At 45.2% G+C, this 288,358-nt stretch overlaps 1 protein-coding gene and 1 long non-coding RNA gene across 2 annotated transcripts in view; both read right to left on the reverse strand.

Moving 5' to 3' along the window:
• Window positions 1-112,520: 112,520 nt before the first annotated feature.
• WNT3A (Wnt family member 3A) lies at window positions 112,521-238,274 on the reverse strand. The gene is made up of 4 exons (XM_038393165.2): window positions 237,520-238,274; window positions 173,329-173,570; window positions 120,678-120,943; window positions 112,521-117,797 (listed from the first exon to the last, which is right to left on the reverse strand). Exons 1-4 carry the CDS (start codon window positions 237,588-237,590, stop codon window positions 117,318-117,320), a joined length of 1,059 nt encoding a protein of 352 aa, XP_038249093.1. The 5' UTR covers window positions 237,591-238,274; the 3' UTR covers window positions 112,521-117,317.
• Window positions 238,275-288,080: 49,806 nt separating this feature from the next.
• LOC122458557 overlaps window positions 288,081-288,358 on the reverse strand; it is an 805-nt gene continuing 527 nt past the window's right edge. Inside the window, exon 2 of the long non-coding RNA XR_006278602.1 lies at window positions 288,081-288,358. This exon is cut by the window's right edge and continues 214 nt beyond it. This is a non-coding gene — a long non-coding RNA (uncharacterized LOC122458557).

Here is a 288,358-nt window from a genome sequence, read left to right on the forward strand (position 1 = left end):
AGGCCACCAGGGGAAAGGTAAACTTCCCCTACAGGCACATTTGAGTGAAGGCATCGGAGAGGAGTTTCCAGTGGAAATGTACCACAGCTCACACTCCGGCACTCAATTAAGGACTAATGTAAATTTCAATAAGGTTATTCTGTGGGAGGAATTTTCCTTTCTGTGGGACTTGAACCAGTGGGTCCAAAAAGCAGCTGTTTTAATAACGCAGCCTAAGGGGAAGCAATCTCCACCAACTTTATAGCAATGCAGCAGTGCCCCCTAAGAATCTCCATCCACTGTAGGGTGTGCTTCTCTTCCCTCCCCCCCCCCTTAATTTTTATGTGCCTTGCCCCATTCTTATTTTGTATATGTGGAACTATGAAAATAGCACCAGTTCAGACTAAAGGAAAACTTCCATTTGGTGGCTGAAATAGATTGTATGGCACGAAAGCACCAGGATCTGAACCAGAAATCAACTTCTTTTTTCAATGCTGACTTCCAGCTCTCCTGAGATTCTGGGTTCTCATGAGATTTGGCTGGCCAGGCATCCTAAATAAAGTCCAAGTTCAGAATCAACGGCCGTGTGCCAAGCTTTGTGTATCACCTCTGCCTGTAATGCTCCATGTGTCCTCATGCTCTGGAATTCCCAAAGATGGAAGGGGGAGATGGGTAGTATCACTCAACTCTGATACCCTTTGTGTTGTGTTGGGTCAGTCATTATTTACATGAAGAGGATGAATGTAAACCGGCAAAGGGAGGCCTCCCTGCCTAGACTAGAATGTAGTTTTATCTCTTTCTGAACTCGGGCCCATGCCAGCTAGATAAATATTCCTCCTAGCTCCAGGCAGCAAAGGCAGACTCCACAACTCCCCCCTACGCAACCCAAAGACAATGGGCCACATTGGTAGGTTGACAACAGATTATTCAGTTGAACCATTTGGAGACCTTTTAGTCAATACCTCAAGGTAAAGGGCAGCCTCCCTTTTACTGCTCCTCAGAAGAGCTTAATAACAGGTTTAGGGATATTAATTGCCTTAATTAAACCTGGCTAAACCTGTTTGGCTGTGATCTGGAGAGTGGTGTGTACTGCATCTTTAAGCTTTGTCTGATCTCAGGCCTCAAAATGTTACCCCCCAATGAACAAGGCCCACCCCATTTAAGACATAATTAAAAGGCTGTTGAGTGGCTCCTTGCAGCCTTTCGAGCACGGAGCACTCCAATCTTGAACGGATTTTTCTTGAAAACAAGAAGAAATGCATTCCCTTACCCCACAGAAAAAATAAAGACATATCTAACACTGACATTTTAATAACACCTGAAAATGTCTGGGTAGTCTCTACTGATCCTGGAAGGACAGTCTTGTGCTTGATATACTTAGACTTATGTAAGGCATTTAACATGGTATCACACGACCTTTTGACTAAGAAACTGGAATGATACAAAAATCAGCACCCGTTAAGTGGATTAAAAACTGGCTAACTGATGCAACCATCAATGGGGAATCAAAGTGGAGTGGGTGTCTTTCTAGTGGTATACCACAGGGTTGGTTCTTGGCCCTACCCTAATTAACATTTTTATCAATGAGCTGGAAGAAAACATAAAAACAACACTGATAGAGGACACAAAGATTGGAGGAGTGGTATATAGTGAAGAGGATAGGTCATCGATACAGACTGATCTGGATTGCTTGATAAACTGGGTTTAAGTGACCAGTGTGCATGTTAATCTGGCTAAATGGAAATATATGCATCTAGGAACAAAGAATGTCAGCCATAGTTACAGGATAGGGGACTTTATCCCAGGAAGTCGTGACTCTGAAAAGGACTCTGAAGTTGTGGATAATCAGCTGAACATGAGCTCCCAGTGTGATGTGGTGTCCAAAAGGGTTAATGCAGTCCTTGGATCTATTAACAGGGGTATATGGACTGTGGGTAGGGAGGCTATGCTACCTCTGTATTTGGCACTGATGTGACTGCTTCTGAAATTCTGTGTCCAGTTCTGGTCCACAATTCAAGGATACCGATAAAATGGAGCGAGTTCAGAGAAGGACCATGAGAATGATGAAAGGATTGGAAAACATGCCTTATAGTGGTAGACTCCACAAAGAGACGGTTAAGGGGTGACTTGATCACAGTTTATAAGTACCTACATGGGGCACAAAACTTTGCTTATGGGCTCTTGAACCTCGCAAAGAAAGGTCTAACACAATCCAATGGCTGTAAGTTGAAGCTAGATAAATTCAGACTGGAAATAAAGCACAAATATTTAACAGTGAGAGTAATTAACCACTGGAAGAACTTACCAAGGGTTGTGGTGAATTCTCCATCACTAGGAGTTTTAAAATCAAGACTGGATGTTTTTCTAAATGATCTGCTCTAGTTCAAATAGGCCCTGGCTGAGGAGCCCTTAATGTTGATTTTCAATAAGTCTGGGACCACTAGGGAAGTTCTAGAAGACTGGAAGAAAGCTAATGCTATGCCAATTTTTAAAAAGGGTAAACGGGATGACCCGTGTAATTATAGGCCTGTCATTCTAACATCAATCTCAGGAAAGATAATGGAGCAGCTGATACAGGACTCGATTAATATAAACTAAAAGAAGGTAATATAATTCATGGAAACCAACATGGGTTTATGGAAAATAGAGCCTGTTAAATTAATTTTTGAAGAGATTGCAAGTTTGGTTGATAACGATAGTAGTGTTGACTTAGACTTCTGTAAGGTGTTTGACTTGGTACCATGTAACATTTTGATTAAAAAGCTAGACCAACATAAAATTAACAAGACACCCATTAAATGGTTTAAAAACTGCTAATTGATAGGTCTCAAAATGTAACTGTAAACAGGGAATCATCATCTTCTGGATCTGTTTCCAGTGGGGTCCTGCAGGGATAAATCAGTTCTTGGCCCTATGCTATTTAACATCTGTATCAAGGACCTGAATGAAAATATAAAATCATCACTAGTCAAGTTTTCAGATGACATGAAAATTGAGGTGTGGTAAATAAGGAAGAGGACAGGTCACTGACTCAGAGCAATCTTTATCGTAAGCAAACATGGCTGTCTGTATCTTTGAATATGGCTATCTGTTAGGGTTTCCAATTTTGGTTGGATATATTCCTGGAGATTTCACATGACATAATCTTTAATTAAAGATTAGTCTTAATTCCTGGAGACTCCAGGCCAATCCTGGAGGGTTGGCAACCCTACTATCTGTAAATTTATACATCTCTAGCAAATAATGTAGGCCGTACTTACAGGATGAGGGACTCTATCCTGGGAAGCAGTGACTCTGAAAAAGGTTAGGGGGTCATGGTGGATATTCAGCTGAACATGAACTGTCAGAGTGATGCTTTGGCCAAAAGGGCTAATGCACTCCTGGGAAATGTAAACAGGGGAATCTGAAGTAGAAATAGAGAGGTTATTTTTTTATCTGTATTTGGCACTGATGCAACCTCTGCTGGAATCCTGTGTCCAGTTCTGATGCCCACAATTCAAGAACAATGTTGATCAATTGAAATGGGTTCAGAAAAGAGCCATGAGAATGATTAGGGGGTTAGAAAACCTGCCTTATAGTGACAGACTTAAGGAGCTCAATCTATTTAGCTTAACAAAGAGAAGGTTAAGGGGTGACTTGATTACAATCTATAAGTACCTACATGGGGAACAAATATTTAATAATGGGCTCTTCAATCTGGCAGAGAAGGTGTAACATGATCCAATGGCTGGAAGTTGAAGCAAGACAAATTCAGAGTGGAAATAAGGAATAATTTTTAATGGTGAGAGTAGTTAACCATTGGAACAAAAACAACAAGGAGTCCAGTGGCATCTTAAAGACTAACAGATTTATTTGGGCATAAGCTTTCATTGGTAAAAACCCCTTACATCTGAATAAGTGGTCTTTTTACCCACGAAAGCTTATGCCCAAATAAATCTGTTAGTCTTTAAGGTGCCCCCGGACTTCTCATTGTTTTTGTGGATACAGACTAACATGGCTACCCCCTGATACTCATAACCATTGGAAAAGTTTATCAAAAGTCGTGGGAGTTTCTGCATCACTGGCAATTTTAAAATCAGGATTGGTTGTTTTTCTAAAGAATCTGCTCTAAGAATTATTCTGTGGCAGTTCTGTGGCCTGTATTATACAGGAGGTCAGAAGAGATGATCACAATGGTCCCTTCTGGTTCTAGAGTGTGTCAATCGGTGAACTGTGTGCAAAACATTTCTTTTAATCAGTTTTACATCAGCTACCTTTTAGTTTCTCTTCATGTCTCCTTACTCTTATTATGAGAAAGGGTGTGTCTTTGTGTCTCTGTGCAATGGCTTAGTTTACCTGTGCAATGCTTTTGTTTGTTTGTGTTTGTTGGTGTCTGCCCATGTGTACCTGTGCAGCTGTATATCAGTTTGTGTGTGTCCTTTTGGCTCTTTCAATATTTGCCTTTGTGTGTTGGTGTGCATCTGTGTGTTTGTGTCTCTGTGTTGAGTGCTGGTGTCTCTCTGTGCATGCACATTCCTGTGCCATTGTGTGTTGTTGTGTGTACGTGTGTGTTAGAATGTACCTCACTATATTTGTCTGCTGCTTTGTTTGTGTCTGTGTTCTTGTATATCGGCTGTGCGTGTCTTTGTGGCTGGTGTCTGTGCTTGTCTCTTCCTTCAAACATCTTTCCTGCACAGGTGCGGTACTGAACTATCTGGCTGAAATTTGGCTCCTTCAAGAAGGCGGCATTCCTCATTTTAATTAACATGGGCCTTTTCTTCTTTTCTATTATATTCTCAAGTTAATTGGATACATTTTGAAAATGTTAATTAATTAAAACTCAAATTAATAAAAAGGGGTGAGAAGCAGGCTAACTCCATCATCAACTTTACTGGTGCTGCTGGGAGCTGCTGTCTATAAACACCTGAGTCTGATTCATCAAAGGGATAAGAACAAACAGCAGACACACCTGTTGATGAGCATTACGTGCAGTCTAGAGACACCTTGGTATGGATTCATCAAAAGGATAACAACAAGCAGCAGACACCTGTTGGATGAAGGCTATGCTAGCAAGCACTTTCAACTCTCTGACCCTCCTGGACCCACCAAAACCCCAGCAAGTGTCACCAGAATTTTATGCCATCTTCTCAATGTAAGTTCTGAACAGTAGCAGTTCTGACACTGGCCATCTGGGGGCACTGTGTCCTGCTCACAAAGATACCTCAGAGACACTCAGATACCGTGACCCTGGGTGACCTGATAAAAAACAAGATACAAAAATCACAAAAGAAAATGGAATGGACCTTCATTGCTTCAATTCACAGTATAGTCCTTCCAGAAAAACATACCATTCAGGGGTAGCTGCTCCTGTCCAGCATGCGTCCAGCAGGGGGTAGCCTCAGCAAGGCTTCATGCAATATTTTACGGCAGGTTTAAAACAAACAAAAGGAAGTATTGCTTCACACCCCTCCCAGTCAAACTGTGGAACTTCTTGCCAGAGGATGCTGTGAAGGCCAAGACTATAACAGGGTTATAAAAAAACTAGATACATTCATGGAGGACAAGTTCATCAGTGGCTATTAGCCAGGATGGGCAGGGATGGTGTCCCAAGCCTCTGTTTGCCAGAAGCTGGGAATGGGCGACAGGGGATGGATCACTTGATGATGACCTGTTCTGTTCATTGCCTCTGGGGCACCTGGCATTGGCCACTGTCGGGAGACAGGATACTTGGCTAGATGGACCTTTGGTCGGACTCAGTATGGCCATTTTTATGTTCTTAATGTTCATCTTCCACTCCATTGACCAGCCTGAGGGCCCCACCAAAGAACTACTGAGGGGTACTTTTGCTGTTAATGAATGAGCGCTACCCCAGAGGGTGCCGTGGCAGGCATTGTGCTCTGGACAGGCACCGTGACTCCCTGGTGGCACTGGGGTTAGGGAGAGGGAGCAGTTTGCTTCAGCCTTGTAAGAGAGTGCAGCATACTTCCCCCTGCATGGCTGGCCAGTTCTTCGGGCTCGCACACATCAGGATGAGCCACTCCTCGCACATTCCATCTCATTTTCTTTGAATCTTCTATACAACGGCCTGTTGGGGCCGCTCACCTTCCCCTTATGTGAGTTTCTGAGGGTATAATAAAGGGGAATTCCCCCAGTCACCCTTCAGGAATTCTTAACCCATGACTTGGAAGAAGCCAGGGTGTGAACATGCAAAGGCAAAACTCTCCAAGAACCAGCCATTGCTAAGTAACTTCCCTTTCTCCCTCCAGGGCTGTGATTCTACCAGCCCTCATGTGAACCATGCATGGAGAGGAGGTGACATTGGTAGCCCCAAATGACTATCAGTTCTGTTGTGGTGTTTTATTGAGCTGTGAGGCTTAGGCTGACCTGGGAGATTCCAAGGGAAATGTGGGACTTCATGGAGAAAAGAAACATTTTCCTCTCCTCATCTGGCAAAAGCTGAGAGAAAGATTTTGTGCTACTCACTGTTAGTCTCTTGTTCTGTTGAGAGAAAGCTAAGGCAAAGAGATGGGCCTGGCGCTTGGACCCATTCTGATTTCCTGAGGAAGGGAGTTCCATAGTTATGTATTGGCCACATGGAAAGCTCTGTCTCTGTCTCTTATGACCCTTACTCTTGCCTTGTGGGTAGTCTGTTGTTTCTGAGGAGCATTACAATTGAGAAAGGTCTTGTTTGTGGAGGGAAAAGTAGGTCGTCTCACCGGTAGCTTGGTCTAAAAGTAGGACCATGACTTGAGCTGGGTCTAGTGTTTACTGCTGTTGCAATGCCCCTCAAAACCACTTTCACTGTGCTCAGTGTTGTATGGACATGTAATGAAAGCCAGCTGTAGGCCTAATTAGAGTCTAATTATACAAGAGGAGGGAGATGAAACAGGCAGAGACAGGCGAAGGCACACAACAAATCAGTAGTAAAACTGGGAACAGAACTTGGCTCCCTGAAACCTAGTTCAGTGCCCTCTTCCCTAGACCAAGATTTAGTACTTGCCGTCTAGAAAATGCTGTGCACCTGAGATAAAATAGATCCTGTGGCTTAACATAAAGAACGGCCACACTGGGTCAGACCGTCTAGCCCAGGATCCTGTCTTCCAGCAGGGGCCAGTGCCAGGTGCTTCAGAGGGAATGAACAGAACAAGGCAATTATCAAGTGACTATCCCCTGTCATCCAGTTCCAACTTCTGGCAATCAGAGATTAGGGACACCGAGAGCATGGGGTTGCATCCCTGACCGCCTTGGCCAATAGCTAATGATGGACCTATCATCCGTGAATTTATCTCATTCTTTTTGGAACCCAGGTATACTTTTGGCCTCCACAATATCCCCCAGCAATGAGTTTCACAGGTTGGCTGTGCCTTGTGTGAAGTACTTCCTTGTGTTAGTTTTAAACATTCTGCCTATTAACTTCCTGGTGACCCTGGTTCTTGTGTGATGAGAAGGAGTAAATAACACTTCCCGATTCACTTTCTCCCCACCAGTCATGATTTTATAGACCTCTGTCATGTCCCCCCTTAGTCGTCTCTTTTTTAAGGTGAACGGGCCCGGTCTTTTTAATCTCTCTTTGTATGGAAGCTGTTCCATTCGCCTAATAATTTTGTTGCCTTTCTCTGTACTTTTTCCATTTCTAATATATCTTTTTTGAGATGGGGCAACCAAACTGCATGCAGTACTGAAAGTGAGGCTGTATCACAGAATTATATAGAGGCATTGTGATATTTTCTGTCTTATTATTGGTCCCTTTCCTAATGGTTCCTTACATTCTGTTAGCTCTTTTGACTGCTGTTCCACACTCCGCAGATGTTTTCAGAGAATTATCCGCCATGGCACCGAGATCTCTTTCTTGAGTGGTAACAGTTAAATTAGATCCTCTCACTTTGTGTGTATAGTTGGGATTATGTTTGTCAATGTGCATTACTTTGCACTTTAAGAGCAAGGCTGCTTTGCTACACTTTGCAAGGTGGGCTGACCTAATATGGATCAGCTGGAGCTTGTTCAGGGCTTTTGTATTGATTGCTAGGTGTAGGGCATTGTAATAATTAAACCTGGAAGTAACGGAAGCATGAATCGCAGTGGCTGTGGGTAAGTCTGTGGAGTCTCTTGCTTGGCTGGGAGCAGAGGAAGTCGTTTTGGGTGGCCGTTCTAATTTGAACTCTAGAACTGAAATCCACGAGGATCGTGAGCCTGTGCACCATTGTGGCAATCTGCCAGCTGACTCCCTTGACAGCAGTGTGTGTGGCTGGTTATTTCTTCAAAGTGCTGACCTCTTCCCATCAGTATTTCTTGTGTCTTTTCCAAACTCAGCTTCCAAAGTTAAAGGGTGAAATTCTCAGACCAGTGTTATGCAGGAGGTCAGACTAGATTATTCTGATGGTCCCATCTGGCCCGAGCAGCCCTCCACATAGCTACGCGTTTATACTATACCCATCACTAGGGCTGGGCGAAATTTTTGGATAAATAGTTTATTCACTGAAAAATGCAGTTTCAGGTTGACCCAAACTGTTCATGAGTTCAACACAAATTTGCCAAATAGTTTAGAACAAAAATCTTTTTTTCAGGCTAGATTCATCAGGGAGCTTTGGCCTTGTCTACACTAAAGAGTTTTGTCAACAAAAGTCAGCTTTCTTCAACAGTACAGTGGAGGTGTACACACTACAATGTTCCTCCCACCGACAAAACTCTCCTGCTATGCCAGCAAAATAAAACCACCTCGATGAGAGGTGTAGAGCTTTCTGCGGCAAAATTAGGTCAACAAAGTGTCAGTGTAGACACTGCACTTGGTTATGTCACCGCAAATGGCCTCCAGGAGGTGTCCCACAATGTCTATCCTGACTGCTCTGTCAGCAGTTCCAACTCCGCTGCCCTGCACCCAAGTACACAGGCATCTGCCCCCCCCAAAGGATTAGGAATTTTGAAATTCCACTTCCAGTTTGCTCAGCGTGGAGATCTCACATCGTATCTTCCCAGCAGACCATGGTGACTCCACACAGCAAATGTTCTCCTGCTTGGAGCACACGTGAGTTGTTGGATCTGCTGGGTCTGTGGGGAGAGGAGGCTGTGCAGTCCCAGCTCCACTCCATCTGTAGGAACTTTGATGCCTAAGGTCAGATTTCTTGTGGTTTGTTGGATAAGGGCTATGAACGGGACACGCACCCCAGTGCTGTGCGAAGATACAGGAGCTGAGGCAGGAATGCCAGAAGGCAAGGGAGTCAAACCTTCGCTCTGATGCTGCGCCAAAGACTTGCTGCTTCCATAAGGAGCTGGATGCCATCTTCAATGGCAATGGTAACCCCATGTCCATTGCCAAGAGCCCCCTGGATACTTTAGGGGGGCTGGAGAGAGTGACCAGTGGACTCAGCCCTGAGGGCGAAGTGGTGAACGAGGAAGTGGCATTTGAGGATGAGATGGGAGAGGCGACAGGGTCATTCAGTTCCGGGGTGAGCCAGGATCTCTTCTCGACCCCGAACAGTTCAAGCCAGTGCCAGCACTCCGTCTGTGATGTGCATGATGCAGGAGAGGGGAGCTCTGGTTAGTGAACATTTTGCATTGATGCACTCAGTTACATGAGGTAGCGCTGTCCTTTGCTTTGTTATATGCTAGAAGTGGGCTAAGGGATAGATATGTACAAGACTAGCTGTGTTTGCATCTGCTTCACATTCCCCTGTGCAGCTACGCAGTGGGGCAGAACAGTGTGTTAATGCACACCGAGATTTTGCAGGAATCCTCCAGAGAAATCTCTAGGAAACTTTCCTGGAGGTACTTGCCAATCTTCTGCCAAAGGTTCCTTGGCAGAGCTGCTTTGTTCCTTCCCCGATTGTAGGAAACTTTCCCCACTAATAGGCAATCACTTGTGCAGGGACCAAAGCAGCACACAGGTGAGCAGCATAGGGACATGGTCTGAAGCCGCACGCATGCAGGAGATGCACCCTTGCATCCTGGTTTACTCTCAGGAGTGAGATATCGGCTTCAATGACCCTTGCCTCTGGAAAATGGTGGCAGAATTTACAAAATTGTCCTGACTTGCTTGCAGTGAGCCCCTCAAAAAACCACCGAAACCCTTTGTCCCATCTTGAACGCCCTCTACCCCCAGGCTGAACTCACCATGTTTAGGGCATTCGCTGAGCTGTGTGCTTGCCAGGGGACAGTGAGAAAGAGGTGAATTTTACTATTATGATTCAATGGTGTGAGTACACTAACAATCATGTTTCTGTTTATTGTTTCTAGTGCTTCTGCAGATGTGGCCTTCAGTGGAACCCCCTACACACCAGCGGAATGCCTCTGCCAGATAAGGAAGTGACTGAAGAGGAGCAAGGAGGACATGTTTTGGGAAGTGCTCCAATCCTCTGTTACCGCAGAACAAGCACATAGGGGGTGGAGAGAGACAGTTTATGAAAACTTGAAAGGAGAGGAAGAAGGGCCAGGTGCGAATTTTAGTGGGCCAGGAGCGGATGATAAAAGTGGTGGAGGAGAAAACAGAGATGCTGAAGTCCCAAATTGAGCTGCAGGCAGAGCACATGTGCTCACCCCTTCTCCCCAAAGCCCATACAGAACTGCTTTCCATGCCCTCTCCAAAGGAGTGAAAGGAAAACACAGGACCCCTCCTGTGAATTGTTTCAGGTGGAACTGCGTTTCTAAATGGCAGTGTAATTTATTATAGATCAAACAGTTCAGTCTGTATTTTCAGCATTGAATGGAGGAATATATGTACAGAATCAGATCCAACTAGTAAACTAGAATCAGTACACAGTGGCCAACACCAGCTGCCTCAGGGGAATGTGCAAGAAACTCTGCTATAGTCCAACGTGGGATAATCTGCCCATATGAAGGTCTCATCCTAATCCCTAGTGGTTAGAGATTGATTTAAATCCTGAATCATGAAGCTTTATATCCCTTCCAAAGCTTTTGTTAGCATTAACTATTATAACAGAGACTGGTTTTGCTCTCTGTATAAATGTCCAATTCCTCTTTGAAACTTGCTAAATTCTTACTGACATCCTGTGGCAATGAGTCCCAAAGTCTAAGCATTAAAAAGGAACTTCTTTGATCAGTTTTGAATTGCCATCTTTCAATTTTTTTAACACTAGCGGCAGGGGTACTTTCTGCAAAATCAAATCAAATCATTTGGAAGTGGGAAATCCTTGCATTAGAAATTGCCCTGGCATCTAAACAAGGGGAATGGGGGAGTCATTAGATAACTCATATATTCACCAACTCCAATGCAAGATTCTCCATCCTAGAGCTGTTTCCAGTGCTTTGTCTGGCCTGGTCTAAGTAGTGAGGTTTTCACAACTTCAGTTGGAAGATTATTCCACAGTCACATCAATCTAACAATCTAGATTTAATTTCTCTGAGATCCAGACCTCATCCCAGTGATCAATCCCCATATCACCTCAAAACTGGATTAAAGTAGAACCTCAGAGTTATGAACACCATAGTTACGAACCTACCAGTCAACCGCACACCTCATTTGGAACGGGAAGCTCACAATCAGGCAGCAGCAGAGACCAAAAAACAAAAAAAAGCAAATACATATAGTACTGTGTTAAATGTAAACTACTAAAATAATAAAGGGAAAGTTTTAAAAAAAAGATTTGACAAGGTAAAGAAATTGTTTTTGTGCTTGTTTCATTTAAATTAAGCAGCATTTTTCTTCTGCCTAGTAAAGTTTCAAAGCTGTATTAAGTCAATGTTCAGTTGTAAACATCTGAAAGAACAACCATAATGTTTTGTTGAGAGTTATGAACATTTCAGAGTTATGAACAACGTCCATTCCTGAGGTGGTCGTAAATCTGAGGTTCTACTGTTCTACACACTCTATATGGTGACCATCTACATGTGAGATTCATCATTTTGGAGACTATTTAGAAGCTGCTATTGATGCAGAAAGCAGCTGTTAGGCAGTGTTGTTTGATGGGAGTTTATTACACCTAGACTTCAGGCACTGCCCCGGGTCCTGTTTGCATTTGGGTGCTCCTCAACATGTTGAGTATGGTCTATAAAGTCCCACATGATTTGGATCTTGACTCTCTCACCACAAACAATTCTCACCTGAAGATTGGCCAAGGCCATTGGCAGAGGTCAGCTGAATTGCTCAAGTGAAGTCCCCAGTTATAAATGTCGGGGTGCAGGTGGAGGGCTGATAGATAGGGGGGTCTGGCTGACACAGAAGCCACAGCAGCTGCACTGTTGAAATGGTTGATTCATCTTGGAGAATGGCAGCTACTCTTCTTGTCCTGGGTACCGCGTGGTCTGTCTTGTGGGACAACTGGAGAAGCACAGGTTTTACATACATCCCGCTTTAAACAGCAGTGTGTTTTATGCATGGGGGAAGTATTCTCTAGTGGTTAGTGCTGCAGGCGTGGAGTCACTCTATTCCCAATTCTGATGCAGATGGGCTCCTGCTTCATAAAGTCCAGGAGACAGATGATTAATTGGAGAACGCAGATGCATTACTGGTCCACTGAGGATGCAGAAAAACATGCACAGAACAATGAGTGTGGCTGTATGCATGAGTGTTTCTGTGTGGACTGGGGCTTTGGGTCCTTTTCCACCAGAGACCTACTCACACGTGAAAACTGCCTAGAGCAGTTCAGCACTCCTTCCCATCTAACAACTTTCAATCGTGCTCTGGCTATATCAGTCCTCGACCACTGTCTGCCCTGTACGCCGCTGGAAGCAATGCATAGCTACCATGCTGCAGTGAAAAATAGGCTGCGTCCACACTGGTATGTAGCAGTGAAAGGCTATGGAAGGAGGGAGGCTGCTACGTATACCCATGGCAGGGGGCTTGTAGTGTATGTACTCTGCACACAACCAAAAGGAGTGTGCAATATAGATGGACCTAAGCGGACGAGCCAATTTGCAGCCAGCTAACCAGAGGGTAGCTTGCTCCCTAAAGCTGCTCTAGGGGAAACCTCCTTCTGGTTTTCTTTTTCTTTTGTTGCCCAGTTGCTTTCTGAGCAAGAAGCAGCTGAGTGTTTCCCTTAGGCAGGGTGGTAGCTGCTTTGCTAATTCCCACATTGGTTGATGTAAGCTCTGTTAGCCATTGGGAAATTGCAGGATTGCCAACCCCAAGTGTTTGAAACTCCTGAGTCAAGTCCTAACGATAATCATGAGCTTTAAAATAATAAATGTTGGGTTCTTTTGAATTGCCTTTTGGTGCTGGAATGTTTAGGGGCTGTGTTTTCAAAAGGGCTAGAAACTTGCTTTTTGAAAAATGAAAGCTGAGACTCTGGGATATAAACCTTATTCCACTACCAGCTGCATCCCTAATAATACTGACAGATAGCACAAGACACCGGATAACATCAAGAGAGTTGGCATTACTGGGAAAGTCTGGATTGCTAGAATGATGGCCATGCCCTCGTTACTCTGTTCCGCAGTGTGGCATGTTCTTACCCCATTTGGTGGCATGCTGCATTTCCCCGGGCCTTGTTTTTTTCCATTTGTAAAACATCTGACTTCCTTGCAAGGGCCTCCTGAGGGTTAACTCATTCATGCTTGCAAAGAACTTGGAGGCTAGAATACTACAGAAGTGGAAGGTAACTTTTGCAACAAACCTCTCTGCATAGCTTGGCTCAGTTTGACCTTCACAATTATTCCATAGAGAGATACACTAGCCTTCTCAAACAACCAAATGGCTTAGTTATCATGCTATTACCAATCTTAAACTCTCAGTTTCCTGTGTCTTAGTTCCGGTACCAGGCCCCCAGTATTAACTTTAGTGCCCTCTGCTGTGTGTATCTAAACGAGCAGGATATCACAAGAGGCAGCTAAGTATAACAGCCACTTTCCAAATGTGATGAAGTTTCATGTCATGTTAATACTGTTCATCGATCATGGTGATGTTGACAATCAGAAAAAACTAGCTTTAAAAAGTATTGACCAGCGAGGAGGGTGATAGGGCTGGACTGCTTTTTAGTCAACTAGATGAAGCCCTTTCTCCATCCCAAACTGATGCTGATAAAATCCTCAAACCACACAACATCATTATCGTTCTCGGTGGATATATTGCTAGCTACAGGTATTCTTTGCAAAAAGATAATGATAATGCTGCAATGGGATGGAGAAATCAGAAATCAACTTTTGTATTTATTTATTAAAACCTTATTACGGGCGGGTGTTTTAGGAAGTTAGCCAGTCTCTAGCTCTGGATTAGCTCAGTCTTGAGATAATTTTGTTCTCTAGGTCCAGCTCAAATGAAGAATTGATTCATATCGGAGACTATGATGTTAGCTGTGAATGTTTGGATTGTAAACTCCTTGGGGCCAGGACTGACTTTTTGTTCTGTGTTTGTACAGTGCCTGGCACAGTGGAGTCCTGGTCAAGGATTGGGGACTCCTAAGTGCTAGGGTAATACAAATAATAAATAATAATAACTATTCAGTGTGGCCACTAGAGGGCGTATAGGAAGGAGGTTAAAGTCACTGTAAACAGGAAATAAAGACCGACTTGCATTCACCCCAGAGTTCTCACTTTTACCAATGTTTGATAGAAATCTGATTTTGGATACCTCCATCTGACAGCCTCTGATTTGCCCCAATGGGCAGATGAAGAGAGCCCAGAGAGAGACTCTTCCATTTTCTGTAGAGGCTGCTGCCTTCACAGAGACCACAATGTCCTGAGTCTCTGTAATGTCACAGACCACAGAAAGGGCTTTGTCTTTCCTTATCTGTGGACATATGGCCTAGCTACCAGAATATAACTAATAAATAATAATGACTGTATCAAACATAGTGTTGTGCCAAACTCAGCTCTATTCAACTTTAGCTTTTGATCACTTTAAAACTCCTTGACCGGTTTTCTTCAAACTTGGCTTATTTTGTAGATCTCATTGAGACTTAAAATCACGGCCAAATCCGAAGACTCTGACTGTACTCTTAACTAACGGTGTGTAAGGTTATATATGAAAATCCCTTTTGTTAGATTTGTAACTCTTCTGCTATGTGGAGGTGGCAGCAACAAGAGCTGGGATCAATATCTAGGGGTTCCTCTTTACAATACAAAACAGAACTAGCTCGAGCCCCCACCCAGTAATCTGCGAAAATTTAGCGCCACCTCTGGCAATACTTCCCCACTTGCAAGCACTGAGCCTGTGTATAACAAAAGAGAACATTTATTGAAAGGGAGTCCAGCATTAAGGCTTAGCCCCTAGATTTGATCAGCAGTGAGGCCAGCGCTAGGAATCACCAACAGGAAACAAGGCCCCTTCATTGAATCTAATCAGTTTTGTCATGAAATCCTGCGGAAAGGCATGGCAGGTGGTGCCTAGAAATCTTCAGGCAGGAACCACACCGTTACATGGGAACACCTGTCTCCACCTATGCTTATCTTCACTGGGCTTTGGCAAGTGAGGTTCACTTTAGGGTCACCTCCCTCAATCGGGGCATGCAAATCACAGTTCTGCTGCCCTTTACTCATACAGTAAGGATAACAACATTTCATTATGCCTACATTCAAATACTGCCGTGACTTGTAATCTTAAACGAGCCAGAATTGATCATTCTGGCAAGACAGCTCCATTGTGCTGCGCACTTAAGCAGCATATGCACACTGATGCAAACACAAGCTTCTCCTGAGGTCTTTTCCCCCATTGCGTCACTAGATAGCAATGAATTTTCAAGTTGATCTCGACATTTCCTGGTTTTGAGTGCCTGATTTCTTAATCTTAATGCTAATCATAGAATCATAGAATCATAGAATATCAGGGTTGGAAGGGACCCCAGAAGGTCATCTAGTCCAACCCCCTGCTCAAAGCAGGACCAAGTCCCAGTTAAATCATCCTAGCCAGGGCTTTGTCAAGCCTGACCTTAAAAACCTCCAAGGAAGGAGATTCTACCACCTCCCTAGGCAACGCATTCCAGTGTTTCACCACCCTCTTAGTGAAAAAGTTTTTCCTAATATCCAATCTAAACCTCCCCCATTGCAACTTGAGACCATTACTCCTCGTTCTGTCATCTGCTACCATTGAGAACAGTCTAGAGCCATCCTCTTTGAAACCCCCTTTCAGGTAGTTGAAAGCAGCTATCAAATCCCCCCTCATTCTTCTCTTCTGCAGACTAAACAATCCCAGCTCCCTCAGCCTCTCCTCATAAGTCATGTGCTCTAGACCCCTAATCATTTTCGTTGCCCTTCGTTGTACTCTTTCCAATTTATCCACATCCTTCTTGTAGTGTGGGGCCCAAAACTGGACACAGTACTCCAGATGAGGCCTCACCAGTGTCGAATAGAGGGGAACGATCACGTCCCTCGATCTGCTCGCTATGCCCCTACTTATACATCCCAAAATGCCATTGGCCTTCTTGGCAACAAGGGCACACTGCTGACTCATATCCAGCTTCTCGTCAACTGTCACCCCTAGGTCCTTTTCCGCAGAACTGCTGCCGAGCCATTCGGTCCCTAGTCTGTAGCGGTGCATTGGATTCTTCCATCCTAAGTGCAGGACCCTGCACTTATCCTTATTGAACCTCATTAGATTTCTTTTGGCCCAATCTTCCAATTTGTCTAGGTCCTTCTGTATCCTATCCCTCCCCTCCAGCGTATCTACCACTCCTCCCAGTTTAGTATCATCCGCAAATTTGCTGAGAGTGCAATCCACACCATCCTCCAGATCATTTATGAAGATATTGAACAAAACGGGCCCCAGGACCGACCCCTGGGGCACTCCACTTGACACCGGCTGCCAACTAGACATGGAGCCATTGATCACTACCCGTTGAGCCCGACAATCTAGCCAGCTTTCTACCCACCTTATAGTGCATTCATCCAGCCCATACTTCCTTAACTTGCTGACAAGAATGCTGTGGGAGACCGTGTCAAAAGCTTTGCTAAAGTCAAGAAACAATACATCCGCTGCTTTCCCTTCATCCACAGAACCAGTAATCTCATCATAAAAGGCGATTAGATTAGTCAGGCATGACCTTCCCTTGGTGAATCCATGCTGACTGTTCCTGATCACTTTCCTCTCCTCTAAGTGCTTCAGGATTGATTCTTTGAGGACCTGCTCCATGATTTTTCCAGGGACTGAGGTGAGGCTGACCGGCCTGTAGTTCCCAGGATCCTCCTTCTTCCCTTTTTTAAAGATGGGCACTACATTAGCCTTTTTCCAGTCATCCGGGACTTCCCCCGTTCGCCACGAGTTTTCAAAGATAATGGCCAAGGGCTCTGCAATCACAGCCGCCAATTCCCTCAGCACTCTCGGATGCAATTCGTCCGGCCCCATGGACTTGTGCACGTCCAGCTTTTCTAAATAGTCCCTAACCACCTCTATCTCTACAGAGGGCTGGCCATCTCTTCCCCATTTTGTGATGCCCAGCACAGCAGTCTGGGAGCTGACCTTGTTAGTGAAAACAGAGGCAAAAAAAGCATTGAGTACATTAGCTTTTTCCACATCCTCTGTCACTAGCTTGCCTCCCTCATTCAGTAAGGGGCCCACACTTTCCTTGGCTTTCTTCTTGTTGCCAACATACCTGAAGAAACCCTTCTTGTTACTCTTGACATCTCTTGCTAGCTGCAGCTCCAGGTGCGATTTGGCCCTCCTGATATCTTTCCTACATGCCCGAGCAATATTTTTATACTCTTCCCTGGTCATATGTCCAACCTTCCACTTCTTGTAAGCTTCTTTTTTATGTTTAAGATCCGCTAAGATTTCACCATTAAGCCAAGCTGGTCGCCTGCCATATTTACTATTCTTTCGACTCATCGGGATGGTTTGTCCCTGTAACCTCAACAGGGATTCCTTGAAATACAGCCAGCTCTCCTGGACTCCCTTCCCTTTCATGTTAGTCCCCCAGGGGATCCTGGCCATCTGTTCCCTGAGGGAGTCAAAGTCTGTTTAATGTTTGCATAATATTTTCATGGAATAAGCATAATCTGCAATATTATGTGGCATTGTGCACAAGTTTTAGCAGCATGAATTTGTGATGATTGCATTGTTCATGAAGCAGAGATGGCAGTACGCTATGCAGATTATCTCAAAAGAGCCGTGATCGGAGCTTTATTAATTTAGCTTTACTCCTCTCTCAGAATCACATGCATGTGGCACATCCATCTTCTGCTCAATTCTAGCAGACCTGAAGTTGCACAGTGATCTTTAACTGTGCCTCTGAGGTTCACTCAGAACTTGGATCTAGGCTGGAAATTTAGTCCTGGGCTTCCCAACACTTTGGCAGGGATTGGTTTCTCGCCCTATGTATCTAGGTACTATGGCCTCCATCACCATCATAGATTCCAAGGCCAGAAGGGACCATTGTAATCATCTAGTCTGACCTCCTGTATAATACAGGCCAGAGAACTTCCCCACAATAATTCCCAGAGCAGATCTTTTAGAAAAAGATCCAATCTTGATTTTAAAATTGTCAGTGACAGAGAATCCAACACAACCCTTGGCGAATGGTTCCAATGGCTAATTACTCACTGTTAAAACGTACGCCGTATCTCCAGTCTGAAGTTGTCTAACTTCCACTTCCAGCTATTGGATTATGTTTTGCCTTTCTCTGCTAGACTGAAGAGCCCATTATTATTAAATATTTGTTCTCCATGTTGGTATTTATGGACTAATCAAGTGACCCCTTAACCTGGTCTTTGTTAATATCAGAGCAAGTTGCAGACATGGATGCATTTATCCTCACAACACCCATCTGAGGCAGGGAAGTTGTACTACTCCCATTTTATAGATGGAGAAATGTTCATTCCACAGGTTAATTACCCTAATTCTTAAAAAACTGTGCTTTATTTCTAAGCCTGAATTTGTCTAGCTTCAGCTTCCAGCCATTGGAACTTGTTTTGTTTCCTAGGGTCAGAAATTGTCTCCCCACATAGGTACTTCTAGACCGTGACCAAGTCACCTCTTAACCTTCTCTTTGACAAGCCTTGAATCAGTCTTTTAGCTCTTTTCTGAGCCCTTTCCAGTTTTTCAACAAGGCCACCCAGTAATTGAACCCAGCTCCCAGTCCAATGTTTTAGCCACTACAGAAACTTGCTCTGAGTTTTGATTCCCCGCCAAAGCAGCAGACTTAAGTTTTAGGCTTGATACTGCACATTCCAGGCAGCTCAGAGGGTGATTTTTTATTTAGCTATTTGAATGAGCGCATTTGCTTATCCTACGCATTATAAATCACTTTAATCCTTTAGTTAAATGCTCTTGTGAGTGTTTGGTGACAAAGTATCTCTTTGGCTGCAAAATGCGGAATGCTGCCGGCTTCAGAAGGTTAGAAATTCCGTCATATTTTCCACGCCTTTCCATCGGGCTGTATTAGAATGATCGACCTCATGTCTTAGTTCTGTAATGTGTTTTATGAAATGCCTCCCTATCTCTCATATTACCAGAAAATAAATGTGCTGTGTCTTTAATTTTGCCCTTCTAAGCTTAAAAAAAACCCTCTGCACTCTAGCAAACACCTGTATTACCACTGAAAGGCCTTTGCTAATATATTCTCTCTCCCCCCCATCTCGTCCCCCGTTCTTGATCACACCTGTCTAGCTTTGGGCAATATAAAACACTCACATAGCTGCCAGAAGTAAGGTTCTTTGCTGACTTGAGCTACTGTATGTAAAGATCTCCAGAGAAATGTCAGATCACTTTATTGAATCGTACTGAAAACTTGCTTGACAGTAACATTTAAGAGGATCAGGACCTTCTCTGTAATTGCAAATGGGTCAGAAAGGCCAAGTCTTTGGGAGGTTTTTTTTTTACAGTTTTATTTTCATATTATTGTATGATGTAATAATAATAATTAATAATAATGAATATCTGATAGTGCCTTCCATGTTGAAGAATCCCAGAGCTCCACACACACACACACACACACACACAAACAAATTAGCTTCACTAGCAACTGAAATGTAGCCGTCCCTGGGGTGGAAGGCGACACCTCGATAACCATTTAGAACACCATACTCAGTTGTATCAGAAAGCTGATCTCAGGCAAAATTTCATTAACATACATAACCCCTCCTCTTCATGTCCTTATTTTCACTATGGGTGAAATTCACCCCTGCACAAAGGATTAGGACGTGGTCTGTGCTCTTGTTAAGTGGAGACATAGCTCTTATGCTAGCGATCTGCACGGGGTGAATTTCTCCATGTAAAGGCAGCATCTAACGACTCTCCTATTTCCTCGGTTGAAACAAATAATCATTGTAACCGAGAAGAAAATCAGAAGCAGGTGAAAGCTGATTTCTAATGATCCTGAGACCAGACTGTTGTTTAATTTAATAATATGAATATTATTTTCCTCCAAATCCTCTCCCATTGCACCCAGATATTAATGACCATTTGCTATTCCTATGCCGACTGTAGGAATTACTTGTTCCTCTGAGCAAGACACAATCCCTTTGCCTCGGTACTCTGTTGGCAGGATAAATGTGCCTTATCTTTTCCTTCTTTCATTTCAAGAATGGGAGTTCCAGATATGAACATCCCAAGTCTTTGGAGGTGTTGGACTTTTTAATAATATTTGAAATTATTAATATTGTAACCCCTGCCTGCTTGGTGCAGCACTCTGTCCCCTGCTAGTGGTGGCTAGGCCAGCTAGTGCTCGAGGAGCCTCTTACAGCCTTGGCTAAGAGAAATGCATCTTTTAGCTCAGGCAGGAGAGGCTCATGTATTAAGCTGCAAAGGTCACAGGTTTGATCCTAGACCCCGACAACAAGGGTCTGTCAGCATTGCAATGTTAATATGGGAAACCACCAAACCTGAATTTAACCATAAATTCCTTTATTAACTCCAAAGGTCAAATGGTACTTATACAATTGCTCTAAACATGCTTAAAAAGCCTAAATAATAAGCAATTTACAACATACAAGCAGTTACAAAACATTTATAAGCATTTGATCAAAATACACACCGATGGATTAAATTTAGGGGTATTTAGACCCGGCTCCAACATGGTCAGGCCAGTATGAGCAATGAACCGTTTCAGAGTTTACTTCTTATACCCTTTAACAAACAGGTGATGTCATCGCCAATTACTGACTTTGGCTAGAAACCAATTCGAGACAGTTCATCTTTATTTTTAGTCTTAATCTAGATCAGACTGATAACCGCCTTTCTTCCCAGGGCCTTTCCTCCCCACCTTCTTGCCACCCATCAGTTTTCCCATTGCACCTGGGTTCACATTGGCTTTAACATCAGCATGTAGGTTGGGAAGGGCCATGTTGGCTCATTTTAAGACAGATTGTTTTTGTCTTATTTAAAACCATCTGCAGTCACAGCCTTTCTTTTTAGACGCTTCCTTTGATCTCGTTAGTTATTTTTTGAACCAGAGGTCCTTCCTACCTCATTCCTTCTGGCCGTATAACGTCTCATTTTCAAGGCCTTCCATCTACGTGCTAGTCAGGACCTTTCTTTACAACACATATATTTCCTTAACTAAACTTAAGCTAACCCTATTTTTTAAATTTCATATTTATCTTACAGGGGTGTTTTTGAAATCCATATCTGGATCTGAGTTCTGCACATGACCACCCTCTGTAATGGCCCAGACCACAACCCTGGATCTGAACAGCTCTGAAATCCAGGGGTCTTTGAAACCCACACCCAGGTCTGAATTTTGCATGTTACCTTTGTCAGTAATGGTTGATCCCCAACTGAAAATCCCCATTCTTTGGTAATGCTTGAAACCCACAATTTGATTTTCTTTTTGTAAATGGCCTCTATCTCTAATGGCCCAAACCAAATCCTCCAATCCGTGTGAATGCTGGAAACCCACATACAGATCTGAATTCTGCAAATGTCTTCTATTGCTTATGGCCTCACCCAAATCCTCAGCTCGGAATGTCCCCTGTGCTTCCTGACGTTAAAGACCTGACTTGTGTCAACCTCCCAGCCATTTTCCCACTATGTTGCAGCCCTTAATATCCCAAGACTTAGAGGAGACATGAAGTCTTTGGAAAATTCAGGTTCAGAAATTAAGGAGAATTGGCCTAGCAGTTTATGAAATCTGTGCTCTGTGGGCCTGATTCAAAGGTCATCAAAATCAGTGGGAGACTTGGACTTCAGTGGGCTTTGGATCAGTCCCTGTGAATCCAAGCTTTTGGGTGTATACTGCAATGTCCTTAGGTGTGACAGGCGGATAACGTACCTACCTACCTACATCACTGGGGAGTTGTTCGTTAATTAGGTAATGTTTATATTGCATATATACACACACACTGATTTTAACACCATATGCTAGACTCCTTTTTGCCAAAGGCTCCATTTTACAGGTGGAAAAACTGATACACTGAGGTTAAATTACTTGCCCAAGTGAAAATCAAAGCCAGGATGAGAACAAGAGTTTGTGGCTCCAAACTCTGTGTTCAGACCATTAGAGCACACATCCATTCAGGTTACTCAGTGCAACAGAATGAGATCACCTGAACTGGAAAAACCTAATCCATATGGAGAGAAGTGATTTCAGATTTGACCTCAGCGGCTGGATGAGCATTCGTTGATGGGTCATTTTCTCTTATGCTCCTGGATGGCACTTTTCACAGCCAGGGAAACAACCAAATGCTTTCCCTGCTTTGCAAACAGGAACTTTCCCTCTCCAATTACCCAAAGAGGTTCAATATTCCAAGCAAATCCCCCTCATAAACCAGCATGGGGCCATCCATGACTTCATACGGGAGGGGAAGCCGCGTCATGTTAGCATCCATACGTCGCATCGTTGGCAGCCATTGCCACGATCAGATGAGTTGGTTTAGTACCCGTCATATGTTCACAGAGTCCCATGAAGCGTCAAGCCCCGTGGATTGATGGGTAAAGACTGAGGCAGCCCCTCTCCCGCGACAGTGACAAAAAGCTTGGATTAGCCTCAGTGTGAGAGACACGTCTCCTCCCCATCCCTCTTATCTGAAGGAGACTTCTTGCAAGGACAGAGAGCTTTTAGGGAGGGAATGCAAATGACTCTTAAAGGGCCACACTGTGTTTCTAGGGTCCTATCTTAGGAAAGTGGTTAAAGGAGGATGAGAAAGAGCTGCTGTATTTGCCCCTCTTTCTCTGTGATTCTGCATTTCAGTCTCTCTCTCCAGATCTCCTCTATATATCTCTCAGGCTCTGCATCTCTCTCAACAGCAGTCTCCAGCCACTAGACAATACATCTTTTGACTCTCATGCTTCCAAGAGCCCACCCAATCCCCGCTGTATATTACCTACTTAGCCTTTGCAAATCACCTATAGTAAGGACATATTGTGAACATGATTAATGTCCCCATTAAGTTTGGGGCTGCTGGTGTTTCTTCCATTGAGGAAATGCAGGGAAATGTTTTTGGGATGAGGGAGGGGACAGCAAAGAATGAAGAGAGAGAAAATCGTACCCTGTTGATTGGAAACTTGAGGGCTTGCAATGCTCCCTGATTTGAGGCATCATTCCAGGCAGCAGGGGAGAGAACGCTACTCATAAAGGAAGCCATCATACCCTGTAGTGTCAAAAGCCTGGGTCCAAAGTATGGAAGGAAGAAAATAAAGCCAATTTAATCCCACCCCAAACCTTTGCTGTTCTTTGGAAGGCAGGATCATGCCAACAGCCCCTTGGTAGTTTTCCCTTTGCTTACATGCTTTAATCACACTCCATTCTATGGACACTGTTACACTTTTAAGGCAGACACAACCGCCGCCTTCACGTTGCAGCGAGGAACGATGATTCCTCTCTTTAGAAAAAGAATCTTCGGCCAGGTCTGCGCTTAATATTGTCAGGTGGCAGTGAGGTTTTTAAGTGACATTTCCCTGCTGGGAAAGGCCCTAATATAGGTGAAGTTATATTTACATACAAGTGCTTTTGCCAGCATAGCTTATTTCATTGGGGGTGGGGCATGGATCAGCATTCATGTCACGCTCCCCACCAGTACCTCGGCCCACGTCATGGAAGCTAATGATCGAACCAGCGGACCAAATCCGGTGATGAATCCTGGTCATGCGCCACCTGAGGCATGTTGCGCAGACGCTAAGAAGAAGCTTATTTCACTTGCTGAGTCGGTATAAATTGTACCGGCAAAAGCACTTTTTTGCTGGCATAAGATGCAGCTTCGCTAGGAGAGTTTGCTGATATAGATATACTGGCATAGCCATGTCAGCAAACGTTTTCTAGTGCAGACTAAGCCTGAGCTTTCACGTTCACCCACCCTCTGGGTCATATGTGCACACTCAGCCATGCAGTAATGCACATTCCCACACTCCCACAATGCCCACCCACAGATGCACGTGTTACCCACTGGTGTGTGTGTGTTACAGGTGCCCCGCTGCACTGATGCACAGAGGATATGAATTGTTACAGACCCAGCTGGCAGAGGGGGTGTGGCTCTTTAGCTCAAGCTGTAGTAATTTATGCTTTCAGCTCTGGCAGCCCCTGGTTCAATCCCCAGTGTAGTGGCCAGGAGAGTGGTTAACATCCATAACCTGCAATCTCATAGCTCACCCCTTCCCCTACTTAATGAACATGCACACAAATGCTCTCATGTTAGCCCATATCCACAGGGGCATACAGTTATGCACAATTGCACTTCATTAACATCCCCTGCCACTCACGTGAAGGTGTGCAAATAACCTCTCTTGCATATGCTAGCACTTGTGCACACATGATCAAATGCCTTTGCAATCCTAGAAGCAGACACTAATACCACACACAAAGGTGAAGCTGAATTTTATTTATTATTATTATTTGTGGTGTGGGAGCACCTAAAGGCCCAAACTGAGATCTGGACCCAATTGTGCTAGGCGCTGTACAGACACATCGTGAGAGAAAGATCCTGCCCCAAATTGCTTACTGTCTAAATAGACAAGACAGACAAAGGGTGGGAGAAAGGACTTGTTAACTCCACCTCTTTAAAGACAGAGAATCGAGACACAGCAAGATGAAGTGACTTGCCTAAGGGCACCAGGGGGGCTGTGGCAGAACCAGCCAATTAATTTGGATCTGAGTCCCAGTCTAGTGCTGTAACCACAGAAGCATCCTGCAGTCTATGAAGGCAGAGACTGTGGATTTGTTTGTCTTCTTGAGCTGGTCTTGCCCAAAGAGAGAGCAGTCACTGTGATCACAAGGAGTGTGTTAACACTAAATGGGGTGGGGGGGAGACAGATTAAGGCATTTTGTCTTCAGATCACTGCTGAAGTCTCCTGATCTCAAGCAGGTGGATCTCAAGCAGATGGAACCTCTTGTTTTGTTGTACTGCCTGGGATGTAAACAGTTGGGTTGGCCCTTCCTTGAATCCACAGAGGAGTTTGTTGTTATCCTTAGGCTGGTCTACGCTTAAAAGTTAGATTGACATAGCTACAGAGCCCTGGGGTGTCACACCCACCTAACCCATAGTTTAGTCATAGCTAGACTGATGAAAGAATTCTTAGGTCAACCTAGCTAGCACTGCTTGGAGAGATGAGTTACTTACAGGGCTGGAAAAACCCTTTCTTTCACTGTAGGAAGCATCTACACTACAGGGTTACAGCAGCATCACTGCTGCGCCATAGCTGAGCTGCTGTAGTGCCCATAGTGTAGACATGGCCTGTATCAGAAACCAAAGTAATCCAGACTGAAAACATGATTTGCTCTGTCTACACAGGAAAACATCATCACTAGAAGTACTAGAAATCTCCACTCCTGAGGGAGTTGCAGTTTGATATTGCAGAGCCAGTACAGTTCAGGCAAGTACTGGATGTACTGTAGCAGATTTGGGTGAAAGTAATTCTCCTGTGATTAAGGGCCAGGCATGGTCCTCAGGAGATCTGAGTTCAGTTCCCAGCTCTATTCCTGAGTTCTTGCATGACCTTGGGCAAATCATCTAATCTTTCGGTACCTCAGTTCCCCATCTATAAAATGGGGATAATAATCTCATCCTTTGTCTAGTTAGGCTGTAAACTCTGTGGGGCTGGGACTGAGTCTTATTCTGTATCCATACAACACCCAGCACAATGGGGCCTGGATCTCATTTGGGACTCCGGTTCCTATGGTGAAACAAATAATAACAACCTCCAAGCCTTTTGAGCCTCTCCCTCCCCCCACTAATCACCACTAAACGAGCAGCATAAGTGAGGAGAGGGGCATTAGGGCCATTGAACTCATGAAAGGGGGGCTTAGATCAAGGAGAGAAAATCGGAGGCCAAAAATTGAGAAGCTTTGATCCTTGATTTGATGTCAACAGAGCCGAAAGCCGAACACTAAGCCTTTTACCTTTTACCAGCTGTCACTTGAAACAGAATAATTGGATAATTAAAAGGCCTTGCCTTATGTCAATTTTATTTAGGTGCCTTGATTCTGCGCTGGAATGTATCACTGATAGAGGGTTTAAAAGCTCATCTGAAAACCCACAGATAAACCGCAGACTCAAAGCTGTGCAAACTACACGGAGAATTGAAACGGGCAGCCCAACGCAGCCTAATATAACAATGCCACAAGGGAAGGCATCACAGTATCCGTTCCAGAAAAGCAGGTTGTACCTATAACACAACTAGACGGCAGGTGCCGCAAACGAGGCACTCCCAAACCAGTTGGTTTGGGCCTGATGGAACAAATGTTGCTCACGTGACCTTGTTGCATTTCTCATCCCAAAACAAGGCAATGATGTTTTGGTTCAGGGTTACCCTGACATAACATCTCAATGTGATAGCATTTCACAGGCTCTTGAAAACTTCTCTGTTCCAAGCAGGATGGAGAGTTGCCCTAGCAAAACCAGATCTGCCAATCCTACTGCTTTTACTAGTGCACTGCTACTCTTCGCTCCCTTCTTCTGGGAAACCCAACAATTTATTGCTTTTCTGATGCTGGACTCTGGACTCAGTGCAAGAGTGAGAGGTTCATGTGAAATCAGATAGTGGTTGGTGTGCTTGACAAAACAGATCGGTCATTACGGTATTTCAGAGTCCTCTTCTCAGAGTCTGGATGGTTAATATCCAAATTCCACAATACGTTCCTACAAGGCACAATTCTAAGGCAAGGGCTTTTAATGGTTTGCCTCTGAATGTTTGCAGGTATATACAGATTCACAACATACTGCCTCTTTAAAAAAATTAATACATCAACCACATTGCAGAGGACAAGGCATAAAAAATAATGGCATTACCCTGCACCCACAATGAATTCAGGTTCCCCTTTATAGCTGTGTCTCAGAACAACATATAGACTGAGAAGGGGATGCCTTTATGATGTGTGAAGAATTTTGGAGCCAAGGGTGATTTATCTTTAAATGTTTCTTTCCCTTATACATTTGGGGTAAAAATTTTAAAAGAAATTTTGAAGAAATTTCCTAAGAAAGGTGGGAGCTTTAATCCCATTTTCAAAACTCATTTAGGCATTTAGGCCCAGATCCGCAAATGTATTTAGGCTCCTAACTTCCACTGATTTCTGTGGAAGTTAGGAGCCTAAATACCTTTGAGGAGCTGGGATTTAGTACCAGAGTTTTAAAGGTATTTAGATACCTAAAGATGCAGATAGGTGCATAGTGGGATTTTCAGAAATGCTTATCTGCATCTTTAGATGCCTACCTTTAAAAATCTGTCATTAGGAGACTAAGTCCCATTGGTTTTCGATTAGACAGAGGCTCCTAAGTGTCTAAGTCATTTTTGATAACCGAGTTTATCTTAGATGCTTTTGAAAATTTTACGCTTTGGCTTATGTAGCCATTCTAGTGCCATGCGCTGATGTGATGGATCTGCTAAGCAGGGACTACAACTCCCATAAGTCCCCTGCCTATGGCACATCCCTTCCTCTGGGCTGGGTAAGTGGCCGAACCAAGAAGTGTCTGGGCTCTGCTGGGCGACAGCAGCCATATGGCTAGCCAGAAACGGGACAGAATCTGGTTCCAGAGGAATCCCCAAAACCATTTGCAGAGCTGCATGTGGACCAGGCTATGGCTGCCGGACGTCACAGCTGGATGCAGATCTGTGTGGAGTTATGGGGGAGTAGCAATGGCTGGGCAAGGAGCCAGTGCAGAGTAGGGTTACCATCTTTCTAATTCCTGGTAACTGGACCCCAAGGCCCCCTTCTCCCCTGCCAAAACCCTGCCCCTGCTCTGCCTCTTACCCCAAAGACTCTGCTCCCATCGCGCGCTCCTCTCCTCCCCCTCCCCTGATTGCTTGCTGGATCATTTCAAGGAGCCTGCCGGTAGTAGGAGGCGGCCCCGGCTGAGCAGGGGCTGGTGCAGGTTAATGACTCGGTGCCTCCACACACCCCCACAGTAACTGGGCTTTTGGTTCGGGTGCCCTTTAAGGTTGTCAGGTCCCGGAAACCCGGGTACCTGGCAACCCTAGACTGCATCCGGACACTGAAGCCAAAAACTGGACTGCCTCTGTATAAGCTGCATGGGTCATGGGTGGCAACCCTAATGCAGAGGGGCCCTAATAAGGGGCTGAGCTGAGCCTGGAAACCTTCAAGCTCCTTTTGCTTGAATAGAGACTGGACTGGAGAGGGCACCCAGGCACTAGGCCTGGAAGAGCCATGACTCTCCACTGGACTGCCCCAGGAGTCCAAACCAGACCTGCTATTCCTATTTGAACTGTAACTGTTTAAGCCTCTGTATCTAGGGAGTTTGCAACCTTCCTGTTCCTGCCACCCTATAAAAGACCCTTTCCCTTAGCCGTCTGCCTGAGTGGTTATTGGGCCCCATCAGGACCAGCCCTGCAAGGCAGAGCTGCTGAAGCATCTATAGTGCTTGCCTCCAAGTCATGGTGCACCTGGCACAGTATGGGGTGTGTGGGGTACTCTGGCACTGGGCAACCCCAATAATTACACTGCCAATACAATCTTTGTAGGCCTCATTTCCTTACTTCTACTGCTATATTCACAGGGAAGTGGAAGTTTAATTGGCATCATCCCCGGTCTATCAAGCTATTCATTGTGCTAGTTATTCAGTGGGTCACTTGTGTAATCTTGTAACTTCCCTCTTTGTAACAAGTTTAACTCAACTCACTTCTTGTTCCAGGACTGACGCTGTGTGTTGAACATCCACCCCTGAACTGGCCAGACTAGCAACTCATTGATCAAGGTTGTTGGCCTACACATTTTAGTTGAAAGGAGGGTAAAATGTATGTACAGTATGTAGCTGTGTAAAGTATGTGCTCCCTCCTTGTGAAACGCATGTACTGCCCCCAGCACAATGGAGTTCCTGGGACTGCTGGGAGCTCGAATAATAATATTAATAATAATAATAATTAATAAAACAATTATTATTATTATTATTATTTTATTATTATGATCATTATTAGCAGTTGTCTACACATTTGGAACTCTGTGAATCCAACGAGATTTCTGTTCCTCCCAGCCACGGGTGGTAGAAACCACTGGGTAAGGGATGCATTCTGCTTCATTTGATTTCTGATTGATTTATAGGCACTTCTGTGGTTTATTTGACTTCAGTAAAGCCACTGTGGCTTTACATTTGACTCTACTTGTCTATTTCATGACCTCTTCTTGGAAAGATCAATGTACTGTACTGACATGTGATGAGATAATAGTGTTAGCTTATGAGCTGCCAACATTAATAGTCTGCATGATTTAGTATAAATAGCTTTGCCAGGCAAATTTTATTCTGTTTCCTTCAAGAAACTAAAGAGCTCTTAGCCTGAATGGATCAGGCAAGCGACTTCATCCCGCTAGATTAAAATACATCTGCTCAGGAACCGTAGCATCTTATTATCACTGATGGAAGGCTTTGCAATACAGACAGAGGATAATAAAGATGAAGGTGATGGCAGTGAATAGCATATGGGGATGATGACAGCTTTGCAGCTGGGGATGCCACCCTTTCAGTTTCACAGCCCTTGGACTCCCCCTCTCAAGGCCCCCACGTTTCATTTGGAGGAAGGAAAATATATTGCAACTATCCCATTGTTCATCTAGAATGATTTTCTCAGACACATCTACTGTGACACTTGGACATGACCAGGGCCGGATTAACTCTCCTGTGAGCCCGGGGCTATTAGATTTTGGGGGGTCCCTGGGGGTTTGAAGTGGGTGAGTGGGCTCAGGGCTGGGGCAGGGGATTAGGGTGTGGGAGGGGGTGCAGCTCCAGCTGGGGGGGGTGGGCTCTGGGGTGGGTCCAGGGATGGGACAGGGGTTTGAGGTGCAGCAGGAGGTTCAAGGTGCGGGCTCTGGGTGGGAGTTTGGGTGCAGGAGGGAGCTCCATGCTGGGGTAGGGGTTTGGGGTGTGGGGTGTAGGCTCCAGCCAGGCGGCTCTTGGTCAGTGGCACAGCAGGGCTAAGGCAGGATCCCTGACTGCCCTGGCTCCGTGCTGCTCTGCTTCCTGAGGTGGCTGGCATGTCCGGCCTCTAGGCAGATGGGTAGGCCGCTCTGCACAGGCGCCATCCCCGCAGATCCCATTGGCCGTGGTACCTGACCAATGGGAGCTGCGGAGCCGGCACTGGGGGTGGGGGCAGTGCGCAGAGATTCCCTGAATGCCCATTGCCTAGGGGCTGCAGGGGCACATCGGTGAGCCAGCCCTTGCAGCTCCAGCCCCGGGGGGTGTGGTGTGTGTGTGCCAAGGCTTGGTGTCCGGCCTGTGGTGCGGAGACTTGCTGCGGGCTGGATGAAAAGAAGCAGTGGGCTGCATGCGGCCCACAGGCCTGCGGAGCCTCCCTTAGCCTGAGGCCCTACGCTGCAGCCCATAAAGCCCCTGCATTAATCTGGCTCTGGACATGACATCCATCTAGAAGCTGGGCTTTCATGCCTCTGTTTCCTGTATTTTTGAGAAGGGAATGTTAGCTATTTAGGCAGTGGAATGGTGTGTGGTCACAAGTGTTGTAAAGAGGGAGAATGGTTGATATTCACATAACCATTGCAAGATCAGCCATGTTGGAAATTATTGTTATTATTATATTTGTATTCCAATTGCACCCAAGATCAGGGATCAGGCCCATTGTGTTAGGCACTGTACAGACAAATTACGAAGAAGACATGTAGAACATGGCAAAATATGCAGCACAGAGCCAGATTCATTCTCTGACTTCAGTGTGTTTACACCTGTGGTGAATTTGGGCCCATGGAGTTTAATTTCTGTAGCTTCTGGACATCTAGGTCCATACTTTAGTTAGAAAAAAATAATACCCATAAATAACATAAGGACCACCCATAGATTAGACTAAATCGCAAACCCACAGAAACTGCTCCTCCCCTGAAATATGTTTGAATCTGGTTTTGAATGAAGGTTTGGGGTTTATGTTTAATCCAAACTCATTCATTAACAGTGTGAAGTAGCCTGTGAGAGAGAGGCGATTGAAATGAGGGGACTCTTCTACTGCTGTGTGCTAAAATATGAGGGAGGAGGAAAGACGGGTCCTCAAATGATCATTAGTAAGTGTGAAACTGGGCATAATCCTGGGAGAAAGGAAAGGACCGAAATAGCTAGGATCGTGTGCTGTAACAACAACTCAGGCATGAGCAGTGATGACACAGGAGACAAAATGGCAGAGGTACAGGGCAGCCCTGTCCTTGGATGATAGCTCTGACGGCACCTGCCTCTGGTACACAGTTGAGGGTTCTGTCTGAATGATGTGTTGACACTTGGCTAGCTCGTCACACCAAGAAACGTATTATTGAACTGGACTGATGAGTACGTGTGTGAGAGAGGATGGGGATGTGTGTGAAAGAAGCCCTCTACTGAGAGCAAAGAAGGAAGTCATCTGCCACTCATTGGAGGCCACTCGTTTCTTCGGTGTGTGGGGATCACAATCATTAGAAAGGAAGAAAAGTCCTCTTCTCTCATCTAGGCCCAACTCCTCAAAGATACTTAGACACTTACCTCCTGCTGGTTTCAATGGGAGGAGGTGCCTAAATACCTGTGAGGATCTAGTCCATGCCCAGTTGTTTCCTATTTCATGTCCAGTCTGGTTTTAAAGTGACTCAAGCAATGAGGCCCCATCAGTTTCCTCAAGGGACAATCCCACAGCCTTTTAACATACCAGATAGGAGGAAATTCACCCCCGAGATTCAGATTCATTTTTCAATGCTTAACCTCAAACCCATTATTCCTGCTTATGCCCAAGTTGGGGCATGCTGAACAGTTCCTCCTTTGTGGTCACATTTGTCCTTGTTACGTGCACTTACAAGGCACCCATCACCATGGTATCTAAGATTCCAGATAAGATAAAACACAAGACACTCCCGCTGCCCACAGTGCTAGGAGAGTCATTGTCTAGTTTTTATAATAGTGCCTAGAGCACTCATTGTGCTAGGCACTGTACACACACATAAGGAGAGATGGTCTCTGCGCTGAAGAGCTTACTATGTAAGTAGACAAGACAGACAAAAGGTGACCGGGGAAAGAGAGATGAAGTGTCTGGTGCATGATTTCTCAATGGATCAGTGGCAGAGCCAGCAATAAAATGTAGGTCTCTTGAGTTCCAGGGCCCAACGCTGCCTGCTGTTTATGTGGGGGTGTTTATGTCTGCCTCTCTGGCTATGTATTTTTAATGCACCCAAGTTCAGAGTGTCTCATCACCCCTCTCCACCCTGCAGTCTTGCTAGTTCCTTTGGTCATCATTGGGCTAGTCACTACAGCATGGCATTCCCAGGTCACCAGGGAGAGACGATGGGAACGGAACCTAAGGGGGTGGTGACGTCTTGGAGTCCTGGCCATGATTTCAGTCTAAATAAGTTGGGAATGAAAGCAGGGGTAACTGAAAACCTTCCTGGCTGCTGTTTGACTTAACTCTGAGTCTAAAAACTCAAAGCTATGGCTGTGACTAGGAGCCGTGAAAGATAGCATTGCGAGTCTAGCTTGCTTTGGAGCAGGAACAGACTGGATACAGAAGGGGTTCATTTCTCAGCCCAAAGACTAGCTGAGGATACTTTTTGAATGGCTCAAACCAGAAATCTATGCCCTCAGACCACCTGACTCAATCTTTAGTTAGGAACTTTGGCACATACCTGGCTACCTCGGTGCCTAGCATCTGGGGTTACTTCAGTAACTCAGTTTCATAGGGTATGTCTACGCTTACTGTGTATCAACGCTGTGGCGATCGATCCATCAGGGGTCGATTTAGTAGTGAAGTGTAGTGAAGACCTGCTAAATCGACTGCGGATCGGTCTCCCATCGACTCTGGTACTCCACCGGAATGAGAAGCATAAGGTAAGTTGACGAGAGAGTTTCTCCTGTCAACCCAGCGCGGAGTAGACACCACAATAAGTCAACCTAAGCTATGTCGAATCCAGCTATGTTAGTCATGTAGCTGGAATAGTGTAACTTAGGTCGACTTAACCCAAAAGTGTAGACCTGCCCATATAGGGTTGTCTGCCTGACTGTTGCAACTCAGCTAATAATAATTGATATGTTAGCAACAATAGGTGAATTTCCAGCAGTTTTTCAGTATGCATTAATAATCCATAATGCTAGAGAAACTTATTCTCCATTGTCTTGTATAGTCATTTACTTTGGTGCAAAGTGGGTCTGAACTTACACTTACCAACTGTGTAAGTGAGTGGAGAATTTTGTATTCACTTTGTACTTTCTATTGACTTCTGTGTGCATTGGATTGGCTCAAAAATGGCTATATAAGATGAAAGGCCATGGAAAACCAAGGCTCAGATGCTTATCCAAAGTTCATCAAAACTTACTTAGTATATAAAATTAGGCAGTTACCTCATGAGAACAGGCTTTCTTGCAGTACTTGCTTCCTATCAAGTGGGAAATGGGTCTAAAAATTAATGTTCTTACAATAGTCGGGCATGTCTGCTTTCTGTCCTGTCTAGATCCTGTGAACCTAAGCTTTGGTTCATACCTGCTAGGAATGGTCAGGTGGTTCTTCTTTTATCTGAACTGGCAACCCCTTGCAATCCATGCCGATACTTGTTCGTTACCAGCACTCCCAGCTATCTTTGAGACACCACTGACTTCCTGAGGAAACTACAGTCCATTGGTGATCTTCCTAAAAACACCATCCTAGCCACTATGGATGTAGAAGCCTCTACACCAACATTCCACACAAAGATGGACTACAAGCCGTCAGGAACAGTATCCCCGATACTGTCCCGGCTAACCTGGTGGCTGAACTTTGTGACTTTTTCCTGACCCATAACTATTTCACATTTGGTGACAATGTGTACCTTCAAATCAGCGGCACTGCGATGGGTACCCGCATGGCCCCACAGTATGCCAACATTTTTATGGCTGACTTAGAACAACGCTTCCTCAGCTCTCGTCCCCTAATGCCCCTACTCTACTTGCGCTACATTGATGACATCTTCATCATCTGGACCCATGGAAAAGAAGCTCTTGAGGAATTCCACCATGATTTCAACAATTTCCATCCCACCATCAACCTCAGCCTGGACCAGTCCACACAAGAGATCCACTTCCTGGACACTACGGTGCTAATAAGCGATGGTCACATAACCACCACCCTATATCGGAAACCTACTGACCGCTATTCCTACCTACATGCCTCTAGCTTTCATCCAGATCATACCACTCGATCCATTGTCTACAGCCAAGCGCTACGATATAACCGCATTTGCTCCAACCCCTCAGACAGAGACAAACACCTACAAGACCTACAAGAACCTCAGATGCGATGTCCTGAGGTTGGAGGTTCCACGACCACCACTCCCAAGAGGAGAAGGCGGGTGGTGGTGGTCGGGGACTCTCTCCTCCGGGGGACTGAGTCATCTATCTGCCGCCCTGACCGGGAAAACCGAGAAGTGTGCTGCTTGCCAGGGGCTAAGATTCGTGATGTGACGGAGAGACTGCCGAGACTCATCAAGCCCTCGGATCGCTACCCCTTCCTGCTTCTCCACGTGGGCACCAATGATACTGCCAAGAATGACCTTGAGCGGATCACTGCGGACTATGTGGCTCTGGGAAGAAGGATAAAGGAGTTGGAGGCGCAAGTGGTGTTCTCGTCCATCCTCCCCGTGGAAGGAAAAGGCCTGGGTAGGGACCGTCGAATCGTGGAGGTCAACGAATGGCTACGCAGGTGGTGTCGGAGAGAAGGCTTTGGATTCTTTGACCATGGGATGGTGTTCCATGAAGGAGGAGTGCTGGGCAGAGACGGGCTCCATCTTACGAAGAGAGGGAAGAACATCTTTGCCAGCAGGCTGGCTAACCTAGTGAGGAGGGCTTTAAACTAGGTTCACCGGGGGAAGGAGACCAAAGCCCTGAGGTAAGTGGGAAAGCGGGATACCGGGAGGAAGCACAGGCAGGAAGGTCTGTGAGGGGAGGGCTCCTGCCTCATACTGGGAATGAGGGGCGATCAACAGGTTATCTCAAGTGCTTATATACAAATGCACAAAGCCTTGGAAACAAGCAGGGAGAACTGGAGGTCCTGGTGATGTCAAGGAATTATGACGTGATTGGAATAACAGAGACTTGGTGGGATAACTCACATGACTGGAGTACAGTCATGGATGGTTATAAACTGTTCAGGAAGGACAGGCAGGGCAGAAAAGGTGGGGGAGTAGCACTGTATGTAAGGGAGCAGTATGACTGCTCAGAGCTCCGGTACGAAACTGTGGAAAAACCTGAGTGTCTCTGGATTAAGTTTAGAAGTGTGTGCAACAAGAGTGATGTCATGGTGGGAGTCTGCTATAGACCACCGGACCAGGGGGATGAGGTGGATGAGGCTTTCTTCCGGCAACTCACGGAAGCTACTAGATCGCATGCCCTGATTCTCATGGGTGACTTTAATTTTCCTGATATCTGCTGGGAGAGCAATACAGCGGTGCATAGACAATCCAGGAAGTTTTTGGAAAGCGTAGGGGACAATTTCCTGGTGCAAGTGCTAGGGGAGCCAACTAGGGGGAGCGCTTTTCTTGACCTGCTGCTCACAAACCGGGTAGAATTAGTGGGGGAAGCAAAAGTGGATGGGAATCTGGGAGGCAGTGACCATGAGTTGGTTGAGTTCAGGATCCTGACGCAGGGAAGAAAGGTAAGCAGCAGGATACGGACCCTGGACTTCAGGAAAGCAGACTTTGACTCCCTCAGGGAACAGATGGCCAGGATCCCCTGGGGGACTAACATGAAAGGGAAGGGAGTACAGGAGAGCTGGCTGTATTTCAAGGAATCCCTGTTGAGGTTACAGGGACAAACCATCCCGATGAGTCGAAAGAATAGTAAATATGGCAGGCGACCAGCTTGGCTTAATGGTGAAATCCTAGCGGATCTTAAACATAAAAAAGAAGCTTACAAGAAGTGGAAGCTTGGACATATGACCAGGGAAGAGTATAAAAATATTGCTCGGGCATGTAGGAAAGATATCAGGAGGGCCAAATCGCACCTGGAGCTGCAGCTAGCAAGAGATGTCAAGAGTAACAAGAAGGGTTTCTTCAGGTATGTTGGCAACAAGAAGAAAGCCAAGGAAAGTGTGGGCCCCTTACTGAATGAGGGAGGCAAGCTAGTGACAGAGGATGTGGAAAAAGCTAATGTACTCAATGCTTTTTTTGCCTCTGTTTTCACTAACAAGGTCAGCTCCCAGACTGCTGTGCTGGGCAACACAAAATGGGGAAGAGATGGCCAGCCCTCTGTAGAGATAGAGGTGGTTAGGGACTATTTAGAAAAGCTGGACGTGCACAAGTCCATGGGGCCGGACGAATTGCATCCGAGAGTGCTGAAGGAATTGGCGGCTGTGATTGCAGAGCCCTTGGCCATTATCTTTGAAAACTCGTGGCGAACGGGGGAAGTCCCGGATGACTGGAAAAAGGCTAATGTAGTGCCCATCTTTAAAAAAGGGAAGAAGGAGGATCCTGGGAACTACAGGCCGGTCAGCCTCACCTCAGTCCCTGGAAAAATCATGGAGCAGGTCCTCAAAGAATCAATCCTGAAGCACTTAGAGGAGAGGAAAGTGATCAGGAACAGTCAGCATGGATTCACCAAGGGAAGGTCATGCCTGACTAATCTAATCGCCTTTTATGATGAGATCACTGGTTCTGTGGATGAAGGGAAAGCAGTGGATGTATTGTTTCTTGACTTTAGCAAAGCTTTTGACACGGTCTCCCACAGCATTCTTGTCAGCAAGTTAAGGAAGTATGGGCTGGATGAATGCACTATAAGGTGGGTAGAAAGCTGGCTAGATTGTCGGGCTCAACGGGTAGTGATCAATGGCTCCATGTCTAGTTGGCAGCCGGTGTCAAGTGGAGTGCCCCAGGGGTCGGTCCTGGGGCCCGTTTTGTTCAATATCTTCATAAATGATCTGGAGGATGGTGTGGATTGCACTCTCAGCAAATTTGCGGATGATACTAAACTGGGAGGAGTGGTAGATACGCTGGAGGGGAGGGATAGGATACAGAAGGACCTAGACAAATTGGAGGATTGGGCCAAAAGAAATCTAATGAGGTTCAATAAGGATAAATGCAGGGTCCTGCACTTAGGATGGAAGAATCCAATGCACCGCTACAGACTAGGGACCGAATGGCTCGGCAGCAGTTCTGCGGAAAAGGACTTAGGGGTGACAGTGGACGAGAAGCTGGATATGAGTCAGCAGTGTGCCCTTGTTGCCAAGAAGGCCAATGGCATTTTGGGATGTATAAGTAGGGGCATAGCGAGCAGATCGAGGGACGTGATCGTTCCCCTCTATTCGACACTGGTGAGGCCTCATCTGGAGTACTGTGTCCAGTTTTGGGCCCCACACTACAGGAAGGATGTGGATAAATTGGAAAGAGTACAACGAAGGGCAACGAAAATGATTAGGGGTCTAGAGCACATGACTTATGAGGAGAGGCTGAGGGAGCTGGGATTGTTTAGTCTGCAGAAGAGAAGAATGAGGGGGGATTTGATAGCTGCTTTCAACTACCTGAAAGGGGGTTTCAAAGAGGATGGCTCTAGACTGTTCTCAATGGTAGCAGATGACAGAACGAGGAGTAATGGTCTCAAGTTGCAATGGGGGAGGTTTAGATTGGATATTAGGAAAAACTTTTTCACTAAGAGGGTGGTGAAACACTGGAATGCGTTACCTAGGGAGGTGGTAGAATCTCCTTCCTTAGAGGTTTTTAAGGTCAGGCTTGACAAAGCCCTAGCTGGGATGATTTAACTGGGACTTGGTCCTGCTTTGAGCAGGGGGTTGGACTAGATGACCTTCTGGGGTCCCTTCCAACCCTGATATTCTATGATTCTATGATTCTAAGATCTCTATCATGCATTCCTACAACTACAATACCCACCTGCTGAAGTGAAGAAACAGATTGACAGAGCCAGAAGAGTACCCAGAAGTCACCTACTACAGGACAGGTCCAACAAAGAAAACAACAGAACGCCACTAGCCATCACCTTCAGCCCCCAACTAAAACCTCTCCAACGCATCATCAAGGATCTACAACCCATCCTGAAGGACGACCCATCACTCTCACAGATCTTGGGAGACAGACCAGTCCTTGCTTACAGACAGCCCCCCAATCTGAAGCAAATACTCACCAGCAACCACACACCACACAACAGAACCACTAACCCAGGAACCTATCCTTGCAACAAAGCCCGTTGCCAACTCTGTCCACATATCTATTCAGGGGACACCATCATAGGGCCTAATCACATCAGCCACACTATCAGAGGCTCGTTCACCTGCGCATCTATCAATGTGATATATGCCATCATGTGCCAGCAATGCCCCTCTGCAATGTATATTGGCCAAACTGGACAGTCTCTACGTAAAAGAATGAATGGACACAAATCAGACGTCAAGAATCATAACATTCAAAAACCAGTTGGAGAACACTTCAATCTCTCTGGTCACTCGATCACAGACCTAAGAGTGGCTATACTTCAACAAAAAAGCTTCAAAAACAGACTCCAATGAGAGACTGCTGAATTGGAATTAATTTGCAAACTGGATACAATTAATTTAGGCTTGAATAGAGACTGGGAATGGATGAGTCATTACACAAAGTAAAACTATTTCCCCATGGTATTTCTCCCTCCCACCCCACCCCCCACTGTTCCTCTGATATTCTTGTTAACTGCTGGAATTAGCCTACCTTGCTTGTCACCATGAAAGGTTTTCCTCCTTTCCCCCCCCCGCTGCTGGTGATGGTTTATCTTAAGTGATCACTCTCCTTACAGTGTGTATGATAAACCCATTGTTTCATGTTCTCTGTGTGTGTGTATATATAAATCTCTCCTCTGTTTTTTCCACCAAATGCATCCGATGAAGTGAGCTGTAGCTCACGAAAGCTTATGCTCTAATAAATTTGTTAGTCTCTAAGGTGCCACAAGTACTCCTTTTCTTTTTGTTTCATCAGTATATCCGTACTCAGTATGAAGAGGCAGTAGCAGCTGCCATAGTTAAGGCTGAGTGAAGCTTTCTGTTTACAAGACAGTTTTTCAAAGTGCCCTAAAATTTACATTCATAGTCACTGGGTTGAGTACAGGACACATCACTTAGCTGGGACATCTCCCAAATAAGTGATCTAAACCCAGCGATACCCAATAGCAATTACAGCTGCTTTGGGTTGGGCAGCTATTCCATCTCTTAGATTCTCTTTTACTGTCTTTCAGGGTGTTGGTGCTGCTTCTCGCACAAGGGGCTCTGATCCTGATTGGGTCCTGTAGGTGCTATGGTACTAAATACATACTAAATAACGGAGATCGTCGTAAAGTGAGGTTTTATTACGTAGTTTTGGTCAAACAGGAGCCAGGGCCCAACCTGAACCTTCATTTCGAGCTGAATGCAAACCACTTTCGGGGGCTGGGAGGGTGTTCAAAAAAATTCAATTAATTTTCTCCCTCCTCCAAACTCATTTCCAATTATTTCTTATCTTGGAGCGCCTGGGGCACAATAAATGGTTCCCGCTGCATTGTTGCAAAGCAGACTGTACCCACAATCTCTCAAGGAAGGCCGTGTTCCCAAAAATTCCAGGCCAGTTTAGCTGAGCCAAGAGGTTTAGAATAAGCCTCCAAACTCTTGAACCAAACCTGTGCCCTCCCCCCTGACCAACGAATGGTTTTATTACCAGTAACATTTGGCAAACAAGCAAATTGTGCTGTAAAATGCTGCCAAAAGTACAAAACTATCTCCATGGGGGGAAGTGACTGGGTTTATGGGGAAGGTGTCAGGGCTTGGGCATGGTGCAAAGCTCATTGGAGTCAGTAGGAGTCATTCTCCCTGTATGCTTAGTCCCTTTGGGCCAGACAGGCCATTGCATGGGGTGCAAAGTAGAGGAATGTGCAATGACCATTCCCCGCCTTGCATACGCTGCCTGAAGGCCAGACAACTCCTCAGGTGGGAGGGCAACAGGGACTGCTCCTTTCATGGATCCCGAGGGTAGTAACTGTTTCAAAGGGGCATGGAAGGGGATGGTGGAAGGCAGGACATGGCTTTCTGTGGAGCTCAGAGAAGGACTGTGTATCCTGAAGCTCAATCCTTCTCCAAACTCCCTCCTTACAGTTTTGGCACCACGTGGTCATTTGGTTGCTTGCGTGGGTGTAACCTCTAGGCAGCCACTAGTCCTAAGAACTATCCTGGGTTGGAAAGAGATTCAGGAAGGAATCAGCGATACGCTTAGCTTCTAAAGAAGAACTGAGCACAGCTGCCACTAAGCCGTTCTCCAGGATCTAACTCCTATACATTCAGATAAAGATTATCTGCTGCAGCACCACTTGGCTGCCCCTAAAAGTATTACACTTTTTAAGTGGTGTGACTTTTTCATTGTCCCAGTGTGGACCTGTGATTTAAAGGCATAATCTGGCCCAATGACTCCAGTGGATTACCCTTGACTTTGGAAAGCGACACATGTGAGTAAAGACTACCTGCATGAACAAGGACTGCAGGATTGGCTCCCCTGTTTGCACTTTTTGCCATTTGTGGAGGTAATTTGATAGTGTCTGATCCCAATCCCACTGAAGACAATGGGAGCCTTTCCATTGGCTTAGTGGACTTTGGATCAGTCCCTGGGTGAGTAATGTGCTCACTTGAATATGGATGTTTAGCCAAATTTAATGGTTAAGATAACATGCAGTTTTGATTTGATTCAAATGTATTTTCCTTTTTCGTCCTGGAAAAAAGTAGGACAGTAACAATCCACCAGCTCTAATAGTATGATAGTAAGATCTAGGGCTAGACTCTCAGCTGGTCGGAATCAGCATATCTCCACTGAAGAGTCCCACCAGAGTCTGTATTCTTTGCTTGCTGAACTTTGAAGCTGCATCTTGAAACTCTGGGATTCCGCCAGAAGTTAGAGGTAATGAATCGGAATCCGTACTGGAATCCAGCGGCCAGCTGGCATAAAATGGCTGATTTCCACTGACGTCAGTAGAGCAACACTGATTTACACCAGCTGAGGATCTGGACATAGGAGTTTCAGGTGAGTTTTTCCCATATTCTAGCAAGACTTTTAACAGGCAGAAGCAGGTGAATTACACTTACAGTATGTGGCTATGGAGAACACCTTTGATCTTGATGTTAGAGTTTTAATACACACAAGCCCTTTGGCTTCGCACGTTAACACACCTGAGAGGATCTAAATGATGGCACACTCATCCCTTTCTCCACCTGGAAATGCTTCGGTAACCATCACAAGTGCTTCTTTATTAATTAAAGCAACGGCCTGCAAATGTATCAGTTTTAGGACAAATCTTATCGGCTTCTAGCCAGTGCTCAGCCTATTCCTCTTTCTTTTTGCAGCTTAACCTGGAAAGGACTCACGCTGCCTTTGACCAGTGGTTCTCAACCTGCAGTCCAATCAGCACACAGCTGCGGCCCATGTGACATCCTCAGGGCTGTACAGGTAGTATATGTATCGCGTGGATGTGGCCCACATAACATATAAAGAACTGCAGATGCGGCCCACAATGGTAATAGGCTGAGAACCACTGCTTACGTGTTTGCAGAAGGGAACTTCTGTATATAGCAACGGATGTGCAAGCCTCAAAATTCTTGTGGGCCCGGTCAAGGTAAGCACCTAAAAGGACAGATGCTTCTCTGAAGATGAGTTTGATCTAAGGTTAAGCATGCAGGTGCTACACTGACTGGTGCTGTATTTTAAATAGCATCCCTCATTTGCAGGGCCGGCTCCAGGCACCAACAAAGGAAGCATGTGCTTGGGGCAGCCCATTTGAAGGGGCGACATTCCGGCTATTATTGGGGCGGCACATTTAAAGCGGTGGCTCTTTTTTTTTTTTTTTTTTGCTTGGGGTGGCAAAAAAGCTAGAGTCGGCCCTGCTCATTTGGAGCAAGGCAGCTAAGAAAACCCAGGCTGAAACGTGCAAGCGCCGAGGAGAACATTTTCTCAGCTGAAGTGGCTTGGCAGGAGAACGAGCTGTGTGAAAACAGACCAGCTTGAAGCTGGATGGCTTGTAACACCCTGTGAGACCTGCCTTGCCAAGAAAACGGTAAAGCCATTTGTAGGAACAGCAGCATCGAAAAGCCTCAGCCACGATGGAGGGCCCAATTGCGGTAGGTGCTGTACATGCACACAGTGGGTATGTCTGCAATGGTCGTGGAAGTGCAATGTCCACCTCGGGCAGACTTACCTGCACGAACTCTGATAGACCCAGGGCGCTAAAAATAGAAAGATCACCAGGACATGGAAGGGGCTAGCCTCCCGTGCCTAGGGTTTCAGACAGGATCATACTTGAGGTGGCTTGTCCATCCTGCTACTCAAGCTGCTGCAGCTGCACTTCTAGTTTTAGTGTACTAGCTCAGGTATGTCTCCGCAAGCACAACATTACACCTCCAGCGGCACAGAGAGGGTAAATTACTTGCCCGGTGGTGCAGAAAGTCGGTGACAGGGCTAGGAACTGAAGCCAGGCCCCACTGAGTGCTTGCCCAGAGTCTGAACCCCAAGGCCACGTCTCTCTCTCATTATACTATCAGAACTGGATAGTTTAATTCTTTATGCACCTGTCAAGGAGGGGAAGGGGAACTGTATTCAAATCTTATTATCATTACTTAGCATGGGCTGCCATGAGCCTTTGAAAACCTTTACAGTGGCTAGGCAGCTGCTTTGCTGGGGCTGCTGTTTGTGACGCTACACCAGAATCTGCTCGCTGTGACCGTGTGCTCTCGCTGTCCGATGGTCGTCGCCACCTGCTGTCTCACTTCATACTTAGATTGTGAGTTCTTTGGGACAGGGACTGTCTGTTTGTTAGATGGGTGTGCACAGCTCCCGGTACAATGGGGCCTCAATCCCTGACTGGGGCCTCTAGGGGCAATAATAATGATGATGGATGGAGTCAAGCCTTCTGGGGGTACAAAGATTTAAATAAGAAAAGGAGGACTTGTGGCACCTTAGAGACTAACAAACTTATTTGAGCATACGCTTTCGTGACCTACAGCTCACTTCATCGGATGCATGCATCTGATGAAGTGAGCTGTAGCTCACGAAAGCTTATGCTCAAATAAATTTGTTAGTCTCTAAGGTGCTACAAGTCCTCCTTTTCTTTTTGTGAATACAGACTAACACGGCTGGTACTCTGAAACCAAAGATTGAAATGCATTCTCTCACCAGCCTTGCTTTTCCAACCGCCTTTCACTCCTTGCTTCTCCAGGGCTTGAACCTCAGACAAAGCTCCCACTGGCACCACTGGGAACTTGGCTTGGATGAAGATTGCAGGATCGGGCACCAGGAACTTGGTGACACAGTTGCTATGTTGTGGCCTTTAGGGCTGCATCTACACTGGTAGCAGAAACCCGCAGCAGCGAGTTGCAGAGCCTGGGCTCATGCTATGGTGCTAAAAATACCTGCTTGGGCTCGAAAGCCCAGGAAGGGAGTTGGGCTTCAGACCGCCAGCTCCATCCTGAGCCCAAATGTCTATTTTTAGTGCCGCAGGGTGAACCCCGCAAGCCTGAGTCTGTAGCCTCAAGCTCTGAGACTTAATGCTGCGGGTTTCCACTAGCCGTGTAGATGTAACTTACCAGTCCTATTCCCCACCACCCTGGGGTACTCTCCTCTCCCCTGATTTAAGAGCTTGGCTGCAGGAGGAAATTGACCAGCATTGCTATAATGCCATAACAATGACACTATAGCTATGTGGGTGTAACTTCCCTAGGTGGATGCTCTGTTCTGGAATAGAAGGGACTGCTGTAGCAATGCTGGTCAGTTTCTCCATACAGAGAACAAGGCTTTACATGCCACTGGTACTTTGGAGACCAGAGAAGAGAGCGTTTTTTAAAAAAAGGCCTTAAAATGCAACTGACAAGCTGTAAACCATAGGTCAGCTCAGCACTTACGTCAGGCCAGATGACTCCCTGGCTGGAGTCTTCTTGTCCCCTAAGCAGACCCTCTCCTCCATCATTCCCCAAGTTTCTCAGTGGTTTGCAGTGTGGGAAGCCCCGGAGGGAATGCCCTTAGCATTCAGATGGCTAGTACTGGCTTAGCAGTTTCCCTTCCCACCTTAAGCCCTGGCTGTGTCATTAACAGCAGTCCCATCAGGCACCTTATAAGCTAGATGGCCCTTGTCTCTGCCCAGTTCTTCCAACACTTTTATCTCATTATCCTGTCCCTTCACCCTGATGCTAATTGCAGTTCACAGGGAGGTGCTTGCTAGCTCCTTTCACCACCTTTACCTTCTCACTGGGAAATTGCTGGACTTTATTGTCCTGGGAATAGTCATGCAAACTTCAAAAGAAATCCTGGGGGTGGGGGAGCAGACTGGGGAGTGGTGATTTCTAGGGGGTTTGACTGGAGAGTCACATGCACAGGGTGACCAGATGTCCTGATTTTATAAAAAGAAAAGGAGTACTTGTGGCACCTTAGAGACTAACAAATTTATTAGAGCATAAGCTTTCGTGAGCTACAGCTCACTTCATCGGATGCATTTGGTGGAAAAAACAGAGGAGAGATTTATATACACACACACAGAGAACATGAAACAATGGGTTTATCATACACACTGTAAGGAGAAAGAAAAGGAGTACCGGTGGCACCTTAGAGACTAACAAATTTATTAGAGCATAAGCTTTCGTGAGCTACAGCTCACTTCATCGGATGCATGCAAGGTAGACTACCTTGCTTGTCACCATGAAAGGTTTTCCTCTTTTCCCCCTCCTGCTGCTGGTGATGGCTTATCTTAAGTGATCACTCTCCTTACAGTGTGTATGATAAACCCATTGTTTCATGTTCTCTGTGTGTGTGTATATAAATCTCTCCTCTGTTTTTTCCACCAAATGCATCCGATGAAGTGAGCTGTAGCTCACGAAAGCTTATGCTCTAATAAATTTGTTAGTCTCCAAGGTGCCACAAGTACTCCTTTTCTTTTTGCGAATACAGACTAACACGGCTGCTACTCTGAAACCTGATTTTATAGGGACAGTCCCAATTTTGGGGGCTTTTTCTTATATAGGCGCCTACTACCCCCCACCCCCGTCCCGATTTTTTACACTTGCTACATCCTACACATGCAGCATGTTGGTAAGTGGCCTGCCTTCCATGTGGAGGTTGAGGTATGTTAGCTGGCGGAGGTTTGAATGTTCTATGTGCTACTGGTGATAAAAACTGAATGGAAGGAACAAAAAGCATCCCTCTCTTATCCCTTATAGTAATGCATAGCTCTTATGTAGCATTTTGCATCCATCAGTCTCACAACACTTCACAACAGAGGGGCAGGGAGGGAGCTCTGTTATAAAGTGCTTTGAGATCTCCTGACGGCCAGTGCTATAAAAGAGCTGATTGGTGTCATTATTAACAATGAATGTCCCAGCTACCTAGTAGTGCCTGCTGATCCGAAGGCTAAAGGGACCAGAGTCACCTCCAGTGACAAGTAGGTGAAAATGTTTTATAGAATGCTCGGGGCCCCAGTGGAGATCAAGGCCCCATTTTGCTGAGGCTCTGTACAAATGCATAGCAAGAGACCATCCCTAAAGATCTTACAGACCACACAGAGACACAGGGAGGCAACGTGACAAGCTCCGTGGTGGAGCCATGAAATAGAATCAGGTCTCCTGACTTCCCAGCACAGTGTCAGACCGCACAGCCAACTCAAACCCACTGGAGCAATTTTGTTTGGCTTGAAACCCTTCCCAGGCAGGGAATTAGTCATGGGATATGGACCTTCTCAGCCAGGGGTGATGTGGTCCGAATCCCACCTGTGTCATTAGTGGTTAGCATTTGGCAGCTGAGGTGGCATATGGGCCGTGAATCGGTCTCAGTCTGGTTTTCAGTGGAGGGGTATCCACACGACCGGAACCACTGTCACTGACTGGCCCCTTTGCTGGCAGCGTCATCAAAGAGGCCAAAAAATGGATGAAGGTTGAACTGTGCCCTCATCTGTGGGGCTGAAGGCTAACACACCGTACCAGGGACATGTGTAATCTACAGGTGAGTGTGCGTTATAGACCCCGCTTTGAACCGGTCCACACAAGATATGTGTGATTCTGTCCCGTACATACAGAGCCTTGGCTCAAGCTGTAGCAGCTCATGCTTTTAGCTCTGGAGGTCCCTGGTGCGTTGGCTAAGAGGGCAGCCATCCCTCTATCACTTACAGGAGCAGAAATTCCTCCTTCAGGGCTGTAACTCCAGTGTCATGTAACACCCTGGCTCGTTTGTGAGCACTGGGTTTGAAGCCAGGTGCTCTGGAGCTAAAAAGCACAAGCCTTTACTGCGGGAGCTGAAAGATGCAGCACTATTAGTGCAAAGTGTGTACAGCCCCACCAAACTCTATGTAGGGCCACCAGTAGAGGGGGACAGAGCTATGCTCCGTCAGCCTGGGTTACCTCACGGACTAGGCACAGGGTTGTGTCAATTATACATTGCCCTGTGCTTGGGGCAGGGAGGAGCTGCACCGCTCCAGAGGGAGCGTGCTTCAGGGAGGAAGCTGGCTGGCATGAACCTGCTGCACCACGCTGCAGGATGGTGCAGTGGGTGCTCCTGTCTCCTCCCTACCCCAAGGGGCTCTAGCAGGGCTTGAAATTGTGACTGGCCTTGCCATGGGGGGCAGGTTAGGAGGAGGGCTCCCTGCGCTTCCCATGGGCCCGTCACAGTCCAGCCCTCATTGAAACCCGTGCACTATTCCGCCTTCCCCCAAAGAGGTAAAAATCCACGCTGTGAATTTTCAGTGTTTGCCCCTGAAGAAAGAATTCACTCAAGTGTGCTGCATGGAGCCAACATCTTGCGCTTCGGAAGCAGCAAGGGACATGCCCGTACAGATCTCCAGCAACATCCTCCTCCTTATATCCCCTCTCCCCCATTTGATGACTCATCACAATGCAGAAGGTTAATTAAGGTTAATTATCTCCCCTGATTAGCAGTGCATTCGTACTCCCAACAGAAAGAAGGATCCAACACCCCTCTTGCTGCCATGAATCAATTTTCTTCATTTACTGTCAGTGGAAGGCAGCCAGGTTCTCTGGCATCAAAGTCAACATTTCTCTACATGAAGACTCAACTTGTGAACCTGGTAATTTTGCATTTGCTTATAATATATGCATTTGCCAAGGCAAAAGAAAAGCAGCTGTTTGATGTCTCCAAAAACTGGAATTAGCCTCTTAGATCAAACATCAGTTTGCCTGCTTCTTTTATAATGGAAGGATCCAGTTGTATCAAGAACCAAGAGGATATCATTACTCTACGTACTATACTTACACATAAGCCAATGCCTAATTCCCTTACCTAGCAGCTAATGTTATTATTATTTAATGTTTGTGCTACAGAGGAGCTAGAGACACCGACCAAGATCAGGATCCCATTGTGCTAGGCACTGTCTAAACACATCGCAAGAGATAGTCCCTGCTCCAAAGAGCTAACAATCTAAATAAACAGGACAAACAGAAAATGGGTGAAAGGAGGTATTGTAATCTTTATTGCACAAATGCAGGATGAAGTGACATACACAAGGTCTCAAAGCAGGTCTGTAGTAGAGCCACCAATTAAACCCAGGTCTTTTTAGTCCTATTTTAGTGCCACAGCACCACTGCTACTGGTACTTGGGCTAACTAGAGTAAGGCTAGCTGGGGGACACCTACATGTGCTGCACTCACACCCCTTCAACTACAGTGCAGACAGTGCTTAATTTGTGCCAAGGCTTGCCAGACTCAGCCCTGGCACCTCTAGGCTTGGCAGCTCATAGCTCTGGTACCTCTGGGCTTGCCATGACATTTATGAAAGTAAAAAAATTGCTCGAGCCCCGGCACCTAGTTGCTTGAGTTCCCACACCTCTTTCATTACAGATGAAGCACTGAGTTCAGACTTACCCTGAGGAGTATTAGCCTGAAGAATAATGGACTCTCCTATCATTGGAGGCTGGTAAAAATGGGTTGCTTGGAACAAATAAAGTGTTGGCAGAGAGGATGGATGTTCTGCGGGCCTGACTTCTCTGATTTGAGTAGGCTCAAGATTCCCTTTCAACCACCTTCACCTCACTGTCCGTGAGTGGGGATTGGGCAGATCGGTTTGGAAACAATAAAGACTGACCGCACTGCCCCACTTTTGGAGAGTTGGTTTAACTTTTATGGTAGTTTTTTTAAAGGCGACCTGCAAAGCAAAAATGAACCCAAAATTTCTGTGCTAAATGCTGCTATGAACAAGTTAGTTAACTCACTTTAAAAAAAAGAAATTCTCTTCTCCCTCTGAAGTCGTCCCATTCCTTCCCAGTTCACTGCCGACATCCCAGGGGGCAAGTTTCTGAGAAATCACTGAACAGCTCGATATTTTTTCCAGTTTTGTGTGAAAATACAGCAACAATGTAGCTACATTTGCATTTCTTTTATGTTCATCTTCTAGAAGTATTTAAAAGTAAAATCCCAGTCAGTGCAGACACCTACGGGTAAGGTTACCCTATTTTCAAATAAACAGCTAAAACATACTTATGGTTGCAAAAAAGTCATATCAAAGACAAGAGTCAACTCCTCTGAAAATGTGCGCTGTTGTCACTCCCACCAACTTCCAACTCAATGGCAACATATGCATATATCTTGGATTACAGGACTTTTTCCAGCAACACAGGGCCTGATTTTTATTTGCCATAAGGCTCTTTTATCGCACCCTGGCAGTGTCAGGGGCCTCAAATGAGCATATATGTAATTGATGTACACTCACGGAGTGGTGTAAAAGAGTGTTGGTATAAATGAGAATTAGGCCTCTGGTATCTACATGATTCACTGATCCATAGATTCCACAGCAAGAAAGGACCATTGTGGTCATCTCATCTGACCTCCTGTATAACATAGGCAAGAGAATTTCACTCAGTGATTTCTGCATCAAATCTGTAACTTCTGGTTGAGCTAGAGCATATCTTCTAGAAAGACATCCAGAGTTTTGAATTTAAAGACTTGAAGTGATGGAGTCGCCATCACACCCCCAGGTAAATTGTTCTGATGGTTAATTATCCTAATTACCATTGTTAAAAATGGCTCCTTGTTCCTACCCTGCGTTTATCATGCAAAACTGAATGAGTGTGGTTAATGTTAACTTTGAGCAAAAGATAGCTTTGATGGGGTCTGTGTTCCTTTGGCTTCCCACTTCCCACTGAACACTGTTCATCACACTGAAAGCTCGTTCCACTGCACTGATTGTTTAGCTGGTACAGAGGTACCACAATGCATCTTGAATACACATCCTGTAATTATTAAAAAAAAACCCCAAACATTCTGATTGATGGAATGAAAAGACGGGACAGTTCAGATGTCCCACAAAGATGGACACCAGAACATCACATTGTCCCTTGAGCTAAGGGCATAATGCTTTCTACAACTCCCCGGGATGGGAGTGTGCCTTGCCTTTTAATCAGGGCTCTGCCGCAAGGCACAATCCAGACCCATATAAATTATTCTCTATGAAATCAGAATGCCAAATATCACATGCGTTGCAATGACATTGAAGATCAGAGAATTTTGGCCCATAGTTCAGGAACCGTTCATTCATAGACTTACCGTCTACCTTACTTTATGGTTCCCATCACTGCATACTTCACAGCCTTTCATTTATCCTCGCCTTATCTCTGTGAACCAGGTCAAAGCTATCTATCCCCCTTATACAGGTGGGAAATTGAGGCCTAGAGACACAGAAGGTACATCTACACTGCCATTAGAAACCTGCAGCTGACCTAGGTCATCTGACAGGCTCACGGGGCTTGGGCTAAGGGGCTGTTTAATTGTGGTGTAGACGTTCGGGCTTCAGCTGGAGCCTGAGCTCTGGGACACTCCCCCGTCATGGGATAGTAGGGCAGCTCAAATGTCCACTCTTCAGTTAAACAGCCCCTTAGCGTGAGCCAGAGTCAGCTGACCTGGGCCAGCTGCGGGTTTTTAATTGCAGTGCAAGTATACCTGAAGTGACATGCCCTGAGTCACATGGGGAGTTTGTGGTGGAGCAGGGCATTGAATGCCAGTCTCCCCAGCTTGCACCCTAACCACTAGATCTTCCCTTTCACCAAAGGATGCAAAGACCAGGGAATCAGGCCTGAAATCCTTAAGCACCTGCACGGCCCCATTGAAGTCAATGGGACCTTTTCCCCAAGTGAAGACCAGTTACAGGAATAGGCCTGATTCTGTGTGTTGCTTGATGAGCTAAGGGAAGGTCACACAAGGATCATGGTAGAACAGGCATTTGAAGGCAGATCTCCCTGGTCCCCAGCTAGCACACTAATCATTGAGCCATCCTTCCTTTCTGCTGCTTTTCTATATCCCTCCTTTCCATTTAACATTCTCTAGGTTCGTTGACGTAGTTCTGTATAAAAGATCACTTTGCTCCCCAGACCTGGCCATCCCACCCCGTTGTCCTCCTAATGCTCTGGCTGTTGGCTCAGCTGGAGCAGCTTGGCGAATGGGACTCTCCAGGAATTGTGCTAGCTGGGTGCTTTAGGCTTTTCTGCAGGGTGCCAGAGCAGTCATTCCTATTGCATGGGATTTTGCACCATCTGTATCTTGTGGCTGATTTCACAACCCCTTTGTGAAGCACTGCACATGGGTTAATGCTCTGCACAGCCAGTGCTCCTCAGGGGATGTGAACTCCCCTCCCCCGCTCCCCCCTCCTACACTACACATAGGTGTTTGTTAAATTGCCTTTTATTTTTACCTCTGTGATGCACTGTTCGGGTAACACCTGCAAGTGTGTTCCTCAAGGGACCCTGTCCACATGCTACAACTTGTAAACCTTGGGAAGGAAAGTAACATAGCTTAAAAGTACCTTTGGGTCCACCCCCGCAATGTTAAAACATTTGACAATATATATATGGTGAGCTAGATTCCTGACTCATGCATCACCAGGGTGCATTCCCCTCTCACTTTGACTCTCTTGTAACTCAGTAGTTACTCCAGGTTTACACGGCGGTGCATGAGGTCCTATTCCTGAGCACACACAAAATGCAAGCAGTTCCTTCCCTTGGATGTCTGCATAACCCGTTGGTTAGCATCTGGGTGGGTGGAGGGGGAGGGTCATCAAGGATTCAGTCTGCTTTGAGCCTCAGATGTTTGGGACGAACTTCCTTTTGAGCAGAGGAAGGATGCAACAGATTCCCCACTCTGCCAAGCTGCTGAGAATGTGAATGGTCACAGCTGTCAGCTATGCCATTTTGGTTCAAGCTGCAGCCACTCATACTTCTAGCTCTTCAGGGCCCTGATTCAATCCCCAGTGTGTCAGCCAAGATGGCAGCCATCTCCCATTAATGGAGAATTAAGTTGGGAGGCCCATATGCCCAGCTCAGGGCAGAGTGAGACCTTTTGTAACAATGACCATAGAGAGGATGATAATCAAAGAAAGGAACGAGTAGCAATGAACAGTAAGAAATCATTTACATTCATACAGTGGGATCTTTAACTTCCATGCAGAGTGTTTACTCTGTTTTTAAGGACTTGTCTGAATGATCTCCATCCATTAAATTGCAAGGGGCACAAGGGAGTCTGAGTTTTTCAGACCTAATATCCAAGTACAGATAAATCAGAAAATATGTACTATGCCTTAAAAGAAACCTTTTTATGGTTGTGATCCAAAGCCCATTGAAGTTTATGTGATGGGGTTGCCTGTGGTAACAAAGGACAGGACTTGATGAGTCAATCCTATGTCCTATATGGTTATGTTATGGTTTAGTGGAACATGGGAACTTAGATGGCGAAGTCAGAGGTTCCTGAGAAGTGCAGTTTATCAGACGCAGCTATAATTTATCACCTCCTATGCTATTTATCACATGGATCTTCAGAACTGCCCAACCACATGGAGCTGTGTTCCCCCATGATGCCCATGTGCAGGTTAGCTGGCAACCATGGCATTTGTACGTATGTAGCCAATGATTACCTACAACCCGATGAGCTCTTTCTGCTGGGAAGGCAAGTTTTGCTTAGGCATGACTTAATGCAAACAGTTTGCTTTCCATGCGGCTATAAACACTAAGTTGGAGCACAGCACAAAGCCATATAGTTATTTATAAGTTGCTGGCAGTGCTGAAGTCAGGGAACTTCTCTAAGCAAATATTGGCAGTGCATCATTTCTGCTGGGCTCAGTCTCTGAGAAGAGGATGCTGGATGCACTGATCATACTGATGAAGTACTTCCTGCAAGAGCAGTCAAGATAGAATGGATCAGAAGGAGTAGTCAGCCTTGTTCCTCACTAGGTACCAATAGTGGAGACTTGTTACAAGCCTTGGAAGAAAGCTGGGAAAGAAGTGACGCAGGTGCGAAAGTTGAAGAGCTGGGTTCCAAACTCCACCCAGGTCTTATTTAATTGCATTTCTTCCACAATATTCTGCACATCCTGAAGTTGCAGTAGCTCCAGTGTCTCTATGTTAGAAATTCATGGAGGAATAGCCATCTTGTTTCACACTCATGGTCCATCTGGTTCAATATATTGACCCCAACAGTGACCAGCCTTATTACTTCAGAGGAAAGTGCAAGAAGTCCTACAGGAGGCATTTATAGGACAACCAGCCCGAAAGAAACTTCACTCCCAACCCCTCTTTATTAAAGGTTGTCTTGGGCCCGATTTCACAAGGGTTTATATCCTTTAAAAGCTTGTTTTTATATTCTCTATAACTCATTGTTTTTATCCACATAAATACCTAATTCTTTTTTGAATCCTGCAAAGCTCTTGGTATCAATGATACCTTGTGGCAATGAGTTCCACAGGTTAATTACTTGTGTGAAAAAGTATTCCCTGCAATCAGTTTTAAATGTGCTCTCTTTCAGTTTCATCAGATGCCTCCTTTTTCTAGTATTATTTGTATGGATGAATGGAAGTGCCTACTTTACCTCCTCTTTGCCATTCATTATTTTGTGTGCTGTTATTTTGTTTCCTCTTTTTCATATTCTTTTGGAGGAGTCTTAACAGCCCCAATCATTTTAGTCTCTCTTCATATAAGAATTTTCCTTTGTTCCTCATCATTCTCATTGCCTGTCTCTGATTCCCCTCCATGTCTGATATATCCTTTTTGAGATGGGGTGACCTGAACTGAGCATGAGGTGAGGGCATCTCATTGATTTGCAGAACAGCATTGTAAAACTTGCACAGTATTTTCAATCCCATTCCTTATGAATCCTAACATTTAGTTTGGATGTTGCTGCAGATGATCACACTGATTCCCAGGTCTTTCTCCTGAGCCGTGGCAGCAAATTTAGGACCCAAACCCTGGAAGGCATGGGAGTAATTCAAATGGCTCCTTCCTATGTGCATTACTTTGCATTTGTCAAGACTGGATTTCATTCTCTGTCATATTGCCCTAGCTTGGTGTTACTCCAGCCTTGAGTAACCTAAATAGCTCTGTATCATCGACAAGTTTTTCTCCTCACCCCATTTCCAGGTAATAAGTTTATTAAACTGCACTGGCTCTATTACAGAATGTGGTGGCCTCCCATGGCTAGCCGCTTGCCACGATGAAAATAAAATCACTTATTCCTAGGGTTTTTTCTCTTGTCTCAACCACCTTCTGATTAATGACAGATTCACGACACTTTGCCTCATGATTGCTTAATTTCCTTCATAGCCTCCTGTATTTCCTATCACACTGTGTATTTAAGTTCCCATGTTCCGAGTCTGACCATAGAACGTAGACACTCCTCATCCAGGGAGCTATCTCTTAACTTCGCATTTCTGAGAACCATTTTACCTGCTTGCCTGTGACAAAGCCCTGAATGTGTCTCACACATTCAATCCTGAGCCTCAGTGGCACACAGGGTATTTGAGCAGCATCTTTCCTGTGCTATCCCTGCTGTGTGAGAGACAGCCTAGCTTAATGCATAACCTGGGGGCTTGGAAAGCATGAGTTCTATCCCTCGATATGCTACGGCTTTGCTGGTGAGAAGTGGCAAGTCTCTATTTTCCCATCTGAAAAAATGGGGATATTAACCTGTCTTTGCAAAGTACTTTTAGCTCCATAGATGAAAAGGGCTAGGTATTATGTATATTGGCTGGAGTGGATGTTAAGGCTACATCTATACTACACACTGGACAGCTGCACCATTGTATGGTCTCCTGTGTAGCCACTCTATGTTACAGGAGAGAGCTCTCCTGCCAGTATAATTAAACCACCCCCAATGAGCGGCGATAGCTATGTCGTCAGGAGAGCGTCTCCGGCCGATATAGTGCTGTCCACACCCACACTTTTTGTTGGTGACCCTTATGTCGGTATGGGGTGTGTTTTTTTCACAACCCTCACCGACAAAAATTTTATCGACAAAAGTGCTCGTGTAGACAAAGCCTGAGTGGGAAAAAAACCAAAACCCATTGCCCACCATGTTCACAAAATTAGAGACTTTAGCGTTGGAAAAGATCTAGTAGAACATCCCATCCATTTCCCTTCCAAGGCAAGACAATGCATTTCCTAGCACTTTGTCCAGTCTAGTGTAGTTGTCTCTAATACTGAGGCATCCACATCTTCCCTTGTGAGACTGTTCCACAGGCTAATCAATCCCGTGTCAGAAAGTCCTCCCAGAGCTTCAGTCTAATTAATTTTATTCTGTTGTTCCTCGCTTTGCCCTTTGTACCATCTTAAAATATTCCTATAATTAATATTATTCTCTTTGCTTGAAGTTTACACTCTTCAAATGCATGTAGATGGCTTTTATGTCCTCCTCAGTCAGCATATAGCTGGGCTACACATAGTTTAACTCTTTGAATCTTTCCTCACGATGTAAGATTCTCTCCAGCCCCCTCATCACTTTATTTTATTTTTTTCTGAACTCCCTTCAGCGTGAAACTCTCTTTGGTGTTGAGGTCTGAGGTGCAATTGGGGCATAAGGAGTGAGGGTCATCAACTGAAGAGCAGTAAAGGGAGGTAAAGCAGGAAGCAATCAAAAGTCATCAAAAGAGGGGATTTTTAATTTGAGATCCCATTAAAAATTATATTTCAACTCACACAGCTCCAACAGCAACTATGAAATAGTTACCCCTCTGGGTAAATCCATCTTTAATCCCACCTGGCAACCACCCTCCCCCCACAAAAAAACCCCAAAAACCTTTTACATATGAACAGAGCACTGAAAGGAGCTCTTGAGTCATTGAGTCCATTTTAAAACTAGTTGGGTTCTTTGCCCCCAATACTCTTAGTGGGAGGCTGATCCAGAACCTCACTCCTCTGGTGGTTAGAAACCTTCTGATTGCCAACCTAAATTTACTCATCAGCAGTTTATCCTCATTTGTTATTGCACCAACATTGCCCTTTAGTTTAACTAGCGCTTCTTCCTCCCTGGTGTGTTTACCTGAGATCTAAGCAGCACAAACTCTTCAACTGTCCCGAGCTCGTGACCTAACCAAAGTTCTGGACCATTAAACTGGAGTATATCTTGCTACACAAATCCCGAAAACAAACTGAAACCCTGGGAAGAGGTGAGTTTCCAGAACAGGAGACCAGCATCAGAGTCCCTTTGCTCCATCCCTTATTGGAGTGAGCCAGTCAGGTCTCTCTGTCTCTATTACTATCTCTGTCTATATCTATGTATACACACTTTCCCACTGTGTTTCTTCTGGCCAGGAAGAAGTAAGGGTTCATCACCAACAAACCCAGTATTGCCAACACCAGGCATTCGAAATTCATGAGTCAGGCCCCCCAAAATCACGAGACTGATTTAAAAATCATGAGATTAAAAAAAACAATCAATTTTGGGCTCTTTTTATTGACTTGTTTTTTCAGCATTTAGTGGTCATGGTTTCAAGCTTTTCTCTGCAACCATGAGGACTAGAATTTTTTTTTATAGGAAAGCAGAGATTATCACATAATCACTGGACTCCAGAAGCCGCGGCTTTAAGAAAAACATCAGATATGGTGAACTGGTGATGAAATTGCCAGAGTTGGCAACCCATCCTAAGCAGACAAACCAGAGTGAAACAAACCAATTAATATTTAGCAGTTTTCCACTCTCCGGTGATGCTTTCTTTGCCATAGTTCCTTCCTAACACCAGGTGGTGCTACCAAAAGATATAAATAGCTGCATAAGAAGAGCCATACTGGATCAGACCAAAGGTCCATCTAGCCCAGTATCCTGTCTTCTGACAGTGCGCAATGCCAGGTGCCCCAGAGGGAATGAACAGAACAGGTGATCATCAAGTGATCCATCCCCTGTCACCCATTCCCAGCTTCTGGCAAACAGAGGTTAGGGACACCATCCCTGCCCTTCCTGGCTAATAGCCATTGATGGACCTATCCACCATGAATTTATCTAGTTCTTTTTCACTTACAAACCCCTCTCCCTGACCCAAAATGGAGTCCAATACACAATGGATTTTCCTGGCTCCTGAAAAACTTTCCCAAACATACTCCAAGGTAAGAAAACCCAGCTCTGAATTCTCTAAAATGAGAAGCAAGGAAGATGTCAGTTCTGCACTTTGAATCTCTTTCCTTTTAAAACTTCATATGTATCTCAGTAAAGGGAGTAATACAAAAGCATTAATTGCTGCATTCACCCTGTTGCAGGTCTATCCCTTGGATCTCCATGTTTTCTGTGGCAGCTTTCTACATTACAAGGTGACCAGCACTTTGTCTGCTTATGTAACCAACACTGGTATGGGCTTGCAACAAGTCCATGAATAAACTTTTATCTGCAGCAGAGATGGCTTTACCTAGTGATTAGAGCAGGAGTGTAGACATCTTAACACCCGAGTTTAGTTCTCAGCAACTGATTCGCTTTTTGATCTTGGGCAACTCTGCTTCAGTTACTCTTCTGTAAAATGGGTATGATAATATCTATCTCATATGGGATGTTACAAGGCTTAATATATGTATATTAAGTACCTTGAAATGCTTGAAGTAAAGGTACTATAGAAGTGTGCATTATTACTATTACTTACTAATGATCTTTCTGCTTAGCTGTGGAAAGGGATATTGAGTCTTCCTTCTTATCTTCAAGTTGCTTAATGGTCTGGGACTAGCATATCTAAAAGATCATCTAAAACTCCAGGATGAAGACCACAGATGACAGCTTCTCTCCTTAGGAACCATAAATCTTTCTACCATGAGGGATAGCTCATCTGTGTGGGAGATAGAACTGTCTTAGGGGCTGGTATGAGAATGTGGAATGACCTCCTCCAGGAGGTAAGGACCTCACCACCTTCCACTCCAAGTGCATGATGCACTTTGACCTGCCTTCTCTAATGTAAACAAAGAACAGAGTCACACATTTAAAAGAAAATGCCCAAACTGCCACCAAAACCAAGCACTTCCACTTCAGCCACAATTCTCTCCCTGAGGAAAGGAGGAGAGAACAACCCACATGGGACAGATGTTAGTTGCATCGCATAATGCCTTACTGGAAAGTGCTCAGACTTTATAGTGGTGAGGGCATATAAGAATCTATATAGAATCGAATTATTGGCCAGTACCCTGTAATGATATTGCAACTCACGCAATCACAGTAAGGCACCTCTTGTAGATAAACCCACCCTCAGGGGTCAGCAAAACATTGTCATCTCTGGCTGTTCAGATGCTGGGTGGTTACACAGCATAAAGGCTCATGTGCGATTGTTTTGTCTGTAGTTTGTTAAATGACATGGCCTTGTTTATGAAGAAAATAATTACAAAAAACAAAATACAGCTGGTGCTGAGGCTCATACATACCTGGCTAAAAAATGAAGACAAGCCAGCACCTTTTCAATCTTCAGCTAAAGTTACTCATTGGCATGTAAAATATCATGCACCTCAAAAACCTCAAGAACAAAACCCAAATCACATACTTCCAGCGTGCTGGGGAGAGGACTGCAGAGCATAGATTTTATGGTGATAGAGGCAACAGAAAACCCTTCGTTAGATGGATCCCCAGATTAGCCAGAGCTTCAAGTTGGCTTCAGGGAGGTGGAAATGAGTGGTGTGGGTGAGCATGTTTGTGTGTGAGTGTGCCATGAATGGAGACAAAAGCCTCCGTCGCTGCCCTCCAGAGAGGAGCTCATTCACAATTATAGGCTTTGTGGGTCCTTAATAAAAGAGATTGAGTCATTAGTCACATAATAACGTAGAAAATACATTTCTCTGGCTTGTCCACTGTATCAAAGGCTTGTTTCTGCTCCTCTATCTTCTCTCTCTCTCTCGGTTTTTTTTTTTTTTTTTGCCTCTCCCCTTTTCGCCCCTGTGAAGTGAACAGGTATAGTTTGTCCTACAGCTCTTTGTCTGTGATTAACGCACTCACCTAGCAATTATTCACATCTGGATGGGTCTTTGTTCTACTTTGAAGTCTCTCAATGACTTTTCTTTCCCCTGTCTTCATTTTCTGTCCCCCCCCCCCTCCACCTTCCTCCCACATCACCTTGTCTATTAGTTCTCAAAAGTGCCCGTGGGTCCAGAGTGAATGCCTCAGGAATTCCTGCCTAATAGACCCAGGTGAGCTACAGCCTGGAAAAGGGAAGGCCCAGACCCCAAGGTGACCTTTTCCAAGTGTTGTTTGAATCAATAACAGTTTGTGTCCCCTCTTGCTCTCTGGCTCCCTGGTTATAATTGACAGTGTCCACCGACTGAGCCCTCTTTCTTCTCCCCGAACGTGCGTGTGATCTTTTAATCTTAAAAAAAAAAAAAAAGTGTGTGTGTGTGTGTGGGGGGGGGGGAAGATAATGGGTAATTGGCTAACCACAAAGTGAGGCCGGAGAGCAGCCATTCTCTCTGAGGCCTTTCTGTGTACACCGAAATGTCTGCTGAGTGGCATCTCCTTTCACAAATCTCCTTTTGTACGGCAGGAGAGGAGGCAGGGACACAACCCTCCTGCAGATTTCGAAGTCTAGTCACTGAGGCAAATTCACCACCAACTGGTTAAAAATGAAGATAAAGGGTTGTGGGGCTCGGGGGAGTGGGAAGCCCCTTTGCTTTGAGGAGATTAACTTTCAAGACGAAGTAAAACACAGGCAGATAGTCTTTCAAATTGCCTTCCAGCCGTGACAGGCAATGCTTAGATTAATTAGATTACGAATGCTCTTTTTATATTTGGCACATAGGTTGGGACAAGGTAGGGCAGGGGTTGGGCGAGAAATAATTATTTTTTTTCCAATAGCGCTGTTTTCTAATGCATCACACAGTGCAGTTGTGCTCTGAGGGCCTGATCGAAAGCCCACTGAAGTCAACGGGAGTCTTTCCATTCAGTTGTGTGGGCTTTGGAACAGGCCCAAAGGCTCGAGCCTAATTCCACTGAAGTCAATGGGGAAAATTCCCATTGGTTTCAAAGGGGGCAGGGCTGGGCCCTAGGGCATGGATGGTTGCTAGAAATGAGGATGGACTTGGTATATAGGAGGTGGGATAGCTCATAGCCGAAACTAGTGATGGGTGAAAAGGCAAAAATGAGGCACCCCCCTATTTCTCCACCCATTTTGTCCATTTTTAGAACAGAGTATGGAACAAGTTTCATTGCAGGTTCTGACTTTTTAAATTTTTTACGTGTCTTTTTCTTGTTGTTCACCGCGGAACATCTCTCTTCCAAGCCCAGCTAGAAGCAGGAAATACTGGAAATTAGCATCTAGATACTATAGTGCTGGGTGTTTGAGAAGTACCAAAGCCAGGCAAATATATGGGTGGAACACATAGGATGGAGAGAGAAACAGATAAACAGGAGAAAGGCACAGGATGGATCAACAGAAATCTCGGAAGGAAGATGCTCAGCTCATGAGACTTTTAGCACTCTTTGTAGAGTGGACAGAGGTCTAATCAGAAGATAGTCTCCACAGAGAAGCCAGGTTCATCAGGTGTGACAGGTTGCCCTCAAAATGTTTAGCTGGTTCCGTTTGGATAAGCACTTCAAAGTTGGGCTGCTTTTAAAGCCTCACCTGGGTCAGTGAAGCTATGGCAGATGTGTGGTACTGCTTACTTCTGATCAGATACCACAGTGATGGGCAGAGTACAAAAACCTGATCAGAATGGACCATCAGCCCTGGGAGAACAGCACTGAGACAAATCTGTTTCCAGGCCTAGACAGAATGAAAGAGGGTAAAGGCAGGCATGGAAATGAAAAATGAAGGGCTTTAGAAGGGGGGAGAAAAAGTTACCTTGAACTTTTCCATACCTCAGAACAGGTTACAATTGTATTTGGCTCAGGCTTGTGGTCACAAGTTGGGTTCTGATTTATTTCATCCCAGCTGGCTTCCTTCCTCCATAGTCATCAGGAGATGCTCTGCCTCAAAGCTGATCCTTGCTGGCAGGCTGCACTCCCTAAGAAACCAAAGGAGACGGAGGTTGAAACAACAGAATAAGTCTTTCTGCTTTTACACAGCATGAAAAGGGGGTTGGACTAGATGACCTTCTGGGGTCCCTTCCAACCCTGATATTCTATGATTCTATGAAAATGGAAGGAGTGGGAGGAGCCTGGTGAAGTTGATGAGCAGGAATCACCTGGCATAGGTTACATTCATCGTAAGGGTTCATCAGAGATGTGATAAAATGGCAGGTAACCTCATGCGACTTATGGCATTTGGGGTTTGGATTTGTGCACACCTCAGTACCTATTATTCTGCTATTCATTCTTCATTTCCATCTGCTGCTTGGAAATGGCACTGCTATCTGTCTGTCTATCTACCTAGGTTTTGTAAGATTGTCCATAACCATGGTTTGTGATATATTTCCTCCTACACCTTAGCTGACTGCTTGCCTCTCCCACACTCTCTATTTTTGCTATTGCTCTTCTTCCTTCTCCATTTTCTGACTTGCTGCTTCACTCTATTCCCACTATATGCCTCCAGCGTCAGGTTACAACTCTGTTTCCAACATCCAGCTCTCTCCTCTCACAGACCATTTGGAACTAGTCTCCATTTGTAGATTCATAGATTCATAGATACTAAGGTCAGAAGGGACCACTCTGATCATCTAGTCCGACCTCCTGCACAGCGCAGGCCACAGAATGTCACCCACCACTCCTATGAAAAACCTCACCCATGTCTGAGCTATTGAAGTCCTCAAATCATGGTTCAAAACTTCAAGGAGCAGAGAAGCCTCCCTCCAGTCAACCATGCCCCATGCTACAGAGATAGGCAAAAAAAAACCTCCAGGGCCTCTCCAATCTGCCCTGGAGGAAAACTCCCTCCCGACCCCAAACATGGCAATCAGCCAAACCCTGAGCACATGGGCAAGATTCACCAGCCAGATACCCAGGAAAGAGTTTTCTATAGTAAATCAGATCCCATCCATCTAATATCCCATCTCAGGGGATTTGGCCTATTTACCCTGAATATTTAAAGATCAATTACTTACCAAAATCCCATTATCCCATCATACCATCTCCTCCATAAACTTATCGAGTAAAATCTTAAAACCAGATAGATCTTTTGCCCCCACTGCTTCCCTTGGAAGGTTATTCCAAAACTTCACTCCTCTGATGGTTAAAAACCTTCGTCTGATTTCAAGTCTAAACTTCCTGGTGGCCAGTTTATACCCATTTGTTCTTGTGTCCACATTGGTGCTGAGCTTAAATAATTCCTCTCCCTCTCCTATATTTATCCCTCTGATATATTTATAGAGAGCAATCATATCTCCCCTCAACCTTCTTTTAGTTAGGCTAAACAAGCCAAGCTCCTTAAGTCTCCTTTCATAAGACAAGTTTTCCATTCCTCGGATCATCCTAGTAGCCCTTCTCTGTACCTGCTCCAGTTTGAATTCATCCTTTTTAAACATGGGAGACCAGAACTGCACACAGTATTCTAGGTGAGGTCTCACCAGTGCCTTGTATAACGGTACTAAAACCTCCTTATCCCTACTGGAAATGCCTCTCCTGATGCATCCCAAAACTGCATTAGCTTTTTTCACAGCCATATCACATTGGCAGCTCATAGTCATCCTATGATCAACCAATACTCCAAGGTCCTTCTCCTCTTCCGTTACTTCTAATTGATGCGTCCCCAACTTATAACTAAAATTCTTGTTATTAATCCCTAAATGCATAACCTTACACTTCTCACTATTAAATTTCATCCTATTACTATTACTCCAGTTTACAAGGTAATCCAGATCCTCCTGTATAATATCCCGATCCTTCTCCGAATTGGCAATACCTCCCAGCTTTGTATCATCTGCAAACTTTATTAGCACACTCCCACTTTTTGTGCCAAGGTCAGTAACATTCTGTTCCTTTGCTTGTTGCATCCGTTAGTGTCCCATTTTTCTTCCCCTAACAGAACTCTTCCACTGTATTGTTTATTCCCCCTAATTATAGTCTCCTTCCCAGCCACAAATATGTTTTCCCAGTTAAGAGATTGATGTCTCCAATGTTCTCCTTCCTGGTTTGTATCTGAGCTTTCGAACTGCTCCTTTTTTCATTTCTGCTGAAGAGTTTTTATAGCCTTCCATTCCAGATTCTGCTAGAGAATATTTCAAGGCTGTGGTCTTTCCTTAGCTTCTGTCCTTAATAATTAATATATCTTTTCCCTTTTCACTGACAGCTTCAACTTTGGTCATCATGGCAAAAATCTATATTTTCCTGATCCTTCTGTTTCCGGTTGCTATGGTCAGTTCCTGAGCACATATCCCTTGCTGCATGAATCTCCTCATACTGAGTGAAGTGCTCTGTTGGTACCATGACCCTGTAGGTCTGCTTAACTCAGACTTTAAATTAGCTCCCACATCTGGAAATCTTGGAATCGATGGATGTTGTAATATGCCTCATACTCCCATTCTTCTTCATAGAACAGTCACCCTGGTTGGATTAAATCTCCAATGATGCACCAGGTTCTTCCCATTTGTAGAAGCGAAGAGGTGCCTCATGGGAGATGTAGTGTGGGCAGGGAGTCCAGCCCATAGAGGAGAATAGGGCATGAGCCAACCAAACTACAACACCCATGAGCACCATGGCAGCATTCCCAAATTGAAATCTTTTGGCATTCAGGTGTTCCGTGTTTTTTGGGGAAAAAATAAATTTGCCATGGAAAGCAGTCACTTTTCAAGAAAAATTTCATACTTGAAAATTTAGTTGAAAAACAGTATCAATGGAAAATTTTCAGTCAACCTTAGCAGGAAATGACAATAAATTCCTTGCTCCATACTTCCTGTATATATACAACCTCAGAATCCATTGGCTTTTTTAATTGTCATCTCATATTCCAAACTTTCACTTCTAATTTCCTGTTGTAACTGTGCCTCAGTGAGTCACAACTGAGGATGCCAAATTCAGGGCAAACTGCTGAGAAAGAGGGCAGATATACCCCAAGACTGGTTGCTAATTCCCCATAAGATATACCAAGCCAGCTACAAAAGTAAACTTCTCTTTTACCACACTGGCTAACAAGAAGTCATAAAAGCAGTTTCCTTAGGCATTCCAGTTCTTATATCACCACCAAAAACATTGGATTTAGAGATGAGTGGTTCTTTAAAACCAGTCTCTTCAAATAAAAGATTCTTCTGATCCCAAAAAAACAACCACACACCCAGGTCAATATATAACTTAGATCTTATCCAAAAATCATGCTGATGCCAATCCTTTAGTATGTAAAATCTAAAGGTTTATTCATAAAAAGAAAGAAAGGTGAGAATTAAAATTGGTTATAGGAATCAAATACATACAATAACTGCAAAGTTCTTGGTTAAGGCTTGTAGCAGTGAAGGAATAAACTGCTGTCTTAGGTCAAGTCTCTTTGGCTTCCAAATCATTGGAAGCTCCTCAGTCCCTTGGTTAGAATGCTCCCATTAATATGAGTTCATAGTCCAGAGGCTGGAGCGGAAAAGAAGTTGCAGCAAGAAAGAGGCAAAATGGAGGCGTTTCCAGGGCTTTTTATCTCTTCTGCCATGTGGAGGGAAACCCATTGTTCTTACTGTGGAAAAGTATAGTAACAAGATAGTGGTTGGAATCACATGGGCAAGTCACATGTCCATGCATTTTGCCTAGTCATTACAGGAAGCCATTACCTACACTTCAGACGGAACGTTTGCAGGACAGTCCATTCAGTGTAGATGGGGGTCTCCCATGGTCCACTGTTAGTTAAGGGTTTCTTGATGAGCCACTTAATTTGAATAGTCCCTCCAAAATGTGCTGGCTAACTACCTAGTGGGCGTTACCCCAGGAGCAAACATTTGAAATCCAGGTATAGAGCCAATACTCATAACTTCAAATACAAAACCGATACATGCATACAAATAGCATAATCATATTCAGCAAATCTTAACCTTTCCGTAGATGTCTCACATGTCACATTTTGTTCAAGATTTGTTGCAAGTATATAACAGTGGTTGTAACAATGATCTATATGCTGATACGTATTTTAATCAGATAACGTCACACCTGTCCACTGTCCCCACTATCCCCATTATCTCCCTTTCAGCATTTAGTGCTTCCTAGGTTTTTCAGCCATTGAGTAGCTGAGTTTAAGGTTATTTTGCTCCAGATGTATTAGCTGGCACTTTCCAGGTGGAATCTCTCTTTGTTATTTTCTGCCCACATTTCTGTTCTCTCTAGGTTACTTAGAATTTTTTTTGTCCTGGAAGAAGTTCACAACTCATTCCCATTTAGTATCATCTGAAAATTTAATTAATGTGCTATTTACTCCCTCTTTCAGATCATTGATGAAGTTATAATACTGATGCAGTATCTGCAGGAGCTAAGAACTCCCCCCTCCCACCACCACCGATCGATACATTTTAGTTAACCATCAGTCTTAGTTTAAGAACATAGGCCTTGCTATGTTGAATAACATCAGTGGTTTGTCTAGTCCCATATTCTGTCTCCAGCATTGGCTGGTACTAAGTGATTCAGAGAAAGGTGCAAGAAATGAGTAATCCTGGACTAGAGGTGGGTGAATGGAAGAATTTTCAGTTCTCTGGCAATTCCAAAACCCAGTCAACCAAATAAATAAATAAAGTTTGGTGTTGAATTGAAAGCAAATTTTTTCCAATTTTTCAGGAAATGAAAAAGTAAAAAAAACCAAAACATTTTGGGTCAAATGAGACATTTCATTTGGACAAAAGTGAAATGTGTTGTTTCAATTTGGATAATTTTTTAAACATTTTTTAAAAATTAAGGGAACATTTTAAACACTGTTTTTAGACAAAAAAATAAAATGTTTCATTTAGAAAATCTCAAACCAAATTACAATTTGGAAAATTTGATTTTTTTTCCAGAATTTTTTTTCTGATATGAACAATTTTGCAAAACCACCACAAATTCATAAAATGTTTGAATGTTGCTGAATCTGCATTTTTCAGCAAAGAAAGTTTTATCTGAGAAGTTTTATCTGAGAAATTTTGCTCGGCTCTATTCTGGACCAACCTGGTAATGTACAAGCTTGAGTTAAATTTAGAATCTGTCTGCCCTCCTTATGGAGTGGTCTCCAAAGGCGGGTGGAGAGAAACCCCATGATGTCAAACTAGTCTGGATGAAATGCTGGAAGATGTAGGGAATGATCCTGCAATTGTAGCTTGAGAGGAGCTAAAAGATCCTAGTGGGTCCTTTTCATTTCTAACTTGCACTGCACCGTATCAGAATCAGTCAGATAACATAATTCCATCTATACCATTGGCTTTGGTAGAAGTGAGTGAATACATTTATGTTTGTAAAATGCTTTGAGATCCTTGGACAATGTGTTAGAAGTAACATTTAGTATTATTAATGTTTTATTAATAGAAATTATGATTTATCATTTGTATTAAGGAAAGGCGTAGATGTCTCGGCATAGGTCAGTGCACTACACACGATAAGCTTGTGGGAGCAGGAACTGTCTCTTACTGATTAATTAAGCAAGACAGATCACATGTGGGAGGGGAAACAGGTAGAAAGGTGAAGGGACTTGCTCAAGATTGCATATCAGGACAGAAACAGAGCAAGGGACAGAATCCTGGCTTTCTGAATAGTAGTCAAGCACTCTAACCACTGGACCACACTAAAATAGCTGAATGGGAGCATGCCTGGAGAAATTAATAGGTTGAAAAAGGACATGGCTTGACCATGACTGCATGAATGGCTTCTTTATTTAGCTTTGCTTATTTTTTTTAACTGGGAGACCATTATCCTGTGACGACATTGCAAACCCTATTGACTTTATCTCTTAATTATATTGGGATTACCATGAAATTAAGGTTGCATAAACAAGGCTTTTAAATGAAGACTTCCATTTTGCCATTGGCAGTGTTAAGAGGCAAAACAAGACAGACTAGACGATCAGGTGGCATTACTGTTTCTTCCTACCAATACAAGAGGCAGCCTTAGAAAGTTTGCTGGAGCCTCTTGACTTGCCGAAAGTCTGGGAGTGAATTCCCTGATCTGACCCTGGGTTTCGTTCCTTCATGAGATTTAGAAAGGTTGAAAGGTGATGAACTCTTGTTAGGGGAATTCACTTGGAAGACTGAACTTTTATAGTTCCTGAGTGATGCTGGAAGGCCTTGTGCTTTAGCACCGTGACCTAAACAATACAGCTCATGTACATGTTATGTCTATAGGTCATCTACAGGGCTGGAAATACTCTGAAGAATCTGCCAGGTCAATAGAGCTGACCAATATACTAGCACCGAGTCATTGGTTGGAGAAATTTGGCCTCTTCCTTCCCTGTCCTGTTTGCAAATTATCTGCAAAAATTCATTGGATTTTTGCAGATTTGCTCACCATTTGACAAGCAGTTAATTACCGCTCCCAAAAGCCCTCTACACCAACATTCCACACAAAGATGGACTACGAGCCGTCAGGAACAGTATCCCCGATACTGTCACGGCTAACCTGGTGGCAGAACTTTGTGACTTTGTCCTGACCCATAACTATTTCACATTTGGTGACAATGTATACCTTCAAATCAGCGGCACTGCGATGGGTACCCGCATGGCCCCACAGTATGCCAACATTTTTATGAAAAAAGAAAAGGAGTACCGGTGGCACCTTAGAGACTAACAAATTTATTAGAGCATAAGCTTTCATGAGCTACAGCTCACTTCATCGGATGCATCCGATGAAGTGAGCTGTAGCTCACGAAAGCTTATGCTCTAATAAATTTGTTAGTCTCTAAGGTGCCACCGGTACTCCTTTTCTTTTTGCGAATACAGACTAACACGGCTGCTACTCTGAAACATTTTTATGGCTGACTTAGAACAACGCTTCCTCAGCTCTCGTCCCCTAATGCCCCTACTCTACTTGCGCTACATTGATGACATCTTCATCATCTGGACCCATGGAAAAGAAGCTCTTGAGGAATTCCACCATGATTTCAACAATTTCCATCCCACCATCAACCTCAGCCTGGACCAGTCCACACAAGAGATCCACTTCCTGGACACTACGGTGCTAATAAGCGATGGTCACATAACCACCACCCTATATCGGAAACCTACTGACCGCTATTCCTACCTACATGCCTCTAGCTTTCATCCAGATCATACCACTCGATCCATTGTCTACAGCCAAGCGCTACGATATAACCGCATTTGCTCCAACCCCTCAGACAGAGACAAACACCTACAAGATCTCTATCATGCATTCCTACAACTACAATACCCACCTGCTGAAGTGAAGAAACAGATTGACAGAGCCAGAAGAGTACCCAGAAGTCACCTACTACAGGACAGGCCCAACAAAGAAAACAACAGAACGCCACTAGCCATCACCTTCAGCCCCCAACTAAAACCTCTCCAACGCATCATCAAGGATCTACAACCTATCCTGAAGGACGAGCCATCACTCTCACAGATCTTGGGAGACAGACCAGTCCTTGCTTACAGACAGCCCCCCAATCTGAAGCAAATACTCACCAGCAACCACACACCACACAACAGAACCACTAACCCAGGAACCTATCCTTGCAACAAAGCCCGTTGCCAACTCTGTCCACATATCTATTCAGGGGATACCATCATAGGGCCTAATCACATCAGCCACACTATCAGAGGCTCCTTCACCTGCGCATCTACCAATGTGATATATGCCATCATGTGCCAGCAATGCCCCTCTGCCATGTACATTGGCCAAACTGGACAGTCTCTACGTAAAAGAATGAATGGACATAAATCAGACATCAAGAATTATAACATTCAAAAACCAGTTGGAGAACACTTCAATCTCTCTGGTCACTCGATCACAGATCTTAGAGTGGCTATACTTCAACAAAAAAGCTTCAAAAACAGACTCCAACGAGAGACTGCTGAATTGGAATTAATTTGCAAACTGGATACAATTAACTTAGGCTTGAATAGAGACTGGGAATGGATGAGTCATTACACAAAGTAAAACTATTTCCCCATGGTATTTCTCCCTCCCACCCCACCCCCCACTGTTCCTCTGATATTCTTAGGTTTCAGAGTAGCAGCCGTGTTAGTCTGTATTCGCAAAAAGAAAAGGAGTACTTGTGGCACCTTAGAGACTAACAAATTTATTAGAGCATAAGCTTTCGTGAGCTACAGCTCACTTCATCGGATGCCATCCGATGAAGTGAGCTGTAGCTCACGAAAGCTTATGCTCTAATAAATTTGTTAGTCTCTAAGGTGCCACAAGTACTCCTTTTCTTTCTGATATTCTTGTTAACTGCTGGAATTAGCCTACCTTGCTTGTCACCATGAAAGGTTTTCCTCCTTTCCCCCCCCTGCTGCTGGTGATGGCTTATCTTAAGTGATCACTCTCCTTACAGTGTGTATGATAAACCCATTGTTTCATGTTCTCTGTGTGTGTGTATATAAATCTCTCCTCTGTTTTTCCACCAAATGCATCCGACGAAGTGAGCTGTAGCTCACGAAAGCTTATGCTCTAATAAATTTGTTAGTCTCTAAGGTGCCACAAGTACTCCTTTTCTTTTTGCGAATACCGACTAACACGGCTGCTACTCTGAAACAAAAGAGTTCTGTCAACTTTTGATCAAGTGTTTTTTGGGGTGGAACTTAGAAATGTCAGTGAAAAATGGTGTCAGAAAATGGAATTTTGAAAAACTCCAACCGCATGTAATGGGGAACAACGGCAAGAGAAAGTCTCAGCTGGGGTCCTCTACCTCCCTTCTGAAACCATACTCTAGCAGTGGTGGAGGGCTCTGCATACCAAGGGCAGGCCCCTCACTCTCCCAGTGACAGGGAGGAAAGCTTAGCAGAACCTTCCATGGGTAGAGCCAGCTCCTGGGAATAGCGGGGTTTACCCAGCAGGATGCAAGGAAGGGGTCGCACCCCTCCCCCTCGTAGCCCCCAGGTGGCTGGGTGTCACTAGCACATGACATGCTATAATTTGAATGCTGGCCATTATCTCCTGTTTGCTGTAGCATGTTTGCCCCAACTTCCTCCCAGTCACCCTCCTGGCCTCCCTCCCTCTTGTCCTTTCCCCTCAATTGACTCATAAGAATGGCCATATTGGGTCAGACCAAAGGTCCATCTAGCCCACTGTCCTGTCTTCCAACAGTGGTCAATGCCAGGTGCTTCAGAGGGAATGAACAGAACAGGCAATCATCAAGTGATCCACGCCCTGTCACCCAGTGCCAGCATCTGGCAAACAGAGGCTAGGGACACCATCCCTGCCCCTGTTATAGTCTTGGTCTTCACAACATCCTCTGGCAAGGAGGTTCCACAGGTTGTCTCTCTGACCGCCTTCCTCAAGGAAGTTCAGTCATTGGAGCTCAATCTGCTTAGTTAACCAAAAAGGAGATCAATAGGTGACTTGATTCCAGTGCACGGTAGAAACTACCAGGCTCTAAAGGGATCTTTAATCTAGCCAAGAAAGGCATAACAAGAACAAATGTTTTAAAATTCAAGACAGACTAATCCAGATTAGAAATAAGGGCAAATTTTTAACAGTGAGGGAGATTAACCATTTGAACAAACTACCAAGTAAGTGAGCTGTAGCTCATGAAAGCTTATGCTCAAATAAATGTGTTAGTCTCTAAGGTGCCACAAGTCCTCCTTTTCTTCAAGTGAAGGAGTGGATTCTCCATCTCTTGATGTCTTCAAACCAAGACTGGATACTTTTCTAGGAGACGCACTTTAACTAAAACCAGCTATTGGGCCCAATACAGGGGTAACTGGATGGAATTCAGTGATCTGTGTTCTGCAGGGAGGTCAGAATAGTTGATCTAATGGTCTCTTCTGCCTTAAAATCTATGTTTCCATTGTCCCACTTCAGCTGATGCTGATTCAACAATCTTGCCATCCTCTGCCCCCAGAATAATGAAAATAAATGAATTTTAAAAAGGAAGAGGCCAGAATGGAGCTAATAGCTCATGTGCCTGCTGTGACCTCAATTGTTTTGCTTATAATTTGTACCTCTTCCCCCCCCCCCGATCTTTTACCTGTAGGTTTTGGTCTTTTAGACTGTAAGCTCTTTGGGGAAGGGACTGTGTCTTTGCGTGTGCACCTTGCATTACAGGGCCCTGATCCTGAATGGCCTTTTGGTGAAATATAAATAACTAACAATTCAAACGTATTTCATTGTACGGGCTATTTACAAGCTATCTGGTTTGATCCCTGCTTTGAGTACCCACTCTGCATGGGCCATGAAGTTGACCCCCAGACAGATGGCCCAACATAAAATTTATGCTTCACTTGAGTCCCACTTAAGCTCTGTTTTGAGGTCTTACATGACTCATCAGCCTGGTGCCTGCCTTCTGCAAAAGCATGGATTTCATCCAGCCTGATTGATCCTGTGCCACAGGATCTAGTTACGGCCTCTGATTGGACCACTGAATCTCTTATAAACAGGATAAGGACAATTAAAAAGGTTTGAAGTTGGATATGCAAACTGCAGGTCATGGTTCAAATCCAGCCAATAGTCATTGTGGGGAGATGACTGATGGTTGGTGCAAACCTTCTCACAAACAAATTCACAAGAGTGTTTGTGAGGCTTTCACTATGCCCAAACTTTCTGATGAATGGACAAACTCTTAGAAAGAGGCTGGCCCATTGCTACTGCCAGACTGCCATGCTTTCCATGGAAAGTCCTGTCTAAGCTTAGTGCTTCCTTTACTAGCTGGGTATCTTTCATGGTCTGGGTTTCAAACAGGTTTCTCCTCCAAGTCCTAGTTTTAAAAAAATCGATCTATCTGTAGCCCTTACAGTGCAACTCCCACAGACTTTGGTAGGTTCTTTGAAGTCCCAGCTGTTCTTGAAGTGAGAGCAACATCAAAGAAATGGCAGGAAAGGTTGTTTATGTACCTGTGTGGAGCGGCACTCTGTTCTCTTTCGTGAGCGTATGTATTTTTTTTATGTGGGGTTGGGGAGGGGAATGAGTCAGAGAGTAAAGTCAGTTTGTAAAGAAAATAAGAACCATAAAAATGAGGAGCCCTACCGAGAGAGGCCGGCAGAGTTGTGTTGTTTCCATTTTCCAAGAGCCTTGTCTTAATACATTATAAAATCAAATCTGAGGGTGAAGAGCTAGTGGCTGAGATGTCTCAAAGCTGTTTAGGGGATTTGGACAACCAGTTCCGATTTGACTGGGAAGTGAACATCTACATTCTTTAGGCAGCTTTAGTGAATCCATCCTATCTTGCTAGAACTAACTTTAACACTACAGGTGACTGAAAGCTGGCAGTCTTTCTTTATATAGGTTTCTGAGGACATTCTGAGTTTTGACATGGGTTCATATCTTCCTAGTTTCGTACAGAGGTTTGGGCTAGGCTGAAGCCAGAAGTTCACAGTGACTTTGGCTGGAAAATGTTATGCTTACATTGGAAGTGTGATGAAACTGCGAATTTCAGGGCAAATCTAGAAACTGACCTAGACTGCCCCACGTTCATGAAGCTCAGCAAGCCCTTTGAGGCAGCTGGTCTGAGGTTTGAACTTGGTAGGAAGCAGGAAGGATCTTGAGTGGCGTCAGGTTGGAACAGCAATGAGGTTGTACAGTTCTACTTACCACTCCCAAAGGGGTTGCTTCAAAGTCCTGGTCAGGGCCACAGGGGAGCAGAATCTTCTCTGCATGCTGCATCCCATCTGCTCTTCCAAGGCATAGTATCTGTGCTGTCCTGATGCGGTTACCAATCAGAGGCCAAGAAGCATCCCCTGTTAGCTGGGACACTAGCTTGACTCTGGAACCTTGCCTTACATCCTGTGGTGATTTGCATTGCGAGCAAGAATTTGACTCAGGGTGATTATTATCGAAGCTCAAACCACATTGGGCTCTGTTGGGCAAGGCACTTACACATGCATAAAGTAAATGAAAGTCCCTGTCTCAAAGCACTTACAGTCGAAGGCCCGGATTCAGCAAAGCACTTAAGCAGAAGCTGTTGAAATCAGTGGGACTTAAGCATGTGCTTAAAGCTAAGCATGTGCTTAAGGGTTTTGCTGAGGTGAGACCTATAAGACCACAGGAGAAACAAACAAGTGGGTGGAGGGGAAGGCAAAAATAGGGCACATTACATTTTTGTATAGATCAGCCGTGTGCACAATTCATACAGTAAGACCATAACAATCCTACCCAACGGTGGCTACATGGAGTGTGCTCACTCACATTCCCTGGGCCTGATCCAAAGCCAGGTGAAGTCAGTGTGCTTCTTTCCATTAACTCCAGTGGGTGCTGGATCAATCCCTGAGTGTTGATGCTCTGTACCATGGGTGGCTTTCATAGAAGATTAGGGTTGGAAGAGACCTTGCAGAATAAAGGGGCTTCTGCAGGAGAATGCATGAGTGATCCAGAACATAACGTGCTTAATCTATAAGGGCAGGAACAAAGTTATGGGTGGGCATGGCTCCAGCGAGAAATCAAGATTATTGAGCCTGCGTTGCCAACCCCAAGCATTCAAAAGTCATGAGACAGGTACCAGAAAACTATGAGGTTGTCTTAAAAAAAACATGAGATTTTGCAAAGACATCTTGGGTTCTTTTTATTTGCCTTTGGGTCGTATCTGTTACTTGATATCTGATCTTCACAATCTTTAATGCATTTATCCTCACAACACCCCTGTGAGGTAGGGCAGTGCTGTAATCCCCACTTTATAGGTGGGGACCTGAGGCACAGAGACAGTAAGTGATTTGCCCTCGGTCACAGAGGATTTCTGTGGCAGAGGAGGGAATCGAACCTGGGTTTTCTAGGTTCTGCCCCATTCTTCCATTTTAGAGTTAATGGTTTCAAGCTTTTCTCTGCAGCCATAAAGGTTAGAAGTTTACTTTTAATTAACCTCCCCCCCCCCGTAAAGTTGGGAGTCTCACATAGTCACGACTTTCAGAGCAGGTACTTCAAGAAAAACACGAACTGTCACGAGACTCTCCAGAAATCCCGAGGGTTGGCAGCCGCGTGGAGAACAATTTTAAGACTTCCAACATTAGTGTATTAGTGTAGCCTGAAAGTTCTGAAGCTACTTCTGGGCCTACATCTGCCTCCTCCTTGCTGGAGCTTATTCATAGATTTCCAGGCCAGAAGGGACCATTGTAATCATCTTGTCTGACCTGCATAACCCAGGCCATAGAAGTGCCCCAAAATATGCACCAACCAAAGCTAATGCTTTTCTCCATGTAGCACTCCTGTGCAGAAAGCCACCACAACGTCTCTGCACCACTTTATGCACTTTAAGCATTCAAGTTGGCCTATACCTTCAAGTAGGTGCATGGACCTTGTGCTGGTCCCCTGCAGAGAGGTGAATTTCACCTCATAGCCCTGGACTCTTCAGAATACCAGAAGCACATCTCTAGCTACCATGCTTGAGAAAGGAAGGGTGGTCTATGGTTAGCAGGACCAGCCTGAGACATATAGGGCCTGCATTCAGTTCCCGGCTCTGCTACAGACTTCTGTTGTGACCTTGGGTGAATCACTTAACCAGTCTGTGCCTTGGGCCCTGATCTGTAAAGTGTGGGTAATAGCACTCCCTACCTCACAGGGTTGTTAGGACAAATGCATTAAAGATTGTGAGGCTCAGATACTACAGTAGTGGGGGGCATACTGTACCTTAGATAGACTCATCTGTAATTTACAGAACTGTTAATCCCATACTTTGCAGGCAGACTCCCCATTTTAATCAGTGGAGCTCTGTGTGAATGCAGTGTCCACCTTGCACAGAGCTAATTGCAGGACCCAGGACAGTAGTTATTACTTCTGTAGCTTGTCTGGGAAATAAAAAAAGTATTTGTGCAACTGGGAATGTAGAGGGACTGTGAACTATCCTGTGGAGAATCCACATAGTCCCGTCTATCGCTGAGGCAATTGCTAAAGCTACTGTGACATAATATAGGAATGAATTGAAGCGTGGAGTATGTTTCTTTTGGAATTAAAACATCAGCCTTGTTTCTGGCATGGTGTGACTGATGAGATGAAATACGTATTTTTTTTTCATACCATGGTGCCAAAATGTTGCTTGCAAACAATTAAGAAATCGAAATGGGGACATGACAGAGGGTGGACTGGCTGTGTGGAAGAATTACTCTTCAGTTCCACAGATAACAGTCTTCCTCCTCATCCCCCCTTTGAATCTGCCTGCTTTTGACATGTGTGAATATTAGACATTATGGGCTAGATCCTCAGCTGCTGTAAATTGGCCTAGCTCTATTGGAGTCATTAGGGTTATGCTGATTTACACCAGCTGAAGATGGAGGTACATCAGTTTACACCAGCTAAGGATCGGGCCCTTAACCTTATTATTTACTGAACTGTCTCGTTGTTTCATAGAGATTCCCTTAAATAATCCCTGGTATCTGTTATGAGGTTTTTAGTTCTATCGAGTTTGTTTCTCCTTTATTCTTTTTTTGTATACTTAATAGTCCCCGACCCGGCTGACACAAGGTTTGTCCACCTGGAGAAGTTCTTGCAGAATAAGGCAGTGTGTGGATTTAAAGCATAATAGCTATTCTGGAATGAGAACATCCACACAGGGAACTATTCCAAAATAAGTTTACTCCATAATAGCTATTCCAGTCAATTTCCCCATGTAGATAAAGTGTTTAAGTTATGTACCCTTATGCACGGGATTAACTTTAAGCAGATGAGTAGCCCAGAGGGTCCATGGCTGATTCATACCCTCTGAAGATCTGGCTCACTGAAATCAGTGTGGGAGGAGGTGCGGGCTCTGGGAGGGAGTTTGGGTGCAGGAGGGGGCTCTGGGCTGAGCCTGGGGAAGGGGATTGGGGTGAGGGGTGCAAACTCAGGAAGGGAGTTTGGATGCAGGAGGGAGTGAAGGGCTGGGGCAAGGGGTTAGGGTGCAGGAGGGGGTGCAGAAGGGAGCAATGGGGGTTCAGGGTCTGGCAGGGAGTTTGAGTGCGGGAGGGGGCTTAGGGTTGGGGTGCAGGAGGGAGTGTGGGGTGAGGGCTCTGGGAGGGTGTTTGGGTGCAGGAGGGGGCTGGGGTAGGGGATTCGGGTGCAGCAGGGGGTTCGGGATTCAGGCTCCGGCTGAGTGGCGCTTACCTCAGGTGGCTCCCAGAAGAGGTGGCATGTACGGCAGTGGCTCCTAGGTTCAGGGCTGACCAGGCAGCTCTGCGTGCTGCCCCTGCCTGCAGGCACCACCCCCGCAGCTGCCATTGACTGCGATTCCCCATTCCTGGCCAATGGGAGCTGTGAAGTTGGTGCTCAGGGTGGAGGCAGCACACGGAGATCCCCTGGCCACACCTCCACCTAGGAGCCGCTGCCAAGCATGCCAGCCACTTCCGGGTGCAGTGCAAAGCCAGGGTAGGCAGGGAGCCTGCCTTAGTCCTGCCATGTTGCCGGACTTTTAGCAGCCTAAAATCTCCTGGTTTGGCTTCAGTAGCCTCCAGGAGATTGAGCCCGATTCTGGGAGACTCCCAGCGAAACCGGGAGGGTTGGCAACCCTATATAAGTCAGTGTAGCGCCATGGAAGTAAATGGAGCTAGTCCAGCTTATACCAGCTGAGGACCTGATCCAAAATACCCAGTGGTGGATCCTTAATTCATGACACTTTGGGGTGTCTTGAGGTTGATTCAGGCCCATCTCTGATGCTTTCCCAAACCACCCTGAACCCTAAATCTGAGGCAGGCCTGCAACTAACAGAAACTGTTTGTCCTTCTCTGCTAAAGGCATTTGGAAAGAGAGAGGCTACTGTTGCAACCAAGGGAGGAAACAAGTCATGGCCACGTTACTTGACCAAGAAATACAGCGCATGCACATTTGGACAAAAATCTGTTTAATATCCATTACATCCTCTAAGGAGAGAGACTGTGCTGGCAAGAGTGAGTGACTAATGATCTAACTGCCGGGCAGGATGTTTCAGACCCTAACAATGATATTCTGAAAATGTGTGTCTGCATCTTGCAGCCATCCCTGCTGCTTGGTCAGAAAAGCTGCAGGACTGTGAGTCACTGTTGTATTATTGTCACCGGTCTGCTCAGAAAGCCAGCATGTCAGACAGACTCATTAGGAATGGGCGGAAGTGCAGCTCTCGCTGCTAGTTAACTGGAGGTTTTATTACTCATGGCAGAAAAACAAAATGGGGAAGACTGGCTCCTGGTTGTGAGACAGAGAGGAGGGTAATGGGATTATCTGGTCGCTCAGTTTTCACTTGCAGCCTCTTGAAATCATTTGAATTGCTGCTTTTTTTCTTCCACCATAAAATAAAAGCAAAACGCACTCCAGAAACAACTGCTGCAAAGTGATAGGCAAGAGGATTTCAGAACCAAAACCAGCATGAGCATGGTTAATTTTATTTGCTGCGGCCCAAATGAAGTTTGTATTTTTTTTTAAGGGAACGAGACTTCAGAGCCTTGGAAGAGTAATGCCTCCAAATTGCTAAGAAAAAATGTTCTTAATTCTTCTTGATTAGGGTCCCCACTGTGAATGTAGTGAAGGTAAAATGTATCAAATAACATAAGAACATAAGACCAGCCACACTGGGTCAGACCAAAGGTCCATCCAGCCCCGTATCCTGTCTGCGAACAGTGGCCAATGCCAGGTGCCCCAGAGGGAGTGAACCTAACAGGTAATGATCAAGTGATCTCTCTTCTGCCATCCATCTCCACTTGTTTTTTTGAAAAAAAGAGGCTAGGGACACATTCCTTACCCATCCTGGCTAATAACCATTAATGGACTTAACCTCCATGAATTTATCCAGTTCTCTTTTAAACCCTGATATAGTCCTAGCCTTCACAGCCTCCTCAGGCAAGGAGTTCCACAGGTTGACTGTGCGCTGTGTGAAGAAGAACTTCCTTTTATTTGTTTTAAACCTGCTGCCCATTAATTTCATTTGGTGGCCCCTAGTTCTTATATTATGGGAACAAGTAAATAACTTTTCCTCATTCACTTTCTCCACACCACTCATTACTTTATATATCTCTATCATATCCCTGAATAGTCTCCTCTTTTCCAAGCTGAAAAGTCCTAGCCTCTTTAATCTCTCCTCATATGGGACCCGTTCCAACCCCCTAATCATTTTAGTTACCCTTCTCTGAACCTTTTCTAATGCCAGTATATCTTTTTTGAGATGAGGAGACCACATCTGTATGCAGTACAGAAACCTGCCGACTGAAGTTCTCTCTCAGCCTCCTTGAAGTCATTGGGAGTCTTTTCAATGGGATTGTCTTTACTGGGTTTTTTGCATTGATGTAGCTATTCTGGTGCTAACCTCTACCTCCAGCAAAAAAACCAGCGGAGGATTATGCCCTCAGAGTAGATGTGCCACAGGGGTGCAAAGGGGGCTTTGAAACCAATGCCAGATGGGTTGGTGCAAGTTGCATTGACACTAGTGCACTAGTGTTTGCACTAGTGTAATTGTATCAGAGTAGGTGCGCCAGTGCAAAAATCCCCAGGGTTGCCACACCATGGACTTCAGCAGGGTTCAGCTGAGGACCTTTTCCCACAGAGCAGTTAAAGCAGCTGTGCAGTTGTAACCATTGCTCAGTGTGTGTCATGTAACCCCCTCTGTGCCCATTCTACAGAGGTTGTGTGTCAATGACAGAGCCTGGCTTCTCAATTGTAGCAGGCTGGGAGGTCACCAGTTCAATCCCTGGTTTTGGCCAAGGTAGCCCTTATCATGTGCTTTTCCTCTGTGCTGTCACATATTACCAACCCAGAGGGGCCACCTCTGGACTGGAGAGGGGAGTTGGCTGTCCAGGCTCAGCAACTCTTGGATCTTTCTGCTGAGAGTGTCAACAAAAGGGCCAGGGGGGATGAGGATGGGGTAAGTGCATCGGTAATTAATTGCACCACAGTCTTACCAACCGTTGAGGCCCCCTTATGCTGGGCGCTGTACGTAGAGAGAGGATGTAACTTGCTTACGACAACAGGGATAAGAGCCCGGGACACTCCATGACCTAGATCATGCTGCCCCTGGCCCCCAACTCCAGCAGCGGTTCTTTTGTGAGCTGGACACACATCTACTGGGAATGGGACCGTGTCCCAGCACAGTCATTCCACACAAGCCACCGTACAGCCTGAAGGCTGTAGGCTTTGGCGCAGGCCCTGAAATCCTGAGCTGGGGCTGAATTGTTAGTCAAAATGTTAAAGACTGTGGAGCTCATTCCCAGTCCTCTGGTCCCGCCCCCCCCCCCCCGAGCAGGTATGTCGAAGACCCCGATTCCATATCTGAAGTCCTCTCAGACAGACTCCTCTGGGACAAGGACGCTAACTGTAGGTTGGCCAGAAGTGTGCGTGGGAGCGTTCTGCTTCAGAGCAAAGGTTCAAGACTCGGTTTGAGTTTGGGGGAGCTGGAAGGACTGGGCTAGGGTGTGCGAGGCTCTGGCTGGCTGGAGAGGAGACCAGGAGTTCACTGGACCTCCCTGGTCCAGTCCTGCTGCTGGAGTGTGTAATGAAGGGTATATGTGCTGCAAATTGGAATGATCCCCTCTCCTTCTAGTCCGACGGCTGGAGAGGGAGGTGGGACTGGCCTATGAATGGCAGCTCTGACCTCGGCGTCACCCTCCTTTCTATCCGTCCCCCCTGTTGCTTTTTGCTTGTGCTTAAATCCAGGCTTGGGTCAAACATCTGTTTATTTCTTCCTTTACCCATTCTGGGCCCTTATTTGCAGCACAGAGAGCTGTACTGTTACTTACGTTGTCAGCTATTTGGGGCATCTTACGTACCGCCCCTAGCACAAAGGATCCCCAAATGGGAACTTTAGGTGCTACATCAGCATGAACCACTATCCATCCCAGGGCTGCAGCTCCTTCTGGTGAAATGCTGGCAAACGCTCTGCAGGAGCAACCCTGCAGTGGCTCAGGGGGCTAGATCAGATGTCTCATAGTTATGATCTCTGTAAAAAGAAAAGGGTGTACTTGTGGCACCTTAGAGACTAACAAATTTATTAGTGCATAAGCTTTTGTGAGCTACATCCAGTGAAGTGAGCTGTAGCTCACGAAAGCTTATGCTCTAATAAATTTGTTAGTTTCTAAGGTGCCACAAGTCCTCCTGTTCTTTTTACAGATACAGACTAACACGGCTGCTACTCTGAAACCTGTCTTTATGATCTCTAAGTTCTATGATCTTCTCCACTTCTCAGCAGTCTGTTTGTTGGGGGTGGGTGGAAATATTGTTACCAAACCTTCCTCTGGACACCTTTGGTTTATCTCATCTGGGGACAGGGAGGCAGAGTACAATACCACGACTACCAAAATGTAGCCTTCCCAGAGGTTCTCAGCTCCTAGGGCTGCTTTCCAGCAGTGATTGGTGACATCAAAGGCCAAGGGGAGACAACCCCCACCTTATTCGCCCTGTGGTGTGACATTTTTCTGAGGAAAGGCCCAAGCCTGGGAAAACAGCTCAAGCAGTAGGGGCTCATAGATATGCGGCGGCATCTCCCTCTAGGCTCTTCTCCTTGGAAGGGGAGAGCTCGGGTGGTGAGAGGTGGGGCTGAGAAGTTAAATAGAGCAGAGTTATTGTGGGGTGTTTTTTTGTGTGTGGCTAGAGGAGCTGCCTGCCATTAAAACCTCCCCTTGCTCTTTTATACGGTCATTAGCCAACCTGGACAGGGGCAAGGGAGTGGATATAACAATTCCCAGGCCTGTAGCCCATCCACCCTGCAGCCCCCCTCTCTCAAGTACCTGCTAACAGTTTGATCTCCCTTTGGTCACAGTCTCGTTCCCGATTGGGCCCCATTTCCTCGGTTAATAGGGATAAGGGCACTGGAGAAATTCTTTCTCCTTTCAATTAAGGCTGTAAATATTTTTGTTCAAGAGGTGGAAAAACACAGCCATCGATCTTGCTCTTCTTTAAACCAGACCTGCCCCTTCTCGCTGTTCCGCTGGTGAAAATCCTCAGTAACTCATAGGAACTTGTGTGTCACTAGGGCCAACCTGGCTGTGCACCAGGATTTGGGTGGCTGGCCATGGATAGCTGGAATTGGGGCATATTCCCAATGCAGACAATACCTTAGGCTAGAATGTGGCACTACGTGGACCGCAGTTCTCCTCTCACTGATGTAACTGCACTAAGATCCATGGCGGAAGGGTGGGTTCACACCAATATCGCTGAGAGCAGAATGTGGCTCTACATTGCTCCCACTTACACTCCTGCAACTGTCTTGAAGTCACTGCATTTCTCAGAAATAATTGAGCATAGGATCTATCCCCTAGAGGTCCTGTTCCACCTGCCGTACCCACAGGTCTCAATCAGGAGTAACATCTCTCGTAGGTACTTATATGTTCCCCATCACCCTCATATCTGAACGTGTCACAATCTTTAGTGTACAGAGTAGCAGCCGTGTTAGTCTGTATTCGCAAAAAGAAAAGGAGTACTTGTGGCACCTTAGAGACTAACAAATTTATTAGAGCATAAGCTTTCGTGAGCTACAGCTGTACTCCTTTTCCTTTTGCGAATCTTTAGTGTATTTATCCTCGCAAGGCTGCTTGAAGTGGGGGAGCATTATCCCCGTCGCGGAAAATCAGGCACAGAGAATCTTGTCTAAGGTCACACAGGATGTTTGAGCCACAGTAAGGACTTGAACTCAGCTCTTCCAAGTACCAGGCTAGTGCCCCAATCATGGGACCATCTGTTCTCTGCCTGTGTTGTGAAAATTAGTGAGGGGGGCAGAGTGTCCCCAGCCTGTAGTGGGTCTTAGTCTGCAATGCTTTGCCCCGTGTGAAGTGGCTATAAATTGCTGCCACCTAACATTACACAGCAATGGAGCAGGCAAATCGGGCCCCATGTGTTTCTGCCTGTTTGACGGTGGAGGGTGGGAGGAGGCCGGGACAGTAAACAGAAACATCCCCTCAGGCTTGCAAAAGCCTATCAGGTGTATCAAGTAAGAAGAAGTTGACTCAGTATTGCCAACCTGAAATCATGAGTCAGCCCTCTCCCAGATCATGATATTGTCTGACAAAATCTTAAGATTTTGGGGTTCTTTATTTCCTTTCTGGTTTTGAGCCTCTACGGCTGGTGTTTCCAAGCTTTTCTCTGCTGCCTGAGGGCTAGAAACTTACTGTTATTTTAAATGAAAGCTGCTGTTCTGACATAATCACACGAGTCCAGGAGCTGGGGCTTTAGAAAGACACCAAATACTGCAAGACTTGGGATACGTTGACAACACTGTTGATTAGGTTCAAGATGGTCCTCCTTTCCTTAGCAGCTTTGACATGACTTATTCCTGCACTATTTCAAACACTTTTTCTCTCCTCCAGTTCCCTAAAATGTTTGAATGAACTTCTCTCTTTTCACCAGGGAAATCCCTGCCAATGACTTCGCTATGTAGGAATTAAAAAAAAAAACAACAAGATGGAAAAAAACCAAACTCCTGACATTGGTACACAAAATATGCCCTGAAGTAAATTCCTGATGCAAAAGACACTCAGAAAAAAGTTTAAGAAAAGAGACTTCTATCTTCTTTCCAAAAGCCTCTCTGCAGTCATGGAAAATATCAGAGTATTAGTTACCTGATGGGATGTGTCGCATCAGCACTTGTAAAGGATTTTTTTTTTTGAGAGAGAGAGAGGGGTAGGAAATATGAAAAGCACCAGCCAACCCTCTGTCTGTAGAGCACCCCAACCTGTTGGCAATGTTTAGTGCATTCCATCTATGTGATGTCACATAGGCATAAAATACACAGGAACTGCCACACTTTATCAGACCAGTGGATTGTCTAGTCTGAGATCCCACAATGGCCCAGTACTAGCTGCTTCAGAGCAGGAAGCCCTGTAGTAGACAGATATACTGGGCACTACCAGCCCACAAAGAAAGTTTCTTCCAAACACCTGTGAGTTAGTCCGATGAAGTGAGCTGTAGCTCACGAAAGCTTATGCTCTAATAAATTTGTTAGTCTCTAAGGTGCCACAAGTACTCCTTTTCTTAGTGCTTGGCTTACGATCTGAAGAATGACAACATCTGACAATCATGAAAAAGGTATTTAAAAGCACCACAGTGAGCTGCTGGGTGGAGTGTGCTGAGAGAGCATGCGCTAGCATTCAGGCCACTAGTTACTGTAACCTGGACCATCTGAAAACTTGGACAAACCTCTGTGCCTCAGTTTCCCCATCTGTGAAATGGAGACACCGATACTTAAGCCCAGGGGTGTTCTGTATGACATATTGCAGACTGTCTTTGGAATTGCAAGTGATCACTTTAAGAGTGGGAGGATTACCTTGTCCTGCGGTGCAGGCTAAGGGGCTATGCAGGGAAGCATGTGATCAGAGTCAGTTTTGCAGAGAGCCAGGCTAGGATAAGGTGGAATGAGTTGTGTCTCTCTGTTTTAGGGAGCAGCCTGCTTTGTCTCTTTCTGGGTTTGGTTCTTGTGTCTTATGATTCTGAATCCTAAGAAATGAAGTCATGTTACGAGTATGTAACGTTTGTTATCTAACACAGCTTCCTAGATTCCAAAACCAGAACGGACTATCATAATCCTCACCTCTATACTCTGAAATGTAACCTTGTGAGGCTTATCCCAATAAGGTTTGCAAAATGCATTGTAAAGGTGCTGTATTAGTAAACAGAGAGGCACAATTCTCCTCTTGCATAATTGTAATTCCATCAATGTCAGCAGAGTTACTCCTGATCTACACCAGTATGTGAGAAGAATCAAGCACGCAATACTTGTACTAGAGCTTTCATTCTCCCTCCCCTCCCCCCCAAGCTCCCAGCCCATTGTTGGAGCTGCACTTTGGACTGGGATTATTCCTCCCTGTCCATTTTATCTTATTTCCATGTGGCATATTCTGAGTCCTTCATGCTCTCTTCTTGTTCCTCATGGAGTTGAAGGTAACATGATTCTGTTTGCTTGTGCACCAGCATCATTGAGATGGCAATGTAGCTCTGAGAATAACCTGTTCTCTGCAGCTGGTTGAAAATAGTCCATCAGAACTTTTGTTCTAATGGACATTTGGGTTTTCCAATTTTCATAGGAAGTGTCAGCTTTCCATTTTTTGTTAGAAAACCAAAAACTGAAAATTTTTTTCAGAGTAGCAGCCGTGTTAGTCTGTATTCGCAAAAAGAAAAGAAGTACTTGTGGCACCTTAGAGACTAACAAATTTATTAGAGCATAAGCTTTCGTGAGCTACAGCCCACTTCATCGGATGCATTACAGGTTTCAGAGTAGCAGCCGTGTTAGTCTGTATTCGCAAAAAGAAAAGGAGTACTTGTGGCACCTTAGAGACTAACAATTTATTAGAGCATAAGCTTTCGTGAGCTACAGCTCATTTCATCGGATGCATTGCGACAGGTTTCAGAGTAGTAGCTGTGTTAGTCTGTATTCGCAAAAAGAAAAGGAGTACTTGTGGCACCTTAGAGACTAACAAATTTATTAGAGCATAAGCTTTCGTGAGCTACAGCTCACTTCATCGGATGCATTCCGATGAAGTGAGCTGTAGCTCACGAAAGCTTATGCTCTAATAAATTTGTTAGTCTCTAAGGTGCCACAAGTACTCCTTTTCTTTTTGAAAATTTTTTGGCAGAAAACCACCATTTTTTCAGTTTTCAGCAGCAAATGTTTAAATTGCTGAAAGAAACTGGTTTCTGGTATTTCAGCCAAAAGTTGAAATTTTCTACAGGAAAAAAGTCCAATTTCCTGCCATCTCTACTATTTTCTCTTGGTTCATATACTGCGTGTTACTTTTATTATTACCCATACCTAGATCTGGTGTGTCTCACTTTCCCTGCCGAAACAACACAAAGTCTCTTCTTAAACAATGTTGCACCTTGATTGTGCATTACAGTAAAGGGTGACAGAATCCCTTCTAGTTAATTAGTTATATCATGACAGGAAAGATGGTCATGTGGATAATGCTTTGGACTGAGACTCAGACCAACTAGCTTCAACTCACGGCTGTGTCACAGGCTCCTTCTGTGACCTTGGGCAAGTCACTTAATCACGCCGTGCTTCAGTGTCCCATTGGTGAAGTGAGAATAATAATGCTCCTTTCCTCCGAGTCTATATCTCTCATCTATTTAGACTATAAGATCTTAAGGTCAAGGACTAACTTTCACTCTGTGTTTGTACCGCACCGAGCACAATCTGCCCTGATCTCAGCTGAGGTCTCTAGTGTAATACAAATACCAATGGTCAGTCATTACAAATTGCTACTTGGAAGCCTATGGACTCCACTCTGGTATCTTATAGTTCTTTTGGTGGTATATGTGCCGTCTCAAGGCTCCATTCACCGAGGGGGCTTCTGTGCTTTTACAGCCTGGGCTGTGGGCTACATGGGGTTAATGCTATTAGAATGAATACCAGAGGAATTAATAATGATTTGCTGCTCATCACCCAGCCTTCCTCCAGAAATGTAACGCAAGCAAAAACACGTTGAGAAATGCCAGAAAAATGCAGCAAATAAATAAATAAATAAATAAATACTGAAAAGAAAAGGATTGAGACAGTCTGGAACCACCACTGGGACGTAGCCCTGAGCAAGCTCTCTCCTACCACATGGCCCTGTGAGTCACTTGCAGGAAGTGATTTTAGACTGAGCTCCTGCTGGACTGGACTGCAATCCTAGGGCCAGATTCCACCCTGAGTTACACTCTGTAACCCTTCAAAGCTAAATGGGGGCACATGGGGTGGGGGGTGAGGGGGAGGTAACTCCGGGCAGGATCTGGCTTGCTATTGTGTTGGAGTGTCATACAAGAACTGGATAGGCTGTTTGCTCTGAAAAGGAGTGGTACAGAATAACAACTGGTCAGCTGGGATCTCATTAATACCGCTCCATAAAACAAGAGTGAAAGGATACTCCACATTAAAAGGCAAGGAATCAAAGTAGCATCAAAGCAATATCTTTTCGGGCACAACATACAATTAATTTGTGGAACTCATTGCTGCAGTATGTCAGTGAGGCAAATAGTTGAATATGTGTTTAAAAATTGAGAGAGATGAGATGGGTGAGGCAATGTCTTTTATTGGACCAATGTCTGTTGGTGAAAGGACAAGCTTTCGAGCCCCACAGAGCTTTTCCTCTAACCTAAAGAAGAGCTCTGCTGAATTTGAAAGCTTGTCCCATTCACCAATAGACGTTGGTCCAGTAAAGGACATTACCTTACCCACCTTGTTGCTCTAATATCCCGGGAGCAACACAGCTACAACAACACTGCAAACAGTAATGGACAACATCATTTTTTTAAAAAACATTGACATTAACATGGATAAGAATAGCATCTGCAGTTGTGCCAGGATAAAAACTAGCTATTAATCCTCATGCTTCAAGGCATAAACTGACAGTCAGGAAGAAAATTTCAATCTTGCCCACTACCATAGTATAGCCCTGTCCATTCAGGCACCTAAATGCCTGCCCTTACCAGAGAGTCTGAGTACCTCAGAATCTTTAGTGTATTTATAATCAGAACACCCCTCTGAGGTCAGGCAGTGCTATTATCTCCATTTTACAGACATGGAAACTGAGCCACAGAGTGGCTAAGTGACTTGCCCAAGGTCACACAGGAAGTTGGCCTCCAGGCAAGGAGCTGAACGCAGGTGTCCTGAGTCCCAGGTTAGCCCTCTAATCACTGGGCCCACCTTCCTCTCCTGTGGCTCATTTCGGGATACCAAAGATATTCCAAATCACTTTGCATGGTGTTCTGAAAGAAAAGATGGGTGTCGGACCGGGATGGTCACTTAATGACATGCCATTTTCATAGGCCACCAGGCTTCTCCAGTCCCCACCCAGACACAGCATGGCCTGAAATATTGCTGGCAGGACAAACCAGCTCCCTACTCGTTGTCATCTGAGAGTGCAATGATTAATGTTATGGGTGTCTCCTGCATTACCCTCCCCCTTCCACATCTGCACTGGGCTTCTATAGCTTGGTGCTGGGTGTCAGATCAGGCCTTTAGTGCTAAAATACATTTGGAGAGCCAGAGCTTGAAAAAGCTGCTGGTGCATGTTAGTGATGGATGATCCTCCCAATGGGTGGTGGGATCTATAGGGTTTGGAACTGAACTTCTCTGGTCTGGATATCAGATGAGATTGTTTCTATTTGTATTTCTGTGAGATTTCCAGTGCGGTGTGCAGGGACATACCAAAAGAGGATTGTTCACCTGCACATCTACCAATGTGATATATGCCATCATGTGCCAGCAATGCCCCTCTGCCATGTACATTGGCCAAACTGGACAGTCTCTACGTAAAAGAATAAATGGACACAAATCAGACGTCAAGAATTATAACATTCAAAAACCAGTCGGAGAACACTTCAATCTCTTTGGTCACTCGATTACAGACCTAAAAGTGGCAATTCTTCAACAGAAAAACTTCAAAAACAAATTCCAACGAGAGACTGTTGAATTGGAATTAATTTGCAAACTGGATACAATTAACTTAGGCTTGAATAGAGACTGGGAGTGGATGGGTCATTACACAAAGTAAATCTATTTCCCCATGTTTATCTCCCCCTTCCCCCCCCCCACTGTTCCTCAGACGTTCTTGTCAACTGCTGGAAATGGCTCACCTTGATTATCACTACAAAAGGTTTTTTCCCCCTGCTCTCCTGCTGATAATAGCTCACCTTACCTGATCACAGTGTGTATGGGAACTCCTATTGTTTCATGTTCTCTGTGTATATAAATCTCCCCACTGTATTTTCCACTGAATGCATCCGTTGAAGTGAGCTGTAGCTCACAAAAGCTTATGCTCAAATAAATTTGTTAGTCTCTAAGGTGCCACAAGTACTCCTTTTCTTTTTGCGGATACAGACTAACACAGCTGCTACTCTGAAACCAAAAGAACTGTTTCCCCACAGTATCTGGGTACCTCCATTTTCTGCCCGCAAAGTTAGGAGGCCAGTGAAAATGAAAATAACCCCCAAACCATTGATTTACATTTGGGGGGGAGGGAAGCGGGGCTTGGAAACCATTTGGAATGGATCTGAATTTGGATCGAAGGTCCAGGTCAGGCTCTGTGTCATCCCCCCTGCTAGATATATGGCGAAGACTGTCATTTTCAAATAAAATTTGCTTTATTATATTTTTTTCCCAGTCTGTAACAGCCAAAATGCGTCCTCATTGTCTGTTTCCAATCTGACCTGTGAAACCACTTTCTGCATTTGATTACAGGTTTCAGAGTAGCAGCCGTGTTAGTCTGTATTCACAAAAAGAAAAGGAGTACTTGTGGCACCTTAGAGACTAACAAATTTATTAGAGCATAAGCTTTCGTGAGCTACAGCTCACTTCATCGGATGCATTTGGTGGAAAAAACAGAGGAGAGATTTATATACACACACACAGAGAACATGAAACAATTCATGTTCTCTGTGTGTGTGTATATAAATCTCTCCTCTGTTTTTTCCACCAAATGCATCCGATGAAGTGAGCTGTAGCTCACGAAAGCTTATGCTCTAATAAATTTGTTAGTCTCTAAGGTGCCACAAGTACTCCTTTTCTTTTTGCATTTGATTAGTATCCAGCATGGTGATGGCGCTCTGAACCCCATTTCAATGGTTTGGTAGCTAGTGACCCTGCCCACCACCAGCTTAGTTATTTTTAATCAGTTATTTTTCTGCTTTTCACCTCACATTATTTCCTCCCCATAATCATTCATTTCCCTGTAACTCAAGTGAAATTTGCAATAAAACAATGGCATTTTGCAACTGTAGTGTGTTCAAAAATATAAGTCCTGATTCTTCTCTGAAGCTGAAGGAAATCAGGAATAACTCCATTGACACCAATGAACCTACACCAGAACAAAAGCACATGGGAATCAGGCCCCTGGATGTGTAGGGATAGTCTAATCCTCATTTAATTACTGTCTCGTAAAGAAACCAGAAATCAGGACAATTTGCATGCGTATTCTTACAGATCTGTGACTTGAGACCAGAGCTCATTCTTTCTCTTCTAATTGCTGCTTTCTTGTCTTCTTGGTTCTTTTGTTTTTCTCTGCAAGCAATCACAGCTTTCAGATGTTTTGGGATCACTCTGTGTGCTGCAATGCTAATGATTTCTTCAGCCAGCTTAATGAAATGGTACAAGCGTGCAGCGCAAGCGCACATTGCATATGCACTCACACTTCTAGGTATACACGTGTATGCAAACATGACAAAACATATCATGCACTCGGACACCAACACAAATGTAAATCTGGAGTAATTGAAGGCAGAAAGTAGCCTTTAAGAAGATAGTGCAGATAAAAGTTCTCATGACTCGCTTTCACAATACTTATTATTAGCTGTCAGAGGGGTAAAGGCATTGAGTAGAAGCAGCTGCCTGACAACATCTCTGTTATTATACTAAAGCCCAAGAACTACTTGCAGTGGAGAAACATACTAATATTAGAAATGACACCTATGTCCCATCTCTTGCAAACTAGTGTCCATTCATTAAATATATCAAAGATAAGCCAAATTCTTATAGCATGTTAAAAGCTATCTTATTTTTAAAATCATCTTAATTTTCATTTTATTTGTGTGTTTGTATGTTTGTGTATGCATGCATGCCGTTTTTAGTGGCACTGTGTTTTTATTTAATGCGCATATTGTACTTTTTGAGTTGTATGTAACATTTTATGACCATTTTGGGGGGGAGGGGTTCTCGGGATGGAGCCCGGCTGGTTTATTTGAGAACTGCTGCTTTTTGTAAAGGGACAAAGCAGAAGAGGATGCAAAGTATATAATTTCTGTAATTTTGTGTGATGGCAGCAGGATGGGTGGCTTTTTAGTTATGTTTTTAAGTCAAAATAGGTGAAGTGCCTTTTCTTGATTATTTTGTAATTGCAGGTACTTTAATAAAAAGAATTAAAACAGTGTCAACAAAAGCACAGGGGTGGATGCATTTAAATATATAGCTACAGATGCGTCAGTGTATAGAATGCACAAGCCATGCAACACATATTTTACACATACTCACAAGCATATACATAAATGCACACACACACTGACACACACACAGAGTCAGAATGAAAAGGAGTACTTGTGGCACCTTAGAGACTAACAAATTTATTTGATCATAAGCTTTCGTGAGCTACAGCTTACTTCATCGGATGCATTCGGTGGAATGTACTGCACTGTTCCCTATACTGTAAGAAATGGGCAGGGGTGTGACAGTGGTTTGAGCATTAGCTTGCTAAATCCAGGGTTGTGAGTTCAATCCTTGAGGGGGCCATTTAGGGATTTGGGGCAAAAATTGGGGATTGGTCCTGCTTTGAGCAGGGGGTTGGACTAGATGATCTCCTGAGGTCCCTTCCAACCCCGATATTCTATGTTCAAATGACTTAACAGAGCGTTTCCATCTCTAGTTGTTTTGGTTTTGTGAGTTTAAAAAACTCCCTGTGCATTTTCCCCCTGAATAGTCCAAAGTGACTTTTGCAATGCTTATCTCAGGAGGTGATCCCTTTGACAGAGAATAGACAGCTAAGATTATTTGGAAAATAAGAACATGATTAATAAAAAAGCCCTTAAATAAACAACCGTTCTAAACAGCAATCGAAATCCTTGGCATTTTTCTCAGCTCTTCCACAGAAAACTAATGCTTAAAGGGCACCCTTCCCTTCCATGTGGCCCATGCTGGTATAATTTATGGAACAAAGGAATTGGGGGGACTTTAGTGAGAGATTCAGAGAAATGGGGTAACCAGTATAAACATCCTACGGGGGTCAAATGTCTGTGTATCACACTTAAAACATGAGACCCATCGTTGCTCAAAAGTGGCTCATCCCGGGACAATGCAGGATGGATTGCGTTTATGAAAGCGTTTCCCCCTGCTGAGGCTTCTGGGAAATAACCTCGACAAAACCTTACAAGTTTCTAATGAACTGTTACAACCCTCCCCCAGGAATTCAGCTGATTGTATCCCCATGTTTGTAATTTGTGTGTGTGGCACAATTAAGAATTGATATGCTTAATATGAATGGAATACTTCAAAATGCCTGAATAGAGGCAGCCCAAGCTCCAAAACATTGTTTAAAAGTCCCACTCAGCCTGGGAGGGAAAGTTGTGTATCAATCTAGTTCTATAATAGTGTAATTTAGTGTCTAGGCCTGGACTCTGGTGGTGATATTGTACTGGAATGAATGAAACAGAGGACTTCAGGCTGAGCGGCAGCTCTAGGCCCTGGCTGGCTCTATTCAGGCCAAGCCTAATCGGCTTCAACTCAACTCTGCGCCAAAGCTTCCCTCTCAGTAGTGGATTTTTCTCTGGGTTTTGTTACTGTTTCTTAAAGAGCTCAGCTGGCTGCTGGGGCTGAAAAGAATCAAATTATTAAAGATTTTGTGGAAAATCCAGTGAGAATGGACCCATGCAATAATGATAGCATTGTGCCACTGTGGGCCATTCCCAGCTTCCAGTGGGGAGAAATTGTCAACTCTGTCTTTGTTTTCTTAACCCTTTCAATAGAAACAAAATAATATTTAGCTTAGCACAAAATACCTTCTTTTTAATTTCTAATCCTTTAAGGTTTTTTTTTCTCTCCTCTCCTCCTCCTCTCTCTCATTCACTTTCTCTCTCTCATTTTGTTGACTATCCTCCCAAATAGATTTATACAAATTCTTCTTTCTATAGCTGGTTGGCCAGAGGGGCATCTGTTATCAGGAAAGTCCTTCTTGTTAATTGGGATGTAAAATGGACAATTAAATCAGTTACGAGCAACTGCCACCAGCAAAGGAGGGAGGGGAGAAGCGGTCACACTTTATACTGAGGTTCCTTTTCTCCATATAAAAAGGGTTAATAAATGATTAGTAGATGTTTTAATTGTTATCAAGTCCAACAGAAAAATGGATTGACTATAACCCTCTAGAATACATATTAGTCATCAGTGTAACATGTTTCTAATGGTCGGTAAAAAATGTATTAGCCATTTATAAATGGAACTTTAATATACAGTGTGACCAAAGAAATCTTTCTTTCTTTCTTTCTTTCTTTCTTTCTTTCTTTCTTTCTTTCTTTCTTTCTTTCTTTCTTTCTTTCTTTCTTTCTTTCTTTCTTTCTTTCTTTCTTTCTTTCTTTCTTTCTTTCTTTCTTTCTTTCTCATAGCCACCTTTTTTAGTTAGAAACTATGTGGCTTTCAAATCTTAATTGGTGTCTCTAATTGGTCACCTATCTCTGTTGTTTATACCCATGTTAATATGTTGCTTCCCAATCAGTTGCAATTAGCCTGGTGCTGTGGGGGAATCGTCTTTATGTGTCATGTGTATATCGATCCTGGCACTTAAAGAATACAAGTATTTTTGTGGCTCAGCTGTAGAGTGCCAGATCGCAAATTAAGGCACCAGGGGCTTGGCTGCTCCCTTGCTTCAGGCCGGATGATAATGATCCACCAACACAGCTCCTTTGTGAAGAACCGGCAGCACTGTGACACCTCTTCACGGCGTTCTCATGGAAGAAACATTTCCAGTGCTGATAGGTCGGTGCCACAGATTGTGTGACACAAAATGCAAAGGCCAGAACCTCATCCGGTGTAAATTGTCGCTCCTTCTTTGAAGCCAGTGGAACATGTTGATTTAAACTGGACAAGGACGTATCTTGAAGATATCTTGAAGATCATAAGATGGTATCAAGTCTGGTACTAGGTCGGGGGGAAAGAAAAAAGACAAAAGGGTACTCACTGTACCCTTGCAGGAGAGCCCCTAATCAGGATATTCCTTCAACTTTGGCCCGCTCTAACCTATTGACAACAGAACTAGGTCACGCTGGTGAATAGGGTAGATTTTCTGCAGCCCCAGTGTCTTTCAGGCTGGGAAGGATTGTATGTTCAGTATTACAAACAGACCTTCTGTCTTTATTTCCCAACTGGCAGCGCATTGCTTAACAAGGAGAATTGGGCCAGCCATTTTCCTTGTCACAGATGGAGGGGGCTCCATCCAGTGTGCACCTTGCCAGTTGGCTTTCTTTCAGGGGAAGCTTATTCATGTTGTTAGTCCCCAGCCAAGTTCAGTTTAGGAAGGCTGGAATGTTTCAAACTGGGGGAGGGGAGGGAGGGAATCCAGGACTTCTTTGCCAGCTAGGTCAAGAGGAGACGGGATATGTCTGATTTTTATTTATTTATTTATGTTTAAAGCTGGATGAGTTTTTATGCCAGTTTTGGCAGCCTTCAAGAATGACCCTTCCCTCTTGAGCCACAAAATGAGGACAGCAAGGAAAGGCATCCCCCCCACCCCTCCCCGCTGCTGGTGCCTCACCCCTAGGGTGACCAGACGATAAGTGTGAAAAATCGGGATGGGGTGGGGGATAATAGGTGCCTATATAAGACAAAGCCTTGAATATTGGGACTGTCCCTATAAAATTGGGACATCTGGTCACCCTACTCATCCCTGACCTTCCTGGATCACCTGAAAAGGGCAAGAGAAGACTCCCATGGTTGGGTTCAGTATTTGGCCTCTCTGTTGAGACTGCCAATTGTGATGGCAACAGTGTCATTGGTTACCACCAACCTGGGTTGGAGATTGAATTCACAACTAGAGGTCAAAGCCAATGAAAACATCAGGTGATGAGCCAAAGATCCAAAATATAGAGTATCTTTGGACCCCCTAGGTAATGGTGTCCTTATGAGATCACATGGATCTAGGCTACCAGGAGCAACAGCCGAGAGCAGGACTAGAAATGCAACTCCTTCCTTCTGAAAACTTGGTCTATTGGCATTTGAAGTGGTTGCAGAGGCCCTGGGAGCAACCAGAAATGTCACCAGTGACTCTGTCCCCTGGCCCTTCCCACACTGTAAAGGGCAGTCAAAAACACCTATATCTGGGATTTTCAACACTCCTTTGAGAAGGGGAATCTCCCACCCACCCTAAAATATGCACTATCCTGACCAGTACTAAAGAAACCATCGCTCAGCCCTAGAGCCCTTACAATTGACTGCCAGGTGCCTTTACGAAGCCAGCAAAGTGCAGCCTTTCCAACGCCGCCATTCAGCTTCCATTATCCTGGATCCCTCCCAATCAGGCTTCACAGTATTGTTCAGAGATGCTTGATATTGCCCTGGTGAGTGACCATCTGCCGCCCATAGACAAGGGAAATGCAACCCTACTCACCCTGCTGGACTTCTCTGTGGAATTCCATAGCCCTGCTCCCCAGGTACACCAGTCTCTTTTGCTGAACCATTTAACGGCTCCCTCAATGTGTCTCTGAGATCAGACTTGGGTGGAGAGCAGCTGGCTGAAACTGAATCCAGGCAAGGCTGAGATGATAACGGTAGGAAGAGGGAAAGCTTTAGAAGAACTTATCTTCTCCAGAACTTCCTCCTCTATTGATGGCACCTGTCCCTTGCTGGTGGTTAACAACCTTGGGACTCTTCACTGCCATAAGATGCCCATACTGCCCTTGGGGCAGGTGTTGAGAATGGTGTTGGCGTATGTTTTAAGGTTGGCAAATTTTGGAAAATAAAATAACCTAAGCTCTGAAACTGGCTCAAATGCAAAACTGGACTAGATGGGAAGGATCCAGTTTCACAGTTAAGTTTGTTGGTAGCAGTTGTTATTGGTTTGCATGTCCCTTTAATGACAATTCAAAATGAGAGGTTCCTGTCTGGAGGTGTCTGTACAATCAGATCCTTAGACTGCACCAGTCATGCAACATTGACACTTACCCATGCAAGATGTGTTGCTGAAAACAGTGAGACTACTCACATGAGTAAGGGCTGTAGCAACTGGCTCTGACTGAGCACAGCAAATGCTGACAAATATGGTGGGGAAATTGTATGGAAAGGGCAGTAAAAGACCACGGAAAGACCTGAGCACAACTCTTGGCAGAGAACAATTTCATCTCTTTCTTTTCTGTGAGTGCATTACTTGCAAACAGATCCCTACGAATTTCTTCTCTATTTGAAATCATCCACCAAGTGACTCATGAAAACCTGGGTTATAGGAGAATTTTACTTGGACTAGTCACCACTCACTTTTTGCACTGTATGATGGGTTAGATAAGTCACATGATATTGTATCTGCTTCCTGATTGGATAGCTTCAAAACACACATACATACGCAAAACCCCTTTGAAAATGGCCAGGAAAATGCTTCTGTATATTATTGTGAGAATTTGAGACCTTCCACAAACACTCTTGTGAACCAAATTATGCATGGATGTTTGTGTAAAGCTAATACTATCAGAACACGTGTGGTTTTTACTCAAACAAATGTTCACAGATATTTGTTTGCAGAATTCAGTTGGCTCTAACATGAAATATACTTTAGTCACATGTGACGTCTCGATTATTTAAAAATAATGAGTGCTTATTATTCTGCTTTTCAGTGTTGACAACTTTCCTGATTTTACTGTTTCTTGTAATATTTGATGTTTTTCTTGCAGTTACCGGCAGCTTCGGCTTACATGAAAATCTCAGCATTCGTTAAAAAAAATTCCTAAATTGCTAGAATTTGTGACTGGGCTTGAAAATATGATTCCTAAGGGCTCAGAAAACAGAAGGCAAATAAAAAGATCCCAACACTGAGTATTTTTAAAATCCCACGATTTTTAAATCAATTTCATGATTTTAGAGGGCCTGACTGATAATTTATGAATGCTTAGGGGTTGGCAATGCTGTGATCTTGTGCATGAATATCTCTCTTATTAAAGAATAATTTAAATTCTTTCCCCTGAAAAGACTCCAGCCTTCCCATGGTAGAGCTTTTTCCTTTCACTGTATTCAGGGGACCTTGGTTGTAGCATCATAGAATCATAGACTCATAGGGTTAGAAGGGACCACAAGGGTTAACTAATCTAACCCCTTGCCAAGATGCAGGATTTGTAGTCTCTTCTGTTATCCACAAGAGGCAAGCCACCAAACAACAGACATGCTTATTTCACTGCAATGGAAATTAAGCAAAGTTCTGCTGTGTTAGTCTTAAATATTAGCAGGACTTGTCTACATGGAGAAATTGACTGGAATAGCTATTGTGGAATAAATTATTCTGCAATAGCTATTCTGGAATAGCTTCTCATGTAGACACTGTTCTAGAATAAAAGTCATTTGATTCCAGAATGATTTCTCCACTTTGGAAATGCATTAATTAGTATGGAATAAAGTGACTTTTATTCCAGAATGGAGACTTCCCTCATCAAGATGCCTCTGCTGCTTAGTCATCCTCTGCCAGAGGTTCTCATCTCTTCCATCTTGTTCTCAAATCAAAATGGAAAAACATGTTTAATTGCTGCTTCTCTCAGACTTAGACATTTGGCCACTGAAGGGGGCACTGAGAAGTGTGACAAGCAACCACACGGTTTTGTCCTCCCTAGGCTCTGAAGTTCTAACGACTTCATGTACTTGGAGAAGGCATCTGCCTTTACTTTGAGTTGGAGGTGAGCATGAGGGCTGGATGAATAGGTTTGGGTAGGGTGTTCCTGGAATAGAAAGCAGAGTAGAAGAAACCACCAGGACATGTGTGGCGGAAGGAGATGAAAGGTATATCGAGCCTGGCAGGAGTGGCAGAGTTGGGGGGGGGAGGAAGATAGCAGGTAGGAGTTGTAACTATTAGATGGGTGATGAAATGCCCCGAAGACATGAACAAGAAGTAAGAATGTGATAAGCAGAGTGATGGGGAGCCAGCAGAAGGTTTCAAAGAAGGAAACATGGGCCTAGCTTTGGGCAGCAGCATTTTGGACAGATCAGAGGAGGGTCAGGTGGGTGTCAAAGAGGCAAGAGCAGATGTCTAGCCAGAAATCAGTTAGAAGGTAGAAGAACAAATTAGCTATCAGAAGAAGAGGGAAGGGTGGGTTTTACAGATGTTCTGAAGGGCGACATGACAGGGTTGGTTTACAGCTTGCATGTGGGTGGAAGAGGGCAAGATGCTGTTTAGCTCCATTTCTGCTCCCAGCGGCATGACCGTGACTCCCACTGAGTGCAGTGGGAGGTGCGGACACCAATCGGAAGGCAGAATGCAAAACCACGAGTACTGAGTTTATTATAAAGCAACTGCCGATACATTCAGTGCTGGGATACCATGATGATGGGGGCAGCACAAGAACCTGAAGAGACTAGAAACATTCATCACAACAATTAAACAAAGGCTGGAACATGGCTGGTATTAGTCAGGGCTTTAGGAGAGCTCTGGCAATCAGTTTGTCTATTTCCCATCTCTGTCATTGCCATCACTTGGAGTCACAGAATCATAGGAATGATGACTTCACTAGGTCCCTACTAGTCCATACCCCCCATGCTAGGGCAGGATTAAGTATACCTGCACCATCCTTGATAGGTGTGTTTGTCTAACCTGTTCTTAAAATCCTCCAAGGACAGGGATTCCACAACCACCTTAGGTAATTTCTCTGTCTCTTTCTCTGGTGCCCCCCTGCACTGCAGGAGCCCATAGTTAGAGATGGTCCCTTGTCCATGTTTAAATGGTCTTTTATTTCCATATTGCATCTATGGCCATATCAGCATCAGGAAGCCTCACAATGGCCTTCCTCTACCCAAAGGAAAGACCAGTCATAGGTTTACGCCCATGTTGGACAGTAGTAATACAGTGACTGGCTATGTGAATGTGACCATCAGTATGAGCCAGAATCTGACCTGAGCTGTACCAATGCAAATCGAGAGTAACGCCACTTACTGGAGTTGCTCTGGATTTACACAAGTGTAAATCAGAGCTCAGTCCAGCCCAATGCAGAATTCCATCTGAATGAAAAACCTGTATCAGAGCATTATTGCCCTTACTGCGGCATTGTATGTAAGATTAGAGAGCTAATAATTCCAAGCACTGGTGAGGCCTCTTTGAGGACATATATTTTTGAACTTCTCACAGGATTGTGAGAATAGGGAGAATACCCCTATTAAGATAATATACCTTATGGAAAATCCTATAGGTCTTATTAGAAATTGATAACCTTTCCATAGGCTTTGGAACCATCCTATAGAATTGAATACATAATTTTATCACTAGAGCATCCTGTGGGAAGGGCCAAAAACCGATAGAAAGGAACTCATTCTCTAATAAATCCTATGGGTCATACCCCTAGTAAGTGTCAATCAGCACAGAGCCACTGACGTTAATGAGGATAGCTGATTTAAACCCAGTTGACGATCTGGTTGTATACGTTTTAAGAGAAATATCTATAGAAGCCTATTACACCTCCATAAAATTCTATTGTTTTAATCCCTATTCAAATCTAGCGGTCTCTCCTAAGAGGACTGGTAATCATCCCAAACTCTGCTGTATTGCTATTGTAAGATATAGAGCTAAATGCTTCCATCATTCACGCCACTGAAATCCCATTGACTTCAGTGTGCCACACTGGCATAACTGAGGGTAGAATTGGGTCAATGGTGGGTCTGGGCCACTAATGAGGAATACTAAGGAATTTATAAATAAGTCTATAAAGAGGAATAACGTTAATCAGAACGCAGATAGATTTGTTCAAATGCTTTTAAGGAAATGTGGAAGTTTCATAGACTGACCATGAAATTACAACAGGAAGCCATGGCCCATTTTGACAAAAAGAAGGTCAAGGTTGGATTAGATATCAAGAAAAACTTCCTGCCAGGATGACCAACCAGACAATGTGACTGTTGGCAAGAGAGGCTGTTGAGCATCTAAGATTAAAAATATCCCAAAGAGACTCTCTGAATTGTTCAAGGGTGTAACGTATGGGGAAAGCATGTACCAGATGCCAAATTTTTGTCCCATTGAAATCAAGAACAAAACTGCAAGGGACTTCAGTGGGAATCAAGATTTTGCAAGTGGGACCCTTCCAGGTTGACATCACAGGAACACACAACATATGTCAAGCTGCTACCAGTGCAGGGAATGAATGTTGCTAATACCAAAGTTAGGTAACGCTCAGTACTTCCGTTCTGTCACCGAAATCCAAGAAAGTCGGGTGCAGCCTGTGGGAGGCATTGATTTTGAGCTCCAAGTCTTTTCTGGTTGAGGGTTTGGAGGTGAGGACAAGGAGCATTGTAGTCTGTCACTAACTTCCTGTGAAATCTTGGGCAAGTCATCTAATCACTCGGTGCTTCAGTTCCCCATCTGCAGCATGGAAATGCTAACATTTACCTGTCTAATGGCTGCAAAGATCTTCAGATTAATGGGTTTTTTAGCGGCGCAAAGTATTATAATGATCTCTCTTCCTATTCCTCTCTTTAGTTATGATGAGTTTATTTTGGCATACAAGTCATACGGTGGTACGCATCGCTATATTGATGGACATCCCAGTGGCAGCAGAAGGTTTTCTAGTTTTTTAAGTGAGGTTCAAAATACTAGCATTTCCCTGGCACTGGACATTTTTACGCCTGGGTTTGGTTTTTCAGCCTTCTCAGAAGTTATCACTCCTTCATTCGTTTCCCCACACCATTCCCTCTTGCCAAGTGGTGTCTTTTGTGTGGTTTAGCTCCCACTGCTTACATATTCTGCGATAGACTTAATGCATGTTCAAACGGATCAACTGGCCATCAGTTCCAGCTGAGAAACTGGCTTCTGATGTATAATAATGGCCTGCCTGCGAAAAGAGGAGACGTGCACCCAGTGGAAGTGTCACTCCCAGGGTATGTCTACCCACTGGGGATTGATGCACCAGGGGTCGATTTAGTGGGTCTAGTGAAGACCCGCTAAATCGACCGCAGATCGCTCTCCCGTTGACTCCCAGTACTCCACCGAAACGAGAAGCGTAAGGTAAGTTGACCGGAGAATGGTGTATAAGTCGACCTAAGCTATGTTGACTCCTGCTACATTATTCACGTAACTGGAGTTGTGTAATTTAGGTCGACTTACCCCCGTAGTGTAGATAAGGCCTCGGCTTCATTAACGATGCTAGGTACAAAGGCAGTAATCAAAAGTGATATAAAGACTTTTTCATCGCACTAGCCCCAAGGTTTAAGATAGAGATAGTTTCCCTTTAGAAGGTAATTTGACTGGATCATGAATGAATCGGTCTGATTAGCGATTCTTCGGTGGAATATACTGGGGAGAAATAGCATTGTAGCCAAACAAACCTTTCACAATATGTTATGTGGGTAGGAATATGTCATTTGGCCATGAGAATCCAACTGCCCCGGGTGCTTTAGTGATGGGTGCTTTTAAAATGCTTCAGAGTAGCAGCCGTGTTAGTCTGTATTCGCAAAAAGAAAAGGAGTACTGGTGGCACCTTAGAGACTAACAAATTTATTAGAGCATAAACTTTCGTGAGCTACAGCTCACTTCATCGGATGCATCCGATGAAGTGAGCTGTAGCTCACGAAAGCTTATGCTCTAATAAATTTGTTAGTCTTTAAGGTGCCACCAGTACTCCTTTTCTTTTTTTAAAATGCTTGCGATACATGAGACAAGATAAAGTGGATGGGTTAGATTATGTCTGGGGGCAGGTTTATCCCTTCAGGCGGTGATGGGGTCAGAGTCTGAGCTCCTCAAGCTAAGCACAGAGTCAGACCTTGGGTGCCTGCTTCTGCAACACTCACAAATGCAGCTGGTGCTTATTTGAGAGAAAGCCCCCATTGGCTTCAGCTGGGCGACGCACTTGAGAAAAGGGCTCAGGGTTGATTCCACAGTCACTGCTTGGGTGCAGACTTTTTTTTTTTTTGCACCCATTGGAGAAAGGGGATGGTCCAGGGGGTGGGATACAAGCTTGGGGCATTGGGATTTAATTCCCTGCTGTGCCATAAACTTCCTATGTGATCTTGGGCGAGACACTTAGCGTTTCTGTGCCTCCGTTCCCCAGATGTAAAAGGAGGATAATAGCATTTCTCTGCGTCACAGGGGACTTGTCCGGGTAGATATACTCAAGTTAGTGAATTGTTCAGGTGTTGTGGTAATGGAAGATAGATTACCCCAAAACACTGATTATCTTCTGCTCTGATGAATAGCCAAGCTGGGGAAGTGGAAATGGAAAACCATTTATTCACAAAATGCCACCTCGTCTGTGTTTGCGTATTAGCCACAATCAAATGTCAAATGTAACTAACTTTTCAGTTATATGAATTTATGTGACATCAGAGGGAGTCACTGGAACATAGGTGCTGACTCCATGGGTGCTCCGGGGCTCAAGCACCTGTGGGAAAAAAAGTGGGTGCGCAGCACCCACCAGCCACAGCTGTTTGGTGGCAGTGATGCACAGCTGTTTGGCGGATGGGGGAGGTGGTTGGGCATAGGTGCTGACTCCGAGGCTGGAACACCCACGGAGGAAAATGGTTGGTGCTCAGCACCCACCGGCAGCCCCCCACATCAGCTCCCCCCACCTCCTCCATCACCTCCTAGCCGCCAGCGGCTCCGTGAATCAGCGCCTCCCCCACCCTCCTCGTGTCTCCCACCCACTGTGATCAGCCGTTTTGCAGCTTGCAGGAGGCTGGGAGGAAGGGGGGAGGAATGAGGACGTGGTGTGCTTGAGGGAGGGGGTGGGAAGAGGAAGGGCGGGGACGGGGCCTTGGGGAAGGGGTGGGGTGGGGGCTGGGACAGAGCCGGGGGTCGAGCACCCTCCAGCACATTGGAAAGTTGGCGCCTGTGTGCTTGGGGGAGAGCAGTGAGTGGTGGGTGGGTGGGGGCCTCAGGGGAGAGGTTGGAGCAGGGCAGGAAGAGGCGGAGTGAGATCAGGGCCTCGGGGTGGCGCACCCCTGGAAAAAAATAAAAGTCAGCGCCTATACACTGAAGCGAGGATATTTAATCTGCAATCAATATCAGAGACTATGATGCATGTAGTGCTCCATGGCTCTGGAAAGATGCAAACCTTGAGTTTGGCTCAAACATAATTTTCTTGGAGAATTATTGCAGATCTGGAGCCATTGCCAAAGAGATGCCAATGACCAGACGACAATGGAAGCTGCAATAACCGTCAGGCTCAGGGGGGCACCTGCAGTCTGTTGCTATTCTTACACAACCCCAGCGAGTGCTGAGGTGAGTTAGGACTCAGCTAGGAACTGGTGGGGTCTTTGATCTTTGGCTGCAGAGTTGATGTAGCTGGGTACATTTATGAATGGGATTACATGATGGGGTTCCCTGCTTGATGGGATGGGACTCAGTGACCCAGGAGATACCTTCCAGACCTGCGAAAGATAAATTAGTTTCTTTTAACTGTAGGGGATTGGGGAAGAAACCTTACTCTGTCTTTTGAATGCATGTCTTGGGCTTGTCTTCCTCAACCCAATTCAGTTAGTGGCCAGTCTAAAAGTCTGACCCTTAGAGGCTGTGTGGCATGCACAGCTGAACATGATGGCTGGGTTACCTACAGAAGTCAGGCTCCACTATGCTGACAGGTATAATACATGCGTGTATAAGAACTGGGTTCTAGTCTCATCTGTGCTACTGACTTGCTTTATGGCCTTGGGAAAGTCACCCAATCTGCCTGACCCGCAATTAACCCAATGGTAAAATGGGGATGATGGTACGTACCCATTTGTAAAGTGCTTTGAGATCTAGAGCTGCAAAGTGTAAATGCAGAGAGTTTTGGGAGGGAAGGGGCAGAGCACATGGCAGGGAAGCACTTTGTACCTGGGAGTTGTATTTCTCACCCCAGACACAGTGTTCAGCACCAAATTCCTTTGCTGATAAGTCTCCTGTTTCAGCCTTTGGAGGGATTAGCAGCCAGCTAAGGTGTGTACTCTCCAGCCACCCCAGGGCCTAACATCCAAAGACCTCTAGAGAGCTTATACGCTAGTCATAAAGTAAAGGATTAGGAGGGTATTATTAACACTGCATCTGTCATATTAATATCTGACTGCTGGTATAATTGCCACACATCTGCCCCTTGGTCTGATTTATGTTTCAAGGCATGCAGGCGTTCACCGACACCCCTCCCAAACCTCCGACATCCACAGCACAGCTGTTGAGGGCCCTCTTAAGAATCCCGAGTGGGAGAAAAAGACACATCCTAAAAAGGTTCTGTTTCTGCTTGGCAGGAGCAAGGGAGACCTGAAAGAAGAGATCAGTAATATTTCTGGGGACTTCCTTTGGAGTGGAGGACAGAGAGGGGGGAAGTGGTTAAAGCAATGACTGGGGTGTATAAAGATCTCTTTTTGAGTCCCTGCTCTGCCACAGACTTCCTCTGTGACCTTGGGCAAGTCACTTTACGCGCTCAGTGCCTCAGTTTCCCATCTGTAAAACAGGGCTAATAGTATTCTTTACTTCCATCTTTTGTCTGTCTCGTCTATTTAGATTTTAAGCTCTCTTACTTTGTCTATAAACAGCGACTAGCACAATGGAGCCTTGATCTCCGTGGGCCTTTAGGCTCTTTTGTAATATGAATAATAATAGACTCCATGCCAGTCCACAGTGATAATAATTCTTAGCAATAATTATTAGGAAAACCCGTAAGTGATCAATACTTGCAACACACTTGTGAGATGTAAACTCTTTGGGGCATAGGCTGACATTTACAACACTGAGAATAATGGCCATATTTTTTGGTAGGTTCTGGCCCCATCAAAACCAATGGCAGCTTTGCCATTTGCTTCATGTGAACCAGGATTTGCCCATGCATGAATATTCTTAAGAGTGAACTGAAACTCTGCCAAGACATACATTCCTAGTTTTGTGTTTCTCCTACAACAGCGAATGACATGACTGCGATGATATGCTTACTTACAGAATATTATTTAGCCAGTAGGTTTTTCTTTTATGTTGTATAGACCTACAAGCAAAGGGAGACAAAACTGGAACTCAAGCTGTGTGGAAGATTGTTCTTTTGTGTGTATATTTTGTAGCTGTCTTCTTTATTGAGCACTTCTTGTTTAAAGTGGCTGATGATTCCATAGATTGTGACAATAGCTAATCTATTTTAGGGCTGTGTACTGAAGCACATCACTGTATTATGAGTGCCTTCCAGGTTAATTAGATTGGTATAACATGGGCTTTAGGGGTCTTAGGGAGACGAGCCAAAGATTCTATCCATGGTTATAGGTCTGGTGTAGTTCAAACAGGCACATTAGTAAGAATGAAGGATGAGGCATGAAAGCAGGAGCTGTGGGCATCATAGAGGAGATCAGAAGCAGAAAATATTAAGAAATGTTAGCCTTTTGTGGAGGCTTTTGGAAAAGGAGAGCAGAGTTTGCTTAGTGGCACAGGAGCTATGAAAGGGGTTATAGAAGTGCAAGAATTAGCATTATTATGACTTACCATGTCTGAGCTGGAGTGGACATTTCCGTGGAGGAGCATCCAATCCTAAATTCAGTTCTCAGCGAGCAAGCAAAAGAGAGGACTAATTTTTCTAAACATTCAGCTTTCCACCCTGCTAATATGCAAGGCTTTAATCTTACCCGTACGGTATAATCTAATGATCTGGAGTCTGAAGCACTTCCCTCTCGTATTTATTTTGGGGACATTTACAGTTACAGAGCACATTTTGTCAGCATGACATTTTAGAACATTCTGAATGAGTGGGGCAATGATACATTTCCAACACTAAGAGATCGGAGACCTGGAGTGAATGAGCGCAACTTCCGACATCCTCACTGATTGTCAGTGACTTCAGTTCCCAAGGGAATATATTGTCTTGTTCTGTTTAGTAGTCAGTCTACAGAAAGTTTGGAATGGAATGTCCCAAAGCATTTTCTCTTTCTTTCCATGGTGCATTAGTGTTTTTCTTTCAAAGCCGAGTTTGTGGCACTTGCAAAATTACCGCCCTCTTAAATTTAGTCTTCAAAATTGTCCACAAATCAGATTTACAAGCAGCATCAGGAGCTGACAAGAACCCCTTCTCTTGTGGGAATGAAAAGACAATAGGATCCTTGTGACTTTGGAACCGAGAGGGGACTCCACTTACTACTGTTGCCAAACTCCTTTGGAGGGATGGTTAGTGACATGAGCACTGGGTCTGAAATACCTAGACTCCTTTCAACCACAGATTAAAATTGCAGCAGATTCAACTCAGCACTCTTTGCTTCTTCAGTAACTCAGTGGCGGTTTGTGCAGTTTATTGCACTGGGGATATTTTAGACAATGTTGTGTGTGGATATTAAGCATCCCTCAGTGTTTTTTTTTAATCAGACTAGAGCTTTGCCTTGGTTAATTTAACTACAGCTTTGTTTCGGCCTCCATTGTTGTGCTGTAAACTTCCTTCCAGCTTAGAGGCTGCATGTCCGGGAGAAAAGTGGCTTCTCTAGTCTGAGCAGGTGGCATACCTCTGAGCTTATGCCTGTGTCATGTCATTTCTGTCACAATGAAAATTTTTGCAACCCTTCCTCAATCCTCAGAAAATGTGTTTTTTTGGGCTACAAATTGTCATGCAAGGGAGGGATCAGAGAGAATATTTGGTGCTAAAACTGGGGTGAACTGCCCAAGCCAACTGGAAATCTAAGAGTTTAAAAATGAAACTGTTTTCCCTGATTGGGAAAATTCTTTTAGCATTTTTCTTGTCCTGTTATATCGCCACGACAGAGAGGCCTGTAAATTCCAGAATGAGTTTGCTCTTTAGATCCTGGTGCCCACCAGTAAGAACATAAGAATAGCCATACTGGGTCAGACCAAAGGTCCATCTATCCCAGTATCCTGTCTTCCAGCAGTGGCCAGTGCCAGGTGCCCCAGAGGGAATGAACAGAACAGGTAATCATCAAGTGAGCCATCCCCTGTTGCCCATTCCCAGCCCCTGGCAAACAGAAGCTGGGAATGCCTCTTGGGAAGGGAGTGATCACCACATTTTGAAAGTTGTTAACCCCTGAGATACAGAAGGAATACCAAAAATGCCCTAGGTTAATTTTGTGGACATTTGAAGCCTGCTATTAAAGCTCATCTCACGAGGCAAGGCTTGTGAAAGGTGTGTGCTAATCAGACTTGGCAGGTTTATACAACGGCTGTTGGCTTCATGATCAACATGATGCTTTTAAGATGAGGAGGGGAAGCTTGCAGCTTTAATAGATAAGGACTTTGGCCCAGATCCTCAAAGGTATTTAGGTACCTAACTCCCACTGAAATCAATGGGAGTTTGGCACCTAGATACCAGGTGTTGTTCCTAATCTGTTATAAAACAAAGCCCATACACTGTGTAAAGTCAAAACTCACCCCCTCCCTTATTAACAAAGACATTAATAATAACAAATATCAACCAAAACTTCCCCCCCAGGCTTGGCAGCTCCTACTGTTCCTACTGCAGGTTTGCTCAGCCCTCACCCTAGGTCCTCTTTCTCTAAAGAGCCACACCCAGCTTCTTTCTCCTACGCAGCTATAGCATGCCATTCACCTCAGTGTTAGCAGAATCTACTGCTATGTTATTGTTTTTTCCCAAAACCCTTAGGTTAATATTCAAACTATATGCTTCAGAGGAAATTTAATCTTCTTTATTTGGCACATTTGGTAAGCGGTGCTAAAAGAAGCATCCTTTCCCCACTCTCATTACTGTAGCTTCATCCATAGACCATTCCCATAGATAACTTTTTAATTCAGATGACTGCTAGGCATCTACTATAAAAGAGTCATGTGTGGCCTCCAGGGTAGATTTTCAGTGCTGACATGCAAACATGCTAATAAGGCATGTAACAGCAGTTGAAAGCAGTTTTTACCTCAGGCTTGCAACCAGCAACTTTTGTTATTAATAGTTATAAAAACAAAACACAACCCCATTATTTAGATTGCCAGCCCTTTGGAGACAAGGACTCTGCCTTTTTGTTCTGTGTTTCTACAGCCCCTAAGACAATGGGGACCTTATCCATGATGAGGACTCCTAGACACTGCCACAATGCAATAAATAGTAATAACCCCCCCATATCCCATTTCTCTGGGTGTGTTTCCAACACCCAACCCCTCCCCCCCATTAAAGGCCAAGTACTTCAGAAAAGTTGCACAACAATTCTGAAGGAGTCCTTGCTTGTATTTGGCACGTATGCTGTGTGTAAGAATTTAGCATGTATGGTGTCTTTTAATATATGAACAGGAGTCTCTGATGTAAGCCATGGGAGCTAATGTTCTGCTCTAAATGGCATTGGTGAGGCCTCAGCTGGAGTACTGTGTCCAGTTCTGGGTGTCACACTTTAAGAAAGTATGTGAACAATAGGAGAGAGACAGAGGAGAGCAACAAAATTGATAAAAGGTTTAGAAAATCTGATCTATGAGGATGGGATAAAAAAAGGGCATGTTTAGTCTTGAGAAAAGAAGAATGAGGGGGGACCTGATAACAGTCTTCAAATATGTTAAGGGCTGTTATAAAGAGGATGGTGATCATTTGTGCTTCAGGTCCACTGAAGGTAGGACAAGATGTAATGGGCTTAATCTGCAGCAAGGGAGATTCAGGTTGGCTATTAGGAAAATTTTATAACTCTAAAGAACAGGTTACTAGGGGAGGTTGTGGAATCCCCATCATTTGAGGTTGTTAAGAACAGGTTGGACAAATACATTGCCAGGGATGGTCTAGGTTTGCTTAATCCTGCCTCGGGGGTAGGGGTGTGGACTAGATGGTCTCAAGGTCCCTTCCAGCATTTCTATGAGTCTATATAACACTTTTTTCCCAACAGAACCAACACCTGCTAAGGGGGTGGAGTGTTTCAGGCAGTCCCTGCTAGCTTGTTACACCAAAAACCAGATGGGCAATCTATTCAGATCCTGAAGTGCTAAAGTGTGTCAGCAAGCCTTCCACATGTTGATTTCTGTGTGTGGAAGGCTTGTGGGTCCAGGTTCCTAACCTACAGTTACTCAGGTAGTATGAGTACTTACTGATTTAGCTGTGAATATCATCCAAAGTCACATGGCTACACACTTGAGCTGTTTATTGTCCTACCCGCTGCAATTAATTAAAACCATTTTCCTAGCCAAACTGATGTATGGAACCAAGATGTTAACATGACTGAGGCCCAATCTTCTATGGTGTTGGTTCCAGATCTCAAAAGATGAAACCATCTGATGCTGTTCAGTGGTCTGTATGAATGAATTTGTGACCTCAGTCCAATCCACAGGGACAGGTCTCCACATCACAAATCCCACCCATCCCTATTGATACTCATCTCAGCAGCTTCTGCTGGAACTTGAGCATAGATTTGAGCATGGGGCATAGATTCAGAACAGCTCTTCATTCCTAGAGGTGCTCTGAATGCTGGCACGTTGCTTGTAATAGCGTGGTGCGTGAAGGAAGTTTGCCAACTGCCACTGCTCATCTTGTACTTTCTCTGTGGATAAACACACAATCTCTGGAGATGAAAAGAATGCTGTACTCAACCAAATTTGAAAGAACCAGGCAGCGAAATGGGGTTTAAATGGACAGGGTAGTACCATAGGTATGTTTTTCTCATTATAGACAGATGCAGAAATCTATTTAATCCTGCTGTCCTTTCTCCAAGCCATCTGACAGACACACAGAGTTGACCTCTCCATAACACTAGCACCAAGTTCATTAGTTAACACTTTTCACCTGTTGACACTCGCAAGTAAATCCAGACTGGATTGTAGCCCTGTGGAATGCAATTTTGGCTATGTGCCACCCGAATGCATATACAATAGAAGAAAAAAAATCCCCACCTGCAAATAAAAGGCCACAGTAAGCAAATTCCAAATCCAGGCAAGGGAGAAATGGGTGACACACTTCCAAATTACACTGGCATGGATCTGGACTTGTTTAGAATGATCCAATGGCTGAAAGATGAGCTAGACAAATTCAGACTGGAAATAAAGCATACATTTTTAACAGGAGGATTACTTTACCGCTGGAACAATTTCCCAAGGGCCGTGGTTGGTTCTCCATCACTGACAATTTTTAAATTAAGCTTGGATGTCTTCCAAAAAGCGTTGCTGTAGGAATTATTTTGGGGAAGTTCTATGGCCTGTGTCATGCAGGAGGTCAGACTAGATGATTGCAGTGAATCCTCCTGCCATTGGAATCCATGAATCTATGAATAAGGAGGAACTGGGTAGTCAACCTAGCATTGAACAATAGTTAAGGACCTGATGTTTCTCCCAGAGGCTAAGTGGCCGCAACTCCCATTGCCTTTGATAGGACCTGAAACCACAGAACATTTTGCCCCAATTTTGGCCCCAAACCATAGTTATTGTGCATAGCTGCTGTCTGATGGCGAGTAGGTGACCTATGTTGGTGATCTCTGTCCAGCTGCCAGTGAACACACATCCACACACACCACCCATTGTCATAGCTGTATACGAGTAATAACTTTTGTTGCTGTTTCTCATTCGAGAGGCAGATAAAACTGCCCTGCAGCAGACGAACTACCACGTTTCCCCTATAGGTAGCCACTTCTGGTCCGGTGCTGTGTTAGCTATATAATAACCCCATGCCCCCCATCCCCACATTTCCCCTTTAACCTGGAGTACCTATGCTTGCAGAGAGGAGGTAATGGGAGTCTCGGGGCATCTTGTGTTTGTTTTGTCCAGTTAAACAAAAAATGCTTTCCCCTTTCTGACCAAGCAGGCCACACCGCTTGGCAAATAAACTTATCTCAAGAGTCCTTTGCTGAGAATATTTATCATTTCTTCCTGGAAAATATGCTGAGGTATGATAACCCAGCATGGGGCTTAAGCGGTGTAATTCAAAGCCAGGTGGTGGGAATACCTAGCTGGGGCAGCTCATCCATGCTATATATATATTGAAATACCTGCCCATGGGTCCGTTGTCAAGGCAGAAAACACGTTCTCCTCATTTTTGGGTGTAACTCCGACAAACTCCAGTTGTCGGTGGGTGGGATTGAACCTGGGACCTCTGCAGCTAAATGCACGAGCCTCTATTGCATGAGCTAAAAGCCACATGCTTTTAGCAGATTCAGTAATCTAATTCATTAATCTCTAAGTGGTCTCGGTGCCACTAGAGGAGACAGAACACTGTCCAAAGTCGCATGGGAGTCTGCCATAGCCCCAGGATTCACCCTTCTTCAGAACGATTTTTTATGAGCTCTAGGGATAAGTCATCCCTGTCAGATAGGGCAAAGCATAGATTATAAGGCCAGATGAGACCACTCGGAACACAAAGTCTGACCTGCAAAACACCTTCCAATAGCCCCATAGCCATAGGACCTTCCCTGAATTAATTCTGTTGTAGTATCTGTGGTATTCAGAGCACATGTGGGGGGTAAAGTCCATCAGAGGTTGGGAGATGGCCCCAGAGTCCCTTCCATTTGGTAGTGAAATGTTCATGAGAGTCTCTGAAGGGACGCCTTCTCACCATCTTTTCCGGGCAGGGCAGCGTCAGTGGGGAATTGCCACGGCCATTCCCTATGATGTATCTGTTCTGAGGAGATAAGTGGAGGACTTTAGTCTCCTGGGCATAGAGTGGAGTGCCAAATATAGTGAATGTTTGTGCATGCTTTTTGAGGTGTCTCTCTTTCTCACCCTTCTCTTTTAGGGCCAGATTTTTCAAAGAGCTCAGCATCTACCATCCTTCTAACCCATCCTACTGAACTTTTTTGAAAACTTGCCCCCAATTCTGGGTACTCTGTGCCCTTCCAAAAATTCTGGACTTATCCAAACCCACAAGACTTAATGGGAGACTCTTATTGACTGACCAGTTCCTTCAAGGCAGCCAAGAACTAAGCATGGCATCTCCTTTGTTCGGAGTGGGCCACATGTTTCTTCATTACCTTATGCATCTTATAGTAATGGACTCCAGGAATGTAATCTGTTTAGTTTAACAAAGTGAAGATTAAGGGGTGACTTGGTCACCATCTCTAAGTACCTACATGGGGAACAGAAATTTGTTAATGAGATCTTTGATCTAGAAGACAAAAGTATAACAAAATCCCATGACTGGACACTCAATCTAGACAAATTCATACTAGAAGTAGGTTATAAATTTGTTAACCGTGAGGTTAATTAACCACTGGAACAAGGATTGTGATGGATCCTCCATCACTGGACATTTTTAAATCAAGATTGGATGTTTTTTCCAAAAGATATGCTTTAGTTCAAACAGGAATTAATTCAGGGAAGTTCTATGGCAAGTGTTATGCAGGAGGTCAGACTGGAAGATCAAAGTATTCCCTTTTGGATTTAGAATCTGTTATTCTACACGATAACAATATTTCTTCTGCCTTTATAATCTATGAATCTATTAACTTAACCCCAGCTCTGTTGCAAGACACAATATAGAACAGTAGCCCAATGACATGGGAAAAAAATCTAAACCAGACTCGTTAAAATTAATACTTTTTTTTAATTTTCATTATAAAGTTAACACATCTATCAAACTTAACTGGTAACAAAAACAGTTACAAGACATCGCTAGTGTGCTGTCAGTAGAAAATCAGGTAAAAGACAATGAGGTCACACACACAACGGCTGAGCAACCGCACTGTCCCAATGAGTTATTTCTGCAAATATATACTCTTGCTAATATATACATTTATTCATAAAATAAATAATCATGAAAAAATCATCAGACTTAACAAAGTACCAAAAAAATAAAAAAAAAGAAAGAAAAGGTGACAACCCTACTTTGTACAATAGCTTTGGAATTTCAGGTTTTATAACACGTGCATTCTGTACGAAGGGGGAGCGGGGTGGAAGGTGGGGAGGAGGGGCTACAGACAATGATGCTGCTTTGAAGATGGTGACATAAGCAGGGAAGACTGTGTTTGGAAGGGCGGCGGCAATGCGGATGGGACAACACCTACCCACAATAAGTTACCGGACATGCCTGCTGGAGGTTCTGTGCTATGGGGGAATCCCTAGTGGTCCTATGCAACTGCATCCCATGGCTTTAGCACAGCTGCTAGGCTCATCAGTCAAAAAACAAAGCGAGGCCCTGCATGTGCAAGGTTTGGTCTAGGAACTACGGAGACTGATACCATAGGAATACAGTGGACCAGTTTGGTGGTGCTCCGTGCAAAGTAGGAAGTGGAGAGGCCTAAGGCTGAATTGTAGCCTGTTTGACAGTGACAGGGCTTGGTAGCTGGTTTTGTTGGGGTGGCTTGTGATTTAGGAGGGTTTTGGCAATGGGTTGAGGGGGTCATGGTATCAGGGAAGGTTTCATCAACTAGGAGATAGCTCTAGAAAGGTTTTGGCGCCTGGGTTGGAGGAGTTTGAGCCTCTTGGCTTTCCAGTGGTGGTGGCAGTTGACAGGTGCATGCTGGGAAGGGCTTCTGACAAATATGCGCCCACCCCACCCCAGTCCTAAAAACCACAGAGCCCTGTGCAGCTGCATGTTGGCATAGGTCTGTAGCAGCCATGCCCTTGGGCTGTTTGGTGGAGAGGGCTGTGTGTTGAGAAATAAATAAATACTAATAAATAAAGGTGAAGAAACCTGGCAAAGGGAAAGAGAAAATGGGAAAGTGTCCAATCATGTCCCCGACGACTCCCACACATGGCTGCCTGAGGCTTTCACCACAAGAACCACTCTGGAAGGAAAGCCAGGCCGAGGAGGAGAGAGAGAGAGAGAGAGAAAGGAGGTGAGCGAGTCACATGGAAAAGATTCTTATGGCCATTGAAATGGGGGAAGATTGCCCTGCCTGGATTATATGCACAAAACATGTGGATTTAGCCCAGAGGTGAATGGGGTAGGTTTTTTTTCCACTTTCATTATGTACTCGCCAGCAGAAATAGCAGAGAATTCACCCCCCTCCTCCTCTCAGTCATATTCAGTAGCAATCACTAATGTAGATTCAAGTAATTGTTTGCATGGTATTGGTCCTCACCCCATGCCCTTGTACACCAGTGCTAATCTGGAGTAACACAGTTGAAGCCAAAAGGGTTCCTCTGGATTAACATCAGTCCAGGTGAGAGCAGAATTAGGCCCATACATAGGTTTCCATCCTAAGGTCTCAGGGGCGCTTTGCAAGGGGACGAGGGAGTGTTAGGCACCCAAGTCTCATTGGGAGCTGAGTGACTATCTCCAACTTGTGCCTTTGAAAATCTTCCCCTCTGCCAATGAGGGAGAAGTATCATTATCCCCACCTGACAAATGGGGAAACTGAGGCAAAATGAAGTTGGAAGTGACTTGCCCAGCACAAAGCAAGGCAGGGGCAGAATCAGGAATTAGATCCTCATGGCCTCTTTCTCAGGATATAGACCACTAATAGCTCCCATCTTCAATGTCAAATGGAGTGTCTCATACCCTGCTGTGAAGGGGAAATGAGGCCCAGGTCACCAGCCTCTGGGTCCCATGCTTGGCACTGGACCACCCAGAAAACAAAACTCAGTAGCTGTATTTGGGGCACAAGAGAGAGTGAGGGAGACAGAGAGATTGGGGCCTGGCCATGGGAGCCTGAGTTGTCAGGAAAATCATCCTGCAGAAAGCAAACCAGGCCCCACTGCTGCCCAGGGAGAGCAGGGAAAGACGGGCACCAGCGTCTCCATTAGCTGTTATCAGAGCCAAGATTTAGCTGCTAGCTGGCAGAGAACTAAAGAACGAGGGAAACAGAGCCATTGAAACACAGACAGGGCATCCCCCACCCCCAAACAGCCTCCCCTCCCACCTTTGTACTGTCCCTTCTACAACGCCCCCTCCCTGGATATGCAGCTACAGGGGCTATTGCCCTGGGCACACAGCCCATTTTCCTGGGTACATCACTGTCTGGAAGGTCTTTCCTGCTTGGTGTCTTCAACTGTGAAGGAGGAAAGGCTCATGGCCGTGGGAGACAGGAAGTTGTCTACATCCTAGGGTCCTAGCTTAGCCCGACCACATGATTTGTTTTGCGTGCCTGTTTTTTAATACATTTCTTCCCAAACCTGTAGTTAAGGAGTCAAGAGAAACCTATGGTAGCTCCGAAGAGGCGTCGATGCTCAGATGAGAACCCACACCTCCCATTAGGTAGTGCTGCTGTGACCACCCTCTCCCATTGCCGCATCCTCAGCAGGCTTGAACCTAGCCCCTTCAGCATCAAACGCTACCACTTCAGCTAAAGGAGTGATGCTGGCTGCAGTAGTAGGGTGTTGTCCTGTCTGTGGACTAGCCACTAGAGGGGGACACCACACATACACTTTACAAGTGGGTTATACTCAGTCTTCTCTTAGGCTTAGGCCCCAACTGCCATAAAACTAGATGCAAAGCCCATTGAAATCAAGGGAAAGATTCCCATTGCCTTCAATATGCTTTGGATCAGACCCATAGTACCTGATACTAAATGCCCAATTGAAACCCACCTAAGCCATGACCAGGTATCTCCCTGTGTGTGGGGGGGGGAGGAGGAGGGTAGGTTGGTAGAAAACTTCAAACCTTTTCCCTCCCTTTTTCTTCCTTTGACCCTAAAATAAACACCCCCTAAGTCAAAAAACAAAACAAAACAACCAACCAAAACAAAACAAAAACCAATTTCTTTCATAGAAAGAAAACAAAACAAGGCCAAATTCTTCCCTGGGGTCCCTCCACTGGCGGCAATGGAGTTGTATCAGGGATCATTGTGACCCATCAGGCCTGATTTTATAGCTACAGTAGATGTAGAATAGCAGCATTTAAGAAGAGGATTATCTTTTTTTCTTTCTTACTTAGTTTTCTTTATACAGCCATGTTTCTTGGCTTGATGTATCTTTCCCTCTCTGTTATTGTCACACAGATCCTCACGGTATATGCCGTCTGCTCCCAAGATACATTTGGTCACACGCAAGAAGACAAGGGAAAAACACTGCGTTTTATTCAGGGTGGGCAGGACAGTTCACATTTGTCAGTGTTAGGAGATGAATGGTGCTGCGGCTTTTGACCTAAGTGTGTTGTGTGTACAGAATAAATAAAGGTGGAAGGGAAAGATTTTGTGAAACCTGTTTAAGATTATGGGGACTCTTAGCATTTGACATTTGCAAAGTGCTTCCCAGACAGTAAGTCATGAATACGATACCTCAGGGAAGCAGATGGTATCACACCTATTACAAGAATATGACAACCTAAAGCAGAGAGAGGCTGTGGCCCTAATTTTCCAGAAGTGGCCTCGGGTCTTGGGTGCCAAATTCAATGTGAGACTCCTTAATACACCTCAGATTGGATGCCCAAAATCAGTGGTCAGTTTTGTAACATAAGGTCCCAATGACTTGTCCAAGGTCATAGATGGAGCCAGTCTCAGGGCTAGCAGACCTCTGGCTCCCAGACCTGTGGCTAAACCATTTCTCTCGCCTCTGAAGAGTCAGACCTGGGACTAGGACTCACAGATGCATTTGGGGTCATTAACAGAATGCATGCAGTTGTCTTTTCACTGGTTTAAATGGGGGCTGGATCACCTCCTTAGGCTACATGATGATGAATATTTACATTACAAAAAGAAAGATGTTGAGAAATTGGATATGGGCCTAGTTCAAAATCCTTGGTTCTGCAGGGGCCACCCACAAATGTTAAGCTGTTTGAAATCTGAACCCCAGTCTGAATGTGGGCAGCTTGAGGCCCATCTTCACTGCAGATCCATTCCTCATTTTACCCATCTGCCAAAATTTAGACTCAAGATTTTGTGTGTTCCCCAGAACAGGCCATTGCTTAGCAAGTGCCTAGACTTTTCCTCATATTTCCCAAGCAGAGTTGAGAGCCAGCGATGGTGGGCTTGATTCTGATTGCACTGACAGTGGGGTAAATTAGAAGCAACTCTTGGTGGAGCTAGCATGCTGCAGAAGTGATGTGAGACCAGAGTCAGGCTGGCCGGCTCTCCCCAGGGACATTCAGAACCCCTAACTCAAGTCTTTGCATGGGTGTTAAGCAAGGAAGGTTTTAAACTACCTTACTTTAATGTATAAGGGCTAAATTCTCTGCTGGCCTAATCCCATTGAAAGTCAATGGAATTGCACCAGCAGTGAAGTTAGCCCCCAGTGATTGTTAAACCCACACTTGTGCTCTGTGCTATTCAGGCTCTGGCACAGCCCCCATCCTCAAGGCATGCGAGCTCCTTCTAGAAGTGCATTAAGCAACAGGCCTAGCGTCTGCCCATGTGTTTGCTGTCCCTGGATCATGAGCTTAAACTACTACATTTATTTTTTTTTCCTTACCAAATCTTTTCCAGTTTGTTCTAAGGATTCCTTCCACTTCAGACAAGATTCTTTAAAATGTCCAGCTGTTTCCCTTCCTTTTAAAGCTGGCACACAAATATCCCTATCCTGGACCATTTCCTTCTGCAATGGCTATTAGCCAGGATGGGCAGGGATGCAAAACCATGCCTAATTCTCTATTTATACCTTCTCTTCTTTTTCTAAACCACAGATGAAGTCACTCTGGCATCAGTCAGCCTTTACACACAGAGTAGACAAAATTGACCCCGTCAATCCTGAGGGCTAGCTTGTGCCTCTGGGCGCAGCTCAATTTAGAAATAGTCCGGGAGGCGCTGGGACTCAGAGACATGCCTCCGGGGCACAACTCCCGCCCTGTTGGGATTAAGCTCCGTTCATTCCTTGTCTCGGCTGTATTCTCCCCACTCACCTGCTCGGGTTGCAGAGAGCAAGCCAGCATCTGGGATCGAGGGGGTGCTTGTATTTCCCCACTCAGGTGTGCAGTCCCAACCTAGCCCATCATGATCCAGCTCCCACGGCAGTCAGTCCTCATTTCCATTTCTGCAATGCTTGATGGCCAAAAAAATTTTTAAAAAATCAGTCCATTTCCCATTTCTCTAGATGGACCCCCAGCGGGTGGGGAAAAGAGGGTGAGACATGAAGGAAGCAAAGGCTAAGTGTGCCAAGACTCTGTGCTTCATTAGCCTCTCACTGACACCAGTGGAAATCAGGAATAATGCAACCCAAGCCAATAGGGTTATACTGCTGTAAAAGCCAGTTTGAGGGAGTGGAGAGTCAGGCCTGAGAACCCACAACCGCAGGTGGGGCCCGGATGATCACACAGCAAATTACATTTGTTACGGTAAATTGGCAAGCCCAATCTAGGTCTCAGAGGTATGACAGCTTGCAACACAGGCAAGGGATGGAGTCAAAGAGGAGAAACGGTTTAACAGCAGAGATAGGGCTGTGCTGCAGAGTTAGGGTTTGGATCTGGAGCCTAACTTTCCCCAGGTCGAGGGCGGTTCAGACACTAGGGTTTTGATTTGGCCTGTTATAGAGACACTAGTGGCGGAGGTTGGATCTGGCTCCAAACTTGGCCAGAGTCCAAGGCTGTTCCAGTTCACGGTTTGTCTAGCAACACATAACGCGCAGTCCTTCAGAACCGCTGTTCCCAACAGAGTTCTGTTCTGAGGGTTCTGCTGAGCCCCCCGAATTAGCCTGCATGTGCTGGACAGAAAGGATGAAATGAACTAAGTGCACTTTCCAATGTTACTTTGTTTCTTAAGCAGAGGTGGGGAAACACCTTTTCTGCTCTCCTTTCCTTGCTGGCTTCTGGTGCAAAGAAACGATGTCCTCATCACCTTAATCACAGGTGGTTTGTGCCCTACCCCACTGCACGTCTCAACGGGCATCCTCCTTCTAATCGGCTGAGTCACACCCCTGCCTCCAGAGGCCATAGTTGGGTCAATGTCTGCTGGTGTGTCTGCTGAGGAAAAAGAGCCATCTCAGTCTCTGTGGCCATGCATTTGCTGGGTCCCCTTCTGGGCACTGAGTTTTTACATACGACGTGCACCATGTGTCTAGAGATCACAGCATCTACCACACCTTTTGCACTGGTGTCAGTGGGACCTTAGCAGTAATTCGTCAGCAGTCTCTTTCTCTGCAGAAGGGACTAAATGGGTCCCTGTGTCCTATGTCAAATCTGGCAGAAACCACTATGTTAAAAAGTTCATTCTAAGAGCTCGTCCATTCTACAGCACTAAGGAATGTTTGCAGAATTTCCCTGTTCCTGGAAGACGTGGAAGAAGGGTTTGTTTGTTTGTTTGTTTTTTAATGACTTGAATATTTTATTTTATTTTAATTATTTGCCATTCATGTTGCACACAGACTCTGGTTGCTGGGGCTTGGAAAGGATCTCAGTACGTTGAGAGCTATTGTCTGACATCACCTCTTCCTATTGGGTTGGGAACAGGAGGTGTTTAGGAAGTTGCAAGTCTTTCAAAGGACACTTAATAGCATGAGTCTCTTCAGGTTAGTAGAGAGAAGAGCAAAGAATCATGCTCCCGCTAATAATTTTCTCTGCAGTTCTGTGCTGTTGGGTAGTTAAAGGAATCACAGTCTCTTAACCGGTGCATAATCATTTTGCATGGAGTTCCATATTTGTAATGTTAGCCTCCAGATACATCTTGGGATGACCAAGAAGTCATTAGATCTATTCTATCCAGCCAGTTTTAGCCTTTTTTATTTTTTCTTTTACTATAAAAAAAAAGTAGATGTTTCCCATCTACACAACCTCAGAAGAAGCAGGCTCAAATCCGTTTCTCCGCACGGAGCCTGTCCAGGGAATTCCCGCTTTACTTGCACGTGTGAACATCGTAGACTCGTATGCATTCCTGACAACTGACGTAGCAGCACCAGTGGAAGATACAGTGGCACTTCTCTTTCCGTTTCTCAGTCCTTGTGTTGTGCCCGCGGCCGCAGCACAGAAGGTCGCATCCGTCTATCCCGTGGGAGGTGACGTTGCAGATCCGGTCACGGGTCCCAAAGGAGCCCGTCTCGGGGTTTGGCTCACAAAAGTTTGGTGAGTTCTCATAGTAAACCAAGTCTCTCTCAGTTGGGGCCTTGAAGAAGTTGTACTTGGGCCTGAGCGTCTCGACCCAGCCACGGGACTCCCGATGCTTCTCCACCACCATTTCAGAAGCGCTGTCGTACTTGTCCTTGAGATAGTCACCGATGACCCTGAAGTCTGGCTGGGACCACCAGCATGTCTTCACCTCACAGCTGCCTGACAGACCATGACATTTGCACTTCAGATGCATGTGATCAATAATGGACTAGAAAAGAGAGAAAAACAGAAGAGGGAAACTATTAGCCCATAATATGGATCAATAATACCTTCTGTTATTTACCTAATACTTCTCATCCCAAAGAATCCTAGGCAGAGGTCTAGTTCCTCAGCTGGTGTAAACCAATTTAGTTTCATTAACTACACTGGTATACACCAGTCAGGGATTGGACGTGGTCTCCATAAAGTGCTTTCAATGACAGGTGAAGTCATTCCTGTACCCATGTGTGTAAATACTTCTATAGCTGTATTCACACACAAGGATCACTTTGCTCAGGAGGGAAATGCAGACATCTCTGAGGTGAGGTGGAATACAGCAGCTTCTGAACGGCACTTAGCCAAGCCAAATAATACTTTAGGACAGGGAGTGAAGAAGGATTCATAAGCCAATTTAAACTGCAGGGAGAATTCATGGGCGAAATGTGCTATGATTATCCAAACGACAATTTAGCCCTGTCATCAGAGCTCCCTTTTCTTGCAAAACAGACTCAAGTCAAGGAGGAGAGTGTCACCTACTGAATCACCAGTGCCACTTCCTGCTGAACCCTAAGATTTTCTTCACAGGCCTCTCAACAGTGTGTTGAGCAGGTCACACCTTGACAGCTGAGAGCACAGCTCGCAGTGTTGCCAACTCTTGCAATTTTATCACGAGCCTCATGGTAGTTGACGTTTTCCTTAAAGCCCAAGCTCCTGGAGGGATGTGAATAGGTGAGAATCTCAGCTTTCATTTGAAAAAACAAAAAGTAAGTTTCTAGCCTCTCCTGCCCCCCAGGTTGCTAAAGGTACAGAAACCAGCAGGTAAATGAAAAGAACACAAAATGTATGATTATTTTTTAAGCCAGTCTCATGATTTGAGAAGCCTGACTCTTGAGTTTTTTGAATGCTTGATGTTGGCAATGCTGCATCTATGGGTGGCATGGTTACCAGATGGAGCGGGTGAACGTCAGTCCTGGTCTAAATGGAAGAAATCACCATTGACTTCAATGAGACTTACATTTGCCTCACCCATGGCTGAAATTGATCCAAAGATTTCCAAGGCACTGCTCACCACCATTTCTGAGGTGGAAGATAGCCTGATACAATTTACTCAATAAGCTGTGTTATTCAGAGATGATCAGCAAATTTATGAATGCATGAACAGACTAGTACTAAGCTAAATCCAAAAGATTTGCCATGAATCAGCAACTACAATGTGTGATCAACATTTTCTGGGTGGTTTTTTTGTGCCAGTTAGGCAGCTTCATTCACTGCCAAGGAGATTGTAATTAGCGATGGGAGAACTGCAAAATGTTTGGTTCATATAATCATCCAAATCTCAGTCAAAGCTTTTGGTCTGGAGATTGGATTTGAATTCTTATGAAAACTGGTTCCGACTTTTGACTTAGTTTTATTAGCTGGAAATATTTGAATCCGGAGGATTGGAACTTGTGCACCTAATGAGTGTTAGCATGGTGTGAATGGAAAACATATGCTATTTCTGAAGCAACAGAATTTCAGTGTTAATGTTGTGCCATTTTCTATCTGATCTATGATATTTGTAAGGGACCTAAAATGGGATCAGAGTCTTGAGGATGGACTGAAGATGAAGATAGCCCGAACAAGAGCCTAAATTGTCACTGTTGAACTTACAGCTAATATTGTATCTTTTTATTGATTTGCATTATGAGACAAATCCCTCATTTCCATCCTACCCAACCCTGTGGTGGTACTCTTCATCCCTGTCTTTTACTGCCATCAGAAATGCTGAGTAACCCATGGTACCCAGGACCTGATGGACAACTTTATGTCAAATGACCACAGGGACATGTCTTGCTTCCTTCTTCTGCTATTTAGTTGCTGCATCCCTCATTTTGTGGTGGGACTTCATCTTGAATTTTAAAGGTCTGTGCTCCACATCTTGGGCCAGATTCTCAGCTGGTGTAGACTGGAATAACTCCATTGGCTTCAATGGAGCTTCACCCATCTCCATCAGTTGAGGATCTCACTCTGAGGTTTTGGCCTGTTCTGGATTGTGGTTACATACCGTAATGGAACTCCATATTGGAGGAGTGACTGCTTTGTAGTCATATGTTTCTATGGAAGTGGATAGGCCCCACTGCTTCCCCCATTGTCAATAACAACTTAATAAGGGAGTAGGATCAGGTTAAGCTATTTTGATTTTATGATTTAATTAAGTTTGGTCCCTATATAGGATGAACCATGAGGTCTCTCTGTAGGGGGGGAAGAACAGGAAGCAACTTTTGTGAGGCCTCTAGTGGGGTGAGGGTTGGAGAAGTTAGCTCCAAGCCAAGAAAGTTTCCTGATGGTGCTAGGAAGCAGGTGCGCTGGATGGACAGATTGAAGCCTTGTCCTGAAATTGCCCAGTTGACAGCAGGCCCTTTCCCGCATGGCAGGTTGGTGCTAACCCCAGGCACTGAGAGTGAATATGGGGCTATTTTAGGCACCTGCTAGGTGTGAAGAGGCACAGAAACCAGGCTGTGAGTACAGGGAAGTCTGTATGTGATGACCATCCTCTTAGTTTTCATTTGGACTGAACCTAAGATCTTCAGAGCTGAGCACATGAGCTTCCGAGGCTTGAACTAACAGGCTAAGGCTCAGATCCTCAAAGGCATGCCCTCAATGGGAGTTAGGCACCTAAATGCCTTTGAGGATCTAGGCCTAAGACCCATAGCTGGCAGTTATAGCAGACTCGTATCCTTTGTGGATCAGGCACAGAGGAGAATCTATAACACACACTGGGCAGTAGGGGGCTACAGTGTTGAACCCAGTTCACCTGAGCCTCTTTTTGCCGTTCACCTAGGATTTTCCGGAGTGGGGGTGGAAGGAAATGTTTTTAGGGGCTCAATAAAATGAAACCAGTTGGCCTTACTGTCCTCCCAGCTTCATTGTTGTGCCTGTTCATGGCTGACCGAGCATCTGGCCTGTTTTCCCGGGCATCCGCGAACTCTCGAGACACCATGGTCCCAAACTCCACATCCTCGCTGCAGCCTCCCCATTTCCAGCCTTCCCCGGGGGGCCCCTTGTGGCGGGTATCGCAGCCGCAGATGGTGGCCGAGCCCTCGGCACAGGATCTGGTCACCGCAAAAGCAACGCCCGCGGAGGCAATGGCGTGGACGAAGGCCGACTCCCGGGTAGCTGTGGAAGAGGGAAGGATGCAGGGATCTGTTACTTAGTGGCGAACATGAGTGACCCTTCCCAACGGAATGACATGAGCGCCTCCTCCGAAGGACACAGCAGCAGGCTAGGAAACCTGCCTCCTGGCTTAAGAATCCCATTTACAGGCAAGGCCATTTCCAGCACTGGAAGACACAATAAGTCAGGGCTGGCCCTGACTCAACACCCACTGAAGTCAGTGGAAAGTCTCAACCCAATGGACTTTAGATCAGGCCCTAGTAAGCAAATGGCCAAACGGGGCTCTCTGAGTTCCAGCATCCAGCACTGATTCAGGTACATATAGACTGAACCCCAGTCATCCCCGTGGAAGGGGAGACATCTCTTTGCTGCCAGACTCCACTCACTGGACCAGGGCCAGATAAACCTCACACTTTTCAGAGCCCTGTGACTAGCCCAGCCTTTTCAGGGCTCTGCAAATGGCATGGCTGGTTCCATATCATGTTGGGGACTGCTGAAGGTTGGCAGTTGGGAAAACACCAGGACTGTCTGCTATTCCAGCAGTCTGCTTCCCTCACCATGCATACCAAGTGTCATCCTCCTCATCTTTCCTTGAAACATGCTCTTTCTGCTACCTGACCAGCTCACCCGGATGCTGCGTCCAATACACTGCATCTTATAGAATCATAGAAATGTTGGGCTGGAAGAGATCTCAAGAAGTCATCAAGTCCAGCCCCCTCGGCTGAGGCCGGGCCGAATATTTCTAGACCATCCCTGACAGATGTTTGTCCAACCTGTTCTTAAAAACCTCCAATGACGGGGATTCCACAACCTCCCTTAGAAGCCTATTTCAGAGCTTAACTACCTTTATAGTTAGAAAGTTTTTCCTAGTATCTTACCTAAATCTTCCTTGCTGCAGATTAAGCCCATCATTTCTTGTCCCACCTTCAGTGGACATGGAGAACAATTGATCAGAGTCCTCTTTATAACAGCTCTTACCATAGCTGAAGACTGTTATCAGGTTCCCCCTGTCTTCTTTTCTCAAGACTAAATGTGCCCATTTTTTTAACCTTTTCAAAACCTTTGATCATTTTGATTGCTCTCCTCTGGACTCTCACCAATTTCACTGCATCTTCCCTAAAGTGCGGCACCCAGAACTGGACACAGTGCTCCAGCTGTGGCCTCACCAGTGCTGAGTACAGCTGGACAATTACCTCCCATGTCTTATGCACAACACTCCTGTTAATACACCCCTGAATGATATTAGCCTTTTTTTTTTTGGAGAAGCATTACATTGTTCACTCTCATTCAATTTGTGATCTTTTTTTCAGCAGTACTACCAACTACCCATTTATTCCTCAATCTGTAGTTGTGCATTTGAGTTTTCCTTCCTAAGTGAAGTACTTTTCATTTGTCTTTATTGAATTTCATCTATTGAATTCAGACCAATTCTCTGCATTATCAAAGTCATTTTAAATTCTAATCCTGTCTTTCAACTTGAATATATCTAATTTATCTAAATATTTCTTTAACCCGTTCTTTCCCTGGTTTGTCTTGCGTTCCTTCCCCTTTGTTGTTAATTCTAATTGTGTTGCATATCTGAACAACATGAAAATTGTAGCAAAATAGGCATTCAACTCATTAGCCTTCTTAATGTCATCCATAATAACTCTCCTTCTCTGCTAAGTAGAGGACCTACATTTTCTTAGCTTTTCTCTTGCTCCTAATATATTTAAATAACCTCTTCTTGTTGCCTTTTGTGTCACTTGCTAGGTGTAACTCATTTTGTGTCACTACATGGTTGTCCCATTCTTTTGTACTCATCCTTAGCAATTCATCCATGTTTCCACTTTCTGTATTCCTTTTTGATTTTGAGGTCATTAAAGAGTTCCAGATGGAGCCATATTGCCCTCTTACTATGCTTCCTATCTTACTATAGATTTCAGAGTAGCAGCCGTGTTAGTCTGTATTCACAAAAAAAAAAATATAAATAGCATTATATAAATCTCCCCTCTGTATTTTCCACCAAATGCATCCGATGAAGTGAGCTGTAGCTCACGAAAGCTTATGCTCAAATAAATTTGTTAGTCTCTAAGGTGCCACAAATACTCCTTATCTTACTATAGCACCAGAATTGTTTGCAGTTGTACCTTCAAAATTGCCTCCTTGAGAAACTGACAGCTTTCCTGAACTCCTTTCTCCCTTAGATTTTCTTACCATGGGACCTTACCTACCAGTGCTCTGCATTTGTTGAGATCTGCTTTTTTGAAGTCCATTGTCCTTATTCTGCTGCTCTTACTCCCGCCTCTCCTTAGCATCATGAAATCTATCATTTAATGGACACTTTCACCCAAATTGCCTTGCACTTTCAGATTTGCTACCAATTCCTCCCTATTGATCAGAATCAAGTCTAAAATGACTGTCCCTCTTGTTACATCCTCTGTTTTCTGAAACATACATTTTTCCTTAATACATTCTAAGAATATACTGGACATTTTGTGTTTTGCCATATTACTTTTCTAACAGATGACAGGGTAGCTCAAGTCATCCATTATTACCAGGTCTTGTGTTTTGGATATTTCTGTGATGTGTTCTAGAAATGGCTCATCCACCTCCTCTTCCTGATTGATGGTCGCTAGTATATCCCTACCATGACATCACCCCTATTCTTTATCCCTTTTATCGTTACCAAGAGAATTTCAACTGGTCTGCCTCTCACCTCCTTTTGGACCTCAGCACAAGTGTACATATTCTTGATATAAAACGCAACACCTCATCACTTTTTATCCTGCTTTTCCTTCCTGAACAAGCGATACTCCTGTATACCAATAGTCCAGTCATGAGACTTATCCCACCATGTCTGTGATGCCAAGTAAATCATCATTGAGCAGCTGTATTAATACTTCCAGTTATTCCTGTTTATTCCTCATACTTATGTGCGCTTGAAGGTTTGTCTATTTGCCCAATTTGGTGCCAGGTCCCTGAGCTACCTAAAAGAATTGTTGTCATGTCTGGCTCTTCACCTGGGAATGTTGGCAGCAACCTTTTTAGCCTTTGGCTGGGTCAACTGAAAGGGGTTCTCATCATGAAGTTGAGTAGCTAAGTCTCTGGGAAGACCTTCCTTATATACTTCAGTGGTAGCAGATGACAGAACAAGGAGTAATGGTCTCAAGTTGCAGTGGGAGAGGTTTAGGTTGGATATTAGGGAAAACTTTTTCACTAGGAGGGTGATGAAGCACTGGAATGGGTTACCTAGGGAGGTGGTGGAATCTCCTTCCTTAGAGGTTTTTAAGGCCCAGCTTGACAAAGCCCTGGCTGGAATGATTTAGTTGGGGATTGGTCCTGCTTTGAGCAGGAGGTTGGACTAGATGACCTCCTGAGGTCCCTTCCAACCCTGATATTCTATGATTCACTTGAGCCATAACTAGAGTGGCCGGAGAACAATTCCATTACATGACAGCTTTCACATTTTGCTTTCATTCCACATTGGAAGGATACAAAATTTTTCAAATGTCTTTGTGACATGGAATAGTGTTGAAACATCCAGCTTTGGATCGGTAAGTTCAGCTTTCCAATTTGGGTCTTTCTCTCTCTTTGGAAGTGACCAGAGAGCTTGCCCTAGACCTCAGAAACCTTCCCGTCAAAATCGATACGTCTCCATGAAACCCAATGGAGCAGCATTTTTTGACAAAAAACATTTAATCTAAAAGGTTCCAACTGGCTCTGGTGTAGGGAAAACACAGATCAGTCATGATAATCCAGTCTCTTGGAGATCCTTTACAAATCTCCCTAACAAGCTGACTCTTTGTCTATGCAATCCCAGTTATCCAAACAAATTTTGTGTCACCCACGTTGTTTAGATAATCAGGATTGTTCTGTAATACACATATAGCCATAGAGGCAGATTTTCAGCTAGTTTAAGTTGGTGTAGATCCATTGACTTCAACGGCTCTATGCCATATTTACACCAGCTGATGATCTGGCTCAATAACTTTATTTGTCGGATTTTTTTGTGTTTTTTTTTTGTACCAGGTTTCGTGGACCTTAGTCCATTCTGATTGCTATGAATGAGAACATATGGCTTTAACTTCTGGCTGCTCAATCAGTTATTTGCAGTTAGTAATATGGAGAGTATTTAACAAGCCAAGTCGAAACCCTAACGTGTTCTCAGGATAGAAACCAATATTGCGTCTTAACAGAGAGGTCCTGACTAGCTTGAATACTTGAGCCAGAACCTGTGCATTGGCTCTTCTCTTTGGGATACTACCAAATTCAGCAATATGCAAATAAAATAGCATGCAGGAAATTACAAGCAAAAGGCATGAGCAATGTCCTGGAACACAACTTCAGCATGCTTATAAAGGTTAGTAAGTCACTGAGTACATACAAGTAAGGGAGACGATACTTTTATTCAAGCATGTGTAACACCGACAGATCCCGGTTGTCGGCGGGCAGGATCTAACATGGGACCCCTGGAGCTAAATGCATGAGCTAAAAGCCACATGGCCCTTAGCTAAAGCTGTAGACAGACTTATTAATCTGTAAGTGGTCTCGGTGCCACAGCACCATTCCCACATGTGTGTAGGTTACACATGTACAGAAACTCTTCAGCTCTGGAGATATATTTTATTCTTTTCCTTAACAATAACTTCAGGTTTTAGATAGCACTTTTTATATGGAAAGATCCCAGAGCACTTTAGAGACTATACATGTAGGGGTTGCTCAACTGCCAGTGACATGCGGCTGCCTCTAGGGTGGAACACAGCAGCTGTTTAACGGCATGCAACAGGAAGTGAACAGCACTGTAACCAGTTGTAACTATGTGGGGAATTGAGTCAGGCAGAGTGTAGTTGAAATCTGGCCCAGAGCACTGATTAAAAATCCTACTCTTGAGATAATGCCAGGGGATCTTTTAATGACCACGTGCGATTGAGACATTGGATTTGCATCTCATCTCTCACCTCTAACTTTAGGCTGGGACAGTGGGCTCTGTATTGATGCACATAGAAGAGTGCCATCTAGTGAATCACTTCCTGCAACATATTCGGTCTGAGGACCTTCATCCAATTACTAAGCAGACTTGACCCTGTTGAGCTTTGGAGAGCTTACCAGGTCATAGCCCCAGGTGGTGTGGCTGCAGGAATGGAGAATGAGTGCATAGAGATACAGATAAGCAGAAGGAAAGCATGCACTTGTAATGGAAATGAGGGGTTATTAAGGTGCCATATAAAAATGCAAGAAACTTAGTAAAGATAAGAGGAGAGTGCAATGCATTTGTCAGCGAGCCTCATTCCTCTCTGGGTGGTTCTGGTAGCAGGAGACAGGCAGCTCGTTACAACTTGAAGAGGGCTTCTGGAAAGTCAGCTGGTAGGAGAAGGTTAATGGGGATGTAAGGCTTAAGAGCATTTTAACTACTATTTATCCCTGCAGCAGAAGGTCACTGAGTCTCTGGCTTCGGCACATTAAAATCTCATATTGCTCGCAATGGTGGCTGAGATTTTCAAAAGTGACTTAGTAATTTTGTCTGCTGCAATCTTTTAAGTGCCTAATTTTAGACAATTCAAAGGGGGCTGAGTCTCAGAGGGTGGGCACTTGGCACTTTCTGAAAGTCAGGGCCCTCGAAGATGTCTGAAACTGGGCCCCTAAGATGTAGGCAATCAAAATCACTAGCCACTTTTCAGAGAGGTAGCTGTGTTAGTCTGTATCCACAAAAACAATGAGGAGTCTGGTGGCACTTTAAAGACTAACAGATTTATTTGGGCATAAACTTTCATGGGTAAAAACCCACTTCTTCAGATGCATGGCATCTCCCATGAAAAACTTATGCCCAAATAAATCTGTTAGTCTTTAAGGTGCTACCAGACTCCTCGTTGTTTTTCTAGCCACTTTTGAAATTCTTGCCCGTAGTATCTTGAGGTTCTATCCCCCAGAACTTCCCAACTGCATGCTCCATGCAGGACATTCCTGATCCAGCCAGAGACATGTGGGCAGAGGGGGAAAGTGATATTATCAGCAAGGAGAATTAAGGAAGACTAGGACTCAGGAGACCTGAGGTTTTATTTCCAGTTCTTATGCAGGCTTCCTCTGTGACCTTGAGCAAGTCACCTAATCTCTCTCTGTCCCTCAGCTTCCTTATCTGGAACACAGTGGACAATCAGACTTATCTCCCAGGGAGTTTGCAAGGCTAAAATTGTTGATGTTTGTAGAGTGTCTTGGATGGAAGATGCAAAGCATCATTACAACTCGGTATACCAGTGTGATGGTAAAACCGGAGGAATGTCTCTTTGAAAAGAAAGAGATGAGGGGTAACCTGATGTGACCATGAGATCTGAATAATCCTTGAAAAAGGGAAGGTAAGAGAAACTGACAGGAGGATAGGATACCTCTGGGCTAAGGTTGGTGATCTTCCTGAGAGTAAGTTAATGAGAAGTATACTGTAGTGGCCAACTAGGAATTTCAAATGGTCACTGTGCTTTGTGCTGTAGATGCTCTGAACATCACAGCAGTGGTGAGGACAGAAAGCAGATTATCCTGCGTTAAACTCTTTCAACTTTCACAATAAAAGGCCTATGACCCACAGTAGATCAGTATTGATTCCACTCAGTAGAGGGCAGTGGAATAGCGTCTTTCTTACATACACAACTAAGTAGCCAGTTGGCTACAGCCAATTTTATATCCCATTGAAAAGCGACCTATGGAGAGGTCAAGGGTCTCATTAAAAGGAGATTTATAATATTTAATATCCTTCATATATTTTTAATAGCCTAAGTGACTTGGGCACCTTACTCTCCTTGACTTCCAATGGCTGTGAATTTGATTGGTGGCAGGGCACCTAGGAGTTAGCTGTTGCAGCACCTAAGTGCCCTGTGTGAATCTAGTCTGTGGTAGCTTAGCTTGAGTGATAGAGGTCACTGCTGGAGGTTGGAGGCTCAAATCCTGCTGCTTAGTGTATCTCAAACGCTGCACATGCTTAGGGGATTTTAGGTGGGAAAAGTCACTGAGAAATGGACAGACACAAAATGAAACAGAATTCTTGGTGCACCATGCACCAGTCCCTCCTGTTCTCTGGCTGTGGCATACCCATCGGTGAGTCTCCGGAGGGCTGTAATATGTTGGTATAATTCTGGCTGTTGGGTTTGGGACGGGGGTGGCTGGGTAGTACTGAATGGCCTGTGATATAGATGAGGTTAGACTATACAGTTTGGCCTTCATCTCTATGACTCTAAATGGTAGGCCTCAGAGGGTGAAAAAAATCTCGAGTATGTCCTCCAGTCCATTGTTTGCTGCCCATGAAATGTATTTAGACACAACAAATCCTACATCTTGGCAGGGGGTTAGACTAGATGACCCTTGAGGGTCCCTTCTGACCTCATGGTTCCATGACTACCCTACAACGTAGTGTCCAAATTTAGTTTAAAATGACCCAGGTGATGGGGCTTTCAACCCCTCCTTTGGGAAACTATTTCACTGTATAAAAGGAAGCCCTCTTCTTTTAAAAAAAGCATAGTCCCCTGCCATCAAAATAATTCCATGCACCAGTTCAAATCAATAGGCTCCATGAATGCTGTTTCAAATGAAGGGTCCTTTGAATGTATTCACATTGTTGTTATTTATCTGTAGCATCAAACAAGATTGGTCCTTCATTGTGCTAGGCATGGGTGGCAGGTGAATGCGCCGTTGGGGGAGGTTAGTCTCTGGCCCCCTTTCCCCTCTGCCCAAGGCCCCGCCCCATCTCTTCCAACCCCCCTCCCCCGCCAGAGCTTGGAGCACGCCGCCCCCTCCCCCCCATGGCCACTGGCTCCCCTGCGTGCCCTCAGCCTTTGCGTGCCGGGGTGGGTGGCGCGGCCCCAGAGCGCTGGGTGGGCGGCGTGGTCCCAGTGTCCCCAGCATTGGACGGATGGGTGGTGCTGGGCCTTGTGCTCACCAGCCCTAGCCTGCCTGCCTCAGACTCTTGGCTGGACACCGAAGAGTAGGAAGGGAACTGGAAGCAGGCAGGAGGGGTCCTGGGAGTGGAGCATGGGCGGGGTTACGCCAAACTCTTTGGGGAGGCACAGCCTTCCCCTGCCTATGCTATCCGCCTAGGGCTGCCAACCCACCAGGATTGGCCTGGAGTCTCCAGAAATTAAAGGTTAATCTTGAATGAAAGATTATGTCATGTGATTAAATCTCCAAGAATACGTCCAACCAAAATTGGCAACCCTATGCCCTCCGTCTACTGTGCTAGGCACTGTACAAACACATAGTGAGAGACAGTCCCTGCCCCAGAGCTTACAGTTAAAACAGACGAGACAAACAGGGCCAGGGGGTGGGAGAGAGAAGGGGGAAAAGCAGAGGCCCATGGAGTTGAGGTGATTTGCCAAAAGTCTCACAGTTGACAAGTGGCAGAGATGAGTATAGAATCCTGAGTCCTAGCCCTTAAATAACAGGATTGCCAACAAATGATTGAAACCACTCTATCTGCAGGAAAAACAACGAGGAGTCCTTGTGGCATTTTAGAGACTAACAAATTTAGTTGGGCATAAGCGTTCCTGGGCTAAAACCCACTTCCACTCCATGCATCCGATGAAGTGGGTTTTAGCCCACAAAAGCGTATGCCCAAATTAATTTGTTAGTCTCTAAAGTCCCACGAGGACTCCTCGTTGTTTTTGCTGATACAGACTAACACAGCTACCCCTCTGAAATCTGTCTGCAGTGGGGTTCTTGATTTCCCGCTGGCAGGTTAACACTCCTCGTGCCACTTTTCCTCTCACCCCAGCTGTACACATACTCTGAAAACCTTGCCAAATTTGAGACTGACATGAGGTTTTTTTTGTTCAAGAGTCAGAAAAACTAGGGATCATCGAACACAAATGCTGAGAGCTCATTTGATTCCACTAATGGCCAATCAATTTGGAATTGATACAGGGAAACACAGGATTCCTTTAGGCAGGGTATAGCCAGGCTATGGAACTCTGCTGCAGGGAGTTACCAAGTGACTCATAGTGGCTAGATTTTTAGAAGGGCTTTGACTAGATGATTTCTTATGCACCAACAACATTGGTAGCCAGATGGACTTGTCCCATGATATGTGTAATGCTCAAGCATCCTGAAAATAGTAAATATTTTTTACTAGGAAATAGCCTGTAATTTGTAATTGTGCTCAACACAAATACAGACCATCCACCAGGGATGTAGAGGAGAATGTTTGGGTGGAAGGATCTACACAAGGGAGCAGGCTGAGGGATGCATGTGTGAGAATCTCTGCTAAGCAAAAGGCATAGCTGCTGTGGTCTATGAGCATAGCATAGTGTCCTGACCTGTGACATGGCCAGTTCATCCCTGTTTGTAGTTATGCAAGCTGATAAGGATAATCAAAGCTCAAGCTCCGGGGTGTAAGCTGATCGCTGTAGGGCTCTTAGGATGGAAATTCCCTCCTTCTTTCCCAAGTACAGGGAGGCATGACTAGCTAGGAACCCTGTGTGCTTCTTTTCTTCCTTGAAGCGTCTGGTGTTAGCCAGTGGTGACTTAGCTGCCGCGGTCACGCTGTAACGTGGACAGTGTACACATGCCCTTAGATAGACCAATAATTTGGTGTGGTTATAGGGAGCATTGGTTGGGAATTTTCCGACACAGCATTTTAACTGTTCACAGGAAACTGGCACATTCAGTGAATTTCTTGACTTGAAAAACATGTGGTTAAAAAAGTTTGTAACTAGTCAAAACATCCCATTTTAACCCTGTCTAAACAAACAGTTTCAGTTCTTCAGTTCCAAAGACTTTTGTCTTTAAGCTAATTCCACTTCAAAATGTTTTTTTTTTAAAAAAAAGCTTCAAATTCAAAATAAACTGTTTCAATTGCCCTGAACCAGATTCTTTTCTGGCTTTTCAGTTCACAACATTTTTTGATATTTTGACTTCTCAGCTTGATGCAGGATGGGAAAAATTACTGAAATCTTGACGTTTTTCACAGGATGAGAAAAACATTTTCCTTCCAGCTCTCATTATAGCAAACATTATTTTAATAGATCTGTGGGGAATTTTTAAAATGTGACATTATGTGCAAGGTTTGTGCAGTTTTATGAATAGAGAAACTGAGGCAGTGGAGGTAACTGACTCGTCTGGGTTTCTCTTCTGTAGTTGCAGGCAACAGGATATTGCAGTTGTTGGGCTCTGATCCTTCTGTCACCCTCCAAATACATAGACTACAGGAGTGTCAACTTTATTTTCTACTCACATTATTTTTACACGAGCGCAACATGATTCGCTTCATGAATCATAGAAAGATAGGACTGGAAGGGACCTCAAGAAATCAGCAAATTCATACCCCAAGGATCAAGTAAACCTAGACCATCCCTGAAAGGTGGTTATCCAACCTGTTCTTAAAAACCTCCAATGACGGGGATGCTACAACCTCCGTTGGAAGCCTATTTCAGAGCTTAACTAACCTTACTGTTAGAAAGTTTTTCTTATATCTAACCTACATCTCCCATGATGCAGATTAAGCCCATCACTTCATGTCTCACCTTCAGTGGATATGGAGAACAATTGATCACAGTCCTCTTTATAACAGCCCTTAAAATATTTGAAGACTGTTATCAGGTCTTTGCTTAGTCTTCTTTTCCCAAAACTAAACACGCCCAGGTTTTTTAGCCCTTCCTCATAGATCAGGTTTTCTAAACCTTTGATCATTATGTTATTCTCTTCTGATCTCTCTCCAACGTGTCCACATCCTTCCTAAAGTGTGGTGCCCAGTATTGGATATGGTACTCCAGCTGAAGCCTCACCAGTGCTGAGTAGAGCCAGACAATTACCGCCCAGATCTTATGTAAGATACTCTTGTTAACACACCTTGAAGATCAGCCTTTTTTTTAGCTGCATCACATTGTTGACTCATATTCGATTTGTGATCCACTATAACTCCCAGATCCTCTTCAGCAATCTCACCCCTTAGACAGTGGGTCCCCATTTTGTAGTTATTCATTTGATTTTTCCTTCCTAAATCAAGTACTTTGCACTTGTCTTTACTGAATTTCATCTTGTTGATTTTGGACCAATTGTCCAATTTGTCAAGGTCATTTTGAATTCTAATCCTGTCCTCTAAAGTGCTTGCAACCCCTCCCAGCCTGGTGTCATCTACAGATTGTATGAACATACTCTCCACTCCATTATCCAAGTCATTAATGAAAATATTGAATAGTACTGAATCCAGGACTGATCCCTGCGGGACCCCACTAGATATGCCCTCTCGTTTTCACAGTGAACCACTGACATCAACTCTTGGAGTACTCTCGTTCAACCAGTTTTGCACCTGCCACGTCGTGATTTCATCTAGACTGCATTTCCCTGATTTGCTTGTGAGCATGCCATGTGGGGTTGTGTCAAAGCCTTACTACAGTCAATAGCTTCAGTGGTTTAATCCTGATTTACACCAGTATGAGTGAGTAAGGAATTGGGGCCAGTGAATTCACTTACATTTTTTTAGTCTGAACAGGATCACAGGCAAATATCTGAGGGGTCTAAACTATCTCAGGAGTTCTTCCCGGAGCAACCCTTTCCACAGCATGGGAGAGCAATCAAAAGCTTGTTTTCTAAATACCAATGAATCATGTTCTTTTGATTTCAGGCACTTGGGCTAATCAGACTCAGCCAGGAACCCACAGACTTCATTGCCTTTACGGTAGCCCTTGGACCAAATACATCCCTGATGCAACTCTATTGACTTCAATTCCTCCTCCCAAATTGCAGGGAGGATGGAGGGAGGGGAGAAGGACTGTCCCTCTAAAAGTCAGCAGTGAAAAGTAAGTAGGAACGGAGATAAGGAGTCTAATGCCTGGACTAGAGACAATGTCTGAATTACTTGCTCAGTCTTCTGCTATCTCTAGGTCTATGTTCAAAAAGCATGGTTGAAGTAATCTCTGCTGTAACTATATGCCAGACAAAACTCATACATATTATGGTGACGGGTGGCCTATAATTACCCTAATAGATTGCTGATGAGATAGACTTGGGAGTGGGATGGATTGAGAGGGGGAGAAATGAACTGAGTGGAGTTACACCCAGCTCAAGGAAAATACTTTAGGTTGGTTTACCTGGAGGTGGACTTCTTTGTTGCTACAATTAAATTAAATTACATGATGAAACAGACACTCATCTCAGAGGCTGCTAAAAGCCAATATTTGATTTCCAGTGTTTCCAATATTTTTCCCATCAGCAAAGTCAGGCTTACCACAGCTGTGACACCTTCTGGATCTTCCATCTTTAGGGTGGGAACAGCTTTTTACTACCCTTCAGCCTGTGGGCACACCTCCCGTGCATGTGGAGCTGTCAGTAGATGCATGCCAAGGGCTTCCCTGTCTGCTTCAGCTTTCTGGGATGTTATTCATCTGAGTTTGATGCCTTGCCAATATTTAATCACTCTGATTGCCAAGCTATCTGTTTTTGTATAATCATAATTCCTTTTAACATATCTTCTCCATCCTCCCTTCCCCCAGGGAAAATGTGTCCTAGTCTCTGAGATACATCCTTCAATTTGATCATTGTCAGACAAAGGGAGGCATTTGGGCAAATGGTCAGAGCCCCTAACCTGGAGTCAAGGCTCCTGACTTCCATCAAGGGCTCTGCATCCCCTCCTCACTTAGCATCCATGGGCAGACTCAGCAGAGAGGCCTGTGACTGAACAGCCCATGGAGAGTGAACTCATTTCTCATGCCTAGAGGTCAGGGTGGAGGTGAGAAAGGTTGTACTGCTGCAGTCTGAGCTTGGCTGGTCTGTGGATAAATGGAAAGACTGGAGCCTCTAGGGATGTCAATGCTGATCTTCAAAAAACCTAAGTACAAAGCACAGGACACATCAGTTCCTCTCAGCCAAGGCTCTGGCTCGATTATGTTTTCAGATCACTTAGTGCTCTCCATTTACCTCTGAAAGTCGAGACGTTCCTTACTCACCCGGATTTCCATTTCCTAACAGGAAATGATTTCCTATTAAACCTTTTTGCACCATCAAAACTTTTGCTCCTGTGTCAAGCTGTGACAGCATTCGCAGGTCTGAGTCATGTTTACACTAAGGGCACTTTACACCACTCTGCTCTTCCCTTTACCCTTCCAGAGTGATAGAAAAGTGGCCTTAGTGTAAATCAGAATCAGGCCATTACATACCTAGCTCTTCGCATTGGAGCTATTACTAGCATATACACGGTTATAGACACAGCTATGCTCATACACAAGATGGGAAGGTGCCCCTTTTTTTAGATTCAATAAGAAAGCCAGCAGGTGCTAGTGAACAACCGAATCCTGTTACCACCAAAATCAACGGGCAAACTCCAGTTAGCTTCAGTCGGAGCAAAACTTGGCCTCAGATTCCCCCAAACCTCATTGAAAACTTGCTGCATTTTAAAGCTGCGATCTGATACCTTTACTCAAATTGCATAGCACTGTCCTCCTGGAGTAGTCACACTCGTTTCAACAGCAGTAGTATTGGAGTAAGCTACTACTGACCATAAGGGATGAGTACCTAGCCCTTAGTTACTAAGGGCCAGATTTGCAAAGATATTTAGGTGCCTATGTCCCACTGATGTCCCTAAATACCTAAAAAACCCACACTCTAAATTCTCAATCCTGAAACTTCGAGCAGACACGTACACCCATCTGAAGTCCCATCAAAGCTAATGGGTCTCCATATGGGTGCAGGGATCCCTTCAAGGAGATTGCACATTATGTTTCATGCCTACCCACTGGAACGCTCATTTGAGCCCCAGTGTTTGATTTGTCTGGTGACTGCGTCTCTGAGGCACTAAATGTTGCCTGGGATATTGATCGGTGGACTCACAAGTGTAGTATTCATGTGGGAGCTAAGGAAGGGGCTTGCCAGTTTGAGGGAAAGAGAAACAGCCCGCATGTCAAAAGGGCTACATGTGCTTGCCCAGTTAAGCCCTGGTTTTGCAATCATATGTTTGCATGGGGCTGTGCATGGGTGGGCCCACTGATGGGATTGGTGCCCTGATTTGCAAACGCAGAAGTGTCAACTGTGTGCGCAAATTCAGCAGCTCATTCCACACTATACTTTTTCAGCATCCAGTTTAAGGATTTTTACCCTTTTAAAAATCAGGCCCCAAAGTGCAAAGGCTCATGAGAATAATAACAACAAGCTCACCAGGCTTTTTCATCTTTTAACAGAAAAGTTGGGTTTGGGTGCCGCTCTGAGTGTTGGATGAGATTCTGCATGAGTTCTTGTTCTTTCTGAACCAGTGTGCTAGTACCAACACAGCCCAGTGAAGGTGAAAGGGCATAAAAAGACATTTGATCAGATAAACAGGTGATTGGGGCACATTTATGAAGTAAGCAATTCCTGCCAGGGAAGGCGAAGGCGATCCAGATAAAAGGGAGTATTGGATTGACAGCATTTGGATTAAGATGGCTTTATGAGACCCTGTAGGCCAAGTTCTTCTAAAAGGTTGGTGGGTTGGTTTGTTTTATTGCACGCAGGAAATGTATTGTAAATTCTAGTCTGGCATTAGGGATTCAGAATGTTTGTTGCATTAAAGCAGGTACATCTTCATTTTTAGACACTCTGAGCGCTCACAAGTCTGGCTGCAATTGACAGGAGCAGTGGCTGATCAGCACCTCCAAAAATCAAAACAATTTGCTCTCATGCGAAAATAATGGGTCAAGACCTGGAATGCTCTAGCTAATTACCTACTGTCAAAATAACCTGCGATAAACATAGGTAACCTGACCCACTGGATGGGGGCAGACCAGTAGAAGGGGGCTGGGTATATGTTACTATATTGTTCCAACAAAGGAAAAAAATCTATCTATCTAACTATCTATCTACCTATCTATCCCCATATACCCCCCCCCGATCTTGTATGAAAACCTTTTAATCTAACCCCTTAAATCTGTTATTCCAAACCTCTTGAATCTTGTTTATATCACCATGCACAATTTGCTTACCCCCAAACTCCACCAGTTATTTAACTCCTGCTTTACCCAATGATTCAATGTCCCTGGAATGTTTTAGAGAAAGGGGTTGTGTGTATATGTGTGTATCTGCGATTAGCAGAGATACAGTATGTCTATTGTGAGAAGACAAGAATCTTTAATTAAAGAGGGCTTGGAAGGCGAAAAAGGGCTGCAGGAATCACTGGGTGAAACTCTCTCTGGACCTGTGGGATGCAGGAGGTCAGACTAGATGATCATAATGGTCCCTTTTGCCCTTAAAAGCACTATGAACACAAGTTCTCCTGGTCAGTGGGATAGCTGGGGGGAAAAATTGTATTCTGTGATCAGGAGCAACCTCCTCTAACAAAAGGATCGCCCTAGCCCACCTGAGAATGGAATGTGAGGCTCCATCCAACTGGCCTGATCGCTTTTGACAGCCCCCCTCGACACTGCCTGGTTGGTATGGCAAATCGTCCTTATTACCTGCTGGGGTGAATGAATCCCCTTTTGTGCTGGCATTGTCACGCCGCATTAGACTGACAATGGCCCAAGATATTTTATATGAAATTCGCCCTCACTAGTGATTAGCTAGGACCAACTAAGTCATAGCAACCTAGAACTATGCATTGGCCGGGCCCCGTGGTCGGCCGAAAGGGAAATCCCTATTCAAATGGTTTAATAAAACAATCTAAAGGGCGTGTGAATCGTGAAAAGCATTTTCACTTTTCTCTTTAGCTTAATCTCATGGTCGCTGGGATATTGTGCTCAGAGCAGACCCCAGCAGGGTGCGGGCTAAGGTCCCCCATCAGCCCTTTTTACAGCCTCCTTTTCTGCGAGTTAATGATATACCGGTGTGATTGCCTCCCGCAGCAAGAAGCAACACGCATTTGATGAAAAGGATGGCCCTCCTAACACATCCTAAATGGTAACAATTTCTCATCCAGAGGTCGCAGGTCATAACCTGGATTTTGTGACACCGCCCAGCTCCTTTTCAAAGCCTGGTTAAAGCTGCAGGCTGCTCCGAGACCCTGATGCACGCACACAAAAAGTTAGCTGAAGGCTCCCCGCTCCACTTGAAGCACAATTTTAAGGTTCAGAAGCAATTGGATTGCTCAGTTTTTGGGACTCAACCTAGAGTTTGCTCCTCTTATTCTCCCCTGATTGGACCCACCCAGGTTGCAAGGCAGACAAAGGGAAAGAGACCTTTGGCTGCTTGGAGGATAATCCCATGCTCCTTATATATTTAGAGGGCTAGTTGCTACGGCCCCTGCACAAGGCTGAGTAGCCTGACTTGGCATGCAGTGTTCACCGGGGGCTCGGGTGGAAGGCAGACTCTGTTCCAAACTGTGGGCTGGCAACAGAGCTGGTGCTGTTACCACAGCTGAGGGTTTTAGTCCCTGTCACTCCTGTGCCGGCATTCCATGGGGGAGCATAACCAGTTCCCAGTAGGAGTGCATCCAGCCAGCCCTGTCTCTGTTCCTTCCTATTACAGCTCCAAACGTCTGCTTTTTGGCAGGGGATGGACTGGCCTTCACAACATGCAGATGATGTAGGCCTCTGGCACAGGCTCCCCAGATCCTGACCCCTGTGCAGAGTGGAGCTGCTGCATGCAGAGTGGACTTTCCATGGCTGTACCTGAGTGCAATTCATTTAAATGGCTGCAGATTTCCCCCCACCCCTTTTATTTAGGTCCTTTCTGTCATTCCTTAACCCCAGCCTCGGGAGCGGGGAAAGGGAGGTGCTGCGGGAGCATCAGAAGGTTTAGCTCAGGCTGGGTGCTTGTCCATCCTTTATTTAAACAGCGGAACCCTTTGTGTCTGCAAATTGAGACTGGAAATCCCCAGGGAACAAGCCCTCTCATGAAATCTCCCGCAGTTTGGCTCTCTCTCTTTCCCCCCCACTAGAGCTCAGAGGCACAGGAAAATGAATCAGAAGAGGAAAGTAATAAATGAACTTTTTCCAGCCACCAGAAAAGTTTGGGCAACATGTCGAAGCAGGGAGGTTCCTGTGGCGTTTAGTAGTTCAATATTCTTATTGGATGCTCTTCTAACAGAGATGCTGTAGCTCAACCTGAAGTTAGGAGGAATGCAGGAACCGCTGGGAGAAACTGGGGGACTTGTGTCATGCGGGAGGCCAGAGTAGATGAACATAATGACCCACCTTCTGGCCTTAAAAATCTATGAATCTGGGTTATCCAGTCTGGTTTATGTCTCCTTGGGGATGCTTTTGAAAAGCAGTTTCAACTAGTTTTTGTTCTGGACATGAGCAGTGTCTTTCTGTAAGTGTTCTAGTAGGAACTGTAAGCAATCTGGGGCCGAGACTGTCTATTTTATTATGTGAGTGTACAGCACCAAGCACAACAGGGCCCTCATCTGTGCTGGGAGCCTCTGGTGCTACTGTGATACAAATAAAATAACAACGGTAGAGCTGGGCAAATATTGAAACAAAGGTCGCATGACCATTCCTTTGAATAAAACAGAGAAATCACTTTTATGGTGTTTGTGGCCCATTTAAATTACTTTCTGCGAAATTAATGCTGGCAAAACTACTTTGGGGAAGTGTCACAAATGCTTGTGCAAATAGGCATTTGATGAATAGTCATGCCGGGACTGTTCCCAATCTTTGAAAGGTCTTTAGCATTCTTGAGTGTGCTTTGGTGGCCTTCAGAGTTGTCGAGTCAGGGAGGGGAAAAGATACCATGTGACTTAGGTGACAAATCACAGTGCGTAACAGCCAATGAGAGGATGGATGGTTTTGTGATTTAGGCACTGGAGAGGAACTTGAGAGATCTGGATTCAGTTCCAGGCCTGACCACAGACTCCCTCTGTGACTTTGTTCCAGTCACTTAAATCTATCTGTGCCTCAGGTCCCCACATCTGTGAAATGAATAATGCTGATATTTCTCTACCTCCTGGCCATGGGGTGAGGACAAGTTCCTTGTTAGTGGGGTTCTCAGATACGAAAAAGATGGAGACCACAGCACCAGCCACCCTGAGACCCCACAGCAGACCAGCCAACCCCAGCCCCAGCTCCAGCCCCAGCCAGCCTGGGCCAGGGCAGAGCACCTGGAACTGCAGGAAGGGATCTGGGGGTGGAGTGTGGGTGGGGCCATGCTAGGCTGTTTGGGGAGGCACAGCCTCCCCCAGCCTATGATACACGCCGCCCATTATCTGTGTTGTCATTGGTACATCTTGAAGTAAATTAAATACCATATTTTATATAATAAATTCCCACACAGTCTGAGTAGCCTATTAGGAAAATGAAATAAATACAATAATCAATAAATAAAATCCACCATTATGCAATTTCTCCCATGTACCCCCAGGAGTATGCGCACCACAGTTTGGGAACTTCTGGTAGGCTGAATATGTTCTTTGAATGATGAGCATATTAATAACAATCAAAGCATGTACATAATTTGCAAACAGAGAAGGGGGCTAAATTAATTGAATAAGTTGCCAACAGTTTGCTCAGCTCTATTCTTAACCATCAGAGAGCAAAGGCCAATGGGAGAGTACACTGAGAACTACATCTTCTGAATGCACCCAAGCCACCAAACCAATCAGCTGAGCAATTGGTCTGAACCCAGCCAAATCACCAATGAAAAGAACTCAGATGGCTCCATCCTCTGCTGGAGAACATGACAGGTCACCACTATGCACTTGTCTGCTACTGGTGCTTTTCACAGATCCAAAGCTTGGTCACACAGGCCCAGATTCCCAAAGGAATTTAGGTGTCTAATTCTCATTGAAATTAATGGGAGCTGGGCCACAAATACCAGAGTTTCCAGAAAGCCTTCAACAAACGTTGAAACCCCAAAAAAACAGCCTGTGATGTTCTGAGAGACATTCCCCTAAACCTACCAACCCTAGGGAGGCATTTGCTCAGCATATTAACCATAGCAGCCGGGAAACCCATGGTGAGGTAGCTCACAAGTGGAAAGCCTGTGTTTACCCTAAGCCAAACAGGTGAAATACTAGATATGGAGCAGGCCACGGCTTGGAGTTAGACAGCCCCATACACAGGATGAGAAGAATTGGACCTTAGCCATTGAGGTACTTGTAATACCTCAGAAAGAGCATCAGACAACAATGGCATTAAACCAGAACTACCCTGCGTTGTTACAACACCTGCGTATCCAAGTGTAAGATTCATGCTAACTCTCCCTGTGTATAAAACGTCTAAACCAACTAATTGTGGAGTCCAATGTGTAACAAAAAGACACAAAATATTTAGGCATATAATTGTGTAGGACAATAAGTACCATACACCTTTTTCCTTTTCATCTATATACAACAACTATAGCACACACAAAGCCAGTACATTCACCCACAAACATTCTTAGGAATGGCCTCTGTTGAGTCACAGAACAAATACTGCTGAGATAAAGGGTGGTGCAAGTTGGATTTTCCCTTCCCCATATGCTTCCTCTCAGCTCTTTTGCGAAAGGGCTACTTCTGTTTGGCATGACAGTAGTGCAATCTCCATGCCAAGCCAATCCTGGTCCTCTCTGCTGAGACTGCTAACATGGGTGCCATTTAATGCTGGTTCTATGATGCTGGCAAGCGCTCACAGGCATGTACTTCAGGACTGGCTTGCCTTGGGGCCTGCAACCTAGACTGAGGTGCCAGTTTGTGCCTGTTTAGGTCACCAAGTAGCTGCCCGATGTAACAACTTCTAATCGTTATTGAGCAAGGCAGGATTTGAACCAGTAATCTAGAAACATAGACCATGATGGTCTCAGTCATCCACTCTTCCTTAGTAGGAAATTGCTGTACAAGCAAAGGATAACAAAAACAAAAGTATAAGATCTTCAGACAATCCTTCATCACTTTAAGGCCTTGTCTACACTATGCGGGGGAGATCGATCTAAGTTACGCAACTTCAGCTACATCAGCTGAACCCCCGGTAAGTGTAGACAAGGTCTTAGTCATAGTGAGCAGGTTTGACCAATCTTACTCACAATCTGCCTTTACTTGAACTCTAAGTGGGAGCATCACCCATTCTACTTAACTACAGATGCAGAACTATCTTTCCAAGTCCCATAATGCATTTGGTTTCTCCCAGCCCTTGTGGTGGCCATCTGAAACTATGCTGCAGATGCTAAATGACTAACCTGGAGAACACCCAGGCATGGTTCCTAGTCCCAACCCTAGCTGAGGACGGGGTTTGTTGTTTAATGCAGGAACAAAGCCATGCATCCAGATCTCCTTCAACAGACAGCTGGCGATTAAAGGCGTTCGGAAGGGAGCTGCTCAGTTTGGACCTTTTCCTAGGTGTGGGACACTTGACACCAGGGTGCTGGTGGGATGGGAAGACAGACAACAGGATGCTGTGGGTGTTTATTTCGAAGAGGAAATTTAGGGTCTGACAGCTGTGTCCTGATTTTCACAGCTCTCTTGCGTCCTGCCAGATTAACGTATAGGATGCCAAATAATAATAAAACATTGCTGTTATGCAGCCCCCTCCCCAGCAATCCGAGGATCCAAATGATATCAATTATTTAGCCTTCCAACATCCCTCCGAGGAAGGTATTATTATACTGCTGGGTACGCTGAGAAACAGAAGGCTTGCCCTAGATCTCCCAACAGGTTGGCAAAGATAAGACAGTGAATTCCTGACTCCCAGTCCTTTTGTTCTTGGGGTCACTTTATTTTTGATCCCAAAGGACAAAATAGGAAAGGTCATAATAATAATACATAGTTCTTATGTAGCGCTTTTCATTAGTAGATCTCAAAGCACTTTACAAAGCAGCTCAGTAGCATTAGCCCCCATCATAAAGGTGGTGAAACTGAGAAGGGAAGTGACTTGACCAAGGTCACTTAGGAGGCCAGTAGCCAAGCCAAGAATAGACCCCAGGTTGCCTGAATCACAGTCCAGTGCTTATCCACTAGTTCACACTGTGTCCCTCTCTGCCACCACTTGGTTTTCACCTGGAGAGCAGCTGCCCAGACACCATATTTCGCACCCAAACTTGTGTCTCCCATACTGCCTTGCCAGATCATAGCTGATGAGGTCTTATGCCACAGAAGTGGGTGGGGCTAGGGGTTGTAGCATTGGAGTGGGGAGGAATGATAGATACCAGAAGACTGCTAACTACTATCACCACCAGCAATGCCACCCCAAGAATCCCCTTCTAAATGGGTTCCCTTCACTCCTGAGTATTCCTCCAGAAGTGCGATGGTTTATCATGTATGCAGAGAGGTACCAGATCCTTTTCAAAAACTCAGACTGTAACTCATTAGACTGAAACTGCTTCAGTCTATACTATAAATCCAAGCGCACCCATTTAGGGAGTGATCTAATGCCCATTGAAATCGATGGAAAGACCCCCACTGACTGCAATAGGAACTGGCTCAGACCCTTTGTTCTCCATTGCTGTCACTGGACAGGGCATTATTCTTCTCTTCCTGTCCAAAATGCTTGTTTAGTGCTGCTGTGGGCTGTTAAACAGCTGCCACAACTCCCTAGCAGAGGTGGTTGTATTTCAGTGGTGGCTGAAGTGATGCCTGATTCCATATACAACATGTACATGTGTGTAATTTATCCAGGGCCAGATCCTGCAGGGTGCTGAGCACCGTCAATTTTCATTGATTTCAGTGGGAGGTGAAAGCACTTGCCAGCTTACAGGAAGCGTGCAGCACCGTAAGGATTTATAATTGGTGTGCCTCACCTTGGCTGCCATATAGCAACAAAACCAAAGCAATGCATTCTGGGATTGCATGGGACGAAAGTCACTAGCAAAGCCGTCATTGATATTAAATGTGAGGAACCTTGGTGGTGATGCTGCTGTGATGTGTCTACTAATGAGCAGGGATCTATAATACGGACAGTTAAAAAAAAACACCTGGGGAAATTTCTTGGCAAATTCGTTACTGAGTAAATCCAGCAGAGCAACACTGGGCCTGGTTCACCTCTGTCTGGTGTAAATCAGGTGGAACTCTGTTCAGGTCAATGGAGTTAAGCCTGTGTAAATCAAAAAAGAACCAGGCACTGGCTGAATCCATCATTATGGATACCACATCTTAGCTATACTTTATACAAACACTTTTGTTTATTTCAAGCATCGTTATTATTATTTTGTATTACACTGCTGCCCCACCCCACGGAGGTCAGGGCCCCAGTGTGATAGGTGTTGTACAAACATAGAGTGAGAGACAGAGGCACAGCAAAGAGACACACTCAAGGTCACACAGCAGCTCAGTGGCAGGCCTGGGGGTAGAATCCAGGCCTCATGACTCTTAGGTTAGTATCTTAGCCACTACAGCAGAGTTCTCATTTCAGTAATCCCCTTTAGGGTCTCTTCTCTCTCCATGGCTTTCCCTTCTTTTTCTATGCTCCCTCCTTTCATTTGTTTCTATCTCCCATGTTAATTCCCTTAATCCTTCAGGCCTTCTGTATATGCCCTCCAAGGGAACGAGTGTCATAACATACGCATTCTTAACACAACTTCTTTGCTTGCACAATTAATGCTCATGCTACTTGTCTAACTATTTCTAATGCTGAATAGTTAATAGGAAAACTGTAATCAAAGTGTTATTCATTAAAGAATACCTGAGCCAATTTTTTTTAATACCCAAAGGAAATATCCCAGTTAGGAGCTGAGTGCCAGAGAACTGTGCTGGGTTCCCCTCCCCCCCACCCCCAAATCAACGCAGCTGGGTTTGATATTATGAAGAATATGGGAAAGCCACCAAAATCACAATAATATTTACAGGTATTTGCTCTGCAGGTGCAGAGACCAGTCCTGCAAGGTCACTGAAGTCAATGGGAGCTGAAGGCACTCTGCGCCTTGCTCGGTAACTCATAGGGTATACACCTAGAGCTCACCAGCTTATACACTTGGATCCAGATCCTCAGTCAGTGTAAGTTGGTATAGTGGGTTTGATTTAAGTGGAGCTGTGTCAGCTGATGCCAGCTGAGGATCTGGCCTCTTCTTGGCTTGGTGGGACTGTCCACACAATCCTTCTAAACAGTTCAATTCTGCACCCCTTACTCATGCAAACAGCCCAGACTAACATGAGCAGTGCCAGACTTTCAAGAGTCAGAGTTGCAGGAGTGAGGCTGGAGCCCCAGAGATAGGGATTTGGAATTGTCGGGGGAGAACTGCTAAGGTTTATAAAATCATGACTGGTGTAGAGAAAGTCGATAAGGAAGTGTTGTTTACTACTTCTCATAACACAAGAACTAGGGGTCACCAAATTAAATTAATAGGCAGCAAGTTTAAAACAAGTTCTTCACACAATACACCGTTAACCTGTGGAACTCCTTGCCAGAGGATGTTGTGAAGGCCAAGACCATAACAGGGTTCAAAAAAGAACTAGATAAATTCATGGAGGATAGGTCCCTCAATGGCTATTAGCCAGGATAGGCAGGGAAGGTGTCCCTAGCCTCAGTTTGCCAGAAGGTGGGAATGAGCATCAGGGGATGGATCACTTGAGGATTCCCTGTTCTGTTCATTCCCTCTGGGGCACCTGGCACTGGCCACTGTCTGAAAACAGGTTACTGGGCTAGATGGACCTTTGGTCTGACCCAGTAGAGCCATTCCTATGTTCCTATGTTAAAAGTTTGCGGGGGTGGGGGGGAGCGGGCTGGAAAAGCACCCAAAATTTGGATGCTTATCCAAGGTTTATCTGAACTATCCAAAGCTCTTGGGCCTCCAAGTCTCATATGACCAGCTCACTTGTCAGATGTTTCAATTTTCCCTTCTTCCAGCTGACTGGGAAGTATCGCAAGAAGAGCTTTTCTTGGGGCCTTTGCAGTTCAGGTCCAAGATGGAACAAAGAAGGGCAGAGGCAAGCAAAGTTATGAACAAGAAGAACAGTAGAAGGTTAGCTGGGCATTGTATTAATTTCTTAAAGCATTCAGCTGTGGCATGGTTTGAGACTCAGGAAAAGGTTGAGATCAGTTCACCCAGTCTCTAGTTCAGAGTGGGGTATGTGTTCAGAGATGTCCAGCAGCAGCTCTTCTGGGTGCTGTAGCAAGTCCAGGCCAGAGGAGGAAGGATGGGCTTCCGGTTAAAGCTGCGTGGCCAGGGAATTTGGAAAGCTGGGGTCATTTCTGAGCTCTACCATGAACGTCTTTATGTTCAAACACTTAGACTCGCTAACCTTTAGAACAGGAATGATCACGCTCCCCTATCTCATAGTGAAGCTAAATCCATCCATGTGTGGTTCCTACATTCCTCCTATATTCAGGTATTAGGAGGATGGGGGGCATATAAATAGGTGGAGCGAAGAAGTGCAAAGATCTGAAAGCAGCTTTTATGGGGAATCTGGTTGGTACCAGGGGTTCATGCTTTTCCCCTTTGATGTGTGTTCAAACCCCACTCAGGTTGGACTAGATATTCTCCATTTAAGATTAATTTAAGACTAGAATAAGGATAGGGGATATCCCATCACTCCCATGAGCACCACGTTTACTCACAGTATATAGAAGACATAATAAAGGTTGTAAACCAGAAAAGACTTGGGAAGCCCGAGGGCAGTTGTATGGGCCAGGATATTTAAGGAGCGGGCCAAACTATCTGGGTAATGCAATAACCATGGTACTTCCATGTCTAGGGAGAGCTCGTCTTATTTTATCTCACTTACCAGCATGGTCACAGAGTCTTGTTCATTGATGTCTTCAGGGAAAGATACTAGGGTGACTGAGGTCTTGTGCTGGTCTGTGAAATACATCTGTGTGGCAATAGCACAGCACTTCACACCCGGGGGCTGTTAGATATGCGAACACTGGTATGTTTCCAAAGCTCTGAGTGGAGGGGTTTCAGCAGATCAGCCACCATTTGCTTTTTAAATGAGCGCAATAGAGATAAAGCCCACTGGCCCTTTGCATCAGGCTGCAGGATTGTATCGCCTAGTGTCTGTCACACTTGAGTACTCCTCGGGGAGGTGTTATTTATGAGGCGGGATGGGCTAAGCTTCTGGCAGTGGGATACTGAGACTTTTCACTGGTTCACATCAGGCTCAAGCTGGTAACAACTGAAGGTTGCTCTCATGGGCTGAATGTTTAGTAGCCTATGTGAAATGAGGGGTCCAGTTCCTTGGGGAGGGCACCCGCATTGCAAACACACAGTTCCCATTAATTGTCAGCCGTGGTAGAAGCCAAGGATTAAGTGGAGCAGAAGGTAGGAGCCTGAACTTCCCTTTCACCCTGAGAGGTGCTCCCTCCAGGGCAGGGCTGAGGAATGTTGGTAGGGCTCTGTAAGGGAACCTTGAACTGCCAGGGCCTGCATTTCCCCTGTTCGGACGATAAACAGAGGACGCCAGTCTCTGCGGCACCATGCACCAGCACTCAATACACTTGACAGCAGAAAAACAAAATACCAATTGATTGTAGATTCTTAAAGTCAAAATTGGAGGAGGTGGGGGTTTTCTAAGGGGTCAAGCAAGTAGGTCAGGATTTCCTGGCCCTTTAAGCCTAACACACAAAGTTTCCTATATCAATAGGCCCAACCCTGATGAGAGAAGCCAAATATATTTACAGCCATTGGTTAGAACAAGTTAGCGGTCAACCCCATAAAAAAAGGAATAACGCTTATTTAATAGCCCTGGAGTGCCTGACGCAGTGACCTCATGGAGTTGCAATGACGATGATTGCAGCCTTCTTGCAGAGAGCTGTAACGCTGATTATTTCAGTGGTTTTTTTTAATTATTGTATCCTTCTTCCTTTTTAATAATTTTAATAAAGACCCACGCTTGTTAAAATTTATACTGGTCTACAGCAACAGAACAGCCATTTACATAGAGAATCATAGAATCATAGAGAATCATAGAATATCAGGGTTGGAAGGGACCTCAGGAGATCATCTAGTCCAACCCCCTGCTCAAAGCAGGGCCAATCCCCAATTTTTGCCCAGATCCCTAAATGGCCCCCTTGAGGATTGAACTTACAACCCTCGGTTTAACAGGCCAATGCTCAAACCATTGAGCTATCCCTCCCCCCATCAATGCGACTGTGATGTGTCGAGTTGTTACATCAGAATATCATTGTTTTTTTTTTAAAAAAATCAGGTTAAAAGTTGGAGAATTATATGGCCTCTCTTATTAAAATGTATTTTCCACCGTAGAGGCTCTGGGTGGCTCATGACCCTGATGCCAAGTGGGTCTGAAGATTTCAGGGGAGTCCTGGCAGCATAAAACTGGAGTGATACGATAGTGAATTGGGCCCAATAATGATTGACGGGAAAGTAATTTTCTGGAAGTTAATGACTAGCTTGGTTTGAAGGCCTGAGGCCTTGAGGAGAGGCCTTGACTCTTTCAACTGGTTATTTGTTACCAGGAAAAGCCCAGTCTACTTGCTGCTCCTTATTATTGTTGGAAATACCAAGCTGAAAACCAAGATGGGGTCAAGATTTGCTGAGCGATTTGAAAGCTTGTCCGGCATAGAGATGTGGTTTGGCAACCCCATGAGAACAGGACTCCATTTTGTCTCCCACTCGATTTAGTAGACAGATTATGGTCATATAACATGATGAAACAGTTGTCCCCCTCCAACTTTTGCCAGTGCAAAGTAATCCCTGGTGTAACTCCATTGAGATCAACGACATCACATTAGGAGTGCATTTGCTCCAGGATTATTATTAATAGAGCATGGTAAATGTACACAACTCTTTACAACCCCCTTAAATACCAGCACCTCACTTTCAGGAGCTAATCTAGACAGCTATGACACAGTAAGTCCAGTTCAGACACAAAAGGATGTTCCCTTCTGATAGAGAAGATACAGGACTTGGGTGTACTAAACACAAATGGGGTTCTCTATTTGGGATGCTGGGTTCAAACAGACTCTTTGTTGTTACTTGTATTACAGTAGCTCTTAAAAACCAACGCCCTGTTGTGCTAGGCAATGACCCAAATCTACAACAAAAAGTAGTCCATATCCCAAAGAGCTTACACTCTAAATAGCTGTTTAGCTCACCAATTGAGGAACATCTACATATTCATATTAGGTACTGGGAGACTCCATGCATGAAAATGTGGTGAGTAGAGATGGTTGGAAAAAGCTGTAAATGGTCAACAAAAAATGTGCAACAAACGTAAAAATTTTCATGTTTGAAATTTTTCATGGAATGTTTTGTTTTTCTGATGAAACACAAAGCAAAACCAAACAAAAATGTTGGTTTTCAAAAATTAAAAAAGTTGGGGGTTGGTTTTTGTTGTTCTTTCCCATCCTTTTTATCCCTTTTCCTCCCTAAAAGTCAAAGGGAGTTGAGTGCCTAACTGCCCTTTGGGTTTCTGAAACTCTCCCCCTAAAATCCCAAGCAATACAACTTCCAATACTTCCTGACAGAGACACTCTCACAGTCTAACCCTATCATGAGGTTTTGATACAATGTTCTGGCATGGATTTATTTATGCTGTTTGTCATATCCTTTAGTGTCCTCTGCTATCAATGGGATATGCCATGTCTCTCTTGCTTCGACCATTTATCGGATCCGCATTGAAACATTTCTAAGAATACTGTTGTCAATGACTCTGGATTTGACAAACTTGTCCCTGTAATTAGGTGTTTCTTTTGGGAGCAAGCTATGCCTCTTGTCTCTGAGAGCTGCTCAGAAAATGGAACTTCTGTTTTGACATTTTGAAAACAAAAAAATGTCCTGAATCAAAATGAAAAAGCTGACATTTCAAAATTTCCTGTGAAGCAAAAAATGCAGATTCAGGGATATTGAAACATTTTGTTTTGAAAATGTTGGCTCGTTTCATTTGGATCAGGTAAAAATGTTTCATTTTGATTATTTCAAAAGATCACTTAATATAAAATATGAAATATAATATATATTATGTAAATACATCATGTTAATATTATTACTGTTATAATGCAGTGTTATAGCTGTGTTGGTCCCAGGATATTAAAAGACAAGGTGGGTGAGGTAATATCTTTTATTGGACCAACTTCTGTTAGAGATTCAAGCTTTCAAGCCCTACAGAGCTCTTCTTCAAGTCTGGGAAAGGTACTCTGAGCGTCCCAGCTAAATGCCTAGCATTTCCCAGACCTAAAGAAGAGCTCTGTGGGGCTTGAAAGCTTGTCTCTCTCAGACAGAAGTTGGTCTAATAAAAGATATTACCTTACCCATCTTGTCTCGCTAAAATTTATTTTGTAATATACAAGTCAAAATGAAACATTTTTTCTTTATTGATCTGAAATGTGACATTATCAAAACAAAACCAGAAAGTTGAAACAATTTATTTGAAAGTGAAACAATTCATTTAGACTTTTTTTCTGTAAAACATTTTGATGAAATTGACACAGTCCCCCCAAAACATTTTGATTTAGATGAAACTGCATCTTCTGATGGAAAACTCTTCAGTCAGAAAAGTTTCAACCAGCTCTAATGCCTACTAAGTGGATCATCAAGTATTGTAGATTAGGGTTCTCACACCTCATGGGCCACCTCCTCTCCCATTCACGATGGATCGTACAACATCCCTGTGGCAATTATAGCAATGGACTTCCATGGAGAAGTACTATTATTAAGAAAAGATTTAGTATATTTTTCACTGTCTTTTAATGTGATTTAGCAGCTGGAAACAAAGAAGAGGATCCTGTGACATATGCCCAGCCAGCAATCTGTGGCCCATCAGCAAATGTTTCATGAACCATTTGTGGTCTGTGGACTATAGTTCGAGAAATAATGTCTGAGGTAGCCCAAGAAAACTGCTTAAATGAAGGTACCTCTGCTGCAGGACCCAACTCATGCTGTTTGACGGCCCCAAACCTCCGAGCTGTGTGAGGCCCACTGGATTTGCACTAGGAAGGCATTCTTTTGCTCTATTTTTCTGAAGGATCAAGTTTACTTCTAACTAGAGTGAGTCAGAACATTTTCAGTGGAATGTATTTTTGCCGCATGATGGTGTTTGGTCAAAGCTGAAACATTTTGCAGAGACGTATTGAGTTTGAGGAAGTTTTCAAAGGCAAGGTTTCTGAGGTCCTAGAGAGAAAGATGAATTGAAAAACTGACCTTTCTGATCTGAAAATCTGTGCTGTTTCAACACAATTCCAGTTAGTGAAAATCTTCTAATTTTTTCCCCTGTAGTGGAATGGAAACAAATTTAGAAACCTCAGCAGTTGTTGTGAAACAGAATTGTCCTCTGGCCATCTCTTCTTCTGACGCCATGCAATACAGGTGTGACACACAGGAATGCTGGGAAGAGGCTGAGCTTCCGTCCCTGGCCCCCATCACATGAACTGTACCAGGGTTCGAAATGTGAATACCCCTGGGGCATGAGAAAGGTCGGTAGCCACTAACCCCCGTGGTTCCTGATCTAGAGATGACTGGTGGGCTGGGGGGGAAGGGAAAGAACTGAAGCACAGCAGGGGAGATAAATGAAGGTGAGTTAGAGGGAAGGAGGGAGGAACAGACATATCCTGGAGCAGCATGTACCCCCCAACCCATGCTCTCCAGTGCCCTGTATCCCCCAACCCTCCTGCTTCTCCAGTGCAAGGTACACAACTGCCACCTTTGCACGGTGACATGGTCTCTGGTATCAACCCATCCAGGTTTTGGTATTAGCCCCGACCTGCCTTCCTCTGCTCACCCCAGGTGCCTCAACCCTCCTCTCCCCCCCCTACATGTCCTGAGCATTCTCCCACCATGCCTGTCTAAGGAGGATCCCCCTCATCTGCCCATCTGCCCCACCCCTCCCGGGAGACCCATTCCTTCTCACTCCTTCTCCAATAGCAATCTTAAGAAAGGTGTTTATTGGTTTGAAAACATCTGGTTGCCAGGACTCCTTGATCTACAGCACGGCCAGTGCAATGCCCTGAGCAACTGCCTTTCGAAGCTCAGAGCAAAGTTTCAGCTGACACGAGGCTGGTAAAGCTCGCTGGCTGATCAGCCCGTTGTTCATGCCGAGTATTCTGCATTGCAAGGGGGTAGGTAGATGGATAAGCTGCTCATCTGGGGGGTTCTCAGGAATCCAAATACACCTACATAGCTTTTTATTAGGGTTTTTTCAAGTTTTTTTTTTTTTTTTTTTGGTGCATGATGCTATCTTAGGGACTGAAACAACCTGGGATTTGGTCTTTCCCCAGCATTTCTATTGTAATAATAGCACTTTTCATCTGCAAATCATGTGACCAGCATTACGCCCCAAATTCCACTCTCCTGCGCAACACCAGCTGAGTCAATGGCATCACACCATTGTCACTCTCAGTGGAATTTGCCCTTCCCTGATATGCATCCTCCAAGTACAGAAATACCTTTCAAAGACTAGGTGCTGAGTCCTTTTCGCCTGCTAGATGGCTTTGTGAGAAAGAAACACTAAAGCCAAGAATGTTCCTGATGGAGATGTGTGCCCCCACTATTCCTGCCAGCAGTCTGTTCCAGAACCTCCCTCCTCTCCTGCTGGGAAACCACTTAATTTCCAGACTCGGTTGATGCGATGGGCTGGAATCTGCTGGGCTGTGTCCACTGTTTGTTCCACTCAGTCCTCACTGACTCACTGTCCCCTTGTCCTCCCCCATCAGTGTGTTGTAAACAGCTGCTGTCTTTCAGTGTATACTTAGATTGCCAGCTCTTTGGAACCAGGGCTGTCTTGTCATTACGTACGTGTGCACAGCCCCTGTCACAAGGGGGCCCCGATCCTGACTCAGGCTTCCAGGTGCTACAGCCATAGGGTGGAAGAAGAATAATACTTAGGGGATAATAATCCAGGCAGCACAAGAGCAGAAGCCAAGCCAGACAAAACAAGACCCGAGATGGCTGGAGTGGAGGGGGACCATATACACAGCATTTCAGTATCATGGGTGACCAGGTGCAGCAAAACCGCTCTAGAATAGGCACAGTGCTGGGGGACGGGGACGGGGGGGACAGTGACATTAAGGGTACGTCTACAGAGCAAAAAAAACACAACAAAAAAATAACAGAGCATGAGACAACTGACGTGGGCTTGCGAGGCTCACGCCGCAGGGCTACAAATAGCAGGGTAGATGTTTGAGCTCAGGCTGGAGTCCGGGCTCTGAGACCCTCTGCCCTCACCTGGTTTCAGAGCCCAGGTTCCAGCCCAAGCCTGAACATCTCCACTGCTCTTTTGAGCTCCAGGAGCCTGAATCAATTGACCCAGGCTCTGAGACTCGCTGCTGTGTTAGGGTTTTGTTTTTTGGTTTTGGCCGTGTAGACGTACCCTTGGAAGGAAAGGAGTGAATAATATAACTCCCTGTACATCCTCTCTGGTTGAGCTTCCTGTTGTCCCACCGCCCTCTGCTCCGCCTGTCTGACTAGACCTGTCTGAGTCATCCGGGATGTCTCCATGAGGCACCCCAGGCATGGCTTGGCCTGTCTGCAATCACCTAGGAGGCCCCTGGCCCTCTCTGCCCTTGAAAACTCACTGCTGATGTGCTGCTCACCATGAAGCATGTGGATTTATGACCTTGGAAAGTCATGTCCCCTCTGAGCCCCTGCTTCCCTGCCTGCCCCTTGCCTGTCTTCTCTGCTTAGATTGTACAGTCTGTGGGGCAGGGGCTGGGTTTTTCCAGTACCTAGCACAATGGGGCCTCGATGCCTCGCGGGCGCTCTTGGACACGACTACAGGACAAATAAATAATAACAATAGTTGCTTTGGTCATTCCCCTTTGTCTGTCCACCTGCTTATCTGTCTGACTGTCAGCTCCTGGGACTGGCCTGTACAATAAAGTACCACAGGCGTCCCCCCACGTGAAGGAGGTGCTGATCTCGGGAGCTGCGTATGGTAGGAGAGTTTCAGATGCTCCAGTTTTGCTCATGCTCTCCAGGACTCACTGACTGGAATTCTCTGGCCTCTGGCATACAGAAGGTCAGACTAATGGTCCCTTCTGGCCTGAAGCTCTCCGAATGTATTCACAGCGGCCAGCGAGGAGCGCATCTCACAGGGGAAGAAAAGCCACATTCAGGCATTTGCATCCCCGAGGCACCTTCGTCAAACAGACTGTTGCTGTTTTTTGTTCGTTTTTTTTCCAGACACAGGCAGAGCCTCAGCTGGCGTAACTCAGCCTTGCCCCATTGCGGATGCTAGGCTGATTTACACCCGCTGAGGATCTAGCCCTGGGTGGTTGGAGTTGGAGTGGTGCTTAATGACGCACTCGTTACCTCCCCTTGGTTGTTGCTACAGATAAACACGACCGGAGATTGTTGGGCTCTGGGATTCCTGCGTGCCCTTTTCTCTTGGGCTCCTTTCCGTTTGTGTGTGTGCGTGTGTTTGTGCATGTCTGTTGTGTTTAGAGTGCCCATTTATAACTGTGATTCCCACAGGACAAAGGGATGCTAATTAGCTCCACCTACTGTTCCCTTTTGTTGAGGACTAGCTCCCACGCCAGCACTTGGCATTCCTGTATGCGGCAGAGGGAGCTCCTTGTTGCAGCAAGCAGTAGCCCAACGGGGGAATGTAATGTACCCATCAGAAAAAAAAATTGCAAGGGCTGCTCTTTGCCAGCCCCCAGATACTGCTGATGCACTGCGGCCAGCAGATGTTTCCAAAGCCTCTCATCACCAGGAGAGACGCCACTGGTTTTCTACCCACCCCCTACCCCTTCTGGTCACTGAAAAATGGGGATGTCAGAAATGCCAACTCAGGAAATCAGGGTGAAAAGAGAAGAACCAAGCTGAGCAACGGAGATGAAATGGATTCTGCAGCCACATTCTACCCTGCTGCCTTTTTCTCTTTTGCGTCCATCACTTGGGACGTTCATCCCACATCTGGGCTTTGACAAGATCAAGAGCTATTTATAAAGGGTGCCTGAAGTATCCCCTTGAAATACTGTTGTCATGCCGGGTCCTATTCAGCTCTGGGGTAACTCCACTGGAGTTGCAAGAGATCTTATTGTACGTCCAAAACAGGTCGGCGTAGGATGCTAGGAATGTAGGATTTGCCACATCAGCTGATTTGTCTTCCCAGGCTGGTGTCAGGCCTCTGGCACATAAGTGCAGCCACTGGGGTAAAAGAGGGAGATTTGTCTGGCCTCAGCTTTTCGTTGTCTCATTGGCCTCCTCCCCATTTACACTCCTGCACAACCCGCTTCCCTTTCATATCATTGCAACTGTGCTCCATCGGTGGCTCAAAGGAAGGTGCTAACAGCACACAGGGTAAGTTTACATGGCACACTAAGTGCGGGCTTCAGAGTAGCAGCCGTGTTAGTCTGTATTCGCAAAAAGAAAAGGAGTACTTGTGGCACCTTAGAGACTAACAAATTTATTAGAGCATAAGCTTTCGTGAGCTACAGCTCACTTCACCGGATGCATTTGGTGGAAAAAACAGAGGAGAGATTTATATACACACACACAGAGAACGTGAAACAATGGGTTTATCATACACACTGTAAGGAGAGTGATCACTTAAGATAAGCCATCACCAGCAGCAGGGGGGGGAAAGGAGGAAAACCTTTCATGGTGACAAGCAAGGTAGGCTAATTCCAGCAGTTAACAAGAATATCAGAGGAACGGGGGGGGGGGGTGGGGGGTGGGGTGAGGGGGAGAAATACCATGGGGAAATAGTTTTACTTTGTGTAATGACTCATCCATTCCCAGTCTCTATTCAAGCCTAAGTTAATTGTATCCAGTTTGCAAATTAATTCCAATTCAGCAGTCTCTCGTTGGAGTCTGTTTTTGAGGCTTTTTTGTTGAAGGATAGCCACTCTTAGGTCTGTGATCGAGTGACCAGAGAGATTGAAGTGTTCTCCAACTGGTTTTTGAATGTTATAATTCTTGATGTCTGATTTGTATCCATTCATTCTTTTACGTAGAGACTGTCCAGTTTGGCCAATATACATTGCAGAGGGGCATTGCTGGCACATGATGGCATATATCACATTGGTAGATGCGCAGGTGAACGAGCCTCTGATAGTGTGGCTGATGTGATTAGGCCCTGTGATGGTATCCCCTGAATAGATATGTGGACAGAGTTGGCAACGGGCTTTGTTGCAAGGATAGGTTCCTGGGTTAGTGGTTCTGTTGTGTGGTGTGTGGTTGCTGGTGAGTATTTGCTTCAGATTGGGGGGCTGTCTGTAAGCAAGGACTGGCCTGTCTCCCAAGATCTGTGAGAGTGACGGGTCGTCCTTCAGGATAGGTTGTAGATCCTTGATGATGCGTTGGAGAGGTTTTAGTTGGGGGCTGAAGGTGATGGCTAATGGCGTTCTGTTGTTTTCTTTGTTGGGCCTGTCCTGTAGTAGGTGACTTCTGGGTACTCTTCTGGCTCTGTCAATCTGTTTCTTCACTTCAGCAGGTGGGTATTGTAGTTGTAGGAATGCATGATAGAGATCTTGTAGGTGTTTGTCTCTGTCTGAGGGGTTGGAGCAAATGCGGTTATATCGTAGAGCTTGGCTGTAGACAATGGATCGAGTGGTATGATCTGGATGAAAGCTAGAGGCATGTAGGTAGGAATAGCGGTCAGTAGGTTTCCGATATAGGGTGGTGTTTATGTGACCATCGCTTATTAGCACCGTAGTGTCCAGGAAGTGGATCTCTTGTGTGGACTGGTCCAGGCTGAGGTTGATGGTGGGATGGAAATTGTTGAAATCGTGGTGGAATTCCTCAAGAGCTTCTTTTCCATGGGTCCAGATGATGAAGATGTCATCAATGTAGCGCAAGTAGAGTAGAGGCATTAGGGGACGAGAGCTGAGGAAGCGTTGTTCTAAGTCAGCCATAAAAATGTTGGCATACTGTGGGACCATGCGGGTACCCATAGCAGTGCCGCTGATTTGAAGGTATACATTGTCACCAAATGTGAAATAGTTATGGGTGAGGACAAAGTCACAAAGTTCAGCCACCAGGTTAGCCGTGACAGTATCGGGGATACTGTTCCTGACGGCTTGTAGTCCATCTTTGTGTGGAATGTTGGTGTAGAGGCTTCTACATCCATAGTGGCTAGGATGGTGTTTTTAGGAAGATCACCAATGGACTGTAGTTTCCTCACTCAGGTTTGAGCCCAAGCCTGCTTCTGTCTCCATACAAATCAGTCTAACTCAGGTCAGCAAGCCCCTCGGACCCTGCTGGAGGAGAGAGATCAGAATCCATGTCCTGCTCTGGCTTGGATCCAAGCCCCATTATTTTTCAGGTTTAAAACAAACAAAAGAGAATGGTTTGGAAGAGTTATCAGAGGGAAGGGATCAGAGGAAGACCCCATCAACCAGAAGCCATGGGATGCATTGCCCAAGGGATGTGGGTTCCACGACCGCCAGCACCAAGAGGAGGAGATGGGTGGTGGTGGTCGGGGACTCCCTCCTAAGTGGGACAGAGTCATCCATCTGTTGTCCAGACCGGGAAACTCGAGAAGTGTGTTGCTTACCTGGAGCTAGAGTTCAGGATGTGACAGAGTGTCTGCTGAGACTGATCAAGCCGTTGGACCACTTCCCCTTCCTACTTCTCCATGTGGGCACCAATGATACTGCCAAGAGTGACCTTGAGCAGGTGACTGCAGACTATGTGGCTCTGGGAAGAAGGATAAAGGAGTTTGAGGTGCAAGTCATGTTCTTATCTATCCTCCCTGTTGAAGGAAAAGGCCCAGGTAAGGACCATTGAATTCTGTAGGTAAATGCATGGTTACACAGGTGGTGTCAGAGAGAGGGTTTTGGATTCTTTGACCATGGGATGTTGTTCCAAGAAGAAGGCTTGCTAGGAAGAGATGGGATCCACCTAACAAAGAATGGGAAGAGCATCTTCGCAGGCAGGCTTGCTAACCTAGTGAGGAGGACTTTAAACCAGGTTTGCTGGTGGACGGTGACCTAAGCCCAGAGATAAGTGAGGAAGTGGGATACTGGGAGGGAACACAGGAGGAGCGTGCAACAGGGGAGGCCTCCTGATTCATAGTGAGAAAGTAGGGCAATTGGCTAGTTATCTTAGGTGCCTGTACACAAATGCAAGAAGCCTGGGAAACAAGCAGGAAGAATTGGAACTCCTGGCACAGTCAAGGAACTATGATGTGATTGGAATAACAGAGACCTGGTGGGGTAACTCACATGACTGGAGCACTGTCGTGGATGGGTATAAACTGTTCAGGCAGGGGAGAAAAGGTGGAGGTGTTGCACTGTATGTAAGGGAGCAGTATGATTGCTCAGAGCTCCGGTATGACACTGCAGAAAAGCCTGTTCAGAGTCTTTGGGTTAAGTTTAGAAGTGAGAGCAACAAGGCTGATGTTGCGGTGGGCATCTGCTATAGACCACCAGGATGAGGTAGATGAGACTTTCTTCGGACAATTAACTGAAGTTTCCAGATCACAGGCCCCGGTTTTAATGTGGGACTTCAATCACCCTGGCATCTGCTGGGAGAGCAATACAGCAGTGCACAGACAATCCAGGAGGTTTTTGAAGAGTGCTGGGGACAACTTCCCAGTGCAAGTGCTGGAGAACCAACTGGGGCCATGCTCCTCTCGATCTGCTGCTTACAAACAGGTAGGGGAAGTAGAAGTGGGTGGCAACCCTGGCAGCAGTGACCATGAGATGGTTGAGTTCAGGATCCTGACAAAAGGAAGAAAGAAGAGTAGCAAAATCAGGACCCTGGATTTCAGAAAAGCAGACTTTGACTTTCTTAGGGAACTGATGGGCAGGATCACCTGGGAGGCTAATATGAGGGGCAAAGGAGTCCAGGAGAGCTGGCTGTATTTTAAAGAAGCCTTATTGAAGGCGCAGGAACAAACCATCACGATGTGCAGAAAGCATAGCAAATATGGCAGGCGACCAGCTTGGCTTAACAGAGAAATCTTTGGTGAACTTAAACACAAAAAGAAGCTTACAAGAAGGGAAACTAGGGAGGAGTATAAATATATTGTTTGAGCATGCAGGGGTGTAATCAGGAAAGCCAAAGCACAATTGGAGTTGCAGCTAGCAAGGGATGTGAAGGGTAACAAAAAGGGTTTCTACAGGTATGTTAACAACAAAAAGAAGATCAGGGAAAGTGTGGGACCCTTACTGAATAGGGGAGGCAACCTAGTGACAGATGATGTGGAAAAAGCTGAAGTACTCAATGCTTTTTTTAACCTCGGTCTTCACAGACAAGATCAGCTCCGATACTGCTGCACTGGGCAGCACAGTATGGGGAGAAGGTGAGTAGCCCTCAGTGGTGAAAGAACAGGTTAAGGACTATTTAGAAAAGTTGGACATGCATAAGTCCATGGGTCTGGATCTAATGCATCCAAGGATGCTGAGGGAGCTGGCTGATGTGGTTGCAGAGCCATTGGCCATTATCTTTAAAAACTCGTGGTGATTGGGGGAGGTCCAGGATGATTGGAAAAAAGGCAAAAATAGTGCCCATCTTTAAAAAAGGGAAGGAGAACCCAGGGAACTATAGACCAGTCAGCCTCTTCTCAGTCCCTGGAAAAATCATGGAGCAGGTCCTCAAGGAATCCATTTTGAAGCACTTGGAGGAGAGGAAGGTGATCAGGAACAGTCAACATGGATTTACCAAGGGCAAGTCACGCCTGACCAACCTGATTGCCTTCTATCATGAGATAACTGGCTCTGTGGATATGGGGAAAGCAGTGGATGTGATATACCTTGCCTTTAGCAAAGCTTTTGATATGGTCTCCCATAGTATTCTTGCAAGCAAGTTAAAAAAGTATGGATTGGATTAATGGACTATAAGGTGGATAGAAAGCTGGCTAGATCGTTGGGTTCAATGGGTAGTGATCAATGCCTCGATGTCTAGTTGGCAGCTGGTATCAAGTGGAGTGCCCCAGGGGTCAGTCCTGAGGCCAGGTTTGTTCAACATCTTCATTAATGATCTGGATGATGGGATGGATTGCACTCTCAGCAAGTTTGTGGATGACACTAAGCTGTGGAGAGAGGTAGATATGCTGGAGGTTAGGGATAGGGTCCAGAGTGACCTAGACAAATTGGAGGATTGGGCCAAAAAAAATCTGATGAGGTTCTACAAGGACAAATGCAGAATGGATTTAGGATGGAAGAATCCCATGCACAGCTACAGGCTGGGGAGCGACTAGTTAAGCAGCAGTTCTGCAGAAAAGGACCTGGGGATTATAGTGGACGAGAAGCTGGATATGAGTCAATAGTGTGCCCTTGTTGCCAAGAAGGCTAATGGTATATTGCTCTGCATTTGTAGGAGCACTGTAGGCAGATTGAGGGAAGTGATTATTCCCCTCTATTCGGCACTGGTGAGGCACATCTGGAGTACTGCATCCAGTTTTGGGCCCCCCACTACGGGAAGGATGTGGACAAATTGGAGAGAGTCCAGTGGAGAGCGACAAAAATGTTTAGGGGGCTGGAGCACATGACTTATAAGGAGAGGCTGAGGGAACTAGGCTTATTTAGTCTGCAGAAGAGAAGAGTGAGGGGGGATATGAAGCAGCCTTTAACTACCTGAGGGGGGTTCCAAAGAAGATGGAGCTAGGCTGTTCTCAGTGGTGGCAAATGTCAGAACAAGGAGCAATGGTCTCAAGTTGCAGTGGGGGAGGTCTAGGTTGGATATTAGGAAACACTATTTCACTAGGAGGATGGTGAAGCACTGGAATGGGTTACATAGGGAGGTTGTGGAATCTCCAGCCTTATTTATTTTTAAGGCATGGCTTGACAAAATTGGGGTTGGTCCTTGACAAAGTTGGGATTAATTGGGGTTGGTCCTGCATTGAGCAGGGGGTTCGGCTACATGACTTCCTGAGGTCTCTTCCAACCCTAATCTTCTATGATTCTATGAAAAAGAAGTACATCTTCCCACAACGCACAGTCAACCTGTGGAACTCATTGAAGGCCAAAAATATAATTGGGTTAAAAAAAGAATTAGATAAGTTCACGGAGGTTAGGTCCATCAATGGCTATTAGCCAAAATGGTCAGGGATGCAAACCCCATGCTCTGGGTGTCCCTAAACTGCCAATGGCTAGAAGCTGAGACTGGCCGACAAGGGATGGATCACTTGAAATTGCCCTTTTCTGTTCATTCCCTCTGAAGCATCTGGCACTGGCCATTGTCAGAGACAGGATACTGGGCTAGATTGGCGCATTTTACTGACCCAGTTCTTATGTGAAGGCAGCTCAAGGCACAGATCAAAGTCAGAAGGTCTGTACAGTGCAGTATGTACATATTAGCGTGGCTGTGAGACCTGGGTCCAGCAACGATAAGTCCCAGTTTATCATGCAGTGTGGATGCTCAGGCATGGGCTTGGAAACACTGAGTCCACAAGTCCGGGTCCCACAGACCCGAGCTTAGTGTGCAATGTAGACATACTCATAGTCACTTGCGCAATGCCTATACATGGAGATAGTCTTCCTTACCTCACCAGGATTAGCTTATCTCCTGAAGCAGTTTCCCAACTCCTACCTCAACATACAATGCCAATTTGCTACTGTATAGAGCGGACACAGCTGCCCTGATTCCAAGAACTGCCTCTGTCTGTTTTGTCTAGCATCAAGAAAGGAGACAGACAGATCAGGGGTAAGTGGCTAGTGGTCTGCATTTATTCACCTGCATGGCCAAGTGCAACTTGTATGGATAGATGTTCAATCCTGTTCCTTCCAGTTCTTTCCCCCATGGTTACCAGGTACAGTTTGTAGATCTTTGTTGTTGATACCTGGGCAGCTGCCCAAATTGCCATTAGCACAGAGGTGGAAGGGGTGTGGTGGGAAATCAGGTCCTCTGGGGAAAATTTGCATCAGAGAGAGACAGAGATTTTCATCCAACCTCCTACATGTAACATACCAACCTCCCGGAAAAATAAATGTCTCGTGGCTCTCTGCTGATGCCACACTTTATTGCAGAAGTGAAAAAGTCTGGTCTAGGATGTGGGGGTAGAGGGTGGGGAGCGGGAGGGAAGGCATTTGGCACAGAGACGAGCAAGATGTTGGCACGCCATCAAGAAAATATTATTGAGATTGTCTAAATCCCTTAGTCTTAACACTGCAGCTTCTTGCAAGAGCGATCTCTTCAGTACGAGGCAGGGGGCAGGACTCTTCTGTCAGAGGTGAGAGATTTGGTCTCGCTGAGCAATATGTTACCCTACTGCAAGGGCTTGTGTCCCCCCTAATCTTTAGGGCGGGGAATTTGAGGCCCTGGTCTGTTGCTACTGAAATCAAGGGCAACACTCCCACTGCTTTCAACAGTAGCAGGATGAAGCTCCTGGTAAGGAATGCCAGTTACTAAGGTATAGCCTGAGCCCACAGAAACATCCACCCCTTCTGTCAACGTTCAGCAGCTCCTCTTGTAAGAGGAAGGATAGTTTTGTGGTTTAGATGCTAGACTAGACTACAGGAGAGCCTCCTGTCTTCCTGTGTAACCTTGGGCCAAATCATTTAACCTCTCAATGTCTCCGTTCTCCCGTCACATGGGAATAGTGGTACTTCCTTTCTCCCACTCTCTCTGTGTCGAACATAGCCCTTCAGGGCAGGGACTGTCTCTTACTGTGCATATGTACAGCATCTAGCACAATGGGGCCATGATCTCAGTTGTGCATTGACACTGCTTCGGGGTTACACGGGAGATCCAGAGATCCAGGGTTTATGAACTCAGGGTGGGGAGACTGAGATCCAAAACACTACTAAGCCTTTCCTGAGGGGTACTTGAAATCAATGTGAATTGATCCGCTCAGCATCTTACATAATCAATTCCCTGCCATTGCCGCTGCCGCAGGTACTGGTGACATCAGCATCTCTCCTGTTCTCTGCCTGTGGCACACAGTTTAGTCTCCTGAGGACTGAAATGATTTATTCTCACTAAAGTCATCGGGCTTCATAATGGGGTATCTGGTGAAATTTAATGGCCTGTGACGTACAGGAGGTCAGATTGGATGACCGAATGCTCCTTCCCGGCTTTAGACTATGAAAGGATGAAACCACCCAGAGTGGGGCTCTAGGAGAACAAGCCGTCTCAGATTAGAGTTGAGATTTTAGCCAGATGCACAAAAAATGCCGATGAATTCTGGGACCGAAAAGGAAGAGATCCAGAGACCTCATAGCACGATAACACAAAGCTAGGGATAAGAAGATTCCAGTGAGGAAAAAACAGAGATTGAAACACCTCAGGCTTTGGGGGTGTACTGTACAGTGGATAACCTTTCCTCCTTTGCTCCTATGTTTCTGTCATCTTCTAGCCATTAGTGACAAAGGTGCAAACTCACTGCACTGACGGTCACTGGACGGGTTCACTGATTAAACTGGAAACAGTATTTGTCATCACCTCTTGTCCTAAACTGTGGTGGAGTGTTGTCATGTACTGATTAATAGACATCACACTCCTAGCCCAGAGGGGGCTGTATTTCTTCAGGGTGCGTGTAGGTGTATCTAACCTGCTGATATAGATTTTATAGCTAAGGTGTATATACACGGATACTTGCTTTATTAAATAGAATTACCTGCCAGTACTTAGTAACATAGCACCATCCCATATTCACTGTGAGAAGGCCTCTGTCATGCTGGTGGCCCAGATCCGTGAGAACAGTGACCTGCCTTTGTATGCAGACCTCTTCAACTACCCACCAGCTCGCCTCTTTTCTAGATGCCCTTTATGGTCATTTATGCCACCATAAGACATGAGAGTGGAATCTGCTTGGTGCAACAAGTGGTCAGTAAGGACGGTTGTTAATCACTCTCTCGTCACTGACCCAACCATCTGCCCACCAGGTTCTGAACTGCTAAGGCTCCTGTGGTCATCTCTGAACTGGTTTCGAACAGGACAGGGCAACTATGCGACTAATCTCTTAAATGCGGTTTGTCTAACGACCCACGAGGCAGCTGCAGTCAACTTCGGACTATGTCGCATATCCTTGCCCAGTGCCCACTGACGTATTTCAAATGCCGGCTACCGGCTCTCCACCTGGCTGACGATGATGCCATCAAATGGCTGGATACATTAAACATATGCTGAGACCTTGAGAGAAAACACCAGGTTCTAGAGAGCTCTTTGATCTAGCGGTGAAAGGCAGAACAAGATCCAATGGCTGGAAGTTAAAGGCAGACAAATTCAAAGGAGAAATAAAGTACTATTTTGTTAACCAGGAGGGTGATTAACCATTGGAACAAATGGCCAAGGGCTTAGTGGATTCTCCATCGCTTGATCAAGCTCCATCTTCAGATCAAGACTGGAGGCCTTTTGGGAAAACTGGCTTTATTGGAGTCAATACGGGAATAACAGGATGAAATTCTATGGCCTGGGTAATACAGGAGGTCAGACTAGAGGATCTAATGGTTCCTTCTGGCCTTAAAATCTATGAACTGATTAAATGGAGAAATATATGGTTTGGGATCCAGCGTTGTGATATCAGCATAAATGACATGATAATAATATCATGTATTATCACTGCTGGATGAAGCCCCCAAAAGATGGGTTGGCATAATTTCTCTGCCTGCTAAGAAATCTACTGTATCTGTCCAGCAATGCTTGCTGTGAAATCGAGGTCAAGCCAGGATCATCTTTTCACACTTGGGCTTTCACAACAGGTTGGGGTCTCCAAGGCAGATCACAGTAACTCATTGATTCACATCCTTCCTCTTGCCTTAGCCACCCAAGTGTGGGTTCTCGCAACCTCTGGAAATCCAAGTCCCTCCCCATTAATAAGGAGACCATCGTATGGCTTCAAAAGAGGCAAGCCTCATGCAGCATTAATCTCCTTGCTGGATATGGGTAATGTTTCCTGGGGTTAAAACCAGAGGAAACTAATCAAGAGGTCACACCATTGGCTTTGGGGCTTGGCGTCTGTCATTTGCACACTAGCTGGAGTGATGGCAAAGAATTCTTTCTGCAGCACATGATGTTCTATTGGGGTACGGAATGAATTTATGTCTCCAAACCTCTGAGCCTCCTGTTAGGTTCCCATTTGTCCACTGTGAGTTTGATAAATGCTCCGAGAGAGCACATCTGGCTGGTGCAGATGCTTGCCGAGGCAACACACGCGCACACTCAGCAAACACACACGCACCCAGGCAAACACACAGATGCACAAAAAGGGACACCGTGACTTTCAAAGGTTGCATGAGTGTTAAACTCTAATAAACAAGCTCCGTTCATGAAGGCTGAAAGAATCCAAGGCCTCCTCAACAAAGCATTTAATCCAGTTTGCCATGACCTTTGACATTATTAGGGGTCGCAGTGACCCTAATCCAATCAGATTGATTAACTAAAGCAGAGACCCCCATAAGATGACCCCCCTCTGTCTTCTCCTATTTAGTCCTGACCAAACAGTTGGAGAGACGTGCCGTATTTACACCACAATGAGCCCGCATTGAGAACCTGTTTCATTACAGGGCGACTTAAACTCCCATTACTCCATCAATGTATCATTCTTCAATAGTTCATTAAAAGCTGCTCCTCCACAATAACTGTTAGCCATTTCTCAGTCCAGCTGGCAGGTTTAGAGCCCCAGCCAGTCTTTCACAAGGAGGGGTAGGAGGGAGTGAAAGAAGTGGATGGACAAGGGCTCCCTTTTAAAATTTAAACGAACAGGGGGCTTAAATAGTTTGAGGTAATTTACTTTTATTGAAAGAGAGGGGAGGAAATTTTTATTCTGGCTTAATTATGTGCTGAGGTCTCTTAAAGAGACAAGGACCCAATAAGATTTCTGGGTTTGCTTTTTTTTCTTTTGTCCTTTGTTTTTTTGTCTTTTGTTCATGTTGAATCATGGTTTTTGTTTTTTTTTTTTTTGCCCCAAAGCATTTCAAATTGAATTCAAATTCACATTGCTTTGGGAGATTTAAATGAACAACATAGACTAACACAATTCAGGGATAGTCACCTTATAAATGCATAGACTGACAGATATAATCCTTAATAGAACCGTATGAGTTAGAGATGGAAATTACCTATTAGATTAGTTAGTCCATCCTCTGTTGCCTAGACAGGATTGTTACAATATATTCTCCAGACTGTATCCAGTCTAGTGTTTGCTCCTTGTTAAATCAAAAGATACAACAGATTTCTGGTGGATGAGCCACACCTCTTAGCTAAACCACTGGGTGTGACCTGTAAGAATAAAGCTGCTTTGATAATTTTAAAGCACATTTCTAGGGCAAATTCAACTTTCAGTTAAGCGATACCCATGTAACATCTAGAACAATGAATGACCTAGAAACAAATGGATTTCCACAAGCGTCAGGAGTAGGATTTGGGCACTAAAGATGGTTTTATTATGACAAACACTTTAATAAAGGATTCTCTTCCCACAAAAAATAGATTAAAAGGGTATAGATGTTATAGTGACTGGTGTTCCATGAATAGGATCGATCAATAGGAGTGGATGGGTGAGTAATGGGGACCAGATTCATTTTTTCCCTTCCAAGCACGAGGATTTGTTTCGCAGGGTAGCTCGCATGCCAAAGAGTTTGGGAGAATCTGGGATGCTTGTTTCCAGTGGTTTGCAGAGACAGAACCATGTGTTCTACCCATGCTGTGATTCTTTCCACTGAGCTGCCCATCCACTGGCACTAACAAAGAAAGCACAAGAGACACTAAGACCAGATGGAAGGGAAAACATAGCGTAACTAACAACTTCTTAGTAACACCAGATCTCCCTACCCCTGAGATAGGGAGCTAGGAAAACACCACTGCAGGAGCCAGGGGAATGCCAAAAAGGTTCAGCATGAATAGGCATCTAACTGTTCTGATGCCAGGGATGGGAAAACTGAATAGTCCGTTTACCCAATGGCATGAATGCTGGTGGCTCTTGGACTCTTGAACCCTGCCTGGTTATCACCTGGTGAAGTAGAGCAGAGTGAGAGGCTTCCTGGCCAGTAAATGAGACTCTGATATGTCCAAATGGGAGCAGAGCCCACATCTGAAATCGCCTAGACACTCGTGAACATCAGGCCTCTTTGGGGGCTAGACATGATCCTGAGTATCACTGATGATGTAACTGCCCTTCCTATGGGCCTGTCTCTGCTACAGAAACAATTATGTTTAAAATATGATTGTAGCTAAGCTATGTTATTCCATAGGGGTGTCACGGGGTGACTGGCCGTTTATGGGGAGATAGAGCCATCCACACCTGTGCCGTAATTAATTAGCTGCTTCCCAGCCTGAGGGGGTGGGGCTAAGGACGATCAGGTGGTAGCTTAATGGGCACCTTGGCCTTATAAAAGAGCTGTGAGAGATTAGTCTAGCACTCGGGCTAGTAAGGCAGTAAGGCTTGCTCCTGTGGAAGGCTCTGAGCCAGGCTCTGCAGGAGAAGGGTACTCCAGAGCTAGTCCACAGCAGAGAAAGGTAGCCCAGAAAGGGGCTGGGAATAGGGCCCATAGGGTAGAGAGAAGCCCCACAGAGCAGAAGAACCTTTTTGTTTGGGACTTTTTATTTTGGAATTCTTGTTTTGTGACATGGATGGAGGGTTAAGACACATCTCCAGAACAGACTGATGTGTGGCGCGCCGAGGAGAGAAACTGAGGCAGGGAATACCTGTAGGGCTACACTTAGCCAGTAGGGGGTGCTATGGGACAGCCACACCCCATAACAAGGGTTTTTCCTTGCATGTGTGGACACAAGGAGCTTTTTACCTATCTAAAACGCAAAAGGAATACCTACAGGAAATGGAAGGAGGGGCATGTCACAAGGAAGTGTACATGGAAATAGCACAAGCGTTTAGGGACAAAATCAGGAAAGCCAAGGCAAAGAATGAGATACAACTGGCAAGAAACGTTAGAAACAACAGGAAGGGGTTCTTCAAATATGTCAGACAAAAAGGGAAAGATCAAGGAGGGTGAGGGTCCGCTGTTCAGTGGAGAAGGTGAGCTGGGAATGGAAGATGATAGGGAGGCAGAGCTGCTCAATGCCTACTTTGTTTCAGTCTTCTCACAAAAAATAAGATGTGACTGGATGATTACCAAAGTTACCATAGAGAATAAAGGGGGAGGGATGCAGATTGGGGTAAGCGAAGAACATGTCAGAGATCTTCTGACCAATCTGAACACATTCAAATCAGCAGGGCTGGATGCTATTCACCTGTGGTGCTGAAAGAATTAGCTGAAGAAATCTCAGAGCCCCCGGCAATAATATTTACAAACTCATGGATGACAGGAGAGGGGCTGGATGACTGGAGAAGGACTAAGGTGGTGCCCATCTTTAAAAAAGGGGAAAAGGAGGAACCAGGAAACTAGAGACATGGCTTTGATACCTGGGAAACTACTAAAGCAATGTATAAAACATTCAATTTGTGACTACCTTGAGATGATCACAGGGCCAGCCCTAGACCAAATGGTACCCCAAGCAAGGAGTGTCTTTGGTGCCCCCTGCCCCCTTTTGTTTCCCATCAGATTTGTCCCTTGCTGTAAACTAGACTGCAATTGAGCTTTTTGCTTCCTACAATGAGCTCCTGAAGGCTTCTTTTGGGGCATCTTTTATTGTCTACGAGGAAAACAAACAGTATGAGGGAGAACAAAAGTCTCTGTTCCGCGATCTTAGAAAGTCATCCAACATTACATGTGAAGCCTGGCAAAAGAAGAACCAGTATTTCTTTTATATTGTTGCATAGATAGAGGTTCGATAGATGTCTCTGGCATCTCATTAAATATGTCCTTTATTAGTCACTACTTACACTCTTCAAGTCTTAAAACACAAGTACGCTTTCATAATTACACAATAAAACAAGGTTCACAATATCGCAGCTGGGCTCTCACTTCACTTCAGTTTGTTCTTATATCTCACTGACTGACTGGTGATGCAACACCCCTTATATACTTGCGAGAGTACAGCGGACAACTTTCTAGGAGGTTCAAGGAAAATGTAGTTCTCAGAAAGTCTGGAAGGTTCCACGAGATTCTACAAAGGTCCAGAACATTCTAGGAGGTTAGTGAAAAATGAATCCACATACGGAATACCTGAAACATGTTACTTCAAACATTCTATTTTCCCTTTTGTCGCCAACAACAAAAACAACTCCCCAAGCCCGGCACCCCCCAAGCCTGGCACGTCAGGCAGTCGGCCTGGGTCACTTGCCCCCAGATCCGGCCCTGGGTAATCGCTAACAGCCAGCATGGATTTACCAAGAACAAATCATGCCAAACCAGCTTGATTTCCTTCTTTGATGGGAAAAAGAAAAGGAGGACTTGTGGCACCTTAGAGACTAACAAATTTATTAGAGCATAAGCTTTCGTGAGCTACAGCTCACTTCATCGGATGCATTTGGTGGAAAAACTTTTTGCGAATACAGACTAACACGGCTGCTACTCTGAAACCTGTTCTTTGATGGGGTAACTGATTTGGTGGATAGGGGGTATGTGGTGGACATAATTAAGGCTACGAGTCTGTCACGGAGGTCACGGATCCGTGACTTTCCAGCGACTTCTGCAACGGCCGGTGCGACTGGCCCAGGGGCCGCTGGAGCAGCTCAGGCAGCTCTCAGGCTACTGCCTGCTCCCCCACTCCAGCAGCAGCAGGAGTTTGGGTGCATGTGGGAGGGGGCTCACAGCTGGGGTGCAGGAGGAGGTGAGGGCTCTGAGCGGTGCTTACCTTGGAGGCCCCCCGGAATGTCTCTCCATCAGCTCCTAGCTCTACATGCTGCCTCCAACCACAGGCACCAGCCCCGTAGCTCCCATTGGCTGCAATGCCTGGCCAATGGGAGCTGCGGGAGGGACATGTCGCTGCTTCCAGGGAGATCCCCAAGGTAAGCACCACCCAGAGCCCTCGAGGAGCCAGATAGGGAGCCTGCCATCCCTGCCAACCTGCACCCCCCCCACCACCACCAGGGGTCCCAGGCTGTGCGCCACCTCCTGTCCCTCCTGCCCCAGCACCAGCAGGGGTCCCGGGCTGCTCCCTCTGAGCACCTGCAGCACCCCCTGGAGTGCCCCCCCCCCCGAGCACCCACAGCACCCTGGGCTGCCCTCCCCACACAGGATTTAGTTAGGGGTATATAGTACAAGTCATGGACAGGTCACAGGCCATGAATTTTTGTTTACTGCCCGTGACCTGTCCATGACTTTTACTAAAAATACCCGTGACTAAAACATAGCCTTAGACATAATATACCTGAACTTCAGCAAGGCTTTCAATACAGTCCCACGTGACATTTTGATAAGTAAACTGGAGAAATGCGGGCTCCATAGAACTATCATTAAGTGGATACATACTTGGTTAAACAAGCACAAACAAAGAGTAACTATTAATGGAACGATGTTGGACTGGAGAGAGGTCTCAAGTGCTGTTCCACGGAATCTGTTATGGGTCCGGTGTGGTTTAACATCTGTATGAATGACCTAGATGTAGAACTAGAGAACAGACTGATCATGTTTGCAGATGACACAAAGTAGGGTTGGGGGGTTGCCAACACTTTGGAGGATACAGCTAAAATTCAGAGGGGTCCTGATAGATTGGAGAACTGGGCTAGAGACGACCCAATGCACTTTAACAGACAAACTTAAGGTGCTACTCTTAAAGAAGAAAAACCAAATGCACAAGTACAGAATGGGGGGGAAAGCTGGCTTGGCAGCAGCACTGCTGAGAAGGATCTGAGAGATGTGGTGCATCACAGCCTCAACATGAGTCAACAATGCGATGCAATGCTGTTGCAAAAAGAACAAATGCAATTTGAGCTTGCATTATCAGAGGCATAGCCTGCAAGTCAAGGGAAGCGATAGTACCACCCTACTCAGCGCGGGGTAGGCCTCAGCTGGAGGACTGTGTCCAGTTTTGGTCACCAATATATAGAAAGGATGGAGAGAAACTGGAAAGGAGCCAGAGATGAGTGACAAAGATGATGAAAGGCATGGAATGCAAGCCATACGAGCAAAGGCTGAAGGAACTGGGTCTGTTTAGTTTGGAAAAGAGGAGATTAAGGGGGGGGGCAGGATACCAGTCTTCAGACCCTTGAAAGGCTGCCATAAAAAAGATGGAGAAAAGTTGTTCTCTTTTGCCACAGAGGGTAGGACAAGAGGCAGTACGTTCAAACTACAGCATTGCAGCTTTAGATTAAATCTCAGGAAAAACCTCCTAACCATAAGAACAGCAGGACAATGGAACAGACGCCTTGTTAGGTCATGGGAGCTCTTTCACTGGAGGCTTTCAAAAGGAGGCTGGAGCCATCTGTCTTGGGTGGTTTAGACACAACCAATCCTGCATCTTGGCAGCGGGTTAGATTAGATGACCCTTGTGGTCCATGATTCTAGAGCATTCCCCTCCTCACATACACCACAAGAGAGGCTCCTGTTTTAGACTATGGTTCTATCAGTGTCAACACATGACGGCCTCACACGACCACAGTCTGGCAAGATTTTGACATCACTGAGTCAGAGTCAGACCCTAACCCTGAATTTGTGATGAGATACCAAAGTGGCGAGGGTGGCATGAATACTGAGCGAGTTTCAGTTAGAATCAGGCCTAGAGAGCATTTCTTCAGGGAAAATCAAAACATAAAAACAACAACAAAATCCAGCCAAAACAGCCCTTCTTCATAAGAAAGACTGAAGTCCAGATCCCCACTGGTGAAAATAGGAATAGCTCCCATGACTTCAGTTTGGCTTCTGTGACTTCAGTAGAGAAGTGCTGATTTACACCAGCCGAGCACCTGGCCCCCCTGACTGCAATGGAGCAGGGCTCATTTACACCAGCCGAGCACTTGGCCCCCCTGACCGCAATGAAGCAGTGCTGATTTACACCAGCCGAGGACCTGGCCCCACTGACCGCAATGGGACACTGAAGTTGGCTTCTCGGTTGCTTGGCTTTTAAACTGTGAACTCCAGCACTTTTTTTCTTTTCTTTTGGTAGTAGCTCAAGTATGTTCCTCCCCTCGGGGATCTGCACAAGAATGTGGCTGAGCTGTTCTCCCCCCCGCCCCCCCTCCCGCCTCCTGCAATAGGTGAAGCCAAACTGAAGGATGGTTAGATTCTCCCTCGAGGAACAACATTCTTCAGTTATGAAATCGTCTCAACCTCCTTTTCCTAGCCAAGCCTGGCTACTGCACAACTGCAGGATCCGGGCCCCAGCCTGGCACACACACGCCTGATGACTGCAGTGGGCACTGCAGGTGCAGGGCACATGGTCTTCCTTCATGCCAACATATAACCACAGGTATATCAGAAGGCGGCGTGGGGCACTAGAGCATCTATTCTTCCCTGTATCTGGGGTATGTCTACACTGCAGTCAGAGGTGCGCCTGGATCTAGCTTGGATCAAGCTAGCTCCAATAACAATGGCAGCACAAGCCTGCCTGGGACCCTGGGTATGTACGTGGGTGGCTAGCCTATGATGCCATGCAGGCCCATGGAGAGGAAGTTTGGGGCCCGGGTATATCATGTTTCCTGGGGCCCCTCCAATTTCATCCCCATTTCACCCCTTGTTATTGATGTTTTGAGGAGGCCCCCCTGAGCTTGGGCCCTAGTACAATTGTTCCCCCTTTTCATCCTTCTCATGACCCCTGCTACCATGGCTTCACTGGTATTTTTATTGGAGCTCGCTAGATGAAAGCTAGCTTGGGTATGTCTACACAGGCTGCAGTCACACATCTGACTGCAGTGTAGACATACCCTGAGAGCCGCAGGCATTCCATGTGCCGTTTATAACGGTATCAGGAATTAGGGCGGTCTGGTGTGGTGAAGGTACTGGACTAGGATTTAGTAAATTTGAGTTCAGTTCCCAGACTCCTTGAGGGATCTTGGGCAAGTCACGTGGGTCTTGTCCACACTAGAAAGTTCAACCCCCCACAGCATGACTGAAATAAGATCAGTATAAAGGTGCTCTCTACCAGCATAGCTATTCCTGTAGGGGAAGGGGCATTACTATTCTGATATGAGTCATCTTTATAAGTTCATGTCGGGATTTTGCCAGTATAACTAGTTTGATAAAAATCATGCCTCCAACCAACATAACTTTACTGGTAAAAACCATATAGACTAGACCTTAATATATATGTGCCCCAATTCTCCATCTGTAACCTGGGGATAATAGCACTTCCTTTGGCTTTCTTTTCCGTGTGTGTACAATGCCTACCGCAAGAGTGTCCTGATTTTGGTTGGTGTCTCTAGATAGTAATATATTAATGTAATGTGAGAAGAGCTCTGTGTAAGCTCAAAATCTTGTCTCTTTCACCAACAGAAGATGGCTCAGTATAAGATACTATCTTGTCTCTCTCTAATCAATAATGATACAGGCATTCCTTTCAGTATACTGCTGTGATGTACTCCGGGAATTTTATAAAGTTCACCACAACAGGATCCAAAGCTCTTCTGAATTACACAGTAGGATAAAAACAATATCCCGCCCTGACACCTTCTGATCGCAAGTGACAATGGATCCTGGCCTGAGGTGAATTTATGAGCTCAACCATATAAACAGACTTTAGAATGGTCTCTATGAAATGTATCCTAGAGGCTGCCTTGCACTGCTGACACGAGGTCAACTAACGTTGCTCCGGCTTTCAGACAAGCTAATTTCAGCAGGAGGAGTGTCGGTCCTTTTGGGAACCTGTAACAGTGCCTTTAATTGCACACTGAAAGGATTACTTCCAGGTCCGTGCTGCTGCTATCCTGAAGGCGCAGCAGGCTGTGTCGGATATTCCTAAACAGCACTGGGCAGGGAGTCCAGCTTCATTATCTGCGTGTGGTCGAATGCAAAGCAATTTGCCTTTCAGCTGAATTTATTCGTGCTAATCTAAAACTAAGGGCCTGATCGTGTTCTCACTGAAGTCAGTGGGAGCTGGACTGGGCCCTAAAAGCCAGGATGCAAAAGCAGAATAAAACAGTTGCTTTTGCTCCCAAAGAGGCATCTAACATATGGGACAAGGCCCTGATCCAGCTCCCTTTTGAAGTCAATGGAAAGACTTCCAGTGGGAGTTGGATCAGAATCTATTTAGCCAGGCAGGCCCCCAGTATCTATCTATCTATTTTATGCCCAACACCAAAATCTAGAAACTAAAAGCACAATTAGCTGTGAAAGGGGAACCCATTAATCCTGATTGCAGTGTATCATTTCCCCTTTGCATACAGCCCTTCGGGGCAGGGGTGTTCAGCCTGCTTGACAGCATGCCAGGCCAAGCCAGTCAGCAATCACTGACAGACCCTCTGATGTGGCGTGAAATGACGTTTGGTTGGAATTGAATCCAGAGGTCTAGCTCTACCAATTGAAACAGCTGCTGCATTAACAATCCAAACCTATGGGAGGAGACTAGATGATTCAAGGCCCTGGCAATGCTAGCTCTCTAGGTCACCTGTTCAACTCCAGCCCCGGGTGGGCAGTAAGTGAACATTGTTACCACTTGAGGAATGTTTGGTAGCCTGTATGAAGGAGTTGGGAGATCTCAGTCCACTTCCCAGTGGGCCCACTGCTGTTGGCCATCTCATTGGAGAGGCCCAGGGCTGAACGGGTGTTGGGACTGAATTTCCCTCTCTGCTCTAATGATGGTCTCTCTACATCAGGCCAGAAGTGTATAGGTGGGGGCTAGGTGGAGAAAGCTTGCACTTTATATGCATGGCACTTTATACCAGCCCAAAAGAAAAGGTCATGACAAATGATACCAACTACTGCTTTGAGCAGGGGATTGGACTAGATGACCTCCTGAGGTCTCTTCCAACCCTAACATTCTATGATTCTATACAAGATGGGTTTCAATGTATATTTGCTGCTTATAGTCCACATGCATCACCATCGCTTGCCTTATCACTCAGAACTCACCTTTATCTAGCACAGGCCCAAATATGGCCAGGCTGTCATTGACGGTGGTGCAATTCCACCTCCTCCCACGAAACTGGTGCTGGCACTCCTGGATCCCAATCTTGACCCCTTCCGCCACGCTGGGCATGATCTCCACATAGTTCCGACAGAAGCGCAGCTGCTTGGGGACCAGCCCTGGGATGCTGCCGCAGAGGATGGGCTGAGTCCCCAGGGAGGAATACTGGTGACCGATGGCCAAGGACCTAGAAGAGAAAACATAGTAGTTTTCAGGCTGACTCTGCTCCTTGCACTGCTTGTTACCAGTCACAGCTAAGGGGACAGCAACACTTTCAGTTCTTCAGCCCTTTCTGCCCAACAATAAATGTCCCAGCTCCTGATCCCTCCCCACAGAGAATGGAGTCATCTACCTCTTTAAACCTTCCACAATCCCCAACAAAGAGCCCCACCATAGCTCCTTTCCTGAACTAGGTCTTGTCTGTATGGGGACACTCAGGAAAACTAAATCTGAATTATCTTTTAAAGTGGATTAGTTAAACTGTATTAAAGCCCTATGTGGACACATGTATTCAGAATTAAAGTGACCCAAATTAAGGCCTGGACTACACTAGAAAATAAGGGATGGTTTGCAGAATATCCAGACGTCATAATGACAGGTGCATTCAAAATAGATGGGCAGATAGAAAGATAGGTAGACATACAGCTAGTTAAATAGATTTCAATATGCTCGTATGAGTGCTCCTAACAACCACCTAGATTATTACAACCGAAAGGATTTTTAAAGTCAAATTTTCTTTTCACCTTTGATTTAGTTTCTTGGTTTACTTTTCTGCCCTGAACGTGAAACTACTCTGGTCAGTTTCTCTTTCTGTTTAAACATATCTTTGCTCCCCGGGTTTTCATTTAGCAGTAGCTTGTTGTGCTTGGGCTGCCTCCGTGGCAGAAAAAGTTTGTCTGTTTTTAAAAAAAGGTTATTCGCACAGAAATTGTAAAAAAAAAAAAAAAAAAAGACAACAATTCTATCGATGCCGAGTGCTGCAAGAAGGCTAGCGTAGAGAGGAAGGAGGGGCCAGAGCTTTGTGCCCTAGTCTAAGAATTGGGAGCCAGAGGCTTCCTGTATCCCGTGAGGCAAGTCTCAGTTCTCTATCTGTACAGTGGGGATAATTGCACTGCTTTACCTCCCAGAGGTGTTGTGAGGATAAATGCATTACAGAGTTTGAGGTGTGGTGATAGGGCCACGTTTCACCTAAGATCAATTCTTTTTTTAACTAGGATAAAAGGCGAGTTAGAAGTGTCACAGGCAGACTGGCCTTTTAAAGGGACGATTGGCCCAGCCTCACCAATGCCTCTCAGCTGAGGCCTAAGGAGCCCAGCAGAACTGGTGAAGTGCAGAGATCGGGGAGGATTCTGTAGTAGGCCCTGAGTCAGGGCAAGGACCCGGAGGGGCAGAGAGTGGTAAGGAAAAGCTTCTGGGAATTTCAGCCTATGATGGGCAGGAGAACTACTTTATTTTGACATTTTTCCGCCAAGTTTCCATTTAACCAATAAATTGTGCACTGAGGCAAGGCCCTGGAACTGATCCTTCCTGTGCTGGGAGGCGAGCCCGGCAATTGACAGAAGGCATTAGCTAATGCGTGCTAAACCTCCCATCTGGCTCCAACTCAATCAGCTAGCACTTTAAAGCCTACATGGCCTTGTGTTAGACTAGAGGTGTTAGCGCATGTGAGCTAACATGTCCCAACAACACATTCCTAAATCCTAGTCAGCACAAAACCTTGGGGACTGATTCATAGCTTCCAAGGCCAGAAGAGACCATTGTGATCACCTCCTCTGGCCTGCTGTATAACCACAGGCCATAGACCTCCTCCCAAATTACTCCTAGACGGATCCTTTGGAAAACCATCTGATTAGGCTTTAAAAATGTTCAGTGATGGAGGCTCCACCATGACCCTGGATCCTCAAATGTATTTAGGCACCTAACTCCCACTCAAGTGGCATCAAGCACTTCAATACCTTTGAGGATCCGGTCCTGAAAACCCCCATCCAGTATCCACTGAAGTCAATGCGAGCCCTTCCTTTGACTGCAAGAGGCATTGGCTCAGAGGCACCGGCTTTCTATTTCCCCGGGGGTGCTTAGCTCCTGTTCTACCCCAGGCTTTGCCTCAGGTTCCGTCCAGCCTCTTCCTGCCCCTGCTCCACCCCCACCCCGACTCTTCCCATCCCGTTCCCCCCACTCCCCCCCGAGCGCACCCCGCCCTCATTTCGCCTCTCCCTGCCCCCACTCCTCCCTCTTCCTCCCAGCACCTCCTGCATGCCACTGAAAAGCTGATCACCGGTAGGTGGGAGGGGCTGGGGGCAGGGGGAGGAGCTGATCAGCAGGGCCCACTGGCGGGTGGGGAGAGCTGGGGGGTAGGGGGAGGAGCTGATCGGTGTGGCTGCCAGTAGGTGCTGAGCACTCACTATATAAGTCTGTGCTTATGCATTTGCTAAAGCCCTAAGGGTCTCATCTAGCTATTACTGAAATCAGTGGCGAAGTTCCCATTGACTTCAATGGTTCAGGGCCAACCCCTGAGGGGCTTCGTCCCACTCCTATTGAAGTTTTTGGGAGGCTTTCCATGTATTTGAATAGGAGCTACATTAGGTCTGAAGAGCCCAATCTTGTCTAGTTAGACTCATGATAATAATAATCCTAGCTAGCTCATGCCAGCCCCCACATTTTGAACCCACTGGGACTAGTGAGAGCAAGGGACTAGCCATAGGGATAAGAGTTTGCCAGGTCATGTCCTTGATACTGCTGCTGGAAAGATCAGCTTAGGTACAAATCCTGGTAGAAATAATTCTAAATGAAAACATATTTGCTTTTCACACAGCTCCTTCCTTAATATGTAAAGAAACAGCCATGTCTTTCTCGGGCTATGTGACAGCCACAGAAGGCAGCTTTCTGCATCTGTGAGCAGCATAACCATGTCTTCGAGGTGTCATTGGCCACTAAGATGGTGTAATGTAAACTTGGCATTTCATTGGTGAACTGGTGGTCACTTGACCTCCAGCTGGAGAATTGTGGGGTAGATTCTCTTAACTTTCTGTCCATCATGCACATTTCAGTAAAGCTCTGTTAAACTCCTAAATCACTTCAAGACTCTGAAGCACAATTGCTCCAATCACAGCACTTTCCATCAGCCTCTCTCTAATGTGTCTAATATTTAAACAAAACCACTTGATCTCTATCTACAAAGTTCACCTGCTTCTGCCACAGAGAAGCCCCAGATTCTTTGAGTGCCGCGTCCTTTTCTTTGTTGTCTTTGGCCATATGGAGTTAGTCATGTGCCAAGCTCAGAAACAAACAAATCAACAAAAAAGTTGGGAAAAGTTTGGATAAACCCCTGAAGTTCAGAAACTTGCTTCAAGGTTACCTAAAGCTTTTGAGGTCTGCAAGCTCCCAACACCCATCCTTCTCATTATTCCCAGCAATCAGCTCCCTTCTTCTGCCTCCTCAACTCCTTCTTCTTGTCCTGATCCCAAGCAGGCCTTCTACATTTTGGCAATGTTGAGAATACAGTGGGTAGGGGAGACATTTTTCAAGTTTGGTGTTTTCTCTTGGTTAGGATGTGTGGCATTCAGTAAAACCTTCAGTGCCCTCTGGGATCTAGCCAGCCATTGTCTCCAAATCTCATGCGTTTCAGGGCTTCCCAGAACGTGTTGCCAACTCCCCTCTTCCCTCTTGTCACTAGAAAAGCACTAGAACTTGAGAGATTTGTAAATGCTGAGCCTCAGAACAGGTTCTGCTCAAATTTGGGGTGGGGAGAAGGGTCAGATGATTTTTCTTCAAGCTAGTTTGCCCATCCCCACCCTTAATTTAAGAGAAACCTGGAATATCCATTCCTGTGAGCAGTCTAAACAAAGACAATACAATACTATTCTGCATATTCACAACCAACGTTCTTGGTTTAATCTTTAACCTTTACCTACCCTAAAGTGTATAATTCAATCCATAATTACAATTTTTCTTTGCAAATGCACTATCCTCCTTACCCAAATCAACTGAACCTGCTCCTCCAATCAGTCAGTAGTTGATCTAAGTGCCCAATACCCTTCTCTATCCACCACACTAGACACCATTTTTAGAGCTCTGCTTCTAGGATAAAATTGCTTCAGAAAAAGAGTGTTCTGTCTATGCTACAGAATTTCTGAGTTGGTCGACACTATAAAGTTAAGTCAACGTAGCTACATTGCTCAGGGGTGTGAAAAAGTCACTCCCCTGAGAGATGTAGTTAAGGCAATCTAAGCCCTGGTATAGATACTGCTAGATCAATGGAAGAATTCTTCCGTCGACCTAGTTCTGCCTCTCGGAGAAGTAGATTTACTTCCGCCATTGGAGTAAGTGTCTATACTACAGCGCTGAAGCTGTGCCACTGTAGCATTTCTAATGTAGACATGTCCTATGCTGGTATAGCTCAACTCATCAGAGGGTCAATGCAGCAACTTTCAGAGTCACCAACTTCCTGCTAGAGCTTTCCAAAGTTCTTTCTACACCAATAACAGCTGGTAGAGGGGAATACATCCTATCATGGCCCGCTTATCCCATATCACCATGAACTCTTTGGCTTTTTGCATTGTCTATTTGCCATTCATGACCAAGAGCATCTTCACTGGCTCCAACCATTACTAAGACACCCTCACTGGAAGTCTTTGGAAGCCACCTGCCATTAGCAAAATAGCTGCCTTCATAAAACATTATACAGCCAGGATGAAATTCTCCCCTGTGCAGAAGGCCTATCACAAGGCCAATGAACAACTTACATCCAACGTAAGCTTTGTTTTGAGAACTGACCAACACAAGTGACATCGGGTGTGAATTTAGCCAACTGTATCTTAATTTGCACTAAGAAGTACTTGTGGCACCTTAGAGACTAACAAATTTATTAGAGCATAAGCTTTCGTGAGCTACAGCTCACTTCATCGGATGCATTACTCTGAAACCTTAATTTGCACTGTATCCTTCTCTTACAGGTACCCTTGTGCTTCTTCCCATGCTGCCATCTTTGCATGGGATCCCTGAAAGAGGTAACCTGCCTCTCCTCCTTCAGATCTCTCCTCATGACCCACTTACCTTTCCAAATGCAGATCCCCCACTCCTCTCTCTGCCTAATGTTCTCTCTCCTTCTGCCACTTCTATCTTAGGGCCCAATCATATTCCCTTGATTCACACAAATACGGGATCCTCTTTGCTTGGGTCTGACCCCTCCTGTTTGGCAGAGGACAGGTTAGGGGAGGAGTGACCAGGCTAAGAAGTTGCACATCATTCCTCTACCCCCGAAGAGCCCTGTGAAAATCATGGCACAAAGGTAACAAACACAAGGAGCATTTGGGGAGGAGGAGGGCCAGCTGTGAAAGTCCTGGTCGCAAGGATCCCAGCCTGCGAGGGAAAAGGGTAATGAGGAGCTGATGTGGAAGCTCACATGGCCTCCTCTCAGATAGCCATAGCCTCCTACAGATGCCTCAGGACCTGTGGAGATCTCAGGGAAGCCATAGGGTTTGTGGGCCAGACCCAAGGTGAGAGAACCATTCAGGGTGCACTTTGAGAGAAGAACCCTATGGAGATTTCCTCCTTTTCAGTTCTCTCCCCATTTCCCATGGAAAAGGGGACAACCAGGTCCTTATGTTGTAAGATCATCCAGGGCAAGGACCTTTCATGTCGCCTTAGTCTGTAAAGCACCATACACAGTGACAACTGTCAACACCTTTTCCTGGTACCAAAGCAGCAAACTACCAGTCGTTAACAGGGACACCTAATTCCATTATACAGCATTTAAACAGCACTGTTTCCAGTGCCATAATCCTAGCAAAGGGGAGCCTCTAAAGGTTGGGAGGGTCAGCTGAGGCAAGCATCTCAGCACGCAGACATTCGAAGACTGAAACAGATATTTACCAGCATAAGGATGCTCTTGAGAAAAACAGAGCCACGGGAAAAGAACAGCCCTGTGAAGTCTCCATGGATGGAACCTCCGTGAATGGAAGACAACAATGGCAGGTCTGTGTGCAGTGGACTCATAGGACCGAAGCCATAGTTTGTCTCTTTCCTTGCCCCATTCCCTCCAATAAAAAAGTGTTGATTCCTAGTCTCCATGAAAGAATGTACCCACTGTTCTGGCTTCAGGAAACTCAAATGCCATGTGATGGACCCCCCCCCCCCATAAAAACACACGCAGGCAGATAGCTAGACAGACGGCTGGAACCATTTGGAAAATGCCAATTATTTTTACAGGAATTTTTGCATTTAAAACTATATATATATATTCACTTTCTGTGATTTTTTTTTCTCTTTTCTGACAAAAAATAAAAAATGAAAAATGCTTGAAAACTGTTTTGGGGCAAAAAATAATTATCCCCCCATTTTTTTAAAACAGAAAATGCTGGTTGCTGAGGGGACGGGACAGATTTGTTTGCTGTTTTTTCATTTTTAAAAAAGACAAATTGGGTCAAAATTAACATTTTCCATAGAAATTTTAGTTTTGGTTAAAAAGCTTTATTTTGGCCACCAAAAAAACCAAAAGGTTTTGATTAAAAAATAACAGCTCTCGTAGATAGTGTGGCTGCCAGATACATGTGAAATATTAAATATTCCATTAAAATCAATTTGGGTTTTTCAGTTCTACATCAAATAAATCAAAATAAAATACAATCCTTGTTTTTCAAATCATCATAGAATCATGGAATCATAAAAATGTAGACCTGGAAGGGACCTCAAGAGGTCACCGAGTGCATGTCCCAATGCTCAGGTAGGATTAATTAGACCTAGACCATCCTTGACAGGTGTTTGTCGAACGTGTTTTTAAAAAACCTCCATCGATGGGGATTCCACAACCTCCCCAGGTAACCGGTTCCAGTGCTTAAATAGCCTTACAGTTAGAATTTTTTCTTAGAATATCTAAGCTAAATCTCCCTTGCTGCAAAATAAGCCAATTACGTCTTGTCCTATTCTGAGTGGACACGTTGAACAATTGATCGCTGTCCTCTTTATAGCAACCTTTTACATATTTGAAGTTAGTCATTATGTCCCCCCTCATCCTTCTCCTCTCTAGATTAAATGTGCCCCATCCTTTCATCCTTCCTTCATAGCTCAGGTTTTCTGAACCTCTTTTCATTTTTGCTGCACACCTCTGGACCCATTTGAGTTTGTCCACACCTTTCTTAAGGTGTGGTGTTCAAAACTGGACACAGCACTGCAGCTTAGGCCTCCTCAGTGCCAAGCAGAGCAGGACAGTTACTTCCCAAGTCTTACATATGACTCTCTTGTTAATATGTCCCAGAATTGCATTTGCCTTTTGTGCAACTTCATCACTTTGCTGACAAACCTCCTTTCACTCAAAGGGTGAGGTGTATTTCTTTGACTTGTACCTTTTTAAATAATTCAGACAAATGCAGGTCCTATCTCTAATGCTCTCAGAAGTTCTGAGGAAATTCACAATAGACTAAGGCGATTTCCGATACCTGATCTTTACTCTCACAAAATAGCCCTGAGCATGGATGGCTGGTGAACTGGCCATTGGGGAAGGCTAGTCCCCAGCCCCTCCCCTTCTGCCCGAGACCTAATCCCTCCCCATTCTTCTGCCCCCTTCCCCTGCAGGCGCCCAGAGAACCCCTACCGCAGCCACCGGCCCCCCCAGCCCCAGAGCACCGGGAGCCGGGCGAGTAGCTTGACCCCAGTGCCCCCAGCCCCAGATCACAGGTCGGCCGGGCGGTGCAGTCCCAGCTCCCCCAGCACCAGGCAGGCAGCGGCATTGCCCTGACCCCAGCCCTGGGCCTTGCAAGCACCAGTGCCAGTACCCCCAGCCATCCCGAGGCCCGGCGTCAGGCCGGCCCGCCCCAGCCCCAGCCACCTTGGGCCACAGAAGAGCGGGAACTGCAGGAAGTGGTCTGGGGGCGGAGCATGGGCGGGGCCACACCAGGCTGTTTCGGGAGGCTCAGCCTCCCCCAGCCTATGATACCCACCGCCCATGGGCCTGAAGTGATATGTTTAAGTTACTGACTTATATATAGATAGGGCCCTGCCAAATTCACCACCATGAAAAATGCGTCACAGATTGTGAAATCTGTTATCCCACTGTGAAATCTGGTCTTTTGTGTGCTTTTACCCTATACTATACAGATTTCCCGGGGGAGACCGGCATTTCTCAAATGGGGGGTCCTGACCCAAAAGGTCGCAAGGTTATTTTAGAGGGGTCGCAGTATTGCCATCCTTACTTCTGCACTGCCTTCAGAGCTGGGCAGCCGAAGAACAGTGGCTGTTGGCCGGGCACCCAGCTCTGAAGGCAGCACCCCGCCAGCAGCAGCACAGAAGTAGGGGTGGAAATACCAGACCATGCCACCCTTATTTCTGCGCCACTGCTGGTGGCAGCTCTGCCTTCAGAGCTGGGCTCCCGGTCACCAGCTGCTGCTCTCCAGCTTCCCAGCTCTGAAGGCAGGGCTGCTGCTAGCAGCATCGCAGAAGTAAGTGTAGCAGTACCACAATCCCCCCTCCCCCCACAATAGCCTTGTGACCCCCGCACATCTCCTTTTAGGGTCAGGACCCATACAATTACAACACCGTAAAATTTCAGGTTTAAATAGCTGAAATCATTACATTTACGATTTTTAAACTCCTATGACCATGCAATTGATCAAAATGGACCCTGAGTTTGGTAGGGCCCTATATATAGACACATACAAATACGTACCATGGGCGCTGTAACAGGTGGGGCCAGGGGGCCATCGCTCCATCACTTTCTACTGGCCATCAGGACGAGTGACGGGGGGAGGGGGCAGAGAGGAGTGAGCAAGGGGCAGTGCATGGGCGGGGACTTGGGGAGAAGGAGCGGTGCGGTGGCAGAGGCTCGGGGGGAAAGGGTGGTGAGGGGGCAGGGCACCGGTGCCCCCTCCCTTTTAGGAAGCTTCCATTGCTCCTGGTGTGTACATAGTACCATGTACAGGTCTGATTGTACAAACACTTATACATGCAGGTAACTTCAGTTCCACAAGTTCTTTCATCACCCCTTCCCTGATCCAACAACAACATGTATGTAGTGCCTTTCAACAGAGGATCCCTACTTACTTTCAGCAAAGGAGACATAGGAAACACTTCACTGACCACAGAAATACAACTACCTCTGGTGTGGAACCTGGCAGCTATTTAACAGTTAATGACGGCAGTACCCAACACTTTGGACCCGGAAGTGGAGAATACCATACTCCGCAGAAAGTTCAGGTGGACTGGAAGGAGGCAGAATGAATGATCTAAACTGAGATTTGACCAGGAGAATTCATTCCAACAGGAACTAAAGACCATCACAAAGCTCACCACTTCCCACTCCAAGTGCAAGACTGAACCTTCTCTAGTGTAAACACACAGCAAATGTGTGTGTGTGTGTGTGTGTGTGTGCGTATTCTAAAAGAAATGTCCAAAACAAAACAGTCCACTGCTCACAGTTTTCCCACGGGGAGAGGATGAGAGAACAAACGTGAGGAAAGTTAGTTGCATTGCTTAATGAATGACTGGAAGATGCTCAGATCCTATGGTGTTGAGCACAATGTAAGACCACAATAGAATAGGACACTAGAATTAACAGCCCAGCTTCTTGCAAAAAGTGCCCGGAGCTCTTTAATTACCATAGGCAATTAGGTCTTCTCTTTTACATATGAACTGAAAGACAGCCGCTTAGTGACCCCTCAAGCCACATTAAGGACAATTACATTGGCATCACCTATACAGCATTCTACCTTGCCTTGATCTTCCCCCTCACTTTTGAGGCTGAGAACTTCTGTTTGTCTTGCGAGAGCTGCTAACCCCACAGCACAAGGTATTATAGCTGCATTCTCCTTAATGTTTCAATCTGCCACCTACACCGCAGTTTATGAGAGCTGTAAATCTCATGGTTATAATGAACTCACATAATATTGCTGATGAATAAATTTACCTGGGATGAATAAACTATGGGCACAACTGTTATTTGCAGCTGAAAGCAGTGTTCATGTGAACATTTTTGCTGCCGTGCTTCATGCTATTTCGTAACCTACAAATATCTTTTTCTTGTGGTATATAGAAAATATGTCTTTCTGGGGGCTTGCAATGCAAAGGCCACACCTGGCTCATTGGACAACACCCCCATCTATGCTCAGAAAATTCCCACGCCCTGGTACCATTTGGTATGTAAATGAGGCAGGTTTTCTGATTCATTCGTGACAAAATGTGGGAACCCCCTCCTCCCCAAACACATATTGGGTACAATTTAAAAACACTTAAGGGATTTAGGCACTTAGGGCCAGACCTTTAAAGGTATTTAGATGCCTATCACTGAAATGAATGGGAGTTAGGCATCTAAATGTCATTAAAAATTTGGCCTTTAGGAGCCTAAATCTCCTTGAAAGTCAGTGAGATTTAGACTCCTCAGAGCCAGATTCTCAAAGGTATTTAGGTGCCTAATTCCCATTTATTTAAACAGGAGTTAGGCATGTCAGACCTTTGGGGATTTGGGCCTTGCATTCCTGAGACACTTGAAAAATGTGTCTCCTAAATCAGGAGATCAGAAAAAAAGTGCCTAAATCGCTTAGGCAGTTTTACTCCTAAGGCTACTAAGTGGCTAAGTCACTTTTGAAATGAGATCTATAGATGAAACACACTATGTAAGACCTAGGCATTACAGTGATGATGATGATGATGATGATGAAAATTTTATCCAATTTCCTCATAGTTCTGCACTAAGCCATGTATATTTCACACTCACTCCACCGCAGATGGCTTTTTAAAGCTACGTTTTGCACATCCAGAATGCACACTCGCTAATGTTTGAAAGCTACTTCTTTGGTATTAACTGAGTCATCAGGCTTAGGAAATGTGTGAACTCACGCTACAGTGTTCTCCCAGAAAAATAACAAATTGATTTCGTTCTTACAGGCTACGGCATGCTATATAATTGAAGACATTGCCTTGTCAACTCAGACCGGTCTGACCGACTTGAGACATCGCTTACAGCCGTTTACAGAGCCATAAAATTTCCTCCTCTTTGTTTCCCCCCCCTTTTTGCGCTCTCTCTTTCCTGGATGAATCCCTACGAAAGACTTAAGTCATAAAATACAGCTATGGAAAACTAAGGGAGAGGCCTTGATTAAGGAAAGCATCCCAATTCAAGAGAGCAGTCAAGCACTTGCTTAATTTTAATATTTGAAAGGACTTAAGGACCCTCTTAAAACTAAGCCCATGTTTAATTGCTTTGCTGAATCAGGGCCTATATGAGGAAGATTGTGTGTGTTAAGGGGTTGTGTGTTTTTCTAATCATTGATATTGAGCTAAAGAGTATAAATTGAAGCCCTGGAGGCTGGATTCCTCTTTATATCCACAGAAGAGTACTGATGATTTCGCCCACCCCTGCACTGCTCCTGAACCATGACTGAGAAGGACTGCTGCCACAGACGGCATGAGAATGGGCTCTCCAGGGTCATTTAACCCTTGGCCTCTCTACTGAGGCTGCCAGTCTACAAGTCAATTTGACCACTTTGCCCCAAACCATCTCTGTGCTTTTTTCCACATACCCCTATGTTTGGGCTCAGAGAGGACCCGTGCCTGCCGATAGTGTGGGGGGCAGAGTGAGGGCAGCTGGCTTCAGCAGTGTTACTGAGCATGCTCAGTACAAACCAAGCAGCAAATCTTGCGGGGGACGTGACCCTGTGTCGCCTCTACATGGGCTTTGATAAGTTTATAGGCAACAATGCACCTGTCACTAATAATAGGTTCTTTACTCAGGAGGCTAAATGTGAATTTTTTTTACTGAATCTGAGATTGGTGGAGCACACATAGAGACTTTATAGGGTTATTTTCTACAGACATGCGTAATTAAAATAATAGACAAATGTAACAAAACAAAGAAAATATAACAATACATCCCCTCTACATTGCGCGTATGCACAACCTGACCCTTAGAAATGAAGATAGAAAGAAAAGTAAGTGGAGACCATCATGAATGGAGATGACATTTGAGCTATCAACCACTTGTGATCCCAGCTAAAGGTTGGCCATACACCCTATTTTATACCTTCTTTCCCCCAACACCCACACATGTTTGGTGACCATATTTACACTGGTTTCCGGCCACCAGTCCAGGCATAGCTGTCTGGGAAACCATGACTGGAGTTCCGATTGTTGCATCAGTGCATGAGTCAATATTTGCAACAGGTTCATGTGGCTACCTCATGATTTCACATACTAAAAATCCCCTCCCGCCGATGAAAAAAATCCATTCTTTCATGGTTCTACACTATATTTGTTTATCACAAGCTACATATTGACAGGTTTCAGTCTTATAACCCTAGGTCACTTACTTATGCTAACTTATGTGTTACTTCGTGCTAACTAACATATAACTACTAGACTTCAGCTCATTGCCAAGCCCACCTTAACGTTAATGTGTATACTGGACATTTTCCTACTTGCATTGCAGCTCTATTGGCTTCCCACACAACTATTACAAGCAATTTTTCAAATAATATGTAAATTAAACTCATAGCGTCTCCAGAATCAGGACATGAGTCATAGGTCAACTGGATCCTTTCCTAGCCCTGCTCTAACGAGTCATCGCCCCTCTTTCCATTCAACCCATTGCTAAAGTCTCAGGCCCTGATTCTTGTTTACACAATGTCGACACTGCAGTCCTGGGGGCGGAGAAGGGGGAAATGTTGCAACACAGATAGATGGACCTGAGCTAGCTTTAAGCTAACCAGCTCAGGCACCGGTAAAAGTGAAGCTGTAGCACCACGAGCTAGAGAAACCTACCCGGCACCTTGGGTAGTTACTCAAGCGCCCACAGCTTCACTGCTGTTGACACTCATGTTAGCTAGATGAAAGCTAGCTCAGGTATGTCTACAGTTGCTGCAATCACACCTCCGATGGCAGTGTAGATGTATCCTAAGCCTACTTTGCACAGCTCTGGCAGGATAAAGGGTCTATACTCATAATTTAGATCGACATCCCTGAGCGGCATAGCTGCACCAGCCAGCCTCCCAGGTTAGATGCAGCTAGGACAGATGAATGCTTCTGTCACCCATAGCTACCATTATTTGGGGAACTGGTGTTCCTACAGCTATGAAAAATCCCCTTCTGCTGGTGTTGGCTGTGTCTACACTATGGGGTTATGCAGCACAGCTACAATGGTATAGCCATGCTGATAGAGACACTGTAGTATAGATGTACTATTCAAAGGGAGCAGATCAAAGGGCTTTGATTTGGGGGTTGCTCTGCTCTGGAGATTCTGGAGGCCAGCCAGCTAGGTGCTGCACAAACATAGTCAATGCCAGTTCTTGCCCTCCAAAGCATCCAGTTCATGCGTTTGTCCCATATTCGTTTTGTCCTCCCTGCAAAGTAGGATGAGAGTGTTTTGGGCCTGCCTTTTGCCCACAACCTGGGTTTGCTCTGGTGAAGAGCTGTGTTGGCTGTGATTTCACAGCTGCTCTGGCCAAGGAGAAGATGGGTCCTCTCATTTGTGTCATGGTGGTGGCATATATCTCACAGACAAGGGTTCTTAAACTTTTCCACAGGGTGGGCTATGTCTTAATGGAGATATTTTCTGTGGACACTTCCCTTCCTACTCACAATAGCCCGGGCTACCTCTCTTATCCTTTGTGATCATATAACAGTCCTATGGCAATGGAATCACATGCTAATGTGGGAAAGTTACATTACAGCTGGTCAGAGAATTGGGGATTTTCCTTGCAATCCCCCCCCCCAAACCTGCCCAAAACAAATACAAAAATTAGTTTTCTGGGAGGTTTTATGATGCTCAAAAATGTCTTTGACAAAAATGAATTTTTTGGAGGTAAAATTTCCATTATCCCAAGCAACTAATTTCTGCCAGGAAAAAATCCTCAGTCATAGAATCATAGAAATATAGGACTGGAAGGGACCTTCATAGGTCATCTAGTCCAGTTCCCGGCCTCATGGCAAGACTAAGTATTATCTAGACCACCCTTGACAGGTGTTTGTCTAACCTGCTCTTAAAAACCTCCAAAGATGAAGATTCTACAACTTCCCTAGATCATTTGGTCCAGTGCTTAACTACCCTGACAGTCAGGACATTTTTCCAAATGTCCAACCTAAATCTCTCCTGCTGCAATTTAAGCCCATTGCTTCTTGTCCTGTCCTCAGTGGATAAAGAGAAAAATGTATCACCCTTCCTCTTTATAATAGCCTTAGGTACCTGAAGGCTGTTATCATGTCCCCCCTCAATATTCTTTTCTCCATCCTAAACAATCCCAATTTTTCTAATCTTTCCTCAGAGGTCATGTTTTTTAGACCTTTCATCATTTTTGTCACTCTCCTCTGGACTTTCTCCAATTTGTCCTCATCTTTCTCAAAGTGTGGTGCCCAGAACTGGACACAGTACTCCAGTTGAGGCCTTGGTGTTTTGACAATGTTCAGCCAGCTTTGAGTAACATTAGGAAAGTATTGAATGTGTTTGCAGGCTGTCTATGAATGCAATTTAGTAGCTGGATATAAGGAGGCAGTGCCATGTGACAAGCCAACTCTCCACAGGCCACCAGCAAATACTCTGCATATAACCAGGGCATCTATGGACCACAGAATGGATTAGTGGGCAGAGTGCAGAAAAAGTGGTCAAAACTGCATGATAAATTCTATTTGTCATGTGGCTCTGCTGTGGTTATATAGCTATAGATAGGGTGTAAAACTACTTTGCGAGGGGCCCTTTGAGATGAAAGGTTTTACTCAATGGCATGTAGGAAGAAGAGGGAAATTAAATTCACTTCCCAGAATGAGGCCACCGCTGTTGAGGGAAGCATGATAAATCTTAGTGGAATTGGCAGCTCAGATGGAACATTGAGGCACCCGATGGCCTCTGATCAGGCAAGGAAATTTCAGGCACGATCAGCTAACTGGCTACCTCCATCTAAGTTAAACATCCCAATGTCCTACGTCCATTTAATTGCAAACCCCTTCTCGTGTTGCGGAATATACCAGCTACTGTTCCAACTGATCTCAGTGGAACATTGCTGGATGGTGGGTAGCGTGGCAGGGATGAGCAGGCAAAGGGCTAAAGGGGCTTTCACCAGTTTGTATAATGCAGGCTGATGTCTCTGGAGTGGTTGGAGATTGTCTCTTGCCCACCTGTAGCCCTGGCACAAATGACTTTACACCCAGTGACTCAGAAGCACAGTTGCTTGGCATTTTCAGCATGGCCTCACCCGATGGTTTTATGGTAAACCCTAATCCCAATGACAATGACAGCCAGTGAGTCAGTCCTCACACAGTCATTGGGTGCTGGTGAGACGGGGGAAGATTCATCTAGTCCAACCCCCTGCTCAAAGCAGGACCAATCCCCAATTTCTGCCCCAGATCCCTAAATGGCCCCCTCAAGGACTGAGCTCACAACCCTGGGTTTAGCAGGCCAATGCTCAAACCACTGAGCTATCCCTCCTCCCCCCAAGGCATGAGAGAGGAAGAGTGTGGGAGGGAGCTGAGGAAGGCAAGAATTAGGAGAAAATAGGGGAGGGGATCGGGCGCTGTGTGCAGGGACTGGGAGAACCAATCCAAATGTCTGAGCTGGAAACAGGAGGGTGAACATGGAGACGGGGAGGACAAAGGAAGCCATGTCTAATGGGGACAAGAAGCCATTCAGAACAAGAAGCAGCCAGCAGAGGGGACTTGTATGGGACTGCATCAAATCGGAGCCGCGCCCACAGAGCTCTTCCTACAGCATCTTAGAGTTAATGATTTCTTTCCTCAAGCAGCTGTGGGAAGGCAGGCAGCCTGCCAGATAGCGATCGATTAGCAGATGGCTGCTCACTATCAGGCAGTGATACCAGCTTGGACACGCAGATGGGAAGCAGCCAAGAGTTCTGTAAAGCAATCCCAGCCTTCTGCTGGGAGCTCCTGTGCCAAGGTATCTCTTGTGTTTACTTTAAAACCCTCCTCCTGCTAATACTAATAATAACAACAAAGCTCCTGGGTCAATGGGTTTGACAGATGGATTTTCCCTAGCGTGGGTTTCTTCTTGTCACCTGCAGAGCTGATGTGCTTGGGGGATTATGCAAGGTTAATAATAATTCGGCTTCTCAGGAGGCCTGACCCATGACAACGGCCTATGGGAGGGCAGCGTCCCTGGGGGAAACTGAAGCATACTCCAGATCTCAGGTGGGGACACTGCTTGGTTGTGCATGCTAGCCCCATCCGCTTCTGCTTGGGACATGGCCCCCCCCCCCCGCCCCTGACGTGGAGGATTCCACCTTGATGATGAAATCCTCAGGTGCCCCTTTAAGAGGGAGTTAAGGATCAAGCTCCTAATCTTTGGGCTTGTTTACACGGTGGGGTAATGCACTATGAGGTGTGATGTGGGACTCATTAATTAGTCCGTGTAGATGCTGTTGGTGCGCAATGCTGTTTGAAACAGTACTCCACTAAGGTACACTAGGGAGTTTTTAGTGTGCACCATGGGTCCACATGGACCAGTTAGAAATCACACCCCTGTTGTCCCCCTTGCCACACTGTTTAGACGAGCTCTTTGAAAACACTCAAGCATTTGTAAAATAGCTTTTCCAATAATGTACATGTGATACACAGAATACCTCGTGGTGGGGGTGTGTGTGTGTAAAGCTATTCTTAGTGCTGGCTTGACTTGCCTTCCACAATTCACGGCTTTGTTACCCATGAATAACCTTTTCACACGAGGTGCAATTGGCCTGTGGAACTCATTGCCACAAGGTATTGTTGAGGCCAAGAGCTCAGCTGACCGCATATTGCTACACAGAACAAGAATGTCCAGAGTTATCACAGTAACTACTCAACAAACAAACATGAGATTTGGAAGGGCTATAAACTTCCCAGCTTCAGGCCTTAAGCCAACCTCTAACTATGAGAGTCAGGAGGAAACATTCCCTGTGGGCAGGTTATCTTGCAGCTACCTACTGCAGAGTTTCTTGCATCTTTCTCTGAAGCAGCTCTGGTGCTCCCCACTGACACTGATAAGATATGGGACCTGATGGACCACAGATTGGTTCTATGAGTAATGGCACCAGCTCAAATACATGCTGATTAAACCTTTATAGTAGATCACACCAGCATGCCTTCTCCTTCTACCTCTCGCATCCCCTCACCCTTTCTTTGTGCACACACACCCACACCTAGCCCCCCACACCTTTATTCTAGAGCACACCTGCATGCATTCTCCTTCTCCCTCTTCTGATCCCTCCCCTTTTCTCTGTGAGCACACATATACACCATACCATTGTCCCATGTACATTTCAGGTTAAGATGTTCCATTCTAGTGGAAGTGAAGCATCAGGCAGAGCCAGTGGCTTCTCTCCGGACAGTCCCTTAGTCTCTTATCAGTACAACTGATTAAATCTAGGAAAGTCTAAAAAAGAAAAGGAGTACTTGTGGCACCTTAGAGACTAACAAATTTATTTGAGCATAAGCTTTCGTGAGCTACAGCTCACTTCACCGAATGCATCCGATGACGTGAGCTGTAGCTCATGAAAGCTTATGCTCAAATAAATTTGTTAGTCTCTAAGGTGCCACAAGTACTCCTTTTCTTTTTTGCGAATACAGACTAACACGGCTGCTATTTTGAAACCTAGGAAAGTCGGGAGTTCGGAATTGGTTTGGCCAACTTTCCCAAAGCCTAGCTGAGTATCTGAAGACACGCAGCCCCTGAGTCCTCCTCAGAAGGTGGAAGGATAATTCAGAGCCTCATATTTATCTTCAGGGCAACTCTTTGGCCCGGCAAAGGACCTGTTTTTTATGGGTGTCCAAGGGGAACTGCAAGCAACCCTGTTGAGTCAACAAAGGTCATTGCAATGCAAATGGATAGAAGCCCTCTCCTGAGGAAACGCAACAAACCAACACAGAGATTCTTATTTTAACCAGGAACAGAGACAAATACTCAGGGAAATGTCACAGTGAGGCCAAATATTGAGGAGAGGACAGTGTCACAGGGACCCTGTGCCTATTTGCTTCACTTAGCTATTTGCTTGCATGCCAAAAACCCTCCTCTCCCCTCAAACAGGAAATAACCAGGCCGGTGAAGGATCACCAGGGAAGTTTGGGAACTCCTCTGAACTTCTAAACTGAGGGAACTCTAGGTTTGAAATCTTATGAAAAGAGCGAAATGCTGTTGGAAAGCTACACCATTTCAACCCCTCAGATTCCCAGAGTTTTTGGAAGCCCAGGGTTTGAACTCAGGCTCAAGCCTAAGTCCCCTTCTATCCACACACAAATCCCACTAACCCAGGGTCCCAGGTCCCCTGAGGGTGGAGGGTCCAAGTCAGAGTCAAGCTGGGACCCAGGATTCAAGCCCTATCGCTTTGCAGTGTAGATGCAGCCCCACTGGATTTGTGCTCTGGGCAGCTGCCAAAAGTATCCCAGAATCCCACAGGCTGACTTTCTTTGTCCTCTGACAATCAAGTTTGGTGGAGAGTCAATTTTTCTCACACTGCACCACGAACAAAGGGCTAGAGCAGCCATATTTTGGGAGGGCGCTAGGAAGTTGGGATATAGGTGGCTGGACTCGGGCCCACTTAATGCAGTGTGGACACTGGAGCCCCAGGTTGGGAATCAACAATTCCTAACCGGGGGTTACAAATGAGTGTAGACGCTCAAGTCTTAGGTTAAGAAACCCAGGGTCTGCGAACTCAAGGTTTATTAACCTCCTGTATAACACGAGCCATTACATTTCACTCAGTTACGCCTGTCCTGAGTCCAATATCTCCCAGAAAGGCAGCCAGTCTTGAGCTGAAGACATCAAGAGATAGAGAATCCACCACTTTCCTTGTTAATTTGTTCCAGTGATTAGTCACCCTCACTGTTAAACATGTGTGCCTAATTTCCCATTTGAATTTGTCTGGCTTCTGCTTCCAGCCCCTCTGAAACCATTCTGCTTCCGACCCGGGCCAGTTGGACTGCAGTGCAGAAGCATGTGGCAGTTGAATACAATGGGCCGGATGTGTCTCCTTCCTGGGCCAGTGTAACCCCGTGGAACAAATGGAGTCACTCCACTGTTCTGGCACTGCGAACGAGATCAGAATATGGTCCAGTGTGAGAGGCAGGGAGGGGAATTTAATCCAGTTTTGTTCAAGTGCCAACAAAGGTCCAATTTGGTTTTGATTGGAACCATTAAAAAAAAAATCAGAGCCACTTCACTCACACCCCAAAAAGGCTCCGGGGTCATTTTCTCCTGCTGTAGAAAATGACTGTGTAAAAGATCACACCAGATTCCTATAGGAAGTGCGGTCTGTTGTGTGTTCCCTTCAATGAGTGCTATCCCACCAAGCAAAGAGGGAGTTGGTGCTTGGGAGGAGGAGAAGTTTAATGCTGTTTAAGGTGGCCCTTGGAAAAGGGATGGGGCAGCTATTTCCTCCCCTCCCCCGATTTGGCTTTCCCCTGAGCTGCTCCCCTAAGCTCTAACCTACTTTTACTTTCCAAGCAGAAAACTGCTGCTGGTGGTGGTGTTGCTGATGCATATTTCAAACAAGCCCGTGCATGGGATTCGAGACACATTACTTTGCACTGCCGCCCCGGGCCATAGATTCGCCTGCTTCCATCGACAGCACGTTTTGCTTCATAAAGAATGTGCAGGCCTTCACCTCGAGCTATTTATCTGGAGTGCTCGGGAGAAACGAGAGAGAGGGAGAAAGCACGACATGCCGTGCTGGCAGCTATCCCCATCCTGCATACCTGTGAGCGGCCAAACGCTGACCTCTGCAAAAGAGCCAGTATGTCCCCTGCCAATGATCAAGGATTGTTCCCTACAGTCTGTTCCCATTCTGTGCAATCTGGGTATAAGTGATGCACGCAGTGGTGCTTCTACCATTGCTCCTGGGAGACTATCTTACTGGGCCTGATCCTGAGAGGTGCTGGTGGTTGTCACGAACTGGAGCTGCAGAGGTTCACCTCTTCTCAGGATCAAGCCCCTCTGAGTTCACAGCTAGCACCATTTTTCTGTATATTCAAATTTTCTTTGCTCCAGTTTCATAGATTCATAAATATTAAGGTCAGAAGGGACCATGATGATCACCTAGTCCAACCTCCTGCACAACGCAGGCCACAGAATCTCACCCACCCACTCCTGCGAAAAACCTCTCACCTATATCTGAGCTATTGAAGTCCTCAAATCATGGTTTAAAGACTTCAAGGAGCAGAGAATCCTCCAGCAAGTGACCCGAGCCCCATGCTACAGAAGAAGGCAAAAAACCTCCAGGGCCTCTTTCAACCTGCCCTGGAGGAAAATTCCTTCCTGACCCCAAATATGGCGATCAGCTAAACGCTGAGCATATGGGCAAGATTCACCAGCCAGATACCCAGGAAAGAATTCTCTGTAGTAACTCAGATCCCACCCCATCTAACATCCCATCACAGGCCATTGGGCCTATTTACCATGAATATTTAAAGATCAATTAATTACCAAAATCATGTTATCCCATCATACCAGCTCCTCCATAAACTTATCGAGTTTAATCTTAAAGCCAGAAAGGTCTTTTGCCCCCACTGCTTCCCTTGGAAGGCTATTCCAAAACTTCACTGCTCTGATGGTTAGAAACCTTCGTCTAAGTCTAAACTTAGTCAAGTCTAAACTTCCCAATGACCAATTTATATCCATTTGTTCTTGTGTCCACATTGGTAGTGGGAACTTAAATAATTCCTCTCCCTCTCCGGTATTTATCCCTCTGATATATTTATAGAGAGCAATCATATCTCCCCTCAACCTTCTTTTAGTTAGGCTAAACAAGCCAAGCTCCTTGAGTCTCCTTTCATAAGACAGGTTTTCCATTCCTCGGATCATCCTAGTAGCCCTTCTCTGTACCTGTTCCAGTTTGAATTTATCCTTCTTAAACATGGAAGACCAGAACTGCACATAGTATTCCAGGTGAGGTCTCACCAGTGCCTTGTATAACGGAACTAACACCTCCTTATCTCTACTGGAAATACCTTGCCTGATGCATCCCAAGACCGCATTAGCTCTTTTCACAGCCATCGCTCTTACATGTGCCCTGCTCATTCATTAATTATTATTATTATTTATGTTACAGCAGTGCCTAGGATCCGCAGTCAAGGATCAGGTTCGCTTGTGCCAGGTGCCGCACGGAGAATTAACAACAAGACAATCCCAGCCCCGGAGAGCTCTATATGCCAGATAGGACACAGAGGGGTGAATGAAACAGAAAAATAGGGAAGGGGTGGGCTGGGAGGACAAGGAACAGAGGTTAGCAGAAGAGCAGAAGTCACAGCTGGCCACTTGACTAACTCAAATTTCCCCATCCTTTGTTTTAACACTTCTCAAACAATGGTAGATAGAAGGGAAATCTCCCTGAATTTTCAAGCTGTACAAATGCGGCTCCTTTAAAACAGGAGGGGAGGAATCTTTAACTAAGTCCATATTCATTGCAGCTGATTGGAATATTAACCACAAAAGGCTTTTTCATGGAAAAACACTGTTTTGCTGAAGCTGAAACATTTCACAAAGACGTATCGGTTTTGACGGGAAGGTTTCTGAGGCCCAGGGTGGACTCAGTTTAAGACAGAGAGAGCCCTGAATCAAAACCCGGCACTTTTGGGTGCAATTCTGTTTCACAAAACTATTTTAAAGGTTTTGTTTTCATTCCAAATTCAAAACCCCAAAGCTGTGATGAAATGTCATTGTCATTGTGTCTGGCCAGGTCTAATATTCAACCCGACAAGCACAAGCATCATCCCATTCTCCTGGTTCCTTTTCTCCAACATAGCCTGGCTTTAAGGGACAAGTGAAACATACTCAGTAGAGTCCCATTCCAGTCATGGAGGACACATTCCATCCCAAGCCGTATGGCCCCTGGTTATTACTGCCGTATGTATAGCTTTGAATAGAGTCACCTATGGTCAAGTCCCTTTGGAGGGTGGAATATTGCCAGTGATTTGGAGTAAGCAGTTGCTTACATGGTGCCATAATAATAATGTGTTCTTTCTCCCAACCTTTGTCTAGCCTATTTAGATTAGACTGTAAATGCCTCCAGGCAGAGACTGTCTCATACTAGGTGTATGTACAGCGCCTAGCACAATGAGGCCCTGATCTCAGCTGGTGCCACTAGGGGCTAAAGCAATACAATTAATAAATAATAATAGAAGTGTCACCTGATGGAAGGTGAGGCACAAAATGACCCCGAGCTGATGGCAGAAGATTCTGGGGGAACCAAGAAGAAACAGAATGAGAATGTCTATGTAAAGCGACAGTGAATATAAACATGGTTTTTGAAGTAAGAAGATACAAGAGCATTAAAAAGAAAAAGTATATCATATATGATTTGTGCAACCAATAGACTGAATTCTTTTCTCACTGACAGTGGAGTAAATCCATTGGTTTCAATGGTGCAGCTCCAGATTTACACTGACGTAAGAAACAGTAGATCTTGCCTATATACAGTAGACAAATTCAAACATATACATATGAAAGAGGAACTAATTTGTCCAGCTCTGGGGTGGCACAAAGCAGCACAAGTAAACAGATGTTTAGGACAGGAAGTGTAGAAGAAAACTGTACTGAATGGAAATAAGGCAAATTTAGGTAGGCATAATGTAATTATGCAAAGTGGGCTCAGAGGCTAACTCTTCTGCTCTTGGGAAAAGTGCCATGACATCTGTAATCAGCTGGAGTAGTTAGTGCCTTAGTTTTATGGTTTATCCATCAGATCCATGGCACAGTGACCATGTTTCTCTTGCTCAGCCAGTTGTTAAGCAGATTCAAAGGGAAGATTGCCATATATATATATATATATAACAAATGGGAAAAAGGGGACATTGATAGTAATGAATGTAAATTAAATGTTAAATAATGCAGACAAATGATGAGGGAAGCTAAAGGTAACAATGAAAAATTCATGGCTGGTAGGGTAAAGAACAATGAGAAGGATTTTTTAAAAGTATATCAGGAAGAAAAGGAATCCTAACAATGAATTAGGTCCATTACTAAAGTGGAGATGGTAAAATTGCCAATTATGGTCCAGACATGGAAGAAGTGTTCCATAAATATTTCTGTTCTGCACTTTGGAATAAAGCTGGATGAAGTATTCATATCATATAACAATGGTGAAACACTTTCCATTCCAACAATAACTAAAGAGGATATTAAAGAGTAATTGCTAAAGTTAATGATTTTTTAAAAATAGACAACTTCCACTTAAGTGTTTTTAAAGAGTTGGTCAAAGAACTCTCTGGATCACTGATATTAATTTTTAATAAATCTTGGCATACTGACAGAATATCAGAGGACTGGAAAAAGTATCAATAATTTTAAAGAGTAAATGGGATGACCTGGGATAATTGTAGACCTGTTAGTTTGTCACTGATCCTGGTCAAAATAATGGAGAGGATGGTATAGGGGATTCAATCAATAAAGAACTAAAGTATTATAATATAATAAATGTTAGTCAACCTGGTTTGATGGAAAATAGTTCATGTCAAACAAACTTGATATATTTTTAATGAGATTAAAAAAGTTTGGCTGATAATGGTAATTCTGTTGACAAAATACTTTTGGTTATCTGTAAGGCATTTGACCTAGTAATGCACAACATTCTGACTGAAAAATGGTAACATACTAAATCAATATAGCACATAGGAAATGGATTAAAAGCTGCCTGACTGATAGATCTTCAAAAGCAACTGTTACTGGGGAGTCATCATTGAATAGGGGTGTTTCTAGGAGGGTCCCACAGAGATGAGTTTTCTGCCCAATGCTCTTTAATACTTTTATCAACGATCTGAAGAAAATATAAAACCATGATTGATAAAGTTTGCAGATGACACAAACTGGTGATGTGACTGATAAATAATGATAAGCACAAGGCGGTCATACACAGTGATTTGGATTGGTTGGTAAACAGGATCAGGTCAAACAACATGCGTTTTAATAGGGGCAAATGTAAGGTCATACATCTAGGAACAAGAACACAGGTCACATTTAGAGGATAAGGAAACTGTATCCCGGAAAGTGGCAACTCTGAAGAGGCCTTTGGGTATGTCTACACTGCAACTGGACACCCATGGCTGACCTGTGCTAGCTGACTCAGTGGGAGGTTCCCAGAGCTTGGGCTCCAGCAATCTACACAGCAATGGAACAGTCCCACAGCCTGAGCCCCGCAAGCCCAAGTCAGCAAGCATGGGCCAGCTATGAGTTTTTCTTTGCTGTGTAGACATACCTTTAGAGGTCATGATGGATAACCCGCTGAACATGAACTCCCAGTGCGATGCTGTGGCTAAGAGGGCTAATGCAATTCTTGGATGTATAAGCAGGTGACGATCAAGGGTGTATCAGACAAATGTACGTACAGCAAGATCCACTGATGAGAAGTTGAAGCTTGACAGATTCAAATTGGAAATAAAATGCAAATTTTTGACAGTGAAGGTGATTATAATCTTTAGAACAATTTAGGGTCATAGGTCTCAAACCCATGTCTCCAAGCAGTCCTCAGACCGCAGCCACTAACCTGCAGCTTGCTAGTATCAGCAAGAAGTGTGGGGTGGGGGACCCTGCCTCACCAGAGACGCCACCTGCGAAGCTCCTGATTGGAGGGGGATGTCTGGCCTCTCTGATTGGCTCCGATTTGCTATTTAAGCCGGAAGGAGGCACAGGAAGCTGTCTGAGCAACTAGGTGAATCCCTGTGTGGCTCCTGAGCTCTGCCTTGCTCCTGCTTCTACACCCCACCCTTGGCTGCTGCTCTGGCTCTGACCCTTGGCTTGATTCCTGACTCTGTCTCTGATCCTGGGCTCTGGTTCATAACTCCTTGTCTAACCCTGCTAGGCCTGATTGCCTATGTCCTGGTCCACAACAGGGATCTAGTGAATTCTTCAGTACTTGAAGTATTTTAAATCAAGATGGGGGGGTGGGTGGATTTTTACAACTTCCTAGGATTTAGGACTTTTAAAAAATCAGTGACTTAGGAGCCCAAGGATTCTTGAAAATCAATATAATTTAGGCTCCTAAGTCACATAGGCACTGTGGAAAATTCCTTTATAAAACAGATACTCTAGTTCAACCACCACAAGTTACTGGGTTTGGTGCAGGAATCTCTGGGTGTAATTTTCAGGCTAGTGGAGGTCAGTCTAAATGATGGTAACAGTCCCTCCAGTTCTTACAATCTATGACTCGGACTAAATTACCAGCACCCGGTCATGCAGCACTTGGATTTCCTTGGAGGTCTCCCACCCAAGTGCTGACCCATCCCTAAATCTGCTTTGGTTAGGGGATCTGACAAGATCAGGCCTGAGATGGCATATGGGTGCAAGTCAGAAAGTCCCCTATCACTGGGCTCCTAAACCTCTCTAGTCAGCAGACCTTTCATTCCTATCATCCCAAAGGGTTGAACGCTAAGATCTGCGTCAGACATTGGGATGCAATACTATCCACTACCCTATAAATAGCTGCGCAGATGAGAACTGGATAAGCTTAGAAGCCCCTTCCTGGCCAGCAAACTCTTTCCTGACATTCTGATTCAAAAACAACCCAGCTGACGCATTATTACTTCAAAATTCTGCAGCTTCTGCTTTAAGAGGAATCCATCCCAATGTGGATTGGAATCAGGGGCATGGCTAGTCTTAAAGGCACATGCCTAAAAACCAGTGTTTTTCTTTTCCCCTCCTCCTAGCTATTGATTCACACCACTTCCTTGTTCCCACTCAGCGATGAATTTATATGTTCATATACATTCCAGTAGCATCAGCTTTACACTCAGGATCCCTTTGTGAGTGGTGTTAGACCCGGGCAGGCCCCAAACAAATAGCATTGCATTAGGACATACACTTATTGCTTCTTTGTGCCACCAACGTCATGCCTTGAAGATGCAACATTATCAGCCCAAGAGGTAGCTTCTATGTCACCAGGGCTGGCCCCATAGGTGAGATGGGGGAGTCTACATGGCTTGGGTCTCCATTATAAGAGAAACCCTCTTTTAGCAGAAGGAAATGTGAGTGTTTACAGCTACTGCCCAACTCCAGTTCATCTGCTGCTTGCTGCGGCCGAAGGGAACCTAGGAATTCTAACAGATTTCAGAGTAGCAGCCGTGTTAGTCTGTATCTGCAAAAAGAAAAGGCCACAAGTTCTCCTTTTCTTTTTAGGAATTCTAGAAGCACAGCAGAAGGTTTGCTGAGTTGCTCTGCATCTCATACCCAGAACACTGTTTCAATTCACGCCTGTGTTCTAAATGCACGATAGTGCCTAGGAGCCCCAGGCACAGACCAGGATATCATTGTGCTAGGTGCTGTACAAACACAGACCAAACATTACAACCTTGCTGGGATCAAAATGATTTTTCCCCCAACCATTAAAAAAATAAAACCACTAGTTCACAAAAAAAAACCAACCTGTCTTAGAGCCAATAAACATATTGTTCCGTTTTACTCTAATCCAGCAACATTACCAGGTTTCATTCCTGTCTTGTTTGTTTGTTTATTATGAGCACATGCCAACAAAAAGCCATGCGGGTGCTTTACATCAAATATCATAATAATCGTAAAACAAACCCAATGGCCCAGCTACAATTCCCACAGCATTGTCAACCTATATTAAAGAGCAGCCGCCTGAGCCAAAGCCTATTGAAGTCAATGGAAAAACTCCTATTGAGGTCAGTAGGTTGTTTTTTTTATCAGAGCCTAGGTGAGCTGCTAAATGCTGCAGCTATTGCAGCTTCCAAGCAGGGGTGCTGGAACAATTTTTATAGTGGGGGTGATATGATGGAAACCATGAATTTGTCATTTGTTATTACTACTTCTGCCGCACCCCTAGTTCCAACTGCTTCCAATCCAAGCCAACTTCAAGGACAGCCCAAATAGGAGCCAGTTACAGTAATCAATTCTGGAAGCTGTTAGAGCCCTGGTTGAGTGTGTGTGCCTATGTCTAGCTATATTTCTACCAATATATCTTCACCCATTTATTATAGTACAGACACACAACGTTTTGAACAGAACGTTAGTAAGGCTGCAAAGTCAAGTAGTCAAAAGCTTGCAAGTGCTAGAATTAAGGTTGCTTATGGAACCTTAATTTGACACCCTTGTGCATATGCATTATGATACATTCTTTAAGGATATGATCATGTGTTTCACACCCAGTCCCAGTCTCCTTGCCTGGCTAGTCCCAGTTTCCTTCTCACCCCTGCCCTCCCATCCCAGTCTCACCAGACTCCTGGCTCCAATCTTTCCCTTTCCTTGCCCCAATCCAGCTTTTGCCCCCTCTGCATTTCAATTGGATGGTTTCCTCCTCCCCGGTGCCTGGGGGGCTAGGGGTGGTGGGAGTGATCACTGAGAGCATAGGAGCTCCCTGTGCTCAGTTCCAGCTCCCTCTCTGCTGGGAGCAGCAATTACAGGGAAATTCCCACTCTGCTCTGGTAAGCCTGGACTGGAGAATGCTTAGTTGCTCTGTGGGCTTGTTACACGCTCAGGCTGGCCAGCACTTGGAGCTGTGAGGGGATGGAACATGCTCAGTCAGAATGGAAATGTCAAAGACTTTAGCTGCGAAACACAGCTAGTCTCTATTTATCATGTGCAAATTATGATTTTTTTCCAAAGGCTTCTAACTTGCCCGCAGTTGAGCTGATTTTCACAGGGATGGCAAAAGGCACATACCTCCCTGACACAAAGGCCACCCGCTGCCAAATTTCAAGTCCCTGCTCCAAAGCACGAGGATGCTAGAGCTTTGCAAAGACAAGGTCTCCAAAACTTTAACATGGGCAAAACAACATCATTGTCCCTAGTTTCATTCTCAGAAATGGCTGATCTGCTGAAATTTAAAAAAAAATAAAAAATTCAGCTTGAGGCAGTCACCTAGCTTGGAAAATTTCATCCCAAATTATTAAAATTTTGTGAAGTTATGAGCAAGTGAAAACCAGGTCTTATAATAGGAAATGTCAGACAACCTTAACAGGTGGGGCTATAATAAACAGTAGCCCTTAAGGAATAATTTACCTGTTTAATTGAGCCTCTTTTTCTGCCTTTGGAACATCCAACTACAGACCACGATTCCCTCAAATGTATTTGTTACTTAAAAGTATCTCAGGAGTTTCTTTGTGGTTTAACTCTGTGGTCTGACCATAAATAGTTCTTTGTGAGTATCCAATCCCTGGACTTCCTGCTGTGCTAATAAGTTACTTTTCACTGGACTATTCGGCACGGGTGAGGCCACGCCTGGAGGACGGCATCCAGTTTTGGTCCCCCAACTACAGAAGGGATGTGGACAAATTGGAGAGAGTCCAGTGGAGGGCAATGAAAATGATTAGGGGGATGGGCACATGAATTATGAGGAGAGGCGGAGGGAACTGGGGTTATTTAGTCTGCAGAAAAGAAGAGTGAAGGGGGATTTGATAGCAGCCTTCAACTACCTGAAGGAGGGTTCCAAAGAGGACAGAGCTCAGCTGTTCTCAGTGGTACCAGATGACAGAACAAGAAGCAATGGTTTCAAGTTGCAGTGGGGGAGGTCTAGGTTGGATATTAGGAAACACTATTTCACTAGGAGGGTGGTGAAGCACTGGAAAGGGTCACTTAGGGAGGTGGTGGAATCTCCATCCTTAGAGGTTTTTAAGGTCAGGCTTGACAAAGCCCTGATTGGGATGATTTAGTTGGCGTAGGTCCTGCTTTGAGCAGAGGGTTGGACTAGATACCTCCTGAGGTCTCTTCCAACCCTAATCTTCTATGATTCTATGGACAAATAAATCATGTGGTATTGGACAAATGAGTCATGTGGGGTTGATTCCATTGCGTGCGTGGATCAATCTGCAAGCCCTTTTCACCTATTTGTGCAAATATAAAATCTGGCACTGCGGGTTTGACTTTGAAATTCTCTTGTCACAAACACTGAGGCAATCAGAACTGGTCATATTAATATTGGTGGAAATTGAATACAAAAGGGTCACAACTGTTATTTATTTGTGTTATGGTAGCACCTAGAGACTGCAGCTGAGATTGAGGCCCCCCTGTGCTAGGTGCTGTACAGACACACGAGGTCTGTCTACACTGGAATTTTCTACCTCCAGTTAATTGATGGCCAGTTAACTCTATTTAATACAATTGTAACTGGCATGGGAAGTTTCCACACTAGATTTTACTAACATGCTAAGTACTACAAGTTAAAAATGCCTAGTGAAGATAACCCCACAGTAAAAGATAGTCCAAGCCCCCAGGAGGCAGACAAAGGGTGGGAGAGGATGTAGGGAGGCCATCAGGTTGGTACCACAGCCAGAAATAGAACGCAAGTCTCCTGAGTCCAAGTCCAGCACACATTCTACTGGAGTGCACTATGGCAAAACGCAAATGCAGCTAAGAATTGAGAACATACGGCTGGCAATTGTTTTGCGTTATGGTCCCAGCTGAAATAAATATACATACTGCAGTATGTATTTGTCTCAGAGGAGCTGGGTTGATTTACATTACGGTGTCTCACTAGGGATAGCCCAAAAGAAGGCCATTACAAGTCACATGCATACTCCAGGGTCAAAAGTCTGTTATTTGTACAGTGTTTAGAGCTAATCAAAACAGTTCATCCAGACTTTGTTAGGGATCCTGAGGGAGACTCACGTTTCATAGCCTGGTGGGTGGGGCACACAGGAGCAGCCCTAGACAAAATGATTTTAGCCCCCTGACAGAGTAGCCAAAAAAAAAAAGCTGGCCAATCAGAGAAGCAAAGATGTCTGGCGAGTCAGAATAGAGGAAAAACAAAAACACCCCAAAACAGCCAACTAGCACAGCATCCACAGGAAGGTGACAAAAGCGCAGCCAACCTGCTCACTTGCCCCTAGGATGTAGGAAACTGAGGTTCTAAGTCCCTGCTCTGTGAGAAAAACTGCTTAAATCAGCCAGAACAGGTACTTGAACTCAGGTTTCTCACATCACAGGCATAGCCTCTAATTACCAAGCTTTGCTCACTCTCTGAGACAGCACATCACCGCCTCCTGAATTGAAACCCTCAGGTTTTCTATTACATTTCAGCAAGAAAATGTTTGAAAAGTTTTGGCTTTGTTCCTACACGGAAAGAAAACAGATTTTGAAACTTCAAAAGTTGCCACAGAAGGGAATTGTCATCCTCCACCCAGCTCACACAGTGATAACACCTGTGAGCCCCAGTCCTGGATCAGCAAAAACAACGAGGAGCCCTTGTGGCACCTTAGAGACTAACAAATTTATTTAGGCATAAGCTTTCGTGGGCTACAACTCACTTCATCAGATGCATGGAGTGGAAAATACAGTAGGCAGTTATAAATATACAGCACATGAAAAGATGAGAGTTCCCTTACCAAGTGGGGGATCCCATTGTGCTAGGCACTGTATAAACACAGATATATGCAAATCTAAGGCTAGATCAGAATCCCAGCTGGCATATATTGGGGTAATTCCATTGCAGCAACTGAAGCTTTGCTGATTTATAGTAGCTGGGGCTTTAGCCCGTTGTTTCAGTCATTATATCTTTTGCAAATGCTAGAGAGGTGATGAAACCCCATAGGACCACAGCAAGGTCCTTGCTTGAGAGGAAGGGGTCATAGCACTCTGACCCACTACCATAGCATGTTCTTTCTCCAGGAGAAAACAGCCCAGAGTGAGCCCTCGGTCCCATGCTGGCTCCAAACACAGTAACCTCGACCCTTGAAAAACGTTTCTCCCGTTTCATGAGCATCACCTTGGTCTTGTTCAAGCTTGGTGGGAGCAAATAACTTAATTAGTTTTAAAAGAGAGAGGTGGATAAATTTATGAGTGCAGTGGTATGACGGGATTGTTTGTGATGGTGGGAGGCAGGGCTCAACAGCTCTGGAACTCACTTCTGGTATGTTTCTAAGGTTCATGCTTCAGGTTTCAGACGGCCACTGGCAGAGGACAGGAAGGGATTCCTCCCTCTATCCCCCACCAATATATTCTGAGAAGATTTTTTTTTATCTCCATCCTCTGAAGCATCAGGAATGACTACAGCTGGAGATGGGACATTGGGTGGGGTGGGCCGGGCCAGTGCTCTGAGGTGGCACTGTGCTTTCTGACTCTTAAGTACTTGGCTGGCTGGTTCTTGCTCACATCCTGAGGGTCTAACTGACCTGAGGTCAGGAAGGAATTTTCCCCCAGGTCAGATTGGCAGTGACCTTGGGGGAGTTTCATCTTTCTCTGCAGCGTGTGGGTGCAGGTCACTTGTCAGGATTATGTGGGCATCTTTCAATCATCTCCCTGCAACTGCGGAGACCTCAGGCCCTGGTATACCTCGGTCCCTCCTATTCTCTGGCTGTGACACATGACTGTCTCCTTTGGGCTGTAACACTTTGATTTCATTCCGGTTGTTGGGTTAGTGTAGGAGTGCTGGGTGTAATTGGTGGCCTGTGATCTACAGGAGGCCAGGCTAGATGTTCCACTGGTCCCTTCTGGCCTTAAACTTGACAATACTCAGGTGCCTGTAAGGTGGTGTCCTGGACAGATACCACTCTAGATACTAGATCAGGACTTTGGAACAACCAAAGGAGAGACTGGATCCATTCCAGATTTAAACACTGAGCCCAGGACTCTGGGAGTTTGGTAAGTGCTGTGTGAATGCTCATTCAGTGCAGCTAGGATTTATATAGCTCATAGTTCTGTACTAAAAGAAAAGGAGTACTTGTGGCACCTTAGAGACTAACAAATTTATTAGAGCATAAGCTTTCGTGAGCTACAGCTCACTTCATCGGATGCATTTGGTGGGAAAAAAAACAGTTCTGTACTGTTATACTCGAAGTCAAGCCAACCTTGACTTTGTGCAGGTTTTGAAGCCACAGAGGAGCAAAAACAGCTCTCACCAACCTTTTATGTCTTTCTTCCCCAATGCTGGGGCTGGCTGAGGACTGGTCTGGACCCCAGCAGAATTTAGAGCAGCCTGATAACTGCTCTAAATTGCACATGGCTGCCAATAACCCTAGCAGCTGGGGATTGCTAGAGCACAACAGAATCCAGCCACACTCCTTCCCTCCAGACGTGTCTTCAACACAATCCCAAATCGGGGGCTATGAAGAGATGGCACAGGGCCAGCTATGATTCAGTGGGGATTCTCCGCTCGTAAGTTTGTCTGGCTTAATGGCTCAGGGTTGTGCAAAGGGGTTGCATTGGACCCCAAAACTGGGCCCTCGGTGTCTTGGTTTTATGAGCTCCCGGTAACCTGAGACGCAACATCACTGAGATGAAAAAATATCTGCCTGACCATGAAAGAGCCAAGAGACAGTCCAAAATTCCCAAAGCAAATTGGCCATGTGGGCTAAGAATCTGCGTGTCATGCCTCAGCCTGGCATCAGCTGTATTTCTGTAGCTATGGTAAGCTATTCAAACAGTGCCTTATAGCCGAGACAAGGTTAGCAGGGCTCCTACTGGCTTGGCCATGGGTTGGAGGCTCCATTTTGACTCACCTAACACAGCTATGGCCTAAGGACCAGCTGGAGACTCAGCTGAGACACCATGCAGGATGCATACGTGCACTGGAGTCCCACCAATGGATGAGTGGGAAGGATTCTGTTTATGCATTTTGGCTGCCAGCTGGCCAGAAAGTTTGAAAGCTGCCTCCCGCACTTCTGTTGTTTGGGAGTAACTCTGCACGTATTATTCAGCAGAATTCAGTCCTCTGCACCGTCTTCCCCACCCGCACTGCATCCCAAAGCATTTCAGAGTATGACACAATGTAAGAGATGCAACAGGGCTGCTGGGAACCTGCAACCTCCCTAACGCATGTGGAGCCAGATTGTCCACAGCTGTAAATCGGGATCACTGGGCGAGTTTCCAAGGAGCTATATCCACGTACCCCGGAGCCCTTAGCGAGTCAGACAGGGGAGGTCAGAAAATGGAGGGGCTGATAGACCATTCGTTAATTAGCGTCACACTGTCCAGTGCCTCTCAAGAACTGTTCTTAGTGTGGAATATTGCTACATGTTTTGGTAAAAGATATGTTGTCTGAGGAATGATGTTAGAAGACCCAGAGCCTTTGATTCATGTCTTTATTGTTTTCAATCTCAATAAATAAATAGGCCAGACCCACATCTGGTATAAATTAGAATAGCCCTATTGAAATTAATAGGGCCAGATTCTCCACAGGTGTAAATAGGCACATCTCTCTTGGACTTGTTGGGGGCCGGATCCTCAGCTGTGTAAATGGGTGTAGTTCCACAGAAGTCAGGGGCGCTATGCTGATTTGCATCAGCTGAGGTTCTGGCTCCCAAACTAGTTTGACAAGACATTAGAGATGGAAAAGCCCAGTTACGTCTCATCTAAGCCAGCCCTTGCTATTACTGTACAATGTCAGTGCTCCAGGGTTTTGTCCCAAGTAGCTTTAATTTAGTCACATGATGGGACTTTCACAATCCTTGTTGACGTTCCCAGGAGATAGGACTGGCAGGATGTTTTTTCCTGACATTTCACCTAAATCTCCCTTTCTCCAGTGCTCCCACATTAGGCCTGGTTATATCCCTTTGTGCAAGGTGCATGACTCCTCTCCTCCCTGGCTATTTAGAGCTGATAAATATTTGTGAGGTGTTAGGTTATTTGGCCAAGTTAGACCTATTTAGCTGTTCGAAATCTTTCCCCATAATCCTCAACCCCTTCCTCCCCCTCCCCGCCCCAGCCCCCGGCTCTTTGAAAGCCCTCAAGTTTGTCCACATCTTTCTGACAACGACAAGGATGTGGAACTGAATCCTGTAGTTCAAGGGCAGGCTCATCAGAGTCATATAGACAGGGGTTATAATCTTGCTGTTCTGGGACCTGATGCATTCAGTCAGTTGGGTCATTTTTGCTGTCACCTTGCACTGCAGAGTCAGGTCAAAGGCACACGCTAGTGCATAGGTCATGTGGGTTCTTTTTTCTCCTGCACCAGTCGCTACTCACTTGTATCTCTTTAAAACTTAAAATAGTTGCCCCCTACTAGGCACTGCTTATGTACCCGAGTTTTTCAAATACACATAGGAAAGGGGACGATGGTTCCATTTCCCTTTATTTACACACCAAGTTAATAGTCATAATACTTAACTCTTACATAGCACTTTCCATCTGTTTAGCTAAACTTTACAAAGGAGGTAAGTATCATTCTCCCCATTTTACAGATGGGGAAACTGAGGCATGGGCAGGCAAAGTGATTTGTCCAAGGTCACCGAGCAGGCCAAGGCTAGAAGTCAGGTTTCCCAAGTCCCAGTCCAGTGCACTGTCTACTAGGCCGCACTGCCTCTGAATGAAAAGAAGATGCTGGTTGTACATGAAAGCTAGGAGCCTTGAAAACCCCCCCTCCCCCATCTTGGACTCCACTAAAGCCAGCATGGCAGTGAATTCAAAGTCATCACATATAACACAGAATAAAACTTCTGGAACTAGATGAAAGCACCGAGAGCTTCTTCTGCCTCTTTAATATTGATTGGATACAGTCCTACCAGGTGTTTTAAAAATAAAGAATTTAAGGTGAATTTTACGGTGGTGAATGGTGCTGAATTGATAGTTCTGGAGATTTATCCACCATACATGTACAACATAAGCTTCCCATACACTGTTTCCTAAACATGTCTCAACCCTGTGACCCAAGTGGACCACATCTACACACAAGAGAACAGTTTGCTCCTTAAGGTCCAGTCAGTCTTTGGTTTCTTGGTGAGAATGTCAACAAAGTGGTCAACTTATGTTGTTTACGGTTGACCAAGGGTTCCACATCTCACTATGGAGCCCTAAGAACTATCCTGTCCATTGCTGATAGGGCTGGGAGAATCATGGCTTTTTCGGGTTTCCTGGCAATTCCAAAAAATTGAGAAAAAAAATATTTCGGATCAAACCAAATGCCAATTTTTTTGAAATTTTTGGTAGGTAGAAAAGTTTTAAAAAAATGTTTTGGGGTGAATGCAAGATCTTGTTTTGATTCTGAGCATGTTAAAACATCTTTGATTTTTTTAAAGAACATTAAAGGAAATTTCACAATGAAAAGTCATTTTGAACCAAAAAAATAGAAACATTTCAATTTTTTTCAGAATTTTTGTTTTGTGTTGACTCCAACAATTCAGCAAAATGGCCACAAATTCACAAAACATTTTGCTGTTGCCAAATCTGCATTTTTTGCCAAAAAACCCCAACAACTTTCCAATGAAAAATGTTGCCCAGCTCTAATCATCAATGTATAACTGTTCTTTATTGCAAAAAGAAAAGGAGTACTTGTGGCACCTTAGAGACTAACAAATTTATTAGAGCATAAGCTTTCGTGAGCTACAGCTCACTTCATCGGATGCATTTGGTGGAAAAACATTTTTCCACCAAATGCATCCGATGAAGTGAGCTAGCTCATGAAAGCTTATGCTCTAATAAATTTGTTAGTCTCTAAGGTGCCACAAGTACTCCTTTTCTTTTGCGAATACAGACTAACACGGCTGCTACTCTGAAACCTGTTCTTTATTGCTTATGTTTTAGACCTTACCACATGGAACTCTGTCATCACCCCTGTCTGGGGGAACCAGAAGTTCTAAAGCCAGTTCTGTTTGCAGCTGCTGTATTAAAAATTTTTTATTCACCTACTTCAAAGTGTTTAGAATGATGATTTTCCCCAGTTTGCGATACATTTAATCTTCCCATCTTTTTCATTCACATGCTAATTCTTGGTCTCCCAGGAGAGGTGTGACCCTCAAATGGCCCTCATTTCAAAGGAACTTTTTCACTTTACTTCCAAAGTTACCTAAATTCTGCACAAATTTGGAGTCCCCTTTGCTTTCAGTGTTGAAGATTATTTACACCAAAAACAACAGAATCATGAAGTTGAGGATACAGGAAGAGCTATTTGCACAAAAGGAAGAAACCCCACAACATAGTAAGTTTCCTGCATGAATGATTTTTTGGTGTATTCCTTATTCTGTGCTTTTGTCATACACTGCATCCCACATTTGGGCCTTGGCAAGTTAAGAGGTAAAGTATTAGGCAACCAGGTATAGCAAGAGATGGATGGATGGATGGATGGATGGATGAACTAGTTCAGGTAACCTTTCCAACCTTGCGATTTGAACAAGTTTGGTTAATTTATTATTTCTGCGTCTCCATCTCTCTGTGCTTCTGTGGTTTCATCAGAAACATCAAAATGTTTTAAGAAATGTCATTCTGCTGGTATTTCTGGTCTGAATGAAGCCAGAAGTTTTATAGGCCATATCTACACTACAAAATTAAGTTGACCTAACTTATGTCGGCATATAGCCGCCGCGGTAATTACATCACTTGAGCGTGTCTACACTTTGCTCCTTGCATTGGTGGTATGCGTCCTCACCAGGAGTGCTTGTATTGATTGTACTGTCCATGTAGGGCATTATGGGATGGCTCCCGAAAGGGAGGAACAGTCAAGGTAAACAACACAGTGTCTACACTGTCAGCCTAACTACATCAACCTTGACTCTATGCCACTTGTGGAGATGGAGCTAGTAAGTCGGTGTAGCTGGGCAGTTATGCTGGCAGGAGTGAAATTTAAGTGTAGACACTTCAATAGTTAGGCTGACGTAAGCTGCCTTGAGTTGACCTAACTTTCTAGTGTAAACCAGACCGTAGATTCAAGGGGTCTCATTCTCAGTGTTGTCATTTACATCTGTATAAAGTGGATGTAAAACACAAGGGGCCAGATTCTCATTTTTAAAAATGGCCCCCCTATAGTGGTTGCAGTGTAAAGTACCCTTAAAGTAGGGTAATCAAATGTACTATTTCACGGACTTTTTGCACTGACAGAGTGGTGAAAAGGGGCCGTAGGTTCTGTCTACACTGCAATCCTATAGACATACCTTAGGCAGCTTTGATCTAGTTAGCTTGGGTCCTGGAGTAATGAAGACAGGGCAGGACAGATTTCCATGTCCAACTAATTACCCAGAGTCCTACTGCTCCAGTACCAGAGCTAATGAGATTAAAGCTAGCTCAGGTATGTCTACATGAACTGCAATCACACACAGTGATTACAATGTAAACATACCCTTAGCGTCAATGACACTCAGGCCTCTCAGTTTGGATTTGGTAACATATCACATCCACTTTACATTGATATAAATGACTAACCAAGGCGCAAAGCAACGGAGAATCAGACCCAATCTGAACTTTTGCATGCTTTTGCAAGCTCAAACCACTGATGTTCTCCCATTGTTGATGGCTATTATGCAACATGTAGTCACAGCTCTAAACGTTAGGGTCTGGAAAACCTAGTTTATTCTAGATGATCATAAGAACAATTTAGGTCTTCTACTGCATGAAGAATACCAAAGCAAGGGGAATGGAAATTTCACAAGAGCACTTGCTGTTGGGGAAGTTTCCAGTAGATTTTTGCAAAAGCAAGATCAGATTGTTCCGATAAGCATCTGAAATTTTTGGGTGCTTATCCAAATAGACCAAACCCTGCCAATCACTGAAGGAACCATGGAGAAAGCCGTTTCTCATGCGGGCAGAGACAGTATTCCGATTGAAAGAAAGATTTCCCTAGAGGCAGTCATTATCCCTTTATACATCTATATCTAACAGACAGCAATAAAATGCATTTATTTTTACAGGTACCAGTATGACTCACTTGATGGCAACCTGGTCTCTGGGACAAAAGGACATGAAATATACTCCAAATACTCTCCCCACATGTGGTTTCAGGCTCATTCTGGATAGATCTGGGTAAATCAGGCCCATAATGTCTCTACTATGTACTGCTAGAAGTAATGTCATTCATGGGAAGCATTGTGCAATCTCACCCCAGTCCCTATATCCATGAGTGCTGCCCAAGCAGAGGCTGGATACCCCACATTAGCACTCACAGAAGAGCAGAAAAGCCAAGGCCTGAAAAGATTCACTCTTGCCAGGGAATACATTGCAGGGGCCAAATTTCAGACTCAGATGCACACTTCCCATTCACTTCAATGGGTGCTGCGGAATGTTTATATATTTATCATTGTTAGTATTAAATTCTATCATCAGTGACTTAAAGAGCTTGATCTGCTTAGCTCCTCAAACAGACAATTGAGAGGTGACTTGATTATGGTGCAGCAGCATCAGTACCTTCACGGGGAGAAAACACCGGGTACTGCCAGGCTCTTGAATCGAGCAGAGAAAGGCATAGCAAGAGCCGATGCTTTAAAGTTAAAGCCAGACTAATTCAGATTAGAAATAAGGCGCAAATTTATAACAGTGAGGGTGATTGGAAAAGACTACCAAGGCAAGTGGGTGGATTCTCCTCTCTTGATGTTGTCAGATCAAGGCTGGATGCCTTTTGGGAATACAGGCTTTAGTTAGACACAAGTTAAATCAAGGTAGTTAAGTCCAAGCAGACTGAAAAAGAGCTACAAAAGGGTCTCACAAAACTGGGTGATTGGGCAACAAAATTACAGATGAAATTCAGTGTTGATAAATGCAAACTAACACACATTGGAAAACATAATCCCAGCTATACATATAAAATGATGGCGTTAACCACTCAAGAGAGCGATCTTGGCGTCATTGTGGATAGTTCTCTGAAAACAGCCACTCAATGTGCAGTGGCTGTCAAAAAAGCAAACAGAATGTTGCAAATCATTAAGAAACGGACAGATAATAAGACAGAAAATATCATATTGCCTCTATATATATCCGTGGTATGTCCACATCTTGAATACTGCGTACAAATGTGATTGCCCCATCTCAAAAAAGATATATTGGAATTGGAAGAGGTTCAGAAAAGGGCAACACAAAGGATTAGGGGTATGGAATGGCTGTCGTACAAGAAGAGATTAATAAAACGGGGACTTTTCAGGTTGGAAAAGAGAAGACTAAGGGGCAATATGATAGAGGTCTATAAAATCATGACTGATGTGGAGAAAGTAAATAAGGAAGTGTTATTTACTCCTTCTCATAACACAAGAACTAGGAGTCACCAAATGAAATTAATAGGCATCATTTGGCTGGCAATCAGTAAAACCCCACAGCTCTGGTTTCAGTGGGGCTACATGGACTGGTGCCAGCTGAGGTTCTGGAACCTGGACATTGAGCTCTGGAACCTGGACATGATGTCTGCATATGACACAAAGAGAGGTCCTGGCTCATTGTCTGTTCAGTTCCAAACAACTTTCAAGTACTGTACATTCCACATCAACTGAGTGTGCACGGATTCATTTATTACTTTGCAAACATAGCAGATGAAGAACTCAGCTCTGTGATGGTCTTCAGTTTGAATTACTTCCTCTTTTACTCAGGAGACTCCACGGAATCTCTCAGCTAACAGACCTTGTGTTTTGAACAGGTCCACAAAAGCCTAACGAATCGCCCGAGGTTTCTGCTGCTGAGATCAGCAGTTAGGTTAATGAGCTGTTCCCACCCTATGGTTTTGAAGCAAAGCAAGAAGAAAACTCCTAGAGACTCATAGCTCAATTATATCCTTCACTGCAGCTAAAGTGATCAGGATGTTAACACAGTTCAACAGGCACTGGAAACATGTGTAGACAGTATTAAAGAACACAATCCATAGCATAGGACTAGGTGTATTAGTAGCTTCGTCAGCTATGGTGCTGTCATTCATCATCTATCTTTTTTAATATCAATGGTGGCAGACATCAAGCATGAAATGAAAGAACTTCATTCAGCTATGATCTATGTACTTCTGTTACACCTCTGGATCAGATCCATTGTCTCCAGCTTTAAGCAATTTCCCTAGAAATTCACAAGACTCCAGTCTTCTAAGATGATTGTCAAGATGTTTACTACTGCCCAGATCTCATTGACTGTATCTAGGGCAGAGCCCCTAAGGCCAGTGGGCAAACCACTAACTCTCCTACTATGCACAGAACCCCTGCTCTTTACTAAACGCCAGCACAAAGGGGACACAGAATCACATCTCAACAATCCCTAAGGGTCCATTGCTATTCAAACCAGCAAGCAGGTCACCTCTGAGAACACCACCACCACGGTTGACAGTCCAGCGCATCACTACCAAGGCTATAAAGGGCCATCAGCATATTGTGATCAGACCTGGTTGGGAATTTTTTTGTCAAAACAGCTTTCTGTTGGAAAATGCTGTTCTGATGCAACCAACGGTTTTCACAAAATTGTGTCGATTTTGATGAAATTTTTGTTTAGAAAAAAAATTGGGAAAAAAGTTTTTAAAATGTCCCGTTTTGATGGTTTTGGAACTAGAAAAGTTCAATTTCTCAATTTGAAGTGACTTTTCTTTTTGCAATGTACTTTCTTTTAGGTTTGAAAGAAATGGTTGACATTGAAAGGCAACTTTCCAAATGTATTCTAAGGAAACATTTCATTTGACCCAAAACACTTTTTTTTAATTGCATTTTGTGACAAATTGTATCTTAATGTCCCAACTAGGGATGGGAAAAAAAAATTCAGAATCTCAATTATTTTCCTGGGACATAAAAGCCATTTTCCAACTAGCTCAAACTAAGAGTGATGGGCTGGTCTGTAAAATGTGTGAAGACACATATTGCTTTTGTGTCCACTACAGTTATCTGTCTGCAAGGATGAAATTTTGCATACCACGCTGGGGACAAGGCTCTTCATTTCCATAGAATTGCCACACTGGACCAGACCTGTGGTCCATCTAGTCTCCTATCCTGTCTCTGAGAGCAGCCAGTACCAGATGCATCAGAGGGAGGTGTAAGAACCCTGCAGTAGGTAGATGTGGAATAACTTGCCCCCTACATCCATCCCATTCTAATCTCTAAGAGTTAAAGATTGGCTTAAGACTTGAATCACAAGGTTTTATACTCCATCTGCGACGTTTATTGTCATTAGTTATGATCACTCTGGATATTCCTGATATTAATCTACCTCCCCGAGAGGCGGCAGTGAGGTTGACAGAGGAATTCTTCTATCAACTTGGCGCTGTCTACACCAGGGGTTAGGTTGGCCTAGCTACATCCCTGAGTGGTATGGATTTTTCACACCCTGGAGAGATGTAGTCATGCCAATGTAAGTCTTCAGTGTACTCCAGGCCTGCATTTCCATGGGAAGAAGCCACTTTCACTGCTGTTTGATGCCTGGTGGCATTTACAATGCATGCCCCCCAGTTTTCATTGTTTAATGGAAGTGGCACTGAAAAGAATCCACAGGACAGCCTGGACCAAACTGAGCCCTAGGTGAGTGAGTGCAGGCAACTGGCAGGGGTTGTGCCTGCTTACACTGGGACTGCACTGGGTCCTTTACCTGGTAGATCCAGATGGTATCACTATGTATGGTCAAGGCTTTGACAAATATTCATGGCATCTGAAAGAAGTTATCAGCCACTGTCAGGAAGCTGGATTTCACCTTCCCAAATGCCAGCTGGCCCCCTCCTCAGTGGCATTCCTTGGGCACTGCGTATCCAGCGCAGGTAGTGAATGGGACCCTGCCAACACACACAGGTAAAAATGCAACCATGGAAAGAGCTTTTCCTTGATTATTGTTCTTTGGGTGGCCAAAGTTACTTGTTTCAGACCTCTGAGGGTTGATTCAAAGCTTCCCAATTTAAATCTACCACTAGGCGCCTAAAATGGGCAACTGGAGCCACACATGTGTGAAATCTGGGGCCATTACAAGCAAAGCCTTTGAGAAACCTGCTGCTCTCATTTTCACACAGGAAAGTGCCTTTTCATTGGAAAGGTGAACGCAGTTCAGGTAACTTTTTCAAGCAGTGCTCTGTGTGCAGCCAGTATTGGCCAGTTCCCTGCTATGCTGACCTGGTTCCCCCCTTACGCTGATGGCTCTTGGTTTGCTCTTGGAGCTGGCTCACAGCAACCCCAGGCTGGCCTTTGGGGTCTGGAAAATCATAGCGATTGCTCCACTGACTTTGAGAACTACTCCAGAAGCAACCGAAGATATTGCAAGCTCCTTCCCCTCAGGGATCCAACTCTTCTGCTGAGCAGCCAGCATGATCTGTCTATCTGTCCTAGATACTTATCTGGCCCCCAACTGCTGTAGCATCTGGGCACTTCACAACCCTGCCATGGGTCTAGTTTCACAGCAACCCTGCGAGATAAGAAAATGCTATTCTCCCCAGTTTACAGCTGAGGGACCGAGCAGAGGCTTAGAGAGATTAAATAACTTGCCCAAGGTGACACAGAAAGCCATTGTCAAAGCAGAGAATTCAACCAGGGTCTTGCCTGCAGATGTGGTTGCCCCATCTCACAAAAGATATATTGGAATTGGAAGAGGTTCAGAAAAGGGCAACAAAAAGCATTAGGGGTATGGAATGGCTATCGTACAAGGAGAGATTAATAAGATTGGGATTTTTCAGCTTGGAAAAGAGATGACAAAGGGGGGATATGACAAAGGTCTATAAAATCATGACTGGTGTGGAGAAAGTAAATAAGGAAGTGATATTACTCCTTCTCATAACACAAGAGCTAGGGGTCACCAAATGAAATTAATAGATAGCAGGTTTAAAACAAACAAAAGGAAGTATTTCTTCACACAATGCACAGTCAACCTGTGGAACTCCTTGCCAGAGGATGTTGTGAAGGCCAAGACTATAACAAGGTTCAAGAAAGAACTAGATAAACTCATGGAGGATAGGTCCATCAATGGCTATTAGCCAGGATGGGCAGGGATGGTGTCCCTAGCCTCTGTTTGCCAGAAGCTGGGAATGGGCAACAGGGGATGGATCACTTGATGATCACCTGTTCTGTTCATTCCCTCTGGGGCACCTGGCATTGGCCACTGTCAGTAGACAGGATACTGGGCTAGCTGGACCTTTGGTCTGACCCAGTATGGCCGTTCTTATGTTCTTATGTAAATCCCAGACAAGCACGCTAACTGCTGGACCATCCTTTGAGCTCTGGCTATAAGAAAGAGCAGCTCTGTTGCATGGGAATTGCAATGAGCTTGTGTCATGGCTCTCAACCTTTGGTACACTGTGATCTAGAGCTGAAGGGGAAATGGTTTCCCCATCCCGTGAACATTTTCAAGGTCTTGAAAAATTTTCCTATCCTGAATTGGGACAAAAAGTCAAACCCTTGAAAACTTTTGTGAAAATCTGGGGGGGAGGGGGAGGGGAAAGGAGGTCCAGGTCAATCCAAATATTTCATGTGGATCATTTTGAAATGTTTTGTTTTAATCTGAATGATTTTTTTTCTTGACTTCAATAAGCTTCAATTATAAATGAAAAGTCATTTTGAACTAGAAAAGCTGGAACTGTTCCTTCCCAAAATACCAAAACAAAACATTTTTCCAATTTTTTTTCAAGTCGAGAATTTTGTCAGAACTGACTCTACCCCATGAAAAGTTGCAATTTTGACAATTCGTGGATTTCCGACTCAAAAATATTTAATCCTAAATTTCCTGACAAGCCCTACTGTGACCTCCTTTTCCCTGAAATCCCCTTCCTGTCTATCTGGGACCTAATCAAGACCTCCTCTCATTTAGCTGTATGGCTAGGGTGTGGACACCTATTCATGACCCCCAGGTCCCTAATCCAGTGGAGACGGCAATGGGACTGGCTTCAGCTCTGACGCCAGCTCTGTGACCCTTTGCAAATCACCCAGACCAACCTTTTCAAACTTGGGTCCATAAAGTTAAACATCTGGATGTGAAGGTGCTGAGCACCCAGAGCTTCCATTGACTTCAAGGAGAGCTGCATGTGAGTCACTTTTATTGCAACGAGTAAATATTAAATTAAGTGCCTAACTTTACCCACCCATGTTTTTTAAACCTCTCCAGCCTGCGCTTTCCACTTCTGTGAAATATTCTGCTGCTCCTAACTTAACCCTAAGCCGGCAGCATTCAGGAAGCGTCATTGTGACAGCTGTCATTCTGGCCCACATCAGGGACTAAGCCGGGGACCTCCACAGATAAAAGCAGAAGCCTCCCCTGCTAACAACTGTAACAAGCCCATATCATCTCAACTGGACACAGAGGAAGAAGGGTAACCGGCTTACTGGTGTGCTGCAGGAGGCATGAACCGAAGCACACTAGGATGCACACAAAATCCTGCAGTGGCTGGAGATCTCAGAGCCCTGGGATTCCCAGCTTATTTGGAAAACTGCCCCTCGCCAAACTTTGCACCATGCTGGCAGATTCACAAACCCCAGCTCATGCAGTGGGGCTTCCTGTGCTCTCCTGAGTTGGGAGGGGAGGGGACCTAGAGATCCACGCACAGACAGGTTTCAGAGTAGCAGCTGTGTTAGTCTGTATTCGCAAAAAGAAAAGGAGGACGTGTGGCACCTTAGAGACTAACAAATTTATTTGAGCAGAAGCTTTCGTGAGCTACAGCTCACTTCATCGGATGCATCCAATTAACATCCATGATTATGATATGTGTTCTGGTAGCACCCACAATAATGTGCTAGGTGTTAGTCAAGCATATGGTAAGGCATAGTCCCTTTTCCTGTGGCTCCATCCTGAGCTCCTTGGGGCTGATGGAGCAAAACACTTAAGCATAACTGAAGCCAATGTCACTGCTCACATGCTTAAATTAAATACACGCTTACGTGATTTACTGGATCCAGGCCAAAGTACTCAGTAATTTGCAGGATCAAGATCTTCAAGAGCTCAAAAGCTAGGACAACAAAGGGCCTGATCCAAAGTCTATTGAAGTCAATGGAAAGAAACCCATTGAGTTCTGTAAGCTTTGTATTAGGACCAAAGGGTGGAGGGAGAGGAATGAAAAATATAATCAGCATTTCCCCCCTCGTAATAAATAGCAACTATCCTCAACTAGCCATTGAGCTAGTCAGGAAGCTGTGTGGACTAGTCACTGGAGTACTGAACTGGCCCTCAGGAGACCTGTCTTCTGTTCCTGGCTCTACTGCTGGCTGACCTTGGGCAAGTCACTTCCTTTTTCCATGCCTCAGCTTCCCCATCTGTAAAAGGGGGATAATGTTGCTGACCTCCTTTGTAAAGGGCTTTGAGATGACGATAAGAACTAGGTAATATTATCAGTCATTAGTTGGCTAATTTCTGGTGGGCATCATGTGAAGCAGCTACTACTGTTATGTCAGAGAGCTGCAGAGACTAAAGGTTTTCTATCTTGGAAGATGGAGTTCAGGGCTGCAGAGATCCACAGAGTGCAGCCAACACCAGGCCATGGCTACAGCCATATTAGAGTTAGGTCATGTTTCAATAGAAGTAGTTTGTTAAATACAAACTTTGTGTGCCTTAAGAAGGAGACCAACACAGGCATCATGGGAGAGGCAGATTTGGAGTAAGGATTTGATGGAGAGGTGAGTGACCCCAGAGATCAATTCAGAGGAGGGTAAAGTGGTGGTTGGAGAAGGAGCCAAATGGAGAGTTGAAGTTGGCAAAAATGGGGGGAGGAAAGTGGGGCTAAGAGACAATAGCAGATATTTAGGGAGGAGAAGATTATGCAGACAGTAAAGTTTGAGGTATATGACAAAGAATCATCCCCAAAATACTCAGGCCAGCCCTGGGCATACTGATGTGATCATGCTGGACAAGAGTCCTTTACAGTTGTAAGGAATGGGGGAAAAAACTCTTTTGCAGGCCTCCCTGAGAATGCCAAGGCTGTCTCCGGTGTGGAGCTCTCAGAGAAATACTAACAGACAATAAAAGGAATTGGTCAGATTTTGGTGTTTAGGAACTGACAGTGGCTCCAGCTGAAATGATACAAACTCTACCTTCGCTGCTGATCAGAAGTTTGAAATTTATCAATGTTGCCAACTCTCACCATTTTATCACGAGTCGAGGTATTTGGTGTTTTTCTTAAAGCTCCAGGGTCTGGAATCCTGTGATTGGGTGAAATTCTCAACTTTCAGTGTTTTAAAAAATAAGTTTCTAGCTCTGATGGTTGCAGAGAAAAGCTTGACAATGTCAGCCCTAAAGGTTCAGAACCCAGAAGGCAAATAAAAGGAACACAACTTTAACTGTTCTTAAAAAGATCTCATGATATTAAGCCAATCTCATGATTTTAGGGGGCCTGACTCGTGAACTTTGAGTGCTTGGGGTTGGCAATGCTGTTGTGAAGAACAGAGGGCACAAGATTCACTGACACACACGTGTTATCCAACAAAATCTCTTAACCATGCCCGTTCCTTTAGCTTCTGCAGGATGCAGCTTTTGTAGACGTATGCTGATCAAAAACTGCTTGAGGTCTTTGACAAGTCAAGAAAGAAGCCAAGCATTTGCTGTGATATCAGCAGAATGTGAACTCCCCAAAACAAAACAAAAACTAAAACCTCTCAATAGGACAGTCTAACAGACGGATTAACACTCAAAGAAATAAGCAAGCTCGCTCTGAGTTACCAGAATCTGAGCTGGATGCAAATGTTTACACTAGTTAAACAGGTCAGGAGAGTGGCCGCAATTTTCCAAAGCGGTGAGGGATCATGGGGCCCTGACTTTAGACACCAGGGGATTGGTCCTGCTTTGAGCAGGGGGTTGGACTAGATGACCTCCTGAAGTCCCTTCCAACCCTGATACTCTATGATTCTATGACTCTGAAGGAGCCAGCGTATCAGAAAGTGATGAGTACCCGCTCTCGGAAAATCAAGTCTGTCAAGAGGTGTTTACAATTAAAAAGAGTTTATGGTATGAACAGATTTTCAAGGGGAAAAGACTTATCCTACGAGGGTGATGGTTTTTAGAGTGTGGCTTTAGTGACAATCAGGGAGATATGCTGAAGGTAGCTAGGGAAAGTGACAGAAGGATGTTCATATATTCCTTCGACATATTCTACCCTCTTTTCTTCTCTTTTTTCTTTTCCTCCCTTGTTCTTCCAATCCTCTCTCCTTCCCTTTCCTTCAGTCACCTCCTCCTTCCCTCTTTCCTCCCTAGCTCTCATCTTTGTATCTCTCCTTCACACTCTTTCTGCCACACTCACTCGTTCACTCTCAGGTCCTTTATCTCTCCACGCCCAGCCCCAGCCACAATACTCTGCTGTGATCTGGTGCTCATCTGTGGCACGTGGCTTCTGAGCAGAGACGTGGCTAGTGGCCTGGTTCAACATGCATGTGTCTCTGGGTGATGGTGCAGCTGAGCTTCAGCAGACTCATTGCTCATAGCAGTGGCCAGTTTCAGACAGCTGGATCCAGGGCCAGCCTTAGACTCGCCACGGGCTAGGGAAGAACCTAAGGAGTAGGCCCTCACTTTGCTTCCTCCCGCCTGAGGCTGAAGCCAGAGCCCCGGACTGAAACCCAAGCCTCCTGGCAATGCCACTCGCCCCCCAAATGTTCCTCTGTGCCCCCCTAGGTGGGCGTGCCCCACAGTTTGGAAACCGCTGCTTTAGTGTGATTTATTTTCACTTTTAGAGATTAAATTACTGTACTACTCACATTACATTTACCCACTGTGATTCTGTAGATATGAAGTAATTTAGCTTCGCGGGCTGTCCTGTGGCGTGTCCTGCTTGCTACCCCCTAATGCTGGCCCCGCATGAATCAGATTCGGGGGATGGGGGTTGAGGGAAAACGCTCACTAGAAAGGAGGGTCTATTGGATAGGACACTGGCCTGGAATTTGGGTGACTTGGGTTGGGTTCAATCAGATTTCCTGTGTGACCTTCTCTCTGACCCTTTATTTCAACAGAGTCAGGTGTCATGTTCTATCATTTTACCTTTGGCTAGAGCCACCTGCTACATAACTGCACACTCTGGGTTCATATGTTCCCAGTATCCTTCACCATTAAATAGGCATGGACTGTACCAACACAGGCCTCCTGACATTTTCAGAAGTGAGAAACCAGCCCCGGATCTGCAGTTCCTACCACAGCTTCTCCAAAGGCTATGCTTCAGTCAAGCACAGTGTCCCTGGGACTCCATCACACGATGGATGCAACACTGTATTGCATAGATGCAGGCTTCTGAAGGCATGTGAAATCGGTTGATTTAAGGGGTCTTCTGGGATTGGCCTGATGTCGTGTGTGGCGCTCTGTAATCAAATGTGCAATGTCTGCTCTCTCTAAGGAGGAGAGGGCCAGGAGATGACAATTCATAAGTAGCTCCTTTGACAACAGTTGGTCTGTTCATATCGATTTAGTTACTTATGGAGCCCTTAACACCATAGACTCTAAGCAGGGGATTTATCCTGGCAACACCTCTGTGAGGTAGGGTTACTCCTCATTAACAGGTGAGGAACTGAACACCAAAAGACTAAGGCCCGGACCCTCAAGGTATTTAGGCATCCAACTCCCATTTATTTGCACCTAAAAACCTTTGAGATCTGTGCTTAAATGACTTGCCCAAGATCACACATGGAGTCTGTGGAAGAGCCAGGAATCTGATCTCCTGGTTCAGTGCCTTAAACACAAGACTGTCCTCCCTCTAAGAGAACGCTTGATCTCCAGATAAGCTGACTTCAGTGGGATCCTTTCCATTGACTTCAGTGGGCGTTGGATTGGGCCCTACCTGCTGGCCAAGAGCACTTTCTAACTTGTTTCTTCACATTCAAAGACAGCATCGTAAAGCAATGAGAAATTTCAACATGAATGTCTCCTGACCCCGAAAGGATTTGGAATACTCTTATATCATGCCATAAAACATTGTCTGTAACATTATGATTGTTGGGATAGAAGGGAAGGAAAACTGTAAATTAAGACACTCTCCACATAATTGTATATATTTCCCTCCTTTCTGAAGGTTCACGTTCTTGGAATTAGAAGAAGGCCTCACTGGGTATTCAGCTAATGGAAAGGTTTGTTTCACAGTCCTACACTATAGCATGGGTGGTCCTGGTCCTTTCATTTTATTTATTTTTTGTCCTATAAAGTGAACTCTGTTGAAAAAAAATAAAATAAAGTCTCTTTAAAAAGACAATCTGTGCAGCACCTGTCATGCAAACTGCATCCCCAACCAGAGGAAACTAATAACTAATTACCTGGGAAAGAGAAGTTATGAGATATTGACTATAACAGGATTCAGAAAAGAAGTAGATAAGTTCCTGGAGGACAGGTCCATCAATGGCTATAAGCCAGGATGGGCAGGGAGGGTGTCCCGAGCCTCTGTTTGCTAGAAGCTGGGAATGGGCGACAGGGGCTGGATCACTTGATGATCATCTGTTCTGTTCATTCCCTCTGGGGCACCTGGCACTGGCCCCTGTTGGAAGACAGGATACTGGGCTAGATGGACCTTTGGTCTGACCCAGCAGGGCCATTCTTATGCTCTTATGGGCAAAGAAGGGAGAAAGGATCCATTTCCAGATGGCTGAAATACATATATAAATAAATAAAACACAGAGCTGGGGTGAGGCTGTTCCAGACTGTAGGAAATGCAGAGAAGGAGACGACATAGTCTTGATCCTTCGCACTGAGAGGAGGCTGAGGTTATGGGGGAGGCAAGGAAGTGAAGCAGCAAAGAAAAAGCCAATTATTTTTATAAGGCAGTTTTGAGCTGGGTCCTTGCTATATAAATGGGAGCTGGTGGCATTGGAGCAGGATGGGAGAGGATGGTGGTTGTGATTGGCAGCATTTTGCTCATGTTGAAGTCTGAAGACACTTTGGGAAGGCTGAGACAGATATAGCCACGAAACAGAGAAGATGTTGAGGGTGAGGATCTCAGCAGGATTGCACTTGAGGCAGGAGTGGCACCCATGGGCAATCGAGGTGTACCGTCTCCCACTGATGTGCCTCAAGACACAACAAAAGAAAGAAGAACTCGTTCCATTCAAAGGCTAGCTGGCTGCAGCCCACAGCTGCATACAGCATACCTGTGCTGAAAATGAAACTGACCTCTCTAAAAAGAAGCTAAGTAGCATAACTGAAAGAAAGGCTGACCTTGTGCTTTAAGCAGGGGGCAACGCTTCATGAGACATGGAACCTATGTCTTCCTTTACAATAGGGGTTCAAACCCCTTTTTCCATAGCAGGACCACTCCAGGCCCCTAGTGACATGACCCACTGACAATTGTTGGAGAATCTTGAGGTTGAGAACTATGCAAATCACATAAGAAGATAAGAACAGCAATAGTGGGTCAGACCAAAGGTCCATCTAGCCCAGTATCCTGTCTTCTGACAGTGGCCAAGGCCAAGTGCTTCAAAGGGAATGAACAGAACAGGTAATCATCAAGTGATACATCTCATGTCCATCACCTTTCTGTGCCTCAGTTTCCCCATCTGTGGAAAGGGGATTACAATGCTCTATGTACAAGTAGTTTATGTGGAGAAAGGACTAGAACTGATGGGTGGATGTTGAAGCCAGACAAATTCAAATTAGAATTAAGGAGCAAATTTGGTAACAGAGAGGATCATTCATCATTGGAACAAACTACTAAGGGCAGTGGTGGATTTTCCATCTCTTGAGTCTCCAAATCAAGACTGCATGCCGTTCTGGGAGATGTTTATTAGGCTCAATAGAGGGTTAGCTGGTTGAAATGTAATGGCCTGTGATACACAGGAGGTCAGACTGGGCCTTAAACTCTGTGTATTGATGAATTCATGATTGTAACATTTAGAGCTCATTGAGACACAGAAAAACAATTTCCTAAACATTTTTGAAATTCCAAAGTTTTTTCTATTTCCCAGGGTTTGAAACAGGTGAAATTTTCAACATTTTTTTTTCAATTAAAATTTGCACTGCAATGATTTCCAAGAAATTTTGTTGACAGGAATCCTGGCTTTCCAGTAAGAAAACAGTTTTCAGTAAATAACAAAAATCACACTAAACAATTTGGAAAATTCTCCCCTTCCCCCATGGGAAATGTAGATAATGTTAACAATTTGGGGGCAAAAAGTTTTGGTTTTGACAAAAGACCATTTTCTTCTATGTAAAGAATTATCGTGTGAAAAATGTATACCGGCTCTGGAAAGATTTATCTAGCTCACAGGGTGCTGTGATACATGTTTATAAGGGCTTGTCTACACACAAAAGTTGTACCTCTTTAGCTACCCTGCTATAGTTCATAGATTATAAAGCCAGGAAGAACTGCTGTGATCATCTAGTCTGACCTCCTGCATAACACAGTCCATAGGACTTGGCTGAATTAATTCCTCTTTGAACAAGGGCATATATTTTAGAAAAACTTCCAATCATCGAGTAGTTAACGCGGTACCATCACACTAGCATAGGTGCAGTTATATGTCACTAGGAAAGTGCTTTATACTGTAGCTTTTCCTGTATGTGAATAAGCTATGCTGGTACAAGGCACTGTAATAGGGTGCTTGGAGGGCTAGGCTGTCTAATGGTTGGAGCGCCTGACTTCCGGCCCCTTGCTTCCCTGAATGAGGTGCCTCAGTCCTTAAGATGATGTGATGGAGGGACCTGGGCCCTCCCTCTCCACCAGGGCCTTGTGTGAAGCAACACTGGCAGGATCTTCCCAGTAGAGTCCAAGTCCACTACCCTGGGCTACTTCCTAGCTCTGTCTCTTCAGTTTGGAGCATGGTCCAAACAGCCTATAATGGTGCAACTCAAGTAGCGCCCCCTGTGGACCTTTTGCAGCCTCCGGTCCCTCTGGGCAGGACAGACATAAGATTGGAGATAGAACATAAGATAGCTCAGAAACACAGGTCACTCACTGCTGGGTGGTTCCCAATTTCCTCAGCAGTCTCCCTTGGTCAGGGACTCAGTGCTTCTTCCCCGGCAGCTATTCCAGCTCTCAAGCTCCTAATGATTCTCCCCACATGTAAGGAGGTAGCTAGCTCCTGCCTCTTCACCAGTCAGCTCTCAACTGAGCCAGGCTCTCTCCTTGTCTTCTCCCTCCAGGCCTGGCCATGCTGCAGGGCTAGCTGGGCCTGTAGACTTGTCTTCTCTTTAACCCCTTTTCGTGCTGGCATTAGGTTTCTCAGCTTTAGCACAGCCACCTTTCTACCAGTGTAACTGTGTCCAGGCTAGGGATTATATTGATTCAGCTATATCAGTAAAAAAATCATCCCCTTAGACAACGAAGGGTATGTCTACCCTGCAAAAAAATCTCCCGGCAGCAAGTCTCAGAGCCCGGGTCTACAAACTCATGCTCGCGGGGCTCGTACTACTGCACTAAAAATACCAGTGTAGACATTCCCACTCGGGCTCTGGAGCCTGGCGAGGGGCGTGGGTCTCAGAGCCCGAGCAGAAATATTTACACTACTATTTTGAAGAGCCATACCCTGAGCCCTGGGAGTCTGTAGTCTGTAGACCTGGGCTCCGAGACTTGCTGCCAAGGGAAGGAGGAGTGGGGTTGCAGTGTAGACGTACCCATAAAGCTATTCCAGTACAAAAACTTGGGAGAGCAGGGCTAAGAAGCATTGAGAGCCTTTGATAGAAGGTGCTATAGAAATGTAAAGTGTTATTTCATTGTCGGTATCACTAAGAAAAGAAGGGAAGCTTAAATATTCAGCTGCCAAACAAGGACAGTCAGAAGCAATGCCTTTGTGATGCTTAGGATTTCCTTCGACTCAGAAGCAATCTCTAAAGGGAGTCCCCTATGGTAGGGAGTTAAGAAAATGTGAGTTTGTGTTCAAATGTCAATGAAAAACGTGGTAACGTTTGGAAAAAAATCTAGGATGCATTTGATCATTTTTTGTAAAGGTCATGCCGAGCAAAACTTCCAAAAATAAAGGGAGAGAGGAAAGTTGGTGGGTAAATGGTATCAGGAGAGTCCAAGTTTAAAGGTCGGATAAGGAGATGTGTGGAATGGGAGGTGTGTAATCACATTGCTTAAGGCACTACTAGAAGGCACTATCGGTATGTCTATACCGCACACTAAACCTCGGCTCTGACTCTGGTTTGAGCCCAACCCTCTTTCCGTCCACACTCAAATCAGTCTGACTCGGGACAGCAAACACTCAGGATCTGAGTCCTAGGATGCAACTAAGGGGGCAGGAGGTCAGAGCCCAATGCTGCGACTCGGGTCAAAGCCCTGTCATTTTGTAGTGTGGACACAGGTCAAGCCACAGACCCGAGGCACAAGCTCTATGTCGTATAGTGTGGATACATCAGCATGACTGTGAGCCCCGGGTCCAGCAAGTGGAAACCCAGGTCGACAATGTAGTGTGGACGCTCAAGCAAGGGCTAGAAGACACCAAGTCCACAAATCGGGGTGTCGCATGCAGTGTAGACATACCCTAGATACTGCAGAGAGGCGCACAGCGCAAGAACCTGGCTCTGAAGCATGTTCAGAACATGAGCACTCGCACCAGATGCATTCGGCCCATTAGGCTTTTGCTACGTGTTGGAACCCCATGCTGATACAGTATGGAACTGTACGGAACCCCAAGCTGATCACCGCAATGCTGAAGGGAGGCCTAGACGATGCTCAGGGGTGAACTACGAGAGTCTGGAGAAAAAGGTCAAGGATTCCTCCCCGTTCCCCCAGGCTGGGGAATGGCAAGGGAACCACTCCACAGCTGTGAGCACATCCTCCGGGCTGTGGTAGCCCCACCCTACACCCCAGGTATGTACGTGTAGATGGTTTATGTAGGTTTATGTAGTCGTGGATCCACCGGCCCCATCTCTATCCCTCATTACCTGCCCCTATTCTGTCCTATTCAGGTTCTTACTCTGTGCTACCCATCACTGTAGTATCTGAGCTCCTTCAAGAGGGTAGTAAGCACTAAGGCCCCACTCCTCAAAGGTATTTAGGCACTGAAATCAATGGCATAAAGCCAAGCATGTGCATCAGTCTTTTCAGGATTAAGGCCCCAAAGCCCATTGAAATCAATGGGAGTCTTTGGATTAGGCCCACAAAGGAAATCCTCCAAGTTAGGGCAGAGGGAGCCCCCAGGATGGCACAGTTCTGCAATCAGCAGGGGGCAGACCCACAGCTAAGCCTCGCTTTATCCTAGCCCCATGCAGCAGAACCCGTGTTCAGAACCTTCATTGCTCGGGCTGGACGACTAGCTCTAATTTTGCACTTGGAGACACTGACTGTGGGCCCGATCCCGTTCCAACGGAGCGGAGCGGGGGTTATTATTGGCTTCAATGACTATAGGCTCGGGTTCTCTCTGACTACTGGAAAACACAGCGTAGAACTGCAAGTTTATATCACACATGCCAGTAGCCACGTCACAGTGTAGCTCACGAAAGCTTATGCTCAAATAAATTTGTTAGTCTCTAAGGTGCCACAAGTCCTCCTTTTCTCAGTGCTCACTATAACTCTCAGCTGTCCAAACGCAGCTCACTGTGACTCAGAGCCGGGAGGATTTCCTTCTGTGACACACTTGTGTAATGTTTGTTAAGCACTGTCATTATACCCATAAAGTCCTTTGAAAGTCAATCTGGCTATTTGACTCACGCACTCTAGGAACACGAAAGCACCTGAGTCAGCCACAAAGGAAAAACAGGGAGAAGAACAACAGCATATTGGCAAAAGTCACTTTTTACCCCCCCTTCTTCTCCCCCCCCATGAGCAAAACTCGCATATTTCATTTTCTTACAGGAACTTTTACAGGGGGAAAAAAGAATAATTCTGAGACACAGCACAAAATTGCATGCACTCCTACATGTAATAATTATTATTGTTTGTAACACAATAGTGCCAAGTAAGATCAAGAATTGTGCTCGGGGCTGTACAAACACTCTGCCCTAAAAAGCTTACAATCTAACTAGACAAAGGGTGGAAAATGAAAGCACAGAGAAGTGAAGTATTTATATGTATCTCCTCTTATATGGCATTTTTTATTGGTAGATCTCAGAAGACTTGACCAAGGAGGTCAGTATCATAATCCCTGGGTGATGGGATTTCTCCCACATGCTAGACAGATTGCCTTCCGGCCAGAGGGGTCAAGTTAGGTAAGGATCATTAGACACCTGAGCCTTATAAGAAGCCAAGGAGAGGAGAAACTGTAGAGAAGTAATGGTCTCAAGGAGTAATGGTCTCAAGTTGCAGTGCGGGAGGTTTAGGTTGGATATTAGGAAAAACTTTTTCACTAGAAGGGTGGTGAAGCACTGGAATGGGTTACTTAGGGAGGTGGTGGAATCTCCTTCCTTAGAGGTGTTTGAGGCCCAACTTGACAAAGCCCTGGCTGGGATGATTTAGTTGGGGTTGGTCCTGCTTTGAGCAGGGGGTTGGACTAGATTACCCCCTGAGGTCCCTTACAACCCTGATCTTCTATGATTCTATGAACTAAGAGAAGGCAGGACAGTCCTGCAAGGAAAGTGTCACCATGAGCAAAGCAGGCTCTTGTGAGAAATGTCCTGAGTAAGGTGACCCTATGTCCCATTTTGGCCAGGACAGTCCCTTTTTTAAACCCTGTCCCGGCATCCTGACTTTATTTTTTGGCAAAAGTGGGTCTTTGTCCCAACTTGAACAGCAAGAGCAAACAGGACAAATGACCACTTTTGTCAAAAAAGTGGGGTGTAGAGGAACATGCGGGGGTGGGGGGGGGGGAAGTGGCGATAATACCAGCCCCACGCAGGGGGGAGGCAGGGCTTGGGTGACCTGAAACACCAGCCCCATGCAGGGAGGGGGGCAGACAGGGCTCAGGCAAGCTGTGACACCAGACCCATGCAGGGATGGGGGCAGGGCTCAGATGAGTGGCTCAGGCCAGCTCTGCACTGGGGGGGAGGGGGGAAGGGTTCAGGCTAGCCCCACGTGGTGTCCCTTTTTCCCTTTGGAAAATATCATCACCTTAGTCCTGAGGCAGATCTGAGAGTGGAACTGGCAATTTTGACGTAGCCCTGCAGAGGACCTTCTTGTTGACCATTGATTGGAGCATATTATGTTGGACTGGAGAAACATTTTGGCCCATGGGCTAAGACCCAGAACATGCACACAAGGATAAACTGATGCAATACAGGGGATACAGCCAAAGGGGGGCGGGTTGCTAGACAGGCAGATGAGTGTAATGCTGCTTCTAGAAACAAGGAGGCACTAGACTGTGAGGAGAGGTAGTTACACCCCCTTTTACAGATGGGGAAACTGAGGCATGGGTCAGGGAAGTGACTTGCTCAGGGCCACCCAGCAGCATCTCCTATGGACAACCCACTAGACAACACTGATTCTCAAGAATCAAAACTTTCAGGACTGGATCTGAAGATTTAACACTTTATAAGGCAGACAGGGGAGGAATTACTTTCTAGTGGTGAGAGTGGGAGTTAGGACTCCTGGGTTCTATTCCTAGCTCTGCCATGGACTTGTTGTTTGACCCTAGGCAAGGGCTTTAACATCTCTGTCTCTGCTTCCTCATCTGTAAAATGGGGATAAAATGCTATTTAACCTGCTTCGCAGAGGGATTAATGAATGTTAATAACGTTCTTTGAGCCACTCAGAAGAGACGCACCATATAGGTATAAACGAACACCAATGGAAGTGCTTTGTGAGTGAGACTTTTTAAGGCAAAAAGTCTCAGAAAGAGAAATGGTTCACTTTTTTTGAGGGGGCAGGGGAGAAAGAACTTTTCCTTGCCTTGCCATACTGTTTCAACTTCAACAAGGCTTTTGTGGGTTTTTTTGGCCAATTCATCCACGCACCTAAAAAAGTTATCTTGAAACTGAAAAGAACAAATATGAGGGTGCACACGATCTATGATGAGCAAACCAAATCCTAAATGAGAACATAACAGCTTCTTTTGAAAATGCACTTGGCAGCCTGGAAGAGTCCCAGATAAAACACTAACTCAGATTCTAGAAAAACTTGATTCAGTTCCTGTCCCCGTCACAAGCTTCTGGTGTGACTTTAATCATCTCACATAATCGCTCTGTGCCTCAGTTTCCCCTGTGTAAAATGGGCATAATAGTTGTGATTTCTGTTGCCCTTTGTCTGTTTAGACTGCAAGCATTCCCAAGGCAGGGATGGCCTCTGACTATGGTTTAGTACAACATCTGGCAAAATGGAGTCCTGATCCCCGTTGGGCACGCCGGCCATTGCTATGATCCGATAATCATAACTTGTGAGATTTTTAATGTGCATGAATCATTTCACCCATTACTGAAGTGCATCCACCTCTGGGTGGAGCACACCAGCTGTTCAGCAGCAACGCGAGCCAATAGTACAGGAAGTGAAGAGAGAGAACATCCCCTAGGAATAACCTCAGCTGCTACAATGGATAATAGAGCAGAGCAGAAGCGGGTGAACACGATACGTTTTTCAGAGTTCTAGAGATTGCTTAGGTGCTCTTATGCCAACAGACACTGCTGATGCTGCCCCTTGGGTGACCTGCCTGTAGATCTCCCTCCTCACTCAGCAAAGAATGATCATCGCTCACTTAACATGCTTAGTTGCTACCAAATCTCAACCCAGGTCGTCAAAGGCTTCAGGGTGCCAGGTCTGGGATCTACTGGGTCTAATGGGTTTGCATTTAAAAAAAATCCGTGCTTCTTTCTAGATAGAGGGTGTGATTCTGCTCTCACCCACTCCAGTGTAAATCTGGAGTGGCTCCACTGATCTCAGCAGCGTCACATCAGAGCAAGGGTTGAATCAGGCCCAGAGAACTCGAGCGAACACCTGGTCCTGTCATCACTGTTCTTGAAGTGATGCTGTCAGAGTAGACATCCTGCAGCTATATTCTGCCATCAGTTAAACCATTGCAAATTTGGAGTAACGCCATTGAATTACTCCAATTTCTGTTGACAGGACTGAGATCACAACCCAGCTCCCTGTGCTTACATTTCCTTACCTGGATCCTAGAAACAGACACTAAACGACCTATTAGCTCATCCATTCCATTCCCGAGGGGCTGTTGCAGGGTTTTTTCCTACTGCATAGTTTCAAGGGCTTTGTCCAATCTAGTTTTAAATAAATGGATGGAACTCAATAGATGGAACTTCGACCACTTTTCTTGGTAACTGTTTCACAATCTAACACAGCCCTTGCAAGGACTCTTTCCTGATATCCAACCTATGTTTTCCCTTTCAGAATCTCTTCCTGTTATCCTTAGTTTTGTACCCCTTTCCTATCATTCTGCACAATTAGGGCTCCCCCTTGCCTTCAACCCTTTGTAGATTCTACTGCCATTTCTCCATTGATCATCCATTTGCCCGCACAGGACGCGGAGTGTTTCATCAGCAATAGCTGATAAGACAAGAAAGAGTTGAAGGAGAGAAATCTTTCCTGAGCAGCACAGAGGCCAGTGTTTCCTGCTGAGGTCCTGTCTGGTTTTGGCTAGGGCCCTGCTAGCACTCCCGATCTCCTGATGTCACATCAAACATGTCCGTCCTTGGTGCTTTCTCTCCAGTTCCATTTACTGTATTACACGGAGGGGTTCTGAGTAGCACCTTAGGTAGACAAAGAGCCACCACAGGTGTGGAGCAGGCAATCCGCATCCCACACAAATCTCTGCACAGCTTGGACTTTCCCTCGATGCCTGTTATGTACTCTCAGTTTATGCACTGGAACAATTGGGGGCAGAATGGGGATGATGATGGCTTCCTAACACCTGATCTAGGCCCCTCCAAAGCAGGTGCACCAATCCTGCAATATTCATGGGACTACACTGGCACAGGGATCGACTCACACAGAGATCATTGCAGAATGGGGGCCCTAACCATTTACTCTGGTTCCATTGCAAAAGTAAATACATTATCGTACCCAAGGCTGACAGCAGCAGCAGACAGGCTGTGGAGTGGAGCAACCAGCTGCTCACATATAGAGATCTCCCTCTGTCATACTTAAATACATAATCATTATGCCTTTGTTTTCTGTGTACTGCACCTTTACCTCATCAACTACTCTGCTTTCTCCAGAAAAGTGCTCAGTTTATTTAGTGCTCAGTTCAGTGCAGATTGTTGGAGATAAACACTCGGCTCTCTCGGGTGGCGTGTGGAGGGAGGGACTTTACCTTTGTTCTTTCTTCTTTTGTTTTGCTGTCTTAATTTAAAATAAAGACCTTTCCAACTTAAAGTGCCTGTTTGCTCTTGATATTGCACAGCTCTTCCCTTCCCACACCTTCCTTGCCTTGGCTGTTGCAGGATTGGCCCTGTATTCTTTTACATATAAAAGTTCACTATATAAGAGCTCAGAATTAATTGGTGTTATTAGTTTTCCTTCTAAATTAATCCCTCCAGCATCTTTAATAATTCCTGATCCCTTTTTCTATATGCAGTCCTAGTAACATTTAGATCATTGATGGAATTGTAAAAAATCTAATTTACTTTTCATCATGTATGCTGTTTGTTTACTATGTGCAATTCACACATATGGGGCAGTGAATCCAGACTTATCGTGAGTTTTGCTGATGTTTATAGTCACTCACATGGTGTTATTGTGCATGGATCTCACAGCCAGGCAGGGAAATAGCTAAATCTAAACATGCTCTGTTCATGAACTGGTCTTCTATTCACATTACATTTTCTCTTCTTGTCTTATATTTAGTTTATGCGCATATTTAGATTATAAGCACCCTGGGACAGAGACCAATTTTTTTGCTTAGTGTTTGTACAGCACCTAGCACAATGGAGTCCTGATTCTTGACTGGGGATCTCCGGCACTACAGTAATACAAATACATAATAATAATTATTACTTATAATGTTAGTAGAAATACTCACTGCCTCTTCCATCTCCCCACACAGCTCATTGAAAAAAGGGCAGGGAGCTTCTGCAGCATCCTGGCAAAGTATTTGTTTGATGGCTCAGCCACTAGAGGATAAAAATCTCCTCCTCCTGCTAGCTAATGGAGTGTCTCTTTTAGCTCAAGTAGTTCTGTGCTGTGTTGGTGAAAGTTGTTTTGCTTCAGTAAAACACAAGGGAAAGCTCCCAGGGATCTTAGTGGGAACAGGATCAGGCCCTCAGTAAGGATCAGATCTCAGTTACACACGTGTAAATCCAGAGTAACATCACCAAAATCAGTGTACGCTAGGAAACTGACCTGTCACTAGCAACTGTGGTCAGCATCTAGTCTGCCAGGGCTAAAAACAGTTGAGCTGGTCCTATAGACAGAATGAACTGTATTTACGTGCCTCCACCTCATGGTCTCAGGACATCACTAATAAAAGACATCTGAGACACCCACTGGTGTAAAGAAAAAGGTCACTTCATTTCTTTCTAGGATGTATTTTAGGAACTTGCCATCACTTTAAAATCCCAACATTAGCCCCAGGGGAAATAGTTGCATCTTATTTTTTAAAAAAGAAAAAAGATATAAGATATTTCAGGATCTAATCTGCCCTCACTGGGAAAATGTTTGGGGGAAAAATAAGAAAGAAACTCACCTTTACCATCATTCTTGGTCAGTTAAATACATTTGTTAGAAATATATATGGGCTGTCCCCCCCCCCCAAACATCTCTGTGCTTGAGCAGAAGTTACACACACCTCAATTTGCATTAATGTTTCCTTTCCATATAGGGCTAAAATACGATGGTGATCCATTTAAGAGACTAGATAGATAGATTATGCTTTCTTGGTATATTGAAACCACCGCCCCCAACACACCCACAGTACACAACACAACACACACACACACTATGGTCCCAGCTAGCTTACCCCACAGAGGAGACTAAGCAACCAAAGCTTATAAAGAAAATGTCCTTCCTGAGTCCCTGCCTGCCTTCTCTGGTTGACAGGTTTCAGAGTAGCAGCCGTGTTAGTCTGTATTCGCAAAAAGAAAAGGAGTACTTGTGGCACCTTAGAGACTAACAAATTTGTTAGTCTCTAAGGTGCCACAAGTACTCCTTTTCTTCTCTGGTTGAGAAGTTTGCCTGGAAGTCCAATGCAATGGAAATGTCCTAGAGCTAAATGCATTAGGGCCGTTTACATGTTAGACAGAGGCCGGCATTATGCCAGTTGTTTGATGGTGGGGACAGAAGGGGAATATGCATGACACATTGCTCATCTCGGCTGCAAGTTTCTAAGTAGCTACAGGCTGCTTTAGGGGGTGATATACAAATGAGGGGGGAGGAACAGAGGCAACGAGCTGTTTGTTTCCTTCCAGACTAGGCAAGTTTGGACCTCCCCAAATAAAGTGAGTGTTTGGAGTTGCCAGATCACAATACGGGTTTTTTTTGGGGGGGGGGGGGGCTTGAATAAACAACGGATTTCGAGTCTCCTTCTGAAGTGCAATCTTTATTACAAAAATCAATTCCACTGCAGATTTGGTGGTTTGTGCACGAATCCTTATCAGGAAAACCAAAGAATGACACACCCACACCTCCCCCCCCGCACCCCAGACTCCGGGTTTTTTCTCCCCTTCCCTCTCTAATGTGACTTGGGCTTCTGCTTTCCCAAGGAAAGGACCCGTGGCACCCAGTGCATGCGCCTTCCACTTCAGCCAAACGAGGGGCGTCTAATCTCGCCTGGGAATAAACCGGGGGAGGATTTAGGCAGCTAAAATCACAACAACAAAAAGACCCCCCCCCCACCCATCAACATTTCCTTTGCAATTCCATGCCCCGGGGGTGTCTCGCCCTGTTTGAAAAGGAGATGCCAGCAATGCTGCTTTGCAGCAGATCTCACGCCAGTTTCCTGATGCGTGTTTTAAAACACACCCACCCCCGCCCCCACACCAGGGAACAACACCTGATGCCCTAACAACCTTGCACGGGTGCAGCTCCGACTCCTTCTGCCCTAACTCCCGGCCGATACAGCAGAGAGAAGAGCAACCAACGTCTTTTCTCCTAGCCTCCTTCCCCTGTATTTTCGCAAAGAGGGCGGGGGGGGGGGGTCCCATCTTCTTCTCCAGCGTGTTGCATCGCATGCAAATAAACTCAACAGCGGTCGGGCAACGATTCTCACTCTAACTTTGGCTGCAACTGATCTGAGCTTCCTGGTCTTTCATGGGGGGAAATGTAGACCCCCCTCCACCACACACACACACACACACACACACACACACACACTCCTCCTCTTTTCCCTGGGACAGGTGACAAGGGAATATTTATGTTGGCATCGGTGGAATGCGTTTCCTTCTCCAATCAGGAATGTAGCAGAGAGTTTCTAATTATAAGTTCTATGGAGGCTGTGAATAAAAGATCGCTTTTTAATGGTTCCAGTCCAGGTGTTCAGTTTGCTTGTCTTATCAGGAACACATTTGCATTTTATTACCCTTCTCCCATGCAAGCGAATTCCCTGCTCCAGACATACCTGAAATAGCTGGGGTTTCTGCCTTCAGCACCCCTTCCTCTCCTCACATATCTACCCAGAGCGAGAGCGGATCCAGGTATGCCACCAATATCATGTCCCGCAGTTCCCTGCGCCCTCCTGTCTTCTCCTAAACCTCGATGGATTATCAGATAAGGACCGCGATTGCCGCGTGCAAATTTTACATCAGCATGTTCGGGTGGATGGGCAGAAATATACCCTGGAAGCGTATTTTGGTCGGGAATTGAGGAGACCAGACGTCGTCGTAACATCGTTGGGCTCACCTGGAGCATGCCACTGAAAATTCTCGCTGCGCCCGCGCATCCGCTGGGTGTGCGATTTTGATCGCCCCCTCCCCTCCGTGTAGCTATACCCTGCCCGCCTGCCCTGCACGCCCAGGCAAACGTGGGCACAGCCCAGAGATTGCACCCCATTCCCGCTGGGGGAACGTCACTGGAGCACTTATGGGTCCAGTGAAATCAGCTGCTATGTGCAGCGCCGCGCCAGCGTGCCTCGGCATTGAGTAATGAAGGCTACTCCTCGCTCTGCACACCCGCGCCTGGCTAAAGGCTCGGTTGCATTTGTTTCCTGCACCTTGCTCAGGAACCGTTTCCAAAGCAGGACCTTTTTTCTGCGAGGGTTTCCCTCATTGCAATTACCTAAATTTAGTAATTACAGTAGATCTGCAGCTACATGCCTTCCTCAGCACCCTTTACTTGCATTTGCTTTTGTGGTGGAAGCGCTAAAATGATCTCTTAAAGGGATAGGGTGCAACATTCAACCGGCCTCTCAGGACAACACTATGTGTGTTTCATCATGTCTCAGGGAATCAATACCCTGGATCCATCTGAGCCCGGGGGGCGGGGGATAAGGAGCTGCGACGGTATTTACAAGTTACAAAAGGAAAATCCGATCTCAGGCATCTTGCTTTTGGAGGGCAAAAATCTGCCCTTCCTTTCTCACACCTGCTCTCCCTTGGCCGCGGTGTGTTTTCTGCGCCGCGGCAAGGCTGTGAAAAGCAGTGAAGTTGGGGGGGGGCATTAATACGGTTAGATGAGACACCCCCCCCACCCCCTTGGATTACAAGGCTGGTCATTGGAGACGAATGTATCTTTCGTGCATCTTGTCTATTTCGCCTCCCTCTCGACAGCAATTGTGAGTTCCAGAGCAACAGAGAGACAAAAGGCTAAATTCAGGAGAAGCAAGAATGAGAAGGGGGATGCACCTCTTCGGCTTTGCCCCCCCCCACGTTATCAATCATCTGTTTTGACGTGAAAAGGGGAGCCGATAGGTATACACTTGCCCCAGTTTCAAAGGGAAACGGAGTGGTTATTTCCACATTGCAGAATGGAAGCCACTGGCACTGGGGGGAGCTTTGCTTTTTTCCGAATGGTGTTATTTGGGTTTCAAGGAGCAAAGCACCACAACAAACGTCTATCTGGGTATTCTCACCCCCGGTTTACTGTCTGCTTTTGCCAGTGGAGGCAAGGAGCAGAAAGCCAGAAGCGATGCTGGGCTACCTACCCTGTTTCCCTTTGCACAGCCTGCCCTGATTTCCCTTTTCGTCTACCAATGACCCAGCTATTTCTTTTTGACGGCGTTATGGAGCCAAGGTGGCATCCCCCAGCCTTGCTGTTCTTTCCGCCTCGCTGCCCTAGAGAGTATATAACCCGTAGGGCCCGATTCTGCTCTGATTTCTTCTGGACCCATTAAGATTTAGCCCCTACGTTAAGTTCCGGATCTGGCCCATCACTTCCAAGTTTCCAGAAGCTTTGGGAACAGCATCCTATCCCTCCACCAACAAATCCCATAATATACAGTATCATCTATATAATATAAAAGTCTATATCAAGAAATCTGTCCCAGTCCTTGCTTTAACCAATTCTCTATCTTTTCTTTACATAACTAGTCCAGGTTGTTCAATCCTGTCTTACCTACTTCTTGTTTGTTTGATTTTTTTTTAATATTCCTTAAAGCAAGGGGAAAATGTTTTCATCCCCCCCCCCCCGTTTCCTTCCACCTGACTAGCTCAAAACCACCTTGAAATACTCATGTCAACTTGTATCATTATCTCTTTAATTCAGTCAGTGCCTTTTGTTCTTCGCAGGAGAGGATCAAAGCCCTTTAAAAAAATAACTTTCGATCTCTCTCCTTCTCCCTCTCTTTTACTGCAGAATGACGCGAGACCAGGTATAACCCAGTCATAATAAACAAAGCGAATGTATAAATAAACGAGGTGAAATGCAGATTGTTAAAAAAAAAAAACTTTCCGGGGTTGGAACAATTCCACTTCTTTAGCTAAGTGGCAATGAATGGAGAATTTCAAGTCATCATAAAAAGCAGGAGTTGCAGAAAAGCGGGGGGGGGGGAAGAGAATATCCTTTTAAATTAAAAAAGAAGAGAAGAATCAAACTTACCACCAGATTGGGTAACTTGACATAGCTCGACTCAGCCCACAAAGAAACAGGAAATATCCAAACCAGCCCATCGCCAAAAGTTGATGAAAAGTTTTTTGGGGGGGGGTTGTTTTTTGTTTTAAATTCAACCAGAGTTGCCAACGCTTTCCTTTCTTCTGCTTTACGATGATTGTTTGAATAAAAACCAAATCAAATCAAATGAACTCAGCCCAACCAGGTAAATAATCCTCTCTCTTCCTTCCCCAACTCCTCTCGAGAAAAAAAAAAAAAAATCCCAGAGAGGTAAAAAAACTCTTCGCTCAGCCAAGACACTGAAGGCAAATATTAAAAAAAAAAAAAAAAGAAAAAAAAAAAGAAAAAAAGCAAAGAAAAAAAAGTTTGAAGTCGCTCTCTGTAGAAGGACCCAATCAGCACTTATTGCCAAAGGGAGAATTCTGGTGCTCCTGCTCGCTCTGTCAATCAGGAGCGGGAAGGCAGGAATGAGCTAATTGCAAGGAGATAGTGTTTTAATACTCATTAGGGGCATGTTGGCCCACAAGCCAGAGATAAAATGTAGTTTTAAAAAGGGGGAAGGAAGATTTAGGGGGTTTAAATAGACGGGGGGGGGGAACCCCTGTGGATTAGGGTAGCTATAACAACCTGCCCGGATTTCACTCCCTGGGTAGAAGCTACTAAAATGCAAAAACACATAAATCGGTGAGGTTATTTTGGGGGGGCGTGTGTGTGTTTGTTTGTTTTTACTTGCTCGGTCTGTCCCCCCTCCCCCCCTTTGTCTTTATCATCAATCTGCTTTTCCCCGCCTGAGACGTTTGAACGAACTTTTGCAAAACTTTTTTTTTTTTTTTGCATTAAAAAGAGAGAGAGAGAGAGAATTTCCACACGCACGCCCCTTCCCCCCCCCCACCCCAGAGCTCCAGTGCAGACCTCGGCTAAATCATCAGCCCCCCTCATGCAGCCCTTCCTATGGCTCACCACAATGGATTGAAAAGATTCGCGAGTCAATTTCGCCAGCACGTGGCTTCGGACCACTTCATCCATCAGATCCACCCCAAACGGGGATTCATAAACGATCTGGTTTGTTTAATTGTAGCTTGCGACACTTGATGTCATGGGGGTGGGGGGGGGGCAGGGGGTATGGAATCGGAATGAAACCCACTCTTTTTGCTGCAACCGGAATTTAACCAATAAATGCTGGAGCTGCCAGAAATGGGAAAGGTGGCCAGATTTCCTTGCTGTTTTGGAACATATTGTTGGAAAACAACTGTATTTGAGACAACGTGTCAGATATCCGGCTACCCCGGGCTGGTTTGGGATCTTGCATTGGGGGACTTGGGTGGGACCCGAGTGGAGAAATGCAACCAGATGGGGTTGGTTTTTTTTAATGCGGAATAATAACGATTACTTTGATATTACATGGGCATTTCCTGTTTGTTAGCAAAGAGAGAGGTAAAGATAACATTGAAAGAGAGGCCTGAATAACAGAGTTTCTCAGTCCCTGATGAAAGATACAAGCAAGATCAGATTTTTATTTCACGATTGTATTGGAGGAGGGCGTGGATCGTGTGTCCGTTTAAACCAAACTTTAATTTTCCTTTTTTTATCCAGGATTGCGGATACATTTCCCCCGATACAGACACCCAGTCTAAGGGGGAAATATCAAGCTAATTTTTAAAAATATATCGAATAAATCCGGATGAAGCTAAACCTGAAACGTACCGCATTCTGGGGTGTCTGTGATGAGCCGGACCCTGGCCCCTGGAAATGTGCAAGGATCGGGTTTTTATGGGGGGGGGGAGGAGCAGGATCTTTGTTCCCACCCTGCCAAGAAATGAGAAAAGGTGAGCGGAAATCGAGGCTATATGGCCAAGTTTGCAAGAACTCATCATGTTCTTGCAGCCCAACGGGATTCGATGCTGTTTCCTTCCAGAGCAGGAACCGATGCTCGGTCGGCCTGATGCTGCAGTGGTGTTGTACTGTATTGTGTTGTATTGTATTAATCCCCCCCCCCCATCTCACCTCCTCGGAGGGCTCCGGAGCCAAAGAGGCTGCGGGAGAAAAGGAAGAGCATTGCACAAGGTGGGACTAGAAAGAAAAAAGGAGAGAGAGTTGGAGGAGAGGGAGTGAACCCCCCCCCCCGCATTTTAAGGATTTTCCCTGCGTTTTAGCGAAAATCCCATCCAATGACAGCCTTGCAGGAAAGACCCGAGCGCGGAGGCATTCAAAGGAGGGGATTTCTCTGGCTTTTCCAGGGGAATTGCTCACCGTGCAGACTCGGAGGCACACCTGCCTTCCCCTTATGCGCCAAACGCTTGGAGATCTCTCCAAGCGACAGCCACTTTCTGCCTCCCAGTGCTGGAAGGGGATGGCTGGGGGGGGGGGGGGTCCTCTTAGCAAATCGCTCCCGAGGCCCGTCCCTTTCTTTTTGGAGGGCTTTAAACATAGGCCCCACCGCCTTGGAAATATGACCAGGGAAGCACCAGAATGGACTTGAAGATACAAATTCAGCAGCTTTTTAGGGAGGATGGAGACAGCCCAGCTTTGCCATGGGCCCAATAAATACATACAATAGCCAAGAAGTGGATCCTGTTTCTTTACCAGGCAGCTGTGGCTTATTTTATAGCCCTGCTATTCATTCCTACTCCAGGCCTTTTTCATTGCACCCTTGGTGGTGTGGTGCTGTCGCCTCCTTCGAATCATCATATCAGGCCAGGAGGTTTGGAAATGAATTGGGCCACTCTTAGAGAGTCCTTTGAAAGGGCTTGATCCAAGAAGCGAAGCTTTCCTGACAGTATTACAGACAAACGCTTGGGCAGGTGTTAACGGCCGCACCACAACCCTCAGAGGGGCTATGGCTTAGCCCCACCTGGAGTGATTTTCATTCCTGCAGGATGCCTTGCCCCAAACCCACCAGAATGGGTCTTATTTTCCAAGATGCTCTGATGATCATTAGCTATGCATAAATCAGCGAATGGAAAATAATACCCATACCTATCCTTGGCAATAGTGGTTAGGATTACTAATAATGCAGCAAGGGGTTGGTTATAGCTAATTAACATTAGCCTCGCTGATACAGCAATCTTTCTAGGACCTGATTCTGTGGTTGATTGGAGTCAATAGCATAGTTTCCACTGACTTAGGATCATTTGTATCAAGGTAAATTGCTGCATTTTCTGCCTATCTTTGGTCCTCTCTTAGGGCCCAGTCCTGCAAAGAGTCACCTGCTAATCTTTACTCAGGTTGTGTTTAGCCCCATTGATTTCCAGGGAACTACGTCCTGCAATGGGGCTACCAAAAGGAGTAAATGTAGGTAGGATCGGCCCCCTAGTTGCTGTAATTCAGAGTAGCCTTAGACTCCTTGTTGAAAGGCATTATTTTTTTTAAAATAGTGCAGTGTCGGGGAGAATGTGGGCTGTGGTTAAAATACAGGAGACAGGAACCAGATCCCCAGCTGGTGTAAATCAGGCATTGAAGTCAATGGAGTGACACCAATTTGCACCAGTTGAGGATCTGGCCCGACAGCCTTCCTTTTGTAGCCTTGAGTAAGTCATTTATGGGCCAGATCTTGCACCCCTGCCAGTTTTGCTACAGACTTCAATGGGAGCAGGAGTAGGCCCTGAACGGCTCACTGCCTCAGTTTCTTCTCTCTGTAAAACAAGAACATAAATATTTACCTGCCTTCCAGGGCATGCTGCAAGAATTAGTTCCTTAGTGTTTGAAATCTTCTGATGAAAGATACAATGGTCACTAGAGCCTTTGTCAAGAGGCAGGAGAAGGTGTTGGTGGAAACGGAGGTCATGAACCAGCCTGGATAGCCAAGGTGTCAGGTAGTCAGTGTAACTACCAGATGCTAGGTCCAAGCCTGTTCATTCAGATATTGAAATCTGTGGGCACCGCTCCCACTGGTAAGGGGAGAACAGAACTTAGGAGCTGGAGCCCACTTTGAGTGACAGGGAATTTCCATCAGAGCCCAGATAAACTGGGCTGTACTGTAGCCGAAAAGGGTCCACTTTCGCTGCAAGGAACTAAAGAACCGTGGGCACAGGGGCAAGAGAAGAGCTATTTGGGGCTGCCAAGAAGACAGCCTGATAGGAAGGCAGGCAGCCCGACCCACTAACCGGCCAACCAAGGTTGCTGCCACATGAGTGAGAAACATCCTGCTGCATCACTTCTCTTGCCCTCCTTTGCCCCCAAACCCAGCCCCTCCCTGGAGAGCATTTGTTACAACTGTGGCTAGAATGGCAGAAGCAAGAATGTCATTAAGAGCCTGTGGCAGAGGAAAGTGGCAGTTCTCTGTGTGTGTGTGTGTGTGTGTGTGTACACTATACCGAGGGGTCTAAACAGCCTCTAAAAATGGCTTTTTTCCCAACACATGCTGCCCTTTATGAGAAGGATTCTGAGTAAATCAAGGGTACTTTGCCTTTCAACAGCACCCTGCAGCCAAGAGCTCAGAGCACATTGTGAGCATTAACTTTATCCTCACAACAACAGCAAGGATCTATGCGTAGCTGGCTCCAAGAGACCTGGGTTCCATTCCTGAGTCAGCCATTGAGCTGCTATGTGATGCCAGGCAAGTGACTTCACCTCTGTTTGCCCTCCCACATTTAGTCTTGGTCATTCTTTGGGGCAAGGGCTGACTCTTGTTTTGCATTTGTACAGTGCTTAGATCCCAGTCTTGGCTGGGGCCTAGGTGCTACAGTAACATAATTAATAGGTTAATAAGTAGCATTCTCCCCATTGTACAGATGGGAAAATGAAGGCAGGGAACGGTTAAGTGACTGGACCGCAATGCAAATCGATAGTAGATCTGCAAATCAAAGCCACATCTCTTGCTACCCATGCCAACGCCTCCTCCACCAGCTTGCTATGATCAGCTGGATTTACTGTATAAGCCTGTCCTGTAGTGAGGAAGTGGAGGCTGGGAAAGTTGCCATTGGTGCTGGAAAGGGTTTTTCAACACACACATAATATAATCAGCTGGGTTCTTAGAGTATCTGCTATCAAATGTAAGATTCTGCTGGTAGAACTTAATAGCCCCAGCGCACACTCAGGGCTAGATCCTCAGCAGCATAAGTGTGCATAGCTCTGTTGATGTCAATCGAGCTGCATGTATTGACACCAGCCAAGCATCTGGCCAGGGAGTTCTTAGGTAAATGGCTTGAATTGTGTAAGATTATTCGATGTCACTGCCAGATGGGATGTTGGAAAATTTCAGTGCTGCTGATCTCCCTCCACCATATTTACAGAAAAACAACTGAAAGGCAACACCATTGCCTTCTAGGGGCAAGCACTGCTGAGGGGAAATTCAGTACAGTGAACTGCCCAGAGTTCCTGAGATGATGTCCCCTCAAGGAAGAAGAGTTTGGGACCACAAGGGACTGGTATAGGCATGGTCTTTTGACCACATGGAACTGTGGGTCCAGAAAGCCATCATTTGAGACATGCACTTCCCCCCATGCAAAGTGCCAGACTCTCTGCATTTCCCTACAGATCATCTGACTCATAAGGCCAAGGGGACAGTTTGCGTGGAGTTCCAGTTCTGCAGTTCTTGCGTGGAAGGGCCACTGTTATCTTGCAGGGGTGAGGGAGTGGAAGAAGAAGGATTATAAACTTCTCTCTCACATCTTCCATGCTCACCAGCCATACTTGCCTGGCACTTGTATTTGGCATCCCAAGGAGATGCTGTGGCCCGAATTAACAAAGTAAAAAGGCAGTGGAGAAAGGCAGGGTATGCTAGTGGCTAGCACCTCAGATTGTGAGTCTGGTGGGTTTTATTCCTGGCTCTGCCACTGACCTGTTGTGTGACCCTGGGCATGTCCCCTCTTTGCCAACTGGAATCAGCAACCCGCTTGCTCGCTGTTGTGTGTAGGAGAGGCAGGACTCTGCCTGGTGTAACTTTGGCTCCCCTAGTGGTGCAGCAAGAAAACACAGTGGGAAGGAAACAAATGGTACAGAAAGCGAATGGTCCGTATAGTCCCATGTGGGGTTCCCTCTTTCATGGTCACACACCTGATAAGAACTAAGAAGAATCGGTGGTGCCAGAGATGGGGAGAGCCTTCACATTTGTGGCTGGGTCCTAGGGGGTCCCGAGGATGTTTGCTTGCTAAGCGAGTTTACAAAGCTTTGCAGGATTGCACCCCCAAGTAGTTATTCCGCAGCACGGATCGAATGAAATACAATTAAAGGGCCTGCCCTGGAGAAGTCACTGGATGGAGATTTTCATTAACAAATGGAATAAAAACCAATCTGGTTTCCCCTAAACCTGTTTTAAAGATGAATGATTCAAGTTATTGCCACACAAAAATGCATGGTTCAGTGACACTGGGACCAATTCTGCTCTCATTTTCAGTGGTGTAAAGGGGGATATTCAATGATTCCATTAGTGAAAGTGTCGAAATCTGATTTTTTTCGTACATGATGGTATCATCAAAAAGAGCTTTGCTCCTTCACAAATGGACTGAATAATTAAAGAAAATGAATTTCTCCCAGGCACCGAAGGACCAATCTTGCATTCTTTGCAAATTCAAAATTCTAGATTGCCTGGGGAGTTGAACCTGCATAAAGGCTGAAGGATCTGACCAAGAGGGGATCAATCCTGAGCACTCTGGCTCCAGTCCAGCAAAACTCATGCTTAGGAGTCCGACACCTGGGAATGCAAATACCAACATGTTGTGTATTTGAACGGATATAGATTCTTCAGGCCTGACTCAGGCAAATTGACGCCACAGGAAGTTCTGCCCAAGGAAAGAATGCAAGACCAAGCTCAAAGGTCATTGTCGAGGGCCTGATCTTGCTCTTACATACACGAGTAGCTACTCATGGGTCTAGTCCAGTTGATTTCAATGGGACCTTTCACATGGCTACAATTACTTTATATGCATGAGTATGCATGGTCTTAGTCTCTGAGGATATGACCATTCTGAGATATAAAAACCCCAGCACACAGTCTCAAAGTCCAGGCCAGCTGACTGGGGCTTGCAGAGCCCGAGCGTCTACACTGCAATCTTACAGCATTGCAGCCCAAGCTCTGTGAGTCAGATGACCCAGGCCAGCGGTGGCCATCTTTTATCAGTGTGGACCTACCCTAAGAGCTATGTCTATACGACATCTCTTTAAGCAGAGCAACTGTCACCTATTCTCTCCAACGCAAATGTTTTTGGGCCCAGGGTTTCCTCTTTCAGGCCCCGATCCTGCAAACTCGTAGTGCTTATTACAGCAAGCATTGCGCAAGAAATCAATAGCACTGATGCGCAGTATATACGCAGTTGCAGGATTGGGGCATCAGGCAAGATTTTGCTGAAGTCAGTGAGTATTCCCCCCTAAATCCAGTTTAAGGACTACAGGCAGGGCTGCCATTCTCCAGGATAGTCATGGAGTGTCCAGGAATTAAAAGATTAAACTTTAATTAAAGATTATGTCATATGATGAAACCTCCAGGAATATATCCAACTAAAATTGGCAACCCTAAATACAAGATCTGGCTCTTAATTTATCCTTTTTTGCCCTTGTACTTTTAGTAAGCATAATTTTGGGTGACACTTTGGGAAAGAACAAAGACAAGACCAGGGTGTTTTATATGAAATGGAGACTTCCTTATGAAATCAACAAAAGGAAAGAAACTCTAGAGATTCTAAACAATTCCTATTATATGCCACAAACTTTTCAAAAAGAAAAGCTTGCCATATTTGGTCTTAAACTGACAAAAATGGATTAAAAAAATAAAAAAACCCTTTGGTTCAGAATTTTGTCCTTTTTATGAATTCAACTCAAAATATTATTTCCTTAGAACCAAAGGGACATTTAATCAACATATTAAAATTTGAGGCCCAATCCGGCCTTTGCAGTATGATATGTTTTTAAAACAGGAATTTTCATGCTGCTAAAAGGCTTTAGATTGAAAGCCGGAGACTGGAGTCTCTTCTATTTATCCATAGAGTACATCCCACTGTGATAAATTAATAAGACCAACCAGGAAAAATGGATAGAATTTGAAGACCGAGGGCCAGATTGCCAGCTAGTGTTACCACATTGGTTAACAGTTGTGGAACAGGTGCTGTACAAACTTGGGACAAAAAGTCAGTAAGCAAAGTTATACATGAGATGAATATCTGGCCTTGGATTTCTTTAAGACAATTTGTATTTAATCTCAGCCTTGCAAAGTTGTCATGAAATTGACTAGCCTAGCTAAAATGATCCCAAGTCTCCACCAACTTTGTAGAGAGGAGTGGAGAATCAGGCCCCAGAGCTACTTGCCTGAGCTTTGCCAAGTGGATGATGCTAAAAATAATAATAATAATAATCAAGCGTTATTTAACACACTCATCTAAAATCACTCATCCCTGGCGTATGGTGAATAAAGTCTGAGGATGGAACAGGAGCCTGTCCAAGAGGAAGGGAAATGGAGAACAAAGCTTCCCATCTGTTTTGTATCTTGGGAGGGGAGGGGGGAAATGCAGATTTGGAAGAGAGTAAAAAAGGTGTTAAAAAAAACTTAGAAGCAGGTTGAGTGTTGACAAGGGATCTGAGTCAATAAATAAACAGAAAGGACCCAGAGCATGAATGACAAAAAGAGAAAACAGAAGCTGGAGGAATAACAATTGTTTTCCCCCATTTTCATCACAAAAGGGGGGAGAGTTTAACAAGGCAGCAGTCTGACTTTCTCTCTCTCTCTCTCTCTCTTTTTTTTTTTTTTTTTTATAAACGGAGAGGACAAGAGGTCATATCCTCAGGGTTTAAAGAGACAGCTCTCCCTTTTGGGGGGAGGGAGGATGTCCTTTCAGACTGTTTACAAATTAGTCAAAGTTATGATGTCTTAATGTAGTTGTGCGATGGCCACCTGCCTGCCCTTTTGTTCAGGCAAGCTGACTTGGTGCGAGCAAGCGCCTCCTGCAGATTCTTTGCTGCACTGCACCTTGTGCCCTCAGTTACTCCCGGGCAAAATGAATGTAAAATGCTGCTAGATCTGAACAGTCGTGTTATTACGACCCCTTGGCACTGGTGAATGTGATGCCACAAGTCGCCGGGCCATGGTGAATCAGACTCATTGTCTGCACACACTGGCACATGCAACTCACTGACCATTGCCGCTTCTCATTTATTTGCATATTAGTGGTTAGAGGCCTCACCCAAAGATCAGAACCCCACTGCGTAAGGTGCTGTGCAGATACATCAGGATGGATCTACCATAAAAGTAAGGATGTGGAGCATAATGATGTCATGGAACAGAAACACCTATGGCTGCATCACTTTAGGTGAGTAATATCTTAAAATTTACAGGAGAGAAGCAAATCCATTCAGTAGGATCAACCTGTTTGTTGCGCTGGTTTAAAAAGACTGTTTTTTAGAGTCCTGGGAACTTAGAAGCGACAGGAAGATCACTTAAAGCTCCTTTTTAAAAAAAGGATGGAGAAGTAGGCAAGTTTCTGCTTTCTATTTCAGCGGCCTAAATCCAAAGCAAAATCCATTGGCTCCAAGTGTGTTAAGCCAGATGCTCTAGGGTGAAGAAAATTGGAGTTCAGCCATGTAGAATTTTTGTTTGGGGGGGATGGGGAAGGAGAGAAAATCAGTCAGTTAGAAGAACTCTGCCCATTACAGCTCTGCGTGGATTTATTCGTAGGTTGGAAGCCATATTGTGCTAGATCCAGTAGTCCCCAGGCAGGCAAAACTCCCACGGACTCTAGTGGGGGATGTGGGCTGCATAAGGACTGAGTAGGAATGGCAGGGCTGGGTCCCACTGGATTTGTGAAGGTGGGGGGTGCCTGTGAATGAAACGCAAGATTAAACCCAAAGAGGTCGCAATCCTTCCCAGCAGCCATGTAAAATGCAGCAATCGCTGAGCTGTATATTGGAGAGAGATGTGCGTATAAGGCAGGGAGGAAGGTATAGCATCATTCTTATACAGACATAGGGTTCAACTCACCCGCATAGCTGAAGAGTCTGGACATGAGTCCCAGGGAAGGCCAGTGGTGGTAATGGTATGGCCCTCTCCAGGAGTTTTCAATTAGGGGGAGCAGCTTTAATCTTTGCATAGTGGCCCTGGCAGTGAGATTCCTGACAGGTGCACCAAATTGGCCGATCTCCTGGGTACCCAGCCCTGAAGTTGGGGTTGCAGGTCACTGCTCACCTTCTCTTGGGCACCACAGAAAGCCCAAAAGGAATGAATGGGTCCAACATCTGGGGAGATTATTTACATCTAATCTTCCCCCACTAAAAGAAGAAAGGAATTCCTAGCCCTGCCACCTCCTCGGCACTGCACTTGACAGGCGTTTGGGAAACAGCAGTGGGCTCAGGGACTTGCTGGGATGAGCGTGGGCCCCCTTGTCATGGTGTGAAGGGCTGAGCATTTAAGTCATTGGTTCAGGGCCCAGATCAGGATTTGGGGGGTGTTAAGAACTGGGGTTCCGGTTCAGAGCCGGTCACCACAGGCTGGGCTGGGGTAAGCTCTTCCAGCAACTTCCTCCCCAAAGCTGGGATCAGGATAAAGACAAGGCCTGGATGAGGTTCTGATTTGAAACCCCAGTCTTCCAGAGTGCCAGAGGCCCCAGTTCAGACTCCTCTGTTACCTGCAATAGTGCCTAGCAAAACCTATTGACTGGATAATTGCTAAAATAATGCCCTGGAGCTCGCCTGCTAGGAAGGCTCCATTGATGGTCCAATCCTAGCTGAACTCCCATTCAAAACTCCCCCCACCTCTTCTGCAATGTACTGTGCCCCTTGGAGGCAGATTATCTCACCTGCACTCCTAAACAGTGCCATTCCAAGCCTGTCTGAGCAGAAGACATTGTGGAAATAAACCCATTTACATTGCTGCCAGTCCCCAACATTCAGACATCATGGGGCAGGTCCCAAAAGTTCCTGAGATTTTAAGAAAACACGTAGATTTGGGTGTGCGGGGAAGTTGTTTGCCTTCAGAGTTTTGAACCCTTTGGATATGCTGGGAACGTTTCCAAGAATTTCTCTGAAACCATAAGGGCTAGAAACGTGCTTTTATAGAAAGCAAAGACTCCAGAAGCTGGGGCTTTAAGAAAAAACACCAGACATCAAGAGGCGTGTCAATATGGCCTTCAGAAACACATGGGGATAGTGTACAGGTAGGGAGAAACAGGTGTAGTCAGCAGTGTTAGGCAAACTTGCTCGGAGGAAAAACAAGCATTGGGTGGAGCCTCAGCCCAAGGCACTGACCGTTTTCATTTTAGGTTGGTGTTATATTTGCAAGTGTCCCCTTTGTACTAGGGCCAATGCAAGCCATTCCACTATGTTCTTGGCTCCACCACTCGAAAGTCAAGGTGGGACCTGACCATATTCCCCTAAGCTCCTGTACAGAGCCAGCCCCGGATGGGTGGGGGAAGAAGATGGGAGAGATTGTGCCCTAGTGAAACATAACTCACTCCTCAGACACACACCAGTTCTGGGTAAGGGGAAAGAAGATGGAGGAACCCGTGCTGCAGTCCTACCCCGGGGCAGTGACAAAAGAAGTCCCAAGTTCCCACCAGATGCAAGATATCACATATCCCTGCCAGCAAAAAACGGCTTGTCCCCCTCAATCTGTGGCATGGGGGCCAACTTTTATAGCAGTATTTCCACCTCTTCTCAGTGGGGTGGCATGTTCACAAGACAGGGGAACTCCCCAGGGATATGAAGTTTTGGTAGCATCATCTGGCCTGATTTTGCCCCATGTCACTGGCCCGCTACCATCGTCAAAATGCAGCTCTGGCATTCTCTGCTGAGTCTTCAGACCTTACAAGCTTTGAAGCCGCCTCACATTCAGAGGGGGTTGCATTCTGGGATGTCTGACCCCAGGAAGCCCCAGAGCAAGAGACTTCAACTAAGCAGCTGGAGAGTCCCCCGAAGAGAAGGTACCAGCCCTCTCTCCATCCCGCCACGGAATGTGAAAGGTAGGCAAGGGGCACTGCAGTGTGGAGGGATCTGGGGAGGGCTGAAGCTCTGAGACTTACTTGTACTCAGATAAAAGAGGGGGGCTCAGGAGGTCTCTTGGAGATGTGTGGGAGTCAGATTAGGAGGGGGAAGGAATTAGAAACTGACTGGTTTGAGAGGAGAGATGGAAGGAATTGAAAAGCTCCAGGCCGGCTTTGAATTAGCATCCAAACATAACAGACCTTGTCTGAACCAACCCTAATCTGAGCCTTCCAGCAGGGTCCACCAACCGCTACTGCCAAGCAGCATTTCACAGCTATGCTCTCCACTGGGTCTGTGTCAGACACTTAGAGAGCGAAGACAGCTTTATTCAGTTCCAGCAGTTAATCATTTACAGGACAACTGAGCCAGAGTGACACTAGGATCTACTCCCTCTGAGAAGGTCCTTGGAACCTTTCCATTTGTGGATGAAGGAAGCCACATGCCATTTCCCCGAGGGGGCTTTGTCCTCATGCCATTTACCGACCCTGAGGCTGAGGAGGAAGGATGCGTTTTCAAAGCTTGCTGGCAAATTCCTGTAGACGGGTAGGTGAGATCAGAGCTCATCTCTTGTTGTAGCTATAGCAAAGGCACCAGAGTGTATCCCGACTGTTAGGTCCCCAGGGCTGCCGCTTCATGGAATAAAGAGCACGGGATGGTCTGTTCAGAAGTCAATGGATTCTTTAGAGGCCCATGAAGGCTGAGAAGGTGCCAGACAGTGCAGAAGCAGAGACTGAAGGGGAGATGACTGAGATACAACATCTGCTCATTTTCTAAGAGAGTGAGGAGTAAAACGGAAGGGAATTCTAGTCTCTGCTGAGGGACCTGGCCATTCTGCAATGCGGAGGGAACAGAGAAGAAGTGAGAAGAACATGGAGGTTGGAGAAGGTTCTCCTCTTGGAACTTCTACTCTGGGGGAAAAAAGGATCAATTTTCATCACAAAAGAGGGTTAAGGAGTGGGGCGCCCCAAGGACAAGGGTTTATTTATAATTATTAACTTATTAATAACCTAAAGGAGACAGCAAACAACAAAGCGGTGAAAGTCAGAGATGACAAAGTTATTCAGGCTAGCCAAGACTTGAGGAGTTTCAGGAGGAGAGAGCTACGCTCGGCAGTTATCCAGTCAACAGGCAGAAGAAATTCAATGCAGGTAAGCACAAGGATGCACGTTGGAAGAATCTCAGCAGTTTGTATACATTGATTAACCGCTCTATAAAAAAATGTTGGCATCTGTGGACAGCTGAATGTGCAGCAGGGGACCATAAAGCAAACAAGACTATAGAGTATGTTTAGAAAGGAATAAAAAATAACACTGAAAATTATCTCAATATAACCTGATGGTACACCTTAAATACTGTGTTCAATTGAGATCAACCCATCTCAAGAAAAGGGGGTGGGGGAAGGAAGAGATTAAAAATATTAGGGCTTCATAATTTAGAGGTGACTAAGAGGTATACAACATAATGAATGGATTCAAAATAAGTCAGGAGCTATAATTTGCCCTGCTTTATAGTACTAGGACACGGGGACGCCCAATGAAATTAAAAGGCAACAAGACTAAGACAGATAAAAGGAAATGCTTTTTTATACAATAAATAATTAACCTGTAGAACTCATTGCCACATAAAGTCCAAGAATTAGCAGGGGTCAAATGAAAAACGTTTACATGAAAGTTTTATCTATAGGACACAAGAAAGCAATGGGACTTTCTGAATACTGAGTAAAGTGGTTTAGAATCAGGGCTGGGCGGGACATTTGGAGCAAGACTCCAAGCCATGGACAAACTGATTGCTTTTGGGCTTTGTGGAGAGATGCACCAGAGTCTGGGGCTGCCTTATGGTGGTGTGTTGTAACTTGAGATGGACCAGCGAGGTGATGCTTGATCATGGAGACACTCAATTTAGGTGAAGGTGTGGAGTTCAATTTGTTTTCCCATTCTCAGCAGCTTGGTATCTGGGTGAGAGCTGAAGGCTGAGCCAAGGCAGTTATTAATTTGTATTAAAGTAGCAGTTAGAAATCCCAGTCAAAGATCAAGACTCCATTGTGTTAGGCACTGTATAAGCACATAGCAAAGATGACTACTCTGACCCAGGGAGATTACAGTATGTGTGTAATCTAGTCTGTGTGTCAGAATGGATACAAAGGTTAAGGGGCTGGACTAGGATTTAGATCTGGATTCAGTTCTCAGTTCTGCCACAGACTCATTGTGGGACCTTCGGCAAGTCACTTAATCTCTGTGCTTCGGTGCTGCACCTGTACAGCAAGGAGAATCCTTCCTCTCTCCCACCCTTAGTCTTGTCTGTTTAAGTAGTAAGCTCCATGGCAGGAACTGTATCTTACTGTTTGCATGTAAGGAGCCTAGCACCATGGGGCCTTGACCTTAGCTTGGGCTTCTAGGCATGACCATAATAGAAATGGACAGCTGTGGGTGTTGAGGGTATGCTTTTGGCCTGCCTCCACCTCAGCACTGATGCTGCACTCTCCACCCTGGTGTCTGAGAACTGATTCAGGGTTAGGATTTTGCCCAGATTCAATGGTGACAAAGTCTTACAAAACTGTGGCCATGTTCAGCGCTCGTGTTTGGACACCAGTGGACACCTAGTCTGTGTAATATGATTCCAGGATTGTCTTGCTGAAGCCTAGAATGTCTGTTGAGTCTGTGATGGGATGGAAACAGCTCAAGCATGGCTGGGGGCTTTTTTTTGCTTAGAATATCACCACGTTCAATCATCTCCGGGATGCACAGTCTGTTACCGTTCAATTTTTAAATTCTCAGCCATTTTTGGCTAAAAAACAAACAAATAAAATCCCACATGACTTTACTAAATATATCCATGGGACAGCTACTAGTCTAAATAAGAGCCTCTCTCATGGTTAGAACAAGGGGGAGGATTTATTTCTGTCCATACAATCATGGAATCATAGGACTGGAAGGGACCTCAAGAGGTCATCTAGTTTAGTGCCCTGCGCTCATGGCAGGACTATGTATTATCTAGACCATCCCTGACAAGTGGACACCCTCCCCCACATGTACAACAATATTGCTTTGGTTGTGTAGACCACTGCCTCCCATGATGAGACCACAGAATCACCAGTTGTCCTACAAGATCCAACTCACAGCACCATGGAGCAGCCATTAAAGACCCAACCAAGTGAAGACAGCCTTAGAAGTAGATCCTCTACCACAGAGACACCCACCTGGGAGACTTCTTCATGGCCCTTCCAGGCGATCGTTATTCACTTGAGGGCAGGCTGGGGGGGGCATGATGGGGTGGCAGGTGCAGCCTCCTGACCCCATTTATTGGTGAGGAAAGGGTGTCCTAGCATGGTCCAGGTAAAACCATCTTCCTTGAGGGACTTCTTCTCCATGTGTCTCCACTGGGCCATTCCCCAGCGAGCTGCTAGAGGGACTTCAGGCACAAATAACTCCTGACTGGATTTCACAGGGAGAGATTCCCCTTTCTCTGCTGCTCCCCCCACCCCTCCAACAGCACAGAGATCCAGCCAAGTGATTCCACAGGGTATCAGGAAGGGAGAGGAGGAAATCAGGTACACCTGGGCTCATCCTTCCTCCACACCCCCTCCCGCAAAGAGATCTGCAAGGACTGCACTCCAGCCATACTTGCAGCTCAGAGCTTGCACAAATCAGCAGTGAAACCAGCCTGGGGATCATAGCTCAGCTCCAAACCGCTCCCCCCCATCATTAACATTGTGGAGTGACCTGCATGCACTCAGAGTCACAGAGACAATCAGCTTCATTTAGTCCTCTGGCTTCCTTACCAAGCACTCCCCTCCCCGTGTCCAGTACTGGAATCTTCCACTGGATTCCACTCCTTCATGGTATCATGAAAACACCTTTTTCCATTTGCCAACCTCACTGAGTCCTCCAGAGCAGCTTTGGCTGCATGTGTGCCCTGAAAGCATTAGTGCTGGGGAGAACCTAATTGTTGCACAAGATAAGGGTAGCATATGAGAATACATTAGATTCTGCAAGTGCCCTTGGTGAACTAATGGAAGGCTGGTTTCTGGGAAGGACCATCTTGTGATTAAGAAACCAGGTTGGAAGTCAGGGGATCTGGGTCCAGTTCTTGGATCTGCCATCAGACTGACTAAGTGGTTCTTCCTCAAGGTCACAGTCTCAGTGCCTGCAAAACAGGGATATTGATACTTCCTCTGACTTGTCTATCTAGACTCTCAGTTCTTTGGGGGCAGGGGCTGTCTCTTACTATGTGTCCATACAGTGCCTAGCACAATGGGGCCCTGATCTCAGCTGAGACCTCTAGGCGCTCCCATAACAGTGACCTCCCAGTAAGAATGTCCCATCATGCCTTGCAGGAGCCGACTCAAAGAACAGATATTTTCTCTCTTTAGCTGACCCCCCTCTTAACGTCACAAATACTTGGTTGTCACAGCTGAGGCTCCTGGAGGTGATAAATTATAGCAGAGCTCCAGTGAGCTACACCAATGAGAACTCTGGATAAGCATACGGCCCTAGAACCAGAGCAGGTTCGGATATGGGTGTGTTTACACACACCGCATAGTGTAATTGAACAAAAGGGGTGAACGAAATACCAAAGCTTTGACTTCCCAAGTGAACATTGATATCCAAGAGTTTATCTACACTACAGTTTGCAGCCATGTATATCTATATCACATGTTAAAGCTGATTGTCTGCACTACAGTCTGCATAAGAATTGCCATACTGGATTCGATCAATTCTCCACCAAGGGCAGTAGCTAATAGCAGCTACTTCAGAGGAAGAAACCCTGCAGGAGGCAGTTATAGGATAACCTGTCCCCAAGGAAAGTTTCTTTCCAGCTCTTTCCCCCAAATGATTATAAGTTGCCTTAAGGCCCCCCCCCAAAAAGAGGCGAATTAGATCCCTGCCTAACTTCTTGGTTATTGTTAATACTGTTCTCTCTCTCTGGATCTTCTTGCAATCCATAGAAAATAATATCTAATATTCTGGGATCACCATGGCTACCCCACCACTCCATTCATAAAAAATGTCTAGTACCTTTCTCAATCCAGCTAAACTATTGGCCTCAGTGATATGTTGTGGTCATGAGTTCCACAGCCTGTGGATTGCACGCAAGAGTTTGATTTTCCTCCTTTCAGATCTATTGAAGGAGTTCAATTGAGAAGGATCAAAGGTTTTTTGCTTGTCATGCCCAGCCGGAGGGTCTATTATAGGCTAAGTTCAGCCCTGTGAAAATGGGTACAACTCCATTTTACTTTGGCTCTTGGTGCTGAATTTGCTCCTGTGTCTTTTTAGTGTATTTGCTTCTTTGACACTTTACATGTCTCCCCATCCATGCAGAAACATCTTGGTAATCCCAGTGGGGGCAAGGAGGGGTTAGGAGTCTTGCTGATGGCAGGGATGTTTCCCACCTCTAGCTGTTCAGTTTGACTCCAGTTCAGAGGCGATCAGAAGTTATTAGCATGTGAGGAGTGCCTAGCAGCCCCTGAAATATGAATTGGTGATTCAGTCCAATGCCTAGTGGACAGATGCCCATGCCACAGTTAGTTCTGATTGGAAAGTCAGAATTCCCCAACACCTAGCCAAGGTGCTCCATGTGCATTGATCGAGGCATTATCCATTGCTGTGGCTAACCGTGAGGTCAGACCTAGTGGTGGAAGCGAGAGTTTTGTCTACCAGTTAGAGCTGGGTACAGGGCAGGCAGTGTCCAGGAAACAAGATGAGGGGCAGTATCAGAGGGACAGAGACAAATGCCAGACCTATGGGGTAAACCTGAATCATGAACCAGAGGAAGAGCCAGGGATCGAAACCAGAAATCTGAAGCCGGAGGGGAGCAGAACTGGAACAAAGCAGGAGCAGGGACTGGAACAGGGGCCAGCGCAGCTGTGGGCTTGGTACCCGTTGAACAGCTGCTGCTCTGCTGTGGGGGCCCAGTTTGTAAGCCGGGCTGCTTGACCAGGACTGTGGCCATTCTGTCTGTTCTAAGGCGGTGAAGCTGGGGTCACTGGCTACCCAGCAGCACAGCTCATCAAGGAGCAGGCCTGCAGCAGGTCCTAGCTGGCCTGCCCCCTGTCAGCTGCCAAGGTGGGCCGTATTGTTAGTTTGCAACATCCCATAAAGGCCAAAGATGTAAAAAATGTATCCATCAAGTGGCCATGTGCTAGCTGACTAGGAGTTCGACCCTAGATCTAGACACCACCATGGAGGCATGATTCAGGCTGTATACCTTGGCCTCACTGCTGTTGCAGCAAGTATATGCATGCCTGGGAGGATAGAACCAAACTATTAAAACCCCAATAAACCCAGCACTGGATTGGGGCTCAGGAAAACTAAATTCTGTTCCCAGCTCAGCCCTTACTGAAGCATCTTGAAGCATCTTGCATCCTCTCCCTACCCCACCCCCCTTTGTCTTGTCTATTTAGATCGTAGGCTCTTTGGGGTAGAGACTCTTGCTATGGGTATGTTCAGTGCCTAGAATGCTGCTGTCATACAACTAATTACCAACAAGGGGTCTAATTAGTGCTAATTGCAATGTCGGAGACCACCCACCCATTTCAAAGAGGGGTGAGATAGGAATGAGCTTTACTAACTCTTGAGCTGGATTTGAACCCTGAGATAGCAGTAAAACACACTGGAACAAATGCCCAACTCTCCAAACCAGCCCCTGCTGTGGTGGTTAGTTTGAAGTGGCCTGAAGGCTTGGCTTATTTTGGATCTTGGTTGTATTGTGCTGTATTTTCTGCTTCTCTTGTTTCACTAATCTCACCCTTGGTTCCAGCTTTGAGGGAGGAGAGGAAGAAGAGGTGGATCAGGGATCACCCTACTTTCTTTGGACCCAGAATTAAGTGAGGACTAGAGTCAAGTAGATGATTGATGAGGGAAGTGACTCAGCTGTGTCCTGTTCTACTTCTGTGGTCAAGCAGGGCTGGCACAGAAAAGATGAGTGAACTCAGAAGTCCTAATTCCAAAGGTATCAACCCATGTTAGAGGCAAACCTTCCTGCAGATGTTGCCAAATGTGAACTTGTACTGCCACCTAGTGTTGATGTAGCAGTTAACAGTATTCTCAAAAAAAACCCCAAGGAGTCCTTGTGGCACCTTAGAGACTAACAAATATATTTGGGCATAAGCTTTCGTGGGCTAGAACCCACTTCATCAGATGTATGAAGTAAAAGATACAGGAGCAGGTATAAATACATGAAAGGATGTGGGTTGCTTTACCAAGTGTTAGGTCAGTCTAACGAGATAAATCAATTAACAGCAAAAAAGAAAAGGAGTACTTGTGGCACCTTAGAGACTAACAAATGTATTTGAGCATAAGCTTTCGTGAGCTACAGCTCATTTCATCGGATGCAGGATACCAAGGGAGGAGAAATAATTTTTGAAGTGAAGCTTGGTTTCTCCTAACTTGCTTGGCCTTTTCTGAAATTGCTGCGGAGCTAGAATTCTCAGGAGGTGAAACCCACCGGAGCACAGAGGCCTCATGCAAGGCCTCTCATGTAGCTTGAGCTACATGTTAGACATCTAGCAAGGGCTCACTCATACCCCAAAAGAGAGATTAAATTGGAATGCAGCATTGCCCTACGATGTGCTCTGGGTGTCCCTAGCCTCTGACTGCCAGAAGCTGGAAGTAGATGACTGGGGATGGATCTCTTGATGATTGCCTGTTCTGTTCGTTCCTTCTGAAGCCCCTGGCATTGGCCACTGTCAGAAAACAGGATACTAGGCTAGATGGACCATTGGTCTGACCCAGTCTGGCCGTTCTTATGTGCAAATTCATACTGGAATCACTGCAGCTCAAGTTATCAGCAAGTGACAGTCATTACTATTAGTTGTCCTAACGGGTCTCAGTATACTCTTACTTTTCCCATCACATGAGCCACTGGCACTAATTGGCACTTCTGGTGCCAGTCTCAGTAGAAAGGATAAGGAGTGAAAGGGTATGTAGACAGAAGCCAGGTCTACACTAAAAAGTTAGGTCGATCCAGTTTCATTCCTCAGGGGTTTGAGAAATCCACGTTGCTCGGGCGTCTAGTTAAGCTAACCTAACTCCCAGCATGGTCAGCAGTAGGTCGACAGAAGAATTTTTCCGTCGGCCTAGCTGTCGCCTCTTATAGAGGTGGATTAACTACAGTGACTGGAGATCCCCGCCAGTCACTGTAGTGAGTGTCTACACTGAAAGGGCTACAGTGGTGCAGATGCAACACTGTAGCTATGCTGCTGTCGTGGTTTAAGTATAGATAGAACCTCATCTACATTCAAAAGTCCAATAGCAGCCCCTTCAGGTCAGGTTAGATCTTGTCAGCAGGACAGCATGCGGGACTCTTCTATTGCTATGTACCTACTGCAGATAGCCAGAGATTCACATTCCAGGGCTGCTAACATGGCAACTTTCACTCACGCTAGATTTGTTTAAAAAAATGATTTCTTTTAAAGCTACCTATAGGGCAAAGGGATTCATAGATTCCAAGGCCAGAAGGGACCATTGTGATCATCTAGTCTGACCTCCTGTACTCACAGGCCAGAGAACTTTCCACAATAATTCCTAGAGCAGCTCTTCGAGAAAAACATCCATCCTGATTGAAAAAGATGGCCAGTGATGGAAAATCCACCATGACCCTTAGTAAACTGTTCCAATGGTTAATTACCCTCATTGTTAAAAATGCACACCTTATTTCCAGTCTGAATTTGTCTACCTTCAACTTCCAGCCATTGTATCCTGTTAGACCTCCCTCTGCTAGACTGAAGAGCCCATTATTAAATATTTGTTCCTCACATACGTACTTATAGACTGATTAAGTCACCCCTTATCCTGCTCTTCATTAAGCTACAGATTAAGATTGAACTCCTTGAGTCTATCACTATAAAGCAGGTTTTCTAATCCTTTAATCATTCTCATAGGTCTTCGCTGAACCCTCTCCAATTCATCAGCCTCCTTCTTGAACTTTGGACACCAGCACTGGACACAGCATTCCAGCAGCAGGCGCACCAGTGCCAAATACAGAGGTAAAATAACCTCTCTGCTCCTACTCGAGATTCCCATTTATACATCCAAGGATTGTATTAGCCTTTTTGGCCACAGTGCCACACTGGGAGCTCATGTTCAGCTGGTTCTTCATAACCACCACCAAACCTTTTCTAGAATCACTGCTTCCCACGGTAGAGTCCCCCATCCTGTAAGTACGGCTTGCATTCTTTGTTCCTAAATATATACATTTACACTTAGCAGTATTCAAACACATTGTCTGCTTGTGCCCAGTTTATCAAGCAATCCAGATTGCTTGCAGTCTGTGACCTGCCCTTTTCATCTTTCACCACGCCCTCAACGTTTGGGTTGTGTTAAGAAGTGATTTAAACTGGAGACCTTGGCAATACAGCAGCATTTTCATCCTTAGAACAGCATGATCCTGGAGGTGCTGTGCTGCCTTTGGAAGGGCTGAGCGCCATGAACCCAGCTTTTCTTCAGGCGTAAATCAGAGCACCCTCAGGGCTTCTTTAACTTACACTTCCGCTTTGCATAGGCCCTGGGAAATAGAGAATCCTTACAGTGTAATGCCATATGACCACATGCGTGCCCCACCTCTTATGGCAAGGGTTAAAAACAGTTGGCATCAAGCCCTTGAACTCAGTCCCCCCACAGGGCACTGGCATAGAACTGATGTATCCTCGGTGTAAGGCCTCCTTATGCTGCTAGCGAGGCGTAAAGTGGCTGTAGTGCAACAAATCAAGGAGAGCCCAGAGCACGTGTAGCCTGCGGTGGGTTATTGCTACATTCTCTCCCCCCAGAATGGACTTCAAAAAACAGAGCTCCAGACCCCATACTGTGCAAGTCAGCAGATTTAGGGGAAATGAATTTCCTGCCACTAGGTGGCATTGACTCTCCACGACAGTCCTCCTTTTCTTTTTGCGAATACAGACTAACACGGCTACTACTCTGAATCCAGCAACAGGTGCATTGGCTCAGATCTAGTGGAGTTTCTCAGCAGAGCTGGTAGCACGGGCTCCTGAGCCCAGGGAAAGCTATTCCTGGAGAACATCCCAGGGCTTTTCAAGTTGCTGGATTATTCAGAACACACATGTAGCTTTATGCAGGGCTGGCCTGTGACCAGGGCTTTGGAAGGTCACATCGGATCCTACATAAGGAACAAGCCTGCACCTGGATCTCCCCGCTTGGAGACATCACGGTTAAGGCTGACTTGACGAATGTTTTACGGTGGTGAAAGGGGATGGATCGACAGCTCTGCCCTGGAGCCACTAGCTGGAGAGGTGGGAGAAACGGTTCCTTTCCAGTCCAATCCTTAGCCTGTCTGCTGAGGTTACCAACGCAGAAGCCAGCGTGTGCCAGCTGCGATGGAGGATTGCTGGAGTCATGATGTGGAATGGAGCAGCCATTCTGCACCACCTGTGCTGCCATTCAGCTCTTGGACCTCCGGTGGGTGCCACTAATTCCCATGGACTTCAGTGGAGCTGCAGTGTCAGAAGGCGTCTCTCAGCTGCTTGGGTTTTCCCATCAGGTTGCACCAAGATCATTTGAGAGCCAGTGTCCGGGCTGATGGGCAATGGGCTACCCTCAGTTGGGGCAGTGCCACTAATTTCAGTTGCACAAGGGATGGATTTGGCCCCAGGCCCTTATATTCACTCCTTCTCAGTCCATGGCGTCTGTAGAACAGTTTTAAGACACAACCACAGAGTCTATAAAGCCGCTGATTGCTTTTCCAGCTCTGCTTTCCAGCACTGGCCCCCCTCCTCCTTTCAAACAGCCCAGCTTTCTTAAAGGGGCAAGAACATGAAAACACCATTCATTACGAGCTTGTGTCACTTGGCATGGATAAGACCTGCTGCAGAGGTGGCTCTCTTTGCAGGCTGCTGCTGCTATCACCACCTTTGTCTGTATTTGAACAGCCACCAAACGAAGGAGTCAGATATGGACACGCTTATGCTGATGGACTTTTCCGAGCACGTCTAGCCATCAAGGTAAGGGAGGGGACTGTTTAATAGTCACCTTCCCCTGCTTCAATGGGCTCTAAAGGCAAACACGCTTAAAACAAATATTGAGCATGCTATACAGTGTATGAGTTTCAGAGTAGCAGCCGTGTTAGTCTGTATTCGCAAAAAGAAAAGGAGTACTTGTGGCACCTTAGAGACTAACAAATTTATTAGAGCATAAGCTTTCGTGAGCTACAGCTCACTTCATCGGATGCATTTGGTGGAAAAAACAGAGGAGAGATTTATATACACACACACAGAGAACATGAAACAATGGGTTTATCATACACTGTAAGGAGAGTGATCACTTAAGATAAGCCATCACCAGCAGCGGGGGGGGGGGGGAGAAGGAGGAAAACCTTTCATGGTGGCATTGTCACCATGAAAGGTTTTCCTCCTTTCCCCACCCTGCTGCTGGTGATGGCTTATCTTAAGTGATCACTCTCCTTACAGTGTGTATGATAAACCCATTGTTTCATGTTCTCTGTGTGTGTGTATATAAATCTCTCCTCTGTTTTTTCCACCAAATGCATCCGATGAAGTGAGCTGTAGCTCACGAAAGCTTATGCTCTAATAAATTTGTTAGTCTCTAAGGTGCCACAAGTACTCCTTTTCTTTTAGTGTATGAGTTATTTGACCAGTAGGTGGAGCTGTTTATTTCTTTCTTAACTCAGCACCTCTGCTAATGGCAGTGCCACAGAAATTGGTCCCTTTCAGCTCATGTGCCTGCAGACCCCGGTGCTTCTGTTCAGCGGGTGGGTGAACCATTCCTAAGTATTCATGGTACGCAGTCGGATCAGAGATCTCTCCTCATGGGACCGACAGAGACACAGGACCAAATCTGAACTTTCCTTCCACCTCCTGCCCTGTCAAAGAGCTCAATCATTTTTTTCATAGGCGTCTGGAAGGCCTTCCCCATGAAACATTCCAGGAAAGCAGCACTATTTCTTCGGGGAGGAAGCACGGCTTTCCTTGACTGCAGACAGCCGCTGTGGAGGAGAGCTCTGTTGCGCTGAAGGATGCCAGGGCCGGTTTCCGAGCACCTCCCATTCAAATAGCACCAAAGCATCCAACCAGCTGCCTTATTTGACTGTCAAACTCATCTTCTGCATCCATGCTTGGTGGGGGAAGCAGTATCTCCAAGCCAGTGGTGTCAAACAGCTGGCTTGCCGGCCAGATCTCGCTTGCAGTGTGCACTCAGCTTGTGCAAAATGCAAGCTTTGTTTCCTGGTGAGTAGCAAGCATCTAATTCCTATAATCAATGAGACCTTCTGAACGTGAAGTGCCGACTGAGACAGTCTCATCTTCTGAGTCGACAAGCAGCCTGGAAGAGCTCTAAGATAGAGTAAACTGCCCCCACTTCCATTCATCTGAATGGCAGTTAACCCGCAAGCGGCCCAAAGGCCCCAGTTGGGATCATGCCCTCCACAAACACATAGCGAGACACAGTTCCTGCCCTGAAGGGTCTGAGATGATGATCAACATACAAAAAGGTGGGCAGGGGAAGAGGGAAATAGGAAGATGTGTACAATTTTTATATTATGAGTGTAAAAGTACGTCTTATGTCCTGGCATCAGGCAGATTACACAGCCATGTCTACTCAGCCGCATAGCACACTCAATATTTGTTCTAAGCATGTTTGCCTTTAGAGCTCATTGAAGCCAGTCTCCCCTCATTCTTTCTGGGTCTCAGGAAGTTGGTGACTTGGCCCTCCAACCAACTGAAGAGTCCTTCCATTCCGGGGAGGAGCAAGAACCCAAACCATAAAAGCTTCCATCAGACGATTCTTCTGCCCTTCCCAGACAAGATCCTCCTTCCTGCTTGGTTGCAGGGGAGGAAGAGTGTCCTTCCTCCCACCCTCTCTGGAAATCCAAGTCCAGGGCCCCTAAACAAGAACGGAGACATACTCAAGGCAAGTCCCACACTGTTACTTTATCAATCCAGACCTTTTCTTTCACACCTCCCAGGGTCATTCTCCATCCTGTCTCCAGGCCTCACAAGCTTCTTCAACCCATCCCCTCCCAGGCTCTGCTCCCATCAGGAAGGTACCTACTAGGTCCTGAACCCTTGGGGGCTTTCAGCATCAAGCCATCACTATAGCTTTTTCACCAAGACTTCCCTACCCCTAACTTCATCCTAACTAACACTCAATTTTCATTTTTTTCATTGCTCTTCTGCTGTTTGTGTTTTATGGCGAAACAGACCCACTTGTTGAGTCTATGACTGCCAAGCATTGAACACCATATATAATTCAGCAATGAAAATCTTTCACAGTATTCTTAATGAATTGAAAAATTGCTTTTTTAAAAAAATAGGGCCGCATTTTCCTGATGCTCTTACTAGGTGTTCAAACAAAATTTCTGATAATTTAAGGCCTCAGAGTCTTTCATATAAATACTCCTTTTCATTGGTAAATGCTTTACACTGCCACAGGAGATGATCAGTTGTTTCCTGGATCTTGCACATCCCACATAATCCACCTTTATGTTTATTAGAAATATATTACTATTCAATCCACAATGGCCAGTTAAAATTCCAAATATAGCCATTTCAATCTTCTCTCAGGGCCTTGGAGTATATCAGCATTTTCAACTCTTGGGCGTATTTAATGGATACTTTTCCCCTTTGTTTCTTTTGCCCATATTTTCTGCCATTCCTCTCCTAACTCGTTTTTAAATTAGATTTTTAAACTCCAGTTTACTGAAAGGGATTTCTAAATCAACTTGCTCATGTTTGTGAGCATATTTTTTGCCAATTCGTCTACCCCAACTCATTGCTCACTACCCTCCATTGTTCTAAGCCACAGGCAACTCTTTTATAGCCTGGCCCTCTTTCCCATCAGGCTTTGCTGTAGTTTACAATCATGGGATTCCTCCAGGGAACCACAAGTCCCAGAATGCCTGTCTTTAAAGGGCCAGAATTTAGAGAAGACGTAGGTTCAACCGAGGGCTAGTCCACCCAGTGACAATGCAAATATACATTTGCAGGTTTTAAAAGCGCATCACCCATAGATAAAATAAGAGAAAGCTGTTTTTATCTGCCCCGAGACTAGGGCTGATTGAAATATATTTTCATTGGAAGGTGGGCTTTTCAACAACATTAAATTTTTCATGGAAAGTCTCTTCTTCCCTTGAAAATTTTTGATTTTTTTTGGAAAACTGAACATTTCCAACTGCAAAAAACTGAAAGGGTTGAATCTGAAAACAAAACAAAACAAAATCAGTTTTTTAAAATAAACAAAAGTTGATTTTCCATGGCAGATAAAAAATATTCAACCTTCTCTGCCCAGGGCATGGGGTCTGTTAATTAGCTATGCCAAGGGGAAGATTTGTCCCAGTTGATGATGGATGCTTTCCATCCACATAAAGACACAACGTTTGCCCCATTCAGTTGCCCCTTTACTGCAGGTGATACTCCTGCGGATTGTCCTAAATAAGGGTTAGATCCTGTAAACTCTTTCTTATGCGGTATGACTTCCACTGAAGTCAACAGGATGCACTAGAATAAAGATTTTTCTCTCTTCTTGCACTGATATATTTTGCAAATCTCATATTCCATGAAGAATGTGAATTGTTTTCGCTAATGTAGAAGGGTTGTTACCCATCAACTAAAATTATTTCCTGTGACTAATTAATCCTGGGATAATACTGGAACACCATGTCTACAACATACCCTTCCTTCCTTATGCTCTTTAGGCCGGAGTCTCCTTTACAACAAAGAATTGGGAGGATAATCAACTAACTAAACCATTTAATTGGTGTCAGGAAAACAAACTTTCTGATTGTTCTGAAAAGATACATCTGGAAGCTGCAGTTCCCCACTGTCCCTCCCAAATTGCCAAGGCCTGGATGGGGATGCAGGGCATGGCAACCATCCAAAATTGGGGACACACAAAAGTTACTCATGCAGGAAGTTTAAGATGCTGTATGATTCCTTCCTTTAATGTACGTGTCCCTTTCTCTCACGTCAGTTTCTTACCACCCTAGTAGCTCTGCACCTCACAATCTCTAAGGTATTTATCCTCACAACAGCCCTATTAAATAGGAAAATACCCTTCTCTCTATTTTACAGATAGGAAACTGAGGTACACAGATAAATGACAGGTTTCAGAGTAGCAGCCGTGTTAGTCTGTATTCACAAAAAGAAAAGGAGTACTTGTGGCACCTTAGAGACTAACAAATTTATTTGAGCAAAAGCTTATGCTCAAATAAATTTGTTAGTCTCTAAGGTGCCACAAGTACTCCTTTTCTTTTTACAGATAAATGAGTTGCCTAAGGTCACACACAAAGTCTATAGTAAAGCAAGACACTGACTTTTATTTTGCATAACTGGAGGTGGGCGGGGGATGGGTGGGTAATACATGTCTATGAAAGAAAAAGCTCCCCAAATCAGGACTGTCCCTATAAAATCGGGATATATGGTCATCCTAGGCAAATGTACAGCTGGCCAGAAAATGGAATTTCCATTCCACATAAAATTCTGACACTTGACATTTGTGTTTGTTCCAACCTGGGACCAAAACCACCAAACACAACCCCTAAAAGAACAGCTTCTTGTAGACTTGAAATTTAAAAAAAAAAATCTGTTTCATTTTGAGATGGTAGAGGCATTCTGATAATAAAATATTGATTTTAATGTAATATTCCACTAGTTAAAAGTCAAGATGAAATGAATCAAAAGGATAAAGTCAAAATAAAACAATTGTATTGTACAGTTTTGAAATGAAACAGGTTGATGTTCTTGAAACAAGGAAGTCAGAACAATTTGTTTTGAATTGCTCCGAAAGGTCAGACAAATTGTCACGTTCCTGCACCTGGCTTCAGTTTTGATGAAATGGCATTTTCTGATGGCACACGGTTCCGCTGGAAGTTTTTCAACCAGCTCTAGTCAAATGCATTTTGGATCCTACAGCTTCAGAACTAGGTGAGCAGCAGGGATTTCCTTTGGATTGTTCTGCAGAAGCAATAGAGGGCCCCCAGGGTATAAATCAGGGCTGTGATGCCATGTTTGAGAGGGGATGCTTCATTAGTTAGTCCCTGAACTATGGCCTAATATGTGTGTGCGTTGACAATGATTTACAGGCTATGGGTGGTTGGCATGCTCACACACACACACACACACACACACACACACACACACACACACACACACTGTCAGACACCTCCCCCAACACGCATTAGGGGATCCAGCGACAGAGGGAACCCGGGCTCTGGTTCTATGTGGCTTTGCCCCCAGCACAGTCACTTAGAGATGTGCAACGTGGCCAGATCATTTTACACTGACTTGGCCCTGGTGTAAATGACAACACGAGCAGGAGGCTGGTGGAGAATCAGGCCCAGGATGGTTTTGGGGTGAAAGTCATCCCAAGGCAGAGGCTTTGTGAAAGCCTGAAGCCCCTTTTTAACCCTAGAATGTGGAGTCTAGGAGGTACAGAACATCCTGAGAAGGGATAAATTCCACCCTTAGTTCAAAAATGTTGAGCCCGATGCCAATCTCATACCTGTTTCGCACCCTTTTATTTATTTTGCCATAGTGGTGAGGAGCCCCAGCCATGGACCGGCGCCCCATTGCGCTAGGTGTGGTACAAACACAGAACGGGAAGATGGCCCCTGCTCTGAAGCTTCAGTGAAGCTGCTCCTGATTTCTGCCAGCATCAGACTGCTCCGAAGGACCTGGTGATCCACGCTGTTTGGAAAGCATTGCGTGCCATTTGGAAGCTACTGGGATCAAAATAGTAAACACTGATCAGAATCAACCCAACAGTAAACCTAACCTTGTTGAGAATTTCAGGCAGTTCCACAGATTTAACTATTTATTTATCAAAGGCCAAAATCTGCTTTTAAATACATTGGGGAGCAGATAGAGAGATGGCTCTCAGCCACCCTGGTGCTCCCTGATCCAATTTGGACCCCAGCACAACTCAAAGTACCTTCAGGGCTGCTCTAATTGGCATCAGGTACGTCGGCCCTCAGCACTGAACACAAGGGTGCTCCTTTCCCTTGCTCTGTACTGAGGGCTGTGAATGGGAGTTGATGTGGAACCAGCCATGCCAGCTCTCCCCCAGGTGGGAACTCCAGTGCCAAGGATATCTTCAGCTGGCTGATTATTCTGGCTTCATGGGACCATTCCTTTGGTAGGCACCTGCCCAGTTCCAGGCAGCACCCACTGTTTTCACTGGGGAGCTTCACGCTAGCTGCAGAAAGAAGTTGGCCCATTATCATTGAGAAAAGATTTCGGTTCACCATTGAGAATGCAGATACAGAGGGGCAAGGCTTTTTCCATTTATACTGCTTCTAACTGGAATAACTCCATGGACTTCCCTGGAGAGAAATCCAGACTATTGTGAGGAATAGCCCCAGTGAAGTGGTGCCTAATGGCTAGAGCACTGGACTGGGACTTGAAACTCTGGCTTCTATTCCTGGCTCTGCCACTGGCCTGTTGAGTGACCGTGGCCAAATCACTTCCTCTCTGTGCCTCAATTTCCCCATCTGCAAAGTGGGGCTAATAATACTGACCTTTATAAAGTGCTTTGTGAACTACTGATGAAAAGCATCATATAAGAACTAGGTTTCATTATTAGTGTGACCTGGCAAAGATTTGTGCTTATTTTTCCCCCTCATCTGGGATAATGTCATTTTCCTTTGAGTGGTAGTCAGGAGCGGGGGGAAATGAGAGTCCCACAAGGGGAAAAATTGTCCAGTGTGAAAGACAGAATGCCGGACAAATATTTCCCCCACCAAACCAACAGCCCTGTGAGACTATACACACAGCTAATGTTGTCGTGTGACCCTGTTACCGGGCAACCCCTTGGACTAGGGCACCATCGCTCATTGTCTGCGGTGTATGCATCAGAAAGTGTTCCTAACTCCATGCCTACAGGCAGCCAGACATTGAACTGAAAAGGCAAATATAGGAAGGACAGAACTGAAAGTCAACTGTGAGCTACATACCAACTCTCCCCTCCCCCTCGGAGAGAAGAAATAGTAAGTGAGAGAGTGGGAGTCTGTGTGTTGTGGCACAAGCTAAGGGACAAGACAGTTAGGAGAGCTGGCTGCGGGGTGGCAATTCTGTCTGGCAGTGACTTGTGAGCGGTCAACATTGGTCTTCATGCCACATTGGAAGACAAACGAAACCTTTCCCTCGCTAATCGAATAGTCAGGGTGTAGAGTTTCGATCAAAATCTGAGCTTTGCAATGCAGGAAGTTTCTTGGGGTCCAGGATTCTCTGGCCACATTTGATATATGTGTGTGTGAGAGAGAGATTCTCATGCTCTATAGCAGGGGTGGCCAACCTGAGCCGGAGGAGGAGCCAGAATTTACCAATGCACATTGCAAAAGAGCCATAGTAATACGTCAGCAGCCCCCCATCAGCTCCCAACCCCGCTCCCAGTGCCTCCCGCCCATCAGCAGCCCAGCCAGTCAATGCCTTCCCCTCCCTCCCTGCACCTCCCAATCAGCTGTTTTGTGGTGTGCAGGAGGCTCAGAGGGGCAGGTGGAGGAGTGAGGACACGGCAGGATAAGGGGAGGGGGTGGGAAGGGGTGGAGTGGGGGTAGGGTCTGTGGCAGAGCCAGGGGTTGAGCAGTGAGCCCCCCCCCAGCACCTTGGAAAGTTGGGCCTGTAGCTCCAGCCCCGGAGTCGGTGCCTATACAAGGAGCCGCATATTAACCTCTGAAGAGCCACATGTGGCTCCAGAGCCACAGGTTGGCCACCCCTGCTCTATAGTCTGGTGGTTAAAGCATTGTCTGGGCACACCCAGCTTCAAGTCCCTACTCTTCCCCATTTAGAGTAGAGCTCTCCGCCTCCCCTTTGAAACAGGCAAAGCAGTGAGTTGAACATATGTCTCCCATGCCAGTAGCTTCCCTCAGACAGGGCCACAGAGCCTGAGACCCAGGAAACCTTCCAGATGAAAACTTCATCAAAACTGCACCCCAGTGGGGTTCATACAGGTCAGTCAAGGTGCAGTAGAATGTAGACACCTGCCGGTGCGAAGGCACCATATAGACTAGGTGACTTGCCCAAGGTCACACAAAGTTTGAGAGAGAGCTTCAACTCCCAGCTATGCCCCTTAATCCCAAGACCATTGGCCTCTCTCTAAGCACCAGTGGTTTATAATGAGGTTTTGCTTTCTAAAGTGACTATGTAAGAGTGTCATCATTTTAGCCGGCAGATATGAATGGACAGGGGCCAGATTATGGACTAATTTTAGCACTCCAGCAATTGTAGAAGTAGCTGGACTTTATTAATTTGTGTGCATCATCAATAGCCTTGTTTCATGCTAAAGACAATGTGGTTGCAATAGGGTTTATGGGGGGGCAGGGGATGACTGGAGACAATGGGGTGTAACAGAGGGCTTATTTTGGTCTGCAGTGTCTTTACTGATGATGGTGAATGATAAAGAAAGAACCAGGCTTGACTCAAAGCCCAGCTGAATTTGCCAAGCTGACAGTTTTGTTTCTTAACTAACAAGACATGGTTTTATTTGTAAAAAGAGCTTTTAGGTTGGGGGGGAAGGGAAAAAATCACTGAAACAGTTACCAAGGAACTCCAAAATGCTATTTTTACAAAGTCACAATTCAGAATAAAAACCACATTTTAAAGGAACACTGTCAACTCCAACCTTTGTCTGAAACTTCTACCTACAGTTGTTTTGAGTAGCACCTACAGTCAGTAGAACTAGGCTTGGCAGAATTTGATTTTCTTACAATTTCAGTAGATAACATTGCCCTTTATTTTTTAAATTATTTCAGTTTTCACACTTGGGCAAAGTTATGGGTTTTAAGCAATCCCCCCCCCCCATTTTAAATCACTTGAAATTTTCAGTTATGGGGGTGACTGACAATTACTTTTAGTGACCATAGATGTTGGGATTCAAAAAGTTAAAGCTTGCTAATGGTTAAGGCACAAATTGTCATCATATGTCCACATATATCAAGTAAATAACTTTAAAATCACACTAATGAGTTCAAGCATTTTTCTTACTTTGCCTATCTGTAAATTTCTATTGTCACTGGAAATATTTTCTCATAGTTTGTGCGTACAGTGAAATCAATGTTTACTGATAAAAATCTAATCTTTCCAAGCCTAAGTATAATGGAGAGACCATGGTTTACTGGGTGCATTGAACAGCTTGTGTCTTCTCAGGTTCCTGGTTTCCCCTGTCTTTGCAACAGAGAAAATGAGATTGTAAAACAATTTTCTTAATATTTTTTTAAAGCACAAAAATGTCAGAGGACTCAAAGGCAGGCATAGTACCTAAATCTACATTAATTCATTATTTACAACAGCCTCCACTTCATCTTAGTGTCTCCCTTTTAAGGGTGCATCTTCCTTGGGATGAAGTTAAATTCTTATCTCTATTTACCTAACAGAAGTCAAACATCCTAATAAAGAGAAGGCAGTTTGCAGTTTTCACTTGATTTAAACTCTAAGGGAGTCAAGGGTTTAAACCTTATCTACTATTCATATTAAGACTACAGACTGCCTTATCATCACTGGGATTTTAACTCAAACTAACAGCACACCTCCCCCCGCACACCCCGCAGTGAAGACAAGGGCTAAAAAATGTTTCAAGCTTTGTGGCTTCCATCCTTGATCCTTTGCTCTCATCTCAAGACCGTGTTCCTTTCCCTGTCCCCTTGCAGAGAGAGTACTCACTGCTTGACAACAAAGAAAGCTGGGGAGGCCAAGTTATTAGCTTCCCTCTCCAACCCTGAAGGAGACGTTCACTTCAAAGTTTGCCACCTGCCCTCTAAAATGCTAGAAGCACTTCCCAGTGACAGAGTATTTGCAGCTCAGGAACAAACACTCCGTCTTTATAGAACACTCTGGAGTGCCAGTGCTAACTTTGTGTGTGCCGACATTCAGCCAATGGGATCAGTGAACTGTTGTGCCGGAGCAGACTTGAAGTGTGACTGTACGGAGTCCCAAGTGTTTTGAGATTTCCTCTGAATATTTGTCATCCGGTACTATCTGCCTTTATTGTCTGAGACATGTATTCAGCTTTTCACTTGGTGGCAATGTCTGATGCCTTGGTGTTCCTGGGTGTAGTTTGAGAAGATCACCACTGAGCTGACAGGACAGTCATTGACTATACCAAGTGGAGAGAAGTCAGAGGAAAGGGTTGAGTTTAATTTTCACGGCATAAGAGGTTCCCCCAAACCATATATTTATGCGATAATTGTCGGGTAAAAATCTTCAACCACACCTGGTGTGGGTTAAGAGTCCAAGTCCCATTTCCAGAAATGAACTTGGGTGCAGATCTTCAGAAGGTATTTAGGCACCTAACTCCCACTGAAATCCAATGGGAGTCAGACACCTAAGTACCTTAGAGGAACTGAGCCTTGGGCACATAGAAACCTGAACGGAATTTAAATTCCTATATGCTAAGTCACTTTTAAAAATAGGTCTTTGGAACCTAAGTCACTTAGATAGTACAGTTTTGGTTACCTGATATTTCTTAGTTATAGGGCAAAGATAGGTCAAAATGAACAGAGACAAGTTTGGCTCACAACCATGGTGTCACCCTGGCTTTACTTCATTAGTGTCACTGGATGTACTGATTGAGAGAACATCTTTTAGAAAGTCATCCAATCTTTATTTAAAGTAATGGAGAATCCTCCACATCCCCGTGTAGCTGTTAAAATGGCTAATGAAGTGACTTACCCAAGGTCACACTAAAAGTCAACGGCATTTAGGATTAGCACTCAGGTCCCCTGACTCCCAGTCCCATATCCCACTGCTGGATCAAACTGCAGTACAGCTACTCAAAAGTTAAGGGGCCTGTGTTTTGAATCCTGCCCCTTCTGACAACCGTTGAATCCAAACAGCCACAACAAGAGGTACTGACTGACAGATATGGCAATTTACTGCAGTATCTTTGGGAGATCTTATTCAATAAATTTTATTTTTGGAGTCCATTGTGTTAAATGCAAAGATTATGTAGTATTGTGGACCTGCATGATCAAAGGCATAAAAATGAACATTGTGGTAGATTAGAATGAACTCTTGGGACAACACCTGTAAAATGAATTTCCTGGGAGTTATCTACAGGGAGGTGAATACAAGCACCTCCCCTCCCCCCCCCCCCCGCCCACCTCCAGTTATACAAAAACCCAGCCCTTTGAAGCTACAGTCTGAAAGGAGGATGATTGTCTGTTAATTATCTGTTCTCAGGGTCCCAACACCAAAGATCCAAATGGCATAAAGAAATGACACTCAGATTCATGGGGGCGCTTGTTTTGAATTTAACAAGTGTAATGAGCTTTTAACCACACAAAACCCGCTGTGTGGGGTTTGAAGGACGGAACACCTGCTGAAGCCCTGCCTGGAGTTGGAGTGATCTCTGGTAAGATCACTCACATGCCTGCAGGTTCTGTTATTGTTTAATATATTTTCTCTGTAATGCTTTCACCTTAAAAATAAATGCACTGAGAAAGGGCAGTGTGATTACTTCTAACTGCAGGCATTTACACTGTACTTAGCTTCTGAGGAGAAAGCAAAGCTGGCCTGCTTAGGCAGTCTGACTTGCTGGGGAATTCACAGTGTAGCCAGCGAACTGTGCAGCCTGGAGAAACCCCAGTCAGAAGACAGAGAGACACAGGGTGCTCCTGAAGAGCTGGGAGCCTGGAGAGCCCTCCCTTGCTGGACCACAAAGGAGAAAGACAGGTGTAGTTGCCCTGAACTGCGACACTGACAAAGACCATGAATTCCTGAACTGCTATGAAATCATGACCCTCTCCATAGCTAGTCAGTTACAAGTGGTTGGAATGAAGGTTCCAAGCCAATATGCAGACACACATTTGGGTGGTACTAGATGGGCCAGTGGAGATATAGCAGCTTGATCTTAGTTTGCATTTAGGAAAATGGTTTGTTATTGTCTGCGTATAATTATATAAATAAGTTCTCCAGATGTTTCCACCATTAAAAAAAAGTCTGAATTTTATCCTCTTATTCTTACTGTCTCAATCACTTTCTCTGATCCCAGCTGTGAATTCAATCTCACATGCTTTGCAGGCACAGAACATTATCTGAGTGGATTTACTTGTTTAACAATGCAGGTAAATGATTAACCATTAAAGCAACACAGTTTGCTGACCCATTAACCAAAGAGGAAGGACTTCTAGTTTGCTAGACAATGGGTTTAATACAAAAAAGGCACCCCAAGTTTTCCATCTGATGTCACTACATGTCCCAACCCATGCAATTGTTACATAATATTCACACTGGTCAACACGACTGTTAGCCAGTCAGATGCTGGTATGCTCGCTTCCACGCATTTTCCTAAATACTCCAGAGATCAAAATCAGGCTGCGATTTAAAAATTGGTGAAAACATCTGGAACATTTATATATAAATTGACTTTGTCACTGAAGTGGCTCTTGCTGGATTTAGGTCCAATTTTCCTCTAGCTTATTAACAACTGTGACCCAGTATACACCCCAGTCGATGATGGTGCAGTGTCACTGATACGAGCAAATGTTGCATCTATTGTTTAGTTATTGAGGCTGTACATGTATCATGTCTGAACTGAGCAATCTCAAAAGAGAGTCGACCCCTGCTCTTTTAAAGTCACTGCAAAAACTCCCATTGGGCCTTGTGTGGCCAAGTTAATCACTCCACTCCAAGGTAGGCTAGTATTACTGAGCCAGTTGGAAATGTATTAAAGCAGTTTTAGATGAAAAATACATTTTTGTAAAAATTGAAGTATGTCAATCACACTTTGAAAAATGTCCAAAAAAAAAAAATTGACCCAAGCATTTTGATGATGTCAAAGTGTCCTGGTTCAACATTTTGATTTTTTGAAGATGGCTTTTCACAGTGAAATTCACGGAGATGTTCATTTTTAAGAAAGCCAGAGTCAAAACTGAAGATTTCACTTTGATTGAAGAGTAGTGTTTCAAGTGACACGACATGAATTTTTGAAATTTTGTTTAGTGAGAATTTTGAAGTGGTTTTCATTCTCCTTCAGGGTCAAATTTTTTTCAAAGCCACAGCATTTCCCACAAAACAGAATAGCCAATTCCTGCACAACTCTGGTAACTAGCCATACTCTGCTGATCTAGGACCTCCATGATTTCTTCCTTTGCCTTCTCTGTCAAACTTACTCCCAGTCAATCAACTGGTCTAGTCCCCTTACTCTGTGTGTACTCAATTATCTTGTGCTCATTACTATGACCCTGCCATCTACCTCTGAGCATAGCAATAGAAACCACAGGTAACTGGAGTTGTCACCTCTGAAGACAGATTTATGACACCACCACAATGTGTGCGACTCAAGGACCTCTCCTGGGTTCACCAAGTTCTCTAATGAAAGTCTGTGTCACACTGGGTCATCGTAATCCTTGCAAGATGTATGTACAGAAAATACATGAAGAGTTGTGTGTATATCCACACACACTAAAGATTACGTACTCTAGGTCTGTGAATTAAGACAGGTCCCCAAAAGATAATCTGCATACCTTTTGGCAGGCAGAGGGGAAGAGATGCTTATCTCACTCTGGCTGGTCATATGCCAATTGAGCATTGTATGGTTTACAATGGACACTCATTTACTGTCTGAACCAAATTTAATAATTTTATTAAGATAATGTTGAAGTAAAATCCGATGAAGTGAGCTGTAGCTCACGAAAGCTTATGCTCTAATAAATTTGTTAGTCTCTAAGGTGCCACAAGTACTCCTTTTCTTAGTACAGAGTTTAGGCATAGAAGTTTCTGGTTATCAGAGAATAAGGTACAGATTATCAAGGGGTGCGAAATTCAGTTTAGGAGCGGGTGGTGTAAGGAATACATAATTTGCAATCTCCCCGATTGGGGGTAAACGTTTAACGGGTCAAAGTACAGACACTGAGATATGGGGGTATGTTGTCCATATAATGGCTATGTTCAGGTGTGGAGTATAATGAGCGGATATGATGATGAGGATGGATCTACCCTCATTTGGTGGGATTTAATGTTCAGAGAGTTTTACTAATCAATCCATGAAAGGGGCTGGAGAAAAAAAACACACAGCAGGAGTTAATCCTATTTAGTGGTAAGAATGAACTTTTGAACTATATTTTGGGTACAGATCAAGCCCTCATTATTCCTTCACTCTGTGATGATAGGTTGCCAGTGGGCTTGATCTTATGAGACAGGGTTTCAACTAAACAAGTTCAAAATGCTGGGGAAAGCTTTCCCACAAGCTAGAACTAGGGGCAGACAGGTGAATCCCATGTTAGTTAAGTTTAGGCTCTAGAAAGCATGTTGTGATTTTGTTTTACATGTCACCCTTTGTTTCCATTGTCCTTACTCACTAACTTGAATCTCTGTTCTTTGCTAAACTTGTATCCACATCCTGGACAGAATAATAAGGACTGGGGATTAAGCAAAGTGATGCTCCAGAGTTGAATCTTACAAGTTTGGATGTACTATTCCTTTGGCAGTAGTGGATCAAAGAGTTCTGAGAGTGTCCAGTGGAACAGGGGCTGGACCCTGCAGAGGGTCACTCGGACATCTCAGGGGTTGGAGTGTGCCTATCGCTAACCTGAACAGAGAGAGCAAGGCCCGCAGAGGCCTGGCAGGCAGTGTTTGTGTTGCCTGAGACCAGTGGCTTCAGGGACCAGATCCACAGCAGGCACAGACAAGACTCCCTAATGCTATGGGCAGGTGGTTGTGCAGTGCCTCACAACCCTGGGTACCCCTAGGAAGTGTCGCACTAGGTTGTGTCAACATGTGATGACACCACGCAATGACCAGCCAACATGACAGCAAGGCAACCCAACTGTGTTTCATGGGGTCCCCTGAAATTTTGTTAGGCTGTGACTGTCCTGCACATGGGATGTGGGATCTTAAGAACATCCTGGTGGTCCTGATAATATTGGACCAATGAGTAACCCTAGGTGGAACAATCAGACCCTTCATTACAGCATGTGATACTTAAAAGATCTTACAGCCAGAGTTTCAAAAGTATTTAGGTACCTAGAGATGCAGATAAGCACTTCTGAAAAATCTCACTAGGTGCCTAACTCTCATGGACTTAAAAAAGTCCCACCACCCACTGAAATCAATAGGCATTAGGTGCTTTTGAAAATCTCACTTAAGCACCTAGAGACCTGTGAATACTTGGCCTTTAGAACAAAATGTCTATTTTGGATGGATTACTCAGCACTGAGCGAGACCAAGCTACAAACTACCATGGGAGGAGGGCCTAAGTCTAATCTTTGGAACCCATGGGACAGTCCTCTCTACTATGACCTAATTTCTAGAGCTGGGAATTTCAAAGGCTCTGCGTTGGCTTAACCATTCTCCTGTTGTAGTCAATGGTAAGATTCCCTTCAACTTCAATAGAATCAGAATTGGGCTCAAATCCTTAAGAGGTATTTAGAGGCCAGACTCCCATTGAGAGAGTGGGTCTAACTGAGATCAGCTATAAGCTAGTGCTTTTCCACTGAGGTTGGTTGAGTTATTCCTGCTTACCATATACCAAGTTTTAGCTTAGCCTGGCATTATTATAATTTTGATTTATTACAACAGCACCTAGAGGCCTACACAGAGAGTAGGGGCCTATTGGGCCAAGTACTGTACAGACACATAGCAAGAGACCATCCTTCTCCCGAAGGACTTGCAATAGGCAAGACAGAATCAACATCTCATTTTACAGACAGGAAACCAAGGCATAGGTGTGGCCAAGGTTAGAGGAACTTTGTAGTAGAACTCGGAATTGAAGCCAGGTCTCCCAAGCTGAAGACTTAACTCACAAGACCATGCCCCCTCCTTCCTCAAACTTGTTTACTAACCCTTGCTCTGGGTTTGTATTTATTAGTATTCCAACCAGACAACTGGTTCCAAACATCTACAAATACATACAAACAGCCTCTGCATATGGCTTTAGTGTCTTTGCTCTCAATGGGCTATCCTTTCCCTTCCATGAAAGGGTGATCTCTCTTTATTTTAGTAAGCCTTTTGACATATTCCCACATGATAGTCTCCTAAGCAAGCTAGGGAAGTGTGGTGTACATGAAGTTACTATAAGGTGGATGCACAACTGATTGAAAGATCATACTCAGGAAGTAGTTATCAATGGTTCACTAACAAAATGGGATGGTGTATCTCATGAGGTCCCACGGAGTCAATCCTGGATCCAGTACTAGTCAATGTTTTCATTAACGACTTAGATAATGGAGTGGAGAGTATGCTTATAACATTTTAAGGTTGCCACCAAAGTGGGATGGGCTGCAATCATTTTGGGGGACAGCAACAGAAATCAAAATAACCTTGACAAATTGGAAAGTGGGTCTGAAATCAAAAAGATGAAATTCAATAAAGACAAGTGCAAAGTACTTCACTTGAGAAGGGGGGGAAAATCAACTGCAAAACTACAAAATGGGGACCAACTGTCGAGGTGATAGCACTGCTGAAGAGGATCTGATGGATCACAAATTGACTATGAGTCAATGTGATGCAGTTGCTGAAGAGGCTAATATTCTGGGGTGCATGAACAGGACTGTTGAATGCAAGACATGGGAGGTAATCATTGGAAATATTCAGCACAGGTGAAGGCTCAGGTGCAGTACTGTGTCCAATTCTGGGTGCCACACTGCAGGAAAGATGTGGACAAATTGGAGACAGTCCAGAGGAGAGTAACAAAAATTATCAAAGGTTTAGAAACCTGACCTCTGAGGAAAGACTAAAATAATTGGGCATATTTAGCCTTGAGAAAAGAAGACTGAGGGGGGACTTGATAATAGCCTTCAGATATGTAAAGGGCTGTTATAGAGGATGGTGATCCATTGTTTTCTATGTCCACTGAAGGTAGGACAAGTAATGGACTTTATCTTCAGCAAGGAAGATTTCAGTTAGATAGCAGGAAAATCTTAACTATAAAGGGTAGTTAAGCACTGGAACAGGTACCAAGACAGGTTGTGGAATCCCCGTCACTGGAGGTTTTTAAGAACAGGTTGGACAAACACCTGTCAGGATGATCTAGGTTTACTTGGTCCTGCCTCAGCACAGGGGCTGGACTAGATGACCTCTTGAGGTCCCTTCCAGTCCTCCATTTCTGATTCTAAGCCTACTGGCCTTTTTTCCTAGGTTCATTTCACTGGCTGTTATTCCTTTGAGTCATCTCATTGCCACTGAATGTTTTCTTAATTTGTTTAATTTCAAAACTAGAGGAGGGCTGGATAAAGTCACCAGACTGGTAGCCTTGGAGGGAAGAGAAAAGGTCTCATGTCAGTCCTGCCTGGGCTTCTTTGAGGTGCTCCTTACACGCTATCAAGCTGTAACTCTCAAGGCTTTCTCCTGGAGTCATTTGTCACCCTCCGAGTTCTCCACAGACTTCTCCTAGCTACACTTCAATGGCCTGATTTAACCACATGATCTGCCTGTTCTGTGACATTGCTCATTTTCTCCACCTGGGGAGGTGAGCTAAGTGTGTCACAGGTATGATTGGACTGAGTTCTCTTTGAAGGGCCAGCCACCCTATCAGGTTCTCATTGAGAATTACAACCCTCTCTCCCCAGTTTTTGGTTGAAAAGTTTCAACCAACTCTACACCCCCAACTGATCCACACATGTGCCTCAAACCTCATCTGAAAAGCCCATCTGTAGGGATGAGAGGTTAACGGGGCTCTTTGCTCACTCATTCTTTGGCCTCTCTACTTAGACTGCACATAGGAGAGGGGGTTTGTGGCACGGACACTGGCCCCATGACAACTAGTCTGAGACCAACTCGTTTAATGTACAACACCAAACCCCCCCCAAATTGTCAGTCAGTTTTAGTCTCTACCAATTTGAGCCGATCCCTTCATATCCCCTAAACACAGCCGAAGTCTGAGTTGCCTCCCATTTGCTAGCCTGTTTTTTACACACTTATGGTGAATTTCCAAGATCAGAATCTGGCCCCTAGTCTTCTTCGCTTGTTGCAAGTTTATTCATTGACTTTGATCAATCAAGTTCAGGAATACAGGGTTCTTTTTAAATGCATCTTGCTCATCTGGGTTGAAGCCTTATCTCACTGAAATCAGCAGAGCCCAACCATGGACTGCAGTGAGACCTTGACTGGGATGTTAGTGCCAAATTGCTGGTATGCCCCTTTGCTATGACTCCTGTGCCCATGAGAGATGCCATGTTGCTAGCCCTAGAGAATGAAGTATTTTTCTTACCTATCAAACAGGAGCAGCCCAAGTTTCCTGCATGCTGGGGCATCTCACAACCCATTGTTGAGACCCCTGTGCTGGGTGATAGAGTGGATCAGATTTCGTGCAGAGACCACTGTCTGCATTTGGGCACTGGACTGAAACCAACCATTTATTTCACACAGGAGCCAGTGAATGACAGTAACTACCAGTCCCTGCTGACTTGGGCTTGATGTGAACTACTGACCTAAAGGCAAATTGGCTGTGCCAATCCTCTGAGCCACCCACCCTGGGTATAGTCCAACATGTCCATGTAGGTAGGCTGCCTTTATTTCCCTGCAAGAGGCACTCATCCCTAGCCCATCTGAGCAGTTGTTTGGGGCTCTCTTCCACTCTGATTTACCTTTTGATCTGGCATAGCTATGCATAGACACTGAAGCTAGTGAGCCATTGGATTAATTCACCAGGGAATTCCCCAACAAGCTGAGACTTGCAGGTGTACAAGAAGCTCAAGATTCAAGCCAGCTATAGCAGCAATTCAATTTTGCTCTGTGCCGCATAGCACAAAGCTGCTGAAAGTGCGTGGTCCATACTGGTCAGATGTCCGACGGAAACAATTCATGCCTTGAGAGTGTCATTCAAGACTTGAGGTCATACTGCATCAATTTCAGCCCACTCAGCTGCCCACACAACACTCATAGTCTGTCACAGAGTGACTGGCCCCTTTAAGGGGAGATGGGACCAGCCGCACCTATGCCATAATTAGCTACTTCCCAGCCTGAGGGAGTGAGACTAAGGAGGGTCACAGGTTTCAGAGTAGCAGCCGTGTTAGTCTGTATTCGCAAAAAGAAAAGGAGTACCGGTGGCACCTTGGAGACTAACAAATTTATTAGAGCATAAGCTTTCGTGAGCTACAGCTCACTTCATCGGAAGTGAGCTGTAGCTCACGAAAGCTTATGCTCTAATAAATTTGTTAGTCTCCAAGGTGCCACCGGTACTCCTTTTCTTTTTAAGGAGGGTCAGGAGATAGATTAATGGGCATCTGGGCCTTATAAAAGGCATGAGTGTGAGCTCCGTTTTCAGTTAGAAGAATTGGCAGATAAATGAAGCAGTCTGGGGTTCTAGATGTTATACTGAAGCTGGGATGGACACAAAGCATGGAGGCTAGAAAGGGGTAGGGAACAAGGCCCTGAGGGTAGGTTAAGGAGAAGTCCTGAAGGGCAGCAGGACCTTGTTCTTTGGTGAGGACTTTTTAGTTCAGATTTGTGGTACCCTGGAAGGGGTTATGTTTGGTGTGAATTGGCTGGAGGGATAGGCCACATCTTCAGCACAGACTGGGGGATGGAGAGATGTGGTGACCCACCTTAGGGAGGGAAACTGAGGCAGGTAGCTCTAGCAGCCCTGTGCTTGGCTAACAGGGGGGGTGCTATGAAGCACCTATGATATCTACCTAATGAAGTAATCAGGGAGATTGTGTAGGCTGTATATTTCTATGAATTCAATTACTTTGCTGTATCCTGTAGTTAGAGCACAACATAGGGAATAAAAAGACATCTTGGTTCTATTCTGGCTTTGCAATATTGGGCAGATCATGTTTCTTAGTGCCTCAGTTTCCCAATCTGTAAAAAGAGATACAGAGACGTCTCAGATGTGAGGGTTAAAAAGGGCCAGATGCTGCCCTTTTCTCCCTTGACCTACAGAGCCATGCTGTGTAGTGTATTGAAAAGTTAAAATTACAAGCTCCCTCTTCAGGTGTGTAAGGGGTTTCCTAGTTCTGTTTGAAGGCTAGGAGGCTTTGAGAAATGTAGAATCTGGGGCTCCAGCAGTGTGAGCTGAGTTGGGTCTCTCTGCTTTGGGGGAGCAGCCTGCTTTGTCCATTTTTGGGTTCTTGATTCTAAAAACCCAAGTGTTATGTTGCAACGTTCCAGACAGTTTTTGTGATTTCATCTAACTTCTGTTATGAATATAACATGACTCACTGAGTTCTTTCCTATGTGGGGGGGTCATTGCATCCAGCACATGATGTGGCTGGAGAAGACCAGGAACGAAACAAGAGGATCTTTGATTTAATGGATCCTCTGGCCTAAGGGCCATGCATTTTGGCTCACAAAGAGGTTGCTGAATTCCTAAGGCAGCAATAATGGCTATGGAGCAACTCTGCCACCATCCCATAGGGGCAAGGACAGGAATCCCTTCCCCATAGCCTCTGTGGAGGTACCAAGAGTATGCCCTGAGCCTGTAAGTTACAGGCCGAGGCCAGGGATTTGACCTTAAAGACGAGACCCTTGGATGAAGGGTTTCTATATAAAGTAATGTCATTGGCCCATCCCACCATCTAGAAAGCTGGACAGACATCCCCAGAGACTTGCAATAGGGATTTGTTATGCAATGAAATGTGCTTACCCATGCAAGGGGAAAACAGTGCCCAGTAATACTCTGTGTGTGAAAGTCACAGCTTGCATTGTATGCCTCGCTGTATATCACCATTCCCCTTGCAGATGGCTGCTGCCTCCTGACATGACACTGCTGGGTTTTAAAGCAGAAGACAGGGTCCATAGGTAATACAAGGACCCATTAATCTGGATGGAATCGCTAATGATCCAAAGGTAACTCACTACTCTGTGAGTCACCTGTTATTCTCGGTGGAGCAAGCACAAAGTGACCATTAGAGCTGCCAGCAAGCAAAAGTAAATCTTTACCTCAAGCTATAGAAGCTCATGCTCTTAGTTCTTGAAGGCCTGAGCTCAGCCCTCACCCCTAATGGAAAACTAGGTGCAAGACTACATCCCACTGACAGCTTGAAGTGTTGCTGTTTCAACCTCAAGTCAAGCTTCCTCTGTCCAGTGCATGTAGGTAACCCTACTGTTATAGAGGTTAAGTGTACCCCTTTGTGTCTGAGCCACAGGCAATGCAGCTGCTGCATGTGGAAGCTAGAAACTTGGCCCTTTGCTCTATGTGGTAGCAGATTGTGTTCTTCCTCTGGAGATGCTGAGCTTAATCCCCAGAGAGGATGGTTGCTGTAGGCATCAGCTTTGAAGCAATTACACTAAGCCCCAAAGTGCTGGATGCCTAATTATTCCTTAAAGTGGCCATTGTGACATTCTTGCCTGACTCACTGGGGACATCCAGACCAAGAAGCATGAGCTGCTTGAGCGTGAGAGCCCTATCTGGGGCTGCAAGAGACTCATTGGCACAGGAGGAGACATGTAACACACAAGTGTAGGATAGTGTTAATACCAACATGAATTACTGCCTGTCTAGTTCCTCTTAGAACTCTTTTCACCTTGGTCACCAAACACACAGCTGGAAGCTTCCAGTCACTAGCAACCCTAGGCTGGGATAGAACTGGGGATTTCCCTAAATATTCTCTTCCCTATTTTCCCTTGCTTCGATTGAATAAGAAAGCCCACCTGGGAAGCAGGGAGTCTAAAAAAGATTTGGGGGGCCATGGTGAATTATCAGCTGAACGTCAGTTCCCAGTGTGATGCAGTGTCCAAAAGAGCTAACGTGATGCTTGGAGGCATCACCATGAGAGGTTGTTTTACCTCTGTAATGGGCACTGGTGTGATCACAGCTGGCATACTGTGTCCAGTTCTGGTGCCCACCATTCAAGAAAAATGTTGATACATTGGAGAGAGTTCAGAGAAGAGCCACAAGAATGATTAAAGGATTAGAAAATGCCTTATAGTGACAGACTCCAGGGGCTCAAGCCATTTGATTTAACAAAAGAAAAAGTTATTGGGTGATATAATTCGTCTGTTAAATCTTTGTTCCTATGTGGATGCTTATAATGGTGCCTTCAATCTAGAAGTTGAAGCTAGACAAGTTCAGACTGGAAATACTCACTCAAAAATTTATGCCTTAACCATTGGAACAATTTACCAAGGGTCGTGGTGGATTCTCCAGGATTGGCAACTTTTCAATCAAGATTCAATAACTTTCTAAGACATATCCTCTAGTTCAAACAAATGAATTCAAGGAAGTCCTGTGGCCGGTGTTATGCAGACTAGATGGTCACAGTGGTCCCTTCTGGATTGATAAGAAATGAATATTCAGATCTGGTGTTCGAGACTTAAATGCTACAGATCAAAAGCCCAGAACATCAAATCTAGCTTTATAATAAATTAATATTCAGAAGCGATCACTGTGACCATCTAGTCTGACCTCTGGCATAACACAGGCCACCAACACCACCCAGCACTGGCATGCTGACCCCCCAAATCAAAATTAGACCAAACTATTACAGCCCAAAGGGTACTAGACTGTTAGGCACCACAGTCAGAGATCAGGAGGGACCAAGGTGCCACAATGCCTAAGGCCCCTGCAATGGGAGGAATTGATTAAGTGTAATTCTCCTGGTGGCAAAGGAACTGGTGGCAGATATTGGATCCAGAACAGAGCTTCCCCAAAGCTCAGATGAATTGAGATAAGGGTTTGTTTTGGGTCCATTTCTCCCTCTGGGCTTAATGGTGGCTGAAGCCAGAGGCCAAGTGAAGATAGAGCTGCATGAAAAGCTCAGGGAGCGGTTAGAACCTCTGGAGCACCCTGGCACACCTTGGGGTCTATGGTATGTGTGATTGGCTCTCACTTGGGAGCACCTAAGCCCAGGAGAGTATTAGCAGGGCATCATCATTGTACCCAAAGAGGAGGGGTGGTGCAGAGGCTGGTTTGTACAAGAATGGATGGGGACTGGTTCTATCCATGGAGTGGGCAGGCATTATCTGTCCCTCTGATATTAGATTTGGGATTGGCACACAGTCAATGGACTACATTGACTCGGACCTATGCAATTCATACACTCAGCACAGGACTGGTGCATCCCAGACATGTGTATGTTTCACTCCCACTTAAAACAAGCCCACTGAAGAGCAGCTCAATTAGCCCAGAAGGGATGGAGAGAAACAACATGACCGAAATTGCCCTCTCTCTGAGAATGAAGAATTTTCAGCAGTCCTGGAAAATACTCAACACGTATTTGGTGGGTGGGCTTGATAGTGTGACAGCAAAAATATTTTTCCTCAGTTTGTTTCTGGCTCTTTTGCAGCCGACCAGAAGCCAGATCTCTTGGCTGGATCCAGTACATCTCAGGATGTGTAGGACAGGCCTGCTAGCTAAGCCAGCTGATGGGAACAGAAGCAGTGAATGCGGGAAGTTCTGCTACAAGCATTTCAACTTAATTTGGTTGCTTTTAAACACAGTTTCAGAGGAGGAGCTGCCCCGGAGCTCCTTGAAAGACATCCCAGGGCTGCTTCTTCTGGACGTTGAAGTTTGAAGCAGGCTTTTGGGGGATGGAGGGGGAACTAGGGAGGGGCAGTTTCCTCCTTGTTCAAATAAATGCATCTATTTAACATGCAGAACATGGAAGGAAGGGGAGATCCCCTAATGAAGTGGTTGCCATCTGAGCTCTGACTCAGAGTGCTTTCTAAGAGTTCTCCAGTCTCCCCTCCCACAAGTCAGTCCAGCTAATCAAAGCTCACCACTCCTGGACCAAGTCTATCACTCCCTTCCAGAGATAGATGGTTAAGGAGTTTTAGAAGAGTCTCCACTCTCACTGAAGCCAATGGGGGAAGCTGGATAATAATGAATAATAACAGATACACAAAATCCGCTCTCGCCTCTCAGGGCAGATATACATGTACAATCTATGCAACCCCAGCAAAACACACATTTCAGTCTCCTTCACTCCCCCACATACATATACAAATCATGACTGATCTATAGATGGTAAATCAGGTACTGCTACCTGCCCTTTCTCTTGGCACAAGTACAAGAGGACATCCAGTGAAAGTGAGGTAAGAAAATAAGAACTGATTTAAAAAAAGAGTGTGTTTCCTTGTTTTACATGGTGCATAATTAATCAGGGGAACTCGCCTCGCCGTGAAATTACTGTGGCAGAGACCTCAGAAGAATTCAATGTTTCTATGACAAATGAAAACTTCCACAATCCTATTAGATTGGATCAAAAATGTACATAAACCCACATTACATGGCATAATGCAACTAACTTACCAGCAATATGAAGGAACTCCTCCTGTAGGTGGAGGGGGCAAAGTTGCTGCCCCCATCTGACTGGCTGTGGATCTTTGCCTCAGTTTCCCTCACCTTCTTTTGACCTACTCCAGCCATAAGAGTGTCCAACCAGACCACTTTAGTGTCCAGCCCCTTCCAGGGTCATAGAGTCCTTTGTGAAAGTCCAGCAAAAGTCCAGCAAAAACATACACAAGCTAAACCTTCAGCCTGGCTGGGCTCAGGGCAGGTATGTGTAGATTGCTGAGGCTGCATTTCCTCCCCTGTGGTTTGATCAATCCCAGGAGCTGCACACTACTCCTCTTACTCAGGCTTTCCAGCTGGCTTATCAGGGCCCCCCTCTCAGACAGGCTTCCAGATCACCTCTGGAGGAGCATCTCTGGACTTTTCCCCCCTTCTCCCTCTTCGTTTCCTTTCAGGTTGCTTTCTAGAGAGAGGGCACTTCCCACTTTCTCCTTCCCGGGTCCTTTCCTCGCTGGGCCTCACGCAGCTGAGCTTTATTTCTAATTAGGGTTGCCAACTTTCTAATCGCACAAAAACGAACACCCCTGTTCCGAACCCTGCCCGAGGCTCTGTCCCTGCCCTGCCCCTTCTCTGAGGCCCCTCCCCCTGCTCACTCCATCCCCCCTCCCTCCATTTCTCACTCTCCCCAACTCTCACTCGCTCATTTTCACCTGGCTGGGGCAGGGGGTTAGGGTGCAGGAGGAGGTGAGGGCTTCAGGTGGGGGTGCGGGCTCTGGGGTGGGGCTGGGCACGAGGGATTTGGAGTACAGGAGTGGGCTCTGGGCTCAGGCCAAGGGGTTCAGAGTGTGGGGATGTGAGGGCTCTGGCTGAGGGTGCAGGCTCTGGGGTGGGGCTGGGGATGAGGGCTTTGGGGTGCAGGAGGGGCCTTCGAGCTGGGACGGGTTTGGGGTGTGGGCTCCGGGTGGTGCTTACCTCAGGCAGCTCCCAGGAAGCAGCTGGCATGTCCCTCTGGCTCCACGTGCTGCCCCTGGCTGCAGGCACCGCCCCACAGCTCCTGTTGGCCGTGGTTCCCAGCCAATGGGACCTGCGGAACCAACGCTAGGGCCGGAGACAGCACATGGAGCCCCTATGGCCACCCCTGCGCTTAGGAGCCGGACATGCTGGATGCTTCTGGGAGCCCCACTGCGCTGCCAACCGGACTTTTCACGGCCCGGTCAGCAGTACTGACCGGAGTCACCAGGGTTCCTTTTCGACCGGGTATTCCAGTCAAAAACCAGACACCTGGCAACCCTATTTCCAATTAGGCCTGGCCCATCCTCCAGGTGCACCCAGGCTGGTGAATTGGCCTCTCGGGCCCATATTAACCCCATCACTGCAGGTTATTCCATTATGGGGTTTCTTGCTCCTCAGTCTGAAGCGTCTGCTGCTGCCCACTGTCAGAGATGGGATAACGGACAAGCTGGACCATTTATCTCACCCTGTCTGGTAATTTCTTTTCTTTTGGTTGGTTTTTTAAAATGTATTTATTGCTCTCCCTTCTCCACCCTGCCACTCATTTTTCCACTTCTCTTTTCCTTTGTGGGGCCCTGGCATGTCCTTCACTTAGCTTGTTTCATACATTTTCAAGGTCAGTGATCCCCTGCCTTGGTCATGCTATCAATAACAGATATACAGGTAAGGTGGGTGGCCTTAAGATAGAGGTACAGGTTGCCAGGGGCAACTGTTACTCTTGTGGGTGCGTTAAGCAATGGGCATCTTTAGAGACTTTCCTGTAAATATGTGTTTTATTTTTATTGGGCTGGAACAGAAACACATTAAGGCCCCCGTCCAGCAAAATGTTTAGCTACCTGCTTCACCCCATTGAAATCAGTAGCATTTCTTACTTGCTTAACTACTTGGCTGGATTGGAACCTCCAAGGCCCTGGGAGGCTTTCTAGAACGAATAAAACATGATTTCCTCCAGTCACCAAATACGACAAAGCTAATCAGGACCCTATCTTGCTATGAGGCTAATCACAGTAGTAAGCATTCTGGGCTAGATTTTTAAAGGTATTAAGGTGCCTAACTCCCATGGGAGTTAACTCCCTATGTCCAATAAGGGCTGTTTGAAGGTTTGAGCCCATAGAAAGTGCTATTTGAGACCCCCCTAGTCCTGCAAAGACTTGTGCACCTATTGAACTTTAAAGACAGGCGTAGTCTCACTGACTTCACTGGGATTACCCAGGTGCTTGAACATAAGAACGGCCATATTGGGTCAAACCAAAGGTCCATCTAGCCCAGTATCCTGTCTTCTGACAGTGACCAGTGCCAGGTGCCCCAGAGGGAATGTACAGAACAGGTCATCATCAAGTGATCCATTCCTTGTCGCCCAGGCATGGATCACTTGATGATTGCCTGTTCTGTTCATTCCCTCTGGGGCATGAGTTAAGCATGAGCATAAGTCTTCGGAAGATCAGGGCCCAAATCAATAAACGACCTATCTGAGCTCATTCAAGTGAACAGGGATCTCTGCAACGGGCTTTGGATCAGCTTGGTATCGTCCATCACAGTCAAAGGACAGACTCTTGGTGACTTCTGTGCGACATGGATCCAGGCCGAAGAGGCCAGGTAAAGTGTTTAGGCAGGTGCTTAACTCTGAGCATGTGCTGCAGCGCTGTGCGATGTGCATCTGGAACAGGATGTTCTGCTGCTTTAGGAGCCTGGGGCCAGCCAGCCCTGTTCAGAGGTAGATAGCCCTGTTAAGAATAGGTTGGGAGCTGCTAGTTTGCAAGGGGTCAAGTGCTGAGCACCTGATTCCTGCAAAGGCTGAAAGCTCAAGTGAGGGGAAGAGCTATTAAGAACCAAGGAGACTCTGGCAAGGAAGCCCTGGGGCAGGAGAATTGCTTAGCTGTTGGATCGATGTTGAACTGTTTTGTTTTGGAATTTGACTGAAAACTGATGGGGAATTAAAGAAGTGGTCTGGACAGACTGGTTCTTTGCTGGGCTTGGAGGACAGCCCAGCATGGCAGGTCAAAAGGATCAGAAGTGAAACTGGCTAGAGATCATCACAGACTAAACAAGTTCAGGTTTGTAATTCACTTTGATCTATATAGGTGCAAAGTACTGTTAGGGTTATTACTGCAGATCAATCTGCACCCTGAGTGAATACATAGTGTAAACCAGACTAATGGCGAAAAGTCAACTAGAGCTTTAAAATCTGCTCGCTTTTAGTAAGCTAAGGTCCATAGTAATACACTGCGATAATAGTTAAAAAGACACTAAGTAAAATCAGACATCTATGTCAAAATATCTTGCCTTCCGCTGTTACCAGTACTGCAAAAGGCCCTGATCCTGTAGCTGGCTTTGATAGCGTAGACTCCTGTACAAATGTGAAGTTCAATTGACTGAATTGTGGCTGCAGGAGCATAGGGGCCCATGCTAGGGGATCTCATGTAGGATCAGGGCTTATAATAACTGAAAGGTATTAGAGGAAAAAAATCTATCCTCTACTTTTTTTACCTGTTTACTTTGTACATTTGACAGGCCATCAGTGTTTGCCTGGTTCTCTGCCCTTTCAGCAGGTTTTGACCTTGCTGGGAAGCATTAAGTGTATACTGCTGGCTCACAATTGCAGATGGCTCCATTTCCCCACTTGGCTATAAGGGAGATGGGGAATAGCTCTCTAGAAGGAGAGGACCTAGGGTGTGAGCTGAGCAGTCCTTGAGGAGGACCCCTGGAAGCAGCTAAGCCTTGGGATGGATTTTGTGTTCCTTCCTTTGGAGCCTGTGTACACCCAGGGAAAGGTGCAGGATGACCCCAAACTCATTAAAAAAGCCAAAAACCCAACTGATAAATTTTCAAGCTGATGGTCTCGTCTTCAG

The sequence above is a fragment of the Dermochelys coriacea genome, chromosome 2, assembly GCF_009764565.3.
Source record: "Dermochelys coriacea isolate rDerCor1 chromosome 2, rDerCor1.pri.v4, whole genome shotgun sequence".
Classification (NCBI taxonomy): Eukaryota; Metazoa; Chordata; order Testudines; family Dermochelyidae; genus Dermochelys; species Dermochelys coriacea.

What these genes read in the sequence shown, in the direction of transcription:
- WNT3A (XM_038393165.2), bottom strand. Translation starts at nt 237,590, where the DNA reads ATGGGCTGGTTTGGATATTTCCTGTTTCTTTGTGGGCTGAGTCGAGCT. An exon ending in TCAAGTTACCCAATCTGGTG is followed by an intron (nt 173,571 to 237,519) that starts GTAAGTTTGATT and finishes TTTCTCTTCTAG; the next exon opens with GTCCTTGGCCATCGGTCACC. An exon ending in TGGGCCTGTGCTAGATAAAG is followed by an intron (nt 120,944 to 173,328) that starts GTGAGTTCTGAG and finishes CCTCTTCCACAG; the next exon opens with CTACCCGGGAGTCGGCCTTC.